The sequence below is a fragment of the Coloeus monedula genome, assembly GCF_965178545.1.
Source record: "Coloeus monedula genome assembly, chromosome: 2".
In the NCBI taxonomy this organism is placed as follows: domain Eukaryota; kingdom Metazoa; phylum Chordata; class Aves; order Passeriformes; family Corvidae; genus Coloeus; species Coloeus monedula.
In genome coordinates this window covers 13,156,909-13,426,263 of record NC_138782.1, presented here as the reverse complement: position 1 = coordinate 13,426,263, position 269,355 = coordinate 13,156,909, and the positions used below count along the sequence as shown (strand labels likewise).

At 53.5% G+C, this 269,355-nt stretch overlaps 14 protein-coding genes across 26 annotated transcripts; 10 read left to right on the top strand and 4 right to left on the bottom strand.

Moving 5' to 3' along the window:
- The first annotated feature begins 6,748 nt into the window (after positions 1-6,748).
- On the top strand, positions 6,749-34,179 carry PPP2R5D (protein phosphatase 2 regulatory subunit B'delta). Its single transcript, XM_082302887.1, has 16 exons — positions 6,749-6,833; positions 7,636-7,725; positions 14,153-14,384; positions 15,506-15,705; positions 16,095-16,205; positions 17,573-17,665; positions 18,126-18,256; positions 18,368-18,427; positions 19,107-19,215; positions 20,076-20,129; positions 22,871-23,041; positions 25,016-25,143; positions 27,862-27,963; positions 30,418-30,490; positions 30,951-31,067; positions 31,413-34,179. The coding sequence occupies exons 1-16, from the start codon at positions 6,807-6,809 to the stop codon at positions 31,548-31,550; spliced, it is 1,836 nt and encodes a 611-aa protein (XP_082159013.1). The 5' UTR covers positions 6,749-6,806; the 3' UTR covers positions 31,551-34,179.
- On the bottom strand, positions 34,172-35,305 carry MEA1 (male-enhanced antigen 1). The gene is made up of 3 exons (XM_082302888.1): positions 35,090-35,305; positions 34,896-35,010; positions 34,172-34,829 (listed from the first exon to the last, which is right to left on the bottom strand). Exons 1-3 carry the CDS (start codon positions 35,300-35,302, stop codon positions 34,666-34,668), a joined length of 492 nt encoding a protein of 163 aa, XP_082159014.1. The 5' UTR covers positions 35,303-35,305; the 3' UTR covers positions 34,172-34,665.
- A 112-nt stretch (positions 35,306-35,417) lies between these two features.
- KLHDC3 (kelch domain containing 3) lies at positions 35,418-55,801 on the top strand. Of its 4 annotated transcripts, none has more exons than XM_082302646.1 (11): positions 35,418-35,712; positions 42,483-42,718; positions 44,994-45,170; positions 47,333-47,448; positions 48,751-48,822; positions 49,050-49,263; positions 49,544-49,630; positions 50,888-50,996; positions 54,448-54,521; positions 54,890-54,968; positions 55,161-55,801. In XM_082302646.1, exons 2-11 carry the CDS (start codon positions 42,565-42,567, stop codon positions 55,225-55,227), a joined length of 1,149 nt encoding a protein of 382 aa, XP_082158772.1. In that variant the 5' UTR covers positions 35,418-35,712; positions 42,483-42,564; the 3' UTR covers positions 55,228-55,801. The 4 variants fall into 4 exon arrangements, with proteins under 4 accessions (XP_082158772.1, XP_082158775.1, XP_082158773.1 ...); XM_082302649.1 differs by lacking the exon at positions 35,418-35,712 and adding an exon at positions 35,875-35,965; XM_082302647.1 differs by lacking the exon at positions 35,418-35,712 and adding an exon at positions 35,920-36,078.
- Positions 55,802-57,639: 1,838 nt separating this feature from the next.
- On the top strand, positions 57,640-61,047 carry NPAS4 (neuronal PAS domain protein 4). Its single transcript, XM_082302447.1, has 8 exons — positions 57,640-57,809; positions 58,352-58,518; positions 58,617-58,753; positions 58,938-59,043; positions 59,184-59,430; positions 59,696-59,805; positions 60,242-60,377; positions 60,482-61,047. Exons 1-8 carry the CDS (start codon positions 57,709-57,711, stop codon positions 60,768-60,770), a joined length of 1,293 nt encoding a protein of 430 aa, XP_082158573.1. The 5' UTR covers positions 57,640-57,708; the 3' UTR covers positions 60,771-61,047.
- Positions 61,048-61,198: 151 nt separating this feature from the next.
- Positions 61,199-69,602, top strand: RRP36 (ribosomal RNA processing 36). Its single transcript, XM_082303004.1, has 7 exons — positions 61,199-61,404; positions 64,554-64,692; positions 66,840-66,906; positions 67,682-67,786; positions 67,909-67,983; positions 68,085-68,202; positions 68,430-69,602. The coding sequence occupies exons 1-7, from the start codon at positions 61,209-61,211 to the stop codon at positions 68,567-68,569; spliced, it is 840 nt and encodes a 279-aa protein (XP_082159130.1). The 5' UTR covers positions 61,199-61,208; the 3' UTR covers positions 68,570-69,602.
- Positions 69,603-71,460: 1,858 nt separating this feature from the next.
- Positions 71,461-72,393, bottom strand: LOC309584474 (transmembrane protein 121-like; the record flags this gene model as incomplete). The annotated part of the gene is made up of 1 exon (XM_082300503.1): positions 71,461-72,393. One exon carries the CDS (start codon positions 72,391-72,393, stop codon positions 71,461-71,463), a length of 933 nt encoding a protein of 310 aa, XP_082156629.1.
- Positions 72,394-80,353: 7,960 nt separating this feature from the next.
- Positions 80,354-136,130, top strand: LOC309570412 (phosphofurin acidic cluster sorting protein 2-like; the record flags this gene model as incomplete). 2 transcript variants are annotated; one of them, XM_082277207.1, is made up of 24 exons in its annotated part: positions 80,354-80,541; positions 115,813-115,900; positions 121,630-121,719; positions 122,080-122,205; positions 122,408-122,570; positions 122,721-122,812; positions 124,777-124,857; positions 125,640-125,699; positions 126,346-126,497; positions 130,525-130,618; positions 130,929-131,000; positions 131,305-131,435; positions 131,559-131,691; positions 131,817-131,921; positions 133,173-133,279; positions 133,580-133,734; positions 133,828-133,938; positions 134,027-134,129; positions 134,873-134,915; positions 135,011-135,053; positions 135,138-135,279; positions 135,371-135,594; positions 135,789-135,902; positions 136,003-136,130. In XM_082277207.1, 24 exons carry the CDS (start codon positions 80,354-80,356, stop codon positions 136,116-136,118), a joined length of 2,733 nt encoding a protein of 910 aa, XP_082133333.1. In that variant the 3' UTR covers positions 136,119-136,130. The 2 variants fall into 2 exon arrangements, with proteins under 2 accessions (XP_082133333.1, XP_082133332.1); XM_082277206.1 differs by having other exon boundaries at positions 133,580-133,938.
- A 942-nt stretch (positions 136,131-137,072) lies between these two features.
- On the bottom strand, positions 137,073-151,530 carry LOC309570411 (cullin-9-like; the record flags this gene model as incomplete). 3 transcript variants are annotated; one of them, XM_082277205.1, is made up of 29 exons in its annotated part: positions 137,073-137,449; positions 137,528-137,724; positions 138,174-138,291; positions 138,470-138,615; positions 138,740-138,905; positions 138,993-139,203; positions 139,516-139,673; positions 140,017-140,199; positions 140,653-140,768; positions 141,005-141,181; positions 141,261-141,394; positions 141,916-142,091; positions 142,179-142,274; positions 142,427-142,532; positions 142,684-142,855; positions 142,929-143,019; positions 143,185-143,412; positions 143,795-143,900; positions 144,289-144,520; positions 144,613-144,830; positions 144,970-145,163; positions 145,246-145,453; positions 145,730-145,934; positions 146,148-146,523; positions 147,023-147,213; positions 147,419-147,554; positions 147,675-148,193; positions 148,561-148,715; positions 150,936-151,530. In XM_082277205.1, 29 exons carry the CDS (start codon positions 151,528-151,530, stop codon positions 137,165-137,167), a joined length of 5,895 nt encoding a protein of 1,964 aa, XP_082133331.1. In that variant the 3' UTR covers positions 137,073-137,164. The 3 variants fall into 3 exon arrangements, 1 of the variants encoding a protein (XP_082133331.1); XR_014226252.1 differs by lacking the exon at positions 137,073-137,449 and having other exon boundaries at positions 137,576-137,653; positions 138,174-138,328; XR_014226253.1 differs by lacking the exon at positions 137,073-137,449 and having other exon boundaries at positions 137,596-137,724; positions 138,174-138,328.
- Positions 151,531-152,940: 1,410 nt separating this feature from the next.
- On the bottom strand, positions 152,941-154,552 carry MRPL2 (mitochondrial ribosomal protein L2). Its single transcript, XM_082302431.1, has 6 exons — positions 154,286-154,552; positions 154,065-154,206; positions 153,868-153,983; positions 153,668-153,778; positions 153,275-153,348; positions 152,941-153,185 (listed from the first exon to the last, which is right to left on the bottom strand). Exons 1-6 carry the CDS (start codon positions 154,533-154,535, stop codon positions 152,973-152,975), a joined length of 906 nt encoding a protein of 301 aa, XP_082158557.1. The 5' UTR covers positions 154,536-154,552; the 3' UTR covers positions 152,941-152,972.
- A 77-nt stretch (positions 154,553-154,629) lies between these two features.
- KLC4 (kinesin light chain 4) lies at positions 154,630-180,159 on the top strand. Of its 4 annotated transcripts, none has more exons than XM_082303070.1 (16): positions 154,630-154,749; positions 165,406-165,672; positions 165,859-166,089; positions 166,412-166,490; positions 166,576-166,801; positions 167,108-167,195; positions 167,507-167,608; positions 167,917-168,090; positions 168,247-168,346; positions 168,840-168,892; positions 171,339-171,406; positions 171,488-171,596; positions 172,365-172,487; positions 179,034-179,158; positions 179,268-179,325; positions 179,686-180,159. In XM_082303070.1, exons 2-16 carry the CDS (start codon positions 165,424-165,426, stop codon positions 179,773-179,775), a joined length of 1,875 nt encoding a protein of 624 aa, XP_082159196.1. In that variant the 5' UTR covers positions 154,630-154,749; positions 165,406-165,423; the 3' UTR covers positions 179,776-180,159. The 4 variants fall into 4 exon arrangements, with proteins under 4 accessions (XP_082159196.1, XP_082159195.1, XP_082159198.1 ...); XM_082303069.1 differs by having other exon boundaries at positions 172,365-172,514; XM_082303072.1 differs by lacking the exons at positions 179,034-179,158; positions 179,268-179,325; positions 179,686-180,159 and adding an exon at positions 174,742-179,025.
- Positions 180,160-180,325: 166 nt separating this feature from the next.
- Positions 180,326-184,893, top strand: LOC309585320 (heme-binding protein 1-like). The gene is made up of 5 exons (XM_082301979.1): positions 180,326-180,491; positions 180,589-180,674; positions 183,297-183,438; positions 183,574-183,757; positions 183,906-184,893. Exons 1-5 carry the CDS (start codon positions 180,332-180,334, stop codon positions 184,078-184,080), a joined length of 747 nt encoding a protein of 248 aa, XP_082158105.1. The 5' UTR covers positions 180,326-180,331; the 3' UTR covers positions 184,081-184,893.
- Positions 184,894-187,013: 2,120 nt separating this feature from the next.
- On the top strand, positions 187,014-222,589 carry PTK7 (protein tyrosine kinase 7 (inactive)). 2 transcript variants are annotated; one of them, XM_082301962.1, is made up of 20 exons: positions 187,014-187,124; positions 210,140-210,433; positions 210,974-211,076; positions 211,579-211,769; positions 212,244-212,391; positions 213,341-213,471; positions 213,723-213,989; positions 214,190-214,323; positions 214,715-214,850; positions 214,963-215,082; positions 215,229-215,378; positions 215,623-215,773; positions 216,222-216,349; positions 216,635-216,838; positions 219,961-220,116; positions 220,299-220,531; positions 221,098-221,178; positions 221,260-221,411; positions 221,486-221,664; positions 221,868-222,589. In XM_082301962.1, exons 1-20 carry the CDS (start codon positions 187,076-187,078, stop codon positions 222,026-222,028), a joined length of 3,168 nt encoding a protein of 1,055 aa, XP_082158088.1. In that variant the 5' UTR covers positions 187,014-187,075; the 3' UTR covers positions 222,029-222,589. The 2 variants fall into 2 exon arrangements, with proteins under 2 accessions (XP_082158088.1, XP_082158087.1); XM_082301961.1 differs by having other exon boundaries at positions 216,635-216,847.
- Positions 222,590-228,187: 5,598 nt separating this feature from the next.
- Positions 228,188-242,385, top strand: SRF (serum response factor). 2 transcript variants are annotated; one of them, XM_082302923.1, is made up of 8 exons: positions 228,188-228,710; positions 230,072-230,338; positions 235,252-235,510; positions 235,848-236,027; positions 237,653-237,772; positions 238,489-238,680; positions 239,208-239,284; positions 239,536-242,385. In XM_082302923.1, exons 1-8 carry the CDS (start codon positions 228,267-228,269, stop codon positions 239,629-239,631), a joined length of 1,635 nt encoding a protein of 544 aa, XP_082159049.1. In that variant the 5' UTR covers positions 228,188-228,266; the 3' UTR covers positions 239,632-242,385. The 2 variants fall into 2 exon arrangements, with proteins under 2 accessions (XP_082159049.1, XP_082159050.1); XM_082302924.1 differs by lacking the exon at positions 235,848-236,027.
- Positions 242,386-245,349: 2,964 nt separating this feature from the next.
- LOC309570037 (cullin-9-like) lies at positions 245,350-268,643 on the top strand. Of its 2 annotated transcripts, none has more exons than XM_082276619.1 (42): positions 245,350-245,463; positions 245,767-245,828; positions 246,936-247,544; positions 249,757-249,911; positions 250,279-250,797; positions 250,918-251,053; positions 251,259-251,449; positions 251,949-252,324; positions 252,538-252,742; positions 253,019-253,226; positions 253,309-253,502; positions 253,642-253,859; positions 253,953-254,184; positions 254,573-254,678; positions 254,989-255,216; positions 255,382-255,472; positions 255,546-255,717; positions 255,869-255,974; positions 256,127-256,222; positions 256,310-256,485; positions 257,007-257,140; positions 257,220-257,396; positions 257,633-257,748; positions 258,202-258,384; positions 258,728-258,885; positions 259,198-259,408; positions 259,496-259,661; positions 259,786-259,931; positions 260,110-260,227; positions 260,677-260,834; positions 260,952-261,211; positions 261,289-261,652; positions 261,942-262,082; positions 263,668-263,832; positions 263,930-264,093; positions 264,225-264,318; positions 264,509-264,583; positions 265,064-265,174; positions 266,503-266,620; positions 266,967-267,100; positions 267,292-267,383; positions 267,755-268,643. In XM_082276619.1, exons 3-42 carry the CDS (start codon positions 246,950-246,952, stop codon positions 267,942-267,944), a joined length of 7,479 nt encoding a protein of 2,492 aa, XP_082132745.1. In that variant the 5' UTR covers positions 245,350-245,463; positions 245,767-245,828; positions 246,936-246,949; the 3' UTR covers positions 267,945-268,643. The 2 variants fall into 2 exon arrangements, with proteins under 2 accessions (XP_082132745.1, XP_082132744.1); XM_082276618.1 differs by having other exon boundaries at positions 260,677-260,873.
- The last annotated feature ends 712 nt before the right edge of the window (positions 268,644-269,355 follow it).

The following is a 269,355-nucleotide window of genomic DNA, read 5'->3' as shown; positions in this document are numbered from 1 at the left end:
AAGGCAAGGAAGTTACAGAGCTTCCCTGGCTCTGTGGGGGTGTTGCAACGTGTGAAATATGTAAAATTTTTTCTTAAGAAAGGAAGTTCTTTGATGTTTGATCTCTGTATACTTTTAAGCCTGGTCAGCAAGAAAGGCAATTTTTCATATGTTAAAAAAACCCCAAATTAATTGCCTTGTTGAAGCTTAGGTCTTGAGGTGCTTCAGTGATCTCAGACCTGGGGGAGGTTATCAAAGATTTGGAAAAAGGATGCCCACTGATAGTGGACACAGAATTTATGGGCCACAAAGACACCTGGTAGAACTCCCAAAGGAAGTAAGGAAGAAACTAATAAAGCCAACGTAGCAATTGTCCTGAAATCAGCTGCAACTGGGTAAAATGTAATTCCATCAGGGAATTACATCTGTGGCTACCAACTCAGAGACCACTGGCCCAAGAAAGCCACAGACCCAAAAGAAGAGAAAGAGTGGGTGTGCCAACTAATTAGTATGAGAAGCAAGAGAATAATTAACCAATAAAAGATAGAATGACAATTAATAGGAGAACTATGTAACTTGTAGCCAATGAGCACTAATTCCTTTGTTTGCTAAAATGTATAAATAGTAAAAAGTTTTGATAGCTGCTGTGCTTGATTTGTGGAATACCACAGAGCACCCAGGCTTGTGCAACTCCTAAATAAACAATCTATGCCTATACTCTTGAGTGTGTAATTGTTGGCTTGTTGCACACCAGGTAACAAATCCAACTTTTGCAGACAAGATGAGGGTCCTGCACTCATAGAATCACAGAATAGCTGGGGTTGGAAGGAACTTAAAGATCAACCAGTTCCAACCCTCCTACCATGGGCAGGGACACCTTCCACTAGACCCAGAGCCCCATCCAGCCTGGCCTTGAACACTTCCAGGTTTGGGGCATCCACAGCTGCTCTGGGCAACCTGTGCCAGTGCCTTGCCACCCTCACAGTAAAGAATTTCTTCCTAACATCTAAACCTGCCCTCTGTCAGTTTAAAGCCATTCACATGTCCTAGCACTACTCGCCCTTCCAAGAAGTCACTCAAAACTAGTGGTGGCAGATGAAGAGCAAGTGAAACATTCCCTGCAGTATCAGCACTAGCTGGTGATTGCTCTGTCTCTGCCTTCGGGGTTACAGACAGGACAGCAGTGCACTGCAGAGAGCAGCCATGCTCGGGTGTTCTGTTCTGTCTCCCACTGCCACTGCTGGGCTGACCCATTGGAATACCTTCTGTGTTCCTGTGAAGTGAAAAAGTGGAACAGTTTCTGGAAAATGGCTCTTCAGACAAGTGGTCTCAGCTGTCTTGCATCCATTTCTTCTGAATTGTTGCCAAGTGATCCTGTACCTGCAGGGCCCTGCTGCTCCACAAACGCTCTCTGATGGAAGCATTCCATGCTAGCGTTTTGCTTTTTTTTTTTTTTTTTCAGGAGAATGCCGGCCTGTACCAAAGGGGGCGTTCCATCAAAATGATGGAACATTGAGATTCCAGAGAAATACATAAATAAATTAATCCCAGGAGCAAAGAAAAGGCACTGGACCACAAAGGAGGAAGCAACTGTTAAAATACCAGCCTCTACTATCCATCAGTTATGGAAAACTAGCAGAAAGTACTGTGTAATGAGCTGATATGCATTGTATTTTGTTTCTACAAGGTTCTCCTAGCATTTGAGATTTTCAGAAATTTTCTCTAGATCAGATCATAATTGCTAAAACGTTCAGCCAGGCTATTGGAAAAACTGGTTGTACTTTTGCTGCTTTGAACAGCAAATGAGTGTGTTCTTGTCCATTTGATTTTGTTTCATTTTCTGTGTCTCATTGGGAAGACTGAGTTCTGCAATTGAGGATTGTCAGGAGCTTTGGGTGGTGACAACATCATGAGTGGTGGTCACTCCAAAAGCAGGCTCTGCAAAGGCTGTATGGGGCTCCTTGGGAGTGTCAGTGTAGTCCTGTGAAGAGGGAATTGCAAGTTGCTGCACAGGCTTTGAAACAAGGAGAATAGACTAAGGGGTCACAAATCCTCTGAGATGCCTCAGAGTGGCATTTACTACTGGGGACAACTAAGGAAAATTACTTGCAAGTCAGTCTTTGTGGTGTGAGTCTTAATACCAGCTGGCTTTTTCTCTGTGCTAGAAAGAAGCAAGTATTTTCTTGTGGAGGCCTTAAGCTATTCTCAGCATTTCTAAATGCTTCCCTTCCTTAACCACGTAGGTGTATAAACAGGTGCTTGCTTGGTCTCTCCCATCATAGCAGATATTTAAGATTCAGGAATCACCACATCTCTTTTTTAGTGTAATGTCCTCTGTGCTGCTCATACATAATTTATAGAATATTGAATTGTAGAACCATACAATCGTTAGGGTTGGAGAAGACCCTCAGGATCATTGAGCCCAACTGTTAGCTTAGCCCTGCCGTGTTCACCGCTAAACCATGTCCTCAGATGCCACATTTAGACATTCTTTGAACACTTCCAGGATAGTGACTCCACCCTGGGCAGCCCGTTCCAGTGCCTGACCCTTCCAGTGAAGAATTTTTCCTGATATAAACTCCCCTGGGAAAATGGCACTTGAGGTTCTTTCCTCTTGTCCTATCACTTGGGACCTGGGAGAAGAGACCAACCTCCACCTTGCTACAAAGTCCTTTCAGGTTTCTGCAGAGAGCAATAAGGTCTCCCCTGAGCCTCCTTTTCTCCAGGCTGAACTCCCCCAGCCACTCCTCATCAGACTTGTGCTCCAGCCCCTCTCCTTCCTTGCCTGTCCCTTCTGAAGAGTTTATAGACACCCCTTGCAGCACATCAGTTGTGTGAGTCATCCCACCAATCTGAAGAGGTTCTTCCATTTGGGATCAGTACTTGCCCTTCTGACCTACTGAAAGAGAGTACTGGGCCTTTCTGTGAGTGGGCCTCAGAAATTACCACACACCTTCCCCCTCAGAAATCAATGCACAAAATCCATTCTGAATTCCAAGTTAACCCCTGTGGTGGAATTCTGGTTGACTTGATTGTGGAGGCAACAGTCCACTACAAACCTTACTTCTGCTGCTGCTATAAGCAATCCAGGGTGAAGTTCTGCCGTGTGTGGTCAACAAATTCTGCATCTGAACAATGCAAAACAGCTGAGGGAATGTGCTGACACAGGATTTCTTACCAGCTAGGTACTCCATGTAGTTCTACAAAACATGTACAGGAAAAACAGGAAAATCCAGTCAGAGTAAAGGCTGGGAAAGAATTTGGGATTTCTTAGCTCAAGGCATGAACAAAGATTACAATAGAGCAATAGTAGAAACTATTGCTATGGGCAAGGACACGTTCCAAAGAGTTTCTGGATATCTGCAATGATCCCAAGGAGGCCTGGAGACAGACCATGGGGCAAAGACATAGGCTGCTGGACTGCACCAGTGTCAATCTCCTTCCCATCATGTATTCTTCAGAGGCAGCTGCACCTGGATCTACCAGCCTGATCTGGAGATGAGGAAGACTGATGGAAAGCAAAGGACAGCAAATGAGCACTGATCCTAAGTAACATTTTCAAGAGAAGGAATGAGAGCTCAAATGTGCTGTGCATGGCTGTGGATGAGCTCAAACAAATCTCCCCAAAAGACAGAATCTGGAGCAAGAGATACTGAAGGAACCTGGAAAGACTGGGAGAAAGTTCTGGTTAGGAAACCACTGTGAAAAAAGTCTCTGGAGAGCACAAGGATATTCAAAGCAGCAGAGAAATAGAAAAGGGGCAGAGCCATCTCCTTTGAGAAGGGGGAAGGAAAGCCAAGGAGAGGTGAATTGAGGGAGAGCAAACACTGCAAGTTGCTGATAAAGGCAGCCTCTGGAAATGCAGAGGCCTGCTAGGAGGACAGCTTTCTGCTCCTCAGCACCGTGGGCTTCTTCATCTGCTTATCCAACTGTCTCCTCCTAGTTGAGAAAATTATGGAGAATTCAGATGGGAAGGACCGTGGAGCTATCCTTCCATGCTGAATGCATCCTTCCTGAAGGCAGGAGAATCCACATGCCCCCCCACCCCAAGCTGCTCCCAGCCCCCCACCTTGCAGTCCTGGGGCAGGGGCTGCCTTTGGGGCAAGACAGGACTGCTGCGTCTGGCACAGGAGGTGCTGCAGGCTGGTGGCATAACAAGGCTTGTAGCCCCAGAGCAGGGTGCATGAGATGACCTCAGGACTCCATGCATTTGCCAGGAAGAGGTCCCAGGGCTTCTCCCACAGGATCTCAGTACATGCATAAACAGAGGATTGGCAGAAGCTCTGGCTCAGTGCTGCCTTGGTGGGCAGCCTCTGATGTGGGGAGATCCCGAGGGACTCCCCACTGACATCCTGCAGTAACAACCTCCTGGAAAATCTGGAGATGAGATCTTCATGTTTCCCTCAATATCCAGGAAAATGTTTTCCAGGTTTAAGCCTCTGCAGAGAAGAGGGAAGCATGTGCTGTGAGCAGGCAGGGGCAGATGGAAGATGTGGGGCAGGGAAGATCAGGAGTCAAGGAAAGGGCTGTGAGTAGATGAGGGGCCAGGGCGGGTAGAAGAGCTTGGACTGGCAAGCACTGGTGTGGAGAGAGATTAGATAAGGGTGCAGTGGAGGCAAAGAGAGGCTTCCAGGAAGTCCTTCACTACCTGGGCTGGGGAACATGATTCCCCAGGCACCTGCTCTGGGATGCTCCCCGAGGGGGCCGGAGGGGATAAAAGCTGTCTCCATGCCTTGGTTCAGCGGGATGAGCCCTTCGGGATCCGTGGACGCAGGGGCTTGGCATGGGACAGCCCTGCCCCCCGCTGGCTCCCCTCTGCCTTGCACCCGCAACCCCTTTGCCCACCGCTGCTCCCCCAACCCTTGTCCGTCCCCCACAAAGTGCCCACCACGGCTGCCATCCTCCTGAAGCTCCCAAAAGCTCCCTGCCCCTCGCCTCACAGTGTCCCCAATGCCCAGGACTCCTCCAAGCACTCCTTGCTCCTTTGAACCTAAAAAAAACCCCTGCCCCATTGAGCCATCCAGCAGCACTGCTGCCCATGAAGCTCCCTGAAAGGGAGCTCCCCAAAGGGTGCTCCCGCTTCCCCCATAGCCCCTGATACCCTGGGGACCCTCAGGTGCCCCCCTTGCCCTGTGGAACTTCATAATGCTCAGGGGCTCCTCTTGCTGCCCCCTGACAATTCCACCTTCTCACCCTGCCTGCATCCAGTGGGGCAGGAATTTCCCGAGGTTTTCCTCCAGTGCCTTCCTTTCGGAGATGACCTTGGTGGCCACCTTGTGGCACACAGTGTTAGACAGAAGTTAGGCCCTAACACCAGTCACTTGACACTGGGACAAAGTCAGGGGCCAAAATCAAGTTTGGTGAAGCTGAGCTCCTCCAGGACCAAGGAAAGCCAATCCAGAATTCCATGTGACAGCTTATGACAGGGAATGGTGATAGCTACGAACTCTTCAAGCAAGCGCCTTTTACCTGCTCACACTGGCACAGTTCCCTGCTCACAAGCACCCAGATGTTTGTGCTGGTGCTGTGGCCAGGGTCACTTGTGCATGACACAGAGGAAGGACAACAGAAACCAGGACCTCGCTCTGCTCCTGGGGATCCTGTGGAGTGCCAATGGCTTTCAGGTCAATGAAGATGATAAGCATGCTCACAATAAGCACTGATCTTTCACAACACTCAGGGATTTTTTTTCCCCACGTGCCATGCCAAGTTAGTTAACCCAATGACTGAAAAGACTGCGCTCCTGCTGAAGCACCTTTGACACCGCCCACTCCCCTGCTTCTCTCCCTACTCCCGTGTCACATTCCACGAGATTCTTACCACTGGCTTGGCTAAAGTAAATGGGAGCTCTTGCACCTCTGGCAACAGGCCAGCAGACACCACCTTAAGGACAATGACAGTAAGGACTGACCTTAGACCTTCTACATATGAGCCCTAATGAGGTGGCCCTTTGCCAGCAGGTCCTGCTTAGGTCCATAAACTCAAGGGCAGCTTGCTACCTGCTGGTTGCTTTTGCCTCACCTTGACCACCAGCTTGAAGGTGACACATGCAGGCTGTTGGATGTCATCCTCCCACTGTGAGGACACAGGACCACCTGCCAGTGAGCTGGTCGGGCTGCCCCATGCAAGCAAGGAAGTGTCCTGACCCCATGTCCCAGGAACAGCCTTCTCCAGCAGCCACAAAGCTCTACCTGTGCTGGGCCTCGCAGTGCTCACACGCACATTTCCATTCACCCTTGGATCCACCAGGCTCATTGACCCCCTTATTCCCAGCGGCAGCCTCCCCCAAGCCGTGTATCGGAGCACTAACAAGCACCCACCCCGCAGAGGTGGGGTGCGGACCCTGGGGCCAACAGCTCAGGCTGTTGGGGCTCCTCCTCCTCGAGCGCTGCAGAGGAGACCCGGGCAGGACGCGGCAGGACAAGAAGCCCAGCCACTCTTCCTCCCGCTCTGCAGGAGCCACCTGCACGCAGCGAGGACCCGAGAGCCGTGGGCAGGCCCTGCCGCGTCCCAGGAGACCCGCACGCCCCGAGCCCCTCCCGCGGGAAGGAGCCGGAGCCGATCCCGAACCCGCGGCCGGGCCGCTGCCCCGGAAGAGCCGCTCTCCTCCAGCCCCGCCCCCAGGGGCGTGCCCGGCGCCCGCGCGCCCTTTGGCCAATCAGAAAAATCGGCCGCCCTGCGTCAGCGGCACGCGGCGGCGGCGGAGGCTGTTGCTAGGCAGGCCGGCGCGCCTGGCCCAATGGGAGCGGGGCGCTGCGGCCGGGCCCGGGCGCAGGCGGCGGCGGCGGCGGCGGCGGGCGCGGAGCGGTTGGGGGCCGGCGCTCACCATGCCCTACAAGCTGAAGAAGGAGAAGGTGCGGCCCTGGGGGCGGCGGCGGCGCCGGGGGAGCTCCTGCGCGCGGCGCGGCGACCGACGGCTCGCTCCCGCCGCCCCTCCCCGGTGCGGCCTTCCCTCGGCTCAGCCCTCGGGCGGGGGCGCGCGCGGGGCTGTGGCCGGCAGGGGGCGGGGGCGCGGGCGCGCGCCCGCGGCGGGCGGGTCGGGTGGCGCAGGAGGGCGGCGGGGGCGCGCGCGGGCCCGGGGGAGGCGGGCGGGGAGGGCGGGAGGGTGCGAGGGGAGGCCGGCGGTGCCTCCGTGCGAGCCCGGCCCGGCCCGGCCCGCCCTGCCCTGCGCGCTCCGCCGGCCGCGGGGATGCTCCCGGTGGGGGAGCTACGGCCGCACCCGCGTCCTGGTCCCGCTGCTCCCTCCGCCGGCGGGGTGAGGGCCCGGATCCGCTTTTGCCGCCGCCCGGAGGGGCCGGGCCGGCGCTGTGGATGCCCTGGCACCGCGTATCTCCGATGGGGCCGCGCCCCGGGGAAGGGCTGGGTGGGCACGGGGCCCTGTCACCCGCAGGTGCCTCGCCGCGGTCAGCCTGCGGTGACCGGGACGGGAGGTGCCAGCATCGCTCCTGGGCTTGGGTCCGTGGCCTCGCCCTGGGCGTTAGCTGCCGGGGGAGCCATTCAGGGCGCCCTTCTCAGGGAAAATGGGCTGGGAGTGGATGTCCGGAGCGGGGCGTGCTTCAGGAGTGGTCTGTGGCAGCACACACCTGAACTCTGCAGAGAGATGCTAAAATTCTGAGCAAGGTAAAGTTTTCTCTGAATGTGTTCTCATCCTTTCAGGAGTCTCCAAAGTCTACCAAAAGCACCACAAAGCCTGGCAGCAGCAGCAGCAGTAGCGGGAAGGATGGTGGGGCAGAGAATTCAGAAGAGGTAAGGCTTTCACATTGGGTACAGCAGTGTGCATGTACAACTCACCTTTGGGGAGGACTTAAATCTTTCATTTTAGCTACTTCAAGCTGTTCCACCAGATAACACATGTCACCAGGATCTTAAGAAGTCAGAGAAGAAAAATTGGCCCAAAGGGAACAATGACTATGGATGAGACTGGATGAGTCTCATACCCTACAGACCTGCAAAAAGACATTTGGCATGAAGCTAAGGGCAAGTGCTGCTCACAGAGGTGGGCAGGGCATGGCAAAGTTGGCTGCAGAAAGGGACAAGCTATGATTATCAACGAGGTGGAAGCCTGACAGATGGGAGCAGCTTCCGTGCTCCTGTCAGAGCAAAGCGCAAGAAACTCTGTTGTCACTTTGTGTCAGAGTGGGAGAGTAGTGAGAAGCAATAGGAGAAGATCTGTTCTTCTGAGGCGTTTTCTGGAGGAGTGAGATGAGGAAGTAATGGATAGGAGCACCTGAAAGAATAAACTGCTAGAGATTAAGTGGTTCTCCTTTGGTGTAACAGTCTTGTTGCTGAGCGCAGCATTCCTCACAAGAAGGCACAGTCTGTATTCCCAGATGTGCAGTCTCACTCCCAGTTTTGATGTTGCCAAGGTAGATACATTAGAATGGCCTCAGCAGAATATGATAGTATGATAAGCCATCCTTAGAATTAGTGCAAATTTGTGTTCAGTGGAACTTTTCTGGTAGTCCTGAGTTCGTCTGGCACTCAGGCAGTGGTTGTGGAATTTGAGAATTGGCTCAGAAGAATGTTGTATGCATGTCTGAGGAAGCATGTATGTATGTGTGGTTTATTTTTTTTTAATACTGCAGTTTGGCAAACAAGCTGTGCCACTTCTACATCCATAGAAGCCTGTGTGCTTCTTTGTCTGGAGCACGTTGCGCTTGTAATTTGGAGGGCTGGGCACGGGAGACGTGTAGGGCTAATGAAGACTAGGAAGAAATGTGTAGTTCAGTGGCACAGTTGTAGTCAATGTTATTTTAGAGTTTACTCCAAAGCACAGATCTGCATTGCAGAGCCTCAGAAGATAACCCTTTTACGAGCCACTCAGTTTTGTGCTCATGCGTAACCTGCCATGTGGCCAGCAAGGAATCAGTGTCTAACTCTGTGTGCCTTGGAGCAGGCAGCAGTTTTGTAGATCCTCCATCCTGGCCTTTGCCTCTGTCCATTTTATTTTGTGCATACAGCTGAAAGCAGCTTGGTGGAGCGCTGTCTGTGGACTCCAAGGAATTGAGAGAACTCCTGCATTGGCATTATGGGGTCAGACTTACCTTTTATTTATGTGGCACTCTTTGCTGAGTTCACAGCTCTGGAAAGATGTAGGAAAGCCTGGGTCTTGCAATGGGTAGCCAACAAAGCAGGTCACTCTGATGTGCCCCTCCAAATCAGCAGTGGGCTGTGGCACTGCTCTCCTGGTTACAAGTGGTGCAGTAAGAAGGGAAGAATGTCACAGGCTACAAGCTTTCTTCTGTGACCTGAAATGGCATGTAATGTTTGCCTGGGTGCAGAAGAAACTTAGACGTGATGTGTCTAAACTTCCCTCACACAAAACACACCCAGCCACTTCCTCATACTCCAGACAAAATCCAGCCCTCTTTTAAGATGGAAAGCTGGGTCTCCTTTGATCATAAGAACAGAGAGCAGAGCAGAAAGGAGACACCTCTGCAGTGTGTACTTCCACAGGTCTCTTCTTCCTTTCTCTGTTGAGTCTGCAGTGAAGTTTGTTCCCTTTTGGTGCTTTTCTGTCTCTGGAGTACTCTGCTGCAGAATGGAAGAGAGCTCTTTGCTTGATAAGAAGAAATGTATACCAGTTTGAATGCGATTTTCTTGCTCTTCAGGAAACACAGAAAGGTATTTTGACTTTCACATTGTGTGAGGAATTAGGTAATGTGTGCTGGGAGCAAAACTCCTTCCTTGTGTCAGAAGCAAGAGGTGGTTTGACTTGTGAAACGCTGGGAGTGGTATTGTCTGGTGGGGTTGATGTGCTGAGCCCAACCTGGATACCTTTGCTGCCATTGTGAGAGTTTCATGCCCTGTGAATTCCCCTGTGGAGTTACAGTTGGTTGGTTGCCTGCCTGTTCTAGGGTGAAAATTGGGTGCACTAAAGAGATCTATCCTTTTTCTTCATATCTCAATAGATGCTTAATGGGCTTGCAGCAGGGGAGCAGCATTTGGGCAGCCCTCTTCCAGTATGTGCTTTCCTCTCTCACACTGTGCTCCATGGAGCAGGGGCAGGAATCAACTTTAATTTATCCTGGTATCAGAAAGCTGTGACTTGTTTTGCAGGCAACTTGTCTGGCTGGTGGGATGAGTAAAGCTTGTTGCAGAGCAGCTCTGTTTTGATGAATCTGGCCAAATGCAGTGGATGAGGAGCTCCTATGGGGATCTCTGTGGAGGGAGATGAAGAGGGTAGGAGTCAGTCCAGAACCCCCTAAGCAAAGTGCTTTGCTCTCTGCAGCGAAGGAGCTTTTAGTGGAGCTGGTCTTGAAAAGCAGGCACATCCACAAGGGAAGGCAAGTGTTGGATTTCCTCTTAAGTACAGGGGTACTGCAGCGCTCTTTTAGTTTTACTCCAAGATGAGCATCCATCTGATGTGAACAGCCAGCAGAGCTTGGCCAGCCCCTGGCTTTGAGGGGCAGTTTGCTTAGGAAGAGGCAAGGAACAGTGGAGTAAAACATGAGAGCAGGGAGTGGGAAATGAAAGGTGTGTTTAGTTCAGTCCCCCTGGAACATGATGAATATATGAATGCAGAGAATTTCTGTGTAAGCTGTTTAAGGAAAAAAGAGAAATAATGTCAGAGACCAAGGCAGCGTTGAATGAGAGGATGAGAAAGAGTTACTCCTCCTGGCCAGAAAGACTGGGAGAGGCAGCTGGGTGGGGAAGAGAGTTAATGACCTGGAAGTGGGAGCAGGCATTAGCAGCAGTAAAGAGGGGAGCTTCTCTGCAGCCTCAAGGGCAGCTTGGAGCCTTGCTGATGAGATTTGCAGCTCTGGGAGAGGGTGCACCTTTTCAGTGAGCTGCTGTATTTTCATGTTTTGCACATGTCTCCATGGGGCTTGTTACTGCAGTACCTGGAGTTCATTATTCAGAGACAGGCATTACAGTGCATTCATGTTACTTCTGAGGCAGAGAGCCTGATTTTAATAGGGAAGCTGTGTAACAGCAGACAAAGAGAGCAGGTACTGACTTGAGGGATGGGAAGGGAAGAGTCATCTGAGGAGGAGGAGCTGAGAGCAGATCTGGGCTGGGAAGCTTAGCAAGCAGGGGATGCTCAAGGGACCAGTGAGGCAGAAAGGGCTTCCCGAGTGGCGATGCACCCAGCTGCAGTAGGAGTGCCTGCAGAGGTGAGGTCATGCACGGGTAGGGGAGTGCAGGAGAAGCTAGCACAGCTCAGGATGGCTGGGGGAAGAGGATCTCTGTTCTCTGGGGTGAAGAGGAATGGCACAGAGCAAGCTCAGGGCCTGGGGCTCATTGACTTGTGCAGGCAAGTTCCTAACAAGGAGGAGAGGTGGTGGGAAGCACTGGGGAGGACGTGCTCTGGAGCCAGGGAGCCTGTGTGCTTGGTTTCATTTGGGGCCGGCCCGTCCTGTTGGCACAAGGAGCTGCTCCACTGCAGTGGGGAAAGTGGGGCTGCCCCTCTGTGCTTGGTCAAACACCTTTGTGCTATTCTCTGGTCACTTCAGCACGTGCAGTAACAGCCACAGCAAACAGTGTTCCCCAAGCTATTGGCTTTGCCATGGTGTGTGAGCCCTGCTTGTCAGGATGGGGCTGAGCCTGCTCAGATGGAGGGGTGCCTGCAGCCATGGAGCAGTTGGCTGGTGTTGGTGTCAGGGAAAGAGGCTGTGCATGGAGAAAAAAGCTTTCAGGTTCAGTAGTCTGCTGTGTTTTCAGGGATGGAAACTTCAGAGAAGAAAGTGTTAGGAAACTTAAAATAAGCCTCTTCTGATTCATGTGGCCAAGGTAGGAGGTGTTGAAGGCAGCAGGACAACAGGCCTGCCACAGGAAGTACCTCCTGAAAGCAGAGATTCAACTTGATACCAGAAAGTGCCTGTACAAGCAGTCCATCATAAACTCTCTGGGCACTGCAGCATATGAGTATATCTGACCTCCCCAGCCATCAGTTTTTGTCTAGCAATCTTGGTTGTGTGACTTTTGCATGTGCATGACTGTTTCTTAAATAGCTGGCAGCTGAATCTGAAGCTATGTTTTGTCTCTCTTCGTGCAAGATGTTGAAGACTGTAGACTGTCGAAGACTAGTGGCAAGGACTTTTCCAGCCCCCTGATGCAGGCTGTTCACATGCAGTAAACGCACCATGCTCTGAGCATTTGCCCGTGGTGTTTCTGGATGGGTGAGGAGTGCACAAGCGTGTCCCATCAGCTCAGAGGGCCCATGTGTCCTGCTTCCTTCAGTGTTACCATCTTTTCTCTATGGTGGCTCAGCATTCAGATTTTTCCCTTCTTTCCTGTGGAAGGAGAATGATGCAGACCCAAGGACTCCCAAAGGCATCTGGACAACAAGGCTCACTCTGCCTTGATACCAAGTATTCAGAATTAACTTCTCAGTCTTGGAAGCTGGCCAGCAAGGCTTTGTCCTGACTTAACTGAGCAGAGACCACTGTTTAGTATAAGTTCCCTCCAGTTTGTAGTCTGGGCCTGCTTTATTTGGCAGACACTGCTGTTTTTATCACAAGCTCATCTGGCTCCCTCCTCTCATCATGGGACAGCGCTGCTCTGTGAAGGGAATCAAAACAAATGTAAACTGTAGAGAGTTCAAATCTTGTTGTCTCCCCCCACCTTGGCTTGGAGCTGAGGTTGAAACAGAACCACTCAGGATTTTCTTCAAACAGAGTCAGACCAGAACCAAAATCTTTCTGATTTCTCATTCAAAGTAATGACTTGACAAAAAAAAAAAACCCGATGTTTTGTGTTGGGCCCTGTTTTCCCTGTTTTTCTTTGCACTTGCTCTATAGATCCCAATTGGTAGAGCACTATCTCCCTCTAGGCAGCTTCTCCTGTTCCTTACCCTGCTGCCTTCCCACATGCTGCAGGTGCAGTAACTCTTGCTCTTGCACTGCTGTGCTGCACCTCTTTGGAAACCAGGGAAAGGACTGTGCAGAGTAGCTGCATCTCAGCTGGTCCTCACAGGAAGAGACTGGCCATCGGGAGGATGGAGAGCTCTGCTGAGCTCCTGCACTCCCTCAAAATGCTGCTGGTTGGTGTTCTGGTGAGGTGTGCATTTGTACCACTGTGCTCTATGTGGCAGCTGGGAATTATGGGGAAAGAAGGGGGTGATGTCCAAGGATTTCACTCACCTCTGCTGCCCATCCATTGTGCTTTTCTTGTTGTATCCTAAACAGATTTATCCTGCAGCTCCTTGGCTTCATGTACCAACAGGAAGGAGGTGGCTCACGCAGCACAGCCAGGGTAGGCTGGGTGCTGTCTCCAGCTAATCCCTCTGCTTCCTGGCAGGATGTTGCCCTCTTTTGTGCTGAGTTTTCCATAGGTCTGGTCAGTGTGAAATTAAAGGGTCAGTTATTGAGTCATTATGATCCAATTGGGACTTGAATGAGCAGAGCTTCAGCAAGGTTGGAAGAGAGCTGAGCTGAGCAAATACTGGCTTGAGTTTCTGGTCACATGCTAAACATGAGAAAGTGCCTCTGTTAGTGCAGTGTAACAAGAGTGCAGTGGGAGAGGAGAATGCAGGCAGAGAGTTTGTGTGGCTAGAAGGGGTGATGTGGGAAAAGCCCATCTACAGAAGTCCAGACAGCAGTGAGGCAGAGATGGAGAGAGCAGCCCACAGCCTGGGACCTAAGGTTGCATATGTTTGTATGTATGGTCCATGTGGTTTGTAGATGCTCCTGGACCACAAATGCAGCAATGATTTTAGTGGTCTTCACTATTGCCTTTCCAAGGCCATTATGTCTGCTCTGTACTACACACTGCCTTTGTTTTTCCCAGGTGATTCCCTGCACAAGGACAAAGTAGCAAATTGCTGGTTTCTAAGCTTGCTTGTTGTGTGTTGTACATAGTTCTGCAATCAGAGACAGCAGCATGCCAAGATTTCTGTTTGGACCACAGAAAGTTCTTATTGCTGCTGCATGTAATGTGTTACAAGATGTGACTTCACTTTCCATATCCATGGCACTCACTGTGCTGAGAGGCTCCGGTGTCTTTGTGGTACCTCACAGACATGAGTAAAACTGACATTTGCTTTGCAGATATGCAACAAATGCAACCAACAGCTCTAGAGCTGGCAGGAACACGTGAGAGGCACTCAACTGCAAGTGCAACAGTGAAGAACCTGCCCAGTTTCTTCATTCCAAGAAGATGCTGATGTTCTTTCCTTATGAGGCTTGTAGGTAAAGCTTCTGAGTTGTTTTACTCTCTTCTCCCTCATCAGGCCCAGCAGCCGCAGCAGCAGCCACAGCAGCAGCAGCCACAGCAGCAGCAGCCACAGCAGCAGCAGCCAACTTCAAATAAGCGGCCCAGTAACAGCGCTCCCCCCCCAACCCAGCTGAATAAAATCAAGTACTCAGGGGGACCCCAGATTGTGAAGAAGGAGCGCCGGCACAGCTCTTCCCGTTTCAATCTGAGCAAAAACCGGGAACTGCAAAAACTCCCAGCCCTTAAAGGTAAAGAGGCAGTGGGGTGGGAGCTGTATGACAAGCTGCAGTTTCTCCAGGCAGAGTGTGGTGGTGTAAGGGCTCTTCCCAAAGCAACCAAGTGTCCAGCTAGTTTTATGGGCAGCAAGGATGGTTCTGGGAAAGGTGCTCGGCTTGTTAGCAGGTAGAGAATTGATGGATGGCCTAAAATAATCAGAGTATTCTCAATGCAAACTTCATACTTACCTTCCTATTTGGGCTATTTAAACCCTTATGCTCTATGTACTGAGGGTTGCCTCAGATTCTTCAGCAGGTTGTGCAGGAAGGTGGTGAAGTGCAGAGACCTTGGTGCAGATTGTCCTTGGTTCCTACATCCATCCATTCCTGGGGAAGGACCAGGACTTCTCCTCATTGTGTTTCCATTGCAAATTATGATAGCGGAATTGAACCTGTCCACGTTAGGGGAGCTTGGTATTAGCACTTAGTGTACATTATGTTGCAATTAAACATGAGTGTGGGCAAGGAGAAAGCATTTTCAGCAGTGACTGCGCCAGACTCATTGCTGAGGTTGCTCACGGACACAGACAAGCTTTTGAGGAAGGGCACCTGCCTTGCAGCTCAGTAGCATTCTGCAAGCAGGAGGTAAGTTTGTGTCATTGGCCGAGGCAGTGTGTAGTTTCCAGTCATATCAGAAAGAGAATCTGTTAATGCTCCTGCAACCCTGGCCCCTCTCTTCTGCCCTATTCTCTGGGAGGAGGGTCAGGCTACAGTGTGTGCTGCCCAGCTCCCTTTGTGTCTCTGTGGTGCAGGACTGGCTGTCACTGGTCTGTGATGGGAGCTGGTTGAGTTCCTTTTTCAGTGTACTCTGTACAGGGAGGAAAGAGATCAGTGCTTATCAGGTTAGAAACTGCTACCATGTTTGAAATCCACTCATGGGATAGTTGCTTCAGAGGCCCTGCAGTCTCTCTGGCTCCTTTGTCCCATGTCCATTGCAGGGATAACACTGCCTCTCCCTCTTCACCACCAACAGTTCAAGGGGAATGTGACGGGGGAGGGGGAAACCACAGGGAGCAAACCACAGTGATACCTGGGGAAACCAGGAAGATGTTCTGCCTGGCTCCAAGGACAGATGTCCCTGCTTTCTCTGACAGATGCTCCTCCGCACGAACGAGAAGAGCTTTTCATCCAGAAGCTGCGGCAGTGCTGTGTTCTTTTTGACTTCATCTCTGACCCCCTCAGTGACCTGAAGTTCAAGGAGGTGAAGCGAGCAGGTCTCAATGAGATGGTGGAATACATCACACACAACCGTGATGTCGTCACCGAGGCCATCTATCCTGAAGCTGTTATCATGGTAGGGCATGGAGCCAGTGTTTGTGTGGCTTGTGTGCCAAAGAAATAGGGAAGTGTGGGAGGAGGAGGGGATAGGGATTTGTCAGAGAGGAGTGTGACCCCAGTCCTACCCATTCCTTGTCTACCCACCTCCAGAAAGAGAAGTGTGTGTAGAGGTGGTGGTAGTGACAGTGCCTGCTGTGGGGAGAGGTGGAAGCTCTTGTCTCCGGCAGAGATGGCACTTGAGGAAGTCCTGTGCAGACTGTAACCCTACAGCCTGCAGGAAGGGATCAGTGTGTGGGCACAGCTGTGACAAATCACAATGTGTTGCACTGCAGTGAAGGATTTGCTATGTGGAGGACCATCATGAGGTGTCAGAATGTCATTCATGCACTCTGTCACTCACTTCAGTTTTCAGTGAACCTCTTCCGGACACTCCCACCATCGTCCAATCCCACAGGAGCAGAGTTTGACCCTGAAGAAGATGAGCCTACATTAGAGGCTGCCTGGCCACACCTTCAGGTGAGGAGGGGTGGGAAATATAGGTCTGGTGAATTTATCTCCAGGAAGTCGAGAGTCCATGTGGAGCTGGAGCCTGCCAGCCCTGCCACTGCTGCTTCACCAGCCTGCGAGGGTTCCTGTGGAAAGACCAGGCCTGCCACCCAGGGGTCAGAGGTGGCTCTTAGGCAGTGCAGGAAGCAAGGGTGTCGTGGGAACTGGCTGATGCCTGTGTGCAACATTCACTTGCTGATGGCCTTAAGACAGACTGGGTGAAAAGGGTTAGGAAAGTGACAGTGAGCATGGTTTAGCAGAGCTCAGCAGTACAAGTCAGGAGGAAAGCTGCAGGCACTTGCACAGGGATGTGTTGTCAAGCAGACAAAGGCAGAAAACGGGGCAGGTACTGCAGAATGAAGCAGAAAATACAGAGAAGAAGTAAGGTGTCGTTCTGCAGCACCGGTTAATCATTTCTCACTGCTGCAGTTGACATAGGCATGCGAGCGTTGATAGAAACACCGTGTCCTCAGCACCAGAGTGCTATGAATGCTAGGCAGCATTTGTTTCTCAGAATTGAGTCAGCAGCCAGCATGGATTTGTGGCAACTGAATGCTGAGCTTTTTGTTCAGCACCTCAGGTTTTTTTTTTTACTGCTGTCCTTGGCAGGTAGGCCCTACCTGTGGGTGCACGGTCCTATCATTCCTTCAATCCCAAAGTCAGGCCTTTCAAATGCATCAATCTTGTTTGGCCTAGTGGCCCCTCAGAACCACTAGGAGGGATGGATGAGAGTGGACTCATCCCTCTCAGAGAGCAGCAGGACCAGAAGTTGATGTTTCAGCACTGACAGCCTTCTTAAAGCAAGCTGCCCTTTGTTTTCCAAGTGGGACACAGCATGCAGTTCTCCTGGCCTGGTGAGGCCAAGCCAACTTTGAGTCAGTACCCAGGAGGCAGAGGACACTGCATGTTTTCCTGGGGTCCGTTTCATTTCTCTGCTCTTCTCTTGTTCCTTGGCGTGTCTCAAGGGCATCCAGTGAGTCTGAGCCTTTGCCGTCTCTGGAGGTTTCTGTTCTCTGTAGAAATATGTGCTGAAGATGTGAGAAGAGTTTCCCAGGCCTAGTGTCTTAATCTGAGTAGGTGGGTGTTACCTTTGGAGGGACCTGAGGTGATGAGGTCTCATGCAGATTTGGATAGTTATGTGCCACCAGAGACCCCTGCCCATTAAAGCAAGGGCAGCTGAGTTGATCTGGGTAAGGAAACACTGGCGTTTTTGCTCCTGTTCAGGCTTCCCAGCCTTTCCCTGAATCCTTAAGGAGAAGGAAAACATAAAATCTGAAGTAAACACTGGTTAGAGGACAAGGGGATTTCTAAGTAATCTCTCCTTTTTCCCCCCACAGCTGGTGTATGAGTTCTTCCTCAGGTTCCTGGAATCACCTGACTTTCAACCAAATGTAGCCAAGAAATACATTGACCAGAAGTTTGTGCTCTCTGTAAGTAATTGTTGTCCCTGCCACTGTGCACCACCTTTGTGAAGGACATGCAGCAGATTTTGGTGCTTGATGATGTGACTTCTCTTTATTTGTTTTGAATGAGCAGACAGAATTTTCTGTGCAGGGCAAGACTGCGTGCGAGCTGTAGTCACTGGAACTCGTAACTCATTGTATAGGTGGAGAGGGGCACAGGGGCCTTGCAGGGGAAATCTGGGGATGTGCAGCTTTGTAGAAAGTGCAGGCCATTACGGTGTTTCTGAAGGTGAGAGAAGTGATGATGGTTCCAGCTTGTGACTAGGAGATCACGTGTTTCAGGGAAATGACCACTGTGCTCACGGTGCTGAAGGCATCACTTGACTGAAAGAGCTGTTTTTGCCAAGCATGAGCAGTGCCTGGTGTTGGTGGTAGCTTTGCTCAGACAGGCAGTATGCAGGCACTGACTGAATTTCTCTCCTCACAGCTGCTGGATCTCTTTGACAGTGAAGACCCCAGAGAACGAGACTTCCTAAAGACTATTCTGCACAGGATCTATGGGAAGTTCCTGGGTCTGAGAGCATATGTGAGGAGGCAGATCAATAACATATTTTACAGGTGAGGTCTTTCTTAGTACCATTTAGACTCCCTGTCTCCAGCATGTTTCCTTCATCTTGTTTATCAAACTGTATCCAGCATTTGGCAATGACCTCTCATCCTTCTCTTTAGGTTCATCTATGAAACAGAACACCACAATGGGATTGCAGAGCTACTGGAGATCCTGGGAAGGTAAGGCCACTTTTGCAAGTCCCAGAGGACCCATAATGAGTGAGGCCTCCCAGCCCAGTGTGCTGTGTGAACAGGCAGTGCCTTCCTTCAGCAATCCTTGCAGGAGGCACCTCTTCCAGAGAATCTCAGTCTGACAGAGCATAAACTAAAGTACTCTCCAGCCTGCTGATAAATACAGTGGTAGCCTTCTCCTCCCCAGATCTATCTCCTGTTCTTTTGAGTTTGAGTCCAGTCACACTTGCTATCCTGCCTCAGCAGGCAGTAAAAGAGAAGAGCTCCTCACAGCTCTGAGAAGCCTTAGCAATGGGCAGCCTTCTCCCGGGTTTCAGCTTCCCTTCTGTTTGTGACCTTGTTATTCTGCCACCCTCCTCTTTTGTAAAGCAAAATACTCAAGCAATGAGCTGCTTCAGTGCTGGCCTTCCCCAGAGGTTCTGCCTAAGTGTGTGTGGGCTCAGCCTGACACAGGACAGAGCAGAGTCCAGGCTCCATCAGAGGCTTTTCCCTGTGGTGCCTGCCAAGAACACTCTCGCTGAGCACGTTGTGCAGGCTGGGCTGCAGCAACCATGCTTTTGGGGGATGCTTCCTCAAGGGGCTGGTGAGAGCTAGTGTGTGTTGTGAGGTGAGAGACACTGTATTTCTCCTGGGTAAAAACTTTAACAAGATTCTTGTTTCCTCTCAGCATAATCAATGGATTTGCTTTGCCTCTGAAGGAAGAGCACAAGATGTTTCTCATCAGAGTCTTGTTACCACTGCACAAAGTGAAGTCTCTCAGTGTGTACCATCCACAGGTGAGAAGTACTTCAAGTTCCCGGGGCAGATTGGGATTTTGCAAAAGCTTATAGCTATTATAAGCTCTATATATTTATATTCGTTTATAAGCTAATTGTTTATAGCTATTCACCAGGCCACATTACTGCATTTTACAGAGTTCTTGCTGTGAGGTGTTCTGGGCTCTGCACTAGTCCCCATACTGTAGTGGTTGTCCTATTCTTGTGGTGTCTGGGCCTGTGCCACTGGATGATAGGAGGTTATCCTGACATTTCCCCTTGTTGTAATGCTGTGGCTTGCTTTGTCTTTCTGTGCTGGAAGCTTGTGAAATATTGGGGGCCTGCTGAAATCAGAGAGGGAAATTTCCTAGCTGCAGTCATCAGCCTGTGCATCAGCTGTTAGTCACCGCTGAGATATGTGGAGAAGTTGGTGTGCTAGTCTGCTAGATTGGTTTAGAGATTAATTTCTTCCAATTTTGAGTACATAACAGAAGACTAAAGAAGATCACAACTTGGGATAGGAAGTGAAAAAATATGGGTACTAAGTAGAGACGTCTGTTCTCTCAGCCCTGTTTCTATGGGGCAGGGCTTTGTGTCAGTCAGGTTTGTTCCTCCCCATTGCGTGCAGCTGTGCTTGCATCTGAATGTGTAGGCTGTGGACTGCTCTGGGTGACTGAAGTTTTATCCTTTAAACTGCACAAATGTCCCAGGCTCAGGCCCTGCCTGCTTGGTCTTAAAGCCTTCACTTGCCATCAGAAAACTGGATTTGTTTAGAGCTGCAACATAATGGGCATGATGTTACTTCCAGTCTAGTGGATGGGGCACTTTCATCTCAGGTACACTTGAGGAAGCTCTAATCTTGCCATGTGTTTTTCCTACAGCTGGCGTACTGTGTTGTACAGTTCTTGGAGAAAGACAGCAGCTTGACAGAGCCAGTGAGTAACCTTGCTTCACTTCTGTGTGATAGTCAAGTCCCAAAACGCTTCACAGCTTCCTTAGAACAGCCTTTTTTCACCCTTTCTGTAAAGAGGCTGGGAGTCAGTGGTATTGTTTACTGGGTTTGCCTGGCTCCCTGTGGACAGAAGGGGCTGTACTGCTCATGTGCAAGCCTTTAGCATGCTCTCCTGGAAGCTTCAAGAAGGTGGACTGTAGTCTTCCTTTGTGCTTCAGATCTTGGTGTAGCAGAAGGAACAGGATACCAAGCTGTTCTTCCAGGGCAGAGCTTCTGGCTAATGAGAGGTGCTGCAGAGACAAAATACATGACCATCTGGTAGAACCAGAGCTTGTGGGAGCCTTGAAATAGTAAGAGTCCCCTCCACACTGCTGGAGTTGGCTGCAGAATTGTAGGGATGAGGTTAGGAACCTGGGACACGAGGTCTTAAGCATGCTGCTGTTCTTTCATGAAAGTATTCTCCTTCCAGCCTTAGCATCAGTTTGCTACCTTCATAGAGATAAGTCACATTGTAGACAGATTTGCCTTCAGGATATAGTGCTGGGGAACAGCAGATTCTAAGATGTGAGCAGTGTCAATGGAGACCTCACATATTCTAGTTACCGGCTGCACGGACCTGCGGTGTTAACTAGGCTGAGTGCCAGCTTGGCAGAGGGTGCAAGAAGGAGACAAGTGTTTCTCCACCCACTGCAGGCCAGGAAATGTCTTCTACAGAGCTGAGCTTCACAGGCTCAAAACAGCAGATGGGCAGAGAACACATACTTCTGTCACTGTAGCAGGGAGCACCAAAAGTGTGAGTGTTTTAATGAGTAATGCTGGCTGAGGTCGTTCTGTTCTCTGGCTGAAATGTGTGTGCTCATGGTGAGCCTGCCTGTGCTGGGTAGAAGCTGGTCAGCTGTTGTCAGCTTTCTGGCTCCACAGCTCTGACATCAGCAGTGCTGAAGCAGACCTCCTAGTTTTCCTTTAAACATGGGTCCTCCATTTCCTTTGTTCCCAAAAGCCTGCTCTGAAACAAGTTGCATAAAGTAGCTTCCTGATAATGTTGAGTGCTTCCTGTGGCGGACATCCAGTCCAACAGCCTCCTGCCAAAGCACCTCCTAGGGTGAGGGAGAAGAAAGAAATAGAAATCTGTCAATATTTCCAGGATTCACTTTGCATTATCTTATTCAGATAATAAAGCTCCACAGCTCATCACTGTTTCCTGGATAATGGTTTAGTGGCCCCTGGATTACAGACCTAGGTCTGGTCTGGTGCTTGTAGAAAGCAGTGGAATGACCCAGTTTCATTACCTTCAGTGGGTGTTGTGTCTCAACCAGACATACCAAGGCCATATTGCCACATCTTGTGTTCTGTTGAAGCACCTTGCTTGTGAACGTTTTGAATAGACCCCCAAGATGACTGGTGTTACTGAAGTGTGGAAGAATTACAGGGTTTGTGCATCAGCAAGAGTCTGAATGCACCAGGACATGTTACCAGCAGTGCTGGAAGGAGGCCAGATTACTCTCTGGGTCCACACTTGCCTCAAATGGGCCTCCCAGAAGCTTGCTCAGCAAGGCTTGACATGGTAGCTCTTGCCTTAACAGCAGTCTGAAAGACTGCCAGGTGAGCAAGGCCTCAGATGTGCTCAGTATTAGCAAACAGACTCCACACACCTCACACCACCTTAGTTGTAGGTGAAATTGCTTCTGAGTCACTGAAGCTAACTCTTGCCTGAATGGCAGACATGAGTAATGACAAACACCAGGGATAATGAACTGCTGGCTTCTCAAGCCTTGAGTTGGCAGAAACATAATGCTCAGATATCTAATCCTGCTGTTGCATTGCCCACTACTGTCCCTCTGCTGCTCTGAACTTCCTCTCAAGTGCTGGCTTTAGGATCAGGTAGCTGAAATACAGAGGTTTGAAAGGGCAGCCCCTATGGCCAGCTGTGTGTAACTCTAGTGTCCACAGAGTAAACATTTCTTCTTCCAACAGAGTGAAGATCTGCAGCATCTTGAATCCTGCCTTTGCAGTGTCTAGAAGCAGATGGGTAGGACAGGAAGCAGTATTAAAAATAAATAAATAAAATCTAGTGAGATATAGCCCTTCTCTGTCTTGTAAGCAGAAGTTTTACTCAGCCAGAAGTTGCATCTGTGTTGTGGTATTTAATTATAACTATTAGATGTCAACTCCATAAACTTGTCTGCTCCATTCTGGAGTCTGTTTGGACTTCAAGTCTCCACAAAGTCTTGCAAGAATGAGTTCCATAATCCAGTTACTTCTGTGTAAAGTAAAATTTCCTTTCTTTGTCCCAAACCCATCCGTTGCATTATTTTTTTGGTACTCCCCAGTATTCAAGCTCTCTAGTCTTTTGAGACCTTCTCCATGGCATTTCCAATTTTATTAGTTGATCTTCCATGGTTACTTTGCACTGTCTGCCAGCTGCTGTCCAGTCCAGTTTCACCCTTCTGTGTTAAGCTGTGTTTGGGGATAAAAAGTGATTCTAAGCTTTGTGCTTGTAATATGAAATCATAGCAGCCTAGGTAGAGCTGTTGCCATGAGTGTAACTTGGCAGAGTTTGGGCTTTTGTCTTCTTTCTTCCCTGGTCACCCACCCTGACTTTCTGAAAAAATCTGTTGCGTTACTTCCTCCCCTCTGCTGTTGTGACTAGACACTTAAAAATGTATTTTGCAGCTGGTGTTAACTTTGAGCTTCTAACACTGTCTCTGTACTCTTCCCACTCAGGTGATTGTGGGCTTGCTGAAGTTCTGGCCAAAAACTCACAGTCCCAAAGAGGTGATGTTTTTAAATGAGCTGGAGGAGATCCTGGACGTGATTGAGCCATCAGAGTTTGTGAAAGTTATGGAGCCCTTGTTCAGGCAGTTGGCCAAATGTGTTTCCAGCCCACACTTCCAGGTAAATTACAGCTCAGGGAGGGGATAAAGCATTGACTGTGATCCACTTGGCATGTGAGGGTAACACCACAGTTTTTTGGGCTTGTACTTGGCATGTGGAGGTGTGACCAGGGTGAGTATTGGGGTGACATGTGGTGGGAAGCAGAATCGTCACCACAACCACAGGGTGAGCTCATCCAAAGAGAAAACAGAGTGGATCAGCACAGCCTCTCCTGCTGCTCTGTGCTGTTCAGCACCAGGTATTGCAGCAGGCTGGGGCTGGAGCACAGGTGCTCTGCCACCTCCTGTTTTGGCTAGCAAGGACAGAGGAGATCCATCCAGGGTCACCCTGTTGAAGTAAAACCAAACACTCTGCAGTATTGGAGGGAGGCCAACCAAAGAGACTGTGCAGGAAAGGTCCTTTGTTTTATTCTGGCATATGTAGTAAAGAGTGATGTATACTGGAGAAGTGCTGGAGTCTGCTTCTTCCTTGTTTTCACTGAAGGGAAACTGGTTGTAGTAGCTAGCTAATATAATCTCTGTGGATGGTAGTCTTAAGGATTAAAATGTACAGGGTGGTAGGACCTGCTAGTAGCTCCTAGCAAGTGTTCTTGCCTCACTGTTTTGGAGTGCCCAGGAAGAAGACAGCTTGCTGGGGAAACACATGGTTGACCCAGGTATAGGTGGAGTGTTAAAGAAGAAGTGACACAGCCATCTCCCAAGTGAGAGTGACTGCACAGTGAGGCAGGCTGGCTTCAGTCCATCTTTTAGTATAGAGAGGTACAAAGTTGTGTGTTTACAAGCCAAAAATAAGGTCAGTCTAGGTCACACATTGTATGTAAAAAATCAGTTTCCTTTAAAGGACTAGGGGAGCATGATGGAAACCAGCTGGACATGGATTACTGGTGTGGTGATGGGAACCAAAGGACTAATGTGACCTTTGGGTGTGGAGGGAACTACCAGAGGGAGCTAAGGAGCTTGAATAAAGTAGGGTAAAGGCTGGAGGAGACACATCCTGTACTTGATAGCAGCCCTCATCTGCTGCCAAACTCTGAAGAACAATACGGAGAAACCTGGAGAAGCTGCAAACACTTTACAGCCTAAGAAAATTAATTCCAAAGGTGTCCCATATGGTCAGGCTGAACAGTCTACAGCTTGTCTGAAGAGCAAAATTAGGAATCGACTTCTTGGTGAGTCTGAGCACCTTGGTGGGAATGAGTTTCCTCTGAGTGGATTGTGTGTTAATCTAACAGAAAAAGGCTTAACCAGATCTTGAAAACCAAAAGCTAGGTAAGCGAACACAAAGTGAGTTTCATTTCATTTACTTGTGTGGAACAATATGTTAAGGGGATATAGCAAATTCTGCACTACCTGAAATATAAAACTGAGTCTGGATGTCTCTTTTCCTAGGTTTTTAAGCCATTCTCAAGCCAGCACTAAATGCAGAAACTAGCTTGCATTATCTGTCACTGTGTGCAAACTTGTTAGACTTGTTTGTCTTGTTAGAGCAGGATGGCTGCCCCAAGATTTTCCATATTTTCACCCTTACTAAATCAAGGGCTTGAATTGTGGGACTGGTGACTGAAGCATGATTCAAAGCCCTGAGAGACTCTTTTGTGGGAAAGCCAGGGAGGAATGGAACTTCAGAGAGGACTGTCTGAGGAAAGGCTTGGAGCTAATCTGAATTGGGACCTGGAGTAGATGACATTACTGTCATCAAGTGCTGTGTAAAGGGTGTTGGAGTCATCCCTATACTGACAGTAGGCTTGTCCATTCAAGACCATGGGGTTTTTCTCAGAAAAGTGTGAAGTGTCTAGCAGAGGCTAAGGCAAAGAAGGCTGGGCAGGAGGGATGAATGGCCTCATAGAAGTTCATGAAGGTCAGCCCTGTGCTATGGGGAAGCATGTGGGCTCCTTGGCTGGGTGGTGGCTTCCTTGTGCACCACAGGTGTTACTGGAAGGAGCCTCTTCAAGGATGGCTTTCTCTCCTGCTGCAGGTGGCAGAGCGAGCGCTGTACTATTGGAACAATGAATATATCATGAGCCTGATCAGCGATAATGCAGCCAAAATCCTCCCAATCATGTTTCCAGCACTCTACAAGAACTCCAAGAGTCACTGGAACAAGTAGGTCTTCTCCCATGCTCTGACACTTGCTGGATTTTTTGACCCACTGGCAATCTTGAAGCACGCTGCTGCAGTGCAACAATGCGTGGTGCTTGGTGGCACCAGTTGCTGAGACGGGGGTTGGTGGTGGTATCAGGGTGTATCATGGAAAAGGGAGATTTCCTCAACCCTCAGAGTTTAATTTGTCTGTCAGCACCCCAGGAACACCAAGACCCTCGTGCCCAACCAGTCTGCCAGTGTCCCATTAAGGGGACCCTTCACTGAACAGTCCTACTGGGTCAGTTCAACTGACTTATTCAGGGAAGTATGCTAATGGCATAAGAGACACCTCTCAGCAGGTCTTCCAGTTTATTTGATTATGTTCCCTGCTGCTGGTGACTGCCAGTGCCTGGGAAGGACTCACACTGACAGTTTGTGGAATAACACTCCTTATTTACAGAAAACTGTGACAGGTTAAGGTTCGAGGACTGCCAGTCATAGTATCTGACTGCAAAAATGTATTCAGAGCAATTCACAGAGAAGCTCTAATTCCCAGTAGAAGTGTCCAATGTGTACGGAGTGTTTCTTACCCATGGGGGAAGAAGATGGGTTCAGCCTGTTCAGTGATCTCAGTAGTTAGGATGGAGTCTTCCCTAGTTTACCCCTATTCTCAGTTTACTTTTATACTATGTCTTTATGTTTAGGTGGAGCTTGAGTGACTCTTAGTCATACATGCCTTTATTACTGATTGGTGTAACATTCTCTCAACTTTGCTCTCAGAGGTGCAGTCAATAAACTAGAGTGCATGCCCCATGAGGGGTGGTCATACCCTGGGGTGGGTGACTTTGGAAAGGGGATGTGTGTTAATACAATTGTGTTACAACGAACCACATTATCGGAGGAGGGTGATTTCGCCACAGTTCCTGGCTCAGCCACCAGACTCCTCCTATCTCCCTTGGCTGACAGGCCCTGTGCAGTTTTATCAGCTGCAAAGCTCCATCGAGTTTCCCTCCCTGCCAGGACTTCAAGGGAACTTGGCTGTGGTGTTTCCACTCCGCTCCACCCTGTGTTCCATCCCCCTCTGCAGGGGCTCTGGCTGCAGGGTGTGTGTGTGGGGAACCATCCTGGAGGAGGCTTTGAGCATGCCAGCAGCATTCCATCCAGGGACCAGCAGCTGCATTTTACCCTACAATTCCTATACTGTTACTGTTTCTGTTTGGAGGTGAATGTAACTTCTCAGTGTCCTCTAGTTTTACCCCCAGCCATCTCTCCACAGCATGGAAAAGGGCCACAGCAGACCAGAGTGGCTTGCTTCTGCAAGGGTTGAGGCACTTGCAATTGCCAGCCTTGGGGCCATTGACTCTACACAGAGTTTGATACCTGCCTGACACTAATGTTGTCAGTCTCTCAGAAGTGTGCAGTAGATGTTCCATCTGACTTCTGGGTCCTTGTTAACTAATGTCCCACCCTTATGTTCTCCGTGACCAGAGAACTTGGCTAATGCAGTGCCCAACTCCTTGAGTACAGGAAAAACAGAGAAAGCAGAATTAACTGGGCAGCTGTCCATGTCAAATATTGTCCCCTTTGTCTGATTCCTAGATACTTCTTTGTTTTATGGTTCTCTTATCAACTTCCTTCCTTCTGACTTCTTCTCCATTTAATTCCTTACCTGGCTAATTCAAGTTTAATTAATTTAATTGAACACACTTCCTTTAATGAATTAGCTAAAAATTAATTCTAGGGAGACTGGACAAGTCCAGAGCTCAGAAAAGGACTTTATGTTCTTGTCTGAAACCCTTCACCAGTTCTGTGTCCTTACAGCAGCCAAGATTCATGATTCTGCTGTTTCTGTCTTTCCTGGTCCGCTGCCCAGTGGTATCACAGAAGAAGTCCTGAAAGTGTTTTCCTCTTATTTCTGCTTGTCTTTGTTTTGGCAATAGCCACATCTTCTCAGGGCAGGTTGAGTACCTCAGATTCTCCTCTTCCTTCCCATAGTTCATCTACTTGGTCAGACAGTCTGCTTAAGTCCAGCAGGGTTGCCTCTCTCTTCCATAGTCCATTTGTAGAGCTGGTAGAGACACAGAGCTTAGTCTGCTGAGTCTCATCTTTTGCCTGTGGGTCAGGTATTTCAGAGACGGCTTCAACACTTGTTTTTATTCCCCAGGACATTCTTTGTCCCAAAGGGAGTTCACACGCAGTGCAACTTGTCCATAAATCACTGGGACAGAATCGACTTGTCTTTTGTGATATTCTGTGTGCTGGTTTCCATCTGTTTGGGGCTGCTGCCTGTCTGTGTTTTGGGCAGCTCAGCAATAAAGCTCATGACCAAATACTGGCAGCTCAAAAAAGTCGTTGTATATATGTGGTGTGAACAGTGGGAGGCACTAAAGCCCCCTTGAAAACAGCCCTGAACAGGCCCCTAGCATCCTTCATTTTCCACTTCTATCTACAAGAAATGAACACATGAATGCGTAGTTTTGCACTCATTAATCTGACCACAGCAGACCTGTCCCAGGGTCTTCTCTTTCTTCTCCATCTGTTTCTCCCTGTTGTATAGTTCCTGCTCTGTTTGTTAAGGGGGTTTTGCCTTGGTAAGAGCTGGGATTGTGTGAGAATATTTTGTCACATCACTGTAGAATGAGTTGCTGCTGCTGTCACCTTTTGTCTGTGCTGCTGGTGCCAACTTGGGTCTAAAACCTGCCCACCGTGACTTGTCCTCCTTTCCTCGTTTCTTTGCAGGACAATTCATGGGCTGATCTACAATGCACTGAAGCTCTTCATGGAGATGAACCAAAAGCTTTTTGATGACTGCACACAGCAATACAAGGCAGAGAAGCAGAAGTGAGTAAGAGGTTTTTGCCAAGTAACTCGAGCTCATCCTAAAGTCTCCTTGGGGTACAGTAACAGATGGTAGATGTCAATAGGCAGAAGGGAAATGGAAAGGTGGTAAGTAATTCTGTCAAAAAGTAGGCTTCCTTAGCCATAGCTATGAGTAGGGATGAGGTGTGCCCTGATAAAAACCCTTTCAGTCCTGCTGAAGCAGGTAGCCTAGAAAAGAGTGACTGAGTTTGCTGAGTCATGAGGAAACAGATTGCCATGTAGAGGATACTGAGCTTTGCTCTGTCTTGGAAATATTTACCAGTTCATAAATGTTGTAGTGATGTCAGTAGAATCCTATTGCTTTAGAAAGAGTGAAGAGTTTTGCAGTGGGCGTAATGCATCTTTCATGCCACAGGATGCTTTCAATTTTCCAGTGATAAAGATGGAATAATTCCTGCAATTTCAAAGAGCGAATGGTGGGGATAAAATCTGAGCTCAGCAAGTACCTGTGCCATGATGCTGTAAAGAGGAAAGAACTCCACTTTTTCTGCTGCCTTGTGCTGATTTTGGTGCTTCTATGGCTTGCCTTGGTGAGCTGAGTCAGTCCAGTAAGCTAGAAGGAAACTTCTTTTTTTTTTTTTTTGGTCTATTTTCTGCTGACTTAGTGACATAAAATAGTGCTCCTCATTCCTGGATGAGCCAGGGCTGCCGGTGGGGAGAGCAGAGCTAATCATTGCTGGGAGCGGGGAACTCTGGGGTACATTCTGTTGTTTTGTGGAGAAGAAGTAAATAACTTGATAATAAGTAATAAGTTGATATATGAATGAGAACAGATGGGTAACCTGCTTATGGAGAAATTAAGGTTTTTTTAGGATCTGAAATGGGAGCAAGCAAGATTTCTTTTTTTCCCATTCTAGGGCGTTTGTGAAGCCCACAAATATCTTCACATGTATTTTAAGTCACAGTGACAGCACATTTCCTACAAGATCTACCTAGTGTTTCCATCAGGAGCTTTCTCTCCCTGTTTAGCTGCTGACCTGCTGAAGGTGACTCTTCCCAGCACTGGTGTGTGACTGATGGAGAATTGTTCTGAAAAAGCTCAACAAAACAGCTCAGAGCTGTTCAATAAAAGGATGGGTAGTGCTGCAGTTTTCTGCTCTGTTCTGCCTCTGTGCCTAATTAGGCTTCAGAAAACCTTGTGCTGTGAACTAGAAAACAGCATGTATGGGAAGGATTGCAAACAAACTCAGCAAATAGGAAATGGGGCAAAGGAGAGAGCTTGTACTGTTAGGCTGCAGCCAGATGTTGAGAGGCTTGAGTATGGCTTAGCCTCATTTTTAATTAGTTAACATGCCTACAAGTGACATGCCAGGTCAGGCCTGTCACTGCTGCACCCTCAGCTGTGCAGCCACAGCCAGGGTGGTCATGAGGGACAGACTCTGCAGGGACATGTGGCAAGGCTGTCTCTCTGCTGTTCAGTGCAAATGGACTGACTGCACCTTTCTCATCTCCCCAGACATCTTGAAACTGTTTGGTTTATCAGAATCGTTTAGAAAAGCAGTGCGAAAGTTGGGGCAGATAGTGTCTTGTCCTGAATGGGTTATTCATTTGGGGCATTTTGGGGTTGGTTTGTTGGAGGTTTTTTTGTGACCCAGTGTTTCCTGGTGGAGTAATCTGCTGCTTGAAACCTTGGCAGCTTCATTCTCATTCTTGGCCTACATGACTTTCAAGAGCATGATGTGATTACGGAGTATAAGAACTTCCTTAACATGGATAGATAGGGCACTGGAAAGACCAGTAGCTGGGATGAAAGTCATGTAGTTAAAATAATAGAAATAAAGCAGAGATTTTGGTGCAGATGTTCAAAATGTAGAAGAGAATAACAAGGGATGGTGAGTGCTCATCCCTGTTTGCAAGGAACATTCACTGTCCTGGGATTTATAAGTGGCCCTGCTGAATGGTCACTTCAGATGTGTGCCAAAATCTGTGCCAAGTTCAAGAGCTGTGCCTGGGGTGTTTGGGCAGCTCTTTGGTGTGTTATGGTTAGAGAGAGAAGGAACAGTGGGCAGCAGAACCCCAGCTGTATTGGACATGACATCTGTGGGGCACCAGGAGAATGTGTGTTTGAAATCCAGACTGGTTTCATGGCTTTACCCTAGAAACCAGACACTCTGCTCTACTCCTGGCAGCACAAAGCCAGGGCAGAAGTACCTCTGCAGCCCACTGTTGCCAGCCTGTGCTCTGAGGTGAGCGAGGAGCATGTCTGCCTACCCTCTGCTAGTTGCAGTGTGTCCACTCTTCTTGCTTTATCTCACCTGTAGATTTAGAATTAGATGGAATTAGGGGTCTCCGAATGACAGGGCAGCTCTTCCCCTTGCCTGCACTTCTCTGCTGTCTCTTGCTTTTGTCATCCTGTGAATGAAAGCTGCGCTTTCCCCAGCAGTTCACACTTGCTCTTGCTCTCTCTCTCTGCAGGGGAAGGTTCAGGATGAAGGAACGAGAAGAAATGTGGCAGAAAATAGAGGAGCTGGCTCGGCTGAACCCCCAGGTGAGTGACAACAGGACCTAGGATGAACGAGGCAAGAGTGTGCTGGGGGTCTTGACCTGCTTCCTCAGCCCACAAGAGCAGGCTTTAGCACTTAATCTCAGTCCTGCAGGCACTGCTGCAGCAGTGGTCTGTCTCTCCCAAAAAACAGGGTCCTGGGAATGTTGGCAGTGTTTTATCAGCCTGTCCCTCTGTAGAACTGACCTCTAAGTACTGCCTTACAGAGAGCATGTACGTGTTTATGGACCATGCTCTCAACTGCAGCTGCACATGCAGCATGCTATGAATCAGAGGGCACAGGGGAGGAGAGGATACTCCTTCCCTGCCTGTGTCCCTGCTGCTGCCTTTGCGGGGGCCAGAGAGGGCAGCTGGAAGAACTGTGCCATGCTGTGTTAGCGTGCTGGGGGAGAAGGCTTGGTGTTGGATGGAGTGCTGACTCTGCAGCTGTCTGTGTTGTCTGCAGTACCCCATGTATTATGCACCTCTACCCTTGCCTTCTGTGTGCTGTATGGAAACGGAGACCCCGACTGCAGAGGACATACAGCTACTGAAGAAAACGGTGGAGACTGAGGCTGTGCAGGTGCGTAGGTGACTCAAGTCCTTCACAGTTGCTCCCAGTCCAGACAGAACATCAGCATAGCCAGAAATGGCTCTTTCCAGATGTTCTGAAGGTAAATGCTACTACTCTCATCCCTGATCATTAAGAGATCAACCTGTAGTCTGAAGAGTGGAGTTTATCTAACCTTCTCACTCTGGAAAAAGTGCCAGTGTGACTTTCTTGTGTCCTTTTGGTCTGTCTGTGGCTCTCAGCCTGTTCTGGAGCATGCTGCAGTGCCACCCAGCATATCCTAGAGCAATTGGAGTCAGAGGCTGAAGGCATGAAGGGGTTTGCTACTGATTCCTGACTCCTTTGATTTGTTTGTAGATGCTGAAAGACATTAAGAAGGACAAAGTCTTGCTGCGCCGGAAATCTGAGCTTCCACAGGACGTCTACACTATAAAAGCCTTGGAGGCCCACAAGAGAGCAGAAGAGTTTCTCACCTCAAGCCAGGAGGCTCTCTGACGGGCTCAGGAGCTGGCCCAGGAAGCTCTGCCCCATCCCTTTCCTCCAGGGGTCATGGAAATGCACTCAGTTCTCATGTATAAGTAAGGAATGAACATGGTGAGCTGTGCCTGTCCTCCACTCCATCTGCATACCTCCAGGGTAGATCTGGTTTTATGTTATTAACTTGTATCTCACCACTGTCGTGTCCTCCTGCTTCTTCTCCGTCCTTCTGCTTTTCCACCTTGGCTGTGCAGGCATGAAGGGAGCCCGCCTCACCTCTGCTTGTATCAGTCCAGGCAGGACTCACTTCACTGTGAGCTGCCACCTGATTCTTACTCTGCCAGGAGTAAGAGACTGCCACGCATGGCTCGGTGTGCTGCTCCAAACTCCAAGTGCCCATCTCTGCCACACCTGCCCCTGTGCTGCCTGTGCAGCTGATCCCTGACATGGTCAGAGGCCAGGCTGAGCTTGGGGCAGAAGCAGTTTGTGAAGGCTCTGCTGCCTCTCCACCCTGCCTTGGGGTGCAGCTCCACAGCTGAAGGGTCTTATGTACAGCGGAGGAAATGTTTACTTCCACCTTTCTTTTGCTACAAGCCCGTTGTTCTGTTCCCGTCAGTGGAGTGGGGGTTCAGTGCTTTGCCACCCCCAGTAAAGCTGGGTGCAAGCACTACATACTATTGCAGTCCTCCCTTTAGAGCATCCTTAGAAGCTCTCTTGTGAGAAAGTGAATTCCTTCTGCTGTTTGTGTTGGTCCGTGCTGACTCATCTCCTTCCCGATGTCTCGGGTTAATTGTGGGCCCAGAATTAACTTCCCGCTTTGTAGCCGATGTCAGCCACTGACTTCTACTTTCTTCCTCTACCTGCTCAATTAAAATATTCCTGCAGCTCTCCCTTTGTCTCTGTATCCCATCCTTAGCTCTTCAGAGCCAGGGTTTCTAGGAAGCTTGTGCTGCTAGTCATTTCCACAAGCTAGTGGAAGCAATGGATACACCTCGTGGGGCGTGGCTGAGTGTTCAGTTGTCTCCTCATTATTATCAATGGCTAAGCACTACTGCTGAATTGCTTCTGTGGGTGCTCTGAGCACAGTCCACCTCTCCTGTCATGTTGGCACCCGCTGTGGCCCGAGGCCCTCGTTACTTATCACATGGTGCATCAGGGACTCGTGCTAACTTAGCATTTAGAGACACTTGCTGATAGCTTGTGCAGCACTTGGGTGCTACTGTGATCCAGCTTTCACCCCCATTGTTTGTGGTGCAGATTTAGTGCCAGGCCAAGGTGCCACCGCAGAGGCTGGTTTGTCATAGGGAAGGGAGTCCTTGCTTCCTACCTGCTGCACCTGCTTTCTTGGCACATAAGCTGAAGTGGGTTTGCAGAAGTGCAGGGAGCTTACGGGGTTGGTGCTAGCCTGACATTGCTTTGCAGCAGCATGGGATGTTGTAGAAGGTTCTGCTGTATCTGCTTGTCCTCACCAGTAAACCATTCCCAGGTCAGAGGATCACCCCCTCTAATCTTTCTGCTGGTGTGCAGCACATCTTTCCTCCAACCCCAAAGAGGCTGTTTTGACCTGTGTATCCTGCATCCCTGCCCCATGTAGCTCTCTCCCGGCTCAGCCCTCACCAGGAATGCCACCATCTCTTGGGAGGAGCTGGCGAGCGCATGTGTGAGATCCCCCCAGTCACGCAGGACCCCACCTCCCCTCCGCCTCGCGCAACGGGCCAGTTCATCAGGAGACTTCAGAAACACCTCAGGGAGGTTATTGCTTATTTTGAACATTAGTCTGAGCTCATGATCAGCTGCCAATAAATTACCTCACACCTGGCACAGCATGTGGACATGCACCGGGTGGTGCCGAAGGCGCCAGAGCAGCGCAGCGGAAAGAGGGCTGCCAGGCTCAGGCTGGGCAGGAGGCTCCTTCCTGTTTCAGTACAGGCTCTCCAACCGGCTGCTTAGCATTGTGCTCTAAGCCAAGACCTCATTTTTAGATTGCTGCAGCATGGTGTGCCCTCACTTGAGCCTGCTTGCTGCTGAGCAGTGGCTGCCTTTCGCTGCTGTGGCCTGCTCTGCCTGCGGAGGGAACAGAATCTTGTGGTGTGCAGAGGCTGGCACTGTCCTGCAGATGATCGTCTCTGCTGGCAGCCCCTGACCCTGGCCAGAGGAATGGTGCTGGGGTTGTGCTGTGTGCAGGGGCAGGATTGTAACACATCACGATTACGTGCTGTACAGCTTTGATGTTCCCATAGCTTTTTGTGTCTTGTTTTGGGTCAGGGAACTTAGGCTTAGTACCTTCACGTCATCCTTTGTTTGCTGCCTATTCATTCCAGTGTCCTGGACACCTCAGAAGGGGACCATGTGAGACAGGGGGGAGTGTGCTCACCCTCTCACCACATGTACTGCTCAAAGGCAGACCTGTGTCTGCCACGCTACAGCTGCCCCTTGCTCAGTACTTGGTTTTTAGCATTAGTGCTGCTCATTTCTGCCTACGCCTTTCCCCATGTCAGCCAAATGGACAGAACTGGAGCTGCCTCTTCCACTCCACCTGGCTTGCTCCTCCCGAGGGAAAAAGCAAAACTACTGCATTCACACCCTGGACACAAGTATTAAGCTGCTTACAGTTCATATGTACATATGGTGTACTTTATTTTCAGTAGAGCATTACATAGTATGAAAGTGTTGGATTTTGTACAGATGTCCCTGTATGTACAGAACTAAATAAAACCAATCTCTTGGAATGACACATCTTGCTCCACCTCTTGTATTCCAACACACAGGCCCTATCCTGACAGGAGGGGCCCTAGCCTGCAGAGTGACATCGCTGGTACTGTCAGCATGGGGACAAGTCCTGTGTTTGTCCTGAGGGAATCTGGGCAAAGCCAGCCAAGCCTCACCGCCCCACATGCATGGAAACTAATCTACCTTCTCAGAGGTAGAGGAAGCCAACACCGGGTCATCACATTGACTTATGCACCAGCCAGAACCAAGAAAAAGGAGTGGGAAGGAAAATCAGACAATGTCAGCGGGACAAACGGGAAGGTTGATACTGGCAAGTCCTGTCAGCACCTGGCTCGGAGGCAGTGGGTGCTTCCAGGGGGGAGGGAGGGCTGGGGTTTGCAGCCCCTGTGCCGCAGCTCAGCCCTCAATTCCACTGAGGCCGGGGGCCGCCGAGGCTCTGCCGGGCCTGCAGCGTGCGCTGCACCACGTCCTTCCACTGCTCCTCCGAGATCTGGCTGGCCCAGGCAGGGATGCCCAGTGTGGGCAGCTTCACGCTGGCCATCGTCCTCTTCACCAGCTCCACATGCTCTGGGAACAGAGAGGCCGTGAGACCGCGGCAGAGCCCCGGGAGGGTGCTGCCGGAGACGCGGTTACCTGCATCCATGGGGATGGAGCTGTGGCTGCTCTGAGCCGTGGCGCCTTCCGCTGCCTCCTCCTCATTCTCCTCCTCGCTGTCCACCGGCGGGTCGGGCAGGTGCAGCCTCAGCATCTGCGGAGAAAGGCGGGCAGCGGGGGTCGGGGCCGCGGGCGCCCATAACCCCGGCCCGGCGGGAGGCGCTGGGCGGTACCTGCAGCCTCTCCTGCAGGCCGGGGCCCGCGTCGCCCAGGCCCTGCTCCGGTTCCTGGCTCAGCGGCTGATACAAGTACCCGCCGCCTTCCTCCTCTTCCTCCTCCTCCTCCTCCTCATCGCCGCTCCACCCCGCCGCGCCGTCAGGGCCCTCCGGCGGCCCGGGCTCCCGGGGACATACGCGCTCGGGGCCCATGCTCCGCACCACCGCCATGCACCGGGCGCGGCGCCGAGGAGGTGCCGCCGCCGCCGCCCGGAACCGCCGCGGCCGCCGCGGGGCACTGTGGGTGTTGTAGTCCCGAAGTGGGACCCGGGCGCGGCTGGCGGTGCCGCCGGCACGCGCCGCCGGTGCCATCGAGTGTCGCCATCGAGTGTCGCCGTCTCGGTCTGGGCCGGGGCTGGAGCAGCGCGCCGGGGCCGGGCCCGAGCGGGGCGGGGAACTCAGGGAGCCGCCCCTGAGGAGGGCCGGGGCCCGGCACCCGCGGAAGGGCCTGTCGGGGCCGCGCCGCTCCGGCGCGAGGGGCGTCCGCGGAGCCGGGCGGGGCCGCGCCGCACTACAAGTCCCAGGGAGCGGCGGGAGCTCCTGTCGGAGCGGGGCTGTCGGAGCTCCTTGTACGGGTACAGGTACGGGGCTGGGGCCGCGGGGGAGGGGGGAGCCGGCCGGGCCATGCCGGGGCTGGGGGGGTGAGGCCGGGAGGCACCGCCGAGCCCCTCCGTGAGCGCCGGGGGCGCGGGGCCGCCGCCCTGCCCGGGTGCCCTCGGCCGGGCCCGCGGGTGGGGCGCGGGGCGGCACAGAGGGGCTTGGGCGAGGAGGGGCGGCCAACGGTGCTGGAGCGTGTCCAGAGTTGGGCAAAGGAGCTGCTGAAGGGTCCAGCGTGTAAGTCCTATGAGGAGCAGCTGAGAGAGCTGGGGGTGTTCAGCGTGGAGAAAGGAAAGCTCAGGGGAGACCTTATCGCTCTCTACAACTGCCTGGAAGGAAATTGTTGCCAGGTAGGGGTCAGTCTCTTCTCCCAGGTAACAACTGACAGACAGGTCAAGAGGAAATGGCTTCAAGCTGCACCAGGGAAGGCTTAGATTGGATTTTAGGAAAAAATTCTTCACGAAGAGGGTAGTCAGGCATTGGAACAGGCTCCCAGGGAAATGGTAGAATCACCATGCCTGGAAGTGTTAAAAAAACCTGTAGATGTGGTGCTTTCAGGACACGGGTTGTTGGGCCTGGCAGTGTTGGCTTAATGGCTGGACTCAGCGATCTTGGTGGTCTTCTCCATCCTTAAAGGATTCTGTGACCCCACGCATCCCTATCCTCCCCTGACAGGTCTGTGTCAGGGAGGCTGCCCTCTTGATCCTTGCCCTGCCATGACCTCTGCTGCGCCTTCTCTCTCCATCCTTGTGGGCTCGTGTGGTTTCAGACCATTTATTGTCCCACCCAGTCGTGGCCAGTGTGGGGCTGCATGCCTGGTCCTCCCCAGCCCCATGTGCCAGGCAGAGGGAAGGCTGGCACCTGTGAGCCTGCCCTGTGTGTGGCCAAGCCCAGCAGACCACTCTGCCTGGGGATCAGTGTCAGTGCAACAGAGGGGCAGAGGAAAAAACTGATGTAAAGCAAGAAATGCCCCACTGGCTGTCAGCTCGGCTTTCCTGAGCCTGCTTCCTCCCAGGGACTGCCCTTGGCGTGGCAGAAACAGCTTCACAGGCTGAGACAAATTCCTGGTGGGGAAGAGGGGGTCAAGCAGTATCTCTGAAGCTTGGGCACGCTCCATAGAGAAGCTGGGGTTTGGGAGGCAAGGTGAAGAAGAGAACCCAGCTCAGGAGGTGCAGAATCTCAGCTAGGCTTTAGGCAAAAGTAAGCCATCAGTGGGCAAAATATCTGGTGGAAAATAAGGAGATGGCGAGGCTGTCTGGGGGGTGGGGGGGGGGAGGGGGGCAGTGGGATAAATTTGTGCCTGAGTGGCGTGGTCTGTGATTCCCACGGCTAACAGGAGCTTCCAGAGCAGGCTCGGTTCACGAGCTCAAGGGCTGTTCTAGCACCGTCTAGTTTACCGGGGCTGGAATTGCATTGTGAGTGTCGGAGCTGTTGAATGTGCAAGCTTGCAGTTTCACACTGCCTTAGCACAAATACTCCAAGCATTAGATAAATGTCAAGCACAAGTGAAGAAAGCGGGTTGTTCTCATGTTATCTCTAACAGTATGTTGGATGTGCTTGAAATAGAACTGTCTATATGGACTGCTGTGAACTGGCTGGGCTATTTTAAGAGTTACTAAACCTTGTGGCTGGTGTCTTTTGGGAGACGGGACGGAGGCAGCCACACGGTAGGGTTTGCTCTCTGGAGCAGCTTTGCAGGGTAGGCTGCTCTTCTTGGGTGCTGCTGTAATTCTGGGGGTGACAGAACGAGTCCTTGAAAATCCAGGCCACTTGCTGCTGGGTTTCTCCACCTTGCTTTGGGAATTGGATGCAGCAGGGCTAATCTGAGCAGCTTTTAGAAATGGCTCTAGGTTTCCTTTTGAGTCCATAAAGGAGGGAGAGAGCCCAGGGAACTCCCTTTGAGCAAAGAAGTGGATCCAAGATGTTGCCAGCATGATTTTTGCTTTTATATTTCCTTCAAATATATTTGTAGCTTGGCAGCTTATTATTGTATTTGTAGCCTAGCTCCAGTACTTTTCCTTATTCTACCCAATAGGCTGAAAGACAGAATACATTCCAAAAGGTTCCAGGCTGGGGGTCCAAGGCTCCTATCCTATCTTGCTTCTTCATGGCAACCAAGGTTGAGACCAGCTCTTTGAGACATATTTTTATAAATGAAGTTTAGTTCCCATCTGAGGGGGGAAGATTTAGAAGGGGCTTAAACTGGGGGGGAATTACTTCACCACTTATGTCTCTAACTGGTGATTTTGGTCAGTTATGCTACTTTGCTAAACGTATAAAACTGTATTCACCCCGTGGCGGGGGGTGGGCATTTTGTGGACATTTTCCTTATCTGCCTCTGGAAGCCTCCAATAAAGACCAGCCTTTATATTACCTCCTATACTAATATTATCTCAAAAGGATGTTGTTTTGTTTTTAGGTTCTTTAAGGCATCAAAGGATATATGGGTTTTAAGATTATTGCCTGGATACTGTACTTTGAGATGCTCAGTAGCTTTCTATCTTGAACAAAGTATTTTCATAACTAATTTTAGGATTGAAAATAGTAAATATAAAGCCAATAGAACAAACAGGTGAAAAATCTGACTAAAACCTATGATTACTGGCTTGGGGTTTTATTGTTGTTTTGGGTTTTTTTTTTCTATCTATGCCACTGTGCTCAAGTCACCACAACAGTTCTGGAAGATATGCTAGTGAGAGATTATTGAGTGATATTTTTGTTGTTCTCAGATGTCTATATGCTGTATTGTTAGGCTCTTGTTAGGTGTAAGCTGGAGCAGTGGGGATGAAAGTTGTTTCAGGCATTAAGTGCATCTTCAGGCAACAGCACAAGCAGAGATACAGAAGTGCTGTCTATAGGTGCTGTATTCGAAGAATGCAGAGCTGAATTTAATCTGATTGTTCCCTGGCTTAGCAGTGAAATGCTCCAGGTGCTTTGTGGCAGAGGAACGACTCACTGCTGTGCTCACTTAATCTCCAGCATCACCAGCATCAGGTACTTCAAGAGTAAGTGAAGCATATCCTGATTTTTAGAAATGTTCTTATTCCTGGTTAATGACAGGATGTACCAGGGTTTCAAAATTTCTCTTCATCCTCTGTGCTTTACTATATCTCTTGGTAGATCATGGCAGACAGGGAAGTAGGGAGTTGTGAAGATTGCATGGCTGGAAGTAAGAGTTCTGTTAGTTTTTGGAGAGAAAAGTGAGGAGCTAACATGAGTCATTGGAAGCAAGCAGTGGCTTGAACAGGAGCTGTGATTCCATGATTCTGTGTGTCACATCCTGCAGTGCTCTCCTAGTTCTCTAATACAATTTGCCTCTGTCTTACCAATATTTTTGTGTTTTATAGCCTACATCACTGTTGCGGGTGTCCTAAATGAGAAACCACAGAATGTATTTTGCATAATCTAATATTGTACAGTTGGGGGAAATTGTTAGTAAATTGTTTCTTATCAGTTTTGCCATTTTTCTCTCTCCTTGGCTGTGTCCTGTGTGATCTTTAAAGAAATCTAAGGCGTAGCTTAATGTCAAGTGCACTTCTCCTACTAAGAAATCCTCATAGGAATGAGGTTGAAAAGTAGTTTATTTATGTCCTCATTTATATAACATAAATTGTCATTGGAAATCAAACTTGAAATGGAACTTAACAGTGTCCATAGGTGTAGAACAGAAAATAGGTTTTTCTCAAAATATGTGTCTAACTCCTATTTGCAGATAGTGCACAGAGGGAGCTTGGAGGAGGAAAAAGCTTTGGGACAGAAGACTGGTCTAAAGAAACGATTGTAAATAAGGCAGGAGAGGAGAATCTGCAGCTGGGCACAGAAAGCATGGGGAGGAGTAGGGGAGGCATCCTGGGGAGACAGGGCTGTGCAGGGAGGAGAGGAGACCAGGCCTGTGTGTGGCTGAGAAGGGGCAAAACAAATGCTTGGTGATGGCAGGAAGATGTGGTAGTTTCAGGGTAGGCTTGTGGCAGAAGAGGAAGATGGGAGTTTGCATGGATGCTTTCATTACAGTGTAGAGAAGAGCACTTGGGTTTGGGAAAACCCTGACAGCTTATTAAATCCTGTGTTTTCCCATGGCTTTTAAAATATGACCCTATAAAGATTACTTCACACTTCGGGTCATTCTCTCTTCATGAAGTGTTCAGATGAGTGTTTGCTTTTCTTGGCTCTGAGGAGGGGCAGCAGGAGGCTGTGCTGGCAGAGCTCTGTGTTTGCTCTAAAAGGGTATCCCCGGACAGAGCCAAGGCGAAGCACAGCCTACTTCCATCCCATTGCCCTCGCCAGCACTCCACACCTGCCAGTCACCTGGGAAGCACTCATCTGGGGAAAAACTTTCCCAGTAATTGTAGAAAACAACATTCTTGCTTCAACCTCTACATCCTTCTTGCAGTGCCAGGAGTTGGCCCTGGAGCTGCTGGTTCTCAGTGGACCAGATTAATCTCTTGGGATGAGCTGCCTTCTGACCAGAATGGCGGAACTGCTGGGGAAGGTTAGCCAGCTCCTGTGGTGGTGACAGGACCAGCGTCCTTGCACCTGGCTCAAGTGAGCTGCCAAGGGTGAGGAAGAGTTTTCCAAGTCTTTTCAACAAGAAAGGCAGGGGCCTTGGTACAATGCCTGTCTGCCACGCCAAGCAGCTGTGCTCTTCTACCTCAGGAGGAACCAAGCAGAGAACTTGGAAGTAAGATTCATCCTCTTGGTCCTCTTGGATTGGGCTCAGTCTGAAGGGTGTTGAAAATATTGATGCGGTGATAAAGACCAGTTAAGCTCCTTGAGGAGTCTTTTACAGAATCACTTAAGCGAGAAGAGATTATGAGGAAAACATTGGTTAGATTTTTCAGGAATAACTTGTGACTGAGGCAGGAAACAGATTTAGATATGCGAAGTCTTCAAAATAGCTTGGAAGGTGGCTTTGGTGGGTTCCATGGAAACTCATCTGTTCTGTAGCTTTGCAGAGGACTTACACAAGAGTGCTGCCTGGCTTAAAAAAAAAAATAGTTTCTTAAGAAAAAACCCTCAAACCTGCTAGATTTGAAATTGAAGCATGGCCTGTAAAAGATGGGGGGTGTTCCTGGGCCCTTCTGGAGCACCCCTGCTGGAGCAAATCTTGCTGTGACTTTCTGGGTTGCTGACTGCTGTTTGGGTTAGGGTGGTTGCTGCAGGAACAAGCAGGTTTGCAGGAGGAACTCCTGTTATAATAAGGCTGCAGGATGGTCTCTGTTTGGGTTTTGCACATGTCCTGTTGCTGTAACTCACGTACAGAGCATGAAAACAACTCAAAAAAGAAATAACTTTAAAAAGACGCTACTCAAATTTTAATGACATTTGGGAGTTCTGGAATGAGATGACTGGTTACTGAATGGTTTTGAACTGTCTATGGAGTCAGTGGATGAAGCTGGAAGCCTAAGCTCTGCTTCATGTTAGGAGCTCCCTGTTGGTGACATCTCTTACTCTTCCCGCAGGAGGGGATAAAATAGGAGTGTGTGGGTGGACTGGGCACTGGGGTGGTCAGGCTGCTGATGGGCCTGGTTGTGAGCAGTGATTCCACTTGACTGAAGGGCTGGGGGTGGCCAACTGGAGCAGAGCAGCATGGCACTGCCCCTCTTGCTGCCCTCCAGCTACTTCAGAAACCTGAAACAGCAGGGAAGTCCTCCTTGCCAAAACTCAGTACTTCCCAAAAAGAAAAGGGACAGAGTGTAGGAATTTTATGTGTAGGAATTTAATCCTTGTTCAAAGGCATCCCCAAATTTCTTTGGATTCTGCAAATGCTAAAACTGATTGTGGGGTGGGAGCATGCTGACTGAATCTTTCAGTAACCTAGAACCAAGAAATAAAAGAAGACAAATTTATTTACGCTGTCTGAAACACTGACATCTCTTCTAATGGCTGTTTTTCAGCTGGGAGCAAACTGTTAAAAATCAAACTGACCTGCTGTTTCAGAAGCATCCAGGCAGGACTGTGCTCTAGATTCTTAGATCCAAAGGAGAATCTCTGCAAGAATCAGCTGTGGTGACTTTTCTAAGATATGATCTAAGCCATCTGTTTGAGGAAAGAAGAATATCAGTTGCTTAACAAGCTATGATGCTACAGAATTTTCATAGTTATGCTTGGATTTGCTGTGGGAGGAAAAGACCTTTTCTTAGCATTAGCAAAGAGCTTTCTACCTAGATTAGGGGGTTTCTGCTCTCTTATGGCTAATTAAATTGAACCCTAGTGCTCAAATCAGTGAGTCCAAATGCTAATGTTGTTACCCACCCCCATAATGGCAAGTTGGTTACTTTATGTAGGGGTGGTTCTTTGGAGGTTTTTTGTTGGGTATTTTGTTTTAATATTTTGCTCTGCTGTTTCTCAGAACTGATCCAAAGAGCACGCTCTTCCCTCTGGGTCTGTTCTTTTCACCTCCACCGCTGGCTCTCGCTGTGTGTTTTCATTCATGCACACAAATGGTTGTGACATGTACACGATACGTTCGTGCCTTCGTGGCCAGGGCACGGCTGGGTGCTCGCCCTCGGCTGCCTTCGCCTAAGGCCTTTGGCTGGGGCTGCCTGTGCAGCTGCCCTGAGGGGTTTTGTATTCAAGGGCATCTCTGCTCGCTCCTCTGAGCCCTGCCCTGTGTCCCCTTCCCAAGAGGAATGTTTCCAATTGGGAGGCAGCTGAATGAGGATACAGCAAGGTAACCTTTGTAGCTGGCATTCAAGGAAGGTAGGAAGACCTGCAAGATGGATCATGTTTTTTTGGCATTGTGTCTGTGTTGCAGAGCCAGGTGACATTGCGGTGGCCTCGGAAGCATGTGGCTGTGGCACTGGGGGCCCTGAAGACCACCTGGCTTGCAGGGAGGAATGCTACGGTGGGCAGTGCACTTGGAAGGTGGGCCACGGAGGGTGAACCACGCGGCCGTGGCTGTCGGGCACAAGGTCTATTCCTTTGGGGGGTACTGCTCTGGAGAGGACTATGAGACCCTGCGGCAGATCGACGTCCACGTTTTCAACGCAGGTAAACACGTCCTTGTGGGGCACAAAGCACTTGGCTTGCTGGGCTCAGTTACTGCTTTTCTTGCCTGCTGCTGCCTGACATGTGATACCCTGTAACGTGCTGTCTGACTCTTAATTTCCAGAAAAAGTTATCAGACTAGATGGGAGCCTCTTTCTTTGTGCAGCCTTGCATTTTCAGCTTCAGGGGCAGGACACAGAGTGGCTGTAGTTCATCAGACTGCTAGGGTAAGGACTCACTGAAGTAGGCACATAGCCAATGACTTGGTTTGTCCTTGTTCTCTGGGAACACTAACTCAACCAGGTGCAAAGAGGTGGTATCGAGCTGGCTCAGGTCCCCCCTTCAGTTTGCAGCATGTCCATGCTCACTGCCCATAGCATGGAAGGAATAGGCTGGGAGCCAGTGCACTCAGTTGACTCCAGGTGTAGACATCTGAGCTGTTTCCCTATGGGGGCATCTGACAACTGTTGCAGCATGGAGTCAGTAGGGGCATGTGGCTAGGAGGGACGCCTTCCCATTTTGGTAACAACTGTCATGAAGATTCACAACATAGCTTAGAAAAGCATCTGCAACTGGAGCCATTTGTGTAGGGTAGCCAGTACCTGTCATGAGACTGAGTTGGAGCCATGGTTGTGCTGGCAGAGGCTGTATTTCTTGATTGAGTGCTCTTTGAACTAAAGAGGTTACTGAGCTGGTCCATGAAGTATTTCCCTGCAATTAGGCAGGTGGTTGAAAAACTGCACAGATGCTTGGGTGGGTCCAGTGAAAAAGAGCCAAGAATAGAGAACCAATGACCAGTTTTGGAGACCAGGCAGCGTGCTGAATGCTCTGCTAACACCCACAGGTAGATGAACCTGGTTTGTCTGTAAGATGCAGTGAATTCACTCCTTTAAGGCTGATATGCAGCAGGAATAAAAGCATTGGTTACAGAGGGCTGCCTAGGTGATGTGCTCACAGTGTGGAGGAGGTTGTAGCTCAGGGTCCCATGAACACTGACATTCACCTCTGTCCAGAGGGACTGGGCCTTCACACTCAACACAGCTGAATGTTGTAGAACGTGCCAAGTAGAGCACCACTCTTCTGGGGAAGCATAATGACTGTGCCCAAAGGAATGCTCTTGTGTTGTCTTTCGTTCTTGCCACTCCCAAATATTAAAGTGTCAGAATGCTGCAGCCACCACATGGGAAGTGACAGTGGCTTCTCAAGCCCTTGCTCAGCTAGCATTGTCAGGTGCCAATGCTAAAGCCAAGATACCAGATTTTGAATGATCTCTTTTCAGTCTTCCAAAGATGAAGACTGTGTTTTAGGTAGGGAGCATCCAGTCTAGCTTGACTTTAGCATTGGATGTGCTTCCTCAGTGCCCTTTCTGCCTGTGGGGTAGGTGCTCACCTTTTGAGATGCCTGACTTTTCCCTTTCCCTAGGTTAGTATTTCAGAGGAAGTGCAGACTGTTTTTTGCTATATTTTATATCAGCTCCATGTAGAAAACAAACCTGGAGGCTGTATGTGAGGCAGAGGGAGGGTGACTGGTCCTGTTATGTAATGGCTGGGTAATGCTTGCTGCGGCTCTTGCACTGTCATTAAACCCTGTAATACCTGTTGACTCTTCTGGCTGCTGCTGGACGTGACACACAGGCTGCCAGGAAGGGGAACCTGTAATCACAAGGAACTCCTATTAGTAATACAAGGTTAGCAGGGAGAACTTGAGTACAGATGGGGGTAAAGTAGACAGAGAGCCACCTCATCTATAGCTTGAAAAACAAAACAAAAGCAAACAAAGCTCCTATAAAGCTGCTGGGTTGCTTTACTTAAACTGTGCTTCTTCAAGTCCAAGTGATGCCTTCAGGTGTTCCCTTGCATGTTACTGCAGTGAATTATTCCTGTACTGCCCATTCTTCCAGCTTTGAATATCCTCAGCAATCTCTCTAGCTTGAAGTAGTGTCTGCATTCTTGGTCACCTCCATACTTTTTCTTTTTTTTTTCCCTGTTTTTTTGTTTGTGTGCTGTATCTTCACTCACGGTCTAGGATGAGCCAGAGTGGAAACTTTTTCAGTGAATTGTTGTAGAACAGAGCCTGTTTTTGTCCTCTGGGCCTCCAGAGGACTTCCTTCTGTATTTCTTAACTAGCTTCTACGCGGGGTCAGACACAGCTTTCTCTTGTTTACTCGACTGCTTCTGCACCTTGTCACGGGGTAAAAAGCACCGTGCAGGATGGGTTATGAACTGTGAGCAATTTAGCAGGCTTAGCATTTGACATGGGCTCAAACTTGTGTTTCCAGTGTCTCTGCGCTGGATCAAGTTGCCTCCAGTGTGGACAAACAGCCGAGACCACGTGAGGGAGGTGCCCTACATGAGGTATGGGCACTCAGCAGTGCTCATCGACGACACCGTCTACATTTGGGGCGGTCGCAACGACACGGAGGGAGCCTGCAATGTTCTCTATGCTTTTGATGTCAGTAAGTTCCAGCTTCTCACTCTTCCTTGTCACAACTGTTCTTGACCAGACCTTCTCTCTACCCCCCACCTCTGCTCCCCAATTTGTTTTCTTGTCCCTCAGTGACAGTCTGGAGGACACGGTGTCACTGTGTTTCAGCAGTTATAGAAGTGGAGCAGGGTGGCCATTGTGTCTGCATGTTTGAAACTCTGTAAAAGCCTTTGAACAGAGATTGCTGATCTTGTCTAATAATCAAAATGGTTTTAATTTTTCTATCAGCTTTGTATGCTCTCTCTGATAGTAACTACAACTGAAGTGTTCTCTCTGTGTGAGGTAGTATTCCTTAATTGTGGCTGAAGGTTGAAGCAAGAAGGGGCTGAGCTCTTGAGGATTGTGTTCCTCTCCAGTGTGGTCCTTCTTTCTGAAACTATTAAAGAGAGTGAGGAAAAAGCACAGAAGTAGTCAGGGACAGGATGGCAAAATCAAGGAAGAGATGAGTCAAGTTAGATAAACCTGAAATATAAACTCCTTGAGCCTTTTGGTTGGCTTCTTCATAGCACTGCTGGAGCACCTCTGGAGAAAAGGCACCATCAGGAGCTGCATGGACACAAGTGTCAGGAAAGAAAAGGAGTATATCTGGATTCTGGAGGCAAGTCCATCTAAATACTGGCCAGTAACTGTTTTGCTGGACTTGCAAGGAAACCGCTTGCTCTGGTGCTTGGTCAAGGTGTCTCTTCTTTATTAGGAAATATCTTACAGCTTGGGGTGTAGGGTTTCCCCCTTCCTTCCCCTGACACATGAGAAGCCACTAGTAAACCTCTGCTTACACAGAGGCATTGTAGTGGGACCTGCCTAGTCTCCCTGGCAGCTCCAGCACTTCAGCATTAAGTGAAAATTGACAGAAAGTCCTGCTCCAAACCCTCTGCAGCTGTCTGTACACACAGGCCTGCCATTCCTGGAAAGTAAGGCTGCCAGTCGCAGTCCCATGTCGGCAGTGTAAGTTCCACTGTAGGAGTCACGTGAGGCAAAATAAAGTCCTGTCTGAGTGCAGTTTTGTCCCTGGGGTGCTGAGCTGATCCCAAATTGAGGTATTTTCCATCTCTAATTTATGTTGCACTTGGGTGAGCTGTTGCTGATACAGTGTGACTGAGTTTGGAAGGAGCTCCAGGAAGAAAAGGAACCCGATAGCCCTGAGCTGTCTCTCACTAGAAGCTCCCCAGGGATTCTGCTGACCTTGCAAGAGCCTTTGTGTGGTGCCAGATGGAGCATAGGGGGACAGTTGTGTCCGCAGGCCAAGTTCAGAGAAGTCATCCTCATGCTTTGGCTCCAGTGTTACGACTTTCTGAAATAAGGACTGCTTTTGGCAGCCAGCAGCAGTCAGGGAGGGTGGGGGAATGTCTCCTGCAGCCTTGAGGCTTATCTATGCCTCTGTGAGCTCTTGGGGCAGGTGCCTGCTTGTGCTTGGCAGTGAGTCGCTGGCTTGGCTCTGTGTTGCCCTGGCATGGAGAACAGCTCTGGCTAGATTTTAAGTCATCTTCTAAATCAAGCCAACCCATGGAGTGTGCAGGCTAAGGGGCTGAATCTGGCTGGTGCAGGCTCACAGGGAGCACTGTGAAGGGTGGAAAGTGAGGAAGAGGGGATGAGAATGTAACAAGTGGAGCAGATAAGGGAGAGCTGCACTGCAGAGATGGGGATATGCAAGACAGTTAAGGAGAGCTTGTGGTTAAGTGACTTCTATCTGGGTTTGAGAGCTGTTTTTCCTCAGTCATGCTCAGTTACTGAGCATCTCCACACCATGAGATCAGTTGAGCCACGTAGCATTATTGCTTCATTGTAATAGAAACCGTGAATGCAGAGTTGATAAGTGACTCACAAGTACATTTTGCAAGAGATTCAGTAAAAATAACATTGCTCAAGCACTGCTGTACTACTCACTGAGCTCTTTGTCTGGTCAGGCAGTCGGTGGCTGTGCCCAGAGGCTAAGACTTCCTATCACTGTGTCCCTCTGTGGAGGCTCAGGCAGGGAGCCTTGCCCAAAGAAGCTTGCAGCCTCTCTGGCAGAGCAGGTGCTGTGTGAGAAAGAGAGAATGATTTCTGCCTTAGAAATTAAGAACAGCAGTAATAGAGCTGTCCCACCCCAACACCTACTGCGTTTTCTCAGCACTGCCTCTTGTTTTGTTTCAGACACACACAAGTGGTTCACGCCGAAGGTGTCTGGAATGGTCCCAGGGGCAAGAGATGGGCACTCAGCTTGTGTCCTGGCAAAGAGCATGTTTATCTTTGGAGGCTATGAACAGCTGGTGAGTAGTCTCTGTAACTGTTAATTGGTGAAAGAGGGTGTTGATACCCAGGACACTGATAGAGGCAGGACACGGGGGCGTATTTGTATTCATAGTCACTGTCATTTTGTAACTTAGGCATTAGTACCCAGGCTATGCTAATTGTTTTGTGAAGAAGATGGTTGGAAAAGCAAGTCCAAAAAAGTGGTGGATTTTATTTTAACTTTCACAAAACATATTTACCATAAAGATGTAAAAATATAAATTTTTTTAATATAATTATTTTCTGGCTCATTTCTCAGCCAAATGTAGATAAATACACAACATTTTTAATAAGTATATATTAATCTACATTTATTTTAATTTGGCTCAGAAATGAGCCAGAAAATGAGGTTTTGTTCTAGTCTGGTGCATGTTCCCTGTAGTCTCTACCTGCTCTGACATCTTCCTGATCCATTTCAGCAAACACTTGGTTGCCTTCCCATTAAGAATACCTTGAGCAAAAGTTCATCCTGCAATAGCTGTCAGTGTGCCTAATGCTCTTTTGAGCAAATACTTATGATCTCATCTTAAGAAGTGAGTAAATATGATTTCAGCCAATCACCAAGCTCCAGAAAAGCTGTGCAAAGTCACGTCTGCTTGTTTGGAAGAAAGCTGGGGCTCTGTTACAGCAGTCTGGGTTATTCTCTCTTTTCTGAGGACAATAGTATGCCAAATCCATGATACTGTTTACAGCACCAGGAGCAGTTCAGATGTGTCTTGTTTTTAAACAAGACCAAATAAACCTCTGGCTGTCTTGCTGCTCTCTACCTCGCCTGGAAGAGCAGGAGTCCACAGTGTCTGTGTGAATGCAATCTCTTCCAGGCAGCCAGCTGCAGATGGGTTTTGTGGGACCTCAGAACCTGGAGTGTATTTGCTCCTGGATGTTTCCCAGAAGTAATCTTAGCTTCTGCATATCGTCAGGTGGCCTTAGCAAAGCCAGGAGCCAGTTTGACTGTCCTGCTAATGCCTCTTTCTTCTCCTGCTACATGGAGAGGAGGCAGCTCCTGCCATAAATGTATTGTGTGCAGGACAGTCTTTGGGGGAGGAACTGAGCACCAAATAAATGGGAAAGCTTCAGGAAGAGATAGGACACCTTTGAGAAGAAACAGGCTTTTCCTTCCTCTTGTTAAGTGATAAGTGCTGCCTGAGCAAGCACCTTGTCTTTTAGGAAGTAGACCCCCAAAGGGATGCTCCAGGTCTGTAGGGCAGCATCCTTGCTGGGGCTGGATGAGACCAGGCTTCTCAGTCCCTTTGTGACCAAGCTGCTTGTCTGTCTTGCAGGCTGACTGCTTTTCAAATGATATCCATAAATTGGACACCACAAACATGACGTGGACCTTAATCTCTGCCAAGGTCAGTGTCTGCTTTGCGCTCTGGTTTGTGGAGGAAGTTTTGTATCTGCTGTTCTCTGGGGTAGCTGCCCACACTTGTCTCACAGCTTCTGGCTGGTGTGGCTGGGATCTGCAGGATGGGAAGTTCTCCAGGAGAAGGCGGACACCCAACCTCCCCATCAAGATGTGTTATTTCTCTGGGTAATCTGCATTCTTTCTTTTGTCTTTGTGTTTTACTCTGTCCTTCAGGGTACCCCAGCTCGCTGGAGAGACTTTCATTCAGCTACCATCATTGGAACAAAGATGTACGTGTTTGGTGGCAGAGCTGATCGTTTTGGGCCATTTCACTCCAACAATGAGATCTACTGTAACCGCATTAAAGTGTTTGATACAGAAACCAACTCCTGGCTGGACTCCCCTCCCACTCCCGTGCTCCCAGAGGGCCGGCGGAGCCATTCAGCCTGTGAGTGTGGGTCTGCTGAGGGTGGAGGATGGTGGAAGGAAATTTCTGCCTGTCTTAGAAGGGGTGTCTGCTCTGCTGGGTGGGGCTGTGGGTTAGCAAGGGGTGCACAAAGCCCAATTTCTGTGGAAAGCTGCTGCCCACCGAATAGCCTTGACACACCACGCTGCACATGAAGGTGATGTAAGCAGAGGTGGACAACCAGCACCACTTTGCTTTATGTTTGATGTTGGGTCGGGGAGCTGCTGGATGGCCCTCTGATGTCTGTGCTTACTCCCTACAGTCAGCTACAATGGTGAACTATATGTATTTGGTGGCTACAATGCACGCCTGAACAGACACTTCCATGACCTCTGGAAATTCAATCCAGGTATTTATGCTTTTAACTTGATGCAGTGATAGTGCCTCAGGCCCTCAGGCATGTGAGTGCTCAGAGGAACATAGTATCCAAGGAGTACTGCTTGGGGGGCATGGCTCTTGGCTCCTCTGACAGCAACTTGCTACCCTGCCTCCTCGGGATGTTTCCAAATCTCAGTTAGAAAGTGGAAAAAGAGGTATTGCTGAAAGACTTATTTAATTGGAAAAACTTTGTCTTGTTCTTAAATATGCAATACTCTCTTTGGCAGAAGAGGATATATGGAGAAGCAATGGGGTTAGAGTAGGGAGAGACTATAGCTGGGGAAACCATTCAACTTGAACTGCAGGATCACCACCTCTTGGTACCAGCTCAAACTGTGCAGCAGAAGGGGTGGTTCTTCAGCTGGTACCCTGAATATCAGTCAGCTGTGAGCTGTTTTGGGGTCCTCAGGCACATTTCATTGTCTAGACTAATTTTGTTTGCTAATTGTTTTGCATGCTGAAGTTGCCTGAGAGCAGCCAAGCTGCTGCTCCCCAAGCTGATCTGTGAGCTGGTGTCAGAGCTCCTGCACGTTTCAATCCTGTGCTTTGTCGCCCCCCAGCATCCTTGCCACAGAGAGCAGCAAGAACAAAGGCTGCTGTCTCCACCTTGTTCAGGTCTCCATGCCCTCCTCCCGCAGCCAAGGTGTCCCAGCAGCTGATGCACCTCTGCCAGGGTGCTCTGCGATCACAGCCTGCCAGCAGATGGAGCTGGTTCCTGGATCTCCTTCCTCCAGATCCCGACCTCCAGATCCCGACCTGCCTTCTCCTGCAGCTCTGCCCTGTGCCGCTCCCTGTGATGTCAGACCCGCTGCCATGGCAGTCTGTGGGTCCTGGTGCTCAAGCTTTACAAGTGAAAGGCCTTGATGGGGCTTTGAGCAACCTGGTTTAGTGCAAGGTGTCCCTGCCCATGGCGGGGGTTGTAACAAGATGGTCTTTAAGGTCCCCCCAACCCAAACCGTTCTATGAAATGACCCACAAATCCTGTCTCAGCAGGCAGAGCTCCAGGACTGTGACCGGCCTCTAAGTGGCACTTCAGTAACAACCTCATAGAAATGCATCATTTAGCCACTGGTGAGGAGGTCGGGGGCAGGGTGAATATTGGCTAGTTGGTGTCTGTGAGGTAGTGGGCCTCTGGTTTTCCTGTGATCTGTTTAAATTCATAACCTGCTTATAGCTGGTCTTGGCCAGGCTCTTGTGACAAGCTGGTGCACTCTTTTCCTCCCCTTAGTTTCTCTTTCTTGGAGGAAGATTGAACCCAAGGGGAAAGGGCCATGTCCTCGCCGCCGGCAGTGCTGCTGCAGAGTGGGGGACAAAATCATCCTCTTTGGAGGTACCAGGTGAGTTGTATGAAGTGGTTCCTTGAGAGGCTTTGCCACTCCCTTCAGCACAGTGTCCCTTCACTCTCTGTCCCACGCTGTATCAGAAGGACTTCAGAGGCACATGGCAAGTGTCAGTCTATCTGTCAGCCCTGTACACCGGGGCTCCTCTGAAAAAGGCCATGGAAGAGCCTGAAGGTGTCATGTAGGCTTGTAAAGCATCTGGTGACAAGCCATCTCGTACATGTAGAGACAGAAGGGTGTAACAGGCTGCTCAGGAGGGGTTGTGCAGTGCTCAAGCTTTCTGTGAAAGAGGTGGTGGGGATGAGGGAGGAGATCCTGCTGTCAGGAGGACACGTATCTCAGTCTGCTGTGCCAGAGCAGACCTCAGACTGACTTATCTTCACCTACGTGCTGCCCTGCTTCTCCCACCAGAGCTTTCTCAAACCATTGGCAAGTGTGGGCTCTGCTGCCAAGCTGCAGTGGGATGTCAGCTCAGCTGGGAGCTGTTTGAGGAGCCTACACACATGACAAGACAATGTTGCCTTCTGTGCCAGTGTTCCTTAGCAATATTTCCATTCACAACTGGGACCGGGTGTTAGGGATTTAGCTGTCAAACACTGGGAGTGATACTGCCAGGGTGCGGGGCAGCTGGATGTGGCCAAGAGTCTTAACAGCTGCTAAAAGAAAGGAAGTGGCCTATCACCAGGACACACTCTATGCTATCTGGAGTGACAAATTGCAGCTCGGGAGCACAGTCCAGCTTGCAGAGACATCTTAAATGCTTTCAGCTCTCTATATGGTTTAGAAAGCTTTGGGGCTCTCCCTGGGATCCTGCTAGTGGCTTTTTGGGGATGTTTCTGAAGCCAGCTTGGGGCAGTGGACCAAGCAGGACAGATTCTGCTGATGGCTTGACCATACCAGTGTGTGATGGGGTGAAGTGCCTTCAGGTTCCAGGAGTTCAGGGGGCGTGTGCTTAGCTGTAGGACAGCTGTGTGGCTGTGAGGGAGTGCTTTGTGCAGGTGAGGTATGCAGAGGTGCTCAGTTTGTCCAGTCTCCTCTAATGATACTGGGTGCTGCTCAGTACAGCAGAAGGCTTGGTAGGGGTTTATGGGAGTTTCGGGTGGTCCCAGATGCTGTGCTCTGTAGATTTGTGTTACAGCAGCAGCTGAACTCTGATGTTAAGCCGTGGCACTCCTGGGAAATGCTAGCAAACCACAACAAATTTGACACCAGCTTTTTGGAGTTTGGTCCACTCTTGCCAGGCAATGCAGCAGTGCCTTGTCTTCTCCACTGAACCACTTCAGAATTCAGCTTGTTTCTTAAGTCAGGCTCAACGCCAATACGGGCACGTTCATCAGCACTAGTGTGGGCTAGGAAGAGCTGCTGGCAGCCAGGAATGCAGCCTGCTTGAACTGGAGGGAGGGTCTTGCAGGCTGGGGAAGTGGGAGGTGGGGGTGGGCCCGTGCTCGCTTCCTGTAACAGTTATCAGGTGTATTCTGGAGCTGCCTGGCGAGATAAGAAGTTTTCCAGGAAGTCGTTGTAATGGAGAACTCCCAGTGGTCTGCCTCCTGACCTGTGCTGCCCTGGCTGGGAAGGGGGAGGGGTCGCACAGCACGGGCTGTCCAGCAGGGATTCTCAAGAGGATGAGCCGGCAGGCTCAGCTTTCTAGGGAGCGGCACTGGGGGATGGGCAGGCAAAACCCCTTTGTGTCCTGCCCACCCTTCCAGGATTCACACATCCTGTAGACTGCTGAAGAGGCACTTCTGCATGCTGCTTGCTCCTGGGGCATCCAAAAGCTTTGTTTCTTTGGTAGTCCTGCCCAGAGCCTGGTCTTTTTGCCCCAGCTCTGGTTCCTCACTGTGGCCAGGAGCAATCCATCACTTGTGTCCTGTTTAAGGCACCAGGAAGCTTGGTGTTCCCATGGCACAGTTATGGCCCTGGTCTGGTTTCCCCCCAATTCCCACCAGCAATTCAGTGTGCAGAGACCATCCACAAGGAAGAAGGAGGGGGAGAAGGAATGCTATAAAACAGTTCTGGCTGAAGAGATGCTGATTCAGATTTGGCTTCAGACTGTGTTTTCCCTGACAAGGCTTAGAAATCCTGGCTCTGGTGAGGGAACAGAGGCTGTCACTGAATGCAGGGTGAGCTGTTTTGCAGCTGGAATGAGCAGTTTTGCTGGGCTCTGGCTGGCAAAGGCGTGCCCTGCACCCTGCTGCCTGGGGGCTGCCTGATCTTGAACTCCAGGCTCACCCTGCTACTTGCCTTTTGGTGATTAAAACCGCAGACATGGTGCCTGCTGGCTTTCCTTTGATAGATAACGGATGGTCTGGGGTTTCCTGTGACGTGGATGTGAGATTAGATTGTGGTGTTGTAAGCACACGAAGTGGAATTAAAGGGGTTCTTGCCTGTATCCGGGCAGATGAGTCCCATCAGCAACAGGTCTTCTCTGCCAGCAGTGAGCTGTGCTCTGCTGTTTGGCCTGGGGTTGTGGGGACCTGGGGGGACAGGCACTGCCTCATGTTCCATGAGGTGTGAAGCTTAGTGGCTCATAGGTGGGGAAACAAGTGACACTGGGGCGAGGAGTCACTGCATGAGGTCGGTCCCAGCTAAGAGGTGAGGGTACACTAAATTGGTTTGTCACAAACCAAAGCAGGACATAAAACACCTTTCCTTTCTTTCAAATTCTCCAAACAACCATCAGCCATGGGAGTGCCTTCCCCTGTTTCAGCACAGGCTGATCTCTCTGTGCAAGATGTAGTGTCCAGTCTCTCAGGTGCTTTGGTTGTTCCATCAAGACCATTGTGGCAGGAAACCATAGGTGAGACTGTTCCCTAGAAATCCCTGATGTTGTAGTTCCTCATTAGCATTCTAGGACCAACATCAGATGGGAGTATCAGCAAATTGGAATTGGATTAAAATGACTGCTGCACTGCTCAGTGCTCAGTTACAGTCTTCTGAAATGCCGTCCCCATTTTGGCAGAACCACTCCAGCTGTGGCTGGAGTCCAAAGTGATTCCTGAGTTGGGCTGAGAAATGTCTGTGCTTGCCCTGTCATGCAGATGTTTTCTAGCTGCTTTCTCTACACTCCTCTTACAGCATCTCAGTGGCCAAGCTGAAATAATTGCAGTAGATCTTAACTACATGAGAACAGGAGTGATGGACAGGTGAGGTGAGGGGGAGGCTCATGGCTGGAATCATCATGGTCATCCATGAAAAGGAGGCAGATCCCCCATGCCCAGCAAAGGAAATGATGTGGGTTTCTGCTCCCTGGCTCTGTGCAGCTCTGCCTACTCTGCAAGGAGCTGGGAGAGTGATGACTTTGGGTGCTGCTTGGGGCATCAGAGGGCCAGGAGGGATCACAGGGCCCTTGCATGGGACAGACAGACCAGGAACATTCCTGGACTTGCTCAGCCGAGCTGGTGTATAACAATTTTGGCACTGACTGACACACTGTGCTTGGTTTCTGCAGTCCATCTCCAGAGGAGGGAATGGGTGATGAATTCGACTTGATGGATCACTCAGATCTCTACATCCTCGACTTCAGTACGTGAGCACTTCCTGCCCACCCTGTACCTCTTGCCACAAGGTGCCCTGTGAGCAGGCCCTGCTGTGAAGCACCCTACTGTGCCCTACATGGCTCCAGGTGCCATGTCCCAGAGCCAGACAGCTGTGTCTGACCAGTGTGCTTGGCCTAAGGCAGAGCAGCCAGAGGTGCAGCCATGCTTCATGCACTCCTGCATGCAGACCTCTGTGGGAGCACAGAAACCACCCCAGCCTGTCCCTGGTGTGCACTCTGCTTTGTCCCTCAGATAAGGCTCTGCCCTGTTTCCTGTGGCACTGATTGCATGATGCTGGAGCCTCCATGGTGTCCAGTCAAGGCCTGCTGTAGCTGAATTGCCTTCTTTTCACAGGCCCCAGTCTGAAGACGCTGTGTAAGCTAGCAGTGATTCAGTACAGCCTGGACCAGTCCTGCCTTCCCCACGATATCAGGTATGGTGTGCCTTGCTGGCAGGTCACTCTCTGGGTGCTCCCTGACCTTGAGGTGCTCCAGCCTTGGCACTGTGCCCCTCTGAGGCGGGCTGGGCTGGAGACTATAGCTGAGGCTGACTTGAAGCAAAGCTGCTCCAGCCCTGGGAACAGTGTTGGTGCTTTCTCTCAGTGTATCCTCTTGGTGTGTTACAGATGGGAGCTCTCAGCCATGACAACAAACAGCACCATCAGCCGCCCCATTGTCTCCAACCAGGGCTGAAGACAACTCGTCCTTCTTCCACCCTGCCCTCACCCCTCCACATACTGACCTCTTGCTCCACTGCCTGCATGAATTTTTAGCCCTTTCAAGCAAGGAATGTGTGAGCTCGGTTTGTCTTGCCCTAGCTAGGCCTGCCTCTGACCTTGACACGCTTTGGGCAGCACGAGTGGACAGGCAGAGCTGGCCACTGGGGGAAAAAACTGTCTGGCCCCAGCAGCACAGCTGTGACCCCTCTCCCTGCTGGTGGCTCTAGAGCTTCCTTCCCTTTGCCTGTGGAACTGCAGCTGTGCTGTCCGGTCCCCAGCCACTTTCCAAGGGCCTGAATCAACTCTTACCACCAGCCATGGCCCTGGGGTTGATGTCAGGGTCAACCTGAACTGTTCCTGCATTGCCTCAAGAGAGCAGGAACCTCTACACCTGCTCCTGCCAGCCCTGACAGCTTCCTGGCACTAAATGGCAGGCCCCACGTCCAAGCTGAGCCCAGTGTGGGGATCTGGGCCCAGCTGGACACTGCCCAGCTCCCATTGTAAAACAGCAACACGGGGGAGTTTTATAAATGGTGAGGCAGACGTGGTTTCTGTGTGTCCTAGCAGATGAACTGGGGGAGAAAAGGTGTGAGAGGGGTCAGAGTGAACCAGGTGCCTTCCCCTGAAGCTGCAGGCCACTAGTGGCTTGTGGCAGCAGCAGGCAGTGGCTGATGTGAGCCACAGCCCTACCTGGGGTGGGGAAGGGATGCTGGGCCCCTCAGCAGCACTGCCCTGGGGTACCTGCCTGCTGCCCAGAGTTGTGCTGTCCTGCAAGAGGACAGAAGGAAAATGGTGTATGTCTCCTGGGCTGTGCTGGTTCAGGTAGGTGGGTGCTCTGTAGCTTCCTGCTTCAGGGGTGGAGGTGGAGGGATGCCTGGGACAGCCTTCCTGGGTGGCACAGAGGACTGTGCTCAAGCCCCTTCCCACCAACATGAGGCATCTGATGTGAAGAGGAGCTCCAGTGGCAACTGTAGTGGGGCTAATGCAGAGAAAGCTAGGGAAGCACTCAGGGTGTTTCCTGGGATGTAAAGTCACAGAGATGGTGGTAGCTGCCTGCCAGGAATGGGTTGGCAGAGGGCCCAGGCTGTCTCCCCTGCCCTGAGGGCTGGCACACAGCCAGGGTCAAGTGCTCAGCCAGCAGCACAAGGTTGCAGAGGTGCTGGGCTCCTCAGCCTGCAGGAGGTGGCCAATGCAAGCACAATGGAGTGGTCTGGAGTGGCCTGAGAGCAGTGAAAACCCTGTGGCAAGAGAACAGAAGGCACCACAATTGTGACAAGAGCTGGTTCTTCACACACTGGCAGCACCTCACCGTGATAGGTGCTGAGCATCATTGGCCTGGAGGGAAACAGGGTGTGCTGTGACAGCACATTTGGCTGAGGGAGAGCAGCCCCAGCCTGGGCTCGTCCTTTGTGATCCTTGGCACCCACAGGTTACCCACAAGGATTTAGGTGAACATCTACCCTGTGTTGTCCAGCAGCTCTAACTCCCCTCCTCAATCAGCTGCCTTGGCCACAGGTGCGCTCTCAGTCTGTGAAATAAATGGTGGAGTTTTTTTGCTGTGCACTGAAGCACCAAGCTTACTCTTCTTGCAGGGTGCCAGGCACTAGGAAACACCTCCTGAGCACCAGAGTCCCTGGGCTGGGTCGTGCGGTGCTGAGCACAGAGGCTCCCCAATTCTCTCAATTCTGTCCATGAATGGCTGTCACTGGGAAGAATCACAATCTCTGGGGCATCGAGTGGACACAATAGGCCCCAGAAAGGCTCAGCACTCCCTGCCAGCTGCCTCTGGAGAGCAAACCTTTGGCAGGGAGAAGTCTTCTCTGGGAAGAAAATAAGGGGCTCATCAGGAAGAGGGGTCACTGATACCTCACTCCTCTTCAAGAGGTTCTCTTGGGTTCAGGGGTGCTGTGGCCCTAACCTGCCTCTGCCAGGACCCTGCTGCAGGCTTGGGCATGGGACACTGCTCACCACCTTGGTCCAGGTGTCTCCAGTGCATTTTCTTGGCTTGTCAGCTCCTTCTCCCAGCACCCAGCCCAGTCATCAGTGACGCTGGAGAGCAGCTCCCAGGCAGGCAGACTAGACACAGGATGTTCTGCTGGGCTGGCAGGAGCTGGGCAGATGTGTGCCCCACAGGGGATCCCCCTGCTGTCTTTGTCACTGCCCCCTCCTGAGCGGCAGGTTTGCTTTAAAGACCCTGGCTTCCTTTTATTACTTCCCCTCTCAAATTGCAGCTGGCTGCAAGGGCTATTTTTAGCAGCCTGCCTTCTAAAAATAGCCCCGAGCTGTTTGGAGTTGCGTCACAAGAGGTAACTCTCTCCGTGAGTGGCTTGGCCTCTGCACTCCAGGAGGGTACAAAAGGAGGCCAGGAGCAGCAGGGTCAGCAGGTTCAGCCACAGCCAGAGGCGAAGGAGGCAGCGTTTCCCTGCCAGCTTCAGGCCATCCCAGTCCCGGCAGCATGACCATCTTCTGCAGCCACTGCCACCGGCCCCTGCAGGCGGAGATGAGCTGCCTGCCCAGGAGGGCCAAGCAGGCACCCAGCGCCTCGAGGCCGTTCAGGTGAGCTCCCTCCTGCCCTCCCTCAGGGCTGGGATGGCCTCCCAGAACCCCGGGACAGCTGGTGTAGGGTCTAATGGCCCTTGCAAGATGCTGACACCAGCCTGGGACAGCGGGACTGCCAGCTGGTGCATGGGGAGGAGGTGCAGGAATTTGGAGGGGCAGAGGTATTTTAGGTGGTTTAAGAGGAAAGGCATATTGCACTCTGCTGGGGTGCACATTCCAGGTCTGGATGCAGTTTCCATCCTTGGGTTTGGTGGGGAGGTTGTGTCACATGGGCTCCCTACCAAAGCACATGTCAGTGTCCAACCTGGTGCCCAGCAGGAGAGGCAACAGCCATAGCAGCGGCGTGTGCCCCTGGGCAGGCCTGAGCACCTCTGCCTGTGCCCACAAGGTTTGCTCTCCTAGAGGCAGCAGCTGGCACGGGTGCTGAGCATCTCCACTCCATATCCCTGAGCTTGCAATTCTTCCCACAGTGACAGGCAGGGAATGCTGTCCCTTTCCCTCCCTGGACACGTGTCCCAGATGGCTGGCTGGCTTTGCAGGTCAACCAAGAGTGCCTCCAAGGCTCGCCGAGACCAGATCAATGCAGAGCTGCAGGCGCTGCGCTCCCTGCTGCCCATCTCTGCAGAGGAGAAGGAGCGGCTCTCCTACCTCCACACCATGGCCCTGGTGTGCCTCCGGCTGCGGGGGGCTCAGCTGTTCCCTCCAGGTACCCTCAGCACTGCTGTACTCCACGCTGGCTTGGCTTTGTGTGGGGCACTGCTCCTGCGCCATCCAAGACAGCACTTCACCCTCCTCCCCACGCAGGCTTGGCTCCTCCTGCGGGTCCGGCCCTCGGCACAGAACTACTCTCCCTGCTCCCGGGATTTCTGCTTGTGCTCTCAGCCGACAACAAGCTGGTCTACATCTCGGAGAACGTGGCTCAGGTGCTGGGCCTCTCCGTGGTAAGGCCTGCTCACTGAGCATTTGCAGTCACTGTCCCCATACCCATCCTGGTGCCTTTATTGCATGCACAGTACGCTGCCCCAGCAGATGCTGGGCTGTGGCTCCAGCAGGCTCTGCCCCCATGGTGCCAGCCAGGGCCCACTGAGAGGTGCACAGTCCCTGAGGGCAGCCCCTCTTTATCAGGTGGAGCTGCTTGCCCAAGGGGACACGGTCTTTGACATCCTGGATGGGCGAGTGGGAGAGGATGTGCACAAGAAGCTCCTCCTTGCCCAGGAGGAGCCTGGCAGGGGTAAGGGAGGCCTCAGCTGGCATCTCATGGATCTTGCCACCCTGCTCTGGCCTTTGGCTGTGATTAGAGAGCCAGCGCCAGCCCTGCTGGGAGCAGAGTGAGGGAGCCCCTGACCCTCTGAATGGTGTGTTTCCCTGCAGAAGTCACTTTTGTCAGCGAGATGCGTACATCCAAGGCCTTCCGGCTGCAGCACGGGGGGAATCGGGTCGTGGCAGTGTGTGGGCGCTTTGTGGCCCTGCGCTGGCCACCGTCCCCCTCCACCACAGCCTTCCTGGCCCTCTGCACACCCGTTGTGCAGTCACCCACAGATGGCGAAGCTGCTTCCCAGGATGACATATTCCAGAGCATGCATCTCCTGGACATGACGTTTATTGATGTCACGGAGAGGTGAGGGCTGCCTGCTTGCACCACAGCTCCAGCTGTACTTCTCAGGCAGCAAGAATCATTTCTCTTCACCAAACCTGTGTATGGGATGCAGGCTAGACCCTGCATGAGCACTGAGACTCTCACAAACACTTCCCAAACCTCTTCCCTCATTTACAACTCATTTCTGTACCTCTGTTGTTTCATTCTTCGTCATGCAGCAGCTGTTCCTTGCTGACACGGTGCAGGCTCTGTACAACACAGTCCCCACTCCCCTTGTCTTTCCCAGTGTCACCTACCACCTCGGCTACCACAGGGAGGAGCTGGTCGGTCAGTCATGGTACAGCCTTCTGCACCCTGAGGATGCTGACTTGGCAGCTGCCCAGCACAGGGCCGTGGGTGAGTGTCAGGCCTGGGAACGTGCGTGCTGTCCCCTGGCTCCTTGGTCTGGTTATGCCTGAAACGTGGCTATCCAGGACAGCAGCGACAAAGTGAATTCAGTCCTCCCTGTTGTGACTCCCTGCTCCAAAAAGGATGAGGCAGGGAAGTGGTTACACACCCCATACACTGTCTACAAGGTCACAGGCAGTTTCTAACCTGGAGGTGGGCATCCTGCTTTGCCACAGTATACAGAGGAGAGGCAAGCCCATTTGAGCCCCATCTCTTTGCGAGGGCAGGACTGCTGCGGACTTGACTCTGCTCTGTGTGGCTTCTGTCCCGCTGGGGCCAGACTAGTGACCGACGGCAGAGCTCATTGGGGCAGCCTGCGGGCTGTACAGGCAGCCTGGGGCCGTGCCCTACTGCCGGCTCACGCTGTCTCTTCCCTCGCCCGCAGCGCTGGGGGCCGGGGCTGGGCCCGCAGCAGGGACCGCCGTGCTACGAGTGCTGCGCAAGGACCGCGCCTGGACCTGGCTGCGCGTGTGGGCGCGGCGGGACGGCGGCTGCATCACCTGCACCTGCCGCTGCCTCAGGTGAGCGGGGTCCCGGGGAGGGGCGGTGGCTGCATCACCTGCACCTGCCGCTGCCTCAGGTGAGCGCGGCCCCCAGGCTGTCCCTGACCCCGTGTCCGCCGCAGGGAGGAGGAGGCGGCCCACCTGCGCGCCCGGCAGCCCCGCGCCGCCGCCCCGCCCGCGGGCCGGGACCTCGGGCGCCTGGCCGAGCAGCTCCGCGCCCTGGCCGACAGCCTCTCGCCGCCCGCGCCGCGCCGCTGGCCCCGTCCCGAGGAAGCCGAGGACGATGCCTCTGTGTGCATTGGGAACTCTCTGCTGGACCCTCCCCAGTTCCTCCGCTTTCCTTTTGAACAGAAAATAGGATGCAACATTCCAAGTGTGCTCTCACAGGTGTCAAGTCTACAGAGATGCTGACATCGCTTGGTCTGCTGGCTGTACCTTTCCTAATGCAGGCCACTATGAGTATCCCCATCTCCTTTCAGCCTCTTGGTCACTTCTAACAGCTGCAGCTGATCCGGTTGGAGGCAGTGGCAAACCCTCCTTTTATACACTTATTACTCGTATTAGAAACTTTGTCTAGGCTGATAAATCCAGCATCAGGACGGCTCAGTCTAGCAGTGCAGAGGGATCCAGATATTGCACATAAACACTTATTGACTGCTTAGATGGGTATCGCCAGGGTCTTTGCGTACGTCACCCATACCTCAGAAAGGAACGCTTTTTGCCTAAAAAAAAAAGAAAAAAAAAAAAGGACGACAATAAAGGCCGCTCCCCCACGTGACCGCCTCTGCCTGCGCGTGCCGCTTCCGGTTCCGCCGGTGCCGCGCGGGCCGTTCCGGGGCCGCGGGGGCGATGGGGCCGCGCCGGGAGCCGCCGGGACGGGGCCGGGGCCGGGGCCGGGGCCGGGGCCGAGCCGCCGCTTCCACAGACAGCGAGGAGGAGGCGGCCGCGGAGCAGCCCCTCGGGAGGCTGGAGGCGGTGGAGGAGGGCTCTGGCGACAGCGACAGCAGCGACGACGGCGGGAGCGTGGCTGGGGCTGGCGGGAAAGGTGAGGGGGGCCCGGCGGGAGCGACTCCGGGACAGGCGGCGGCCTCAGCCCGGGGCACGGTCGGGGCGTCCCGGATGCCCGGTTAGGGGGAAACGAGCTGCCCTCTGGTATTCCAGCTCCTGCATCCCTCCCTCGCCTGCTCGGCTGAGCAGCTCGGGATCACCAGCAGGGTTTGCGCTGGAGCTGGGTGAGAGGGCCCTGCAACAAACACGTGTAGGGGCCTCTTTTCTCCCCTCTCCTTCCCAGTGCGTGAAAACACAGACCCATAAAATGGTTTGGGTTGGAAGGGACCTTAAAGATCACGCAGTTTCACCCGCCCTGCCGTGGGCGGGGATACACCTCGCACCAGGCCGGGTTGCTGTGGAAGATGTCACACATCTCGGGGACAATTCTCTGTGGCAGTTCAGATGTGCAGGAGCTCGAGAGGCCCTCCCAGGACAAGAGAGTGGAAGAAGCAGGCGATGCGTGGCTGTGGGCACAACGTGGGCTGAGGTTCAGGCGGGGGGTTGGTGGTTCTCATCCACAGCAGTGAACGCAGTTTGGTTTCCTCATCTCAGAACGATCCAGGTGAGATTGAAAACCTTACGAAAAATACGGCAAAAGGCCTTGAAGGAAATTGTGAGGGAGCGGACACTGGTGTCAAACACAGGGCACAACACAGCGTGTCACAGGTGTGAGGAGTCACTGGCTGCCTTGTGAAAGGGTCTCCAGGCTGTGGGGCCGTGGGGGAGGCACATCTCTAGACGTGAGCTTTCGGCAGTGGGATTCTCTGGTGGGCAAGGTGCCCCACCATCTGGTGTAGGCATTTTGTTTTCCTCTGGTGAGGAAATGGTGAGCAAAGCTCAGAGAGAGGATCACCGACAGGCACTCTTTCCTTCCCACAGCTGGATGGGAACAGGAACAGCAGTTTTGCTTTTGCCATCTGTCAGGGCCCTCTGTGATCTTGTTTCTGGAGCAGCAGGAGTTCTATTAGAGTCCAGCACTGATTTTGTCTCAGCAGGGAACGACTGGGCAGATATCAGGTATTTCTTTAGGCCATCTGTTCTTGCATCCTGGACACTCTGATGTGCTCTGCACGTTGTACAGCTCCCTACAGGTTGAGCTGAAGAAGGCATAAGGTGTCCATGTGTCACTGGAGTCTGTGGGAGGAGAGCAAACACGAGGAGGCTGTGCTTGTGAGTAGGAAATGCCCCTGTTATCAGCAGGTAAAAGTGGCTTATCAAGAGGTGCAAAAAGGAGGAAACAATTCACAAAATAATGGATGAAGGGGAAAAATGGCAGGAGGGAAAATTAAATGGACTACAGAGACAGGACAGAAAAGGTAAGTTATATTCTAAGGGGAAAAAAGGAAAGAAAAAAATAGGGAAGTTAAGTCCTCGAGAAAGAATGCAAGGAACAAGGAAAATAAGCTAATCCTGCCTTTTTAACCAGAACCTTTTCACGCACACAGTTGACAAATCTGCTGCCCAGCAGTGAATGCCTGCTGGGACTATTCACTTCTGCCCCAAAACAGGCTTCTTTTTTTATAGTGATGTCCAGTGATGTTTTTATCACTGTGAGTGGTTAATTCAATCTCCTACAAATAGACAGTAGGATGTATTTTGTGGACTGATACTACTGTGTGGAAATAATTTTCTCCATTAGGTTTCAGGTAGTCAGGTTTGGTCTCCTGTACCAGTATTGAGATACTTTATCAGTGGAAACTCTGCACTCTGCATGCCTTTGCTTTGCCTGATTTATTCCAAACCTCCTTTTAATCCTTTGCTAAATGGTGCATCTTTTTATGTGATGTCTCTATCTCATTTTCATTGACATCCTGTAAGCCTTTGCTATTTAAACAGTATTGTTTTGGACTTGCAGCCAAATGGAATATTGGAGTGCAAGTGACGGTGCCTTGTCTTCATCAAGTGCCAAGAGTATCTTCCACACGTTATTCCCTTCCTTTAATGCTTTCTTTGTGCTTTTGACTGTCCTTGTTCAGAATTCGGATGGGAGGGGTGTTTAGGGGAAGCAGTGCAATGAAATCATGCTGTATTCACATTTCCTTTGTCCCCTGTGCAGCAGACTGGATAGTCACTGTTCCCAGATCCCACCTCAGAGCACTAATGACCATCGTCAGAGCAGAGTTCCTGAGCATTCAGAACAAGCAAAAAGAAAACGTTTATTGAGGCAGCTCTTGGCTGTGCCCATTATGTTTTCTGGATGATGGGAGTAGTTTCTGAATAAGAAAGTCTTGGTTATTGCCAGGATGAGAGTGCCTGGGATGAGTCCGTGCTCTGAGCCAATGTGACTGACCTCATGTTGCTTCCTGAATTTGGCAAAGCACACACAAACCTTACTCATGGGGCAGTGTATCATGTTTGTGTGGTAAGGGTTGGGGAGTGAGTGGGCTACAAGAGCAGCTTGAGGGGCACCTGGCATACAGCCAAGGTATCACAGACAGGCTGTGATTGTCCCTGCTGGGCCACAGTTGGGGTGTCTTGTATTGCAAAGGCTCAGAAAAACCATGTGCCTGTCACTGCTCAGAGGTGCTGGGCACGCAACCACCACCTAAGTCAGTTTGTCAAAGCTTTCCTTTCCAGAAGGGACTCAGTGCAAACCCCTTCTTGCCCTTAAAAGAGAGCGGAATGAGCATATCCAAGTGCTGACTTGAAGAAATGCTTTCAGTTGTTGGTTCTGAACACCTAGAGGTATAAATCTAGGATGAAGAATAGTATGATGATAATAATTTTGCATTCTGGTTATAAGAAATGTTAAAGGTTACTGACACTAAGGGATATTAAGGAAAGGTTAAAGTGGGAGAGTCAGGACTGAGAGGTGACCCCTCAGAGTTTGCAGTGCCCACTGTAGAGCTTGTACTGCTCTTTGTACTGGTCTTGTGTGTGCTGTTGAGTGGAGAGAGAAGCAAAGACACTGGGAAGAGGGGAAGGCTGCTCTATTCCAGTGGTAAAGACTGAAGTGATTGATGGGAGAGGAATCGAAGGCTGAGGGATGCACTGGTTCCTTTCTGCCACGCAGTTGTACAGGGATGGCACTGCTATGCTCGTGTCACTGTCTCAAGCTCTGAGACATCCCTCTTGGTGGAGTTTGGGGGTGAGAAGTGCCTTGAGAAGCTGCTGAGTTCAGGTGTGCCCTGTGCTCTCTTCCAGATCAATCTGATATGTCTTTTGAAGAACTCCTGCGGGTGCAGAGTGAGGCAAGAATGAGAGTGAGCAAGAAGGTGCCTGGTGGGAAGAAAACTGTGAAGCCTACCAAAGCTACAGTGAAGCAGCAACAAGGCAAAAAGGGGTAAAGAGGCTCTTTTGTGATCAGAAAAATGTGAATGTGTGCTCTCTGCACTCCAGAAATTACATTGGGAGCCTCTCACAGCAATGGTGTTGCCTTGGAGCTGGCATAGATCTCCTTTAGTACACTAGACAATAATGCCTGTCACTATAGTGTTTCATTTGGGAATGGTCTGGTGCTGTTTTCAGAGCTCTTAATATCCTGTCCTCCTCAAATCCCCAGCAGCCACCTGTCACTTGATAGTTAAATTGGCACTCAATACCTTTATATCCTCTATATTAAGGCACTTGTAACCCTTGGCTTGATGTGCCTCTCAGGCTCTGTGATAGTGTCTACTGTGACCTGAAATAGTTGCCCTGCTGGTTCCTAAACCCCTTCCAGCTTATCAGTATCTTCTGCCTGGCTCTCACTGGCTGGAGTTACAGTCACAGACAATTGTTCTGGAATTCCATTCATTCTTCTGCTGCTGTCTCATCTGTGGCTTGTCTGTGGTCAGTTTCCTTTTTTTCCCTCTCCACAGTACTCACCATCACAGACTTTTTCCTGTATTCAACACACCAAAAGCTATCACACCTTTTTACAGTTCTCCACAGGCCCCCACTGGTAAGAGCAGTACCCTTACCCTTTATTTGTAGTATTTAGCTAGTTTTCAGTCCTCAGAGTGGCATCCAAGTGATTTGAATGGGTTTCCTCTGTTACACTGGCACTCCCTAACTCATTTCTGAATCTCTGCTCAATACACAAGCAGAGAACACAAAAACCATTTCTCCTGCCATAAAGAGTTGATTAGGATGATGTTTCTGCTTTACTTTTTACCCAGGACTCTGGGGGATTTTGTGTAATGCAACATCTTCTCACAGTGTCTCTATTTCTGCCACAGAGTTTGCATAATTCTGCTTTTGTTTAATTCCTCTGATCCTTTAAGTGATGTATTGCTGTAAATCCCACATGCTTTTTCTCTCATGTTTTTGTTACGGAAGTGAGCTTCTTAAAGAAAGGGCTTCAGGAAAATCCCCTGGCACTGAGCTGGCTTCAGCAGTGCTGTATAAAGCTGACTCCAGAGCACTGTGCAGGCTTGTAGCCACATCAGCAGATGTGAGGATACACTGAATGCTGCCCTAAGAGGGATTTGGAAAACCTGTGCCCGTGGGGTTGTGTTCCTGGCCCAGTGTCACCGGTGGCTGGCTGTGGTGCTCTCAGCAGGTGGTTCACAGGTTTCTCATGTTTCTGATAACTTGCCTGAGGTACTGACCAGTCACAGGATGCAGCACCCAAGTAATACTGGGGAGAGTAATACCCTGTTGTCCCACCTTATCCTGGCCCCCTTGAGTGCCTGAAACATCAAGCTGTGAAGGCCTGTGTTGCAAGGAGAACTTGTTCCTTTAATTGGTTGTCACTGTCATCCTCATGGTCCTGATTCATTGTGGAGCCCCTCTCAGGATATGTGCCATCTGCTGTGCAGCCTGTTCTCCTGGGGGCTGGTTCTTTCCTTACTGGTGTTAAACTGGGCTTTCTTGCTGAGCCTGGCCATAGTGGAATTGGCCTCTCTTTGTGACTACCAGGCCAGTGCAGAAATTCCCAGCTGTGACACCCATGAGTGCTGAGGGAGCTGGCAGATGTTATTGCTCAGCTGCTCTCCCTATCTTTGAAATCCGCCTGAATACAAGTAAAAATTTCTTTAGTGTGAGGGTGACTGAGCACTGGAACAGGCTCACCAGTGAGGTTGTGGAGTCTCCTTCTCTGGAGATACTCAAAACCCACCTGGGTGCAATCCTGTGCAACCTGCTCTAGGTAACCCTGCTTTAGGAAAGGTTCCTTCCACCCCCAGCCATTCTGTGACTCCATGAGAGGAATAATCAATACAGCACATTTATTGATGCAGGTGGTAGGTTTTCACTTGAGACAGTGGAGTTGTTTCAGGTTCTGTGTGGGCTGTTTTAACCACACATTGATACATCTGGTTGTTGTAGCCTTCTGTGGCTCTTGACTGAGTCACCTCTTTGCTTTCTCTAGGTATCGTGGTGAGGATTGAGTTGGGAGAGTCTGTTGTGCAGTAATCTTCTTCTGAGGGTCCAAATAACCTCCCAGCATATTAGCCTGGGCCTCATTCTGATGTCTGCTCCTCTTAAATACACTTTTCTCATTTTCAGGCCACTGGAGATGTCTGCCAAGAAGCCTGTACCTTTCCTGCGACAAGTCGTCCCTGTTAGGAAGAAGGTGAGTGCTGCCCCTCCCCAGTTCATGACTTCCCTGAGTGCTGCTGACAGGGCACACACTTGGGAATGGGGCTACTGCAGATGGCCCAGGCTACTTCTGGAGAACAGGGCTGGACCACTGCAGAGTGCAGACAGTGACAGCGTTTCCCTGGGAAGAACAGTGGGTGGGTGCAGGAGCAGGTGCAGGTTAACTTGAGAGTTTGTGACCCGGGCGTTCCTAGAAGGTGCAATGACTGCCACCAATGACAGTTTCACTGCAAACCATGGTCACTGTTCAGTACTAATCCTGGGACTCCAGATGTCCATCTACTTTCCATCTGAATGTAACTTTTCACTTACCGTTGCTGGATCATGTGAATATGGAAATTTCCACAGTTAGAGGCTTCTTTTTGTCTCTCCCTTTTTGCATGACCTGACCCAGTTAATCTGTGAAAATCTAGATAGGTTTGAGCTCCCAAATCCATCACCTTGACAACACATATTCAGCCAGCTCTTGGTCTGGGAGTTGCAGGAGTTTGGAGGCAGCACTCCTGCTGCTGTTCCTGGATATTCCTGGGTGGCAGACTTGCATGTGGAGATGTCTGTTGCATGGTAAACTGGATGCAGGCATGACTTTGGGGATGCCACCTTGACCATCGTACTTGATCTTTGCCAACTGGGGATGTTTCACTGGTGGGAACATAACATTGCTGGGGAAAACAGTGGCTGATCCATGAAAGGAGAGCAAGCAGGCTGACACTGACTACAGCTCTTGCTTTTGCCTTCCCTGCTGTCAGGTCCAGAGAGACCCCCGATTTGATGACCTGTCTGGAGAATATAAGCCTGAAATATTTATGAAGACTTACAGCTTCTTGGACAGCATCAAGAAGCAGGAGAAGGAGGTGATGCTCTGTGCCCATCCTTGCCTGGAAGAACCTTGTTTGGCAGGGGCTACTTCTTCAAAGGTTTTTCACAGTGGAGGTGATAAGCAGGCAGTCATGCAGCTTTCTGCTCTCTTCTTCAGATGGTTCAGAAGCAGCTGAAGAAATGCCGGAACATGGAACAGAAGGAGAAACTTCAGCGGCTCCTGAACCGTATGGTGAGTTCAGTGCAGCATCTCCTCTCTGTGAGGCACTGGGAGAGAGGATGTGTGACCTGAGGTCTGCCTTGATGCTGACACAGGCCACCCTTTTTGTACAGACACAGCAGGAACAGGCACAGAAAAAACAGCAGAAGTTGAGAGAGAGGGAGCTGACTTTGAAAAGACAACAGAGGGAATTGGCCAAGCAGGGAAAGAAACCCTTCTTCCTAAAGAAATGTAAGTACTTGGTGTGAGCATGCTGCAGGAAGATCCAGAGGGAGTACTGCTGGCAGGAATTCAAGCACTGGAAGCAAAGTGTCCATACTATTCCACAGAGCTGTGGGGGGGATTGTTCTAGTGCTGGTACTCAAGGGACAAGCTAAGCCTGGACCAGGGAGGGAGAGGTGAGGAGGGGCTGCTCTGTAGAGATGTTTTGGGCTTCAGTATAAAACTTGACTTTACAGCTGAGAAGCGGAAATTGGAACTAGCTGAGAAGTATGCAGAGCTGAAGAGGAGTGGAAAGCTGGAGAGCTTCCTGAACAAGAAGAGGAAGAGGAATGCCATCAAAGACAAGCGCCATCTGCCCTCACAGAAGAACCTGTGACTGTTGGACAGTCCTGCTGTTGTCTGGCATTTGGGACTCATTCTGCCTTGGCCAGGCCTGGGAGATGGTTATCCCAATTCCCAGGATCTGCCTTCCACTGCACAGTGGTGCTGTAAGGCAGCAGAGCAGAGGCTGAGCCGAAGGAAATAGTGGGGTTTTTGTAGCTGAAGTACCTTCTTTGCTTGTGGTTTAGGTCATGCCTGGGTGGTGTGTTTTGCAGATGCTGATGGTGATGACAGCTGTCTTTGCCCTTGCACCTGCTCATTTCTAACTCTAGCAAGGAAAGCCTGAGTCGTGCCCTGCACTGCTGGCTCTACTCGAGATCTTTTCAGACTTCCACTGAGGCAGAAAAGGATGTGGGACAATGCCTGCTCAGAGCAGCAACCCTGACTTCAGATCAGGTTGCCCAGAGCTGCTTCGGTGAGGTCTGGTAATGTCCAAGGACAGATGCCCTCACCTCTCTTCGCCTCTGCCCTACTGCTTCAGGTTCTCAAGACGGAACTTTTTGTCCCCTCATCCAGGAAACCTTCCTGGTGTTAGTGCACAATCACTGTCTTGTTCTCAGTAAAGTGCCTGACTCTGTCTTCTCAGCAGCTTTGTCACAGCTCTGGGGGGTGGGTGGGAAAGGGGTGCTGTAAGGTCTCCCCAAAACCTCCTCTTCCTAAGGGTGAATAAATCCTGTTCCCTCAGCCTTTCCTAGCAGTGCTCCCACCGCTGACAGCTTTGCCATACCCAATTGGAGTCAGCCCAGACAACCAACAGCTGTCTTTTTGTGGCCCAGCATGGGTCAGTGTCTGGATGTAGTCTCACAAGAGATGAGTAAGGGTGAGAGGACCACTCTGCTCCACATGGGCTGCTCCTGGTGATATAGATCTAGGTGTGGCTGGCCTTCCTCATACATGGGGCATGCTGTGACTGCTCAGGTATTGCTGTTTGGGATCTCTCCTTCAGAGCAGCTTGGTTTCTCAGGGTCATCTCCACAGCATTATTAATACTTCTAGGAAACTGATCCTGTATGAAATAAAGTACCTGTTATCCTCTATTCCCACTGTCAGTGCTGTTACAGTCAAAAGTGTTTGAACTCAGAGGAGTCAATGCCTCTCTCCAATATGTTTGAACACCAGCCCTCTTACTTCTCCTTACTTGCCATGGCTGTGCTGACAAGGGGATGGCCCAGGTGACCCCAGTGTGACAGGTCAGGGTGTGCTGGGAGAGTGCCTGGGCACGGCTGTGCTGTGTGGGTGGCCACAGGTGTTTGGGGCCTGGGGCCAGGCCTTGCTGGGAGCAAAACGTGGAACAAGGAGCAGGTCAGCCGGCCTGAGGGTGTTGCTGAAGCACCTGTCTCCACTGAAGTTCCTGTGGATGACGCAAGTCCTGCTCTGGTGACAAGTCGCAGTGGAACGGGGGGAAGGCAGTAGATATGGGATGTGCCAGCTTGTCCAGACCTGCTGCCAGGGCCTTGCTGAGGGATCCCATGGCACTCCTCAGCATCCCTGAGTCCATGTATCCCCAGCCCCTGCTGCTTGTAGGTCTGGTGCAGCAGGTGGCAAGGCTGGTGCACCCCCAAAGTGGTCGTGCTTTCCCCTCCTGCCCCTCTGGAGCTAAAGGTCTTCCTGCTGAGGCCAGTGCCTGTGTGCAGCAAGGACATCGTCACTGGGATGTCACCTGCTTCTGCTCAGCACGGTGGCAGTGAGCCCGGGGCCTGTGTGCCTGCCAGCTCTGGGCCCAGCACCCTGCAGCAGGGCAAGCCCTGGGGCATTGCCCAGCTCAGCCAGGGGTGAGGTGACACTGGGTATTGGGCAGGCAGCAGCACGGCAGCACCAGCTCCAAGGGAAGGAGATGCTTCCAACATCTCCTGAGAGCTTCCTACTGCTGGGGAGCTGCTCTTGCCAGTAGCCTCCCGGCCTCAAGCAGTTGGCTTATTTTCCTTGTTTCTAAGGCGATTTGGGCAGACCTGCACTGGTGTCCCTCCGAGTGGAGTGTGGGGACTTGCTGTGGGTGTCCCTGGGCATGACTGGTCCCAGTTGATGTGACTGCACTGGTTGCACAGGCGGTGGTGGCTGACAAAGCTGCCAACACACACCCTGCCAGTGACACCCTCAGAGCCCACCAGACTCTCACAGGACCTGTGGATCAGGAGGAATGGCTCCAGACCCAGTGGCCTGGGATGCTCTCCCCAGGCCTAGGTAGTCACTGAGTGAGCCTCTCCACACACTCTGCAGCTGGACACCCAATCACACAAGGGACAGGCTCCCACAGGAGCTGCTGCTGGCAGGGACACAGACATAGAAAGGCTGCAGGGCTCAGGTCTTTTATTGCAAAGAGGGAGATACAAAAAAGGACAGTCACCCCTTTTTGGGTCCCCCCAGGCCTGCAGCTGGCTGAGAGGGGTGACAGCAGGGGGAGGCCCAGGCCTTGCTCCCCCTGCATGGGGACCTCGGCTCACACAGTGGGGAGCAGGCTGCTTGCCAAGGACCACACTGGAGCCAGGGCCAACCACAACAGCAGAGTGGGTGACCCACTGTGTCCCCGTGTGGCACGCTGGCTGGCCAGAGAGCAGTGCTGTACGGGGAGCACTGGCAGAGAGCCTGGCACAGGGTAGGGCTGCCTTGCCTCACCCAGACACAACTCACAGCAGGCGACCCTGGCTTCCTCCTCTGCTCTGCTGGTTTACCAGGTGGGGTGCTGAGGTTCCAAACTGCTCTGCAGCCTTACAGAGACTGCTGTGGGGGCCCTCGCCATGCACCTCTCGGGGCCCTGAGCAGTTTTGCCCAGGGAAGGAGGGAGCAGGGCTGTTGCCCTCTGTCCAGGCAGGGAGCTCAGCAGCCTGCCCCGGGTTTGTAGGTACGGCCAGGCATGGGGATGCCCAGGCTGTAGCTCCTGCTGGCTCGTCACGTGTTGTCCTGGGCCAGCTCCTCGGGGCAGGCAGGTTGGTCCCGGGCCTTGCGCAGCCCCGTGGGCGGCTGGGCCGGAGCGCTGTGCTGTGGGTCCGGCCCCGGGGGCGTGTGGTGCTGGTGCCGCTGGTACTGCACAAACATACAGACCTTCATCCCAATGGCCAGCATGTTCTTGCCCATGAAGATGCTGGAGACCCGGGCATCCCTGAAGAAGACCATGTTGCTGCCTCGGATGAAGATGGTGGTGATGTTGACGGTGAGCATGCTCAGCATGGGGTACAGCATCATCCGGTGTGGCACGATGCCGATCCCCTGCATGCTGATCTCGCACAGGGACACGCACGGCAGGACCAGGAGCAAGATGTAGCAGTAGAAGAACATGATGCCCTCAGCCCAGAGCGGCAGCCCCTTCTTCTGAGGCTCCCACAGGTTGGCCTGGATGTCCAGCACATCCAGCATGTCCACAATGACCCAGAAAAGGCGGTTGCGGAGATCTTCCTTCTTCTTGAATGTTCTGACGTACTCCATGTGCTCTGTGGCCACCAACAACACGTAGAGAGCTGGGATGCAGATGGAGAGCAGCAAGGTCAACGCTTTGCGGGCTATGAGATCCAAGCTTTTCCGGTCAGCTTTATAATTCTGGTATACAAAGTAGACTTTGATCTCCAGAACGAAGACATACAGGAACCAGAGGATCATGGCATATCCTCGCTTAGCTGTCTTTACCTCTGCCCCAACCCAGATAGCCACATAGCGGAGGACCAGCAGGAAGCATATGTCACCCACTGCCACCATGACACAGATGCCCAGCTTCCTGGAGCCCTGGCTCTGCTCCACCAGGTAGGCATCCATGAGGACGAGGCTGGTCATGATGAGCACAGTGGAGAGGCACACATGGGGCTTGCTGACAGGTGGTGGGGGAACCATCCTGCACAGAGGAACAGGCAGGGTCATCAGGGAGTTGCTGAGATTTCCTATCCCCACCCTTGGGCCCCCTTCTGCCGCCCTCTCCTCAACAGCTGTGGATGGCTGAAAGAAGGGGGGGGAGCCATTCATAGATTTCTCCCATCCTATGTGCCTGGTTTGTTGCAAACCTGCAGATTTCTGGCCAAAGAGCTCCTCAGGCTGACCAGGCCATCCTGGTGGCACGTGCTGGCTGAAACCAAGCTCCTAGGAAGCACATGGTGGGGCAAGCTGGACACTTCAAGCACTTGGGATCCTACTGTCTCTTCTGGTAGCTCATCACACTGACTAGACTGTGCCACCACAAAGGCATGTGCCTTATTTTCCATGGGATTTCCCAGCCAGTGGTACTGCTTGTATTTTCCCCCCACTAGGCACGTAAGACCAGACTTACGTGTTTAAGCCAAGCAGGCCCTTAATTGCTATGATCCAGGACCACTCTTTTTAGTCTCTTTATTTTCATGCACAGCACAAGAGGAAGCCTGGCTTTTTCAGCCTGGCTGTACTGTGGGGTGGCAGGGAAAAAATTGGCCCAATATTCAGTTTCCTTCAGGTTCACACTCCCCAAGAGCTTTGCCTAGAGCTATTTGCCCATGCCCACCCTGCCCCAACACCATAAACTGAAAGCAAGGAAAAGCAGCACGAGCCCACCCACAGCTTCAGGACACAAGGAGCTCTGCAACCGGCCCTGAATTTCTGTGGGATGCTCAGCTTTCCTGGGCTGGGGCAGAGCAAAGCACTGTCCCCAAAAGCACCCTGCCTGCCTTGGACGGCACCAGGACTGTCAGACTCCCTCCCCCTGACCAAGCACAGCTGCAGGCAGCTGCCTTCGCAGGCAAAGAGGGAGGACAGAGCCGGGGCCTCGCCAGGCACAACTTGGCAGCTGCTCTGGAGGGGAGCCAGCCCCCCGGATGAAATGGAGGATGAAACTGGGCTGATGACTGTGTGGCACAGCGCTGCACGAAGGCTGCCCACGCAGAGCCCGCCTCTGCCACGCCTGGGCTGTGCGGGGGCCCTGGGACACCATCCTGGTCATCCAGGGGGCAGCGTGCAGCTGGCACTTGACCATGGAGCAAGTGCTTGGGAGCAGGATGGACGCCACACAGTTAATGGTCACCCTCGCACATGGATGCTCCTGAGGCTGAAACTGATGGCACAGGGCCCTGGGCACAAGCTACCTGAACTCCTGCTTTTTGGCTGAGGGAGCAGGCGTCCGGCGCAGTCGTGCATCCCTGGGCCCAGCAGCATCCTGGCACGTTGCGGGAGGCAGCGAAGCCTGAACCTGTCAGACACAGGTGCCTCTCAGGGGGAGGGATCAGAGGCTGGTGGGCATGGGGGAGCCCGTGGATGTGGCACATCTGGAGCACGCCACACGGCCGGGGGCTCACCCGCCTGGCCCCCCACGGCCTGGCCGAGCCTCCGCGGGGGCTGGGGGTCCCCCCGGCTCAGCGCGGCCCCGCCGGACGGACGCCCGTCCCAGGGCCCGAGCGGGGCCGCCCCGCCGCGCTCTGTCCCCGGGGAGCGCCGGGGCACCCCCGGCCCCGCCTGTCCGAGCCCCCTGCCCACATCGGCCGGGCCTTGCCGGGACAGGCGCTGCCCGCCGGCCGCGGGGGCCCGGCCTGCCGCCCCCCCGGCTCCCGCTTACCTCGGGCGGCTCCCCGGGGCGCAGGGCGGCGGCGGCGGCGGCGGCCCCGGGCCCGGCGCGGCATCGCCCGGCGCGGCCCGGCGGCGGCGGCGCTCCTGCGGCGGCGGCGTTCGGCCCCTCCCGGCGGGCGGCGGGCGGGGACTGCGGCGGCCCCCGCCTCACCCGCGGGCCCGGCGCCGCCCGCCGCTCCGCCGGGCCCGGTCCCTCCGCCCGGCTTCGCTCCCGCCACCTCCTGCATCCCCACCCGTCTCCAGCCCACGTCCTGCCCCAGCCCCTCTGCCCTGCCCCGGCCAGACCCAGACCCCGCAGGGCCGCAGCCGAGCAGAGGCCCCCGAAGAACCTGTAGCACCCTTGGAAGCCTGGGCTGACAAGGATGTCCGCCCTCCAGGAGGGACTGGGCCCGGAACCTCTCCTTGCTGGGCGGAGAAGGCAGGGGAACCTATGCATCTCCATGCCCTGACACCCAGCTGTGCCGGTCGGCAGCGTGCTGGAGAGCCCCAGCTCCATCTGGGCTTGGCACCACCAGGGGCTTGTGTGCAGATAAAGCAGGCCAGGGAAGGCAAAAGGTTTCCCTTACCCTGGTGGACATACCTCTCTGCAACTGCTCTTCTATCAGCCTGAGCAGCTTATTGCATTTAACTCCGAACTTTGCTCTGATGAGTGATCTAGGTCTTAGCTACACAGTGAAGGGTTTTCAGTGTATTTCCTCTCTGACTTTGAAGTGGTCATTGTAGATACATGTATTTTGGAAGACAGGGAAGCTCTAATATCTCTGGAGACGGGCTAATAGCAAAACCAGGCATAGACCTGGGAGCAAGGACAAGTGCAAGTGACAGAATGCCAGCGGAATCGCAGCCCTCCTTGCATCCAGCTGCTGGCAGAGTGGCTGTAGGTCCCTGGGGCATCTTGGCTGGCACCAGGAACATAAAAATCCCACCTCTGTTGTCCCTGGCAAATGGAGACACTGGACTAGCATCCAGGCTTAGCTCACATGTCCCACGGTGAGTGTGGACTCATTGATGCAGGCAGGTGACAGTCCTGTGTGAAGGGAGCAGAACTCTGGGTTAGACAGGTGCAACAAGGTAAGGAGTTTGGCTGTGGGAGCGTTCTCCTAACCCAGGAATAAACAGCAATCCCCCGAAGGGCTGAAAGGGCAGGGAAACAAAGCAGCCAAAGCAACCTGCCTCCAAAAATGAAAGGAGACCTTGCAACTCAGGTGGAGAGCAATGTGAGGCACAAGAGGGCAAGCTGACACTGCAAAAACCTACTTCTTTCCTCTGGGACTCAGAAGCACTGGCTCTCACGTGCTATCCGAGCAGTCTCTTACAGGATGCAGGGAGGAGTAAAGGGTCTCTGTCCATGGAGGCACCCAGGGAGGGGACACCACAGAGGTACCCACGCGACAGAGGTGGGAGAGGGGTGCTGGAGGAAACCACCGAGCAATTCAGCTAAAGACAAGATGATTCATCTATGAGCTGGAATCATAAAACCCCAGAGTCTCCACTAGAGACTAGGACAGGAGGTGACAACATTTGTGTGGGAAGCAGTAAAGAGCTGCTTTAACAAGGCACATAAAAATAAGGAGCCAGAGCAAGAACAGATACTTACGTGCTTCTCTGAAACATGATGCTGGAACCAGGGTGCCAGAATAGGTATGTGGATGCATCTATATCATGGATAAAATGGAAGGAAACCAGAGAGGGTACACCAGGGTTCCCAGGCACATAGCTGCTCTCTGGCTGCTGCTGGCTCCAGACCTGGGTGGAAAAGCATCTTCAGCTTAGCCCTGTTCTGCCTGTGACAGCTGCAACCCCACCACTGGCACCGAAAAGTCCCTTTGGAGAGTGACAGCAATGCACTCAAAGGCTGTTAGGAGAGAGATGGAGAAATCCATCAGTCACGTTAACATCCTCAAAGGGGAACCGTGGGAAGCAGAGAAAGTTTGTCAGCAAGGAACAGCAAGCAGTGGCTGTAATGAGGAAAGGCTGGCAGTGGCCTGGGGACTGTGCTGAGAGCTTCAACTGCTCCAAAAGAGTTTTGTGGCCCCCACAGCCTGGCCACAGAGTGTGAGAAGTGGCTGGAACTGATGGACATCCCTCAGGAGGGCAACTAAAAAAAACCAAAACAACAAACTGGGAACATTTTCTGAGTGAAGAGTTTTTTAACATCACAAAAATGCCTAACGGGAGGTGACATCAGAATGGAGAAGCAAGACATTGGGTATGACAAGCAGGGAAACAAGGAATGAATATATGGAGTCAATGCAAGGAACCATTTGTGAAAAATACAGAATGGAGGGAATAGAGCTAAGCAATGGTGACAATGTTGTTTGGGGTGCAAGCTGACCCTCTGAGAAGATGGTGTCTATTGAAAAACCTTCGTTTCAAACACAGGTACATGCGGCATCACACACCTTGATGGGACAGAGAGTAGGTGTTGCTCTGCTGGAAGCAACTCACAGGAGGAATGAAAGGACCATCAGGGGAAAGCAGCACATTAAGGGGCACTTGTTGCAAAGCTGTGGCAGGGCACAGGCTGGACCACTGGGATGTACCTAGAAGGGAACAGAGTAGCTGCTAATGTCACTAACATATGCAGGCCTGGCAGCCTGGGCCCCAAAGGATTTTGAAAATTGAGGGGTTTAGCATTGAATCTGGAGCACACAAATCCTGGAGATCTTGCAAGGCAGGAGCCCACCCCAGCCCACCACGAGGCCAAGTACATGAGTGGCAGCAGCCCAGGTACCAGTGATGTGGCACTGTCCCCAGGGTCTGGAGACTGGGCTGGATGTGGGGCCAGCCTGGGCCCGGTGCCTGAGACCAGGACACCTTTCCCACCCCTCTGGGCTGGGGCTGCAGGTTGTGGTGATGAGGGAGAAAACATGGCTGTGCCAGAAAAGGTGCTCTCACAGCTAAAACCATGACAGGTTCAGAGGGATGTCTGTACTGAAGGGAAATGCTCTACTCCAGAGCAGCTGGTGTGTCTTGCTGCACCTCAGCCTTGTTTGGGGGACAAAGGCTAAGACAACACACAGCTCTTCCAGGAACAGTGTGGTTGAGAAAAGTGCTGGCCCAAAGGGATCAGGTGTCCTGCAGGGGCTTGACCAACATATAGGGACACACTGTGGTACCTTGTCTGCCCAGGACAAAGATGCTGGCTGCTGTGAGGTCTCTAAACAGTGTTGAAGTGCTGGGGAGGAGCTCATGGGCATGGTCCATTTGGGTAGCAGTGACACATAAAAGAAAATAAGTAAGAGGCTTTTCTGAAGGCACTTTTCAAATTGGTTTCCTGGATGCTGAAGAGCAAGGGCTCCTTGGACACTTTCCCTGATGTCCTCAAGGATCATATCCACAACGAAGCAAACCTCAGCTGGTGGCTGGTACCAAGAAAGGTCTCAGCATAAGAGGAGTTGGGAAAGCAGCTGAATGTGATGACCACTCTACCAGTCTCTGTTTAAGCTGGAAGGTAACCAGGCTCTGGGACTTACAGTGAACAACACAGGAAAATTTTGACCCCAAAGAACGGGAAAAGCCACCATGTGTGGAAGAGCACAGCTGTGGGTAGCTCATGCTGTAGGCACAAAGTCAATATAACGTGAAAGCAGGAAAAAATGAAGAGTGGGCTGTGCAGCCAAGCTCCCAAATAAACAAAGCACATTGAAACAGCCTGAGAACAAATGCATAAATTCATCCATAAAAAAGCCAGAAGGCCAAAACCCACAAGTGAGCTGCAAGAAGTACTTGAAGGGAACTGGCTGGAGGGAAAGAGGCAGAGAAATCCACCTCAATCCCACTGAACATCCTTCCAGGGGAAACGCAGCAAAAAAGAGGAACCTCATCAGCCAGAAACTGCAAGTGGCAGCTGCAGTGGGCAAAGATCATTTTTGACCTGGGGACCATGCCCTGAGCTCCAACAGCTCTGAAAAAACATCAGAGATTGTAAACCATGACACAGCCACAGGGCAGAGCAGAGGTGGCTGGAAGTGACAGGCATCTTTCAGGAAGGTGGGGGAAAGGCAGCCCAGGGGAGCAGCAGGACTGCCAGCTCTTGGGAAGTGCCTGGAAGGCACTCACTTCAGCAGGCTGCCCTGGGCTCAGCAGGGAGGTGCCTCTGGTCTCCTGGAAGTGAGAGAACATCACTTAAAACCTGGAGCACTCAATGCTGTTAAAGTACCACACAAATAGCCAGGAGTGGTGGCTCAGACTAGAAATAAAATGGATGAAAGCAAACAGCTGTAGAGGGACTGGAATGGGTTTTCTCAGGATAAATCAAGACCCTAGATCTAGCAAGGTCCTCTGGAGCAGGCAGCTGCTTTTGGGGAAGGGCAATGGTAATACCCAGCTGAGGTCAAACAACGATGGGTGAAAATGCTGAGATAAGGCCATGACCATTGTGTGACTCTCTCCTGCTGCAAAACCGAGGTTTCCATATTCATTAGCAGAATGCTATGAAAATGCAGCTCATCCTTGGTCCAGCTGGTCTTCCACAAAGGTCTCTGCTACAATCCCCTAGAAAATGTTATTTGAGAACCAAGGCTGTCAAGGGTGAAAGCAAATGTCCTCTTGTGCATTAATGACTTACTTAAAGGAAAGCAAATGTATTAAAGCAGTAATCAAACTGTCTTGTGAGCAAGTCAGGAGGTCTGGGCAACTCTGCTGTGATCTGTGCCATTTGTCAGACACAGAAATGGGCTAGGAAGGTGGGCAGGAAACATGAAGTAAAAGTTTGATGACGGTTCAAATTATCCATCTAGTCAAACTGGAATCTGATGTGAATTACCAGCATGTTACTGAGCAACCTGAACCTCAACAGCAGAGGAAAGGTAGAAGTAACAAACACAAGTAAAAAGAAGAGGTGCAAGGGACAGACTACAAACTATACATCAGTATTCAGGAAGGTGCCCCTGAAACGTTCACTGGAAATGTTTTGAAAACACCAGTGCTGTACTCAAGATTGACAGTAGAAACCATGGATGCTTTAGGCTGCTCTGCAAGATTATGCTGCTGCCACTTCTCCAGGTCTAATTCCTCCACTGGCATGAGCCACATTGTACAGTCTGCCTGGAATAACACTGCATCCATGGAAAACTCTGTCACTGCTAAATGCATTGAGGAGCACAGGACCCTGCAGAAGCTGCTGGCTTTTCTTCATTTTCTGGTTTGCCCATTATTGACTTGGCTGTTACTTTCGGATAGTTTTCAATGAGGAGCACTGCAGCTCTCGGTTCATCTCTGCCTCTTTTCAGGAGCCCTAAACCAGTACCACCCTGCTCTGATGATTTGATTTCTGTGAGGTCCAATTTTTTCAAGAGGCAGAGCCATTTCAGACAGATACTCTGCTAAGGCCCTGCTGGAGGCCAGGTCCAGGAGGGGAACCTTCATGCTTGCTGCCAGAGCAGAGTGCACTTGTCCGGCTGCAGTGTCACAGCCTTGCCCCCAGCTCTGTCCCTAGGGATGCTCTGCCCTACACAGGCTTTATAATCTGCGATGCTTTCTCAGCTGTTGAAGCTCAGGGCACGGTCTCCAGGTCACAAATGGCTTTTGCCCATCGAAGCCTCCACTTGCAGTTTCTGGCTGATGATGTTCTTCCTTTTGCTGGATTCCCTGGAGACCTTCAGTGGGACTGAAGGGGATTTCTGTCTCTCTCCCTGCAGCGTGCTTGGAGTTCCCAGATGTTTCGAGGAAAGAGTCAGTCAGAGGTCTCGGCTTCCTTTTGGCTTTAACCCGCCGTGCCGCCGGTCCAGCTGTTACCCCGTAGGCCCATCCGCTGCCCGGCTGCTCGCCCCGCTGAGGGCACCTTCTGCTCGCGGCGGTCCACGGCTCACCATCGCCCCATCCCGGCACAGCAGCTCGTGCGGGGCCGAGGACAGACGGATGGACCAGCCCCGGCTGCGGGGCGCGCGCCCGACCGCGCCCCTGAGCGCGCTCCCGCGAGCCGGGACCGATGCGCTTTAAAGGGAGCGACACCGCGCCCTCCTCCCCCCGCCCAGCCGGGGCAGCGGCGCTGCTCCCATTGGCTGGCCCCGCCCCGCCGGCCTCTCCGATTGGGCCCCGGCCGCCCCGCACGCGCCTCCCGCTCGGCTCCGATTGGCTGCTCGCCACTAGCCGCGGTCCTCGCCCTTTTCCCCGGCTCCGGTTGGCTCGTACCCGCGCCCCAGCCGCGCTCTGATTGGTCACGGGCCGCGACGGAGCGGGCGCCCGCGCGCGCGCGCGCCGGGGTGGAGGCCGTCGCTGAGGCGAGGGGCTCGCGCCGCCCCCCAACGGCGGCGGGGTGGCGGCGATGGCGGCGGCGGCGGGGGCGGGCGGCGCGCTGGGCTCGGGCCCCGCCGCGGGGCCTCCGGCGGCGGCCGGCGGGGCCGTGGCGTCGGCGGCCGCGATGGCGGTGGGCGGCCCGGTGCCGGTACCAGTGCCCATGAACCTCTTCGCCACGTGGGAGATCGACCGCTCGGCGCCGAGCTGCGTGCCCAGGTGAGCCGTCCCGCCGCGGGGGCTGTGCCGAGCCCGGGCGCGACCGGGGCCGGGGAGGAGGCGGCTCCCGCAGCATCCTTGCCCCGCCGGGCCGCGCTCCTCGGTGGCGGGGAGGCCCGGCCCCAGGCAGGGGCTGATGCGCAGCGAGCCCCGGCCGCCGCCGTGTCCCCGCTGCGCTTGCGGCGGGAGCGGCCCCGGGGACCGTCGGGGCAGGGGGGGACGAGCGTTGGAGCGCGGCTGCGTTGCCTCCATGTTGCAGCCTCTGGCGAGTGTGTGCCGCGATGGCCGGGGGTCGCAGAACGGGGTGTATCATCGTGGCCGGGCTTTGGAAAGCTGTCTCTTCGCCCCCGAAGTGAACGGTGATGGCCCTACAGCCGCTTCCCCGAAGGCAGGCAGTGGCCACCAGGCATCCGTGGGTCTGTGTCACCTACACTTCAGACCGTAGGGAACAACAGGAAGGATTCACTGTGCTGCCGGCTGAACTCAGAGTTGTATCTCTGGCAGAGCTGGGAGACAAGCTGATTGGTGTAGATGTCATCGCTGTCTGTATGGTTAAAGGTATGGTCCAGGCTAGATGTGCTTATGAACACCTCTCTTGGAGCCAGGAGGTGCTTGATGTGTTACCGAAGTCGGTGTCTTTTTGCCCACTGATCTTACCAGATTCTGATCAGGTCTTCTCATGAGTTACAGGGCAGATTCAGGAAGTCACCCTGGTTCCTTGCATCTCTGGGCGGTGGTGTGTTGTCTGCAATGATGTATTCAAGTGTTTCACAAAAAGTAGAGATGTAAAATTCAAGAGGGGGGAAAAATAAATGTTCCTGTAGGGCAGCAGGATACCAGCCTTTGTGAAAGGGCTTTGCTAGAAGGATATGTTTGTAGGGAGAAACTCAGTGACTGAGTGGCCAGATGGGCTGGAGTAGAAACGTTACAAAATACTCCAAGCTACTAGAGAAAGCCTCCGTGATTGTGGTGCCCAAGGGACCGCTAGGTGCTGGACTAGGCAGGCAGCGAATGTGAAGGAGTTTGCAACGTGTCTGCTATAAGCCTGTGCACCTTTTGATGACACATGCTGAGGCTGTTGTGTGGAGCAGGAAGCAAGCGATCATTTCATAGCTTTGTAGTGACTTGAGGTGTTGCTCATTTGTGGGCAGGGTACTCCTGAGCTGGAATTTGGAGAGCAGGACAGAATTACCAGGTTGACTTCCTGTAGGAAAAATTTGCATATGCATAGCACAGAACTTAGTGATGGGGAAGGATGTGCATGTACATAGGCTTCACAAATGGAAGTGCTTCAGGAGCTGGGGAGAGGAGAACTGCTTTGGGCAAACCACGCACAGAATGACTGAGAATAGTGAGACCGAGTGTAGAAGAGTGTAGCAGTGGGTTACATGGGTGCCAGGATGCCAGCAGATGAGAAGTGATGTGTAATCATTCTGAAAGGTGTTTGTAGAACTGGTTTTTGGCCCAGTGAGTCCTGTGTCTTTTCACAAGGACAGTTTCCATTAGCATTGTGTAGATGCTTCTTCTAGTGCACGAGCTTCTTTGTGTGCTGATAGCCCGGGGGGCAGGCATCTGACACAGCTGCTTTCAGGAAACTTCTCTAAAATTCATCTGAAATTTAGTCTCTGGAACATCTTCAAACACAGCATCTGCTAAGATGGGAAGAAGCTAATGATTCTTCCTTCAGATAAAGATTCTTCCTTCAGAGGCTGTGGCTCTAACATGATGTGCTGTCGTGTCTGTAGAGTCAGCAGGTCTGGAGAAGTCCTGCCAGTGGTCACAGTCCACAGTGACCAGTGTGGGACTGGTACTTCTGTGTTTTCCAGTCTTCAGTTAGCCCAAGCTTTCGTGAGTGAGTGGGTCACAGGTGGGCACCTGTCAGGCAGGTGTTTTAGTTCAGTGAAACTAAAGGGAGCTCAGGCCCCAAACCTGTGCTGTGTTGATGGTGTATCTGTGTGTTGTGCTTCCTTATTGCTTGCCCATGTTCTTTCTCTACTGATCTGCTTGTATATGGTATAGTCTTGACATGTTCTTGAGGGCAGGAGCTCTGCTGTACTGTCCCAGTGCCCAGGTGGTCTCTGGTCTCACTGTGCTTCAGGGGTGGTAGTGGTGGCAAAGTAATTTGCATTCAAGGGCAATAATGCTTCTCCCTTGGGCTTCTCTGTCTCTTATGCATGTGTAGTCTTAATTTTTTCATACTTATGCATATCTGGAGAAAGGAGAACTTTGCACTGGTTTTAATGCTATAGAACATGATTTCTTTTTCTAGAGTCTCTATTGCAAGTCTTGGCTGTCCCTGTGCTCCTTCTTAGGTGTTTCATTTTCTGCAGATGCAGCTCTGGCTGCTGCAGGAGTGGGACTGGGCTGGATCAACCTTTGTGGGGTTGCTCTATGCTCAGCTGTTAATGCAGGACAGTTAGGAAGTTTTCCAGGCCTTCGGGATACCTGAGGGAGTCTGGGCCAGAAAAAAATGGGCACTGGGAAGTATAAGCCCCAGTGCATGGAATGGTTCAGTAGTATGACTGTAAGACTTTTGATGGCTTGTAGAAGGAACTTGGCTTTCTAAGCTCAACTGTTGCCTGTAATGGAAGGTTTTTTCCCAGCTGAATCAGGCATGTGCCACTGAAGTAACTCCACATTTATTTTTGGAAATTGCCTTGTTCTCTGAATGGAGGTATCATGCCTCCTGCTGGGGTCTTTCTCTTTTCAGGGCCAAGCTGATAGAAATCTCTGACCTCTTGATGACCTTCCTATGAACTGACTGAGCATAGCCTAGACCCAGCTGCCTTTGGCTTAAGTGGCTCCCAGGGGAGGCAGAGCTGAATTTTATGGGCAGTGGGCTATTATGCAGAGAGGCAGAAGGAAGTAAACACCTGGAAACTAAACAAAATGCTCTTTGCATCTTCAGTGAGGCTCAGAATGATTGGGTTCCCATCACAGTGCCTTAGCAGGAAAGCAAGCCTGATTGATTGATGCTGCAGGGTGTGAAGCATGCTTTGGCTAAAATAGTCCATCAATTAGCCTTCTACTCATAGTTATCTTAGTAGAAGTCTTTATAGCAGTGTTCTGAGGTGGGAGTGTCTTTATTGAGATGCCTTGCAAATAAGTCCCCGTAGGGGTAGTAGCAGGTTTTCACTGTGTACAGACTGCAAGAAATGAACTAGAGCTTTGCCAAGGTAAAATGTCCGTCTGCATCAAGGTAACGTCTTACTGTGTTTTCATTGTTTTGTGTGTTGGTCAGGCAGTATGTTTGAAAAAAATGTGTCAAAGGCCTTTGTGCAAACATGCTTGAGGTCTTGTTATTTCCACGTAGTGGTATTTTCCACCTCTTTTAATAGGACTGCTCCTTTTATTTTTTTCTTTTAACATCTGAGCGTCCATAAATGCAAGTTCTTAATTAGGAAACAAGATAAGATTGTGTGATTGTGTTCACTTTTTCCATGACACAGCTACTGTGTTTAGTGTTATGTGGATGTTGTTTCAGTGATAAGTGGCCATATTTCTAGTTAGAGGTGAGAGGTACAAGTTGTGTTTCGGCTGCTGCGTCGGTATTGCTGAGGTCCGGCTGCAAAGACCGATTCTACCTGAACAGATTATGCTGTGAATGGCAGTGCAAGGATTCAAATACATTGCATTTCATCCACAATACCTCGTATCTCAGGACAATGCAAGAGGAAACATTCCAAGTCGTGCTGCCACCCACACAGTGTGCTCGAACACAGTGTCTCCTGCTTATGGTAGTTAGAAAAACATTGATTGAGGGAAATGCATGTGTTTTGGGCTCACTTTGTGAGACTGTGTACTTGTACCTTCAGGACATTACATTCCAGAAGGTGCTCTGAATTCTCTATCATTATAACTTGCAAACTTTTGTTTTGGGAAGTTATAGCCTAATGAATGTCGTCTTGAAATGAGAGCAGTTGTTGCAGGTACAACTGGAAATATCCCAAAAGTGCCAGCTAGGGTGATCCTTTGAAGTTCCGTGAGGTGATTGCTCTTGTCTCTGCAACCCAATTTTCCTGTTTGGGCAGACAGTGTCCATTACCTGACAACTCATGGAGAGTAGGTTAACACTTTATTTGTGCAGGTGTGGTTGCATGCTTTCCATTGCCTGAGGTCCAGGAATCCTTTCAGTGACAGTTCCTACCATGTGGTGTGAAGGAACGTGCTCTCCTCTGGCACAGCTACATGAAGAGGCTGCTGTGGGCTCAGGAGTCTGTTTACTCTCAGCACAGAGCATTGCTTGTCTTTTCCTGCAACCCCTAAGTGTTTCATGGCAATGAAGAGCCTCTGAACTGGGTGTTCCTTTAAGAAATGCTTATTCCAGCTGGAATAATATGTATTTATCTGCCTGAGATGTTCTTGAGTGGTTTCCTGGGTAAATCAGACATTTTCATGGTAAACTTCCAGCCTCAGCAAAATCTGTTCTGTTTGGATAAGCTACAGAGTTGCACCTCTGGGAGTGTTAAGTGATTCCAGATTGTTCCTTGAAAAGACGCTGTTGTGCCGTGACAAACTGGTGTAGCTTCAGACCCAGAGTGCTTGGGAGAGGCCACAGTTTCTTGTAGGGAAACAGTCTCTTGTAACTGGTGATATGCTGTGTTTGAATTATGATTTCCTTTTAGTCCTATATAGAAAGCAAAATGTTCTAAACAGCCATCAAATTGCTTATTATTCTTAATATTGTGGGCTTGGCTACAGTCCTGCAGCATAATGTGTCTCATATATTGTCCACTATCTATAGCTCTCCGTGTCAGTGGAGAATGTTTGGGATTTCTTCTCTGGTAGTGTTTTGTTTTCCTTCTGTGCATACAATAATTGAGCAGAACTCAGGACAAATGTGTCCTGCTAATATGATTGATGGGGGGGTGTGCTCCTTGCAAAATGTTAGTAGTGACTTCCCTGAGGGTTTAATTTTATTTGAAGGACCTGTCATGCTGCATCCTAGCCTTGATTTCCGGTGCTTCTTTCATTAGCCAGGCTGTGTTGCAACAGTTCTCTGATGACTTATCAAAAATGTTGCATTCTTCTTACTCTGCTAGTACACCATGAGTGCACATTCCACTTCCTCTGGTGTCCTCAGTCACTTGTGGCTGATCATTAGCAGTCATGTAGTTTGTGTACAATGCACCCTTCTCTGGGATCAAGATCCCCAGACCTTTATTCTGTCAAAAGAATAATTTGCTGAGCAGCAACAGCTTATGAGATTCCCCTAGCGACCCATTCTTTGGTTAAATCTCTGCTGATGCTTTTGTGTAATTGTTTGCAACATGAAATGATTCTAGATTGAAAGCTGTGTCTCCTGTCAACTTTAAAAGTTGTTTCCAAAAAAGAGCCAGAGGTAAAAAACATACTGCATTTCATAGCATGCTGGGTGAGCATAAGGACAGAGCTATTTTCCAAATACCTTGTGTTATTATCTGCTGCAAGCTTTCAGCATCCCAGCTGATGGGGAAGCTGTGCTTCTGTTTTGGTTTGTTTTGGGTGTTTTTAACTACATCAAAGCTGGTTACTGTTTTGGGAAACAAGAAGCGAGAGTGTCTTACTCCTCTGTGTGGGATGTGTTAGCAGGAACCTGTCTCTGCTTCTAGGAAGCAGACAGCTCAAGTGATACTGCTCTTGTAGCTAGAAGTCTCTTAGATAAATGAGGCTTTGTTTGGATACTTCAATATACTCATTACAGTGGACTGGGAGGAGAGATGCAATATTTCAGGTGCCTGAACACATTGGAGCTGTGGTTACAGAGACCACTCCCTGCTCTGCAGTGTGATTCAGCCTCAGTGCACACAGCCCAAAATTACACTGGCATTTTCTGTTGGCCTGTTGCACTGCCCTCTCCTTTGTAGTGCTGCCCACTACCATCTCTCATGCTCTGTTTCTCTATATCATGCTCTAACTCAGTGAGTGGTTCTGTTTAGTAAATTAGAACTATCACTGTCCTTTGTTCTGTTCTCCTTATTTACCTACTCATGCTGATTTTTAAACTTCCACTTCTTATAATGTTTCTTATTCTTCAGTGCAAATGTATGTTAAGTAGCATGAGATCCAAAGCCAGTGCAGGTGGGACCATCTCCTGGACAAAAAAATGTCCAGGTTCCATGCCCAGCTATGTATTTTTAACTGTTTTTCTGCATATATGATAAATAAATGCTCACCAGTATAGGCAGTTCAGAATGACAGCAGAACTCATGTCTTTAGTTCCATTTTCCAAAACTGAAAACCACTAACAATTAGGTGTTGGACTGTTGCAATGGTAGCAGGGTTAGAATAAGAGTAACTCCCTGGTAAAGGATTCTGCTACTCTTTTCCTGTTCTTTAGTACCTTTTCTCTAGTGGGGAGAAGATCCTGTTCATGCAAAGCCTGTCATCGATTCTTCTGCTGTTTCATTTTCAGTAACAATTCAGGTAGTGTCTCTGAATCCATATTATTTACATAAGTATCACTTAGATTTACATTATTTATATACTTTTAGAAGAGCTCCTGTGTATTTAGCATTTCCCTCTGTGTTCCTTCAGCTGTCTTCTAGTAGTCTATTTTCTGCCTTACCAATACATTCACTTTTTTCTCGTTGCTTCTTTCCCTCAAAAGCCCTGCACATGCCTGCTGACACTTTCGACACTGTTCTCACGATTTTTCCTTGGTTCTGTGTTGACTTGCATACCTGTAATTGAGCAGTCTTTCAATCAGAGTCTTAATTTTTCCCTTCTCAAAGTAGTTTGATTTTTTCCTCATAATTTAAAGACTATTCCTTGTGAAGCTGTAACGACCACATCTTGTTCTTGTATGGCTTGTATTTTTCAGTTGAACTGTGTTCTTGACCTGCTTGGGTTGTTTTTTAATGGCTTTTGCATTTTTTCACTGTTAATGAATATCAGCTTTTTTCATCTTCTAGACTTTCTGAACTTTGTTTTATGTGCATCCCTGAAATACAGTCCCATAAGTCAACATTTCTTTCAGTTCTCTCATACCTTATGCTCAAGGCTGCTTGTTCCAGGTATTCCTTCCTTTCCTGTGTGCTCCTTTGTCAGAAGCAGACTCTGGATGTCCCATTTGGATTTCATGTGCTGTGTGTATGAATAATTTATTAACTTTTTTCCTTGATGTTTGTCAAGTCCCTTGACATTTCAAGCTTTTCTTCCCTGCCTCTTATGTTCCTTAATCTCCAGTCAGACAAAAGGACAACATTCCCATTGCTCTGCATTTGCACTGTGTTCATCTCATCTGTTTCTTGCTGAAATGTTAATATTATTTGGAGGTGATTTTATCTGTTCCCATACTGATTTGTGAAAGTATGGACAAGTCATCCTTGTTTCAGGCTCCTGCTCCACCCACAAGGATCTGAGCAGAGAACTGCATTTTACAGGCACTGGTTATTAACAGCTTGTGTTGATAAAAAGCCTAAACACGAATTGGCCAGCTTTGGTAAGAATCATTCTTTTGAGTGAAGAGTCTTAACTGTGCAACTCTTTAGAATTAAACTTTTTTAAATGTTATTTTTTCTTAATTTTATGAAGAAGCCTCAAAAATGGGTGCCCATGCTGGTTTGACACTGTCTCTTTCGTGGGCTTGTATCACTTCACTCCCTGCCCTGTACCGTTGTCCCAGGTGTAACTTAACACGGTACAAGTTCCCGAGCCTGCAGGGATTCAGATCTAAGGTGCTTGCCATCTCAAGATAAAAGCAGAGGAAGTGGACGGGATGACAGTCTTGTGTCTGTGCTACTTCAGGAGTAGCAAGCTGTAATGAAATGTGAACTGTAGATTAAGCATGAGTAGGAAAATTGTTGACTGTGCTTTAGGGAAGCTGCTGTATGGCACATGATTGCTTTTTGTCAGTGTGTGTGTAGATCCTTACCAGGACAGTCTGGATAATGGAAGGAGTTGGTGTGTTTCAGTGACCTAACCCTGACCTCATTTCACCACTTTTCCCAGCTTAGCTGCGTTGGCACAGCAGACTTGGAGGTGTATCCCAGCAAGCTCTCCCAGGTGATGAGTGTGAGAATGTGGTCTGTTCTGCATCCCCATTAGCACTTTCTCACTTGGTTCAAAGGTACTTGTCACCGTGTCTTAAGCACTTGTGCTTTCCTTTCTGCAGAAAAGGCTGCAAGTGGTGTTTTTGTAATCACCGCTTTGTGGTGGTTACTTCATTAACACATTTTATTTTAGCCTGGAGACAGTGAGTGAGCTGCTTAGCAACAGGTACCTGACAGGCTGCTCCAGCTGTGGAGGCTCGAGCAGGTGCGGTGCATTTGCACCTTGCCATGCCATTGACTGCTGCTCTCCGCTAAACTGGCACTGCAGGGTCTTTTGTTAAAGCAGCCCTGACTTTTGGGGACAGCTGGTGCAGCAATTCTGCTGCATATGGAGACAGAAAATTTCAAAATCTGTTACTTTTGTGAAGAAAGCTCCATGACATTAGCCATACTATTGCTGATGCCTAATTTCAGCATGGCTAAAACGAGAGTAGATCAGTGTGCTGCTGCAGACTTTTTTCCTGTATGTCCTGAGGTGGCTTTTGGGTAGACCCTCTGTGAACAGCTGGAAGTTTTAACACAGTGATTTTAAGTAAAGCAATGACCAGGTACAGATGGGATGTTTCCCAAGTAATGTGATTACTCTTGCCTAGAAAAAATAATTTTAAAAGTTCACTGCAGCATTTTACCACTGCTTTGTGGACTGTTTAGTAAGCTCTTTTTAAGATTTCTAGGGAGGCTGTTACACATCAGCAATTAATTTGGTCATGTGCTTTTTGTTAAACAAATAAAAGTTTGAAAATATTGTTTGAAAATAAAGCAGAACGATGACCTCGTGGTTTGGACACTAAAGTGATGCTTAGATTCAGATCCAGGATCTGAAGTTGCTTGCTCTTTTTCTAGTTGAAATAGCCCTTTCCCTCCCTGAAGCCACAGCTATGACTCAAGTTCCTGATCGCCCTACTTTGTTCACAGCTGTTTCCATGCTGCAGTGTTGCCTTTTCCTTGCATATGATAGGGTGACTGTGGAGAGAAGCCACCTGAGAGCAAGGTCACTAACAGAGTTTGCCTTGCTGTCTAGTCTGCCAGATGGGAATCCCCTGGGAACTGGTGGAGTCCAGACTAAGGTTTGGGGAGCAGTGTGTGGAAATTATTTGGACTTTCTGCTGAGGCTTTAAGGGCTCTTTGTGCTGAGAAAAGACCTTGCTCCTCATCGAGGCAGTGCATGGCTTGCAGTGGAACATGAGAGAGGCTGATGGCTCTGGTAACTGCTGGGTAACATGCTGTGCCCACACAGGCTGTTCGGGCAGATCCTAATGCTTCCTCAGGAGATGCTTCTTGACAGTGTCCTTATCTGGAATTCAGCTTGTGTGACAGGATGTGCCAGGAGGCTATGGCAGAGTCTCACATCCTGTTGTGGTAGATACTACATGATGTGCTACAATGAAATGTTGCTTGTTTTGTAGGGGTTTTACTCCATGGTTTGGATAAACATGAGTGAGGGGGAAGCAGAGGTGAAGCGATTCATCCAACAGTTAAAAAGTGGCAGTAACAGATTAAATCTTGTGTCTCTGCCTGAATCCAGATCTTAACTCTAAATTGCTTCATTCTAAGAGCAATAAAGTCTTGCTGCAGCAGGGCCCAGGAAATGTAGTTATGTCACTGCAAGTCTCCTGTGCACATGGTGGGGCAACAGTTGTTTGGTATGGTTTGTCCTCAGTTAATTTTCCTTTTTATTTTTTGTCACTCCTTCCCAAATATTTGGGTATTGTGAGCAGCACAGCCAATGAGTTGTAGGTTCACACAGGAAGCTGCTTAAGAGAGTACACAATGTCTGTCCAGCTCTCTTAACTTCTGATCTATTTGCCCAGTTTTGTACTGTCCTGTCAAGGGCAACTGCTGCAAAGAACCGTATTTCATAAAAATCAGTGGTTAAAGGGAGCTTGGAGGTCCTGTTAGGTCCCCTGTGATGAAGAACTTGGCAGTCTTCCAGTCCACTATTTGCTGGCTGGGTGTGCTGTGAAGGTAACTCAACCAGGGTTTGCTGTCTTTTTCTAGTGGGGTGCTATTGAGAATCAGGAGGGGAAAAGGCAGCCTGGAAAAAGCCGATATAAGTGCAGGAAAGGAGGTGGGAGAGAACGATGCATTTTCAGGCTAAGCCGTTTCAGCTGTGTTCTCTTCAGTGGTGCATCTGTGCGGGTTTGTGGTGTGAAAGGATGCAGGGTTGAGAGATTGGTTTCAAGGAGTCTGTTTCATTCATGGTTTGTGCAGCAAGATGCAGTTGCTCCCTGCATAGGTAAATGTGCCTTTAAACCGATGACTAGGAGGCAAAATTAACAACCCTAAACACCCCTCTTAAACAGTTGGAGTAGGAATGGTTTAACAGCAACCCACTTGCCTTGTAACTTCTGCCTACTGGCAGCCCAGCCAAGAGGAGGGAAAGGAAATCTCTTAACCTGATTATTGTTGGTGGCTACAGGAAGCAATCTGGTTACCGCAATACTTTGATCCCGACACTGTTGGATCCCACTTTGGAGAGAGAAATCTTGGTTTCAGACCCTTGCAGGCAGGGATGTGGTGTCTGTAAAGAAAATCATTGAACCTCCCCTTGCCTTGGCCTGAAGAAACTGTGGTGAGGCTCCACACTGTGCACTTGGAATTTGTCCAAGGAACATGAGAACAATTGGCCTCAAAATTTGAGTCCTGTCTATCTGTCTAGGTAAGGAATTACTTCCTTCATAGATCTAAGTGTCTTTTGGGGGAAGCTTGAAGCTTTTAGCAGATGCTGATAGTTCTGTGCTCGTGAGAAGAGGAATCTTGAAAAGCATTTTCCAAAGGCCACTTCTGCCACTGCAGCCATGGTTATTTCTCCTCTGGGTAGCTGGCAGAGCTGTGAGATTAGGGAAGAAACCAGGCTGTAGACTGTGGCAACTTGTGCCTGTGACAAGGGAATGGTGTTCTTTGGGTGAGATGCAGAAATGCAAAATGGTTGGTGATGGGCTGGCAGAAGTGGTCAACATCCCAGCTAAACACAGCTGTGAACAGAAGGCAGGACAGGTATTGGCCCCCAGAAGATTCTTTTCTCTTGAGGCACTTGTCTTGTGTGCAGACCTGACTGTAGCAGCAAACACTCCTGTTGACATGAATTATGAATAGGTTTCAGGTCCCAAGTGACAAAAGATTAATAACTTTGCTTAATTACAGCCTAATTTTTTTCTAATACTATGAGAGTAAATGACTTTTCAAGGAGACCTGACTGTGAGATGTGTAGGATATCAGAACTCTCTTTGGGAAGAAAGCAAAATTAAATAGATCAAGGTTTAAAATCCAGGCAAAATTTGTGTGAGAGAAGCTCCATGGTGTCTGCCTTCAGAGTAGGTGCGTTTTCAGGCCAAACAAACTTTCCATTGAGGTTAGAAGTGTTCAGTGTAGATCTGTCCCAGGGTAGCTTCAGCCTCAGCTGTCCAGGTGTGTGGAACATCTTCCTTGTGACATCACAATGCTCCAAAGGAGATTATGAAAAGGAAGTGTAGAGTTCTGTGGTGTTTTGCCAGCACTAATTTTATACTTTATGGTATAAGTAAAGCATGTGAAGTTTCAGAATTCAGTTCCTGTTATCCAGAACAAACATTTGCTGCTGATAATTCTCTAGAAGGATCCCTGAGTTGTTGACAGTGCAGGTGAATTCATATGTGATATGGCTTCTCTGTCTAAGGGCAGACAGCAACATGGGGGACTTTTTCAGAAGCAACAGGTAGAACGACAAATGCTAAAAAGAGGAATCTCCTAGAAAGAAGGAAGGAAGACAGAAGAGAAAAAAAAAGAGAGAGAGAGAGAAGAGAACATAGAAGGAAAGAAAGAAAGAAAAGAAAACAGATTGTCTGGTGACAGCATGAGGATTTTTACAAGTACCTTTTGAGTGTCCTGGCTCTTACTTGTTGACTATGGGAAATGAAGCCATTGAAGGGGAAATAACTTGGTTCTTTCTGGGGCTGAGAGAGATAATCTCAGGCTGCCTGAAAGAAGACTTTTGAACAACTTCTTCTTCCCTTATTTTGCAGTAGGAAATCTCCCCACAAAATAAGTGGTGTATGTTCTGTAGAGCATCTGTTCCTCTTTGGGCATGTAACTGAAATACCTGGGCATGTGCACACCCTCCCCACTGCCCACCTGAAAGACAAAAACTGGACCTCAGTGACAAGTTATCACCCTTGGCAAAGGACTCTTTGGAAATGTGTGCACTGCAAAAGGCTTTTGAATTTGAGCTGTAGTGGTGTGACTGTTAGTCCTTCCTGCTTCCCCCTGTACCTGTGGACTCTTTTTGGAGTGCCAGCTCCGTGTGCAACCTGTAGGATGCTCATGGGGTTGCAAGTGACAGTTGCTGCTTCTGAATGGTACTTGGTGAAGAGGTGGTGATGGAGATAAAAGCACATGTCTGCAGAATACCTGGCTCCACCAACGTGCTTGTCCTGGACATTATATCTGCACTGGGCTCTGCCTCTTGCTCATCATCCCCCCTTCTCCTGGGACAGAAGTGCTCAGCCTTTTCGAAAAGCAATAAATCCACTTAAAGCAAACAAGTTGCAGGCTGGTGTTGTCCATGTCTCTGTTTCAGGTCCATGGAGAGGGGACAAAAATGGAGGAGAATTTCTGTTCTCCTGTGCTATTGAACTGGAAGACATTTTGCAACTGCGTCATTAATTGCATAATTGTGTGACAACTGTAAACACAGTAGGAACTCAAGCCTTTTGTGCTATTTCCTTATTATCTCCCTACTTCTCCCAGTTCTCAGGTTTTTCACTGTATCCTACAACATGTAGATTATATAAAGGACAGGAGAGGCTGAGTGAAAGTCAGCCATGTTTTGCACTTGCTGATTTTCTTCCCTTTACATTTTCAGGTCTTGTATTACCTTGAGATTTCCCGTATTTCAGCTGTGATAGAAATATTTGTAAGGGTTAAGGCTTAATGTTTAGGATTAGATAAAAGCGGTGTTGGGGGAAGGAGTCTGTTTTATGTTGGTGACATTGGTTTTGTGCATGGTGAGCCTGCAATGTTTGGGAGGAGAAGCAGCTCCTGAACAAACTGCTCATGGACTAGGTCTGCTAATGACAGATGGTTTGAGGTGGCAACCGCCTGGTAGTGAAATGACCAGGCCAGTGAAACAAGATAGCAGAGAGAGTTTTCAGGCTTGGAAAATTGTAAGAGGTTGTGTACAACTGATTAAAAAAAGCTTCTCAGTCTTGTACTATGTTGCAGTTGAAGCTGCCAAACTGCAGCCATTGCCAGTCTTAGATCCCCCCCCACTTTGGTTTTGACACATTGTTATAAGATGTACGGACTGAAACACCATGATTTGGTTTTTGTGCTGAGTTTCACCACACCCTTTCACTGTCATTAAATTTCCCCAATGGAAGATAAATTTAGAGCAAATTCAGTTAAGCTGAATGCTTTCTTTCCTCTTATTTCCACCAGCTTTGCCTTGAGAAGTGAATCTGATAAGCTCTCTTGCAGTTATGTATGCAGGTATACAACAAATCGGTCCTGAATATGATTTATTTTTTTCTTCTCTAAGGTAAGGCCTTGAGATATTAGGAACTAGGAAAAAATCCTGCTCTTCGATGTGGACACCTCTGAGAACAAAATTGTTTAGAGTTCCCTAGGACCCACAGTGGTATTTCTTCCTTCCTTATCTTTCTTCCCTGCCCCTGCAGAATTTGGCATGTGCTTTCTGTTGCAGTGATGGTAGGAGGTTTCCTGTAAAGCTTTGTGATTATTAAAGGCAGGCTTCGTTTTCTTTTTACTTTGCCTGCAGAGGTTGTGCTTTGGAGGATTGTCATCCTCTGAATAGCAAGGCTAGCAGCTTTCTTCTCCTTAAGAATAAAGATCTAATTTTGAAGATGTATGTAGATTTCACACTGAAGGAAGATGTCTAATAAAATAAGGAATTTTCTGTCAGGACAAGCTGTGTGTTTCTCTGTGGCTGCAGCTACTCGATGAAATGATGCTCCTAAAGCATATGCCTTAGAATCAGATCTGTCTGTATGCTGTGAATTACTGGGCTACATCCCAGATGTAAAATCCTGCCCTTAACTCCGGACAATTCCCGAGGCCACAGCTCCAGAGTGTAACAGAACTGAGAAAGCTGAACTGTGAGGTGTATGGTTGAGTTCCCCCCCACTCCCCTCCCCATCCTTTCGGATGCATTTCAGGCTATTTCTCAATGGCTGTTGGCAGACTTCCAGCCTCTTGCTGCCTTGCTCTATCATCTGCAGTGTGAGTAGTTTAGTAACACATGAGAACTACAGCAAGCATGAGGTGGTGTGGCTGCGTTGTGTGAAATACTCTGCTGTGCCCTGGGAGTTCAGATGGAAAGCCTGCCTGGAAGTGGCATTTAGGGTTCCTGGTTAGCATGAATTTGAATGCAAATCCACGGCTATCTCCCAGCAGCTGACATCCCCAGCAAGGGATAAGTTGGTAGTAGTTGTTTTCTCTCTTCCAACTTAGTTTTCTCACCAGTCCAAAGGAGAATGGAGTAATGTGGCATGGATACTGAGAAGCTGCTCCTTTGTAGAAGAGCATTGCCTTTTTGGGACTCTCTGGAGGTAGCAGCTATCACGGGGCAAAAAGAGGGTGTGATGAAAGTCCAAACATGGCTGCTGGAAGGATGCTATGTTTTTGATTTCTTTAGCCATGGTAGCTGACTTCCTTCTTCTCTTCTGTGGATCTGGTTTAGTATGTTTTTGGTAGAGAGGAGACAATCTACCAGCTTTCCAGTATTTTCTAAGGCAGTTGTCAGTCAGTGGGTAGGTGGGCAGAAATGCCAGCTTTCCAGGCAGTGGAAAAGGGGATGAACATCCAGGCTGGGGATGAACACCCCTCATCTCTACTCTGAGCTGCCAGGAGGTATCTTACAGTGCACCTGTCCTCCCTCCTTTTTTCCAGAAGAGATGGGAAGGAGCATGCAGACTATCTGTGAAGTATCTACTAGAGTTATTATCTCCCATTCTTTGCTTCTGGAGGGCTAGGTAATTAGAAATTTTATTTATTAGAAAAGAAAAAAAACAAGTTTTCTCAAGCCACTTCCTCTCAGTTGCTTCTTCCCTGGGCATATGGAGAAGAGAAAAGCTATTTGCACCCCTTCTGGAAGTTGCCTGAGATTTTGGCTGACTGTGGTGTGGAGCAAATCCTACAGATGCTCTGATGTCTCTTTGTAAGATTGTTGGCTCACATGCTTTGGGTGTTAGGGGAGTGTGTTAAGATATTTACAGCTCAAATATCATCTAATATCTGAGGCGCTTTTTCAGCTGTGTTGCCGTTTTTATTCTGTGGACATACATCACGAAAAGGGGGGTAAATTTCAGAGATGGCTTGACACCAGCCCAAGTTTTGTTGCTCACTGATAAAAGATGGACCATTTCTCTGCGGGTTTTTGGTGTGTTGCCATTTCCTCTTTGCCTGAGCAAATATGTTGTTTGTGTATGCTCGACAGGAGGTCAGGCCAGACAGACCCAAAGGTCTTATGGCCCTCCTAATCTTAAAAAAATATGGAAAAAAACCCAATGGGAAGTCTTACATGCTGAGGTTTAGAGGCTTACTTATTAGATCCTGACACTGACTGGTTTTCTCAAAAGTATCTTTTCAAGTATCAACTTGTTGGGTTTTTTCCCCAAAGAGTGTAATTTGTATGGCACCTTTCATGGGCTGCAGTGCAGGTAGCTGGGATGCATGACCCAAAGCTGTTGTGTGAGCTCTCAACACAGCACAGCCAACGTTGTCAGTAGAAATCTATGCAGCAGGTTGCAGGATTCAACACAGGACAAAATACATGAAATAAAAGTACTCAAAGCCAACAATAGTGTCTTCAGGAAGCTGCATTAGAACTATGATGTGCTGAGGGAGAGAAAGGTGATAGGCACCCCAAAGTGGCTAATTGCTGTTGTCTTATCTTAACTGGAAGCCTCCCTGAGTGGCATGCCTTTCTGCTGGGGTGCTGGGTGATATGTATGGTAGGCATTACAAGTGCTTCCTGTGGGTGATTCATGCATTGATTGGGTTGTTTCGAAAGAAGGTGGGAGAGCTTTATTCCTTTCTCAGGCCCAGTTCCAGATCCTCTCTGCATACTCTCGGCAGGGACACGTGGGATGACACAAATTGGCAGGCCAGCCTCACAGCTTTGGACTGGCACTAGTTCCAGCATATGCCTGATTATGTGGCAAGCTAGCTCAGTGCTGGCCTGGAAGGAAACAACTCATTGTTTTCTAGGCTCATTCTTTGCTGGATTAACAGGTTGAGTCAATGTGTCATGTGCTCAAACACACAGTGGTGCTGGGAACAGCATTGGCTTCTGGTGCTGGGGATTGGTTCTCCACCTTCTCTGCTTGCACACTCTGAGGGATTGTCAGTGTTTCCAAAGAACTGGAGTGTTCCTTGACTTTTGTGAGCATCTCTGACAAGGGCCTGAAAACGAGCCTGGCAGGGAACTGTCCAGGTTCCTGTGGGACCCCTGGGACTGCCTGGTTATGGGCAGTAAGGTCACCCCAGATATCTGTCTGCTCCATGTGCCCTTTCTGTGCTCTCCGATGGGCACAGCCTGTAACATAAGGTCCATAAAATGGAGCCATGCCTTTTGTCCCTGGGAGGAAGGCAGTGGTGTAAGGAAAAGGTCATTCTGACTTAGTGTAAACAGATTAAACCCTCCTCTTTATTTCTTCAAATGTATTTTTTTCCTTTGATTAATGTGAATAGGTAGCCCTCTTTACATTTTGTTTTGTGCTGGTTTCAATTAACAGTGATTTACATGGATAACTGAGTAGAATAAGGTATTTCTCCCTGAGTGCCAGTTCTAATGGGGATGTTATCAGGTGTTCTCTTCCCTGGCACATTTTCCAGGTGGCTCCTTAAAGAAGATTCTCTGCAGAGATGGAAATATGTCTTTAACTGAAAGAAAGGATCTTCCAAAAGCACCGTGAAGTTGCACTGAAGCATAGGGATTCCCAAGGACATTGCTGCAGTGTGTGCATGTGTAAGAAACCATCCTTTCTCATAGTGTTGAAGCTGTTACAGAATTTCCTGTGTGCAGAGGTGTTTTAAGCTGGAATTGCTATGGTGGATCTGGGGCTCCAAGTAAACATCATTCAGCAAGTCAGTGGCAGGGATATTCGCAGGGCTTTGAAAGCTTATGCTAGAAACAATTTCATCAGCAGTGCAGCTCTCAGTCAGGGGGCTCTGCTGGACAGATTATCAGCAGCGCTCAGATACCAGCTTTATCAAAAGCAGTGCAAACTGAAGAAACAAGTGCCAGAAGCAGCTAACAAATACCCGCACAGTCTTTGTTCTATGGTTGAAGTCTTCCCTTTAGGCCCTTTTTGCAGGGGGGTAACTGACCTTGAGTCTGAAACCCAGTGCTTCAGTGTCTGTGAGCAGCTCTTCTTTGAGCAGATAATACAAGTGTGTGGGAGACTGGCTCAGCCTGCCTTTTGAGGAGTAAGCAGCATTAATCTGGGGAGGTGAGGGGCTGGTTCATACACAGGGTGTGTGCACAGAGCCTGTTCATGGAGACCCAGGGACAAGTACCCTGTGCTTTATGTAGCCACCAAACCTGGAAGGAGAGGTGGCTGTTACTGATGCAGGAGCTTTCCGTAGTCATGTACCTGATCTCTGTCTTAAGAGTCACCTGTATCTTCTGGAATTTTCCTTCATATTTCATAGCTGTTCACATTGCTGGGTTAAATCTCTTTTCTTGCAGGAAGAGTTAAGCCATAGATCTTATGTTTTCTCTGTCAATGAAACGTGTGCACGTTTGGGGTTTATTATGTTTCACCTGTATTCACTTGCAGAGTTTTGGCATCCCACAACATCACCAAAAGTGAGGCTGGACTTGCTGTTAAATCAGGATATTCCAGAGGGAGGCAAAAACCACACTGACAGAAATGCAAGTGGTAGATTAATCTCTTGTTTCAGGTTATCTCTATAATTATTGGAACAATTTGATCTTTCTCCGTGGTGGTTACAAGCAGTAAGAGGGGCTGACAAGAGCAATTGCATTAAGCCCACTCACCCTGGCTAATGCTGTGAGCCAGAGGGATGGGCAGTATTGTCTGACTGAGGCTTAAGCCAGTTGTTTAATATCAGGTACTTGAGTTCAGGTTTTGAGAGAGGATATAAATGAGAAGAAAGGGAAAATACCCAGTTTTATTTCTGTGATTTTGGAAAATGCTGGAAGGCTGCTCTGAATTATTGTCAGCCTTTTTTAAAGTAGTTCTGAGGATTACTCACTCCAGTAGGTCTACTTTTATGTTTTTGTTGCCTGTTGTGTTGAAGCAACAGGCTACTTTTTAACAGAGAACAATCTGTGCTGCACACCACACAGTGTGCTGCTCTGAAACTCACGTGTATAGGTCTCCAACATGTCCTTCCTTCAAATGGAAAAACTTGGAGGATCAATCACAATGGCAGTTCAATGATCTGCCATACAGTACTGTCACAGCTTGGCTTTGCTGGATGCTGAGCCTGCACCGGACGTGCCAGCTGTTCTGGTGTACCTTGGAGATCTTCCATTCATAAGATTGAGCTGGGCTGATCTTACTTAGGCTTGCAATCCCCTTGCCAGAAAACGGGATAACTGGCTGTCATCCAGGTGCTAAAAGGTCTTTGCTGTCAGAATTTTCTGAGTATGGTGGTCTCCGGTGACATGGATTTGTGGAGTTGCTGTGGCAACCTGCATAGGTTTCCTCAAGCCCCTGCCTGGTTTCTGGTTTCCAAATTAGCTTCTTTATTTATCCCACTTTGGAGAAGAGAGAGTGGGGGCTGGGCCTTGGGGCAGTTTGCCTGCTGGACAAGCAAAGCAGCCTCTGAAGAGGTGGGGGCGGGGAGCACCATGGCTGGAGCGTAGTGCTTGCCTGCCTTCCCTCCAGCTGGGCACATGAACGGGAGCCTCTGCCTCTCTGCAGCCTCCCTGTTGTCTTTGCTTGCGTGTTCCTGCTATAGTTGTAGTTTAAAAGCAGTTAAAGTTGTGTCCTGGCCCCATTGCATTAGGTGAGACTGATTTGAAAACCCTATGCTGTTTTCATTTAGATGAAAAAATATTGATAACTTAAGCAGAAACATGGCTATTAAAACAGCACTTGATTCAAGGGAGGTCATTCCTCTGAAGTTTGTTTGAGTGGAACCTAGATCAAACAGGGCCTTGAGCAAAGCCCTTGGAAGGCAGAATTTTTCAAGCTTTCGAGGTAACTTAGGGTCTGATGCTTCCTAGCTGGGAGTCCATCCCACTCCCTGGAACGTACAGCCTGTGCAGAACTGTCCCTTTCAATCCAATGAGCTCAGTGTGCAGCACTGTTGGCTCCACATACTCATAAATTTTCTTCTTGAAGCTCCACACCTTCTCATGAGGATGCCTACAAGGTCGTGGGTGGCTGTCTCTTTGGGTGTGAAAGTGTGAAAGGGGAAAAAAAGAAGCTTCCTGTTTTATGTATCTAGCTTTTAACAGGTAAGCAGCCTAATTAATTAAATGCTATACACAGCTCTAATATAGGAAAATTAAGGGTTGGAGAGGGATAAAATTATCTTTTTTTTTTCTTTTAAATCATATTTTAAACACATCCTTATTATTATCATGCATCATGGGTTATTATATGCATATCTTGATTTAAATTTTCTCATCTTCTCCCCAGGATCTGACCACCCATCCCAGCATAATAGTCTTGTTTTTCATATTTCTTGTGAGGTGCCCAGCACTATTGTGTACTTAGTGTTCAGGGCAGGCTAAACATGCAGTGTTCATCAAAAGCTGTTCTGGTTTTTATTTTTCAGTCCAACAAGTCCTGCAAAACTTTTATATTAAAATATAAAATATGTATTTTTCTCCTATTTATGTGAAGTTTAATAGCAAGTGAGGAGAAAAAGATAAGCTTAGCGAAATGCTACTTGGAGTTCTATGACAGCAACAGTTGCTTATATTTTGGGCTTTATATGCACTTGGATCATGATCATAAGAGTTTAGAGTTGGAGGTTCTGGACTGTGGACAGCAGGAGTGCCTTTATATTGTCCAAGTCATGTGGTACACTTTAAGTAACTTTTGACTTAACTTTACACAGCCTTGAGCCTGAGATGTTCTGAGTATTGTATGTCTGTGATAAAAATAACAGAAGAGCAAATATGTGCTCAGGACTGGGATTGTTGCAGAGCTGATAGTGATCTCAGAAACCACAGGAGTGTCATGTTACTCAGTTCCTAGATGGAGATGCCTTGAGATGCCTGTGTGAAATACTCCAGGGCATTATGAACCTGGAGCGTGGATGCTGCAGAGACCATACATAGATAGAGAAGAGCTGTTTATTGAATGGTAACACAAGTTCTGATCTTCAGCCTGGGCCCAGGACTGTGCATGTTAGTGTCTGTACAGTTAACTCACTGTGAAGAGGGAGAGTGTAGGGGAGCTCTGGCACCTTTGAATTGGGTTTGCAGCCCACCTTGGGTCTCTTGGCTATACCACAAACACACCTGAGTATCCATTCTCAAACTCCTTTGGAGGTGATGAGAAAGGTAGTAGATGAAGGGAGATTGGGAGCGATGCGGGGGGCACAGAATTGCTTTTGCTTGTTTCTGCTTTTGCTCTTTGAGGCTCATCTTAAATATTTGTATTACATCTCATTGCATTCTGCGCCTTACTTGCCAAGACTGGTTGCCTTAGTCACCAGGGCTGTGGTAACTAGGACAACAAGATTAAGCAGGCAAATGTAGAAATAATGGTAATAACTTTCTCAACTCTTCCTGTAATTGGCTTGTATGAACAAATATCGTGCATGTGGGTGACTTGTGTCAGCAGTCTGTTCTCCCTTTCTGCCTGACACATCCTGAAATCCTACTGGTAGCACTGCCCTAACTGAGCTGTGGTGGTGCCCTCCTGCAACTGGAAATAAGCCTGTCAGGGCCATGTGCATGTTGCTGTCCACCTCCTTCCTGCAGCATGGCAGCCTGTGCTGGAGCAGAGTGAAGGGACACTAAAGGCCAGCTCTCAGGGCCAGCACTTGTGTGCTCATAAGCTTGATGGCAGATTCTGAGTGGGAAGTGTCAGACCAGTGTGTCTGCTGGGATGGGGAGGCTGCCTTACAGTGCTGGGAGCAACTGGTAGCTTCCATGAAGTCACTTTCTTCCACAGATGTTGTCCTCTCCTGGAATAGTTATTTACACGTTGATTTGTTTGCTTGCTGTCAGACTGGGGAGGGTCTGGGAGACAGTAATTGGTGTCCTGTCTCTTGTTCCTCAGGGTACTGTTGGCACTAGGAGTATAGTAGGAGGTCAGCTTTTGATGCAATTACACTTTGCTTTGAGAGCAGGCTGTTGCTATCCCACCAGGTAAACCCAAATCCTGACTAGGGACAATGAAGTTGTATCTCCCACCCACCTTGGAAACATGTTGCTCCTGGAGGCTCCCACTGAGCTGCACCTTGCTGTGTCTGTGCCTTGTGTCTGCCCTTTCTGCAGTAACAAACCAGGGCTGTGTTCTCTCCTCTAGAAAGCTCCCAGCTCTATGAATTTGTGATAGCAAGGCACTTGCCTAGTATTCCTCACTTGCTCTGTGCATTGTTTTCCTTCTCCCTGCTTGTTTTCTCTTAGCTGAATGTGATAGGGAGCCGAAGTGAGCACAGTCAAGGGATTCCCTGGATGGCTCTTCTTTGTGAGAACCCAGTGCAAGCTTAATAGGCCGTTTTGAACACTCTTGACAATCTCTGATTGATCTTTCACGTGGGGGAGGAGTAAGGCGGTTGCATCCAAGGAATTGTGCTAACAAAAGACCCTGTGCTTTGGTACCTGCCTTCCCTGGGGAACATCTTCCTCTGCTTCTTCTCCATATGTGATTATCCTGAGGAAGGCATTCACCTCTCCTTTGAACTGGCAGCCTGTTTATAGCTGCAAGCAGCATTTCTGTTAAGGAACCGTCAGATATTTCTGAACTAAGTTTTTGCTTCGAGTGGTACCGTTTTGGTATGTCCAGATCCTGGGCCTCTAGTTAAGTTTTCTTCTCTGATGTTGCTATCGCTTGACTTTTGTCCTCTTAAATTTGGCTGGAATTTCATAGTCACTTGCAGACTTATTTCTTGCCCTTACTAACCACTGTTAGAGTTGGATTCAAAGCTAGCCCCTCATGGCTGTTTTAAAAACTTTTCAGTATTGTTCTGGGCTGGAACTAGCTTTTATTTCTTTTATAGGCTTGCTTTACAGTTTGATCAGTGAACCAAAAAAGCCACGTTTTTTTCTCTTCTGCTTCAGTTGGCTGGTGCAGAGCTTCCTGTGTGCTAGTCTCAAGGTAGTATGTGCACTGACAAATGTTTTTCTAAAAGCCTGTGTACAAGAGCTGAGGACAACACATTACAGAAATGCTTAACGACCTCCTGTATAAAAGTCTGAGTACTTAAAGAGAATAAAAGGATGATGCATCTGAACATATACAGGACATCATATGCCCAGGTAATGGGCATAGAGGAGTGCCTCTGTTGCACCGAGTGGTCTTGTGTGCACCTATTGTGCAGGAAATCCTTCGCTTCAGCCAAAGATCTCTGTGGGTTGGTGGGAAGGATTGTGTGATAAATTACCTCTCCCTCCATTTCCTGAGTTCTTCAGTGGGCATTCTGGTGCTTCAGTGAGCACAACAAAACTGTGCTTTAAAGAGACAAAGTGGTTGGTAGGGTGATGAACTTTTAAAGTATGTTACAAATTCAGATTTTCTTAGCCAGGGTGTCTTTGGATGGCTGCCTGTGCCCGGTGTGGCTGTAATACAGGATGTGGTGAGGACACACACCAGGTTATTCATGGACCCTTTTGCTAGGTGGAATGTGTGCTGTGATAGCTCCTGGCTCTGTTTGCAGCTTGCTGAGAAGGTGAATGGGAACAGTGATCCTTGGAAAGAGTGTCCTATTCCACTGGGACAGTGTCTGGAAGTGAGCAGTTGCAGGTGCATGGAGTGTCATCTGTTCAGTCTGTGTGCAGCTCGCTGGGGCCCCCAAGGGCCCTGCCAGCCTGTCAGTAAGTGTCTGACACTGCTGAGCCCAAGCTGCAGCACCGTGGAGAGTAGGGACAGTCTGCTGGACAGCCTGGCAGCCTGCTGGGAAATCTTGTGGTGCTAGTGAGCAGCAGTGACTGTGGACAGCAGCAGCCTGCCTGCTTTGCCTGCTGAGGGCCCTGAGGGGAAACTGCCTCTGCTGTGGAGCACTGGAGCCCAGGCTGCTCCCTGGACACATTTATTTTTGCAGCATAGCTGGTTCATGCTTTTTGATGCCTGCTCCCAGAGAGCCTAATGTTACAGGGTCAGTGGACCTGGACAAAAAGCAGGTTCTACTGCTGGGATTTTCTGGTAAATACCATGGTATTCCTGAGCTAGGGAATTTAGTGGGAGCCACAGCAATGTGTACTGCCTTCTCACTTCCACACCGGATGCATGGTTTGTGTGGCATCCCTGCCTCAGAAAAGCATGCATAGCTGGTAGAAACAGCCCACAAGCTTTGTATTGCAGTAGTGTTTCAAGATGGATGTCTCTGCCCAGAGGGGCTGTTTTGAAGCTGACCAGTGAGGAGAAGCAGTGCACACTGGAGTGTTTGCAGGTACCTCTATGCTAAAAGGAAAGCTGCTCTGAAGCACCAGGTAAACTGCAGCTCCTTGCTGTGGGGTGTGGGATAGCTCTGGCATGTCTGTGTTAGTGACAGGTTGGATTAACCAATAGTGTCTTTCTAAGACAGATCTCAGGTTTTTCACTCCATCCTCTGATCTTGTTTTCATCACTGAATGCACAGACTGATGGCCCTTCCATGATTTTAACAACTGCCCTTTCATAGCTTCCCCTCTTTTCAGACAAGGGTTTGATGTGTGTGGTCTGCACAGTGGCCTCACTGCACTGTGGTCTAGATCAGTGGCTTAAAAGACCTGTGCAACAGAGAGGTTTATAAACCTGTTGAGAAACAACTCTGCTGGGCAGAGCTCTATGTTGAGTTCTGTCTGGAGAGGGGAAACTTGCTAGGAAGGGGAGGCAGGAATAGCCCTTCCAATGCTGATAGGCAGTGCTCATCCTGTTAGGGAGTTTGAGGTGCTGGGTAGGTTTGGCATGACAGTAGCAGCTGCTCTTTTCTCCTCCAGTGGGACTAACCACATTAGCAGGAATGTCCCCTGAGATCAGGGTAGGAAGGATGTATGTCTTGTGTGTGATCTGGTCTCCAGGCTGGCAAAACATGTGGGAGCTCTCAGTCCGCAGCAGGGAGGATCAGGAGGAAGCGGTCCTCGAGTCAGGAGGTGGCATTTAGGTTATATATTGATGTTGGCCATCTCTCTCTCTGCTGCCTACAGTGTCCCACGCTTTTCCTAGACACAAGTCCACAACACGAGCAGGTAATAGGCCAGAGTGGTCCACTTCTTTTTGAGGCTGCCTATATGACTGAGTCTGAAACTGTGTAGCTGTCTATAGCTATGGAGCCTGTAAAGGAGAGCTGTGCTTAAAGAAATCCTTCTGGGAACAGGAAGGTAGCATTTTATAATATAGGCTTATCTTTGATTTGCTTCCGCTATTGTGTTTGAATTGGTCTGAGAAAGGACCATTTATCTTGTTTAGAAATTATTTGCTTGCAGAGATGCTGGCACACACTTGTCCATGTGAGGAGGCACATCCAAACATCAGAGGATGGTTCAGCAGGCTCTAGAAGGAGAGCACGTGTATTCTGGAGCTGTTGGCTGCAGGCCTAACCAAAGGGAATCCCAGAGATCCTTGCTGGTTTGAGGGTGTCACTGCTGTCCATGCTTTGTGGGAATACTGGAGCAAAGGGAATAGTCCTATATGGCCTTGGCCAAACATTTGTATGAGAGGTGTTTTTCTGTTGCAGCCAGGCTTGCTCTGCCCTGTTTTGGGATGTGATGACCTCTGCATCGGTGCCCTCCTGCTTGGAACAACCTCACTATGCCATGGGCAGCAAACAAGCAGAGGGATCTCAATGTTAGCCATTCTTTCACTGGAAATACAGTGTTATGAGTAGTTCAAATCTTTGGTGTGCACTGCTAGTATTGTAACATTTTGGCAGCACAAAAGTAGCCGAAAGCCTGCAGTAGATGTTTGGAAAGAGAAGTGCTCTGCACCCTGTGCACAGCGCTGCTGCTGGTCCATCTGCCACTCCTCGTGTGACTCCCTGGGTGTGGGCCTGGTGTACGCTCAGTGATGCATGTTGGCTGATGTCCTTTAATAAGCATGTTTCTAAAGCATAACCTGTTATAACCTTCCTGTGAAGGAAACAGTGGGTGGTCCAGGAGCAGTTTTGGCAGCAGTTTGGCTACACATGTCACACACGAGTTTTGAAAACCCTGAGGAAGAGGATTTTTTACATCTTGTTAAGTATTTAGAAATATTTTAATATTCTCTTAGATAAATCCAACAAATCTCTTCTGTAATGCTGAATGAGCTTTAGGTCTTCCAGACAAAATCAGTGAATCCAGTACCTGTCTGCACTTTCCTCCCTTACACCTGGCTGCTTTCACACTGGTAGCAAGCAGCTCTGATGGCTGTTACTGGTGATCACTAGTAGCTACTGCTGCTGGCTGAGACATGAATAGTGTTGATGTCCTTGTCCTTTCTCTGAGCCTCCTTATCTCATTAGTGCACCTGACCCAGCCTGGAATGCCTCCTATGCCTTGTCCTGATTGTTGTGTCTCTTTGGGACATGACCTGCCGTGTTCCTGTGGCTCTGTTGAGAGCGGCTGTGTGCTGTCTCAGTGGTATTGCAGTACTATGAAATACATCTCTGAGCACAAAGGAGTGCTATGAGCTTGTGGTAGAAGAGAAGATGGTTCCTGGGAGGCCTCTGGGTGGCAGTCAGAGCCCCTGGGCAGAGCTGTGTGTGGTCCCTGCAGCGGGTGGGAAAGCTGCTTCAGAGTGTTTAATAGAGCAGCTGGGTGCTGACCAAACCAGAGGTCCTCTGCCCAGAGAATAAAGAGTTAGGCACTCTTCCAGGGGCTGACTGGAGCAGGGCATGCCTGATAAATGTGCATACACAGTGAGATGGTGACGTTTGGTGCGGTTAAGAATGGCCTGCCCAGTCAGATGAGAACAGCAGGGGCTGATGGTGTGGGTTTTCCCTTCCGTGGGGATAGGAAAATGAAAAAAAATGAGGTGCTCCAATTCAGTATAGTGGTGCTGAGGTCCCATTTAATGTACTGCGCTGGCCTCTTTTCAGTGACTGCAGTCTGTCTTGAATGGCCGTTCCAGGGGGGAAATGCTAACCAGGACACAAGGCTGTGAGGAAAACTCGAGGCAGCTGCAAGCAGCCAGCCACCAAGACAAGGAAAGGTAGATCCATCTACTTGCAGGACACGTTTTCTTCCCATTTGCCTCCTGACTGAGGATGAATTGCTTGATGATACCTTGCTCTTGGTAATGTATACCCTACTGATACTCTTGTTCTTTGCCCTCCCCAGCATGACTTTGCCTATCCTCCTCCCCTCTAGTGCAGCCAGATTGCTGCTGTGAGGACAAGAAACCCCTTCCTTTGCTGTTAAAACCCTCAGAGATAAAAGGAAGGAGAGTGTCATCTGGTCCTCTGGGATGTCTGAGCATTGGCCTTGGGTTTGGTCTGTCTAGAGGCACTTGGAAGGTGATGGGATGATAAAAGGGGAGGAATAGTCATGTGGGAAAACAGGCTGGATTTCTTGAGGCAGGCAGAGCCATAAGCTGTGAAATGCTTCACAGGAGATGAAGGGACATAACAACCTGGGGAGGTTTTGTCTTCTGACCTTCATGCTTTAGGATTTCCTTTGTGAATGTCACTTGGGAATTGGGATAAATCAAACATACTGCGATTTGCAGTAACAGAACCCTGCTCTGGATCCAGCAGCAGGGCAGACTTGTTACTGGTAGCAAGCTGCTGTCAGCCAGGATGCAGATGAGCCAAAATGCCTCTCTTATGGCAAGGAGAGGAATGCTGGTCGGCACCAGGGCTGTTGTGCTGCACGCCACCTTGTGTAGCTTGGCTGAGGGACCTGAGAAACAGCAGGTATTTGGTGGCTCTGGCCCTAGCTCTTTCCTTGGTGACCCCAGGAGGGTGCTGTCATGGATTTTGTTCTTTGCATCCTACTGTGTTACACCTCTTCGGTGCAGCTTCCTTTACTTGCCCTTCCCAGGCTGCAGCAGTTGCTGTGGCTGGAGGGTAGAGTGGCAGGAGGGTGCTAGCAAGCCCTGAGTCCTCTGTCTCTCTTTCCCTTGGGGAAAAGCTCTCAAAGCAGGCTGATGTTGGCTTTCATCCCAATCCATCTGTAATTGGCCCACCTGCCTGTCCTGATGCCTGATCTGCAGAGCCTGATGAACCTGCTGCTGTCCCAGTTCATTGCTCCTGTTTGCTGGCAACAGGGACTTCCGAAAAGTGGAGTAGGTCTCTCATCCCCTTGGCGTGCATCGGTGGTGTCTCATGCAAACACACCAATGCAAACACACCACTTGGGGCTCAGGGAGGATCTTGCCCTCAGAAAGCTGTGGCGCATTTCAGGTGGCGTCTCATTGCTGGCACACCCAGTGTGCTCTTCCCTTGACACCTGCTTTGGCCGCTATCAGAGGTGAGCTCTGTGGATGGACACCCCTCTGATCAGAGAGAGTAAGTCTGCTTTTCCAAGCTGCTCCATGAGACCAGCCCGTCTGCAGGGCGTCCCGGTGTCCCGGGTTTGTGGTCCTGGCCGGCTGCCTTCTGCCCCCTAGCGGGAACACGTGTCGGGAATAGATGCTGCTCCAGAGGTTGGCCGGGACCCATGAAAATTCTGGCATCTCTCCAGAAGCCCAGTCTCAGAGTTTAATATCACCTTGAAGGGAAACCTGAGCTGTCAAAGTCAGGAAAAATTTTGAAGAGCAGCTAAACTGACACTGTTGAAGGCTTAGTCCATGTCTGTGCATCCAATAAGGGTGGTAGTGCTGACACAGATGCACAGAGGGCCAGTGCTGGGAAAGGTGGATGTGTTCTAACATTAGGTGACCTGGGAGCTACAGGAAAACCCTGGCTGCTGCCACTTGGAGAAATCAGTACAAATGCCCAGGGAAACAGTCTTGTCCGGAGACTGAGCTGCCACCCATGAGTGGTTGGTAAGCCAAGCACTGAACAGCCCAGGATGTCAGCAGAAAAAAACATACCACCTCCTCTACTGTGCATATATGTGTTTTCATCCTGTTTTCCTTCTCTTTCTATGAGCCTTAGGAACTGTACCTCTGTTTTTTATTTCCCTGACATCAGGGGCTTTAGAGATGTGTAGCATTCACTGAAACACTGGCCTTGAAAATGCAACAATAAGGCTGTTGAGGAACACATCTGGTGCAGGTAGCTGGGTGTGCAGCTGCAGTGCGAGCTGCAGGTTGTGCCCTGGATGGTAGGAAATGTCTTGGGGCCCCAGGGCAGGAACCATGAACTAGCAGTGACCTGTTGCCTGACAAAGGGCACTGTCATCTGAGGCACTGGGTGGCCACCTCACCCAGAGACTCAGTAGAACCAAAATAAACAAGCAGAAGACCAGATATCACCATTGGACCAAGAGGCAGGTGTAAGGGGCACAAAGAGGACAAGAGAAAGAGGCGCATAGACTTTAAAGGTGCAAAAGCCCAGGGATTCCTTTGCTGACCCCATGGACACCAGCTCAAGCCTTTATGGTGTGTTTGCACCATGATTAAACTACTTGAGGAACCAGATGTTTGGGACTCTGCTGTGGGAAACCTGGGGTTGAGCTGCTGAGGGAAACTCATCTGATGGTGAGTGTGGTGTGTGGTGGGAGCCAAGCTGGGCACCTGGGGGTTCACTGGAGCTGCCCACTGCAAAGGGGCTTTGGTCCCAGCAGTGAAAGTCTTGGGTGGTAAGAGTGTGACTGCCAGAGTGGTCCTGAATGGTCAGACAAGAGAAATTCCCAAGCAGTTTAGTGACCTAGATGGGACCCTAGGCCACTACCTTTGGAGCCTCTCTTCTTCAAACATCTGAGTGACCAATTGCTGGCACCATTTGAGTTCACTTGGATCTTTGGAGCAGGGGAGAGACAAAGGGTGAGCGTTAAAATTGTCTGAGCAGATTCAGTGTTAATTGTTACAGTAAATTTGAGTTTCTCTGTTGGTGCAGCATTTTGTTCCAATTTTGTGAAATTACTGTGGTGATTTTGAGCCCCTCCCAGTATTGGGGAAGGTTCAGGTCCCTTCTCTGGTGCAGCTTTCTTACATGTGCACAGCCTGGTCAGGGAATGGCACACGTAGAATGGGTTGGAGTCCTTCCTCAGGCACACAGCAGGTTGGAGTCCCTCATAAAGCACAGGAGGGTTCAAGCACACATAGAAGGGGATTTGGAAAGGGTCCTCCTAAAACACTGGAAGGGGGGATTTTACATTATAAAAGGCCCCTTTTAGCATGTAAAATGGGGTTTCAAATCCCTCTTAGTATTTCAAACAATGGGAAGTAAATTCAGCATGGAAAAGGGAATGCCCTTGGCTGAGGTTGTGCAAAATTGGGAGAATATGGCCAGTACAGCAGAGTTATCCACTGAGAGTGCAGTAGTGGTGTGCCAAGAGGCTTGGCCAGGTATAACCTGGAATGGCAGCTCAGCAGAATGATTGCCATCACAAGGAACCTTTGACCAACACAAATTCGCTTTCCTGCAGCAGTGTCTGGATGATGAATTCCCAGGTCATGTGGATTACTGGCCTGGCATGCTGGAACAGTGTCAGTGAGAGCATTTCATGGGCTTGACCCTTAACTTGGGCATAAGGACTATCTCGGAGGCTGGGGTACAGAGTGGGGGTGGCCAGTGACTCTGGATGCACACTGGGCTTTTCTCCTGGCTTATTCCAGCTGCAGTGGGCACCACACCAAGAGCAGATTCTCCAGATGTTGCGCATCAGCTGAAACACTGCTTTATTATTTGTATGGGATTTGTGGACTAGTACTGGCTTATAATAATGTTTATATATACTTTTGAAAAAATTTCTAAAAGCACGTTTTTATACATTTACAGTTACGTAGGTAAGAGGGTGGTAAACATACAGATAATATTTGAAGACTTCCTCCAGAATGAGGAGGACTGTTGTAGTTGCTCTCGAGAAGATTTGATTAGTTCTGTTTGTTCATGGACGGCATCACCTGTGACTCAGTTTACTGGCTCAGTCAGAGCAGCAGAAAACCTTTTTGCTTTTCAAAACAATGTTAGTTATTTTAACTTGGGGAACACTTTCATTTTCTTCAAGGAGGAAGCTATGCAAAGAGTACTGCCCAAGCAGGAAATTGTTGCATAATGCTTTATAGTACCCCTTCAGTGAAAAGGAAAGCAAAAACTACCTTTTGTTATTGAAAAGGAAAAAAAAGAGTAGATAAGAAAATGCTGTAATATGTCCTCTTGCTGTGGTCTCCAGGAGGTAGAGGATTATGTCCATTGAATCTGCAGAGAATTTCGACACTTACTACACTGCAATAATGACATAAAATTGAGTGAATTGGTTCTTGGATAATACATACATGATTTGTTATTAACAAATAGTGATAAGAATGCTTGTAAAATAAACCCTATACATCTATGTAGTGTTCTGGCAAAAAATGGGGACACAGTGCAGCTCTGGTCAGACTTCAGCTGCATCAAAGTTAAAATGTTTAGGATTTATTTTGAGGAAGGGATAGTGAATGGACAGACCCAGGAAGAATAGAGGCCATAATTAAGCTCCCATGTTTGGTTACAAAAAAGCATATATGAGGATTTTTCAGAATTGCAGGATTTCATCGGCTGTGGTTTCCTGGGTTAGGGGAATTGACGGAGCCTCTGACAGAGACAACCAATAATGAAAAGATAGAACTTGTCGCATGGGGCCCAGAGAGGGAACAAGCTTTTAAAGCAATAAAATGGTGCCTGCTCCTTCTCCTGGGCTCCCAGATTATACAAACTTCAGTTTGTATGTACATGAAGTAAAGTTAGTGGAGTGATAATGCAGAAATTGTGACTGCACCACAAACCGGTTGCATATTATTCCATTCAACTCGATTCAGTTGCATTGGGAAGACTAGCCTGCAGTAAATCACTGGCAGTAGCAGCAACAATATTGGAGAAAGTTGCCTCTTTATGCTGGGACATCCCATAACAGTCCATGTTCCATATGCCCTGGAAATACTGTAGAGATTGTGCAACCCAAGCAGTATTGCCACAAGGGGCACATAGGAATGAACTGAGCCTCCTAATGATGGATAATGTTATCTTAAGGGGATGTGACACCTTGAATTCAGCAGGTCTCACACCTCTGCCTGATGATCTGAAGTGCCACTTTGAATACTGTGTTCAGTTTTTGGGCCCCTCAGTACACAAATGACATTGAGGTGCTGGAGCGTGTCCAGAGTTGGGCAACAAAGTTGGTGAAGGGTCTAGAGCATAAGTTTATGAGGAGTGGTTGGGGGTGCTGGGGCTGTTTAGCTTGGAGAAAAGGAGACTCAGGGGTGACCTTGTTGCTCTCTACAGCTCCCTGAAAGGAGGTTGTAGTGAAGCAGGGGTTGGTCTGTTTTCCCAGATAACAAGTGACAGGACAAGAGGAAACAGCCTCGGGTTGCACTAGTGTAGGTTTCGATTGGATATTAGGAAAAAGTTCTTCACTGAAAGGGTGAAGAGGTGATGGAATCAAGTGGTGGAATCACCATCCCTGGAAGTGTTCAGAAAACAAGTGGATGAGGCACTTGGGTACATGGCTTACAAGTTTAGTGGTGAGCATGGTGGTGCTTTGTTAATGGTTGGATGTGATGATCTCAGAGGCCTTTTCCAACCTTAACAATTCAATAATTCTCTGATGGAGAACATCACCTGTGTGATGCATACTTCAAATAAACCACAGACTGGTTTAACTGACATTCTCTTATATTACCCAAATCTAATTCTTTTTGCACATGTTTTGTCCTCCTACCTGCAAGGATAGCTATGGACTAGGTATGCTGTGCTGAGCCAGGTAAAAGTAATAGGAGCAGAACCACTCTAGCAAGGATAAGTACACAGGGAGCAGAATTAGTAGCCTTGGCACATGCAGCACCCCCAGGAAGAGGAGAAATGAATTAACATTTTTATGGACTCGTGGTGTTTTTGGGGTGTGTCATGCAGCAGGAACGTTATGGAAAGAATGGGGATTCTTCACATCAGCAGGAAAGAGTATCTATTCCTTGCAGAAGAAATACGGAATTTGTTAGAATTAGTGCAGTTTTCTGTGGTCCTGAACGGTCAGACAGGAAATCTTCCTTAAAAATAAGCCACTGTGTGTCCTCTGTGACCTCTTGATTGGATGCTTTTGCAAACAACCGCTGGAGGCAGTGCTTTGCTGCTGGCACTGAATTTCACAAAATGCATGTTATAAGAGCTTTCCTTTTTAAGATAACTACAGGCCAGCTCGGTGAAAGCGTTATAAGTGTTTCAATCAGACTTCAGAGCAAAAGCTCCAAATTTGTCATTTAGTGAGGGAAAGAAGGCAACATGTTTTATGATAATACCAGGGAACAGTGAGTACCTCTCGCCAGTAAACGACCAGTGGTGGAGTGTAGGAGTACGGAGGTTCCAGGAGGCTGTCAGACTGCCCTGTTGGAGCTCATTTTCCTTATTGCTGTCAGTCATTGTTGCTATCAGAGAGTTACACAATTGTATTTACCACAACTTGGTATAGTGGAGGTCCCTGCAGTAGTTCCATAGCTCAAGAGCAGTTGCTACTTGTTCTGTTTAATTATAGGAGTAGGTAAATCTAGATTCATAATTTGTCTACGAAAAAGTGATTTGCAGGGATCACACTGTGATTGGTTCTGGACAAAACCATGGGGTAGTTGCTGTGGGATTTGGCTGAAATGTTCAGAGCGGCATCTGATCACTGTGGATCAATCCTCTCCTGTGGATATCTGCAGAGATTAGTGTGAGACCCTCTGCTGCCCTGTACTGGCACTGAACACTCAGCACTGATGTAAATCTGGGTGATGCAGGGATTGGTTAAATAACAGAATCAAAAGAGGATCATCAGGGACAGCCAAGCTGCTTAAAGATTGTGTGCTCTTGTGCTGCAAGTACATTCAGACTCTAGAACACGCATGTTAATCCCTGTGGGAAGGGTCGTGGTATTTTAGAAAGCACTGTTTTGAGAAGGGTTGGAGCTGCAGGGTGCAAGCTATACCTTTGAGCATCTTACATCTTTGAGTGCTGCAGGGGAGGCCGAGAAGAGGGTGGAAGGGGGGAACCACCTTCTGGCACATGGTGTGGGAAGAACCAGGGGCAGACTACAGTGTCTCTCACTGTGTAAAATAGATCTTGAAAGCTGGAGAGGGATAGAAAGAGAAGAAGCTTTGGAGTGCTTTATCAGAGATGAAAGAGCTGCCCAAGTGGGCAGAGCTGACCAGTATGCATTCATTCTTCCCCGAGAAAAAATACCAGGTACTGCCTCTGAGAGGAGGAGCATGAAGAGCTAATGAGTGAATTAGTTTGGGTAAGGAGTGTGTTTCTACAGGGAGAACAACTGCCAGGTAGAATTATAACCTTTCAATGTAATTATAACCTTTCAATATCCTCCAGTTAAGACTGAATATCGTTATGTAAGTTTTAATCTTTAAGGAGTAACTTTTCCATGCAGGTAACTATCATGTAGTGCTGTAAGGAAAATTTTGAGTAGATGTACTGTCCTTGTCTTACATGTTCAAGCTTCATTTCTCTTCATGGCTTGTCTAGGGACAGTCAAAATCAGCACTGGTTAGTGGTGGTGTTAGCTAAGCTTAGCCTCTTTGCAAGGTTTCCTTTAGTACATCTGATGTCGTTGCTGTACCCCGTTTTCTGGTGAGCACTCAGTCCCCCCCTCCCTGCCTGAGAGGTGCCTCGTTGTCTTTGGCTGTGCTCCCTGCAGCTCGCCCCTAACCATGCCTAAGTATTTCCAGGGAGGAAGAAACCTGCCCCAGGTGATAAGGTTTCTCCCTTCCTACAAACAGAGGCTCAGAGGGGAAGGGTGGACAGAGATGGGACCACTTATTGTAGTGCTGGGGTGCACAGAGTACGAGAGCTTAGGTCCGTAGCCCTGGGTTTTGGCTAAAAGAATGCAGCCATCTGGCAAACAAGTGTGCAGAGCTTCCCTGCACACCCAGCTTCCTGACTTCTGGTCTCCACTAGGAGAGACCAGTACATGAAGGGCAGAGCAGCAGGGTTGCAGTCACAGTCCAGGAAACCTTCTGCACAAGCTACAATTATTTTAGAAGGGAGGACAGGGACATGGTAGGAGGGGAGTGCTTGCTGAGCCCTAAACCTGTCCTGCAGTTTGCCTCTGTCCTTCCCTTTTCACTATCATTCCATCTCTGGGATTGTTCTACACTACTGCTGTACATCAGCATAGCAAGAGCAGGTTTTTTCCTTTAAACAGGAATAAAGCAGGCCTTCAGAGAGCACAGTGTGTCAGACAGAAGCATATTTGGTAGTAGCCAAATCTGTTGTCCAGGAAGGGTGGCCTGAACCTTAGGTCCAGCATGCTGATATCCACAGAAGCCCTGGGAACTAGAGTCTGCAGCAATGCAGCCATGGAGCACAGAGGGTACCTTGCAAAACATCAGCGTGCTCTTACTGCTGGTAAAGCCAGCTCTGGCTTTGCTCCCTGACACAGAGTTCCTTGCAAGTAGTCTCCATGAGAGTCCTGCTGCAGGCTCCTAGGCAGGAGATCGGAGTGGCTGGCTGTCTCACAGGCACTGACTAATCCTTCGAGCAGCAAAAGTAGCTCTTCTCACTTAACCTCAGGATCCCTCCTAGCTTTTTTCTGGAAGTGCCACTTACCATGCTGAGTCCCCAGGATTTGAGGTTGTCAGGGTGGCTGAAGCTGTATGAAGCCTCCTGGGGGGCTGCTTCCTGAGTCAGCTCTGTGTGCTACCGTGCAAGAGAAGAGCTGAGTTGTGATGTTTGCATGGAACATTTGCCTTAACTAAGTCCAGGATAAGAGTGGATTTAAGTGCTTTGGTTTATAAATAAATAGTACTGTGGCCAAGGTAGATTTAAGCAGAGCTGGCAACAGCCCTGCTTGGGAAGGGATCTCTTTACCACATGGCCTGCTGTTGGACTTCCTGTTGCATGCTAATCCCTTAAGCCTGCTTTAGCTCTGTTAATTTTCCTTCTTTCCTTTTTTCCCCAATGGGCCGTCTCGGTGGCGCGTGAATGCCAGCGTTCCTAGGCCAAGCTTGTGCCTGCGACTGGGCCAAGCATCCAGGCTGCCTTCTGAGCACTGGGTACCATGTGGCAGGGCCTCAGGGATGGTGGTGCCTGAATGTGTCCCATTCTCTCTGTCTTACAGGCTCTGCAGTCTGCGCCTGAAGAAACTCACGGTGCTGAAAGAGCTGGACAAAGAGCTGAGCTCTGTGCTTATCGCTGTGAAGATTCAGGTAGGCTCCTCTCCTTGCTGCTGCCTGATGGCAGCAAGCCAAGCCCATCCTTGTGCCCTCTGTGAAGTGCTGGTCTGCATGTCCCTTGCCTAGTGCCAACCAACCCCTCTGTCTCGGTTAGCATGCTTAGGGAAATTTTGGCTCTCAGGCAAGTGGGAATGATGCCCCAGGGACAGCAGCAAGCTACCTGGTGCTGGCTTGTATCAGGAATTAATTTAGTCAGACACTGGGACAGAATGTGTCATGCCTCTCTGCCAGCCTCAGCCAAGGCCCTCCTCTCAAACTGCTGTTCCTTGTCCTTTAAGAGAGGGTCAGTGCTGGATGATTTCTGGCAGTGCCTTCCATCCAGATCACTCCCTGGGAAGTGAAGGGTGGGAAGGGAAGGGTGCAAGGGATCAGCGTCTCTGTGCATAATTTTCTGCTGACATTTGTGCTTTGTTTGATCTCACAACTACCTCTACTATCCCTTCCCTTTCTCTCTGCATCCCTGGTAGTCCTGGTGCCTCTACTCTGAACCAGGCAGAGGGGAGGGGAGATGATCTTTGTCACCAAGGGGACAGGGAATTTGCCACCATCCTGATACGTGTGATCCCCCCACCCTCTCTGCACCTGGTGGTGGAGAGATGGGTTCCTGGCGGTGCAGGCACATCCTTTCCACCTGCCAAAGGACAGTGTGGAAACAAAATGCGTCTTGAGTAGACTGTCCTGGCCACAGCTTCCCTGACCCAGCTGGGGTGCTGGTGTCCTTCCTTCGTTCTTGTCAGCTGGCACGAAAGCAGCTGATGCTGTTGAAAGCACCGTGGGTCAGAAGCTCAGCAGCTTTGTGCTCCCACAGAGCTCTTTGTGCCGCACACATTAGGATCTAAATCCTGGATTAATGCTGGAAGCTGCAGTATTAGTGGAGCTCTGGGAGCTGGAGTTTGCCTTCATGGCAGACCTGATTCACTTGCACAGAAGAAACCGAAAGCAAAATGTGTGAAACATGGGGCAGGGAGTGAGGACAGTAGGAGAAGGCTGTGGTCCACACACTATTGGTTAGTGTCCCACTTTGCCAGCCTTTCCATCACTGTGTGTAAGGTGTCATTCAGGAGAGCTGAAAGCACTGGGACCCTTGAGACCTGTGTCCCTTTGGTGCAGGCTTTAGCAAGGAAACAAGGTGAGCAGCAGAGAGCTACCTGGCTGGCCCTTGGAAATGTGGAAGCAGTCAAGGCTGGACCGCAGCTGACAGCAGCACAGGACTGGGGGGCTGGCAGCCAGCTGGGGGCTGTGGGTCATACTTGACTGGGAGGGCTGGGGTGATCCCTCACTTCTCCCCTGCACAGTCAGCCCAAGCTGTCTGTGCTTCTCTGCACTGGGGAACCTTGGGTTCCTGTGCACACCCACTTATGCTGGGGCTGATGTGCTGAGCGTGCATGGCCTCAGCTACAGCCCTCACACGCTGCAAATGTGGGACTGTGGAGGAGACTGCACAGTGGGACTCCAGCTCTTTCAAACAGAGCACCCCCACCCCACCACAGGCCAGTCTTGCACCCTGATGGCAGAAGAAATTAATAGGTCCCAGCAGTTTAAAACCACAGGGGCTCCTCACTGCAGGGCTCCTTTTCCTGCCAGGGAATGGAGGCTAAATTCAGGGATTTAATTTAAACATGGTCACCTCCTCTCTGCATGGCAATGTAGCTGTGGCTGCATGCTGGTGTAGGCTCCCTGCAAAGCTGAAGAAAACTGCAGGAGAATGCTTTTGGCCACATTACCCCGTGGCTCAGCACTCCCTGTGGGAGTGGGGTGAGTTTGTGTGCCTCCCCAGGCTGCTTCCACCTTCCTGACCAACTGCCTTGGCAGGGTTTGGGACTGCTGGAAGGCAGATGGAGGCTGTAGGCAGCTTCAGCACAGTGTGCCTACAGAGTGGCCTCAGATGGATCCATTCCTCCTGCTCCTCTCCTAGGTAACAGATGAGTCACACTAGTAAGAAACTGTTTGAAGGCTTTCCAGTGAGCATTCCATCTTTTGGATGGAAACAGCTGATGCATATAATTTATAAAAGACCTGCAAATTCCCAAGGGGGCAGCTGGGGACTAGAGGAAAGGAGAGCTATATTTTCTCTCATTTCAGTAGTAGTTCGGTTAGGGTCAGGAAGTTCCTGCTCTGAAGATTGCATGGAAACAAAGCTCTGACCCTGCCTGAATGGGGCTGGCACCCAGACAATAGCTCCAGTACTGGAGACAGTCTGCTCAAAACATGTACGTGACCCAAAGGACAGTGTAAGGCTGTCCAGAACACCTGATCTTCTCACAGTGCCCTTCTGGTCCTAAGAGACAGCTTCCAAGTGTGCCATGTGCTGTTACCTGCTCCTTCATCTGAAAATACCACAGTTAAAGGACTAAGGGAACTTTCTATGTCTACAGAACTTACCCATTTCCCAGAGGTGATTTGAATATATAATGTTCCATGGATTTGAGTGAGATAAAGCCTGAACTACTGTGAAAAAGGGGATGTCTCTCATTCACTTGAGTAGTTTTCAAACCTTTATCCCTCGTTATTTGTTTTAACAGACTGGAGACGTCATAGAGATTTCCTTCTGTGTGTTGTTCAGCGTTGCACTAAGAGATTCGGATGTGCTGGCTCAGCTTCATAAAGCTGCAGATACCTGCCTTGGTATCGCAACTGATTATGGCATGAAGGGAAACACAGTGTTCCCTCTTGGCAGAGAGTGTGTAGTTCACAAACACCCTGTCTTGAGCCATGAATAGAGGAAACAATCAAGAAAGAAAGAAGAAAACAAACCCCAGCACTCCCAGAACTTTTAGCTCCTGTGACAGGTGCTGTGGATGCAGATCTTCCTGCATCTGTTTGCAGGATGCAGCTGGTGACTCAGGTTCAAAGCTTGGTGCTACTGTAGAGAGATGATATTGGCAGTCACTACGCAGCAGACAAGAATGTGTGCTACAAAATAGGCCAGGCTAAAAAGGTCATTTGCCTCTGCCAGGCCTGCCCGCTGCCCCAGCCCTGCTCCTTGAAGGAGCTTGGGTTTTTTTGGTCTTTCTTACTATGCAGAGTTGTCTTGGGGTGACTTTATGATGTGTATCCCCTATTGCTGCTCTATGCTTAGGCATGAATCCTGTGCCTTTCTGTGTCTTTAAAACTGGGTGTGAGAGAAAGAAAAAAAAAAAGCCAGACGAACTTTTCAAAGCAGTTTGTGCTCCAAAGTCACTCTATCTGCTCTGCATGCTTCTGTGGCAGGAAGAGCGGAGGAAGCCCCCTTTTCCTGCTTTTCGGCCACCTTTTGGCTCTGTTTCTCTGGAGAGAGACAGAGAGTTAAACTTCTTTTTCCTGGGACTTCGGTTTTTTTCTTCTTCTCTTCTGGAACTGTTTGGCAACACCAGAACATGCCCGGGAGACCTTACATCTCTGGCCTGGAGGGGCCTACGCCGAAAACCCAGCTCTGAAGAGGAGAGAGAGACACCACACCCACAGAAAGGACTCTAAAATCTTTCCAGGTTTCTCTCCACAGCGAGAGGTTTTATTATTTAGCATTGTTCTTTTGTTTTTTCCCCCATGCCTGTGTGCACACTGTGTTTGTCAAATAAATAGGTTTTTTTCCTTTCACTTTCCTCCGAGGAAAAGGGTTTTTTTTTCCCCCGAACCTGGTGGGGGAGGGGCAGGTGAAATCTGCCTTCTATCAGAGGACGTTCATTTTGGACATTCCTCCAAATTTGTCTCAGACCGGGACAAGAATTTTCTCTTTATGCCTCACTCATGCTTTGTTTCTTATCTCTTTGTAACCACTTGTAGTATTTTGCACTCCTGCCTGAGCAGTCCTAGCTAAACCCTAAATTTGTTTAGTATATTAATGGGCTGTTCTCTCCCAAAATGCACCTTCAGCTTGAATTTTGGTTAGTGCATTGCTGTCTGCCTAGTCCAGTACTTATATTAGTTCTCTCTCCTTTTCCATGGGTGGTATGCTGTTCTAACCTCAACCCTCTTATAAACCAGACCAATCAGGACAGATTTATACCTGAAATTTGGGATTGTACCTTGCAAACCAGACCTGGGCATTGCATGCTTGTGTATTGTAGTGTTGTAGTAAAAGCTCCTGTGTGTTTTCAGCTCTTAGGTAGAAAAAGATCTGTGACCACCACTTGTCCCTACTGCTTTTCTGTGTCTTTTTCTCAATCTCCGCACCTTTCCCTTCCTTGGCACTCTTTGTCATCTGTGATTTCACTGTAGCAGTCTGATATTAAGTTTTTCTGTAGTAGTCATAGGGGTACTCAACTGTTCTGCAGAGAAATTGGTCTTGCGTGGTATTACTCAAATTACAGAACAGCTGAGCTACATCAGGTGCTCAGTGCCTTGTCCAATTGAGGTTTGAATTTCTCAAAGGATGGAGGATCCTCAGTATTTCTATGTCCTTGTCCTTGCACTGTGATAATGAAGCAGCCTTTGTCCCAGTCCTTGCAATGCCACATGGATGTGCACTGGCATTTCACTGAGGGGTTGGATTCACCTAGGATTGAGGCTGGGCATGTAACTTCCATAGTGATAAATGACTGTAAGGCACAGGACAGCAATGTTTATGAAACCTTCACTTCCTGGACACACCACCCAGGGTATCCTCACCTTTTCTTTGCCATAACTCCTTCCCCAGAAATAGCATCTTCAAGAAGAGTAATTGCACTTCTATCTGTGTTTTGATGAAAGAATGAATCTTTGGTGGACAGTCTCTCTGCAACAGAGAAAATGGTGAATGTGCTAAAGTAAATGGTCACTGTCATTGTGACTGCCTATTATCTGTTATCAGAGAAGAGTTCAGGAAGGGTCAGTGCATTCTTGGCCAGGAAGGCTTCACAGATGGTGAAGGGGGTGAGCTCCACCTCCTCTCTTCCGTTTTAGGAAGACCTTTTGCAGGAAAGCCTTGCTTCTGGCACGGTCTCTGGGAACAGCATCGCAGACAGCTTTTGGGAGGATCTGTGGGTTGTGCCACCCTGCAGCCAAGAGAAGCCTGGTGCATGCAGACAGCATTTTTGTGCCCCCAAGTCATTCAGTGTCTCTGTCAGAAACCAAGACATAGAGGTAGTAGAGACAGGGCAGAAGTAAAGGAAAGAGCTGGAGTGGGAACATGATTAGAGTGCGTCTCTTACTGCCCTTCTGGTAAAAACCATCTCTGTATGTGGAGAGATAAAAGACTGTTGCCTGAGGAAAAGACTAGGAGAGTTTTCTGAGACACAAGCTAAGCAAGCAGCGGGACCCCTGTTCTCCTGGACATCCTGCCTTGGTCCCAGCAGAGCCATCCTGCCAGCTGTGCTTAGACAGGAATCTGCACTGGATCTGTCTGCTTGGGGGCAGAGATGTCACCGTATCCTGTCCCTTTGCCGGGCAGTGTGTTGGGACCCTTTCCTTCCCCCTGCATGGCTCCCTCTGGCTCCAGGAGTGTCCCTCCACAGCATGGAACTGGCACTCCAGGTGCAGAGAGCCAGATTAAACAGAGTAGGCTTGTGAAGAGCAAGTGCTCCCTGGCAGGTGGGCAAGGAGAAGAAGCCTCTATCAGCTCAGGGAATACTGCAGGCTTTTGCAAAGTGTTGGTAGGTGTGTGAAGGGTGGCTCTGCAAGGTGGAACAGAACCAGAGTCAAGGCATTCTCTCTTCCCTTATGGGCTGTGAACACCACTGAGTTGTGTGTGTGATGCAGTGAAGTCTGGTCGAGCTCAGTGTGTGTGTCTGCCAATCTTCTTGTAGGGTTCAAAGCGGGTCCTGAGGTCAAATGAATACGTCCTCCCGCCTGGGGGCCTGATGGAGACCGAGCTGGAGCTGACCTTCTCACTGCAGGTACTTGGTGTTGCCTGGTCCCCTGGGCTCCCTTGCCTGGCATTTTTCAGCAAGCACAACCTTGGGGCTAAGTGTGAAAGGCCCAGCCTCTGTGGAGGGCCCTCCTGTGGTTGCCCATGCCCAGATCATAGCAGAACAGTTTCCTGCTGCTGGCCAGCTGCTCCATTGCTCCAGGGATTGTTTTGCTGGGCATTGGGATTTGGAGGATGATGGATAGGCGCAGGTGGCCTTTGAGGGGCACCTCAAAGCTCAGCAGGTCAGATCCTGCTGTACATCAGCATTGAGGAAGAGTTTTCTACCTGTGTGTCATGCTGAGCCCTGCCCTCATGCTGCCATCTTCTGTGCGCTTCCCTTCCCCAGTACCCACACTTCCTCAAGAGAGATGGCAACAAACTACAGATCATGCTTCAGCGGAGGAAGAGATACAAGAACCGCACCATCCTGGGCTACAAGACCCTGGCAGTGGGAATCATTAACATGGCTGAGGTATAGGGTGCTGGGAACAAGAGGGGAGTCCCACATTGCCTTCCTGTGCCAGCACTGGGCAGGGAACCGGGCTGGCAGGCAGGGTCTCATTGCTGTGACTGTTCTGGCTTGTTGACTGGCTATGATATTGAGGGGGTGGGCTGCCAGCTGCCATTGTGTCAGTGTCAATGTGCCCTATCAGGGAGCTTGTCTGTCTGTCTAGGTCATGCAGCACCCAACAGATGGCGGGCAACTCCTGGGCCTCCATAGCAACATGAAGGATGTGAACATTCGAGTGGCTGAAATCAGCATCTACTCTTTGTCCAGTCAACCCATTGACCATGAGGATGGCAGTGTCCCCTCAGGTCCTAAAATCAAAGCATCAGGTATGTTTAGTGCTCAGACCTGCAGGCAAACGTTTGGGGCACGGATAACGACGGAGTGTGTCCCCCAGTGCTGCCAGCAATGCCAGTCCTGTCACTGGAGCCATGACAGGCATCATGCTTAGCTGGGGCATTTGCACTGTCTGCTTTCAGATCGCTCCCCAGACATTGATAACTACTCTGAAGAAGAGGATGACAGCTTCTCCTCAGAGCAGGAAGCCAGTGATGATGCTGTGCAGGGCCAGGTAAGGGAGGCCTGGCAAGATGCCTTGTGTCCTGGTCCTGTTTCTGGGGCAAGAGTCAGGAGTTGAGGTTCTTGATCACCCTGAGCCCTCTCATCCCCTTGTAAATATTTGGCATTGTTTCATAGGGCTGAGAGCCATAACACCTGACAGCAAAAAGAACTGTGGGCTGCTGTCAAGTCCATGGTGAGGCAAGGGACTTTGGAGAGCCATAGATTTTACCCATCTTTGGAGCTGTGTGGTCTGCAGCAGGAAACCCCTGCTGAGCCCGCTCCATCTTGCACCATGATTTTCTCCCTTCTCCCTGTGATAACAGGTCAGAGACTCCTCACTGTCTGAGAGAGAACAGGGATTTTAGGAAGACGTACCGTCTAGGTCTGAAAATGGTCAGAGGTGGCAGACCCATCCCAGCCCTGTGATGAGCTGTGTCACTGCTGTTTGCTGTTCTCTTGTTGTGGTGCCTGTACTTGGGGCCACAAAAAGCCTTGTGGTAGTGTGCTGATAAAGCACAGGGACAAAACTGCTCGAGGTTGTGATAATCTGAGAGTAACTGAGGTTCTCTGAATAGATCCCTTGGGGCAGATTAGAGTGCAACAACACTGGATGACCAGTGTTTATAAATATATATCTATATGGCAGGTTTGTTTCAGAACAAGTTGGTTGCAATGCAAAGGAGGTATGTAGCCATTTTGGTTATTATTACCTATAGTAATACAACAGTATAAAAGTATAAAGATACCACTTAAGAAAATATGTAAGAAAAAGAAAGAGAGGTAAAGAAAGGATAAGAGTAGATAGTGGAGAGGAAAGATATCACCACCTGTGGATTTAGACTTGATTGTTGCTTGGTCAAATTGATGGTCACAGTCTTGAGGGGGGAAACCCCTGAAACAGAGAGTTCAATGGTTAATATACATTCAGGTTTAGGTGGGAATGCCCAAGTACCTCCCCTGGAGGGGGGAGTTCTACGCTGTCTGATATAACACTGTTGATTAGGTGCAGTCCTCTGGTGAAAGGCTTCAGAAATTAGTCTGGGGGTGCTTGGGGGAGGGGGGCGGTCTTTGATAGTTTGGCACCTTCCAAGACATGAGAACTCTCTCTCACTTCAGTGTAGTTGAGCCAGTTATGCCCCATCAGATGGGATGAATACCCTCAGGCCTAAGGGGGGTGGATGGGGGAGGAAGTTTTACACCTGAGCCAGTTGTGTAAGGGTGGATATCGGCCTGATGAAAAGCATTATCCCACCCAGCAGGATCTGCTTCTTGTGGTCTCTTCCTTTATCTGGCTTAAAACCCAGCTTGTTGCTAAACTAATGTTGGTTTGTCGTGGTCAACCTCTGGTGATGCATGCTCACCCTTCTGCACCTAGACTGTTCTTACACAGATCAGAGGCTTCTCCACCACACATCCAAAAATTCTCCTCTTCCCCTTCAGTTTGCTGGGCCTCAGCAAAGCACCTGCTGCTTTTGCAAATGGCCATTTGTTCAAGTCATTAACCATTAACATTTCAGTCTCTCACAAGAGTCCTCTGGATTACCTGTCCCATCATGCTGGGTTAGTACATCAGGGGCCCATGTCCCTGGGAGTTGTGCATATTGTTAAGGCTGATCCCTGGAAAAAATGGTGTTTTATGATTCATGTGCTGCACTCTCTGAGCCAGCTCTGGAGAGGGGAGAGCAGGAGAACAACACACAGGAGGAGGCTGTGTCTCCTCTTAATCCTGCTGATAGATTCTTCTCTGAAGGGGCCTGGGGACAGAAGTGTTGGGAAAGAAGGTCTGAAGAGGGACAGTGCTGAGGAGGGAGAAGGAGGTCCATAGACAGAGGTAGCAGAAATGAGAAACAAGACTTGGAGAGCAGAGTGGATCAAAGCTTTTCAAAATGGAGGGCAAATGGGTCAGGGGAACTTTTAGGAGGTGCTGCTCTCTGAACTTAGTTGTTCTGATGTGCTGTGACTTTTTGCCTGCAGGATCTGTTTGATGAAGAGGATGACTTGAGGAAAACCAAGAAGGCCAGGAGGAAAATGATCCGAACCACATCAATGACCAGAGTAACATCAGCATTTACAACACGATCAAAGGGATAGAAGGGATTCACTTTCTCCCCTCCCTGAAGGCAGTGAGGGGTGTTGGGAAGGGGGCATGCTGGCACTGATGCAGAGCAGGGAAGAGAGCCCTTGGCTCTGAGAAGAAGCAAAACTCTTGCCGTTAATGAGCTAGCCTGTTGCTCAGAGCTGTATCCCAGTTCATGGTCTGTACTGTGTTCAGCCTGGCTTTGTATCAGTGGTGATCTGTGTGCAACACAGTTTTGACTTCCTGCTGTGACACGGTCTCTTTCCTTTCTTGAGGAAGGGGAAGGTAGCCACAAGGAAAGGTGAACTATTAGCAGCTCCTCTGCATGTCTGCAGAAGGCAGGAGCTGCTCTGCCAGACCCTTGCTCTCCAAAGTTCTCATCCCTGTTGACTTCAGCCCTTCAGATCCCTGGCCACTTTCTCCCTGAGTTTGTTCTCCAACTTTTTTTGCTTGAAGGCAGTATTGCTCAACCAGATGATCTGGGGAGAAAAAGGATTTAAATGAAGTGCTATTCTAGCCTGTAGCAGAGAAAGTATGAGTCCTTGCATCCTCCCTCATGCCCAGACAGTGGCTTCTTGTGGAGTACAGATAGTCCAAGTCCTACAGCAAATTTAAAAAAAGAGAGAGAGAGCAATCATAGCTGACCTTGGACCTCTGGACAGTGTTTTAGAGAGAATAACCATGGCCTGTATGTTAATCAGCTTGGAACGTTGTTAGATAGTTTTGCTGATCTTTTTTTTCTTCCTTTCTTCTGTTTTAGCAACCAAACTTCAAGCAGAAATTTGTGGCTTTGCTGAAGAGGTTCAAAGTGACAGAAGAGGTAAGAAACAGGAAATCTGCCCCATCTGGCAATGTCTCCTGCAGATGTGTAGGTGTCAGAGTGCAGATTCCCACTCATTGGGAGCACAAGGCTCATGAGCTCAGAGATGTGCCAAAGATGGTGTGAGACATGGCAGAGACTAGGATGTGGCTTTTCCAAAGCCTTCTGCCTCAAGAAGGCAGCTCTGAGCCTTGTGCTCAAATCAAAAAGCACCTTCCTGTTAGGGAGAGGTGCCCAGGAAAGAAGAGTGCTGTCACTCACTGGCTCTGCGCCAGCAGCTGGCATTGCAGGGACAATCTTACTTGGGTCAGTTAGACTGACTGCAGGCTAACCTCAGCCTGTGGATGGCTTGTCTTGGCTGACAGCCCAGGCTACGTGTACAGCACAGCCAGTGAAGGTTCTCCCAGGTGTCTGAGCTGCCAGTAGGTGTGATGGGTGTCTGAGACTCCTTTGGATGTCATGCTCATGGCACTCTCCTTTGGCCCAATGTCAACATCACTGGATTCTTCCACAGCCTGGATTTGCCTCGCCAAGGTGGGAGCAGTGCCATGGTGTGCCTCATGACTGAAAGGCAGCTTGTACATGCCTGTTCTGGGATACAGGTAACTCCATATCTCTTCACTGCTGTCTGGGCTTGGTCCCGTAGGTCCTGGACTCTGACCCTGTAGACCAGACCCAGGAGGTGGAAGAAGACCTGGGCTTGCTCTATGACAGCCTGGAAGAGTGCAACAACAGTGACAGCGGCCCAGAGATGGAGGACAATGAGAGTGTGCACAGCACACCCAAGCCCACCCTGAGGTAAGGGTTGCAGCGAGTCCCTGGCCAACAGCACAGCTTATGGGACCTGGAGAAATGCTCTCCAACACCTTTCTTGTTGCTTGGCCTAATGCAGGCATTGTCTTGCATCCACTCCCATTGCCATCTTCTATTGGCACCACTGGCTCCTCACTCAAAACTGCCCATTAAATCTGGCTTTCTCAATTTAGTCTCATTTTTCTCTCAGCCTGACACTGCCATTTTTCTGACACTGATCTGCTGGAAGAGTTCTATTTGATCTAAGCTCCAGCTGCTCCCAGCTCTTTCTGCCAACAGTCCTAGTGTTCTCTGGGCTCTCCACACCGAAGCATGCCTGTCTTTTGAGCACTTTGTGACTGCTTGGACCAGTCCTTGTGAGATGTGCATGCTGTGTTCCCACCCTCTGTGGAAATGTGACTTGCAACCATCAGCGCTGTTCCTCACCCCATTCCCCAGGCACTGGTGACTTACTCTGCCAAGAGCTGCTGACCTAGCACAGGGGTCTCCAGTGGATCGTGCAGGGAAACCAGGCTTTGCTCCCATGTGATCTGTGCTCACCTGGCCTCTCTGCTCATATGCTTTTGTGCTGTCTTTTTGTGGAAAAGTTGTCTTTTATTGTCTTTCTACTTGACTGCATCATAGTGCACTGGGTCTCTTGTAGTCAAGCCAAGCTCACTTTGCATTGTTGTTTCTATAGTTTTTATATATATAGAATCATAGAATGGCCTGGGTTGGAAGGGATCTGAAAGATCATCTAGTGCCAACGCCCCTGCCATGTAAAAATACATACATGTATGTATATATATGTACACATGTATGTATGTGTATATATATATATACATATATATATATATATATATTATATATAAAATATGTTTTGGAGTAGTTGGTATCCGCACTGAAGGTACTTAGCAGGAGTAGCAGGCATGGCTTGCCACAGGCAAACTGTTTGAAATTAAATCTGCTGGGTTCTGGAACCCATGAGCCACTTGGGAAAAAACAGGAACATGATAGAAGTCGTGTTTTCCACAAACCCACAAGTCATTGTGAAGGAGACAGCAGGCACATGGGCAAGCTGCTTAAGTGATCTGCTTGGACTCCAAAAGGAGTTTCACATGGTCTCTCATCAGCAGAGACAGAGGTGCTGTGGGAGAAAAAGGAAGGTCTTTCTGTGGTCAGACAGTGGTTTATGTGTATAAACTATGTGAAACTGTAAGAAAAGCCTATTGAGAGTATTTAAATGTAAGACCCCCACCCTGGTTCTGCAAGAGCCTGCTTGCAAACATCTGGTCACTGAACAGCATTCCAGAGTGAGTGCTGGTTTGTGCTGGTACCTCCCATTACAGTCTTCCTGGGGTGTTTGGTGCTGTTTCTGGAAGGAAAGCCTATTGGGCTCTGAGCTGTTCTTCATCCTGTTCACAAAGCATCCCTGGCTTGGTTTGGTCTCTGGTGCCTCAGTTTCTGGCAGTGCTGAGTCTGTATCCCCTGAATTCACAAGGGAATACTTCACAAAGTTCTGGGACTCTATTCTTTCTAAGGAGATGTAGAAGCCACCTGCCAAGGGTGTTTCATGTAGTCTTTGTGGTTCCAAAGTGCTGTGTAGCCTTCTCAGGGGGTAAATTACAGCCCAGCCTGTAAATCTGAGGTGATCCTCACATTGGATTTCTTGCCATAGACAGACTTGCTAGACACTTTGAAGGTCTCTGTGGAGCAAGGGCATTAATGGTGTGTAGTCCTTAATGGTGAGAAGTGGCTGGTGCCCTCGTTTGGGCCAGTGGTGCTGGGAGCTGATCCCTTTGATCAGCCAGGGAAGCCACGGGACATCAGTTTGCTCCTGCACTGGGGCAGAACTGGAGCTGGAACCGAGGCTGTTAGGTAGGACCTCAAGTCAGACCTGTTGATTGAAGGTCAAAGGTGAAGGAGCAAATGTCTTCATAGGTGACTGGGAAATGGGTGGGATAAGGGAGGCTAAATTCATTTAGAACAGAAGGTGGCTGTGCAGAAGGGCTGGGCTTTACCTAAATCTCAGTGTGCCGAGACGTGGGCTCAATCATGCCTGTAGGAGGAGAGCCTTTAAATTGCAGAGGAGCTCTGTGCTTAATGTGATGTCCTTGAGGGATGAAAGCTTCTGAATTGCAAGTGACAGAGGGCGCAAACAAACACAGCTTTCATGGGGAAGGGTGAGACAGGCCAGTTTAAATGGAGTGTTGAAAGGCACAGGAAGTATAATACAGTCTAGACACATCCGATGTCTAAGAAAAAGGAGGGAATGAAGATAAATCTTTGTGGTGCTAGTGGCACCAAGGGTATGTCACATTCTGGTGAGATTTCTTGGGACAGTATAGAGGAGTATGGAAGAGATGCTGATTGAGGGGTGAACTATTAGAAAGCCTACATGTTTTTCTGGTTTGACTCTTAAGTTACTAATATAGTCTGTATGGATTGAAATTGGGAAAAGGCAGGTGTAGAGTAATGACTGTACAGGGTGGTGATAATGTCTGTGATTTTGTAGCGGAGAATGGAGGGGTAGTGAGAGAAGAGATATGTTAGTAAAAGGAGACATAATTTATACCAGTGTGGCCTGTAGAAAATGTCCCACGAGGGCACTCATTGTGACTCTAAACCTGAAGCGTTGGTAAACGAACATGGTGTGAAGCAACTGGTCACAGAGCCAGTGAGGGAAAAATCAAGCCTTGACTTCTCCCAACCAGTGTATAAACACTGCTGCTGAAGAGCTGCTCTGTGTGGGAGCCATCGTTTATTTACAGAGATGGAATGTCCTTTTAGGAGCAGTAAAACCTAACAAACACTGTTGTGCCTGGCAGTACAGTGTGCTGTATACAAATGAGGAAGCATGCTAAAAGAAAAATAAAAGGAGTAGGCAGGATGTTCAGAGGTGTGGAGGTATCCTGCAGGTATATCCTGATGAGAAAAGTAGAAAACAATGGCAAAAAACTCTGATAGAGTCCTAACAGAAGAACTTTTCTGTATGTTATGCCTCAGTGGCCATCCCTGGAAACCTGCAACCTCCTAGCCCTATCTGCACACTAGGCACATCAGGAGAAACATTTCCTGGGAGTTAATGAGCACATGGACACAGCTTAGAGGGAATCTAGCTCAGATCTCCTGCAGGGAACACACACTGCAGGTGGATTCTGGTTGCTGTAAAGGTCCTCGGAAAACTGTCAAGTGAGATCCAGTGATACACCCTGCTTGTTTCCTAAAGACTGGTCTTTGAGCAGCCCACAGGCTGTGAAAGGGATTCTTGGCAAATAAATAATGTGTGGAAAAAGGGTAAGCAAAGGTGGAAGCTCACACCGTAGTGGCAGAGATTGTCCTGGCCTCCCCAAGAGAGTTCCTGTGTGAACTACAGTGACTTGAAAACAGGACCTTGAAGCTGCACTATGCAGCTCTACCAAAACGTCAGCTCAGAGACCGAAAAATTGGCAAACTTAAGTGCTGCGCTACCTGAGGTGTGGTTCTGTGTGCAATACTGAGATCTTCAGAGCCTTGGGAAAGGGGAAGGCAGAAAGAGAAGGTGAACGCTGCAGTTGGAAGTGCAGCAGGCAGAGGCAAGGAGTCATCCCTGGAAAAAGGGACATAGAAGGGAAGGCAACAGAAATCTGTGGAAGCTGTTACGGTGCAGAAGAAGCAGAGAGGTTCAGAGGCACACTGGAGTTGTGGTGTTGACAGAGACCATATATCAGTGAAATGGGGCAAGGTGGCAGCTCCTCACCTCCACTGCAGGGGTAGGGGATCACCTGAGGCAGAAAGCACCAGGAGACCCTGCCTCCAGCTCCCCAGGGTCACAGGGGCACTGCTGACAGGTCTGCTCCTCAGCTGTGCATCGCCCAGACTCTTGGCTGTCTGGCCCTGTGTCCCACTGAGGACCTCTCCACAGAGCTCTGTGCTTGGGACAGGTCAGTGGGGGTGTGCTGGGATCATGGTGACTTTGTTCCTCTCTTATTCCTGCCTTTTTCTCTCCCGTCTGTCTGTCTGTCCGTCCGTTCGTCTGTCTGTTTCTCTGCAGGCGTTTCTTTGAGGGAGTCTCTCATTCTGGTTCCCAGACTGAGATCGGCAGTCTGCACAGCCAGAAAGGGCAGGATCAAGAGTCGGGCAGCCCTGTGAGTTACACCACCACACCACCTCTTGCCCCTGTCCCTCCCCAGCTAGCCCAGCACCCCCACAGTGCCCGCGCTCTGAGACCACAGCTCCTGGCAGCACCTGCCTGGGGCTGCTCCTTTCCTTCTTTCCTCCTCTTTTTCCCACCACAGGCAGACAGGTAGCAGTGGGGGGCATCCTCTGGGGCCGGTTCCAGGGAGATGCCTGACTCCCCTGTGGGAGCATATGTTCTGTGAGGCCAGGTGTGGGTCGCTGGCATCTGCCCTGCACAAAGTGCTCCATCCTGCTCTGACCCCACTCCCTGTCCCCCAGGGCGAGGCAGACAAGCGGAAGCCAGGAGCACAGCGACCACAGGAAGAGCCAGGAGCGGAGGTCCCTGCAGTGGTGAGTCCAGGCTATGGGATGTGGAGCTCTCTCAAACCCCACCTTGCTTTCTGGAGTACCAGGGGTGCCCACCAGGTTGGGAGCAGGGCTGGGAAGACAAGTAAGTTGTGCTGGAGAGCAGCAAGAGTTGAAGGAGTGTTAGGGTCTGCAGGAGGTGCAGCCCAGCCCTCCCAAGGCCCTGCAGCCTTGGCTCTCCAGGAGGGCCACCAGGAGTCTCTTGAGGATGGGCACCCATGGGTGCAGGGCTGCTCCCCATAGGAGCCAGGAGAGCAGTGTGTGTGAAGTGACTGTGTGTGACCCGCAGGAGCTGGCGGTAGAGGAGCCGTGTTCCCGGCTGGCCCCTGCAGAGGCTGCCATGAGGGAGGGCAGCGTGGACAGACTGGCCCAGCTGGGCCCTGGGACCAAAGCCGAGCTCCCCAGTGCTGTATCCCCCAGGTAAGGCAGGTCTGTGCCCCCTTCCAGGGCTGAGCAAGCTCACACTGGCTCCCTGAACTGAGTGGAGGTTCTTGGAGATGAGATTTCCTCAACAGTTTTACCTCTCCTGCTTCTCCCTCACAGCAAGGCAGAGAGCAAGCAGTTGTGGCGTCCCCGCAGCACCTCTGTGAAGGACCGGCAGAGCTCAAAGGGACAGGGTGGCCGTGCCAGCAGCCTGGACAGTGAGAGCTCTCCAGACTCATGGCATAGCACCCAGGTGAGGCCCTTGGGAGCCGTCCCATCTGGAGGCTTCTTACTTGAGAGCTCTGCCAGGTCTTCAGCCGTGGGCAGAGTGTCCCAGGCGGCTGACTGGGGTTAACCTTTGCGGTGATGCTGTCGCAGGTGCCTAGAAAGTCTGTTTACGATCAGCTGAACCAGATCCTGGTCTCAGACGAGCAGCTCCCCGAGAGCATCGTGCTTGTGAATGTTGCTGAGTGGCAGGGGCAGGTGAGTAGGTGTGATGGGAGCTGGATGCATAGGGGCAGCTGTAACCAGGGTGGATTCTCCCAGTTATAGCAGGGTGTCCTAGGGAAACTGGCACCAGCTGTGCCCTCCTCTCCCCCATTGTGGCCCTTCCTTCAGGGAGAAAATGCATTTACGTGGTGCTGAGCCACATACACAAGAGTCAGGTGTGTCTCCTCCATCACACAGCATCACTACGTCCTCAAAACATGGATGTTCTGATCAGTCCCAGAAAGGCTGGCTAGCAGACTGTGCCTTAGGCCCTCACTGCTTGGTCCTGGCTCCCAGGAAGCCACCTTTGCTGGATTCCCTGGCAAAGAGCTCCCTTCCTCTGTGGGCACCAGGCGCTGGGAAGCAGCAGAGGTATTTCCCACTGAGAGATGGAAGAGTGTCACCTGCCTCTCCCAGGGAGCATTAACTACATCATCAGAGCAGGGCAGGGTGTGAGGACAGGCCCAGCCCCTGACAAACACCTGCCTCCCCCATACCTGAAGCTCTAAAGCTAAAGCTTTTGACTGCTAAAGGTGAGCAGGAAAATGTACATGTGTGCAAACATGCAGTTAGATAAAACAGCTGTGAGGCCCCTTCAGGATCCTGCAGCTACATCTGCCATCCAGAAATGGTGCTGGAAAATTTTGTGGCAGAAGGAAGGGCTTCTCAGTGAGAAGTAGAGTCTTGACTCAGGCTTGTTCCACTTGTCCTGGATAGGGAAAAAAAGGTCAATGCCCACTCCCAGAACCAGCCTCCTTGTCTGGCTTGACTGCCTATTTTACCACTGTTGAGCTGCATGCAGACACCTGAAGAGACAGAAGGATTTTGGAATGCCACAGTGGGAGAGAGCAAGAGGAGGGAATGAGCAGAGGCAGACTGAGCCTAGAGCTGAGCCCTGCTGTGGGATGGCAGGATTTAATCTCTGGACCAAACTGCTTATCTCAAGGAACACAGCCTGGTTCTTGGGACAGTTTTGCCCTTGCCATGGCAAGGGTGGTGACTGCTGTGCTCAAAGGCCAGAGCAGGGGGCTGGCTGGCCCCTAGAGCAGAGCTCGGAGGAGCGGGGGATGCTCAGGATGCAGCTGTGAGTGACCTGATGGTTTCCTCCTCCCTGTATGGCATGGGTGGGGACACATGTCCCAGCTCTAACCCCGGGGGCACGGGACCCAGGGCAGGCATGGGCTGGTGCTGGCCAGCACAGCCATGCCTCCAGGGTGCCTTAACTTGAGCTCTCTGCATTGGCAGTACGTGAGTGAGCAGCTCCAGGCGCACAAGCAGTTGGTTGTATCCACCTGCTCCGTGGCGGACATCCAGGCAGCCTTCAACACCACTGTCTCCCGCATCCAGCGATAGTGAGTACAGCTTGGGCTCAGCCTGTTGGCATCATATGGGTTCAGAGAAGGGCTGGGTATGGCCCTGGCTCTCCAGGGCTCATTTGGACCCTTTGGGGTTGTGGACACTACTATAGAAACAGGTGTAGACCTTGGGGAAAGTGGGGGGTCCCAGTACTGCTTTTGCCCATGGCAGTGCACACCAAGCTGGATATTCTCAGCGATGGGTTCTTGTCAGCTGGCCTGGCAGGGCATGTCCCCTGGCCCACCTGCTGAGCCACTGCACATCCCTTACGGTCTCCTTTCCTCTCCCTTTGGCAGCTGTAACTGTAACTCCCATATGCCTCCCCCGGTGAAGGTGGTGGTGGCAGGGGACCAGAGCTACCTGAGCATTGTCCTCCGTTTCTTTGTGGAACAACTGGCCAGCAAGACACCCGACTGGCTCAACTACCTTCGCTTCCTGCTTGTGCCGCTGGGTGAGAGTCACCAGGAGCCCAGTCCCAGGGCTGTCCTCTCCCACCTCCCCAGATTCCCCTGCCTGAAGCCAACACTGCCCTTCTTCCCTGCAGGCTCTCACCCTCTTGCCAAGTACCTGGCCTCAGTGGATAACAAATACAGCACTCTCTTCCTGGACACAGCGTGGCGGGAGCTGTTCAGCAGGGCTGAGCCACCCACCGCAGGTGAGGAGTGGGGGCCAGCTGGTGTCAGCAGTGTCCTGAGGGGGAGCCCAGCTGCCATCGAGGTCCTTATGGCTCTTTGTGTCCCCAGACACTGTGGACATAGCAGGCCGTGTTGCCCAGTTCATCGCTGGAGCCAGCCTCTCTCACCAGCTCCCCATCTCCGAGGCCATGCTGACCTACAAGCAGAAGAGGTGAGTGTGGCCCCAGGGCTCCTGTCCTCCTCCATGCAGGCCCGGTCTGGGACCTGCCCAGGACAGGGATGCGGGACACAGGGAACAAGTGAGTGAGGCCCTGCGTTCCACTGACGAGCAGCATGGTGCTGAGGGAGCTGGGGTCCCCCAGTGAGAGGCCTGCAGCACCATTCCCTGCCACCTCCCGGTGTGCTTGGCCCCTCCAGTAGCTGTGACTGTGACAGCCCCAATGGTGGGGACCAGCTGCCAGGGCTGGGATGGGCTGGGCGGGGCTGCAAGCTGGTACTGTGCTGCCCGGGGGTTGATGCTCGTGTTCCAGCTGCACTCTCACGTCTGCCTTCTCTTGGTTTCTGGCACCCAAGGAAGAGAAGTCTCTATTTTGATTTTTATATCAGGTATTGGCTTGTGCTTGCTGTGCCGCTGCCTGGCCTCTCCCTGCCTTTCCCCATGTGCCTCCATCCCTCTTGCTGTGCAGAGGAGCCATGACCCCACAGTGGGGCAGGGCTGCCCTCCCGCATGCAAGCCTTTTCCCAGCACTGGAGGGGACACTCCTTGCCTCCTTGTGTAGTGTGCCCTGTGCTGCCATGTTGGGGACAGGGGGTCTCAGGGAGGGAGGGCAGAGAAGAGATGGTCCTAGTGGATGTGAGTCAGCATTGACCCCTGTGAGGGCACAAGGTTAGCAGTCACATAGGAATTGATGCTCAGCACACCCAGACCCTGACCAGCCTCTCTTCGTTCTGCAGCCCTGACGAGGACTCCTGCCAGAAGTTTGTCCCCTTTGTGGGGGTAAGTGTGTTGAGGGGCCGGCAGATGTTGAGGGGAGAGGTGCAGTGCACAGTCCTGCTGATGCTGGGTATTCTCTGGTTTGTCTGTCCTTGCAGGTGGTAAAGGTGGGCCTAGTGGAGCAGTCTTTCAGTGCCTCCGGTGAGTCCCCCAGCTCTCTTCTCCACTGTGGGAGGCCCTTGTTGGTGTCCCCCAACCCCTCAAACCCACACTTCTCCTCCCCAGTGGACTCGGATGATGCTACAGTCTGCACCCCCTCCCTGCTGAGCTCAGCACCAGCCTCCAGTGCAGCTGTTCCTTATGGCAAGGAGACCGTGAGCACCCCACCACCCTCTCCGTCCGTCAGCAGCGGCCTCTCGGGTGCTGGGTAAGAAAACAAGGCCCCCTCAGCCTGAGGCAGTGGGGGAGAGAAGCAAGGGCAGCACCTGTGTGCTGCATGTGCTGCCCATCTTGCCCAGGTCTCTGAGCCCTGGTGTGGAGGTGATGGGCCTGCAGGTGGACTACTGGACAACACAAGGGCTGGACAGGAAGAAGGAGGGTGACAAGCGGGAGACGGGTATCAAGAACACACTCAAGAGCAACTTCCGCTCACTCCAGGTCAGCCGCATCCCCAGCACAGGGGAACTGGTGCCCCCCAGCACCATGGCCATGACCGTGGTCACCAAGGAGAAAAACAAGAAAGGTAACCAAGCCCACTCTGGGGTGCTCTCTGGCTCTGGGGCCAAAGTTCTTTGCAAAAAGGGTGGGGGGGAGCCTGCAGGAGGGCAGGGCTGAGACGTGACCCAGCAGGGGTCAATCAATGCACTGGGGCAGGGGCTCCCATTCAGGTCCAGGTGGGGACATCCTAACATTGGTCCTGTCTGGTCTTGGTCCCAGTGATGTTCCTGAGCAAGAAACCAAAAGAAAAGGACTTGGAACCCAAAAGCCAAGTCATTGAAGGGATCACACGCCTCATCTGCACAGCCAAGCACCAGAACACCATGTTGCGAGGTGAGGGCAAGTACCAGCCCCTTGGGGCTGTAGCGGGGCAGACCAGGCAGCACAGGCTGGCTGTGGTAGGGCTGTACCTCACTGCACCCTTTCCTCTCAGTCTCCATAGATGGGGTGGAGTGGAACGATGTGAAGTTTTTCCAGCTGGCAGCACAGTGGCCAACACACGTCAAGTACCTCCCTGTGGGCATCTTCGGCTACTCGAAGAGTGTGTGAGACATTGGGGCATCCCTGGAATGGAGCTGCAGTGGGTTGCAGGAGGAGACAGGGAGATGGACATGCTCTTGTCCCCATCTTCTGCAGACCAGTCCCTTCCTGCTCAGTGGGGGGGGATACTACACCTGCACCCTGTGGGCCAAGAGCCGTGAAGGTGAGGCCAGTGAGACTGGGTCCATGCACCCTCCAACACCAGCCAGGACACCATGCCATCTGCCTCCTGTGACCCCCAACAGCAGCCTGGGACAAGGGTTGGCACCAGCCAGCAGGGCCCCAGGAAGGGCTCTGGGCCCCGCTCTCCACAGATGCACCTGCCAGGCCAGCCCTGTAGCCAGCCAGGGCCCCAGCTGGCCTGGACCCAGGCAGGTTCCCCAGTGCTGCAGCTAGCCAGATTGCTCTGTGCAGGGGGCAGGTGCTGAGCAGGGCCCACCACCCCTCTACCACCCTTGCCAGCCCCACTGCCAGCCTTGCACTGCTGTGCTGGCCCTGCCCTCTGCAGCACAGCCTCAGCAGCTTTTCCAGTCCCCCTGCAACCCTGCTGCTGAGGCTGTCCTCTTCGTCACCCCATCCCTCCCCAACCAGCCCTACCCCATGGTGCTGCCAGCTGGAGGTGTGGGATGAGGGCACCCGAGTTTTTTTTTTTACAAGATTCTATTTTTTTTAAATTTATTGTATGGTTACTTTTCGGGATTAATTTTAATAAATTAATGCTGTTACCATTATGGCAGGGTATGTGTGTGTGTGTGTGTGTGTGTGTGTATGTGCCCCCATGTCTGAGGGCATTACTGAGCACAGCTGGGAGAGAACAAGTTTGGGCAGGGTGCAGCTACTACCACCACTCCAGCAAGCATGACTGTCAGGGCTGTCTAAGCACAGCAACCACGGGTATGGCCTGGCCATGCTCCCAGCCATGGACCAGCTGAGCTCCCCAACAGACTCCAAGCTGGGACTGGGTGGAGCTTGGCTCATTTATTTAAATAAAACTCACGCATGTTCACGAAGAGACAGACTGGATTCAGCCTGAGTCTTCCCAGCCAGGTCCTCATCTACCTGAACGTGGAAAAAGTCTGTCTCCTTTCAGCAGAGGCCAGGCTTGCTGCTGTCTTGATCTCTACAGTCTGGAAGGCAACCTGTGGCTGTACCTGAGAAGTGGGGAGTGTTGTGGATTCAGCAGAGATGTATTCCAAGACATGAGGCCTCCTCTCCTGGCGCCGGAGATAGCCCTGGTTCAACAGGTGCAGGATGCAGGACAGCACGTCCACGCTGTGGCAGCAGAAGCTCAGGAACTGCACCCCCGGCCCCAGCTCGCCCTTCTGGCAGGCATCGATCACCTACGGCAGCAAGGGAGCCCCACTGCAGTGGCTGCAGCCCCCACGCAGCCCCTGGGCCCCCTCTGCTCCACCCCCTACCCTGAACACCAGGTTGTCGATGTGCAGCTGCTTCTCCACCTTGAGGATGCGGGTGATGAGGCAGCACAGGACGTTCCTCTTCCTCTCCAGGGCGCTCACCTCGGCCCTCTCTGTCCGCAGGTACCTCTGCTGGGGCAGCAGCCTCAGCTGGCGGCCGGAGGCCTGGGCCAGGGCTGCCTGGTTCAGCCGCAGGGCACCTGGAGCCAGCACCCAAGCCAGGCTCAGCCAAGCCTCGGGCTGGGCCCTGAAGGAGCCCCGGGACACACGTGTGGCTGTGGGACCCAAGCTGGGCCTCCTGCTGCTGCCTGCACCGCTGGCCACCCCAGCCCTGTCCCCCACGTGTGGCCCCAAGCCCCAGCCACGCACACAGCCCCTGGCCCTGCCCCAAGCCCACACACAGACCCGAGACCCAACCACCCACGCTGACCCACATGGGCCCCGTGCATGGCCCCGAGCCCCACCCCACGCATCACCCCCAGCCCCACACCGGCCTCAGGCCCCGGCCTGGCACACAGACCCGTGCCCCCAGCAGCAACACACGGACCCAGCCCCCTCGCTGGCCCTACGAACTCTTGCACCCCTAAGCCCAGCACCCCCTCGGGGTTCAGACCAGCCCCTCCCCCGGGTGCCCCAGCCCCACACTCACCCCCCGGAGCGCAGCTCCCCTCCAGGACGCCCTGGCCGTGGGTCAGCGGGGTCAGCGCGTGGTGCACCAGGTCAGCAGGCAGCCCCGTAGCCTGCAGCAGGGCCTCCACAGCCACCTCCTGCAGCACGGGGTGGGAGGGCAATGGCCAAGAGCCACTGGCCACAGGCCTGGCCTAACCATGGGGTCCTGTGCCCCAAACACTGCTGCAGACCCCAGCACAAGGGAAGGGAGGACACGGCCCTGCCATGCTCCGGCCTCCACTGCCTCCCTCGCCCCACGGTGGCCCCAGCTCCTACCTGGGCGCTGTTGAAGCACAGCAGGATGTACATCTGCAGCGTGGACACGTGCAGAACGCAGTCTCCAAACTGCAGCTCGGCGTGGCCCAGCCATGTCCACTGCAGCCGACGGGGCTTCGTGCACTCCCAGCCCAGCTGGCTCTGGCCTGCCAGGGACAGTGTCAGCGCCAGGGACCAGCCCTGCCAGCCACTCAGCCCACCCCAGCACGCCACCACTCGTGGCTGAGCTGCCCTGGAGGGTCTGGGCACTCTCCTGGCCACAGCACTCACTCTGCCGGCAGAAGTCAGCAAACTCAGCCAGGGGGGAGCTCAGCACCGCCGGGAAAAACCTCCCAGGGTTCTCCATGTAGCAGAGCGGGGACACAGGCCAGCAGCGTGGGGACAGGGCCAGCACCTTCACCTCCGGCACATCTGCCACCGAGGCCGCTCCCAGCACCTGGGCACGGGGGCACAAGGGCGGCTCGGGTCAGGATCCAGGATTCTCTGGCAGCCTCCGGCCTCCCCACGCCACCATCCCTCTCACCTCGTCCAGGCCTGTGTCCAGCTCCAGCAGCCGCTTATCCTGCTCCTGCAGCTGGAAGAGGCAGAACTGCCGCTGGAGCTCCTCCGACTCGGCCAAGTTGCTCAGCATGTCTTGGGGAAAGCGGCTGGGGAAGCACAGCCCGATCTGCTCCACGATGCCTCCTTCCAGCCACGACGGCCCTTGCGTCAGGAGCCGGTCCCCCAGGTAGTGCCTGCCACGGCCACCAGCTTCTGTCAGGGCTGGGCCCAAGCCCTGTGGCCATCAGCCGCCCGCCAGGAGACAGCCACAGCTCCAAGCTCGGCCTCACCCCACGGCACACGGGCCTGGCAGCACACTCGGCTCCCCTCCCTGTCCCCAGCAGGGAATGTGCCTCCGCACACCGGCGGCACCCACGGGCCCTCCACGCTCCATGACCCCGTAAAAGCAAAGCGGGAGCGCCACTGCCGCGCCAGACCGGGCTCCCCCAGCACACCAGGCCACGCTGCACCAGGCCCCTGGTTCCAGGGAGACACGGCAGCCTCACCTGTAGAAGTGCTCAAAGGTGTGGGCAAGCTCCAGGCCGCTGAAGACGACAAAGGGCTCCAGGAACTGCTGCAGCTGCTCCAGAGGCCCCGTGCTGCCCGCGGCCCTGCGCAGCTCCTGGATCTGCACGTCAAGGTAGCGGGCAAACTGCTCGCTCACCTGCGAGGGACAGGGCTGGCTGCAGACAGGGCTCACCAGGTGCCCACAGGGCCGGGCTGGGGCAACGTCCCTGCGGGGAGCAGCTGGGACACTCTGGCGCTCCCAGGCAGGGCCCCAGGGTGCCCAGGCACCAGCCCAGGGCAGGAGTGTGCCGGGGCCGGGCCCACGCTGGGACGAGCACCACGCACCTGAGCTGGCCACCATCCGGGGTGCCAGGGCAGGGCTCTGTGGCTCGGGGGAACAGGACACCACCCACCCCGAGCTCGCCCCAGCGCCACGGATCAGGGCAGCTCCCCAGCTGTGCCCAGGGCCAAGGCAGCGGGGCCGCGCTCCCTCGACTCACGTGCAAGGCAGTCAGGAAGGAGAGCTGCAGCAAAGCCCCTGCAAAGCCCTGGCCCAGGGCCAGCACGAAGGCGGCCTGCTGCCCAAAGAGCTCCTCCGTGGCCCCGCGCAGGCGCTGGTACAGCCGGCAGTAGCGCTCCGCAAGGTCCGGCGCCTGCCCCGCCGCCTCCAGGAACCGCTGCACCTGTGGGAGCAGCGCCAGGGCTGAGCCCGCAGCAGGACGTGCCCCTCGCACTGTCCCCAGCCCTGCCCTGCCCTGCCAACACCAACTGCCTGGGTCCCAGCCAGGCCCAGCTCAGGGCCCTGGTGCTGCTGTGGGGCTGCCAAGGCGGGAGCGCGGCTCCGAGGGCTGGGCAGGGGCTGTGGGGGCACAAGGGAGGCACAGCGGCAGCCCAGCAGGACAGAAAGCCCAACAGGTGGCCCACAGCATCAGCCTGGGCACAGGGCCTGGCTGACACCCGAGCCATGCCAGGGCGGCAAGCGCAGCACGGCTGTCCCCACATCGCTCCAGGCTCTGTGGAGGCCAGCTACAGCCCTGTGCCCTCCCCACGCTCCCAGGGCACTTCCAGACCCCACTCCCTGCTCCAACCACCCAGGGCAGGTCCCACGCCCCCCCAGTCAGCCCTCCAAGCTCTACCTGCTGCTGCACCACGCCACGCCAGCACTGCGAGATTCCCCACAGACCTCTCGGCTTCTCCACCACTGCCTTTGCAGTCCTGACCAGCACCTCCTTGTTCTTCCCCTCCTTCCCACCTGCCAAGGGTCAACCTCAGGCTCAGCGTGGCTCCGTGGGCAGGCCCCGCACACTGACCGGCCACAGCAGGGCTGAGGGGACGCTGGGGAGGCGCGGCCACTGCTGGGGCGTGACCGCAAGCCTTCCCTGGCTCAGGAGCCTCCTGTGCCACGGGACGCTGCCCAGAGGAGCCCCCCGCTCCTGGCGCTCCGGAGCACCGCCTGCCCAGCTCCGCGGAGGGCAGCCCCTGGCTCACCAGCTGCTCTGCTCTCCTCTGGCTCGGGGCCGCCGGGGTCCACGTGCACCAGGAGCTGGGTCAGGCGCCGCACGCAGGAGCCAAAGGTAGCCCTGCGCCCCGTGGCACGGCGGGGCAGCTCCACGCTCTCCAGGTACTCGCTCAGCAGCCAGCCCAGGGGACTGACACCATCAGGGCCTGCGGGGCCAACCAGACTCAGAGCCAGGCGCCTCTGCCTGGGGCACGGCACAGATGGGTCCCGGAGAGCGCAGGGTACCTGGGCTGGTGATGCTCTGCACCAAGGGGTTCACCAGGGCCTCCCAGAACGTCCTGCCCAGTGCCCGGGCTGCCTCGTCGTCAGGAAGGAAGCGGCTGGCAAAGCCCTGCTCGTGCTGCAGCGCCCCGTTCAGTCTGCAACAGCGACCGGGCGGCACACGGTGCCGGGGCTGGAGAACTCCCACAGGAAAGCAGAGCACACTCGTGGCTCCCTGCTCTGCCCCTTGCCAAGGCACGACGGCTCGGTGGCCCCGCTCACCCCCAGCAGCCAGGGAGGGCCCCTCGCTGTCTCTGGGACCTGCCCCCAATGGCCCTCGGGGCCCTCACAGCCGCTGCCAAACGGGGCTGTGCAGTGCCTGTGGCCACGAGATCCTGCTGTGCCCGGCCGACCTCTGCCACATCAGGATGTGCCGGCCCCTGTGGGGGACCAGCATCCCCCTCTGGGGGGTTAGCCCAGCTTAAACCCAGGGGACCCCAAGGCGGCCCTGGCCCTCCAGAACCACTGGTGGCCAGGAAGGAGCAAGGGCCCCTCCCGTCCAGGCGGCACACCCAGCTGCTCCTTTCCTAGCCCCGCTGTCCCCTCACAGGCTGCCAGCCACGTCCCCCGGGGCCCTGGGACACCAGGGACGCGATGGCACAGCCAGGACACAACTCACCTGCCAAAGAGCTGCAGCAGCCGCCCCCGGTCTCGGCAGATCTCCTGGCTCCAGGCATGAGCCCGAGCAGTGCAGGAGAGCAACGTCCGCCGGCACAGCTGCTCCTTGAAGATGGGCCACAAAGTGGGCTTGGGACCCAGCACCTCGATGCCACGCACACGTGTGTCAATGCCACCCTGCGGGAGAGCGGGACCCTCAGCTCCTCGGACGTGGCCCCGACGCCCCACGCTGCCTGCTCCCGGGCCCAGCCCCTGCTCCCCTACCTGCTGGCACCGCTTCACCCGGATCTGGATGATGGGCCAGAAGCGGGTCATGTTCTCCAGCAGGATCACTCTGCTGTCCGAGGGCAGGATGGTCACCTGCAGGGAGGCACTGAGCCCTCAGCACGACCGCCAGCCTGCAAGCGGCTCCCGCAGCGCAGCTCCTGCCATTCCCACCTCCCCGAGGGCACCAGGGCCGCACCTCCACGGGGCACAGCAAGGACCGGCCCGCCTCTCCCACGGCGACTCACCGCATTGAGCTCCGTCCTGATGGTGGCAGGGCTGTCCCCGCCCAGCACCACGACCCGCGATGGCATATAGCTGGAGTCCTCGCTGGCCACCAGCATGCTCAGCTCCCTGCAGCACAGCAAACACGGGGCTGTCCCCACCTCCCTGCCCTGGCCCCTGACAGCACCACGCCCTGCCGGCCATGTCCCGCTGCCCCCAGCACGGGGCCACTGTGGCAGGGCTGGCACAGATCCACACAGCCCTCCCGGCCCAGCCCCACCTGATCACCACACCACACTGCATGTGCACAGTGATGAAGTGGGAGCCGGTGCTGCCGTTCGACTCCCAGTAGGTCCTGGGGTTCCTGTCCATGAGCTTGCTGGCCTGGTGCGAGTTGGAAGAGACCTGCACCTTCTCCCAACACTTGTCCTCCTTCACCTCCATGCTGGAGCCTGTGGGCAGAGCACGTGCAGCTTCCAGCCACCAAGCCAGTTCCTGGGGCCAGCTCCCACTGCCCGCACTTACCTCGGCAGAGGTTGTGCAGGAAGACGTCGAAGAAGGGGATGTTGATGGGCTGGTGGCTCCGGCGGTGCTCCTCAATCTGTCCCAGGACCAGCTGTGGGATGGCAAAAGGCTCTTACCAGGGGCCCCAGGTCCTCCTCCCCTCACCCCACGCAGGGCTGCGGCAGGCAGAGAGCACAAGGCCGTCCCTCAGTGCCGGGGACAGCCTGAGGGCCCCCAGACCCAGAGCCCCAGCGCGGCCGTGCCTCCCCAGGCCCACCTGGATGCAGCCGGCCAAGATGCTGCTCGTCAGCTTCTTGTAGAGGCCGGCGAACTTCTCACACTCCGTCACCAGCTCGAGCAGGGCCGGCGCCAGCGACGGGACCGTGCTGTGCTTTTCCAGGGCTTTGCTCAGAGCCTCGTGGGTGCCCACGTGGCACATCACCACCACGCAGTCCTTGCTGGCGCTGCCCAGGCGGTGCAGGAAGCCAACAACCTCCTGCAGCACCTGCTGAGACGCAGCCGTGAGCAGCCGGGGCACCGCTGGCAACTCCCTGGGCCCTCCCAGCAGCCGGAGCTGCAGCTCCATTCCCCTCATCCCAACCCCACCAGCACTCGCCAGAGCCCGGCCAGGCACGGCCAGACTGGGCATTTGGCCACCAGGACACGGACACGGCCAGGACAGCCGCTCCCACCTCTCCCAGTGCCTCGGACACAAGGCCAGGCTGCCACCAGGACACGGACACGGCCAGGACAGCCGCTCCCACCTCTCCCAGTGCCTCGGACACAAGGCCAGGCTGCCACCAGGACACGGACACGGCCAGGACAGCCGCTCCCACCTCTCCCAGTGCAGCCACCCCTGCCTGCCGGCAGTCCCGGGGCCCCCTCACCTCCCAGCTGCTGCTGTGGGTGCTCAGGCAGGACACACAGGGCTCCACACACTCATGCCAGGGCAGCACATCCTCCTGATAACTGTCCAGGAACTTGTTCAGGATCCTGAGTGACACAGGGGGCCTGCTCAGGCCGGGGCACAGGGACACCAATGCTCCAGGCAGCCCTGCATCCCTGCCCCACCTGGAAGGCATCTCTCAAGGACTGGCAAGCAAGGCTGCCCTGGCACCTTGCGCACCCCACCAGCACCCAGGCACGTCCTCCGCTGCCCCTGCGTGTCCCCGCCCCCGCCCCCGCTGCTCTGTCCCCACACGGCCCTGCGCCCCAGGACAGCCCAATCAGCACCTGCCTACGTGCTGGGGTGAGCCCGCCGCCAGGGAAGAACACCCCCACCACCACCCACAAACATGCACTGGGTCTTCCCAACACGACCACCAGCACTCACACACCTGCTGTGGGGGTCCCAGAGCCCCCCCAACCCCCCTGCACCCACCTGAGGATGCTCAGGCTCACGGCCTTCTCTGTCCCCAGCAGCTCCAAGCTGCGCAGCAACAGCCTGAAGCAGCTGTGATCCTGCAGCAGCTGGGCCACCTGGCCAGCGGGAGCAGGGCCTTCGCTGCAGAGCTGCCGCTCCAGGGCCACCACCACCTCCTTGGACAAGACGCCGTCCTCCAGGCCACCCAGGAGCATCTGCACGCCCTTCGGGTCCAACGGGACCTCTCTGCCTGCCGCGACAAGGACACGTGAGCCCAGCCCGGCGCTCACTCCAGCGGCAGCAGCCCCTCAGGGCGCTCTGCCCTGCCAGGCCAGGCGGTACCTGCTGCCTGCGGGCCCAGGGGCAGCCGGTGCTCGGCCAGGCGATTGATGGCGCTGAGGGCCAGCACGGCCTGCGGGCAGCCGCCGCTCTGCCCGTCCCTCCAGCAGCTCTGCAGCACCGCCAGGAGACCGCAGCTCGCCAGCTGCTCCGCCAGGCCCCGGTGCCCATCCATCAGCATGTTCACCACCAGCAGGCCGTTCTGCACCCCTGAGGAGCCCCTGCAGGGACACAGCCGTGCCACTCTCCTCCCCCAGCCACACAGCCTCCCCTGCACCCGCAAGCCACCTGCCCGCCCTGCCCGTCCTTCCCCCTGCACATTCCCCCCAACCTCAGCCGCTCTCCACACTCTGCCCCTACCCCGGCACCCTCTGCATGGTGCTCAGGGCAGCAGGGATGGCGCTCAGCAGGCTGGCAGAGCCCTCGCTGGAGGCAGAGCCGATGCTGGCAAAGATCTCCCGCATCATCTGTGCGTCGCCGTGGTTCCAGGGCAAGGGCTTCCCACCGGCACCTCCCGGCTCAGCGTCCGCAGCTCCCACCAGCACCTTCAGGACCTGCGAGAACAACAGCAGGGCAGCGGCACCTCCAGCACGGCCGGCCCGGCCCTGCCTGCCCCCCGGCACCCCCAGCACTCACCGCCAGGCCGGCCTGCTGCACCAGGCCGGAGCAGCCGTGCTGCTGCATGCAGGCCAGCACGGCCCGCACGCCGCCCTCCGTGGCAAAGGGCACGCGCCGCTCGTACCGGGCCAGCAGCACGGCCAGCAGCCGCAGCGTCACCGCCACCAGCGCCTTCTCTGCCGCCTCCGTGCTCAGCAGCTCCACGGCCACCCGCACCAGCTTCTCCCTGCGTGCGACACCACACCTCAGCCGGGGCTCCTGCCACTGCCAGCGCCTCGGGCCCTGCCAGCCACCTCCTTCCTGCCCGCGCTGCGGCTGGGACGGCCCCGCCGATGAGCCTGCCTGCGACAAAGGGTCACAAAATCCACCTCTCCTCTTGCGCCTACCCCCCCCGCACACTGCCACTGCCACCTCCCACACTCCCAGCTCAGCACTGGCCCCCACCCTGCCCACAGGGCCCTCCCCAGGCAGCACGAGGGCTGTGCAGCACCCCAGGGCTCACCCAGCGCTCCCGATGGTGCCCAGCCCGCCCTGGGCTGTGCCGACTTGCTGCTCCGACTTGGACTCCTCCTCCAGCATCTTCAGGATGTGCTTGAGCCCAGCTAAGCGCAGCCCCACCGCCGAGCTGCTGCTCTGGATCACGTCCACCACGGCTGCAACGCTGGCCAGAGAGCCGCTCTCGCTCACCCCCTCGGAGCTGCCCAGCACTGCCCGGAGGGACGGAGGCGTCAGGGCAGCAGCGACGCTCCAGCAGCTCCCGGGGTGCCACGCGCCCGCAGACCCAGCGCCCGCAGGCCCCCCCACTTCAGGCAACCGCTGGCTGCACAGCCCCCCATGCCCTGCCCAGAGCCTTCCCCCGTGGAGGCAGCAGTGCCGCTTCCAGCACCGCGCCTGTGCCCCAGCGCCTAGCAGGACATTACCCTGGCTCTGCTCCTCCGTCACCTCTGGCAAGAACAGCCCTTCCCTCTCAAAGAGCTCGCTGAACAGCTGGGAATCCGACTTCACTGCCACGCTGCGCGCCTGGGGCGGCCCTACGGCCGCAGAAAGCTCTTCCTCCGCCGCCTTGGCCATCGTGCCTTTGGGGCCGGTGCTCCCGCAGCCGTCGCCCTCGGAGCACACTGCGCTGCTCCCTCCACCATCCTGCTCTGCCCCCCTGCCGAGGAAGCGTCTGCCGTAGACACGGGAGCCGCGCAGGTCACGCAGAGAGCTGCCCTGGCACCGCTTCTCCAGGACCTGCAGCACCTTCTGGGCCAGCTCCGCAGGCACCGACAGCTGCATCAGGGCTTCTTCATCCACCTCCGACATCCACACCGATGGATGGGGACAAGTTAACCTCGGGCTCGCCACAGACCCCGCGCCCCTTGGGGCGGCCGCTGGCGGGACGGACAGAAAGGCTGCACCGACAGAGGTGCCCAGGGCCGCTCCCCGCTGCCACCCTCCCCGCCTGTCCCCAGCCCAACTCCCACCAGCCCACACCTCCCACCCGTGCTCAACACCCAACTGCAACCGGCAGAATGACCCCACGGCCTCGCCTCGCCTGCCCAAACCTCGCTGGACAGTCACTCTTCCACTCAGGGGACGCTGTGTGTCCTCTCATCTCCACTCACTGCTCTGCTGGGCCAAGCTCCCCACGCTTTCACCATCCCAGCTCACCCTCCCATTTCTGCCCCATTTCTGTCCCTTTCAGGCTGCCCCTGCACAGCTCACACTTGCCATCTCCTCTGGGCCTGCTCCCTTCCCTAATGTTCCCCTTGCTCCTCCCTCCCACTTCCCTGCTGCAGCCACTGGCCCCTACCTGCTCTCCCTGGTGCTGCTGGATGAGACAGGTGATCTCTTTCTGCTCCTGTGCCTCCAGCTTCCTCACAAAGAACAGCAGCTCCCACCACTCGGCACGGCTCAGTGTCTCTGCAGCCTTAGGCAGCCGCTGCCCCAGGTAAGGCAGGGAGTACAGGCCCCCCAAGGGCTTGCACAGGAATGGCTGTGGAACTGCAGGAGAGCAGAGCAAGGAGGGACACTGTCAGCTCTGACAATTCCCCCATCCTCTGCTGCACACTCTGCATTCCCCAAGGAAAGGGCTATTGCTAGGCAGAAGAGGTCCCCACCGTACCATAGCTTGCTGCGGGAAAGGGAGGTGACAGGATGGCAGTGGTAGAGTTGGAACATGCTTGAAGGAGACCAACAGGCTGCTCACCTGCTCTCAGTCCGTGGTTTCGTGTCAGGGTGTTCACCTTCTCCTGGCCCTCAAGCTCCTTGTGCTCCGAAGGGCCAATGATCTCCACCATGTGCCAGTGAACCCAGTACGTACAGCCCAGAGCTTGCCAGTACACCTGAGGAGGAGAGCCCAAGAGACACCCAGCTGGGGGAAGGCAAGCCCAGCCCCACTATGCAAGGCTGCACAAGAGAGCAGACAGGCCCCTTGGCAGCGCCTGCTCCCCCAGCAGGGATACCTGCACCGGGGGCATGCCATCATTGCTGCGGCGGAAGTCGCCCTCGTCGCCGGCGGTGACCTGCTCGTAGTCCTCGAGCATGCGCACCCTCATGCCGCTCACCAGCGTGGCCTGCACGTACTCCACGTAGCTGCTGCGGCTCGGGAAGGCCGAGCGCGTCTTGAAGGTCACGGGCTCCTTTGCTGGGGATGTGGGAGCTGCTTCGACAGCAGTGCTGGCTGGAGTCTTGCGCTGGAAGATGGAGCGGGCAGGGCGAGGCTGCAGCTCCCGCTGGGCCAGCGGCTCTGCCCTGTGGCTGTGGCTCCAGCCCATCACGTGCACCAGCTCCGAGATGAGGTTTGCCATGGCCATGCTGAACTCAAACTCCTGCTTCACACGGCTCCTCTCCTCACAGACAGGGCTGGGCACAGCACAGCCCTGCTGCTCCTCTCCCTGCTCCACGCCACGGCTCAGCTTGTCCAGGAGAGAAGTCACACACAGGTAGCGCTTCACCAGGACAAACAGCTGCTTCCCAGGGATCTGCAACAAGCATAGCTGTCACACTCAGCCTGCAGAGCACCTCCAGCCCCCAGCTCCTCTGAGCCACCAGCTCATTCCCAGGCAGGCTCCTGTGAGAGCTCCGGACCAGCTGGCAGCAGCAGAGACCTCTCAGGCCACCCTCCCCTCCCTGCTCACGGACAGGGCTCTCCAGGTGCCTCTGCACCGCCCCCAGCCTCACCCCAGGCCCAGGTCCTGCCCCGGCTCTCCCAACAGCCAGTCCTGCTCACCTGCCCACCTCCAACTACCCTCTTGTCCCGGACAAGGGTGCCAGCCCTGGCCCCCACTCCCACCCCTCCTGGCCCCTCGTGCCCCGCAGGCCAGGGCTGGTGGCGGGGTCTGTCCCCACCTGCGGGAGGTGAATCCCCTCGAAGGACATGCAGTGCTCTGCAGAGGACGTGATCTCAGCAAACAGCTCCAGCAAGGTGCAGCGACTGTCAAAGTCCATGTGCTGCTCAATGCCATCCTGCCGGCTCAGGGACAGCAGGACATAGGCCCGGCTCCCTGCAACAACAACAAAAACTCTTCAGGCCCCTTAAAGACAACCCTCACCCCACCCTCCCTGCGAGAGGCAGAGCCGCAGGGTAGGAACAGCTTTGCCGCTCAGTGTCACCTGATCCACGTTCTGCCCCTTCATCTGGACTGGCAACACTTTGCTCCACAGTGTGTTTTTTCTACCCCTAACGCTGCAAGATTCTCACAAAGCAGCAACCCCAAATAACTGACTCCAGAACAGGGTGCCAGGGAAGAAAAGAAGTCAAGTTTTAACCTGAATCAGCCCTTCATCTGCCCCACTTCAGAGCTGCATGAACTCAGGCACTAGGACAGGGAAAGCCAGATCTCCTGTGGCATACACCACAACCAGCAACCTTCCAGGTGCACCCAAGTCTCATCAAGCACTTCCAAGCCATGGCAGCTCCCCTTAAATGAAAGAACTGGGTGAGGACCAGCCTCTACCCACCAAGGCTGTGTCAAGCCCTTTGGCACCGGTATTCATTGCAAGGGTATGTGGAAAGAGACTGTCTGTTCCTCTAAGTGCATCCAGTCAAGGACCTTTTCACCGCAAAGAGTCAAAGTAAGAAGGAAGCCATAAACAAGAACATAAAGAATCACAAACCTGACTGACAAATGCTAATGGATGCAGTGAGGAGAAACAAATCTGGTCAGTCACTACAATTAGTAAGGACATCTGGGTGTGAGAATGATTATTTTTCAGTAGATTTATCTGATTAATTGGAATTGGCAAGGAAGACAAAAGCGGGTGCAGAGAAAGGGATATAAAAGGTGCCAGTCATGTTCAAACCACAGCTGGTCAGTGTGTTTGTCTGGCAGCCCCGGACCTGATTGACACAGTCTGTCCTACTTTCTTACTAAATCTTTACTAACTCTCTCTCTACCCCTGTGTGTGTGTGCTGCAAAGACTGAGTGCCAGCTGCCGGTGAGACCTGCATGAGTGGCATTTGGTGCCACAAACTGGAGCCTTACTGGGGCTGTGGGAGCCCTGTGGAGTCTGCAAGTGGAGCAAGTGACAAGCTGGAGGTGCCATCAGAGAGATCAAAATCATGGATTTGAGGCTGGAATGCCAGCTACCGGGAAGACTGGTGTACAGCTGACCCAGTACAAATTACTCCGTTCTGATCAGGGGTGTAGGTGTCCCTGGCCTGAGGTGCCAGCTCCTGGGGCAAGTGCCAGGGTCTCAGTGCTATTGCCTGGAGTAGGTAGGATCCTCGGTCACCAGCCACTGGGGAGAGAACAGTGTGAGTTCTGAAGAACAGCTGCTGGAAGGGAGGCAAGTGAGGACTTGAGCACCAGCAGCTGAAGCAGGACTGCAGTGCCTGGTGCCAGGGGAAAGGGTGAGTGTCTGCATCTTTCCCAACCCTGCTGTGCATGGGGTGTGCATGTAACTCGTTAGCAAAACTTCATGCTGGATTAGCAAGGTCCTGAGTCCTGACCAAGGTATGAGGTGGGTGGTGGTTGGTGCTAGAAGTCCCAAGGGATGTGTGAATGTGGACTGTGGAACAAGAATGGTACAGGTTTACTAGCAAGCATCAGGCTTGACAAACTGAGGAGCAGGAGGACCTCTGAGACTGGTAGAGGGGCTTGGATCCAGGCACAGGTGCAGGACAGAGGGGCCATGCTGGTACCCAAGGGATCCATGAATGTCTGTGGACTTGTGAACCTGGAAAGTGCAGTGTGTGCTGGCAGGAGTGACCTTCTGTCTCTGCTGGACAAGGAGCAGGAGGGGACGTGGCTGGCTGTGCTTGTGTTTATGTGAGTGCCGTAAGTGTGTCAGAGTCCTGCGTGTGTCTGTGCTCCAGGGTGGGCACTCAGCTTTGCTACTGGTTGAACCTGCAAATGGGAAAGTGGCAGCTGCATCTCTCAGCTTGAGAAACTCCAGATTCCCCGGGCTGGGCTCCAGCGGTGGAGCAGGAGAGGTGCCGGGGCTGCTAGAGGAGACAGCCACCTCTAACATTCCTTAACACTCCCAGCAGTTAATCAGCATCCCAGCTCAGAAACCTGGCAGGGGAAAGAGTTTCTAACTCCCAGAGCAGTCCAGACAACTACAACCAAGGAAGCTTGCAAGATCCAGACTGATTCTTCCCCTTTTGCCAGCAAGCCCCGAGACATGCTGCTTCCCAGGCATCTCACCCCTCCCAAAGGCCTGGCACCCCTCAGCTGCCCAGCAACACCTCCTCAGAGGCACCGAGCAGGAGCAGCCCCCACCTGCATCATGTGAAGCCAGAGCCCGCAGCATCTGGCCAGCGCTGCGGCGGATCCGCTTCTCCTTGTGGCCCAGCATCGCCATCAGCAGCTCCAGGGCTCCCGTCTCCCTGAAGGCGCCCGCCAGAGAGCCGATGCTGGCGTAGGCGCCCAGCACGTGCACCGTGCTCAGGATGGAGCACTCGGGCGTCCCGGCCTCGGCCACCTGGCGCCCAGCTCGCTGCACCAGGCTCCTGACATCGGCCTTCATCTCCAGCAGCGAGGCTTCGTCCAGCGGCACATCCGCGGCCAACGGCCCGGGCGCCTTCTCCTCTCTCGGCCGCGGCCCTTCCGGCCTCCTCCGGCCCAGCAGCGCCGGGCAGCTGGCGCAGACCTCTTCTGCAGACATCCACATGGAGATGTGCTCTGCCTTGCTCTCTGCAGAGGAGGCACTGCTGCCTCCCGCTGCTTTCTCTGCCGAGCTAACGACGCTCCACTGCACCAGGTATTCCGGGCGGCCGTCGCGGCCTCGCCGCTGCCGGAGCAGCTCCTCTGGGTAGGCCTGCAGTTTGGGCCCCAGCTGCACAAGCAGGGTGCCACTGTGCTTCTCATTCACCATGGCAGCAGATGGGTCTGCAGAGATAGAGGGGAAGCAGGAACTGGGGAGAGGTGGCTGAGGCGTGCTATGGCTGGAGATCTGTGTTCCTGTGTGTCACAGTGCTGGTGACATGGCAATGCAACCACTAAAACGTGCTTTTGTACTGGCTGCACTCGAGGACAGGGCTGTCAACACAGCAAATATGAGATATGGCTCACTTTTCTCCTTGGAAAACTGCATATATGTATTAACACTATAACAGGGCAAACCACAGTGATTTCTGAACTGTCAAACAGGCTGTGGGCATGGCAGGAATACGGACAGCAGTGCCCGGGAAGGGCAGCTTTCCCCAGGAAGCTCACCTATGACACCTGGCTGCGTGCTGATGGACCTACCCGAGCCAGGTGGAGCCCGCATGCTGGATCAGGGGGCCAGTGCAAGTCTGCGCCGGAGGGCTCTGCTGCACATCACCCAGCCGGGACTGGGAGCACGGTGAGGAACAGGCCTGTGCCCGGGGCACGCACGCTGAAGGCAGGCGGCACGGCACTGCCATCCCCAGGGAGAGCTCTCGTGCGGACCGGCCGCACCAGCGGCAGCCTCAAAGCTCCTTCCAGGCGCGGGCCAAGCGACAGCTCGCCGCGCACGGAGCAGCGCCTGACCCGGCCCGGTTCGGCTGCCGCACCCCTTCCCCGGCCGGCCGGGAGCCGCGACCGAGGCCTCCCCTAAACGGCCCGGGCCCGTCCCGAGCCAGCTCCGCTCGGGCGCTCGCCGGCCGCGCCGGACCGTGCCCAGGCCGCCGCCCTCCCTCCGCCGCGGGGCCGCGCCGGGGCTTCCGTGTTACCTCCGGCACCGCTCCCGCGCCGCTCCGGCCGCGGGCGCCTGCGCAGACCCCGCCCGACGGCGGCCGTGAGGGCTGGGCCTGAGCGGCGGCACCCAGGAGCTCGGACGGGCGCTGCGGGACCGGGGGCAGCGCGGGGCGCTGCATGAGGGAGCACAGTGCGGCACTGAGGGACGGGGCAGGCGGCGAGGGAAGGACGCAGCAGCGGCCGGCGGCAGAAGTGGGGCCAGGGAGCAGTGAGGCGCCTCGGGGGCTGGGAGGCGCTGAGGTCCGTGATTCCCAGCTTCCCAGTCAGCTTGGCTGGAAGCCCCCTTCCCCGTCCGCTTGCCTTCACTGCTCCACAAGTTGAGGGTGAGAGAAGAGCCCGGGTGTCCTACAGCTAGGTTTGACACGATTGTGCAAATTGACCACACCAAGTCACCCACCAACGTCAAACTCAAGCCAAGGCAGTCCACAGCCCCACACTCCTCTCTCCTGGCAACCCCACCCCTGAACTGTGTTCAGGGACCGAACACAGCTGAACTTGACTTGTGGGAAAGTGAGGAAAGTACCCCAAGGCCCTTGCATAAAAAGCATCAGTAATGTGACAGCAGTGGCATGAAAAACGCTTTATTGGCTCCGGGCATCACTCCACTGCTTTGACCCGTGGCAGGTTGACGTAGCTCTTCATGGGTGGGAGAGGCTTGATCTTGCGCCCGGCCCAGCCACCCTTGCGGTGCCACAAGCCCGTGTGTGGGCGCTTGCCCAGCCAGCGGTTCCGGCCCGCCTTCCCGATCACCCGCTTGTTGTGATCCACGTTGGACACGCGGCCCACCGTGGCCACACAGGTCTCCATCACCTAGGGGACAGAGAAGAGCTGCAGCCCTCCCTGGGGACACACAGTTGCGTGCCCAGGGAGTCGAGCCAGGAACAGCAGAGTTCCTTTACCTGCATATGCCTTTTGGAGGGCAGCTGCACGATGGCTGTCCCATTCACTTTCCTCAGCAGCACCCCACAAGTACCTGCAGCAGGCAAGAGAGGAGGCAGCTGCCTTGAGCAGCAGGACGAAGTATCCCACCCTGTGGCAAGCACATCCCCACGCTGGTAACTCCCCAAAGCCCCCCACTGTTGTAGTAAATGCAGCACTTCTTTCTGAAGACAGGACCTTGAGGAATCAATAGGGCAGAGCTGCCCCTGCTTCTGTGCAGGGATGTGCTGCACTCTAACATGGGGAGAAAGTTCCCTGCCACTGGCCACCCAGAGCAGTGCCCCCCTGCCCTCCTCTCCATCTGTGCTCAGCCAAACCCCTACAAACAGTGGGTTCCCTGTGTGGGGACACACCAGCTGCCCGGATGTACTGTGCTCCCTTCCCAGGGTGGCTCTCCAGGTTGCAGATCAGCGTGCCGACAGGAAGAGCCCCCAGCGGGTATGCGTCCCCTTCCTTGGCTGACACTGGAAGACAGAAGCTGACAAGTTGGGCAAGGAGCAGCCGACGAGCCCTTGGCAAGACCGGCACAGCTGCCCCTGACCCTGGCGTGCACCTGCCATCCTGCCAATGTGAGGCGAGTTCGTGATGCTGTCCCCCGGCTGCATGTTCTCCGTGGCAATGATCCAGCGCTTGCGGTTGCCGCCGGCCACCAGGGCGATGTCAGCCGACCTGCACGGAGAACGCGCGGCGGGTGAGCAGGGGGCCACGGCTGGCGCGACTGCCCGGGCCCGGGGCCGAGCCCACACTCGCCTGCAAGGGTCGTATCGGACGTTGACGACCTTCTCGGTGAAGGGCTCCGGCGGGGCCCCCTCCTCGTAGCGCAGGCGCTGGAAGTCGATCATGCGGTACCGCCGCTTGTGTCCCCCACCGATCCCCCGCACGCGGATGCGGCCTGCCGGACACGGGAGCGGCTGCAGGTGGGACCCCCCGCGGCCAGCCGGCCCCGGCAGCCCGCCCGCCCGCCCGCCCACCTGTGTGGTCGCGGCCGCCCGTCTTCTTCATGCCCACGGGCCGCACGGTGTACTTGGCCCGGCACTTCCACAGCGGGTCGGTGGTACAGCGCGGCGCCGAGCCGCCCAGCCCGCGGCAGGCGGCAGGCAACGACACCGGCCCCGGCAGCCAGGGCTGGGGGCCGGGCGGCAGCGCCGGGGGCCGGGCCCGGCGGGAGCCCGCCGACAGCAGGAGCGCCCCGAAGGCGCGGCAGAGCCCCAGCGCCGCCATGGCCGCGGGAAGGGGCGGGGCCGCCGCACGGGGCCTGAGCTGGGGCCGCCGGCAGGTGGCGCGCGCCCGCCGGTGCCGCGGAGGCGGCGGCCATCTTGGATTTAAAGGGGCTGCGCCGCTGAGAGGGCGGGTGGTGCCTGCCGCGGGTCTCGCCCCGCCCCCGCCGGGACCGGGACAGCGACCGGGACGGCCATCGAGGTGTCGCGCCGAGCAGGTTGGACGGGCGGGGTTACGGGGGCTCTGTCGCTCGTCTTGGCGGCCCTGGCGGGGGGAGGACACGCAGAGCCCGGCGGCGCAGGCCAGAGCGGGGGCGGCCTTCCCGGGGCGACGCTCCCCCGCCGGCCGCGGGGAGGTGGGACCCCCGCGGGGAGCTGGGGAGATCCCTGGAGAGGGGCTGGGGCTGGCGGGGCTCGGGGACCGTGGCAGGGCGCCGTGGCTGCCGGGGCAGTGGAAGGAGCGGGGGCGAGGGCAGCGTTGGGGCCGTGCCCGCCGTGCCCGGATTCGGCGGGCCGCGGTAACGCTGCGGGTCGTCGGGGTCGGCGCTAAGGGTGCCGCCGGCTCTGCGGACTTTGGAGCCGGCGAGGCGCGCCCTGCGAGATCAGCCCCCTCCAGCCCCGGAGGAGCCGCTGGCTCGGGAGCCCTGCTGGTGCCCGCTCTGCTCGGGAAGCTCCGGGCACGCAGGCTCGGTGCTCTTGGCCTCCCCGCGGGCAGGGCCGACTGCCACGCAGGGACGGCCGGCGGAGGCCGGGAGTCCTCGAGGGAGGAGTGGAGTGTGTATATGGCAACCGTGGGTCAGCCCGAAGTCCCGGCCGTGGCTGTTTCCAGGGTGCCGTGGGCACAGACTGCGGGATTCACTGCTCTGTAATTAGTCTGTGTCTTCGTGCCAGGAATGGCTTTCACTGTAACACAAATAATGTATGTTTGCAGTCCTGCTATGTAACTTATGTGACATGTAACCGTGCCGTAGCTGTATGTACCCCACAGCCAGCCAGGTTTGCCCTCCAGAACTAGGGAACGGAGGACAGCAAGGTGCTTTAGGAAGCAAATATGTGTTGTGGGATGAAGCAAGAGAGAACCTGCGTGTCAGCATGGCTGGGCTGTTCCTCCTGGGATACCTGAAGCCCTTCCCCTTCTGGGGGAACCTGTGGGGAGGGACAGGAACACCTGGTTTAGGTTCAGGCAGAGGTAGGTAGCTAGGGACATTGTAGGAAGCACCATGCCAGTTGTGTATTACCGGGGATAGGATGGCTGTAGCAACAATCCAGGCTGGATCCTGTGTCATTGTCTTCTCTCTGAGCAGAGCAGCCAGAGACTGAACAAATGCTTCCCAGCAGTGCCCGGCCCAGCCCCGCACTGCACAGTGCGGACACACAGGGCTCCAGCCTTCCCAGATCTCCTGTATCTGGCCATTGCTGTAGGCGCAGCGATAGCAACCACGCAGCTGGAGGGCTCTCTGCAGCTACACCAGCTTGGCTTTAGGGGCTGGGATGGGGTCAGCAGTGGGGACACAGGCGAGGGTAGTACCAAACAGGATGTAAAACCTTCCACCACAGGATGGAGGGTGAGATGGAACAGGGCTTTGGCGGGCTGAGCAGGAGCCCGATGGTGGCCAGTGCTCCTTGGGCAGCATTTGGCGGCACCGCAGGGGCTCGGCCCCGCTCCTGGGCGCTCGCCTTCTGAGGAGGGAGCTGTGAGCTTGGCGTGCGTGGCGCTTTCTGCGCTCCCGGGAGAGCGTCTGACCGTCCTGTTCCCGGAGCCTGTCCGCATCCCTCCCCTCCCCCTGCCGCAGTGTGGTTGGCTGCCGAGCGCCGGGTGCCTGCGCCGCCGCTCGCTCCCAGGGCAGCGCGGCAGACGGAGCCGCGCAGCGCCGCGGCCGCCGCTCCTCCGCCGCCTCCGCGAGCACCGGCGCTGGACAAGCCGCTGCAGGCAGCCAGGTACCGCTGCTCTGCGGCGTGGGGCGGGGGACATTCCCATCCGGTGACTGAGGCGGGCAGGGTGCCCAGCCATCCTGGAACAAAGGACCGCTTTGATGCGCAGTTTCGGGCAGAGCTGATGAAAACTTTTCTTTCCTTGTGAAGCTTTCACTTAGCCAGGTGGGCACAGAATTTGTCTGTGGTGGTTCTGAGGGTTGAAGGGGTCTTTCTGGCTTGTTTGTTTCAAGGATACGCAGCGGGCGTGCCTCCTGCTGCCAGACAAAGCCGGAGGAACGATGACGGAGGCAGGTCATACAGCACTGGCTCTCAAAGAGCCTTGTTTCGCCCCAAATCCTCTTTCCATTAATTAACGGCTTCCTAAGCTGTTCCGAAGTAGAGGTGCACCCTACCAAAGGTGGTGGGCTGGGGGAATCGCTGGTAAGCTTCTGTGAAGAAGACGATGCGCCTGGGAGGAGGTGTCTGAAGAAGAGCTGGGGGATGGTGTTGCGGTAGAATGCTCAGGCCAGGCAGCCGGGAGAAATCTGCACAATGGTTGGGAGGCAGCAGCACATTACCAGAAGCCGCAGGCTTCCCTGCGTCTTGCCTGGCTGGTTATCTGGCACTCTGCTGCAGTTCGATGCTCGTGTCTCCTCTAGTGCCCTTGGTCTCCTCTCTGCCGTGCCACCTTGGAGATGTGGAAAACACCCACCCCTGCCTGTGCTTGTGGGGAAAGAGGGTGGTGTTCAGCACACATCAGGTCAAAGATCTGGCCAGCTCAGACACAGGGTAAATAAACATGGCTGTGCTTTGCTGTAATTGGCAGAAGGAGCAGGAAGCATGTGTTCTCTCATCTGCTGTTTTGGAGGAATGTCCAGGTTGAAACAACAACATTAACCCCAAATACCAAAATGGCTCTTGGGGCACAAAGGACACGTGGCAAGATTCTGACCTTGGCAGAGTTGCTGGATAAATGCTTCATTTCCTGGGAAAGAGCCATGGAGCTCCTCAAAGAGCTCTAGCCAGACAGGGGAGCCAGAGATAAACCAGATCCTTTGCTTGTTACGCAGGTAGAGGTTTGTCCCTGTGACTTTGCCTGCCTTGCTGTGGTTTACAAAACCTGTTTGCTTCTGAAAATAGTAGTGCAGTCTTGCAGCCTGCAGTCAGCTGCTCTTTGGGGGTGCCCCAGGTACACCACAGAGGGAGTGTGGGCACACCAGAGCCCATCAGGGCACACAGAATGGCTCCAGAGCTCCTGCTGGTCCCATCTGCGTCCTCCTTATCTCCCATATTGCTCAGGCACATCCAGTGCATAACCCTCACATTAGACAGATGCCTGCAAAGGCACTGGCTCCTGGGAATTACTCTGCCTGCTTTAATACTGCTTCATGCTGTCAGGGCAAGGTAATGGCTCTCACTCTGTTTTTTATAGTGCAAGACTCCCAATCAGATTCTGAAGCTGGGAAGAGATGCTTGCCCTGGCTCTATTCCAGCTGCTTAGCTCTTGTCTCCACTAGCCTGGAAACATGTTTTAATGGTGTTTTGCTGTAGTCCCAGGCGCAGCAGATGCAGAATGGATTTGGTGAGCTGCTGCAGACATGAACAAGTTTAAAAACAAGGTCTTATCAGCTGATCTCGAGGTGCCAGCATAAGCTTGCTGGTGGGAGTGGTGATGACTGCTGTTCTCATTCCAATGGCCTGCTGGAAGGTGCAGGTTTTCCCAGCCAGCTGGGGTTGTAAACAATATGATGTACAATCAGAACAAAATGGTTTTCTGCTAATGGCAAAAATCGGTGCTATTTGTTTGGTTGGTTTTGCTGTTGTTGGCTGTTTTGTTAGGGGTTTTTTTAACCCTTGTTGCTTCCAATGTCTGTATTCTTTGGTAGTAATGAGTGGACTGAGACCTTTCTGGTCTTGAAAGGAATGAATGATCTGATGCAAAGCCAACCAGACTACCTGCTCTGTCTTCCTCAGAGTACATATCCATATTGGAATTGGATCATGCTTTGATAATACAGGAGTTCCTTGCTCTGGTCAATCAGAACAAACACCAGTACCTTTTGTCTTGTCTGTTTCCAGCTGTGGGCTGGAAGGTGGGAGGGGTATGGGAAGCTCCCGTGTTCTTTCTGTAGTGGTTTGAACATGAGTCACTGTGGCCAAGTCCTTGTAAAGCCACCTTATCACCACCTTGCCCTGGGTTTCAGGAAGGGTATGTGATGTCATGTGTTTTATTAGAGATTGTAGATGGTAGGGAGCTAAAGCTTCTGGGACAGAGAGGAGTGTTAGGAGGCTCCCTTCACGCTCTTTCCCTTCAGCTCCGGTCTCCTTGTGGGAGAGCGCTTCCGCTTGAGCTGTAAATCTAGTTCCTTAGTCCTTGTCCCCTGGGCCTCTTGCAGCCTGCTGGTTAGCACAGACATTCCCAACACAAGCCTTCCAGTATCTAGAAAAAAACCCCAGAGCTTCACAGTCAGCTAGAGCTGGCATGTGTCAGCTGCTGAAAGAAGCAATCCTGGCCTTGATCCCTGGACAGCCCTCCCTATCCCCTGGACAGGGATCAAGGCACATCAACAGCGCAGTCAGCTTGTACTGTGTTATACACGACTCTGAAGATTGGGGAAACTGGTTGGGCAAAGTCTTTCTGGGCTTGGAGATCGTCTTCAAAGCCATGTGAGGAGGTGCCTGGATGCCAAGGAGAGTCCTGGTTTTGGGGCATAGGAGAATGTGAGTGAGACAACTTCTTGCCTTCACTGCATGCTGTGTTGCTGCAGGTGGATTGCTTTGGGACAGAGGGACTGTCCCTGCGGGACCCTGCTGGAAGGAAGCAGGCGCTGCATTCCCTTTCTCTGGGCCTCGGGTCATTTTCTGGTGCTGTGGTGCCTCACTCCTTTTGTCCTGAAGAGGTGTTCACTAAAGGGAAACACATTGACTTTATCTAGGAATTCAGATGAAGACTTTTTTTTCTTATCATTCTTTTTTTCTCCCACAAGAGGATGGCTAAGTCATGGTCCAGGGTTCTGAAGAGCTTGTGGGATCTCCGTTTTGGGAGATGGTCCTTTAGCTAGACACAGATACCTGATCAGATACCTGCTTTGGGTGAGGGAATGGACCAAAGACCTCTAAGCATTCATTCCAAGTAATACTCTTCAGGTAGTACTCAAGCCAGACTCTTATTGAGGGGAAAGTTACAACACAACAGTGCCTCTGTAGTACTTGAAGTCATCTGTGTGTTGGTTTAACTCTCTAGGCTGTCTGCAGTGCAAGAAAGGTCTGGGCTGGAGGCTGACATTGGGAAAGAACTTTGGACAGAAGATAGGACTCTAGGTGTCCCCTTTTTTGGCAATAGGGTGTAGAAACTTATTGAGACAACTGGTGGCAGAGAATGTAATGGACATTAGAGTTTGAGTGACGTCTTTTGACTTTACAATTGCAGCTCAGGGATATGCTGGGTATGAGGTCCCAGGATGGTGACTCCTGCCTTATGTCCTCTTTGTGTGTTCTTAGTGGCTCTAACGGAGCACACAGGTATTTCTGGCAATGGTAACAAGCACCACAGAGCACCATTCCAGCTCTGGGCCTCACATGAACCTCAGCATTTCTTGTTTTGCCCATATTAGAGCAGCTCTGGAAATACCAACTTGGAAGTGGAGCTCAGCAGCACCGGTTTGTCCCTTTTCTGTGGTTCCGCTCCAGGTGGCCTGGGGTGGTAACTCTGAGTGCAGTGGCTCTTCTAGCAGTGGTGTGTCAGTGTGCAGGTGTTCCTGGCAGTGTCGATGTGTCCTGGCTGTGCAGTGGAAGCCTCAGAGACTCTGCACAGCTGACTGTAATCTCCTACAATCTGTTTGCTTTCTGACACTAATATCAAAATAATAAAATCTGTGCTCATGACACAGCCTCTTTGATAGCTGCAACTTTGTCACTCTGTTTGCTTTTTACTGCTTTTATTTTATTTTTCAGCATCCAGAGTATTAGGTGTTGGTTTTGTTGCAGTGTCCCTTAGGAGTGGAGACTCACTGTCTTATTTGCAGTGTCACTTCTAGCTTCATTGGACGTCAACCAGTCATTCCTGAGACCCTTTGTTGTTCAACAGTAATGAGCTGGCAGAGGTCCAAAGAAAAGCAAACCAACAAAACAAAAAACCCTTTCTGCTTTTATCAAGTCATTTTGCTTCCCAAATGTATAACCTTGCTGTTTCTCCAGGTAGCAAAAGCATGTCTCACAGGAGGAGACTGGGATAATTATGGTGAAGCAAGACAAAGCCCTGTGTTTCCATTTGTAGATGCTGCCATTGCTATCGATCTCCCAAGTGTGGTCACTTGTTCTTGCTGTGGGTCAGATTTACTCTTTTCCACAGGAAGCTTTTTTTCTAGAACCCAACTGTCTTCAACTACCTTACATCACTTATATCCTTAGATCACCTTCTCCTACAGAAGAATTTGCTGCTGAAAATGTGTTTCAGTTCTTTACAGAAAGTGCTGGCAGACCATCTGCAGTTTGAAGGACGCTGCAGTTATTGTCTTGTGCAAGTTGGGACGGTACCTTGTGTCTCACATGGGTCCAGGGACATGCAGAGAGGCAGTGAACTGAATTTGTTGAGTTGTTTGTAGACCTGAAATCTCTGTCCTGCTGTAGTTGACTCCTGATTTCCCCGGTGCCTTTCTTCCCCCATCCCCATAGCCTTCTAGCATTAGGCATCATAACCTAAGCTTTAAGATTCATTTGGACTCATTTAATCTGGCATCCTTGTACATGTTGTGGGTTGAAGATAGAAGCAGTGAAGCTTCCAGCTCTTTCCTCTTAAAGGTCTCGCATATGGGAGCAGTTTGAGAGGCAGAAGAATGAGCTGCTGAAATTGCTGATGCTTAGTGATTTCGCGGTTATGCACTTGAATGCAGGAGGAAGGTTTTTGCCTGGCAGGATGTAGTTGCTGATGGATTCCCAGCTGATTGCTGCGGCTGCCACAAAGCTCAGTGCATGCATGTTCCTTCCCTGTCCTCCAAACAGGAGCAGAAGAGGGGAGATGAGATGGGCTATTCTAGCAGCTCACTGTAAATAGGGAGGACGTGCCAACTAGAGCAGAAACGTGCGAGTGGAGACCTGGGCTGGGACACCTGCAGGTCCATGAGCACTGCAGCAGGATAAGCTGGGTGCAGGGCTCTCCATCTCTCAAAGAGCTAGGTGGAAAAGCATTCTTTCTTCCTGTTCCAGTCTGAGCCCCACCCTGCAAAAGGCAAACCATGATGTGTCCCTTCATCTCTGCAGAAAACCTCTGAGTGTTTTCTGCCTAGATAAAGGACACTCAGTGCACCTTGCTTAATGTAAAGGAGTAGGTAAGAGTCCCTATACAGCAGCCTCAGCCTGCCCAACCTTGGTGTTTGCTGCCATAGCAAGTGTTTCCTCTCTGGAGAGCTGAGCACCGAGTGTAGACCTGTCAGGGGAGAGCTAAAATAAGGCTGTTTGGGGGAAAATTCCTGCTTTGGAAGGATAAGTCAGCTCCTACCAAGGTTTGTTGCTTTTCTTTGCTGTACAAGAGGTACCAGCATTCAAATGACTTCTCTGCAGTCTCCTGTTTGTTTTCTCGTTGAGCAGTTGTGTGTTGTTCTTAGGTTTTGCACCCTCTGTCCAGCCTGGACAATCCTCTGTCCACAGCTGAACGTGGAAACGTGTTGGTACCTAGCAGAGCTATGCTTCCAGGATGTCACCCTAGGGGAGAAAGGCCAATTATGTTGGTATATGTAAGGTTACAGATGTTTGCACAGCCAGTGAGAGAAGAAAAGCCTCTATTGGTATGCCTTGAAAGACCTGAGGATGTAGTTGCAGGTAGGATGAGTCTTATATGCTGTGGATCAGGATGTTTTGATTTGTTTTTCCTTCTCAGTCTGAAATCTTTGCAGTTTCAAAAAGCAAGTTGATTGTGAGGACTGTGAAATGCGTGAATGTTTTCTGCTGGAGGGGCTGAAGAAGGAGTGTTGCTGTAGTAGAGGTGCTGGTGGTTTAACACAGCAGTTTCACAGTTGAGGAGTAGTTCTGTGTACAGTGGAATTAATGAGGCTGATTTTCTATGGATCTGGGTCTTGTCTGTCTGACTCTGTTACCTAGCAAGGTGTGAGCTCTGGTGGCTTTTTATCCTGTGATATGTTCCTCTTCCCAGTATGTTTGTATTGCATGTTTTAAAGACGGCAGCAAGATCTCTGCAGGGACATAAGTGATGCTGCCATGAAAACTGTCAGCACTTCACAACTGGCCCAGTACCCACAGGGACTTGTACAGCTCAGCTGTGTGAGTTTTAGAGCACAGTTCTAGTTTTTTGTATGTTGGGTATGAGGCCGTTCCTGGGTGTGTTCTTGTGTCACAAGCATTGCCTATGGGCCAGAGAACTCCCACTTGCCTGTTTCCCTGTTTGCAAGAGAGTCTGGGGCTATGTTTCCTTACAAGTAGAAACCAGTGATGGGGCCATTTAGCCCTTTAGCAGTTATTACCTTGGGTTCTGTGGAAGAGGTAAGTGCCTGCTGAGCCTTCCTGGGAAGCTGTCTGGACATCTTTCAGAGCACGAGAGTGCTTGGCCAGATGAGGCAGCACTAACACCCTTTGGGCTGCCAACCTCTTTTCTCCAGGGCTGGGAGTTGTTGCACGTTTCTTCCTGAGTTGTGCTCATCTGCAGAAGTCTGCCTTAGGCAAGGCTTCCCTTATTGCTTTAGCACTTGATCCCACTCCACGTGTGGAAAAGGTGGGAAAAAGAATAACAGGGGAACTGTTGACCAGAACGTTTAGCTGCCAGTTTCTGGAGAATGAGTTTGGAAGATAGGATATGAGTGGAAACCAACTCTCGAGACAAATTTTTCCTTTTGAAACAGTAGTCTATGTCCTCTGTCTTGCCCTTAATGAGGTTTTTGATGCTATTCTTATCATATGGTCTTCTCTGAAGCAAACTGGCATAAGTCATGGTCCAAATGAGACTATTTTGGTGTAAAATACCCAATGTGCAGGGTTAACTGCATGTGGAACATGACAGATACCCAAAAGTGAAGGATGCAGTGAAGTGTGAGTCAGAATTGGTGCTGATGCTCAATCATGAAGTGAATGTGAAGTCAGCATTGTGACTTTGGGGGAGGATGACTCAGTTCTTGTTCAGAAGTGTGAACAGAAACCCAGTCTTCAAAAGACATGAGGTGTTTCTGCCCTGCTGAGGGTTCAGTAAGGTCTCTGCTGTGTATTGAGGGTTTGCTCCCCTTCCTGAGGGATGGATGTACATCATTGGAACAGAAACCAAAGGAGGGTTGAGAGGAGAGTTCAGGCCTGTAAAATGACTGGAGGAAGAGTGAGGCTAAAGAGGAGGAGATGAGTGGCTTTAATAATGAGATGTGTGTACTTAAAGCAGCTGTCCCGGTGCTGTTTGTCATCTTCACTCTAAGTGCTGCAGTGAGGAGGAAGCTGGGCCTCTCAATTGCTTGGGGCCCATTGCCCAGTAGCTCCCTGGCAGCTGGACTGTGGGATCGCCTTGGGCAGAGGGCACAGGTGAGGAGGAGCCCTGCCAGAAAGGGGAGCTCTGCTCTCTCTGTTCCTGCAGCTGGGGCAGTATTTCTGTTCTCTCAGTAAACCAGGCACAAGGCAGCTGCTGAACTAAGAGCTCAAACCATGCAGAGATGGGTCCCGCAGGAGGTCAAAGGCAGATCTGCTGGCAGCAATTCCCTCACCTCCTCCTGTGTAGATTCTGGGCAGCTTGCCAGCTTCCTGGCAGCAGGGCCCTGGGCACTCAGGTTGCAGAGGCCTCTGCCAGCTCCAGGAAGCAAGGAGGTGCTGCTGGGCAGGTGCTGCTTGTGCAGGGCATAGCAGGGGGCTGGTTTTGGAGTGACCTGATAACAAGGGGGGAGGTGGCTTTACTGTTGAGTAGTGTGAAGAGGCTGCTGGGGTGGCCCAGCTGGAGGAAGAGGCTGGGACTCTGCTAGATGAGTGAATCATGGAGCAGCCAGGGTCTTGCTATAAGGGGTCTTGCCTTCCTCTTGTGTCTCTCAACCTCTGGCCTGTTGTGTTTCTCTAGCTCCTGGACTTTGTATGCAGGGGTCTTGCAGCCACACTGACATTGTGGGTTGTAGCACGTGGTGTCCCTGTGCAAAGGCAGTAGCTGGGTACTTTCCCATTATATGTCTGGGGGGAACCGGACATGGAAGGAGTACGGAGTCCTCAGGCCATCCAGAGGAGTCCTTGGGCTGGCAGCAGGGTGAATGAAGATGGAGAAGCTGTTGGTGTTTCAAGTTGCACCTCCACAAGGATTATCTTAGTGTGACTGTAGCAGTTGGTGTATGTGAGCTTCCCCAGTCAGGCAGTGGTGTGGTGTGTCCTGCTGGTGGCATGTCCCTTTAGTGCCACAATGGCAGTTCTGTGCTGAGGCTGCAATCCTCAGGATGTACTCTTCTGGTCAGGCAGCATTTTGGCACAGTAATGCCACTGATGCCTCCCTCTCTGAGACACTCTTCCAGGAGATTTTCCTTTGAGGAAGCAGAAAGCTTTCAGCTGGCATCCCTCCACTTTGTGTTCCTTTTCTTCTGCAGGTGTTGAACTCTGACAGCCTCTCTGCATCAGTGGTTTGTGGGCAGAAGGTGTATAGATTGAAGCCCCAGCTGCCAACCACAAATCTCTGCTCTTAAATGGAAGCTAAATTAGTCTTCCCCCTGCTGGGAGTGTGGGGGTGTTGGAGGTCAGCACTGGTTGTAGCCTTTTTGTCTCCTGTCCATGTGGGCCACCTGCGCTGGTTGCCAGCACTCCCGGCCACAAAAGCAGAGGCACGTGCCCTGACAGCTGCCTGCTGCCAAAGGGAAAGGGGAAGATGAAGGAGAAGGGCTTAGAGTAGGCAATCAGTTAAATGCTGTCTCTGACTGCTTGAAGGAGGTTGTGATACTTGTGTCTGGTTGTGACTCTCTGAAACAGCCCTGGGGCGCTCAGGTTTTCCCTTGGTCTCTGTGCAGGCCTGCAGGAGTAGGACTATGTCCACCATGGTGTACCCAAGGGAGGAGAAACTGGACAAGCTGAGCCAAGAGGAGATAATTTCCAACACCAAGCTGGTAATGCAAGGGCTGGAAGCACTCAAGAATGAACACAACTCCATCCTGCACAGCTTGCTGGAGACCATCAAGTGCCTGAAGAAGGATGAAGAAGCCAATCTCGTGCATGAGAAATCCAACCTGCTCCGCAAGTCAGTGGAGATGATAGAACTGGGGCTTGGAGAAGCTCAGGTGAGAGTGGTGGGTGATCCCCTAGGTGTTATCTGGGATTGGCAGAGGAAGGGTGGGCATGTGGCCATTTCCCATAAGCTGCAGGAATGGGAAGGGGCTAAGTGTAGGTGGCTAGCATGGGACCCTCAGCATGCATGTGAGGGAGAGACAAGAGTGTGGTTGTTACTGACTGAGACTCTTAACAAGGTGATGATGGCCTTGTCCAACCATCTGAATGCCGTGGAGTCAGAGAAGCAGAAGCTGCGTGCTCAGGTGCGGAGACTGTGCCAGGAGAACCAGTGGCTGCGTGATGAGCTTGCCAACACCCAGCAGAAGCTGCAGCGTAGTGAACAGACCGTGGCTCAGCTGGAGGAGGAGAAGAAACACCTTGAGTTCATGAACCAGCTGAAGAAGTATGATGAGGATGTCTCACCTTCGGTATGCCCCAGTCCTTTTGAGCAGCTGCTTTTGTGGGTCTGGGAGGTTGGATTGGGAGAACTGCCTGGGTGTGATAACATTGCCCTGGATTTTGCCCCTTCCCAGCTACCATGCACAGCAATGCCTGTAACTAAAGGGGGCCTGCATGGGGCAGAGTCTCTGGATTTTGTTCTGTGCGGGGAGATGGTGGAAGAGACAGCAGGAGAAATTGAGTGTGTTGGTGGGCTGCAGAAGAGCTGAGAGTTTGGCAACTGACTCAGCCCAGGCTGCTGCTGCTGTCTCTGCTGAGAACCAAGAGTATTTGTGATTCTCATCCTCTCAGGAGGAGAAGGAGGGTGACTCCACCAAGGACTCTCTGGATGACCTATTCCCAAATGAGGAGGAGGAGCATGGTCCTGGATGTAAGTGTTTGCTCATGTATGGGTGCTGCTGTCTCTGTTCAAGCCTGCTGGGCCAACTGTGCCATGTTTATTTCTGTGCCCACAGTGCCCCACCAGCACAGCAGTGCCGTGGCAGCTGCCCAGCAGGGAGGTTATGAGATTCCCGCACGCTTGCGCACCCTCCACAACCTTGTCATCCAGTACGCCTCGCAGGGACGGTATGAGGTGGCTGTGCCGCTCTGCAAGCAGGCACTCGAGGACCTAGAGAAGACATCAGGCCATGATCATCCTGATGTAGCTACCATGCTCAACATTCTAGCACTAGTGTACAGGTGAGCATGGTGGGGAGGGCAGGACTGGGCCAGGACAGGTTTCTGCACCTCTGGCTTCCCTTTACAGCACATCCTGGGGCTCCCCCAGCTGCCAGTGGTTTGCCTTTCAGAAAAGTTTTGGCCTAGATGGGGTATTTGGTTTGCCAAACTCCCAGATATAACTAGGGACTGAGTAAAGCAGGGAGGAATGGAGAAATGAAAGGTCTGTGAGGGCTGGATCTGTGTGGAAGGAGGACTATCCATAGTTCTGTCTGCTGTGGGCTCTGGTGTCCAAATCCCAAATAACTGCTTGACTTTGCACTGCAGGGATCAGAATAAATACAAAGAAGCAGCACACCTCTTGAATGATGCTCTTTCCATCCGTGAGAAGACTCTAGGCAAAGACCACCCAGCGGTGAGTGTCTCCCTCCTCTTCCAGTCACTTCTTCACTTTTGGGTGCTGCTGGGGCACTGTTCCAGCAGTTTTACTGCTCCAGTGTTTCCTGCTGGCTGGTTCAGTATGGCCTGTAAGGAGTTGGCTTCTCTTGGATCCTGTGATATAGGCAAGGCAGGATCTGTCTCCTGTCTCTGGACCTCATTCTCTTGAGAAGCAGCAGTACTGCAGGCATGGAGGAAATGGGACAGTCACTGTTACTAGTGCTTGCACCCCTTGTTTGGTCCTGCTGGAATTTGCTTTGTTTAATGCAGAAACTTCTGTCTCTGTAGGTGGCAGCGACTTTGAACAATTTGGCTGTTCTCTATGGCAAGAGAGGGAAGTACAAAGAAGCAGAGCCACTGTGTAAGCGAGCCCTGGAGATCCGTGAGAAGGTACGAGTCTTCCACACTTTCTCCTCTCAGCTCTCCCTGTGGGCTTTCTCCCATTACCTCAGTGCACATGGGAAATCCAGGGCCTATCTAGTCTCTTCAGCTGCTGATTCTGCCACCGTCTTTCCTGTCTCTCCAGTGTTTGCAGCCCTAGAGAGGCCTGCCAGGAGGGGGAAGCTGGAATTTCTCCTCTTTGCATCTCCAGTCCTTGGCTTTTATCTGACACAGTAGACACTGTAGTCCCCCCAGCACACGCCTAACTCCAGGAGTCCGCTGCAGTCTTTGTGCCTTCTTTTCTTTTGTTCACGCAGGTTCTAGGCAAAGACCATCCTGATGTGGCCAAGCAGCTGAACAATCTAGCCCTGTTGTGCCAGAACCAGGGCAAGTATGATGAGGTGGAGTACTATTACTGCCGGGCCCTGGAGATCTACGAGAGCTGCCTGGGTCCTGATGACCCCAATGTGGCCAAGACCAAGAACAACCTGGTGAGGCCCTGGGGAGAGGCTGTGTGGTGTTGGGGAAGGGTGCTGTGGGAGAGGTGAGCATTGCATTATGGCTTAGACACAGAGCCATAGCAGCAAGATGTGGACAGAGTTAATCTGTTTGCCAGTGAGACTGGAGCTGTTTTGTTTTGGTTGCAGGCTTCCTGTTACCTGAAGCAAGGCAAATACAAAGATGCAGAGGTGCTGTATAAGGATATCCTTACCCGTGCTCATGTGAAGGAGTTTGGCTCTGTGGATGGTTTGTACAGCAGAAGCCCTTGGGGCTGGGGAGGGGTTTCCTGGCTCTCAGCCTAGATTTGTCTGGTTCTGGTGTTGCCCAGACCAAGGGATGAGATGCCTTGCAGGGCCCCTGCTTTGGGCAGCCCTTGAGATGCTGCCATTCCAGTGTCTTATGCTGTTCCCTCTCCTCTCAGAAGTCTCAACCCAGTCTTCATAGGGTTGGGAATAGTAAATGGCACAATCATTCCCAGGCATAGGCTGAAGTTTCTCCTGTGCGCCTGGCACATGTGCTTCCACTGGGAGGACTTGTTCTTTCCTTCCCCTGTCCTGCCCTTGCAGTGTTGGTTGCCTTTCTTGGGACTCGGGGTGAGGGAGCAGGGGGGAGGATCTGGAAGTGTTGTCACCTCCCTCTGATGAGGTGCTAGCTCTGGGGTCAGGGTACTGAGCTGTACAGGAGGCAAACGACAGTGTGGGGTGGTGAATGGACCTGTTTTGCATTCTTCCCCACACAGATGAGCACAAGCCAATCTGGATGCATGCAGAGGAGAGAGAGGAGATGAGCAAGGTGAGTCTGATCCCAGGGGGTTTGATCTTCTCTTATCACAGCCTATCTCTTATCTCCTCCTTCCTGGAGAAGCTGCAGTCTGAAGAGCTCCCAAGTCCAGGAGGTGTCTGGAAAGCAGGGATACAGCACTGCTGCTCCCTGGGGCAGCAGGGAGGGAAGGCCCTTCATAGAGCAGGGTGTTTTTCCTTGGGCAGGGCTGTTCAGTCTCTCGGCCATGGCTGCATGCTCTCTCTGGTTTAGTGATTGATCCCTCTTGAGCATGCAGATGATGGAAGATGGCAGATGGCAGAGGGTTGTGCTGCAAGGCCTTGGCACTGTTCCGAAGAGCTGCCAGTACCCAGAGCATAAGTGGCTTCTGAAGCAGCTCTAAGGCTGTCTAGGGAAAAATGGAGGTCAAGAAGAAACTGCTGCTGTCACCTCTCTTAGGAAATGGAGCCATGTCTGAAAAAGATGTCTGCACGGGGCAGGCCCTAGCTGGCCTCTGAAAGAGGATAGAAATGGACTGTGCTTGCCTTGGGTTAGGCTGAAAGGCAAAGCTACTGCTGCTCCTGTAGCGCAGGCGCTGCTCTGTGGGCAGTCAATAAATGCAGCAGAGTTGTGTCTTTGCTTTTGCCAAGTCTGAGGCCCCATCTGCTTTTTGGCAACTGGTTGAAGCAGCAGAATGAAGGGTTCTGATCTAGTCCTCTACCTGCAGTGGGACTCTCCTTTTCTTTTGCCCTCAGAGCAGGCCCCAACCCTACAGAGTTCAGCAGCAGTCTGGCAGGCTTGACTTAGGGACTGATGAGTCCCATCCTGTCAGCCCTGAAAGCAGGGCACTGGCACGTGCTTCCCACCAGCATCCTGTGCCTTCCCATTGAGCTGCTCTGTGTGGCTCCCAGTGCAGAGCACTGCTCAGCTTTACACTGTTCTGTCTGCTGTACTGGGAAGGCTCTGCTGCAAAGAATCTGCACTTGCTGCAGCACCATCCTGGAGAAATCCAAGTTGGAGTAGAGACCAGGCTCCCCTTGCCCCCTCTGGGATTGAGACTCTTCTGATCATATCTTTGGAGAATTGAGGGGCCAAATGTAGATAGCTGTAGTAGGGAGCTGTGCTCCAGATAATGCAAACTCTGCCGTGGGGCAAGAGAGCATGCTCAGGGGCCCACAGCTGGAGTAAGATTCACTTTACATGTGTGTCTTAGGCAAGGGCTAAGCCTCTTTCCCTGACTCTGGGGCTCCTGTCCCCAAGGCAGCTGTGCCTGTGCCCCACAGCAAAACAGGGTTGGCATTCCTGTCCAGGCAGCAGTAGTCACAAACCTGCTTGTACTGCTGGCCCAGGAGCTGAGGCTGATGTACTCTGCCTTGTGCTGTTTCCTTATCCTCTGTTAAAATATATGAAATTCCTCTGAGAGAGCTTCACTGCTTTTGTCCCTTGCCCCTCTTTCGTGACAGCAGAGAGAGGCCAGCTCATGCCAGCAGCAGGGCCTTGGGCACAGCTGGCAGTCCTGGCCTTCAAGGCTTTATCTGCCCCAGAGGATTTGACACCTTTCCTATCAGGTTCAGAAACCCTTTAGGGCTGCCTCTACACAAGCTTCAGAGGTGTATTGAGTCCTGAACTTCCCTGTCCCTGGTGCCTGCCTAGGCTGTGTAGGCTCTAGTGTGAGGCACAGGGAGACTCAGGCATGTGGGATAAAGAGGGGAGAAGTGCTGTGGGACTGAGTAAGAAAAATGGTCCCCATGGAGACAGTTTCTTCTGGGCTAGAGGGGAGCTCATGCTGTGAAGCAGCGGCTCCCTGCACCTGCTTGATGCCACAGTCCCACGGACCCTGGGCTAGCAGCTACTGCCCTGCAGTGTGGGTTGTCCAGATCGTCCTCCTTGAGCATCAAGCTCTGCCTGCTGTGCTGTTGCTCTGGCCAGCAGCCTGTTTGCAGCTGACTGGGACAGGGCCAGACAGCTAGCTGTGGGGTGCAAAGGGGACTTTGGGGTGGGGAGGGGACAGCTAACTGGGCTAAGCTGCTGTGGGGCAAGCCTGACCTTGTAGGCCAAAGGCTGGGATGCAGCTGGCTGATTCCTTTGCTAGTCCTGGCTGAGGGATTTAGTGCCCATGGTGACTGGCATACCTGTGGAGTTTTGTCTCCCTTTTGCATGTTGGTTGGGGTGTCATGCCCTCCATTATGCCATGAGAGTGGGCTGTGCTGTCCCTGCTGCCTTTGGTACTGTGGAAGGGGTAAGGAGGTGGGATTATGCTTCTTCTTGGAACTAGGATATCACTTTTGCTTGTGGCCCAAATATGTTGCCTACCAGGAACCTGCTGGGCTTCATCACTGCATTTGCATATTGTGTTTCCAATGGTTGGGCTGGTGCAGGGGTGCAGCCTGGGGTCTGATCCTGGCATCCAGTGGGAGAGCACAGCCCAGAGAAGGGCAGTAGGTATGGGACTAAGCTCTCATCTCTCCTCACCCTGCAGAGCAAGCACAGAGACAGCACTCCCTATGCTGAGTATGGTGGCTGGTACAAGGCCTGTAAGGTTAGCAGGTAAGAGCTGGTTTGTGGGCAGCTGTGGACTCCGGAGGGGTGACCCCAGGGCTCCCACTCACCTTCCCTCTGTTACCTCAGCCCAACTGTGAACACCACTCTGAGGAACCTGGGTGCGCTGTACCGGCGCCAGGGCAAGCTGGAGGCAGCCGAGACCTTGGAGGAGTGCGCAGTTCGCTCCCGGCGACAGGTAACCCCAGAGGGACCTTCCCTGGTGTGGGGGGCACTGCAGGGCTTGGGCTGGTGGGTTATGGCACTGCCTTTGGTTGGGGTGTGGTGAGGGACTCTCCTGGACCTCTCTGATGTTCTTGGTTTACATTCCCATGGCAGCAGAGGGCCTTGGTGGTTGGGGTTGCATTTGTGCAGAGGTGCACACGTGTGTAGGTGTGTAGGGTGGTGCATGTGTGCATGGATGGAGCAGATGTCCATATGTGGATGTGTGGGGAAGGTGTGGCTCACTGAGTGCAGAAATGCTGCAGCTGGGTTAAGGCAGGTTACTGGGCTTTGTCAGCTGCTGGGGAGACCTACACTTACTGGGAACTTTTTTCTCCAGAGGAAGACCTAGAATTTCTTAGAGTATCTCTCGCCTTAAACTCCTCTCAATCCTCAAATAATAAAGCAGGAGCTATAAGCACCTAGCACAAAGACTGAAGGACAGCCAAATCCTCCACACTTCAAAATGTGGTGGAAAAAAGCTGTCAGTTTTGGGGTAGCATGCCCTTGTTCCACAGGGTTGGTTATGCCCTTGTGGGGACTCATTGAGTTGGGAGTTCATACAGAGACTACTAAGTGCAGGATGGCATTTGGCTCCATCCTGGTTGTGCTGGGCAGTTTTGGCTATGGTGGGGCAGTGGCCAAGAGAGGGAACAGGAACCAAGCACAGTGATGGTCCAGTGGATCTCTAGAGGGAAGGAACACAGACAAAACACGGTTCTTCCTTATCCTTTCCTGCTTGCAGGGCATTGACCCGATCAACCAGACAAAGGTGGTGGAGATCCTGAAGGAGGGGGATGGCACAGAGAGACGTCGGAGCCTGGGAGGCAGCGTCAAGTACGAGAATGCCACAGACGGTAGCGAGGAAGTGAGTATGGGCGTGGAATGGAGCGGGGTAAGTACAAGACACCATCAAGAATGGCCTCAGCCGGCTGCCAGAGGAAAGGGACAGCCTGGCTGAGGGCTGTCCCCGCGTGGCCTGTCGTGGCATCCTTGTCTGCCTCCATTCATTCCCTGCACATTTCCTTCCCCCTTCTTGGCATGAGCCAGCCAGCCCACAAAGGTGCGTGTCTGGGTCTGGCTTCTGGTGTACAGAACAGATATTCCCAGCTGAGGGTTCCTGCTTCTGGGGGAGCTGCCAGGCCCTGGCAGTGCACAGCATGAGCTGGTCCTGGTCTGCCCTTAATCTTAGGCTTGTAACCATATTAACATCTCTCCCTGCTGCTCCCCTCTGGAGGCCCTGGCTGAGAGCATCAGCCCCATCTCGGACTCCCCCAGCCTGTGAGAGCCATTTGGCTGTCTGTCCTGCACTGTGCCACTGACAATGCTGAGCCTGGGGAGGGTTGTGTGTGTGTGTGATATGCCTGGTGTGTCTGTGACTGACTGACTGACTGCAGGGCACAGGAATAGTCTGTAGTCAACATCTTTGCTGTCCCCCTCTCCTGGTCTCATGCCCTCGGCAGGCTCTGGCCAAGCAGAGGTGTCTTTTTGACAAGCTGGGCTAACCAGTGAAGGCAGTAGACTGGTGTTAGCTGAGGCACAGGCAGGGCAACCTGAACCTGTCTAGGCTTGCTCTGAGGTTGAGGGTGACTTTGGTCACTAGCTCCGAGTTTGGAGAAAGGTGGTGATCCAGGTCTGGAACAGGTGCCTTTTGTCTCCTGCAAGCAGGAGGATGGAGAAGAGGCAACAAGTGAGCATGGTGCTGGTGGGTGCTTGGCTCAAGGGCTGCTAGAGCTGTTAATGCTACATTCCTTCTGCAAACTCTGACTGAGAGCATAGAGTAGCTGGGGTTGTTGCAGCCTGGCGCAGGCAAGACACTGAGCACACAGAGTCCTTTGCTGCCCCCTCACATTTGCTGTCACTAACCCTTCCCCACCTGGCTCTGCTCTATCCCCACCTGCATGAGCTCCCTCCCTTCCTCTTTTTCCTTCCCTGTTGCCATGACAGCCCTTCAGCACCCAAAGCCTGAAGCCTGCTGGCTCTCTTGATTGTGGATTGTACACAGGAGGTGGCTGAAGGGGATCTGGAGAACAGACCTCCAAGTGGACCCAGCAGCTTTGCCAGATGCAAGGCTGTCCTTTGCCCCACGTCTTGGCATCAGGACCAAAGAGGGTCTTAGCTCTGGCAAGGCACCAACTCTGGGCCCCTGCACTCACCATTAGTAAGGGGGCTAGACAAGCACAGAGGGAGGGCTGCAGGTTTGGATTAGAATCACCTGGTCCCTGTGCTGGCTGGTGTCTCTGCAGCTCCTCCTGACTGTGCTTGGTGTTGGGTGATCTCTTTGCGTTGGTGATGGTCTGGGAGACCTTCCTGATACTTTCTGAGCTGATCATCCTAAGGCAAGTAGGCAGTGCCACCCGCTCCCACAGCCAGTCCCAGACAAGGGGCATAGTCCCTGCTCATATGACCCTTCCCCAGGGGTCTTAGCAGAGCTTCCCTGCCCCATACAGCTGTAAATAGAGGATTTGAGGGCTAGCCCAGCACCCTGGGGGACACAGCTGCTGCCACATGACTCCTTTTCCAGCCTGCTGCACACATAGCCAGTCTTCTCTCTGAGCCAGCAGCCCTGCACTGAAGCTCCCTGCAAAAGAAGGCTGAGGCAGCTCCCGCTGCTCCTGTCTGTCATGGCGTGTTGTTTTCTGTGTTGGTCCAGAGACCTCTGATGTGCTGCCTTAAAGCAGCCTCTGCTGCCCTCCCTTAGCTGTCCTCTGCTGCAGCCAGGGCTGTGGGAGCCCCCAGGGTGCCCTGTGCCCATAGGCGGCTCTGGAGCACCCCAGGGCCTGGAGCAGCTGCTTGCTGCCCAGGTAATTGGGATGTGAGAAGAGGGGCATGGCATCAGCTCCGTGGTGCAGAGGCCTTGGCAGGTACCCAAGGCCCAGGTGCAGGGAGCCCTTGGAGCAGGAGACCCAGGCTGTTCCTCCCTGAGCTAAGCTGTTCCTGCCAGCCCACTAAGCCCACTAGCAAAGAAGTGAGGCCGCAGTTTCAGCCTCACAGGACTCTCTCCCTGCCCAGATGTGGCCTGTGGTCTCTGCATGCAGCCTGGGCCTTGTCCCACCTGCTCCCTAGGTGACCTGCAACCTCACAGCCTTGTAAATTGTGTCTTTCTCCTCTCTGTGCACTAGGCTTAAATGCCTCCCGAGACTCCCTCTTTCCCCTCCACCGCAGTCACCTGGATGTTTGTGTTGTATCTTCCGACTTTTCCTCCACACCATCCCTCCTTCCTCGGCGAGAACTCCACGCCAGTCCCCCAACCCTCCTGGCGCGCGAGGGCACCGTGACGCCTGCAGAGGAGTGCCTGGCCACATGGCCCAGCTCCAGTCCCGTGGCCAGCAAGAGCAGGAAGAATCTGCGAGGAGCTGCCAGCTCCCCCAGGCCAGGGTGACGGGCCACTGTCCCCTTGCATGCCCCCACCCCTGGCCTGCCCTTGCACATCCCTGGGGCCCAGGCCTGCAGGGGATTGTCTTCACTCCAGGCTTGCCGGCTCCATTGTCACTAGACATCCTCAGCCCTCCTAGCTTGTTCCCTCCATCTCTACAAAGGGACGAAGATGGAGGGCTGTTATGGGACAGGGAGGCCTGGCCTAGGCAGGGCTGTCATGTGCCCAGTTGCTTTCTTCGCTGTAGGCTTAGCTGATATTAGTGCCTTGTAGCAAACCTGTGCTGGTCCCCAGTGAGATGGGCTCTCCCTGCAGCACAGGGCAGTCCCCATCTTGCTGCCCTCCTCCCTGCTGAGCTGTGTAACCCAGGAGCATTGTGTGGGTCTCTCTGCAGAGACACGGGAGTGTAGGGCAGCCCATAGAGCTGCTGTACACCCCTGGTGAGGTGAGGGGGCAACAGCCAAGGACTGTGTACAGGAACAGGGACTGGCCATTACAAGCATGTTTGGCAGCAACCTCCTGACTGGATGCTATAGCCAGGCTCCTCATCTGGCATTAAGGGGTGAATCAGCCCCCCCATTGCTACAGGGCTCTTAGGTGTGGCTGGTGGGAGAAATAGGGGTGAAGTTGTTTGCTGTTCCTTGAAAGCAGAGGAGGGGTAGGAAGAAAAGAGAACTTTTTTGCAAGGGCCAGACCCCAGACTTTTAGAAGTGGCTGAAATGGGGAAGGGACTGGACTGGAGCAGAGTGGTTGGGAGAAAAAGAAGGTGCAAAGACGGACGTGAAGAAGAAAAGAGCCAGGGCTGGAGGTGCTCTGAGCACGTGGGAGCAGATGGGATGGCTGGAGGGAGGTTGCTTCGGGGGAAGGGGTTGGATTGCTCACAGGTCCCTGGGGCTGACTGCAGTCTGGCTGTCCCTAGCCAAGTGGGTGGGAGATCTGTAACCCTGTTACTGACAGGATCACAGTGCTGACCCTGAGGAGGTGTGGAGGTGGCTCAGCTCCTCTGATGGCTTCAGGCCTTCACAGGGTCTGGTGCTGTTAGTCGTTACTGGGATACGGAATGTGTCCGAGGGCCAGACTCCACTGTCTTGGGTCTCACACCCTTGGGTGTACACCCTCACCCCACCTCCGGTAGGAAGTGATCCTCCCAGTCCTCCTGTCTGGGAAGAAAGCTGGGGAGGCTGCAGGCAGCAGGATAGAGCCCAGGGGCCAGCACAGGACTCCTCCTTATTTATTTAGCTAGATCCTTACTTTCATGCTAGTCATCTGGCAGGTTGTGATAGTAAATGTGCTTGTGTCTGTCTGGGCCTGGCTTTCCTGTGGTGGTGCAGAGGCCTTGGGGTATATGCATGCTGCTCCCCTGGGAGCTTGTGCTTACTGAAAGGACTGTGGGGCATGGAGCCCAGGGCTGAATGCTCCAGGGCTGTACCTTCCCTGCGTCTCTGTCCCAGTGCTGCTCCATGCTTCTGGAGAGTGGTGAGTTCCCAGTGCAGGGTGTGTTTGGACCTCAGGGCCACCTGCCCCTGTGCTTTGCCATGTCCTGGACCTGGTGCTGTAACAACCATACCTCTAATTAAAGGTAGACTGACCCAAATCGCTGCCCTGTGCTTCTTTCCATGCTCCGTAGGCCAGCGTCGGTCAGCCCTGGGGTGGTGGGTGCAAATGCTGCTGGAGCAGGTGTGGGGGTGCTTGGTGTCTGTCTGTGTGTGTACAGGGGCAGGTGCTGCCCCCAGGGCACCCCTCCCAGGTTGAGCATTGGAGATGAAAGACCCAGCTCCACTGTGCTTTTTCCCCTGTCCCCCAAACTGGAGTTGCTGCTAACCTCAGCTCAGTAACCATGTGTGGCAGGGCTGCCCTGGGGCATCTGAGCTTGGACCTTCCCCAACAGGCATTTCTATTTATCCAAAGAAATACCCCATTGTGTCCCTCAGTGCTGAGCTCCACACACTGCCAAATCCTGCCCAAGTCCTCTGCCTCCATGCGTTAGGCAGGGTGGGAGCATGCAGTGGAGAGGAGCTCGGTGGAGCTGCTTTTTTTTTTTTTGAATGCTCTCATCCTGGTGGGTGCAATGGGGTGGGGGCTCTGCGGCAAACCAAACCCATAAATGTTCTGAGTTAAAAATAACCTGTCAGAAACGGGAGTGGGGGGAGAAGAGAGGCTATTTTTAACCCAGCATGCAGCAGCATTTGGTTCTGGTGTTGGTCTGCAGTCAGTCTGCATCACTGCAGCTGGGAAAATGTGGCTCCATCCTCCAGCCCTGATACAAGAGCATACTTCCTGGCCTGATCCTGCTGCCCTTGTACCATGGTCCTGCTCCCCTGTCCCAGCTGTGTTCCCTCTTCCACGCCTGGCTTGTGTGCCCTGGGAAAAGCAATAGTGCCTGGCATAACAGTACCCTGCAGGGAGAGTGGTGACTTGGCGGGGAAGCAAAAGACACCTCTCCACCTTTGCTAATGCTACGCACTGATGTTCAGCTCATCCAAAACCTGCCCGGAATGCCTTGTGCAGGAATTGAATTGTTTACTTTGCTGCTTTGGGTGCTCTCTGCATTTCTGGTGAATGGGTCCCTTTGCAGCAGCAACACATGGCTCTCAACTTGGAAAACTCTCATCCCGATGAGAAAGTGAAGAGGTTCAATGTACTTGTTTTATCCAAGAAGGGATGAGATGAATACCAGGAGAAAGGTTTGCTGGTAGGAAAAGTCCTGGTCAGCTGTTGGAGAGCAGTCTAGGGGTGGATCAACTTTGGGTAATCAGAGCAGAGAACCACTGGAAAAGCCTTGCCCAGGGCCACAGTCTGTAGTGGTCAGCACAAAGGGGTGACTGGCCTAAGGCACAGACCATGCCCACCTGCAGAGCTGCTTAGACAATGCTTGGACAGTAATTGCTGGTGCTAGCCTGAGCCACAAGGCATTTTGGTCATTAGGAGTGCTTCAAAGGGGCTCCCTCCCATCTTCCTGAGGAGTAAAGGGCTTTTGCCATCACTTCACCTTGATTTCTTCTGCCCCAATGTTCCAAGGGCCATTCGAAGCAGGAGCAGGGAAGACTGCTGTTATCAGGCCATCAGAACAAAAGTAATTCCACATCAGCAGTGGCGTCACAACCTTATGTAACAAGCAGGCCAAGCCACAGGGGAAGAGCTTAGTGCCATGCTGACACAGTGGCATGGTGTGGTGTCATGCTGGCATCCTGTGCCTTGCATGCATGTGGAACTAAGTGCAGGAGGTGGGCTAGAGCCTATCAAGGGCTGAGAGCGCCTCGCTGAGTACTGGGGGCTTTTGGAGGCATGTGGGAGGAAACAGGCTGGAGAACAAGATTTCAGGCTGGAGCTGCCTGAGTTGCTCCAAAGGCTCAAAGCTAATTGTCTTGGGGGTGTTAGAGGTGGGACAAGGCTGTGTGTGCATTGTGAAATGGTGGTGTGTGATGTGAGTGAGCCTGCAGGATGTGCATCGGTATGAGTCCTGGACAGAGAGGAGGAACAGTGATGGTGTGGTGAAGAAGGGCAGGGGGAGGGGGAGGATGAGGATGGTCTCTGGCCAGCAGCAACTGAGGAGAAAGTCCCAGCTGCATGTCCTGACCTGGCAAAAGTATCCCTAATCTTGGGACTCCCATCAGGGCTTGTTGTCTTCCTGGCCACTGGGACCTCCTTGGCAGTTGCCGCCTGAGCTGTTCTAGGTGATGGAGCTGTGTCATGTTTGAGCAGGACTGTGTGAGTGCCAGTGCCATTTGTGCTGGTGGCCTGGGGCAAGTCAGCAGCCTGTGTGGGTGTTGAGCTTGCACAGGGCAGGAGGGAGTATCAGTTTGCATGAGCCAGACAATAGTGGCAGGGGGCCCTGACTCTATGGCCATCATGTCCTGTAGAGAACCGGGTGAGGGGAAGCCATGTAGCGAGCAGTAAGCCTGCTTTGGGCTAGGGCTAAATCCTCAGTGCAAGTGAGCAAGAGGATGTTTGGAGCCAGTTCCAGCCACTCATCAGCAGCATGCCAGAGCCCGATCAGCGCCACTCAGCCATCACCCTGGCTTGTGTCTCTGTGTCCAGGATGGCAGTGGCACTCTCCAGCGCAGCAGCTCCCTGGGAAAAATCCGGGATGTGATACGGAGGAGCAGTGAGATGTTGGTCAAGAAACTGCAGGGCAATGGTCCTCTGGAGCCCAGGAACACCAGGTACGTGTGAGGGTCAGGCTGTGTACAGGGCAGGTGGGGGCCTTGCCACCTTGTGTGTCTGGGTCTGACTGCAGCATGATCACATCTGCTCTCCTCTGCTTTCTTGTAGCATGAAACGAGCTGCATCCTTAAATTACCTGCACAAGTCTAGCGATGCTTCGTTTGAGGTAAGCACATTGTGAGGGGTGGGGCTGGTACAGGAATGCATGTGAGGCTGGGGGCTGTGTGGCCAGCGGTGCAGGGGGTGAGGGGCATAATAGTAGGTCCCGGGTGCAGTGCTGAGAACCCCTGAGCTTGTAGCCCCTCATCTGAGGTCAGAGCTCCAAATCTAAAGGTGTTGCTTCCAAGTACCCACCTCCCTCCCTGCAAAGCTCACACAGACTGGGAGTAAAGGCAGCAACTACTGTGTGTGACAGCAGCCCCAGGGCCGTCCTGGCTTGCAAGGCAAGGGGTGCGGGAGTTGGGGTAGCAGCTTTGGGGCACGGGGGTCGATTGCAGGTACCTCATGGGCACTGTATTTTTTCCAGGGCACCCAAGGCCTCCGTGCGGAGAGCAGAGGCTTGAGCGCCAGCAGCATGGACCTGTCCTCCCACAGCTCCCTGCTCTCCTCCAACTGAGTTGGCGGCTCTGCTGCTGGGCACCCTGGCTTCGCGCTGCACGGGGCAGCGCCCGGCACCTCCCCACACCACCTACTCCGTTCTCCCCGTCACCGGTTCTCGTGCCACCGTCCGCCTGCCCAGCCCGGCCTCCCCCGGGGGTCCCTAGCTAGTTCGGGCACCGCAGCCCGCCCGCATGCTCCTCTGCTGCTCACCGGGGCCCGCAGCTCTGGTGGCCGGCATGCTCGGTACCAGTCACACACGCTCGCCAGGTAGAATCGCCAGCCCTGGAAGGGGGGTCGTCCCCGGGCCGGGGCAGCGGCGGGAGTGCCCCATGCCCCCGGGACGCCGGTCCCCCGCCGGATGATCGCTGTACTTTATTTTATTAAATAAAACCGACCCTAGAAGCGACCGCGGCTCGGCCTGAGGGGAATGGGGCGTGGGGGGCGGGGGAGGGCGCCGCCTGCCGGGGGGACAGCGGCGGCACGCTCCGCGCGGTCCGCCAGGGCGCCAGGGGGCGCTCTCCGCCGTGCTGGGCCGCCCCGGGGCGGTCCCCGTCCCGTTCCCGGCGGACGCGATGGCGCGGATCACGCTGGAGGACCTGGAGCGGCTGGGCGACGAGCCCGCGACCGCCGCCGGGGACGGCAGCGACAGCGAGGACGACCAGGAGGAGCAGGGACGGCTGTTCGCCCACTGGGAGGCCGTGGCCAGCACGCACCGAGTGAGCCTGCCCCGAGGTGAGCGCCGGGCCTGCCGGGGCTGACGGCACGGACCCGCACTCCTTCTGCGCTGCGGCCGGGGCGAGCCTCGTCTCTCGTGTGCTTTGCCTTGCAGACATGGCAGGCCCGATCGCCCAGATGGCCCGGCACAGCCAGGCTCGCGAGCCCGTGCCGTACGTGTCCCTCTCGCAGCACGGGAAGGTGAGGCCTGACCCTCTCCGCACTCCCGGCTTCTCGCCTGCTGCCCGCCCGTGGTGAGGCTGCCTCGGGTGCTGCCGCCAGCCCGGCGAGTAGGAAGAGCCTCTCCCCGGCAGGGAAGGTGTCTCGTGTCGGCGTGCGCACACCAGCCTCGCCGGGGTTCCTGCAGCGCCGCAGCCGGCACGGCACCTCTGGATCGGTGCAGTATTCTGCCGCTCTTGCACCTCCTCCTGTGTAGAGTAGTGGCAATGCTCAGCTTCCCGGGCTTTATTTTAAAAGTGGACAAGTCGTGCTGCTTACTCTGGTCTTCTGACTTCCAGCTGCCTCCTTTACCGGCCTATTCTCTTGCTGGGGTGGGCACATCTTAAGAAGGTGAACTTTCAGTTCAGAGCCTGCTCGCTGCCGTTCTCCAAACACCTTGCTGCATAGCTCGAAGTCCTGCTGGCTTTGCGTTTGTGCTGGTTACGTTGGCTGGTTGAGCAGGAGATTTCAGCTGGCGCAACATAAAGATGTGTCTGTGGGGAACACAGGTCCTGTGACCCTGGCTGTCAGATGTGTTGTTATTTGCCACAATCTCCAACCCAAACATGGTGTCTTCTGCCTGAATATATTCCCTTCGTGCTGGCTAAGTTGCACACTTACTCCCATCTCTTGCACGTAAGGGTGCTTCTGTGCTTTGAGAAATAACTGCTTGCCAGACTGGTTCTTGTGTCTCTGCAGGCCTAGTTGGGCTTTCTACCAAGAAGACATCTGTCAATTGTCCTCTATATGAGAAGTGGTTAGCCAATTTCTTCTGGGCTGAGGTCCAACACTCCCTGTAAAACATGTCTGAGCATGTGGGTTGTGCAGCTCTGAACTGGGGCTTCACCACACTCCCTCTTTCCTTGTTCTGGGTCCCAGGGACTTAATCTGGCCTTTTCTCCACCTGTGTCAGTCCCAGGCAGGAATGGAGCCCCAAGACTTTGTGGAAACTGACGATCTTTTGTTTTTGTTGGCATCCTGTCTGTGCCTGAGGAGGATTCTTGGAGTGTGAGTGAGAAGAGCCGCTGCCTGACATCAGTGCTGAGGGAACTTTGGAGCTGGGGCTCTTAGGGACACGTTGCCAGGCTCAGGCAGATCACTAGTATTTGGTTGCTTCTCCTGAGCTGTCAGTGCTACAAGCCCTCATCCTCTTGGAGACAAGTGAATTATTATGCCACCTACAGCACTGTCAGCACTCAGCCCCCAGCTCAGTCAGGGCTCAGTTCCCCAGCTCACATTGCAGGGATCTGTTGCCACTGCGTCTCTGTGAAGCACCTTCCATATTTCTCTTGGCCAAGTGTCACCCAGAGTGGTGGTGCTTAGTATGAGGATCAGGCTGGCACAACCAGACTTCCTGGGCTGACTGGTTTATTGCAGGTGGTATGGCAGATGAGAGTTGCAAACAGAGTAGAGGGATTGGTGGTTTCCTTGCTTGGAAAATGCTCTTGCTGTGCTCTGCTTTGCTTGGTGGGACAATGACAGACATGGCCCCAGCTAGAGTGTGAATGCCTAGTGTTTTGGGGCACTCTTCTTACTGGCATCCCACTGGTGCACACAAGTGGGCCTGGTGCCTTCCTTCTGCCTTTGGTTTGGCTTTCAAGGTAGACACCTGATTTGGGTGGAGACACAACGAGGCTGCACCCAGTGTTGAGTCTTGTCACAGCTTCCTGTCTCCATCACTGCCAGCACAGCTGTGGAAGAGAGAAGTTTGGGAAGATGCCCTGAACTCTTCGGAACAAGGTTGTCTCATGAGCAATTTGATCTGAGTGAAGAACAAGCTGAGAGCGGGAAGATAGGTGCTGGTTAAAACTTCCCAGCCTCTGTTTATATGTTACCTGTGGTCACAAACGTGCCATGAACTGAGCTATGAACATACCAGATGCAATTTCCCCACTTCCCTTGCCCCCGTTCTGTGTCAGGTTTGTCCAAAATACTGGACATTCTGTGTTGGAAGTAGAGATTTTGACCCATCCCACAAAATTCCACAGCTGGGTTCATGTCTCTTCTTCCTTCTGTCACTACTTGGTTTGGGAGAAGGATCTAAGGAGTTTTAATCCAGTCTTCATAACTCTTCTGGGTGCTAGAGCTCTTCTCCCACGTTTTCCCTTCTACTGGGCAGGAACGTTTCTGTTATCCTCTGTGCACGCAGTGTTCCAGGGAAAAGGCACTGCACCTGAGAACAACATCAACCTTACTGGAGGCCTTTGGGTGCCTGGAATCAGGAACATCCTTGTGAGTAGGCTGGACAGAGACCTAAGAGGAACTGAAAGTCCTCTGCCCCTTGCTGAGGATGTGCTGCATTCCTTGGGCATGCCAGGAGCCTCCAGACCCCCTTGCACCCTGTCCCTTGTCTGTGCCTCTCTTTTTGCTGACTTCTGCTGACTTTTGCCCAGTGCTCATAAGTATCCTTGTGTGAGGTGTGTGTGATGCCAGCTCCCCTCACCTTCCTTGTCCTGCTCTGCCAACCACTGCCTAGCAGGGGCTCTCCTTTTGGCAGGCTCGTGTCTCCCTGCTTCTTGCCTGTCAGTGTTGGTTTCCCACCCAGCTGCTGCAGGGTTGTCAGTGTGCTTGACTCTGACTTGGCTTGTCTGTGGCCTGTTTCAGTGCGACGAAGTGGCCTACGAGGAGCGGCGGTACCCAGCTGGGAAGTGGGCCTGTGTCACCATGGGGGAGCCCATGTATGAGCAGAGCATCTCCATGAGCTTCATGAAGCTCATGCGCTACATCTGCAAGGAGAACTCTGTAGGTGTGTGCAGGCAGGGGCTGGAGGGGCTGGCAGGCTGCACAGAGGGAGGGCTTTGCCACTGTCCATCTGGAGTGGGGAGGAGGGCTGCTGCTGCTGCTAACACACCTGTCTCACTGCCTGCCTACCTCTTTCCAGGTTGCCATCTGGGCATGACAATCCCAGTGCTCAACGAAATCCATCTGACCAAGGAGGGGACCAAGCTGGAACGTGAGGTCCTAACTGCCTATTATCTCCCAGGAGAGTTCCAGCAAAACCCCCCTGTTCCCATGGACCCCGAAATCCACATCACTGAGAGGGCACCACTCCGGGTTATAACCAGGTGACCCCAGCACCAGAGATGTTTTCTCAGCTCAGCAGAGATGTATAAACTCCCTGCATGGCTGCTGTGGTTCCTTGGGCAGAGGGATGGGAGCTCTGGCTGTCGGAATGTGCTGGCTCTGTTGGTTATGCTGCTCCCTTTGCTGCAGGGTTTTCTATGGGATGACCACTGAGGAGACAATTCTGCGGGAGATCAGTCACTTCTGGGAGCTCTTGGGCTCCACAGACTCGGTGCTGCAGGAAACGTACATCGTGGCTTCTTACGAAAACCCCAGCATCCCTCAGCGCCGCAATGAGATCTGGTTCATCTGCCGGGCAGAGTGAGTCCCCTCCGTCACCGCAAGCCAGCGCGCGACTGGACCCGGTGGAGATGGCAGTTCTGACCCAAAAGAGACGGAGCACTTCCCAACCCGCTATTCACCCACACAATGAGAGACCAAGAGACTGCAGGGTGGGTTTCCAGCCTGCCCTGCAAGGGTCCTGCCAGGGGAAATCCTGCCTGGTCTGCACTCCACCTGCCGCCACAGCTGAGGCTGGAGCTGGTACCACGGACAATCTCTAGAGCAAGCTCTTGATGGGAAGCACGTGGTGGGGGCTCATTAAGGCAGTAACCGTGTGGGCTTGTGCAGTGTGCTGGCCTGATCTGCACTGGGCTTGCAGAGCTGTGCTAGGGAGGCTGGTGGTCTGGTGGTGGACAGCATCACAAGGTGATGGTGTCTAGAAGGCAAATGACTGTGTACAAGATGTGGGGCTCTGTGTGGCCTCTGGCCTGCTTCCTGTGAGAATGGCTGCCTGTCCTGAACAGAGCCACTGAAATGCTGCTACAGAGACAGTTGGGTTCAAAGGGGAAAAGGGCTTGAATCCTGAATGTTTCCTGCTAGGGTGGTTCTCTTTGGACTGTTGGGTGCCTCCCTGTCTGTCACTCACCATTCCTCAGCCAGGACTGGGGCGCTGGCAGCCTTTGTCCATCCGTTCTGGGTGCTGTTTTGCAGAGATGCTGGAGCTGAGAGGGGCAGGTCCAGAGAGCAGCAGCGGCGACACCACTGTGTGTTGTGTTGTGCATTGATCAGTGAGTTTCACATCCATGAATACTGTCATGCTTTCCTGGGGGAAGCTGGCAGTGCCAGCAGTAAATAAACCCAGCTCAAACCACTGCAGCTACAGAACACTGATGGTGGGGGTGGGGCGGGGGGCCCGGGTTGGCTTGGGAAGAGCCTTGCTGTCTCCTTCCTGGAGATGCTCCAGGCTGCAAAGCTGTGGCTAATTAGAAGGGCTGTAATCAGCCCAGGTTACAGCTTCCTGTTCAGCTAAGCACAGCCTCTGCGTTACTGCATAGGCTGCTTCCATTGCTGCTCCAAGAACTGTGGGCACACTCCCCTGCAGGTAAGGTGGTTTTCTGTTGGATGGGATCTGCCTAATTTTTCCCTGGTGCAGAAGGTGGATACTGTGGCTGTACTCCACGTGGACACCTGATCTTTGGGGGTGAGAATTCAAATGTGACTGCATGTCATGCTGGTTGGCTGCAGGAACTCGTGCCCTCCTGCAGGGACATGCTTAACATGTGGAGAGACTTGACTGCTTCTGACCCAGTTCCCACTGAGTTTCCTCATGCTGTATGCCTTGCCACCTGCTGCTGTTGCTCAAAACTCCAGCTCAGGCCTTTTGGCCCTACACTGCAGCTGGGGGGTAGGAATGGCAGGAAGGTCTGGCCAGCTCTCTGGTCTCACTGCCCAGCAGCACAGGTGGCTGCTTGCCACTCCTTTCTCCAGTCAGATGCTGCTCACTGTCCTCTCCAGGCTGGCTTGCCCTCTGGCTGTGGGGAGCCTGGATGCCCAGCCTGTGGCTGTGGGGAGAGTGGGGCTGAGCACGATACACCCTTCTCTGCAAGGGAACTTGAGGCAGAGTCTGGGTAAGCACAGCAAGGGCTGACAGAAGTTTCCTGGCTATCTTGTGATACAGTTCTTGTTCGTGGGGCACTAAAGGCAATATGGACCCAGGAGAGGCAGCCTGCAGCACTGAGGGCTGATGTGGCAAGTGCTCCTCAGAGAAGTCATGATACCTGGATCAGCAGTGCTTAGCTCACTTTCTCTCCTCAGGAAAGAGAAGCAATTCCCTGAAGCTGGGATCAGGTGGCTCAGAATCGGTGGGATAGCATAGTCTGCTAGTGTGTGGGGGACAGAGACCCTTTCTCTTACTGTACATCAGCTGTTCTGCTTACCCTAAGCTTGCAGGTGGAAATAAAATTTCCTGTCTAGAGGGTGTTGAATAGGCTACCACTTCCTCTGAGGCTGCTTGGTCCCCAACCAAAACCAGAACAGCTTTTGGTGGCAGGAGGTGGTGGCTTTCCTATGAGAGGGGACTGGTCTGCGGTTACTGGCAAAGTTCCACAGCCACGTGCCCTGGGGGAGCAGCTCTGTGGTCTCCCAGGAGGTGGCAATGGTGGGGGCTTCTGGTGCAGCACCAGGCTGGCACCGCCACGCAGGGCAGCAAGCACACTCTAATCCTGTGCCACAGGTTTTGCTGAGTAAAGGCTCCAGCATCCTCTGTGGTTTCCTCATGCTGTATGCCATGCTCAGGGCCATGTCTGATGGCGAGTCTTCCACACAGTACCAAAACCAGTATTTTGGAGGCTCAACAAACCGGCTGGAAAGCTGGTGTTCAGAGTGACAACTGCCAGAGCCGGTGGTGCAGGGCTGCAGCAGGTTCCACCAGAGGCATTGGGTCGGGCAGAGAGGCTCCAGTCTGGGCCATGCAGATGGCCAGACCAGCTCTTACTGCTGTGTCTTGTGTCCTGCAGAGGAGCAGCAAAGGAGCAGACAGCGTGCTGTGCATTGGGACTGTTGTGTCCAGCCCTCTGCCCGTAGCAGGGTGCGAAGCTCCTGGCTCCTCGCTGCCCCGGTGCCTTCACAGGGATTCTCACAGCGGTACAGAGCGGGAGCTTCTGCCATCAGTTTAACAAACAGCCCCGCTACAAGGAGCCCCTGGGCGGGAGGGGAGCTCCGTCGCCTCCTCGCTGCTCGGGGCACCCCGGAGGCGCTGGCGGGAGCAGGGGGGATACGCAGGGGCTCCCGGCGCGACCCTCCCCGCCCCCCGTGCCGGCGGGGCTCTGCGGGGGATGGCGCCAGCGAGCCGCGAGCATCGAGCGCGGCGGCGGAGGCACGGGGGGCCGAGCCGGGCGCTGCCCGGGGGACCCCACTCCTCCCGACCCCGCCCGGTTTCCGGTGGCCGCCCCTCCTCCGGAACCCCTCCCGGCGGCGGCGGGCGGGGCGGCGGCGGCGGCATGGCTGGGGTCCGGCGGGCGCGCTGACCGGCGCGGAGGATGGCGGCGGTGCGGAGGATGGCGGCGGTGCGGGCACTGCTGGTGCTGGGTGAGTGCGGGCCGGGACAGACACCTCAGCCTCCCCCGCCCCGGGCATGTGGGTCCTGCCGGCGGAGCTTCGCGCCTCCCCTCCCGTCCGTGGCTGGGCCGCACTGGGGCCGGCGGGCGGGGGTCCACGGCCGGCCCCGGGGGCGAAGGTGGTGCGGCCGTGTCCGGGGCCGAGCCTCCGGTGGTCCGCGCCCCCCCGGGTTCCCGTGAGCCCGGCGGCGATGGGGCCCGCTCGTGCCGCCGGACTCGGGCGCGGAGCGGGGGCTGCGTGAGGCCCCATCTGGTGCCCCCGGGGGCGGCCGCGCCCCCGCCCCGCGCAGCCCCGCTGTGCTGCGGGAGCCGCCGGGGCGCCTCGCCCGGCTCTCCTTCCTCGGCGTGCGCCGGCTCGCCCTGCCCGCCCGCCCGCTCCGAAGAGGGAGCGTCGTGCCGAAATCCACAGGGATGCAAATACGCCAGACATTGGCTGTCTGAGAGACGGCGAACAGGCGCCCCCGGAGCAGCGCGCTCCGGGGAGGGCTCCCCGACATCCCTTGAACGGGGCTTGGCTCCGACCCGCGCCCCTCCGGTTCCGTGGGCAGGGTTGACACCGGGAAGGCTGCGCGGAGCAGCGGGTGGTTTTCCTATGAATTCTGGTCAGATCAGAACCCGGAGAAAAAACAGTGGGCACGCGTTCGCACTCGTGGATATTGACCACCGGCCGCTGAGGGGGTTTTGTCCCTTGCTGAGCGCATCTGGATGAGCCCTGTGCCCCGCCCCCCGTGCCACCCTCCCTGCCCGCTCCGAGCTCTGCGGCCCCTTGATTTTCCTGGCTGCTGCTTTTTAGTGTCCAGCTTCAATGTCCTTCCCTCGCTCTGCTGCGTGGTGTTTCTCCCTACCGACCTAGCACCATTTTCCTTGTCTGAGGAGCCCAAGGTCTTGGCTGTGCATGAGAGCCGCAGGAGCTGTGAGCTGTCTTCCAGCCTGGCTTTGAAGGGTCCCACGGCTGCCCTATGCCACATCACCTCGTTTCTTCACTTAGGAACCTTGCAGAGAGGGAGGGTCCTATATTTTGCCAGTAGCTGTTTGCAGTCCCTTGTGTCTCACCGTGCACAGTTGTCGAGTTTGCTTTGCAGTTTCTGCTGTAAAATCAAGAGCAATCTTAGTTTAGCACCTGGGTAGAATACTGCCTCTGAGGGAAAGATATCTATAGCGCTGCTGCCCGTCCATATCTGGAGCCGTGGCTGAGCCCTGCTGCCAGGCGGCAAGTATTGTCCAATTTACAGCTGATAAGCACGAAAAGCAGCACTTACTTAGCTGATTAGCGCCGTGATTGCCGCTCGCCTTGGCAGCCTTCTGGGAAGGCCGTTTCTGGAGGGGGAGTGCATGCTTAGCTTGGGCTCTGGTTTGAAGGCATAGGGTCCTTTGGACTTGCCACAGCATTCACTAACGTGCCAGCAGGCCACCACTGGCACCTGGGATGTGCAGACCTGCCTGTGAGGGCTGTCTGTCGCCTTTTCTGCCCCTCTATAGTTGCTGGAGTTTCTGTGCTGCTCCAATCACATATATTCCTCCTTATTTCTCTTGCTGAGCAGGATCACATCGTACAGCATTGGGGGGAACATGCAGCTGTCCTGCTCACAGACACTGTAAAAAATTTCGGGTGCCATCAATGTAGCCAAAATGTGCAGTTTGATGTCTAGGTTTTATGGGCTAGTGGTAAGTTTTGTGGGCTGCAGGGCATTGTTTCTCTTTGCCTGTGGATGCTGTTTGGAAAGAGCACTGGAGAAAGACCTGGGAGGTGTGGAGTATCCATGGCTCACAGGTCTTTTGCCATGTATGTGTTCCAGAAGTGCTCGGTGCCTGGTCCCTCTTCCTCCACTTCCATTGTTCAGCGAAGCTGTGATCTTTTTGGCAGTGGCACTGCAGCATGCCAGATGTGCGCTGACTTCTGCTGGAACATGTGGTTGAAATGCTAGCAGAGGAAATATTTGCTGAGTCAACTTTCCTTTAAAGCAAAAAAAAAAAAAACCAAAAAACCCAAAAGGTCTATTTTGTTCTGGAAATGCCTCCATGTCCTGTGTTGAGCTGTGTGTTTCTGTATGGCAGTGCTTTTCTTGTGCTTGCTAGCAAGCCTGGTCTTAAAGAAGAAAATTTCTGAAAACAGGAATGATCTGATCCCCCCTGGGACTTGGCTGTGTTCAGACAGTGCTCTGGGCAGGCTGGAACCTCGATGTGGCAGGAGCTTCAAAGGCATGGCAACTCCATAGTTGTGGCCATGGGCGCTTCTTTGTCTGCACAGTGGGGTCCTGAACCGCTGGGAACTGGCACTGATCAGGGCGTTGTTGCATTTAAAGATCCCTTAAAGATGTGCTCTGAGCTCTTAATTGACCTGGAGTGAGGCCATCTTCTAAAGGCAGATGGGCAGATGTTTAAACTGCAACAAGCACCTGCATTTAGTTGCATGCTGGATGATGAATGTTCTTGCTGATAGGAGCACTTCCTCCCAGTCTGCTGAATCTCTGAGTGGATGGCGGCTCACATCTCCTAATTGCTCACATGGGTTGGTCTCGCCTTGTTTGGCCAAAAGCTGGTCCGTGCTGCATCCAAGCAGACTGGCATGTGTGTTGTGGGAAGGCAGAATGCACTTTCTCTAAAGGCCATGGAGCCCAAGGGGAATGGAGGGGAGAAGGTAAGAAAGGGGGAGGAAGAGAAGAGCCTGGCCTTGGGGCAATGGACAAGAACACAGGGGCCAGTTTGGCTGTAAGTGATAAGGCACTTCAAAAAGATCTGAAGGCTGTGAGTCCTGGTTACAGGTATTTACTGGAGGATTTTTACACTAATGTTTTTCTTGCCTTCATTTCAATTCATCTGCTATTTAAGTTGCAAAGATCAAAGCTGTATTCCAGCAAGCACACGTGGACTAAAGTAAATAGCAGGACTTAGTACACCTCTTCCCAGTGAATAAACACTCTTTCCTCTCTGAACATTTTCAAGCATACCTCTCAGGCCTGGAATGCAAAATATTTCACATTAGCAGTGGGTGTTTCCACTGCTTTCGATATTTGGGAACTTGGAACAAATGCTTATTTAGAAGTGGACAGACTCGGGTACAAACATGCTCTTTGTGAAGGCAGTTGCTGCTGTGGTGTTTGGAGGGAAATTCCCTTGAGATTGGAGGACATGTAATTGTTTGTCCAGACCCCAAGGAACAGTTCTCATTCTCCTAACATGAGCATTGGTCTCATGGGCTGGGACAGGCAGCTCTTTGGAGGCCTGGAGGGCAGCGAGATGAACGAGATGCTTGGCAGATGCACAGGAACATTCTTCTTGATGAGGTTTAAGTTGCACAAGGTGTTAGCTTTGGGTTTGGTGGGGTTTGCAGAGGCTGTGAACCAGCACAGTGGATTTTGCTGTGTAAGGGAAAGAGGCAGCCCCACCTTTGGCATGGCAGTACCTGCTGGAGAACGCTAAGCATTTCCAAGGTGTGAGAAGGGCAACTGTGGTGTCTTTTACCTTTGTAAGAGATCAACTGCGTCTTTGGGAAGAGAGATGGAGAAATGATAATTTGACAGTTGGTAACATGTTGTTTCCTGGGCTCAGTGTGTGTTTCAGCATGGCAGAGGTGTCAAGGTGGGTGGCCTGATTCCATGCCTTGCTCCTTGCCTGGAGGATATTGGGAGGTGGCATCCAAGAGCTACTTGTAAATGCTTTTAGTCTGTTGGAAGAGCAGATGTTGTATTGCACGAGAGGTTAAAGGGCTGTGCTGTGCCCGTAGCATACCTTGCGTGCTGCCTTGCCTGAAAGAAGCAGTCGTGCTGCTGGACACAGGAGGATTTGTTCTCTGACGCAGACCTGACGAGGAAGCAGGGGGGATGCTGCAGGTTTTCAGGCTTTTCATGTGGCCGCTGCTCTAGCAGCGGCCATTCCCTGGGCTTTGTCATGGTTTGGAGGCTCTGCACATGGTTCATGTCTTGTTCCTGATGTCCTTGTGAGCTTTGAGCAGCCCAGAGATGTTGGGCTGTGGTTTTTAGGAAGGTTGTTCAGAGGGAGTTGCAAGTTAGGTGAGGGGCACTTGGGTTTTTCAGGAACTTTTTTGCTCGCTTCCTGATGCCAACACTGTTGAACCACAGCATATGGAAGCAAGCAAATGGATTTTTGATTCTGGAGGATGTGGCCTGTTCAGAGTCCTGCACTTCTACCTCCTTCATCCTACCAGACGCTGTCAGGATCTTCTCTGCTGGTTGTGTTGGCTACCAGCTCTCTCCTTTGCCTTGCCTATCACAGTGGCTGCTTTCCTGCGCTGTTGTTGGGTGTTATGGGAAGGAGCAGTGTCAGGTCACCTCTGAAGTCACATAGGACCAGCAAATCCACCTTTGCAATGCAGTAGGAGCTATTGTTTTTGCCATTTGGTTTAGAGTGGACAGCTGGTGTGCCTAAAAAAGGACCAGACTGAAGGAAGGATCATCTTTGTGGAGAAGACCATCTCCTGTTTCACTCTTCCTGTGCCTTCTGCATATATCACTGTGCAGGCAAGTAGGAAGGAAAGGAGGCTTGCAAGGCGTGTCTTTGTATGGGTGTAAGTTGGTTTGGGAACTAGACCAGGGTCTTGCTTTGCAGGAGGCACACAGGTGTCTGTAGTCTCGGGGAGTGAAGCACTGGAAGAACAGTTGTTTGGGGTCTCTTCTGGAAACAGGTGAAGGAGAAGGGCGAAGGCTGGTTGTAGTGAAACTCCTGTGGGCTCTTGAGGTTGGAGGCATATTCAGTGTTTTAAGCAGCTGCAGCTCTCCAGGTCCAGGCTGTGGATCCAGGTGCTGCTTGAATAGAGGTTGGGTGGGTTTGTCCAGCGCTTCCTATTGCCTCTGCCTTCTCTGGCATGTTGCAACACAGTGAGGATGAGCCCATGCCACCCAGTCAAAGCAAGGACTCAATTTCTGGTCATTCCTTTGTTCCAGGGAAATACTTGACAGTAAGCACTGTTCTGTGTTTACCTGTGTCTCCTTTTAATCTGTGCAGCTCTTGCTGAGTAGCTGTGGAAGATCTTCAAGCCAAAACACAAGTGGTCTTTGTTTCAAAGCATCAATTTGTGTTGGCAGCCAGGTCTGCAGTGCATGTGCTTTTCATTGACTGCTGCTTCGGCTCCATTTCTCATTCCTGCCAGCTCTTTTTTAAACTTCATACAGAAATGTTTTTCCTGAGCTTAAAAGGCTGACCTGTACAGTGCTCCTAGTCTTAACTTAAGCCTTACCTTTTTTGGGGAAGTAGTCTCTGTCTGGTCACAGAATAGACTGCTTACCTCTGCTTTGAGAGATAACTAATACACACTGTCTGATCGTCAAAGAGAGAGGCAAGTGGGGGACTTCAGAGTGGTTTGCAAGTTTCTGAAAGCCTGGTCTGTGTGCCTGGGATGAGGAGTTTTAGTGTGCCTGCCCAGCCCTGACTTTTCCCAAGCTTGCTAGTCTTAGCAGTTTGGGAAAGTTGATGGGTGGGTGCTATTTTGATACTCTTTGCAGATTGTTACAGCCTGGGGCTGCTGCTTTTATTTGATCAGCTTTCAAAAATCCGTCCTCTATTCTCTGATTTTGACCTCCTGAAATTGTTCTGCAAGGGCTTCTCTTGAAAAGCATTCTAATCCTTAAAATTTTTAAGTGCCATCCAGGCAAGGCCCATGCTGTAATTAAAACATTTCTGCTGGTGGTGAATGAATGAATGAATGCCGAGGTGTTCAGGTGCCCCAGAGAGCAGAATGAAAACCATCCAGGTCCAACTGCAGAATTCAGGATGGAACAGTGAGGAACACTCGTGAACTCCTGTCTCCCTGCACAGGGGGTGCACATAGGTTGTGTGTCAGGAGAGGGGGCATGGCTGGTTTTACCTGATGATTCCTCCTGTGAGGTGGTGCTTGCCAGTGGAATACCAATGGCCTGTCTTCTCCCTATCAAATTAGGCTCTGACTCGAATGGAGCGGGCAGGGATTTTGGCATCTCTGAGCTGGAGTGTGCACAGGGCCCCTGAGCGTGCATGAATTGAATCCACGGCTGTCAGGTGGTCTGCACCTCTGTGAGGCTGGGATGTCTTGGATTGATGGTCGTATTGTGCAGGATGATGAATGAGGAAAACTGATACAAGCAGATTCCTGTCTGGAGGGTGGTGTGACACATTTGATTTCAGGGCATGAACCTTCCCTCTCTGGAAAACAAGATGTTGCATGCTGGGAGAAAGCAGTGACATAGGGTTGCTGTCTGTGCTGGGACCTGGTGCAGAAAGGGGCTGGGGTTTAAGTGAGTGAGGATTACAAACTTCTTTGTATTTCAGCCCCTGGTTGACCTGTGTTCAGTTCCTAGGTGACTTTTGTCCTCTAAGATGGTAGTATCTGAGAGCGCTGTGCACTCAGACCTCGATGCTAACGATGGATGTTTGCAGCTCTAAGATGACAGGCTTTATAACTTTTCTTCTCCCGTGATGCTGTTGTGAAATGAGGTTCGTCCCAGCAGCAGGATTTTACACTTTGATGCAGTTCAGGCCACCCTGAAGAGCAGCCAAGACTGCACCCTCACTGCTGTCGATTTGGGCACACTGGCAGGTTGGCTCTGCCCTCTGTCACCCCAGAAGAAAGCCAGACAGGGCTGTCCCCAGAGCCATGGCATGTGGAGGCCACGTCCCATTCTGGCTGCAGAGGGGAGGCTCGTGTGCCTCTGGGCAGCTTTCTGTGAGTGATGCTGGCACAAGATAGTCACGGTATTGCTTAAGACCAGCTATAAACGCTCTCCTCCTTGCAGTTGCTTATTGGCTTCTTTGGGAGCACAAAGGAAGCCTTTGATTCCAACCATACGGTGGCTGTCCAAATGGTTAAGGGCAGGACAAGCTGCGGCTTGCAAGTGCCTTTATTGCTCTCCACTGCAGCGTGCTTTGGTGTGTGTCCTGGCTCTGCTGGGGCAGCCCATCACTCCTGTGGCACGGAGCTGCTCCATGCTGCTGGCTCTGTTGAAGTCACTGGCAGTGCCTGGGTCGCTGGGAAGCTTTCATGGGAGAAAAGATCATTAATTTTGTCTTTCCCAGCAAGGACAAGACCAGAGAGAATAAAGCCAGACAGTCTTGTAGGGTGCCACAAAGGGCAGTGCATCTGGTTTTCCTTAACCATTCATGGGAGCGTAGATGGGCTTATGCTGCTGAGGTCAAGTCATGCAGTTGCCTTTGCAGTGGGAGCAACACCAAAAGTCTCCTTCAGCAGTTGAAAGAATTGTGCAAATTGTCTTGGACCAAAAAAACCCAAAACTTCTCATGAGTTACCTGATGTTCTTTGTTCCTATCCATCCATACTGCTTGCTGTAAATACCATGAGCCTGGCACACATCTGAGCACCTGGCAGGTGCTATGGGAGTGGCCAGTTCCTGGGCTGAGACTACTTCTGTAGCAGTGAGATCTTGTTGTGTGATCATTCTTTCCTCCAACTAGGTTGGAGCAGTTCTTTATCCGCCATATTCCAAGCAAGAGCTGAGCGACAAAGGCAACACATCTGATTTTTTCTTTTCCTCTGTTAACTCTTGATGGCTCTCCCTGCATGTTGTGTGTGTGCTTGCACCCTTCAGATGTGTAAGTGGAGGAGCTACTTGCTGGCCCTCACCAGCACTGACCCTCCTGCTCCAGTCCTGCCTGTGTCTTGCTGCCTTTTTCTGGCTCAAATACAGCTGTTCCTTTTCCAGCTGTGCCTCCTATCTCCACCTCTTCCTGATTCCTCTTCTGTAGCTAGACCTGCCACAGCATGCCACACACCCCCTTCTCAGACTTTGCTGTTGCTTGGTTTCTCTCCAGTGCCTGCCTCTGGGCACTGCTGCTTTCCCAGGTGTGGCTATGGCTTCCTTCTGCCATCATGAGCTTGCCTTTGTCTCCTTGAGCCAGGCCTGCAGTTCACAGCAGGTGGTGAGAAATCAGAGCAGAGCTGGGGCTGGGCTGCTGAGATGTTCAGGTGGTTCTTGGAAATCATGAGGCTTTCTGCATAAGGATTCTTTTGCTCAGCTAAAGGATAGTCTCAAAGCCATGTGGCCTGAAGCAGAAAGCATTAAACTGAATGGTTAACATTTTGGCAAGGAAATAACAAAGACTGTCATACTGGGCATCCTTCACCATCATGTTTTGTTTCTGTGGCCTTGCTGGGATTTGGCCCTGCCTGTCATTGGCTGGAGATGCATTCCTGCAGACAAAGGCCTGCCGTGGGTTTGATGAAGCAGTCCATTATACCTGGGTTGCTGAGTGGCCACACTGAGCAGCCAGGCAGCTGCAGGTATCTCAGCACAGCTTCTTGCTCTCCAGGACCTGGATGTTGAGTGTCTGTTGCCACTGTTTGTGTGCTTCCTTGGCATTTGGTTGCTTAGGACGTCCAGGTACTCTCTGCACTGGTGGCTTTGTGGCTGTCCAGTAAGAACAGATACATTTCCAGATACATTGGAAATCAGCTTTTCTGCTGCAATGGGGAAAAGCACTTACTTTTCAAGGAGATCTGGTTAGTATGAATTTCTGTCTCAGTGAGTCTGTTATAGCTGAGCTTTTCTTTAGTTTGACGCTGGGGCTTAGCATTAGATTTATCTGTAGCAAACATTCCGCCTAGTTATCGATTTGTAAAATATTCCAGAAAGTGCCCTGCTGCATCTTCTTCCCACTCAGTGACTTTTTTCCATTTTTAGCTGAGGTAATGTAGCAAAGTCTCATAGAGAAGCTACCTCTTAATTAATATTGCATGAGCAGAAGAAAATATTAGCTTCTCCATCTGTTCTCCTATTTTTGTGGCTTTTAATATAGATTCATAAATGGCTTTAATGAAGATAAACAAGGAACTATTCTTTTCTGTGCCCTCTTTGCTTTCAGAGGTGATACTGCAGGCCCAGCCTCCCTGGTGATGTTTCTTCCAGGAGGTAGGTAGGTCCTGGACAACAGCGCTTCCCTGCACAGTTGTAAATGATGATTGTGAAATGGGGCTGATCTTCAGCTTTCTAGCAATGAAAAGAGGAGGATCTAGGAGAAATCTGCAGACCTGTAGGACATAGCTGGAAACAGATATGGGGATGGTGCTTTGTAACCAAAAAGAAGCCAGTGCCACACAGATGGAAAATGGATGTGCAGTGCACAGCAGGCAGTGTTCATGAACGAGTGTTCCTGAAACGCTCAGGAGGGTTGGCACAGAAATCCCAAGAACCCAGCAGGGCAACCAGTCCATCCTCCTCAAGCTTCAGAGGCAGCCAGAGGTCAAAACCCAGGAGTCCAGAGCCCGTATAAATAGAAGGGGCACTGATGCAGCTGATGGAGTGAGGCCTATTTCCTCAGTGCTTTTTTGCAGCAATTTTTAGTTTGCACCACTGTGGTGGCTGCTAGGAGAAGTGAGTGCCTCTCCTGGGAGCTTCTTTCCTTCCTGTGGGAGGGAAGCAAGCAGGTTAAACCTTCAGTAAACCAAGTGGTGAAGCAGGATGCTCCAGAGACTCACCTCCAGTGAGACTCACAATGCAGCTGTGCTCTGTGGGGAGCCCAGCAGTAGGATTGCCCCGATCTAGTGTTGTGTTGTGGCATTTCCCAGTCTCCATGACTTCTCCTTGTTCCTGGGAAGGCAGAGTGGCTGGGTGTGTGCTTGTGGGTGGGCTATACAGAGGCAGCAGCAGGAAGGAGTGCACAACTGAATGCCTGCAGCAGTTGCCAGAGCACGGATGTCGTCTTCAAGACCATGGCACTGGATGAACCATTTCTCCCATGAGCTGTAAGCTGTCTGGAGAGCTTGGCCAGCTGGATCTTCATGGCAAATCCATCTGAGTCTCTACAGGCATATAACTAAGGGAAACTTAGCTGTAAATATACTGACATGACCTGGAGAGAGATTTAAAATATTTATCCTAGAGCAGAGCTTGGGATATAAATAAGCTCCCTGTCTGTTTCCCTGCACGCAAGGCTCAGAAGTGCAGCTGTCCCTTTGTCCCCAGCTCTCAGAGTCCTCTTTGGGACCAGCAAGTTGCTTATGGGTGGGCTTGAAGTCCATAGAGATGGTATAAACATACAGCTGTCAGCAAAACGGAGAGGGTATTTGCAGTAGTGTAGATGTGAATTTTTGACTGCAGCTTCTGTCCCCTCATTACCCCTACAGCTGCTGGCCCTGCTCTGTTGCTCTCGGGGTGTTTGTGGAGTTTGTGGGTGAGCCATATCTTGGGTAAGGTTGTAACCCTCACACTTGGCCCCCTGAGCAAGCATGATTTGCAAGATGTCCAGACCAAGCATATCCAAAGGGAAGCACAGGTTTGGGTGGTTCTGGGGAGGTTTTCTTCCTTCCAGTGGGTTTGGTGGCAGCATGCAGAGAAGCAGCTCACTCAAGCACTTTCAGTGGCAAATAGGCTTCATTTTCCAACAAACGCTCCTGGGAGGGCAAGAAGGGCTTGCTGGCAGGAGTGCCCCATGCCCAGTGCAGCCTTGGTGACCTCGCTGCACGGAGAGGAGCTGGCTCTGAGCAGCAGCTTTGTCTTCGATGGCGCGTTGCTGAAGCAGCGGGCTTTGCTTGCAGGCCTCGTGTGCACGCTGCTCCTCCTTGCACCGCTTCCCTTGCCCTGGCCTCTTCCCACCCCCACCCCCACGCCCTTTTGTCTTTACAGCCTGAGCTTCCATTCTCTGGAGCGGCTGGCTGGGGCTCCTATTTGCTGAAGGGAAGTGCCAGACAGTTTTATGGAGCTTCTTCTGTTTTTTCCCGTCATCTGGAACGGTGTTTCGGCTGGAACAGGAAAAACGCGGAGCCCTGGCCAGCAGCTCCATCCACACACACAGTGCTGTTATGGGGGAATCCCTCTTGGCTGGGCTTGGGATGGCAGGAACAACATCAGCCTTTGGCCCTCAGCCTGAGCACAAGGAGGTGAAGATGGGTTGGCAAATACTGGTGTGATACCTGGACGTGCTGGCCCCAGCTGCCATGGGATGATCTCTGAGCCACACAGACCCTGTGGGTGCAGCAATGCAGCCTTGCTGCCACTGGGCCTTGCTCCAGCCCCGGGGCAAGGAGCACTGAGCCAGCTCTGTCACAGCTCTTCCCGGCTGGCAGGACCTGCCTGCCTGCTCAACACCACCTGGGCTGTCCTCTGCCACCAGAGGAGTTTTGCTTAGTAAAGGCCTTTACATTCTCACATGGCCCATGCTTAAATTGTGGGGGAAGCATCATCCCTCAAGGCCACTGCATGGGAAGCATGTGTCTCAGCCTGGTTCCACTTGGCATCTGTCTACCGTGTTTCCTTTTGTGGGAGAAAAGCACAGTACCTCTGCTGTGCTGGCCAGAGAGCTTTGCCTTCAGATCACTGTGTCTCCTGCCAGCAGCAAACATCAGGTGTTTATGAGGAAAGCAGGGAATTGCTCAAGGGCTCAGAGCAAGCCTGGGAGTTGGCTGGCAAGACTGGTGCGTGCAGCAAGTCTGTCAGTGGTGCTGAGTCGCCCTTGAACCATTGGTGTTTCTCACTGGAGCTTGGCAGTGCAGCTGGCAATGTCTGCTCAGGAGCCTTTGGCTGATGCTTCGTTAAAGATGGTTTCATTGAGCCAGCAGGATTCCCATCTCCTGTGCTGGGCTTGAGGCCTCCTGTCTCACTTGTTCCTCTGTCTCTGTTTATCTGCTGCAAAGATGTTGTCCTGGGAGTCCCATGGCCACCGCTGCCTGTGGTGTCCAGCAGGCAGGTATGGGCCCACTTGCTCAGCCAAAGCAAGCTTCCTTCTCCGCAGGCCAGGGGCCAAGTGGTGCTGCCAGCACGCAGCTGTGCCCTGAGCATTTGGGCAGGAGAAGCGGTGATCTGGCTGCTAACTCTGCCCTCTTCCTCTCTCAGCTCCATGACTGCAGCACTGCACTCATGGCTTGGGCTGGTTCTCCAGGCTGGCTGCTCAGAAAGAAAATCTGGGCTTCTCTTAGGGGCCTGGGACTACACAGTGACCTAAAAGAACAGCATCCTTTCCCTGGTGCAGTGTCCTCCAGAGATGCCCACGTGCCCTCTTGCAGTGGGTGCCAGGAGCACGGGCACAGCAGAGCATGGCTTGGAGCACTGTCAATGTGCTCCCAAGGCAGACAGGCAACTCCTGCAGCTCCAAGGCCAGTTGTTCTGGTTCAGCAGCCCCAGCAGTTTCAGGGAGCCAAGGAGCTTGTCTACCTTGGGGAGTTCCCTCTCTTGCTCCAGCTTTTTCCTGTTTGAACGAGGTGCTGAGATGTTGGGAGAAACTGTGGGGCAAAACTCAGCTCTCAGTTCAGCCCAGACAAATTCTCCATAAAGACCACTAGCAAATCCCACAGCCTCGGGGACAAACTGAGCAATGCGGTGTCTGCCCCACCAGATCAGGTCAGCCTGCAGTGGGGTGTTGGTTAACAGCAGCCCTGCTTGGCTTGGGAATGAGCAGGAACCTCCCAAAATACTCCCATTGCTCTGTGGCTGCAGAGTAGCACCCCTGTTTGCTGTTCTTACCTCACTTCCCACACAGCTGCCCCTGCCTGCAGAGGGTATCATCACATCCTGCTGCTTTGGTTTGGCTGCTGCCTGGCTTTGGGCACACAGGAGGGCAGAGTCTCTGCTCACTGCTGGTGTAAAGGTGAAGGTAGGGAGCTTCTTTGACAGAGTTAGGAAACTGAGCTTGGGATGGTCTTGGGAGGAGCAAGCCTTTGTGATGTGTGGCTGGGGAGGGGACTGGGATTTGCAGGGTCTGGCCTGGGCGAGTAGGATGGGCAGCATGAGGAACAGAGGCAGGGAAGCCTCCAGCTAGTTTGAGCCGGGTGAGTGAGTGTGGTCAGTGCCGGGATAGCCTGGCTATCCTGACACGTGCTGGCAGCTGTCAAGAGTCTGCAGCTGGTTTCCTGGGCTCCCTGTCCTTGTGCTGAGCCTTTTTGTCAGTTCTGATGGCCTTTTCTCCTGCAGCAGATGTGTGAGCAGTACCTGCCTGCCTCGGGATGGAGCTGTGTGCAGCAGAGGCTGCCCTGCTGTGTGTGGCAGTGAGCTCTTCCCAGGGCCCAGCTGTACCCCAGCACGGCACTGCCAGCGCTGCCTTAGCCTCTGCTCAAGCAATTGATTCACAGTGTTCAAACCCCTGTGGCTTTCTTCTGCTTTCTTGTGATAATTGCTCAGAAACTGGGCTTGGCCATTCCCAAGTATAGGATCCTGGGCCTGGAAGGGCAGGGATACCCCACAGCTTGCAGCCTCTGAACAGTAATGGGAATTGTGCTAAGTGGTTGCCGCTTTTTCCCCTTTTCCTTTTTTACTTTGTTTTTTCCCATTCTTAAGCTTGGTTTGAAGGGCAGAATTGGCTTCTCAGTATTTCTTTGGTTGTGCTCCACGCAGAAAGCAGTGGAGAGAGGTGCTGTGGGGCACCTGGAGAGAGCTCAGTTGGTGGTGTGCAGGTATCGTCTCTTGCAAATCTGGAGTGAACTGCCACAAAAGGCAGAGGTTCAGTGGTCACCTGAGCAAACTCAGACTCTCACTGGTGGATCCAGGCATGTGATACAGCCACAGGGGCAAAGAGATGATGTTTTCCCAAGTTCCCAGTCATCTTGATCCACCCCAGTATGACCTGGAGCTCCTAGGTGCTGGTCCAGTTCCTCCTGGCTCAGGAAGCCAAAGCCACTCTAGCAGAGTATTTCTTGGAAATGCTGCTTTGTGCCCACGATTGCTTTCCTGGGTGCAGAGTGAGTTTTTGTTTTTGCTTTAACTGGAATGGGAAAAGATGTCGTTTCGAAAACCTTATATGATGAGTGCCCAAAGACTTTCCAGATGTTGGGCTGCTCGCGGTGTTCAGAGCTCCTTGCCTGAATCAAACCATTTCCATCTGGACTGGTGGTTTATTGCAGCTCTGCCCATCTGAGAGGCTTTCTCGACTGGAACCTCTTGCATGGAGGAACATGCTGGCTGGAAATAATTTGGGGATGCAAATATTTCTGGGTGTTTGGCTTGGCTGCCGTTCCGGCGGTATCTGCTAAGCAGTGGAAGAGGCTGTGTGTGGAGCAGGCATGCTCCCAGCAGCTGCTTTCTGTGGCTGTAGGGGCCAGCCCAGGAGGCAGGGGGTAGCTCATGTTACTGAGCATTCATGATTTTCCTTGCTTGCTTCTATGGCTTCAGCTGGCGCAAGGAGGGGAGGAAAAGCTGACCCATGTGTTGCTCCCGGTGCTGGCATGCCAAAAATCTGCTTTTATATGAGCATGTTCATAATGAACTGTGCCAGGAAACACATGGCTTGCTCGAGACATGAATGGGAGGTCTGTATGGGGCCCTGTGCTCACTGAGAGCCTCTCAGGGACAAAGAGCAGATGCCGGCGTGCACTGCTTGCTCTGTGGCAGTCTGTGTCCTGTGGGCTGCGGTGGATGGGGAGCAGAAGATGGGATCAAGGGGTACGAAGTGCTTGGCTGGTCCAGTGGTGGCAGAGAGGGCAGGACAGGAGGCCAGGTGAGTGGTTTTACTTCCTGCTGCTCTTTGTGGCTCCCCTGGTCTGGAGGGGGCTGGCTTGCTGCTCTAGAGATGTAGCTGTTTGCAGTGAAGGCTGGGTTGGAAGGAGCCCAGGAACTGCAGGCAAGCAAAGTGCTGCTAATAGCTTAGGATGACAATTGTGGATGGGGATGAGAGAGAACAGGAGAGATAGATGAAGCCCATTGGGTCCCAGGTATCATGTGGACAGAGGGGCTGTGCAAGCTGTGCCTGGCTGCAGCAGGAAGAAAAGGCTGTCAGGGGAGAGTTGCAGTCCTGAGCATTAGCAGCACTTCAGTGTCCCGAGTGTTGCTCCCTTGCAGGAAGTGCTGCCAAGTCTGCGTGGGCTGAGCTGCCAGTGAGCAGTGCACACCCAGCACATGAGGAGTTAAACCTGCCTGCAGGCAGTGGAGCCTTGTTCTGACAGAGGGCTCAGCGAGTCCTCTGGACCAGCAAGCTCAGGATGCTCTAGCTCAGTACTGGATTTCATTGCCCAGCCTTTGGAAGCAAGCCAGGGCTTGAACACAGAGTTTGCTGCTCTTTGATCCAAGAGTGGCTCAAAGCAAAGCCTAAGCACTGGAGTCATTCCCGAGGACTTGGCAACTGAAGGAATTGCTGCCTGCAGACAATGGTGTTTAAGTTGCTCCTAAAGACAAGACCTGTTCAATAACGCTTTCTGGGAGCGTGTTACTGAAACATGTGAGAGGCCAGGACCCCAAGCCCTAACACCATCCTTGCTGTGCCTTTTGTGGCCTTGGGATGGAGCACAGGTCATGGTCTTTTCTGAAAATGTGCCTATGGTTGCCTTTGACAGCACACTTCTGCTGTGTCTTTCTCAGAGAACACAGTGATAAATCAGTCCTGTGTTTGGGACATGGGACCTGAATGTGAGCTTCTGTCTCTTCTGCTCTTTTCCTGCAGGGGCTGTCTTTCTTGTGGCCCTTAGCTCTGCCCCTGGGCTTGCAGGGAGCCAAGTCATCCTCCAAGCTGTGATTCTGGTTTGTTGGTTTTGCTTGGGGTTAGCAGCAACTAAAGATGCTGCTGAGGGATGCAGTGGCAGCTTCAAAGCAATGCTCTGCCTGTGTCTGCCTTGCCTTGTTACAGGTTTATGGAGCTGTGGCACTGCGATACGAGTGAGTGCATTAGCTCACCCAAATCCTCCTTTTCCTTAGTGGTTTCTCATCAAAGAGCAATAGCCTTTGCAGAGGCTTTGTTTCTTTGGTGGTCTGAGCAATGGCAGGGGCAGAAGCATAAAGGTCACAGTGTGGATATGGTGGGGTGGTGATGTGTCGGGAATGGATTCCAAGGGGTCTAAAAGCTGTCGCTACCACCTTGCTTTGCTGAGGTTTGTTAACTAGCTGACACATCCAGAGTTGGTAGCTGAGTTAAAAAGTGGTGAAAAGGTCTCTTAAACCCGGTCTTTCAGTCTGAGTCTGAAGTGCTGCAGGCTGGGGATAGATTGAGGCTACTCCTGCTGTTCACCTCAGGTTAGTGGTGGGGCCTAGGGTATCTCTGGCCAGGTCATCCTTCTCTCTCCCAGCTGTATCCCTGGACTCCATTCTGCAGGAAAGTGCATTGTGTGATTGCTGCAAGGTGCCCAGGACCTTCCCTTAGGGAACTGCTGTGCTCCACGGGTGCTGCAAAGGGCCCTGCAGGTTTGGGGAGCCAGGGCGAGCAGGCTTCCCGCCTGTGTCCTGCAGCAGTGCCTTCCCAGGGAACATGGCATCTTTGCTAACTATTAATGAAGATGGACAGGGAACAAATGTTCAGCAGTGTGTTACCAAGCTCTCTGTCTCATTAGGTGCTGAGCTGGTGGTGCAAATACATTCAGCTCCCACCTCAGGTCTGAGACTTGCACGCTTGTTGTACAGCCCCAGGAAGAGCTGGCTCCACAGTGGAGCTGGGACAGCTGTGAGCTCCTTGCTCTGACATGGGAGAATGTGATGTCCGCTCTGCTTTCAGAGGCCAGACAGATGCTGGCCAGCCATGTCCTCTGCCAGAACAGCTGGCTGGGCCAGTTTTTGCAGCTGGCTGCTCCCATTGCATCCTGGTACTTCTGGGTCTTAGTTTTGTTTGTTTCCTGTAAGCCAGGTGTCCCCCTCCATAGCTGAGGCAGGGCTGAGGCCTCCTGCTGGCAGGGGAGAAGAGGAAGAGGATGGTTCCCTTTTGGGGAGAAAGGATGGATGCCATTTGGGTGCTCTGGGCTTTGCTGTCCTGGGCACTGGAGATGAATTGCAGATCCTCTAAACTGCTGTTCCAGGTGCAGAGCATTAAAGGAATTGCCTTGCACATCTGGCTGAGCTGACCCAGGGTGAATTTTGCTGAAGTGCTCCTGGAAGCAAGTCTGCAGAATAACGCTCCTGGGGCCTGGCTGGAGAGTGGGGCTGGGCTAGAAGCTGCAGAAGCACCGCAATGCTGGGCTTGCTTTCCAAACCAGGAAACCTTATACTTGCACCAAGCCCTCTCCCAAATCCCATTCCCATGCTTTTAGTTCCTTGTTTGGTTGCAAGCAGCTTTGGGATTACTCATATCCTGTGGAGTCTTAGAGGTTGGTAAACTCTTGGGTACAAAGTGAAATAGATCCTTTCCTTTTCCCTTTCTGTCTTTTGACCAGAGCTCTTTTAGTTTGGAGGAGCTGGTGCCCAGGAGCTGTGCACTGGGCATGCCTGGATGTGGGCAGTTTGGGGTTGATGGGAGCATGGATCTCCCACAGGGCTGGGGATGTAGAGCATTGCATTGTGCTTCCAGCTGCCTTGCCTGTTGCTCCCCCAGCAGGGCTGTAGGTGAGAGAGGTGACTGTGGACTCAGCAGGAATCTGAGGCTGTGCAGCAGCTGAAGGCTTTGTGGTTGAGGCTGCATTCCCAGGTGATGTCGTTAGGCAAGGAGACCATGATTTTTGGATTGTTTCAAGATGTAGGCAGCCTGGCCTGTCAGGCAGGGCAGGAGATGTGCTGCCTGGTCTCCCCAGCTTGCCCAGTTGCTCTGCAGTACCCAGATGGCCTTGGGCTACTGGAGTGTCCCCAGATGAGCCTGTGGGACTGGCACTGAGACATTAAAAAATGAATGGAAAACCCAGCTTGGGTCGAGGCCTGGCTTGTAATGTTGCCCCATGTCCTTGCAGTCTGGAAGATGACCATGGAGGTTTGGGCTTGGTGCCATGGCAGGGACTCACCAGGCAGCATCCCTGGTGCTCTCAGGCCTCTTGTATGGTGCAGAAGGTGGGGTACCTTCACTGCCAGGTGTGTCCAGGCTGTGCCAGGAGCACAGACCCCCTTGATGGCTGCAGCCCTAAATATAGCCTTAGAGAGGGCTGGTCTCCCAAGGGTGAGTCCTGACACCCCATACACTTCCTGGCTTTCACCAAAAGCCCAGCACCCCATGAAGGTCTGCAGTCCATGAGGTTGGAGCCTGTTGCCCAGATATGTCCATGACACAGAATGGCGGGACAGTGTCCAGCCTCAGAGGGTGAGCATTGAGACACAGGGCTGGGCAGTTTGCTGCCAACTCCTTCCCCCAGAGCCCTACAATGCCTCTCTGTTTAGGGTATACCAAACCTGGTGCTTCTCAGGTGGGAAAAAGATGTGAGATCCCCCAAAATTCCAGCCCCAGTTTCCCTATGCTAGCCCCCAGCTCTGCCATGGCTCCCCCAGATCCTTATTACTCTTTTGGTGCATTTTCTTACAGCTCTGGCTGATGAAAGGAGCAACACTGATGTATTTCACTCTTCTAGCTCTGGAGAGTGGTCCCAAAGACATTCCCAGCCCGTGCTGAGTCTGCTGCCACATCACTGTATTAATGCTGTGGCAGCCTTCGAGGGGCTTGGCTACCATGGGGCTGGGTCTCCTTTACCAGAGGTGTGGAGTCCTTTGCTTCCTGGCGATCCCATAAGATTGAAAACTTAGTCTGCAGAGCTCCAGACAGCAGTGGCTGACTTCATAGGGTTGCTCACAAGTCTGCCATGGATGTGGCTTTGTCAATTTTGTCACCCTGAAATGTTCTGCATGTGCTCAGGCTGGAGTCCGGCAGTGGCTGAATCCTGTGGATATCCCAAGACAAAAAAGGGAATTGAGATACACTTGTTAGAAACTAGGACTGGTAATGCAGATGGTGTCACTGGTTTTCCTGGATAGCTGCTATTTGCCTCCTTAAATATATGAAATGAGTTTTGTGCGGGGGGTATCGCTGCCTGAAGGATGCTGTGTTCCTGCACTCAGATCTTTGCCGTAGGAATGATCTCAGAGCCAGGATGGGATCTGAGCCTGCTCTTCTCCCCATCCTTGTGCACCCTACAAGTGCATGTCCCCTCCCTGCAGATGATTTGCTTTGTGGCGTGTGGGAATGATACCCTGAGGACCTGTAGGTACCAGTTCGACTTCCCTACACAATTCACTTAACCTTTATCTATTACCTCAACAGGGGGATTTTGCATTTCAATTAAGCATCCTTTGGGTAGCATACCACTGGGTGTTTTCAAGTGTGCTGCATTTCTAACATGTTTGTCCAGTCTGGCTGAAGCTTTCCTGAAAAGCTTTCTGTAGCCACAGTTGAGATGGTTTCAGGCCAGAAACATGTGTGGAGGGTTTCTTTTACTCCCAGCCCAGGGTGGCCTGTGTCACATGCATATGCAGAGGCCGGGTGTTGGCCAGCACACACATTTGGGACTGCTCCATGCTGGCATTGGCTTTGCAGGACCAGCTGTGTTGCTGGGGGAGAGCTCTGCACTGACTCAGTCTTGCTAAGGCTGATGTGGTGTTGCTGGATGGTTTTTGGGGTGACTCTCACTAAGGGAAAAGAGTCATTTTGCTTTGTTCAGCAGCTCCCAGCAGTGTGTCCCAGCCCAGATGAGCTCATGAAACCACAGCAGAAGCATGCTGTGGGAAGGTGTCCAGTCTGAGCTGGGGTTGCCTTTGCTCTCTCCTCTGGGGCAGCCTCCAGTGGCTGAGCCACACATGGCCATGGCTCTGCCACACAGGAGAGCTGGGAGGTCCTCCAGCTGCTGAGTGGAACAGAGTAATTTTCCTTCTTTATTCAGCACAGGTGGAGATTGTTGGCTTTGTACAGGTTTTACCCAAACTCCAGCATAATGGCATCCCACACAGTAGCCCTCTCCTTAGACAGCTTCCTTGAGCCTTTGCCCCAAAAGCCCAGGAGGTGGAGGGGGCATGCATGGACCCTGCTGACTGCAGCCCTTTTCTGGGCCAGGGTTGTACAGCTGTAAGCAGCAAGTGCAGCAGTTCCTGCCTCCGAATGCTGGGCTCTGCTGCTCTGGGTTGAAGTACTGTGAAAAGCTGTGTCCAGCTCTGGGCTTCTGATGTCTTCCATCCCAAAACTATCTAGACCACATCTAGCTGCTACTGGTCTTTCCTTGCAGCCCAAACCTGATACATGGTTGGGACAATGGTTTCCAGCATGTGTAGCCAATTCACCAGTGGCACCTTGGATGCTACTGTCAGAACAAAACACTAGTTTATGGCTCTTGCTGCACTTTAACGTTTATTTATCCCAGTTTGCCTTGACACCTGTTCTCATGAGATATTCTGATTTGAAATGGTTGTGTCCATTTCCCCAGCATGGAAAACAACAACATAAGTAGTTCCTCCTGTTTCACCAGGGAGCTGGATCCCAGTGTTTCCTGACACTTGGTAAAATCCCTGCTTCCCGTGTGGGACTTGTGCCAAGCCTTCATCATGTCCTCTGTCCACAGAGGCATGTCCTCCTGCCTGAACATGGAGGATGCTGAAGCAGCAGGATGCATGTGATGAGGCAGCTAGAGCTGTCAGATGGTCAGTGCTGAGTAAAGTGCAGTTGTGCTGTGAGTGACGGGGTGACAGCAGCTCTGCTGCTCTTTGGTGCTGTATTGGTAATGCCGATGATTTAATGCTAGAAGCACATGTAATTGAAAATACAATATCTTAATACCCTAATGGTCTACACCTTCGGAGAGAGTTGCCTCATCACAAACTCCAGCACGAGCATGACCAGTAGGCTGAAGCTCCCAAGAGCAGAACAAATCCATCTACTTCATGAGTTTTCTTTATGCACCCTGCCACCTTGCATGTGCTTTGTACCATACAGGTATGGTTTGATGGACATATGGCTGGTGTCCTGAGGCATGTCTGGAGAAAATAACAGAGACCTGGCTCCTGTAGGTTCAAACCTGAGTGGATTTGACTGTTCTGTTCCCCTTTCTTCCTGCCTGTCTGACCCAGCAGCCTGTTCGGGCATGAGCTCAGCTCCTGATGCTCTGGAGCTTTTAGGCTGTTGAGCACATAGCTGTATTTGAGTGAGGCTGGGTGGTTGCTGCCTTGCTGAGTGCTCTCAGTGAGACAGATCTGATGTGACTCATATTCCTGCACGTTGTATCACCTTGAGGCATGTGTTCATCTCATGTTCATGAGACAGCTGTCACAGACTGATGGATAGTTGCTACCTTTAGGGGATGGAACTGGCCATGGAAACTTCACTGGACATGCTGACCCTTGGAGCACACCATGTTGATGGGACCCAGGAAAACGGGACTTTGTCACGGTCAGCAGCTCTGTCACCCAGGCCACAGGGGGTCAGTCTGTGGCTACTCCTGGTGACCTTAAGTTCTGTGGGTGCAGTTGACAAGTGATGTCAACCCAAGAGCTGTGGGACTTCACCTGGCTGAGGGCAGTTGTTAGGGGATGTTGCCTGCACACCAAAGTCAATGGCTTGATGGGATGCTGAAGGTGGAAAGCCAGGCCGCAGCGATGTCCACATCCTAGACCCTGCGGAATGTTGTGCACTGCTGTTCTGTGACCTCCCAACTCCTTGCTGCCTCCTTCCCAATGGCTTTTTGGGGATGACTGAAAATTAGAATTGTACCCACAGTCACACCTTGCAAGGGCTGCAGGCAGAAAAGACCTCTGGGCTCTGGACTACAGTTTGGTGTGTCCTAGTGTCTTTGGGAAGAGGCTTCTGTGGTTTTCCCAGTGGGAGGACTTTGTTGCTCTCTCTGGCTGGACTATGGGGAAAGGTTTTTAGCAGATACAGGCCGAGGTGCCCCTGCTCCTGGCTGATGTGTTTGGAGCTGGGGGGTTGGAGCCTCATCCTGTATGAGTACCTGTGTCTGTGCCGTGCTGTTGCTGTGAGTGGGGGAGCTCGGACCAGCCCTGCAGGAAGTGTGTGGCTGACACCAGGGTGCCCGTGAGCAGCTTTGCTTGGCCCCTACACTTTGTAGCAAGCTCCAAAGGCCTTCCAGCATGGGAAGGGCTCTTGTGGCTTTCTGGAATTTGGTGGTCTTCAAAACATCTCTTTTGGAAAAGGCTTTCTTACCCCTAGCTCTGACTGACTGAGATGTGTTGTCAAACTGTATCCCTTCACCAGGCTTTTATGCAAAGGAGGATGTGGCTGAGTGTCCAAAGAGGAGCTGCCTTTCCTTCAGCTGGGCTTGGATCCTGTTCATGTAACTTGTCCAGGCAGCCACTTTCTGAGGCTATTTCTCTTGCAGTGATGAGAACACGCTGTTTTTGACCACGTTCTTGTTCATCTTCACTCTAAGATGCTCAAAATCTGGCTGGCTTGGCTCCTCTCCCTGCAGAGCATGGTGCTGGGAACAGAGTCCAAGAGCCATCGTCATGTGCTGAATTGCTCTTTGTCTGCTCCCCTTGCTTTTGCAGCTGGTAACCGGAGCAGAGCGCCTGCACGGCTGGCTGTGGGCAGGCGGCAGCCAGATTTGGGAATGTGCGAGCGCGGTCCCTCAGCAGCCATGCCAGGCACTGCCTAGGGAAGCACTGGCTGCTCTGTCCCCAGGATCCCTAGCTCTGGGGTGGGCCTTAGTGTGTCAAGCAGGGCTCTTTGGGGTTTCCATCGCTGTAGAGAGATCCTTCTAGCCCCTCAGGCCACTACCAGACCTTGAGGACAGCTATTGCAATTTGTCATTTCCGCTTCTACTTGTGAGTGGGCTGAGTCACCACACAAGTTTGTGGTGTCCCTGTTGCATCCTCTTGTGCTGTGTTTATTCACATAGACAATCCCTGTTCCACAACAGTGTTTCTCTGGGTAATTTCTGGGGATGTGGAGGTGAGGCAGAGACATAGTCTCAAGGAGAGGGACTTTGAGGAGAACCTAGAAACAGCCTATGGGTATTTCTGATCAGGGGCAATCCTGATGCAAGGCCAGAAGTTAGGACGCATCCCAAAAAACAGGACAAGAAGCCCTCAAAGAAACATCTGAACTGCCCAGGAAGCTGCTTGCTCTCCAGGGTTTTGGTGACTGACTTCCTGGCTCATACACTGCAAGACACCTCTCTGTTCAGGCTGAAAGTGTGACACTCAGTAATGGGTCAGGGGAGCTCCCTCTTAATGTCCCTGGCCCCAGGGAGCAGAGGGCTCTCTTGGCTGTGGCAAGCTCAGGCACCCCTGTTCCAGTGATTGCTGTGGACAGGCTTAAAGCAGCTGTGCTGCCATCCCAGCATAGATCTGTTAAAACTCTGAATTAGTTTTGACAGATGTGATTTGGGATATGTTTCTCCTTGCATGGCTCTGAGTGTCTGGAGACCCTTGAGAACGACATGTGCTTACCTGATCTGTTCTCCTTCCCTCACTCTAAACATGCCCTCCCTTTTCTGTCCTGCAGCCGTGGGGACTCAGGCAAGCATCCTTTTCACGAAAGAGCCGTACTCCCAGGATGCCCTGCACGGCCGCAGCGCCATCCTCCGCTGTGAGGTGAAGGAGCCGGCGGACATGGAGTTCGAGTGGCTGCAGAACGGGCTTCCCGTTCAGGACACGGAGCAGCGCTTCAAGGAAGGCAGCAACCTCCAGTTTGCTGCCGTGGATCGGCACCGGGATGCCGGGGTCTTCCAGTGCCTGGCAAGGAACGTGCTCACCGGGGAGGAGGCGCGCACGGCCAACGCGTCTTTCAACATCAAGTGTGAGCATGGGGTGAAGGCAGCCAGGCACACGCTGCAGCCTGGTGCTGCCCACTGTGCACAGGGAAAAGCACTCTCTTGGGAGGGCCCGAGGCTGGAAACAGTTTTTCCAGGCTGTCTGCCAATGCTTGTGTGGGTCAGACAGGGATCGGACAGCTTGGACTGCTCAAGTAGGATCCCTCTCCATCTACCATGTCCATCATGCCCTGTAGACGTCTTGTGTTTTCTGGTGTCCCCAAGGCTGTCAGAGATGCTTTCTCCTGCTGCCTTTCCCATTTGTGCTGCGTTACTGCAGCAAGTGTGTCCTGGGCACTGCAGGTCCTTTCAGAACTCACCTTATCCCTCAGAGAACAGCTGCACAGGGCAAAGTGGGATCTCTGCAGTTGTGGGTGTCTTTACTCCACGCTGGCTTGAGGGCATATGTATCTCTAAGCATGCTTGTGCCCTTGCTGCCTCCTCTGGTTATCGGGGAGTCCAGTAACCACCAGGTGGGCTCTGTAGGTTTGGAGAGCCAGCTGTGTTGGTATTCTTTGGTCCCACAGGGATCGAGACAGGCAGTGTGGTTCTGAAGCAGCCGGCCAACGTAGCTGAGATCCAGCCCTCCTCCACAGTGGTGCTGCGGTGTCACATCGATGGCCACCCACGGTAAGGGTTGCCTCCTGAGGAGCGGACCCTGCCAGGGGCCCCTGCACCTTGGCTGTGTGGTCTTTCTCTCTCTCTCTCTATCCCCCTCCCTCTCCCCTGCCACCTTTTTCTTTCTCCTCCTCCCCCACCTCCCCTCCTCTCTCCTGCAAGAATTCAGTAGAGTCAGGGAAGGCGAAAGGCAGGATTGAGCCTGTGGCTGAGCACCGTGGGAGAAGGCAAATGGCTTCCCCAGAGCCGCGTAGCGAGGAGCACAGTAAGGATGGGCTGTCACAGTCCGGTTGCTGAGCTGCTTGGTGTGCTGCAGTCACTCTCCGTCGCTTCCCAGTCGTGTCCCGTCCACTTGGCTGCATGTCTCATGGCTTCGTGTCTGTGTCGGGGCCAGCAGCGGGGACGGAGAGCCAGGGAAATGGGCCATCTCTGGGCTGTCTCCTCCGCACACCTGCTCTCGGGGCAGCCCTGACGGTGCCGTGCCGCCGGTCACCTGCTTGCCCCTGTCTTGCAGTCCCACGTGGCAGTGGTTTCGGGATGGCAGCCCCCTCCCGGATGGCCGCAGCACCTACTCTGTCAGCAACAAGGAGCGGACACTGACCCTGCAGAGCGCCAGCCCCGATGACAACGGGCTCTACTACTGCTGCGCCCGCAGTGCCGTCGGCTTCATCTGCAGCCAGAACAACTTCACACTCAATGTCATCGGTGAGTCGTGTCCCAGCTGTTCCACTGCCCTGCTCACAGCCTCCTCTCTGCTGCAGGACAGGAGCCAGGCTGCAGGGGAACTGCAGGCTAGTGGGACTTTCCTCTGTGCAGAGCCTCTGGCCAGACTCAGACCTGACAAATCCTGGCCAGGTTGGAACCCAGCCCTGTCTGCAGGTGCTAATTTGCCCCTGTGTCTTCCTGGAGCAGATTTATGCTGTCTTCTCTTTATAATGGTGCACCCTGGATGCTGTAGGTGCTTCTGGTTTTGCTAATATCCGTGCCGTGTGGGTAGATGCCCTGTTGGCCTTTGGAGGCAAGACCCAAGGAGGGCAGGAATTGTTGATGTTAGAGGGGTATTTGGAACTGGACAAGGGAATTTGCAGTCCAGTGACAGCTTTGATCTGTTTGCTAGGACCCAGGGCCTTGCTGGGAGCAAGTTCCTCTCTCACCCTCCTGTGATCTCTGCCGTTGCAGATGAGAGCTTTCCTCAGGCAGTGATTGTCCCACAGGACCTCATCGTGACCAAGAATGAAGAGGCCATGTTCGACTGCCAGTTTGCAGCTGTGCCTCCTCCTACACAGGAATGGCTCTTTGAAGACAACCCCATCACCAACAGATCCAAGTAATAGGGACCCCAGTGATGTGGGCAGGGCTGGGAGGAGAGGGGCACTGTGTTCCAGAAGAGAGAGGTCAAACCCTGTCTGTACATGAGGGCAAGCATGCAACATCAGAGTGGCCATAGGGATCGGTTTCTCAGCTTGACTGGCTTAGGTTTAGCAGGGACTTGGTCCCTGTGCATGGCATTTATCTGAACAGGACTCAGAGACGAGTTTGTCCTCACATGAGTCTGTGGGGCTGTCAGTTCTAGATGCCCACGCGTGATGGCCCTACAGTTAGGGATGTCTCTCAGCCCCAGATGTGGTGATTCTCTGGAGCCAGGGAAGCTCAAGCTCCTGACACCCACTTGGGGCAATTCACAGTCAGGGATGTGTCCCAGTACCTGATGCCAACACGTGGTGATTCCCAGACTGGGAACACCTCCCAGCCCCCAACATCTGCACAGCAGTCACTGGGCCTGTGGCTCTCTTGCTCTTCCATGTAAAAGTGCATGGTGATCCCCAGAGCCAGGAGTGTTTCTGAGCCCCAGACAGCCTAAGCATGGGCAGTCTGAAGAGCAGGGACAGTGATCCCGCAGCCAGGATGTGTCTCCGCCAGACTCTGGAAGGCAGGCAGTGCCATCTGGGTGCCAGCTGCCCTCAGCCTGGCAGCCCCCGGGCGCCACCTTGTGTCCCCTGCCCCTTCTCCTGGCTCCATGTGCTCTCAGAACTGGCTCATGCTTGGTGATGCATTTTTTTGGTGGGAGCCAGCTCTTCACCAAGAGTAAGACTTGTATGAGCTCATTTCCTCCATGGCGAATGTGTCCCAACCATCTCCTTGTTTATGTGTGTTGGGAAGCTGTGGCTTGGCACCCTCGTGGTTTCGCGGGCTCATGCAGGACATTTCAGCGCTGTGGCTCTGGCCCATGTCCTGCAGAGATGCCCACTGAGCCCTTCCTCTCCCCACGTGCCCAGGACCACCGTGTTTGCCAATGGCTCCCTGCTGATCACCCAGGTGAGGGCTCGCAGCACCGGTGTCTATAAGTGCGTTGGCCGTGGGCAGAGGGGGAAAACTCTGGTGCTGAAGGCAACTCTGCGGCTGGCAGGTGAGGTCCTGGGGCTGGTGACAGGGTGGGCGGTGGGTCCCAGAGTTCCAGTGTCACTCTGGAGCTCTGTGATGATGCAGCAGTGGGTCAGTACATGAAATGATTCATCCTTGCTGCCTGGATGAGGGGAGCAAACAGAGTTTGTGTTCTCTCTCCTTTAAATGGTGCCTCCCATGTGAATGATGGTGCTGGTGGGTTGGCTATACACGTTCCTGCCCTCTTTGAGCCCTGTTGTCTCTTGCTTCTCTCAGAGATCGAAGACATGGCACCCTTCTCCCCGAAGGTGTTGACAGCAAACCAGGGGCATCGTGTGTTCTGCACTGCCCCACAGGGCATACCCACACCCCAAGTCTGGTGGGAGAGAAACCAGGAACGAGTTCCCACTGCTGGCCGGGTGTACCAAGAGGCAGAGCAGCTCATTTTCACCAGTATCACCGAGATGGATGCAGGGATCTACACGTGCCATGCTGCCAACAAGGCTGGAGAGAAGAAACAGGAGCTGAGCATCACTGTGGCTAGTAGGAAACTTTCTGAAAAGGGTGGGAGCAGAAGAGGGGCTGGATAGGGGGTTGGGGTGAGCTGGGCAGCATTGCTCATCACCTCACTGATACAGAGAGGTGCCTCTCATGGCTGGCTGCACACTACCTGCGTGTTCTGCACTGCTGCTGGCCAGAGGGGTAGTGAGTGGCCCTGTGTAACCCCTTGCCTTCGTGCCCAGCGGTACCCAAATGGGTGGAGATGCCCAAGGACAGCCAGCTGGAGGAGAGCAAGCCAGGATACCTGCACTGCCTCAGCAAGGCCTCCCTGAAACCCACTGTCACCTGGTACCGCAACGGCGTCTCCATTTCTGAGGTGAGGCAACAAGGCAAGCCCCTGCCCCTCATGGGCACTTCTGCTGGGCACCTGCTCTGCTGCTGCTGTTTCTCACCTTTTTCCTAGGCCCAGCATCCCTGTCACCCTCCCTTTAGCCACATTCCTGGCACTAGCTCTGTCCTACTGATGCGTGGGTGCACAGTTAGCTGTCTCTTGCCACTTGAGTGGCAATCAGCCCTGTGCTTTTGGGGCAGTGGCAAGAGAAAGGTCCCTGCAGCCTCTCTCAGTTCTTCATGTGGGTCTCAGCAGGGATGCGTTTATCTGAAGTGTGGTGTGGCATGTGGAGTGTCAGCAGTGCCACAAGCAAGGGCTAATCCCAGGGCTGCTGACAGTGTCATTTCTGCCCTGCTCCTTCCCCCGCTCCGGGCAGGACTCGCGGTTTGAGATCTCGGAGAACGGGACGCTGCGCATCAACAACGTGGAGGTGTACGATGGGACCATGTACAAGTGTGTGAGCAGCACCCCGGCAGGCAGCATCGAGGGATACGCGCGGGTGCACGTGCTGGGTATGCTGACAGTGCCTCACGCTCTGCTCTTGTGGGTGCAGGGGTGATACCTCCAGCTCCAGGGTCTCCTGTGGCTGAGGGGGAGCCTAAACATCACCTCTGTCTGCTGCAGAGAAGCTGAAGTTCACCCCACCGCCTCAGCCGCTGCAGTGCATGGAGTTTGATAAGGAGGTCACAGTGTCCTGCTCAGCCACGGGCCGGGAAAAACCCACCATCCAGTGGACCAAGACAGGTCAGGGGGATTTGGTTGTGATACGCCTGCTCCTTACCTGGGGCACCAGGGACTCTGCATTGTCCCACCTCCAGCGTGGGTGAAGCAGCAGTGTGGCCCAGTGTGGCACTGCACAACGGCTGCATCCGTCCTCTTGTGCCCCGCAGATGGGAGCAGCCTGCCATCCCACGTCAGCCACAATGCCGGCATCCTGTCCTTCCACAAGGTGAGCAGGAGCGACTCGGGGAACTACACGTGCATCGCCTCCAACAGGCCGCAGGGCGAGATCCGTGCCACCGTGCAGCTCGTGGTAGCAGGTGAGGGTGTTTCCTGCTGTGCTGGGTTTGCCTGGGTGGCACCTGGCGTGCCCCTGCAGAGGAAGCAATGTCTGGCCTGGCCCCGAGCTGTGTCCCATGGCACTTGAGTGTCCAGTTTGTCAGTGCTTTGCATACAGCCTGAGAGGGCACGTGCCACTGTGCCAGTGCTGGCCGTGCTCCCTTGTGGGAGCTTAGCACCATTCCCAGGAGCTGACAGCGTCTGTGTTGGCCTCTCTGCCTTCAGTTTACGTCACCTTCAAGCTAGAGCCAGAGCCCACGACGGTGTACCAGGGCCACACGGCCATGTTCCAGTGCCAGGCAGAGGGGGACCCCGTACCGCACATCCAGTGGAAAGGGAAGGACAAGATTTTGGATCCCGGCAAGCTCCTGCCCAGGTAAACAGCCTCCATTCCAAGCTGACGTGTGGCACAGCTGGACATTGCCAAGCCTGCCCAGTACAAGGGTGTCAGTGGTGCAGTCCTGGGTTCCCAGCTTGGTGGGTACATAATTGACTCCACGTGCCAGGACCTGGACTCCCCTAGCCCCAGCTTTTCTATTTCTGCTACAGCCTGCCAAGCTGTGATTGAGCTGCAGTCATGTGTTTTTAAGCTTTGCACAGCCTGAGGTGGAAGCTGGTGGCAGTGGGGATATGGGGCTGAAGCATCCTGGGGAGATGGAAGCTGATGGCAGCAGGGACATGAGGCTGAGGCATCCTGGGGAGATGGAAGCTGGTGGCAGTGGGGATATGGGGCTGAGGCATCCTGGGGAGGTGGGGCTGCATGTGCCCCAAGCCTGCCTCTGTGCTCTGGTGTTTGCAAAGAGCTCTGTGTGTGTGGTTGGCAGGATTCAGATCATGCCCAATGGCTCCTTGGTGATCTACGACGTCACCACCGAGGACTCTGGAAAATACACCTGCATTGCTGGCAACAGCTGTAACATCAAGCACCGTGAAGCCTTCCTGTATGTTGTAGGTAAGGAAGCTGCCCAGTGTTGGGACATGATCTCCTGGAATCCCTAGCAATTCTAGGTCCTGCTTCTGGCGCTGGCCATGCCTGCCAGGTAGTCAAAGCAGCATCCCCACTGGAATGCAGCACAGTGTGCTGTGGGATGTGCCCAGTGTGCTGTGGCTGGGTGAGGAGGTGGCCACAGCAGTGGGTAGGGGGTTGGGGCTTTTCACATCCCTCCAGCACATTCCTGAGCAGGATTTGGGAAATCCCTCCGCACTCCCATGTTGTTGGATGCTCTCTGCCCCACAGACAAGCCAGCAGCAGAAGAGGATGAGGGACCTGGCAGCCACACACCCTACAAGATGATCCAGACCATTGGGCTCTCAGTGGGGGCAGCTGTTGCCTACATTATTATCGTGCTGGGGCTGATGTTCTACTGCAAGAAGCGGAGAAAAGCCAAGAGGCTGAAGAAGCACCCAGAGGGCGAGGAGCCTGAAATGGAGTGTCTGAACGGTGAGGCCGGTACGCCTGACAGTGGGGGCTTCACTGCTGGCCCCCTGTCCCTGTGCTGGAGGGGCTGAGGGACCGGGAGCTCCCAGGGCATGGGACAGCTCCTAACCCATGGTCTCTCGCTCCTGTTTTTGGCTGGTGGCAGAGACCTGCTGCCAGGTGAGAAATAGGCAAGTTAGTGTGAAACCTGAACCCCGGCCTCACACTGAGGCCATCTCTGTCTGCTGAGTTATGTATCACTCCTGCAGCCAGTACCTGCACGTGGGATCACATGTGGGATCCCTTCCTGGGGGAGGGAAGGATCCCTGTTGCAATGCAGTGAAATAGTAGTACTCTCTGCTGGCCTCTTCAATTCACAGTTCAGCAGCTCCTGGTGCTGGAGGGAAGATGTTTCCCTGAACTCACTCTGTTATTTCCACTGGGGACTTGTAAGTGGTGGGGTGCAGTTGAGTTTGCTGTCCCTAATTCCCTGGATCTCCCCATACATACTCCCCATAAATGCAGGTGTTCCCCCTTCCAGTTCTCCAGCACACAGCCATGTCCTGATCATGTGCAAGTTGCTTTGAGGGCCTGGCAAAACATAACTGCTGGGTTTGCCTCCTGGTTTTCTCCTTGCATTGGCATTTTGAACAGAGCCAAACTTCCAGAAGACAAGTCTGGCTGTGAGGAACCTCCTAGGAGCAGGGTTTGCAGGAGCATCTCTGCAGCTTTATGCTCTGCATCTGTCACCACTGTGAGCTCTTTCTGTGGACAAGTCACAGGTAGCTCACCTGTGCCAGCAGGCTCTGGCCAGCATCCTCTTCCTGGGAAAGGATTTCTTTTGATCTTTTTTGAGGTGGTCTCAGATTTTTATCTTGGCCTGTCTTTATTACATTTCTCTTCTGCTAGAGTTTGCCTCTTCTTATTCCCTTCATTTGGAACCAGTTTAGCTGCCAGGTGCATCCTCACTCTTGCAGGCAGACCCAGCTTGCCAGATATCTACACTCCTTTTTGGTACTTCCATAGTCTCTCTGGAGAAGTGGTTTGTGTTTGCTATCAGCTCTGGTGGAGTTGTTCCATTCACCACAGTCTTCAAAGATCTGACTCTCTGCCTCTTTTTGATGTGGTTCCTCGTTAGCTGGGTGACTCAGTATTTCAGCACCTACCTCAGTACCTACAAGTGCCGCCTGGCCCAGCTGACTTTTCCAGTGCCCTCAGAGTCCAGACAGATTTGACCTCCCCATGGACCTGCAGTGGATCTTTCCTACGGATTTCCTGTAGATCAGTGCACTCCTAACCATCCAGTTACCTTCCAAGGTCACGTCATTGGTGTGCCACATCTTCTATAATGAGAGCTTGCCCTCAGTAACCCTGTCTGACTGTGCTGCTTTTTTTTTTGGTGAATACAGATACAGCATTTGGGGAGGTTCATGGCTATGGGGACTGATTTCTGTGCTGATGTCTCTATGGCAGCATGGCTGTGTCTGTTTCTCCAGGAGATGCTCAGGTGTTGCAGGCAGGTGGGCAAAGCAGGCAGCTTCTTTACACTTGGTTCCCCTTTGCTGCAGCTGGATACATAATGAAGCTTCCTGTCCTTTTTTTGTTATCAACTGACTTGTCCAAGCTCTGTGAAACATGGGAATGTCTGTTCTCAAAAGTGTCTCTTGTTGCTGCCTGCTGGTGCTGTCTCTCAGTGGCAGCACACTCACTCTGCAGCCTTCAGGATTTTTTTGGCACGGTTGCAGTGGTCGTCTTGTGTTATCCTCTTGGCTTCAAGCTTGTAGTCTTGAGACACGATTAGTCATGAGCACAGACAGCACAGGGTCAGACAGTCCTGCTGATAATGAGTGTAAAAGCAAGGAGAGGGTAAGGAACATCCAGCTTTGATTTATAGGATAAGTGGTGGTTTTTTTTGCTTTTGTCTTTGCAAATCTTACTCCACCGTGTGAGAGTAGACAGCTGTCAGTAGCTGTGGCTCTGAAGTCAGCATATCTCAGTGTTCCCAGCTCCAGTCCTACCTGTGACAAAGCCATGGTCCCTGTCACGGTGGCCAGACCTGCTCAGGATGTGCTGGTACCTGTCTTGCACACGTGTACTGTAAGCAGGCATGCACACACACTGCAATACAACAACCTGTGATGGAAACTACAGGCAGTGGGAATCCTGTTGGAGTTACCTCGTGCTGGGTTAAGTCTTAATTTTATGGTTTCCTTTTGTGTGGCTGTTTGCCTAGTGGTTGTAGCAGGAGCAGCTGAAATGGAGTGTGCACAGTAGTACAGAGTGATGCTGCAGGTGTGGGAGTGACCCTCGCTCAGGGTTGTGCCGTGCTTTAAATTCCAACTCCTGCCTTCATCTTATGGAAGGTACTGCTTCCTAGTAACCAGGTTTGATCCAAGCAATAAATGCCTTCAGAATCAAGGTTTGCTATCTATGCAGTCATTTCCCTACAAGCTGCCTGTAAAATTCAGGCTTTTGTACTTTCTCAAGGCAATCATGTTTTGTCCTGTTCTGTGGCTTGTGTTTGTGCGAGGGAAATTGCTAGTGAAGTTCCTGTGCAGAAAGCTTTCTGGGGTTGATTGCAAGGACAGTGCTTCCTAGCGCTGCTTTAACCCAGCCAGTTAAAATCCAGGCTGGTCTGGTCTTACAGGTTCAACATTTCCAAGGACATCAGCATTGCTGGCTTGCTGCGAAGGGAGTAAGGATGAGGGACATCAGACTGCAGCAGCTGATGCCAGATAGACTTGAGAGGCTCTTGGGCATCAAGAGATTGTGGTTATAGCGAGCAGTGTCCATCTGCTCCATCTCTGCCTCACCCATCCCATCTCCTGCTGCCGTCTGTGGAGTTGTGTCAATGATAGTTTGAATGTAGCCACTGCTCAGTGATGACCGAGTGGCCTGGGATGGACAAGGCCAGATGGGGCTGGCTGACTCTGGGACCAAAGCCATTGCTTAGCATCTGATTTCAAGGGTGGCTGCAGAGCTGCCAGAGATGGGGCAAAAACTGAGGCCAGGCCACTCTGCTGCCTGGGGCTGGACATCAAGCTGGAGTGCTTGGAGTGTCAGAGCCCCAGAAGGGGCTGAGCCTCAGGATAACTTTCACTGTGTGGCCTGGCAGGATGCTGAAGCTATTTGTGCTTCCCTTGCAGGCAGTGCTTTGCTGCAAAATGGGCAGATGACAGCAGAGATTCAGGAAGAAGTGGCCTTGACCAACCTGGGCAGCAGCTCTGGGGCCAGCAAGCGCCACAGCGCTGCCGACAAGATGCACTTCCCACGTTCCAACCTGCAGACAATCACAACTCTGGGTATGCTGGGCCACCCTGGCCTTGACCCCACTCCAGCAGGAAACCTGTGGCTGAAACCCCAGCCTGTCCTAGCCAGAAAAGGGGATGTGCTGGGTACAGAGGGCCCTGCAGCCCCTGGCCTGCCAAGCACACCTGCTGTCCTAATGCATGGCACCTTCCCGCCTGCTTCTCTACGCTTCCAGGCAGGGGGGAGTTCGGTGAAGTGTTCCTGGCCAAGGCCAAAGGTGCAGAGGATGGTGAGGGTGAAGCTCTGGTGCTGGTGAAGAGCCTGCAGACGAGGGATGAGCAGCTGCAGCTGGACTTCCGGCGGGAGGCAGAGATGTTTGGGAAGCTGAACCATGCCAACGTGGTGCGGCTGCTGGGGCTGTGCCGTGAGGCAGAGCCACACTACATGGTCCTGGAGTATGTGGACCTGGTAAGGGCCCTGCCAGCAGCACCTGCAGTAAAGCAGGGACATGACAGCAGTGGGTGTGGGGCCTGCAAGTGTGACAACAGGCTGGCAGTGCAGGGCAGTCAAGGTGTAGGGAGACCAGGCTGAGCTTACTGCTGTTCCCAACCTCTGGAGGAGTCTCAAGGGGAATGGGAGTCTCCTGGAAGACCTGGAAGTGGCTTTGTCCTCTGTATCCTCCTGATTTCTGGTTTATGTCCTGGACTCAGCTACATAACCTAAGTTGTGGGACTCTGTGCTGCAGAGTGACTGTGAATGCTAAGGGCTATGGGGAGTCTGGAGTTTGTAGGAGAGAAATCAATTTGGGGCATGAAAAACCTGGAGATTTCAGGCTTGCTTGCCCTAACCTTAGTCAGTTGAGGCCCAGAAACAAGGTACTGACTTGCCCTACAAGGCAGGGACCAGGAGGACAGGCAGGAACCATGGACAAGGAGATGAGGATCTATGGGTCTGCCACATCCAGGCACTGCAGGGACCAATGAAACTTACCAGTATGTAGAGGTGCTGAGTCTGAGTTGCTGTCTGTCTCCCAGGGGGACCTGAAGCAGTTTCTGAGAATCTCCAAGAGCAAAGATGAGTCTCTGAAGCCACAGCCACTCACTACCAAACATAAGGTGACCGTGCAGCTTTGGAAGTGCTGTGGGGCTGGGCGACCCTAAGGAGGGCAGCCAGTGCTGACATCTCTCTGGGGTCAGGTGTCTCTCTGCACACAGGTGGCCCTGGGCATGGAGCACCTCTCCAACGGCAGGTTCGTGCACCGGGACTTGGCAGCCAGGAACTGCCTGGTCAGTGCCCAGCGGCAGGTCAAGGTCTCATCCCTGAGCCTCAGCAAGGACGTGTACAACAGGTCAGGGGGCCTGACATGGGAATGGGAGGGGGTGAAATGGCACCAGTCTCATTGCCTGCCTGTTCTGCCCGCAGCGAGTACTACCATTTCCGCCAGGCCTGGATCCCACTGCGCTGGATGCCACCTGAGGCTGTGCTGGAAGATGAGTTCTCCACTAAGTCAGATGTGTGGTCCTTTGGGGTGCTCATGTGGGAGGTCTTCACACATGGGGAGATGCCCTACACTCCACTGGCAGATGATGAGGTCCTAGCAGGTATGTGGAGTACCTTGTGCTGTCCTTGCAATTGTAGCCTACTTGCTTTTTGTTGGTAAAGGGGGCCAGACAGGCTGTGTGACAGTGCTGGTCTGGCTGGGGACGATGTCCCAGCCTGCATGGAGAACTGCTGCCCTGCTTGCACCCCCCAGAGAAGATCACACCCCTTCCCAATGGCCCTTTGGACTTTTCTTTCATGCCAGGTCTGCAGTCAGGAAAGACGAAGCTCCCGCACCCCGAGGGCTGCCCTTCCCGCCTGGCCAAGCTGATGCAGCGCTGCTGGGCCCCCAGCCCTAAGGACCGGCCTTCCTTCAGTGAGCTCGCCACCACCCTTGGGGACAGCCCAGCTGACAGCAAAGCCTGAGCCCCCAGCCCTTGCTGGTGAAGGATGTGGTGGCGTGGACAGGGGTCTGTATGTGCCTGGGGAGCCCCTGGCACTCCCGCAGCCCCTTGCTGAGCCCGACCCCGATGCGCCAGCGAGCAGCTCAGCATCAGCAGCTGCTGGACTCAAAGCACAAGCCAGTGTACCCCAGCCCCACCCCCTCCCCCGTGGGTCCCAAAAGACAGCCCTTGCTGCCTCCTGCCCCCTGCCTGCTCAGCCCGGTGCCCTTAGGCTGCTGGTGTGGATGGAGCGCAGCTCCCCCTCCCACGGCGAGAGCTTGGGCCTCCCTGCTCGCCACATCCACCTCTGCCGGCCTGGCCCGGCTCTCTCTCCGTCCGTCTGTGCTAGGCATGCCTGCCTTCCCCTTCCCCATGGGGAGAGGCCAGCCAACAGGAGCACAAAGTGCCTGGCATATGAAGGAGCTCACTACCTTTCCCAATTACCCTGTGCCTTTTTTTGTACTTACGACTCTGGGCAGAGCCCCCTGTCTCCCTCTTCCAGAGCGCTGGCTCTTCCCTACCATAGTATTTCTGTTACTGGAATGCAGCCTAGAGTGGGTTAGTTTGTTTGCTTGAGTGGAGGGTACTGCAGCCAAGAAGGGTTGGGTTTTGTTGGGTTTTTATGTGCTGCTCTCAATAAAGAAGGCGCCTTTTTTTTTGGTTTTTTTGTCTTTGTAAAACACTGCTGTCAGATAGTGGTTTTCCTCCACATGGCTCCTGGGAAGGGTTTTGGGGCTGGTTCCTCAGGCATCTCTCTGCTGTGTTTAACCCCTTTGCCCCCTTCTCAGGTGAATCTGAGATGCTGTTCCCAGCCTCGTGTGCCCTGAGGGAGCACTTTGCCTCAGCACTTGCTGTCTCTCTGGGCAGTCATGGGTTGCTCTCCAGGAGGGACTTGTCTGAAGAGAAAATGTCCCTTTCAGACTCCAAGCAAACAACCACTCCTGGATGTGCTGATGGGCTCCCCCCACTTCAGGTACTAATTGGGTTTGTGCACCCACCTCTGTGGCCTGGGGCAGCTTTGCAGCCCGCACTGGGTCGTGGTTTTGTGCAGGAGATTTCAGCTGCTGCTTCTTGGAGGATGGAGGAGCTGGCAGGGCCAGGTCTGGATGGGGACACTGGGGGATATCCTGCTGTCACATGTGGCCTGCAGCCCTCTCCTCTGTGCCAGTGGCCCAGAACAATGGCAGGGTCCTGGCAGTCTCTTCTTGGGAGAGGAAAGGTGTGCACCTGATGTACGAGAAGCCCCAGCCTCACAGCAGGAGCATGAGCCAAGCCAGCACGGGCTTGTCCCTTGGAGCCAGAGTGGGTTTGGCCAAGCTGCAGCCCAGCAGTTTCACTTGGCTGCACAGCCGTGTGCTGGGGGGTTATATAGACAGATCTGAGCTTTTCCAGGAGGCCTGCTGGGGTTGAACTGGAGGCAGTGGGCATAAGCTGCACAAAGGACATTCATACTGGGTATTAGGGGGAATGTTTCCCCTCATGGGTAATAAAGGTCTGAGTTCCAGGGAAGCTGTGGCATCTCCATCATCATCAGAGATACTCAGTCCTGGGCCAGACAAGTCCTGAACTACCCAGTGCAGTTGGCTCTGCTTTAATCAGGGATGGACCAGAAATGTCCAGGATCCCCTTCCCGCCTCTGCTACCCAGAGAGGTTACGGAGATGCTGGAGGGGGAAAAGTGCTCATTTCTTGAAATATGCTAGCTGGCTCTGAGCTCAGATTTGGTCCAGGCTTGGGAACTGGGTGCCAGCAAGTTTGCTGGCAGTTACTGAAGGTATTTGTCCCTTTTCCAATGCTTGTGTCTTGCAGCTGGGAGCTATGGACCCTTCCCCAAGCCAAGGCCTCTTGGCAAGCTAAGCTGTGGCAGTGGCTGGGTGTTGGGCCCCTCTCTAGAGGGGGGCAGCCAGGTCTAGTTCACTAGACCTAGTGCTCCTTGACGTAGTGGGCTTGGCAGCAGGTGCCTGCCACCCTGATCCCTGGCTGCTTCCATGACCAGAGGGCCTGGCCACAGCCTGGGGCTGGTGGCACTGTGTATGCTGGGAAGACCTGTTAGGGGCAGAGGTACCAGGATGGGCCTTTCCTTCTCCCTCTTGCAGCCCCATGTCTCTCTTGTTGCTCCCCCAGTCCCTCCCAGTGTGTGTGCAACCCTTCTGAAGTGTGTGAGTGTTGTGGCACTGCTGCATCTGTGCTCTCCAACTTGCAAGTGACCTGTCCCTTGCATTTGCTGTTGCTTGATGTCCTTTTGTTCCACTTCTCCCATCCATTCCATTCCTGTGGACTTTCCTGTCTGCTGTCCTTCCTTTCAGGCAGGAACGCTGTACTCTGTGGGCTGATTCCTGCAGCCAAGCCGCTTGTGGTGGCCTGGTTAAGCAGAATCTCAGCGATGCCATGGCTAAAGATTGGAGATGCCAAGGATTTCGGGAGTAACATCCTTGTTCTGCCAGCTCTGTGCATGCAGGCATCTCGTGTATAGCATGGCTGCAGTGAGCTGGTTTTGTGAGCAGCATCAGGATTGGGTGCTCTGCTTTATCCCAGCACATCCTGGAGGCTCCACTGCTTTCTTGCCATGCAGTCAAGACATGGTGACTACAGGGAAGCACCCAAATGGAAAATCACCAAAGCTAGGACAAACTCCAGACCCAAGGAGTACAGAATGACAAGGGTTGGGATTGTGTATTTTTGGGAGTGATGTCATGAAAAAGTTCTGTGTCATTGGGGATGGGACAGATGTTGGCCAAAGTAATTGGAAACAGCAAGCTGAGCAAATACAGTCCTAGCTAAATGTGGTGGAGCAGAGCAGGGAATCGGAGCCCCTACAGGAGAATGAGAGCACTTGGGCAGTTGACAGAGCTGGGATCCAAGTGCCTCAGCCCAAAGTGAAAGAACACCTTACAGAAGACACTGTGTGGTATCCAGGGCCAGAGAGAACAGCATGGCTCCATCAGAGCACAGGTCCACCTAGTGAGCCACCAGCTGTGGCCAAAATGGCACATTTACTGAACAGTCTTAAGAGAACAGCAAGCGGATGTGTGTTAGTCCCAAATAGAACACCCTAAAGCATAAAGACCTCCAAATGGGGCATTTCCAGCAGTCCCTGATGTTTTCTCTTGCCCTTAAGTTATCCAAATTCCCCCTGCACCGCTGCATCCTTGAGCACTCGTGGTCGATGACTGCACAGATCTGTGCAGCTTGAGGAAGGGCTCTGATTCCCTCTGCTGCCCTGTGGCTCTTCTGCAGCTGTGTCAGGCACTTGCGTGGAAACTAATGGGCCTTAATTGTCCTAAGCAGCCTCACCTGGGACTTCCCCACACTCTTGAGCTGCATTTAAGCTCAAGCATGTGCTTTCAGGTTTGTTTTAAGCAAAACTGTAGGTGTTTGTGTTCTGGCCTTGCCTCTAGCCCTGTCTTCTAGGCATATATTGTAGCCTTATTATCCAGTCACAATTTTCACTCACGACTATCTCACGACCAAGTGGATGCTGGATTTAGTCCATGGTTTGCTGTGTGGATGGTCCCTGATACCAACACCTGTCTCTGCTCTGCTCAGGTACTGTGTGTTTATGAGGATGTGGGCTCACCCCTCAGGGAGCAGCCCCATTCCTGCAGCTGCCTGTTGACCAAAAAAAAGCACATTAAGAAAGGCCATAACCTAGTTTTATATGTGCAGCAGTACCTCTGTTCTAGTTGTTACTGCTCATAGAAGAGATCTGGCTGTTAAAAAAAGAGCAGCTAACTGTGTTGAGCAGCTGGAGTATCAGTAGTAGGAAGATCAGGAGCAGGATGGAAACCATTGCAACCCCAGCAGCCAGCTCCAATATGGATGAAGAGCTGGAAGAGAATGAAGAAGCTCTTGTTGCAATGGCCTAGAGGAGGATTGAAAAGGGGATGTGGAGGGCTGGGGCGATGCTGGGAGCAGGGTCCACACTGCAGTGGAGCTGTCAGGCAGCTTGTCTGGAGAGAACTTTGGGGGTAATCGGGTAAGAGGCTTTTAGGGTGTAGTGTCAAGTGCTGTGCCCTAAAGCCGTGTCAGAACAAGGCTAGAAATTGGAATTTTATGACACAGAGGTTGTAAATGAGAATATCCCTGAAGGCTGAAAACTTGCTTTTAAGCTGCTTTCAGTTGTCAGTGGCTGCGGTTTGGTTAAGGGAGGGCCTGCTGGTAACTTGTGTCCTGTGGGTGATGAAGGCTTGGGGACAGGGCTTGGTTCTCCAGCATGGGTCTGACTGCCTTGGTGAGAGATTGGCATCCCAGGAAGCTGGGGCAGGCTGGAGCTCTGGTTCCGTTCGGAGCACAGGCAGTACAAGCGTCTCGGAAAGCATCCCCAGGATAAGGCTTGGGAAGGAAAGGACTGCAGGAGAAGGGATGAGCTAGTCCAGAACAAGCCAGGTCTCACCTCTTGCCTGTGTAGATGTTCTTGCAGCTTGGGAAGCAAAAGGCCTTGCAATTGGAAAGCCCGGGGAAGAGAAGGAGGAAAGGAGTATGTAGCTGTCCCATGGGCAAGAGAAAGCCAAATCCTGGTACCTGCAGTGATTGCACACTTGTGCTAAGCAGGCAGACCAGCCTGGCTCTGGCTATCATATCCATGTGCTCATTGTTCCCAGCCTAACCAGTGCCTCCAGCCATGCAGAGGGTCTTGCTGACCCTTTCCCAGCCTGGCAGGACAAGGCAAGGCCTCAGTCTCACCTGTGCCAGGTGTAGTTTGTGCTCAGCTTGAAGGGAGGGTGGCCAGGACATGTGATGGGAGGCATGTGAGTTCCAGCAGCCCTGCTGGGAGCTATAAATGGCATGTGTGCTCACTGGAGGAGCATGGCTGGCGGGAGGAGGGGGAGGCAGTGGTGGCACTGAGAGGGGTGTTCGGGTTTGCAGTTACTCTCTTGCTCTGTAGGAGGTTGGCGCTGGGCTGTGGGGGACAGCTGTGAGGGCTGGTGGTGAGCGTGCGTGTCCTCTGAGTGATGAGGCAGATATGGAAAGGGTTTGTGCAAGCTGCAGAGCCCTCCATGGGGTGCCCAGGACACAAAATGGGGCTGTGGCAGGACTGCTGCTGCCAGAGGTGAGGTCTTGCCCTGGGTTGCAGCTCCTGTTTGTAGGACAGGGTCCAGGAGAGCCCTTTTCTCAACTAAGGATTCTCTGTCCTCACAGCTTTGAGCTTGGGGCTGTGCTGTCCCTTCTGCACCTTTGCTGACCCAAGTGCAGTATGCCTTACACACAGTTGTGTGGGCTGTCCCTCTGCTGTGGAGGTGCTGGGTCACACCTGCACAGGTGATGTGACCTGTGCCAAGTGCTTGGAGCCATCTGATGTGCAGAGCCATCGTGGCCATGAGCCGGGGTCTGACCGGCCGCTTCCCACCTGTACAAGTGCTGTGTCCCACCCAGGGACGGCCGTGGTACAGAACCACCTCCTCTCCTCCTGTGGTGAGGGGTGGTTCCTATTAAATGGGAACTCTTTTCCTTCTGGGTAGAGAGCAGCCTGTGCTTCAGCAATGTGTTTTGTGGACGTACCTGCTCAGTTCCGTGCCCTGCACACCCCCGAGCTCCCACGTGGCCCCCAGACCCTCTGGGTGCCTCTGCAGCCGCCAGAGACAAATGGACGGCACGTTGTCCCTTGCAGGCTGTGACAACAGCCGGGGTGCAAAGTTGCCTGGAGCAACAGCTGGTGGCAGCGCTGGGAGTCAGGCGCGGTGGCGCGGAGCCCCTGCTGGCTCGACCCCGAGGATGGCGAGGCAGGGAGGCTTTGAGCCACGTGGTGTGTCCCCTACGAGGACCCGCGTGCCTGGAGCTGGCGGTGGGAAGGGAGGCCGAGGCAGGGCTGGCAACGGGGGTGCCCCAGCACTCATTCCCCGTCCCCGGTGTCTCCCTGCCCCGCCGCAGCCCCCGGGCCGAGCGCCCCGCGCCCCGCGCCGGCCGCGCTGTCCCTTTAAGAGCCACCCTGCGTGTTTCAACCCGGGAGTGACGCGAGCGCATGCAAATCAAACGCCAACTGGCGGCCAATGGGCGCCGGCGCTCGGCAGCCGCCAGCCAATGGGGTGGCGCCTCCCGACGGGGCGCCGTCTCGCCCCATATAAGGAGCGCCTTCGCCATAAAAGGCAACATTGTATCGCTTTATATGGGGGCGGCGCGGCGCGGCGGGGGCGGCGGCGGAGCGGGGCCGTGAGCGCGGAGCGCGGCGGGGACATGGCGGGGCCGGCCTGACCCGGCCCGACCCGACCCGCGCTCGCCGCCGCAATGTTGCCGAGCCAGGCCGGGGCCGGGAACGGCGCCGCCGCCGCGCTGGCCCGCGGCTCGGGGCTGGGCCGGTCGCCGGTGCCGCGTGGGGCGAACGGCGGCGGGGCGGCGGCGGGGGCGCCCGGGGGCCGCCTGGAGCGGGAGGCGCTGTACAGCGGCAGCGAGGGCGACTCGGAGTCGGCCGAGGAGGAGGAGCTGGGCGGCGAGCGGCGCGGCGTGAAGCGTGGCCTGGCCGAGGCGGCGGCAGCGGCGGCGGCGGCGGGGCCCGCGGCGGGAGCGGCGGCGGCGGCCGCCTACAGCGGCGGCGGGGGCGGCGGGGCCGTGAGCGGCGCCAAGCCCGGGAAGAAGACGCGGGGCCGGGTGAAGATCAAGATGGAGTTCATCGACAACAAGCTGCGGCGCTACACCACCTTTAGCAAGAGGAAGACCGGCATCATGAAGAAGGTGCGGCCCCGCGACTCCGGCCGGTGCGGGGGGGCGGCCCGGCCCGGGCGGGGATGTCGGCCGGTACCCACCTGTCCGTGGGAGTCCCGGACCGGTCCGAGCGCGGAGCAGGCCGGCGGGCCGTGTCCGGAAACGGCGGCGCCTTCCCCGTCCCGCGGGCGGGACCAGGGGGGGCGGCCCCGGCACCAACCCCTTCCGGGGGGCTGCGCGGGAGCCCCCGGCGGAGCTGCGGGCAGGGAGCTGGGCGGCCGGGAGCGGGAGCCCCCGGGGCCGGGGGAGGTCGGTGTGCTTTGGCGGTCCCCAGGCGTGTGATGTGCCCGGGGAGGCTCGTCCCGGTGCGGCGTTCAGCCCCGGGCCGGAGCTGACCGGCGCCCTCGGGCCCCTCGCTGTGAGCCGCCACGAAAACACCGAGTGTTGGGTGGCACAGCTGGACTGCCCTGCCCTATCAAGGGCCTGGTAGGACTGTCTGCTTCGGCCACGGGAGCGACCAACGCCACGTCTCGGCCGGTTCAGAGTGCAATCCGTGTTTCCTGGTGTGCAAAGACGGATTAGAAATTTGGGGGATTATGGATGCTGCTGGCTGATCTGCATCCCTGGTGCTGCTCACAGCATCTTCTGAACAACTGGGTAGTGCTGCATCCCAGCTCAGCTCGGCATCGTGCACCCTAGGAAGGTGGGAATGGGTGTGGGGTGCTGCTGGGCACATCCTGGATGTATGGGACCACGGGACATAGAATGAGGCCATCCTGTCTGTAGGAGTTTGTGTGAGACTACTGAGTGTGCAGTGATGGCATATGAAGAGTCACTTCCTGGTCCACAGGTATTCTTAACCTGGGGCATGGTGGCCTTGCTGCAGGGGTGCTTGGATGCAGCTGTGCTCAGAACTCTGGAGCCTGAGAGGGAAATCTGGGTCGGAGCCTGGAAGGGGTGTTGGTGAGGGGAATGAGGTAGTAGAGACATGTGCCAAGTAACATCACTGAGAGGTGAGGTGAGGGAGGCATCCAGACATGTCTGGAGAAGCCAGTGGGATTTCCAGAATGGAGATAATCCCATGTTCCCATGTTCTCAGACTACTGTGCTGAGGGGACCACTCTACCCCTGGCCTCTTGGCAGGCACATCCCCTAAGGGTGTGCTAAAGGGGATGGGAACACACCATGGGACAGTTCAACCTGTAGGGAGGGAGCCAGTCTTGGGTTGGTTTTAGAGGCCACAGCTCCTCTGGGGTGAGAGGGAGCTGAAGCTGATGTGAAAAGAAGGAAAGCCATTCTGGGGGCGTGGGGACATGCAGGGATGCTTGTCCTGCAGTGTGTGTTGTCCCTGTCACCTGTGACTCCCTGTTCTTCCCTTGTCCTGCTGGCAGGCCTATGAGCTCTCCACGCTGACTGGCACTCAAGTCCTGCTGTTGGTGGCCAGCGAGACAGGCCATGTGTACACGTTTGCCACACGGAAGCTGCAGCCCATGATCACCAGTGAGACGGGGAAGGCGTTGATCCAAACATGCCTCAATTCCCCAGACTCGCCCCCACGCTCGGACCCCACCACTGACCAGCGCATGAGTGCCACTGGTTTTGAGGAGACAGACCTCACCTACCAGGTGTCTGAATCAGACAGCAGCGGGGAGACCAAGGTAATGTTCCTGGGCACCCAGGGAGGTGTGGGCTGTGCTGGGAGCCCTGATCATCCCCAGCCCTCTTTAAATAGCAGTGTGGGGAGCTGAGCATGAGTCCCCTTTTGCTGCGACTGCAGTGAGCTCGTGTCATGTCATCTCAGGTCTGGCTGGCTCCTTGGCTGATGGTAGCGGTGATTGAAAGGGGGAGGGAAGCGGGTGGCAGGTATCCTGGTCCTGGCCCTTGCAGCGTGGCTTCCCACTGGCCCAGCCCACCCCCCTGGCCAGCTTTCAGCACTGTTATCTCTCCCCAGGCGTCTCCATGCTCTCACACTCATTGATAAAAATTTGATTCTGCCTCCATGGCCTTATAAGGCCTGGTTTCCCTCGCCAGAGTCCCTGGCAGGGCCCCTCACATTCCTTATAAGCTGCAGCTGTCTCTTGCTTTGGTGCTGTTTTGGAAGGGGGCAGGGAGGACATGGGGAATGGAAACATTTGGCTGGACAGACCACTTCTGCTCCCTGCCTGTTGTCCCTGCAGACGCTGGCCCTTGCCTGCCCGCGTTACTTGTGGCCTTTTGCCCAGGGTGGCCTGGCTGTGGGTGCAGAGTTGGGCAGAGCCAGCTTTTCTGCTGGAAGGGCCCCGTCTTGTCCCTGCACTCCCTGGCGCTGTTCCTCAAAGCTGTGTCCCATATCCCTGCCGCTTCCTTTGCAAGCTGGTGCTCAGATCCACAGGTGCTTGGAGATGGGAGGCAGGGAGGTTTGTGGTGCAAGGCTGGGATGACATACTGAATTTGGGGCTCTGCCACAGCTTCTCAGGCCTGTGTGCAGTTCCGCTGGGTGCTGGGAATTAGAGCGGCCCTGCTCTACCTGTGCTTGTGTTGTGGGTACCAGGCTTGCTACAAAAGTGTTCTTCCACTGGCCTTGTCATAGGAGCTCTCCAACCGTCTGTGCTCAAGCCACAACAACATCCTTGCCATGCAGGAGCCTCTAGACATTAAGCAGACAGAACCTGGAGATCTCTGTGCTGTAACTGCAAAGGTAGTGAGTACAGCCCTGAGATGTGTCCAGCATGTCTGGAGTTGCAGGGGTATTCAGCTGCCTGTTTTTGTGCTGTAACAGTACAACAGCTCTGGTCACGGTGCTGCTGGGTACACTCTATTCTTCAATGTCCACTTCCCCACATCTGTGCAGTGCTGCACCGAGCAAAAGCTTATTGCTGCTGAGCCCTGAGAAACATCAGCAGCCCCAGAGATCCCTGCAGGCAGAGGAGCTGTGGTGGGCCAACGTGTGGTTGGAGCCCAGGAGAGTCCCCAGGAATGGTTCCTGCTGATGGGACCCCAGCACCAGTCCTGGCTGTCCCAGTCTGGCATGTCTTCCCTAGGTGCCTCTGGTTGCTAGTGTGAGCTGTGCCAGCCCTATGCTGTAGGCAAAGAAGCCTTCTAACAGCAGCAGTCTCTCCTTTGTGCAGCCTGTGTTTGTAAGGACTTGTGCCTCCTGGGCTTCTCCTGGATGAAAAGGCAAGTCCTGTGGGCATTTTGTAATGAGACAAATTACCTGTCCCTGGCATGAGACTTGTCCACATCATATCCCTTTGTACTCTTCCCGGAAGTACTGCTAGTTGGCCCCAAGGGAACTGTGCCCTTGGGATGCAGTTGATCTGCAGAGGCCTTCTTAACACAACTTCTCTTTTCTCACTGTCTGATGCAACCTTGAAAGCTCCATCCCAGTGCTAGTGCTTAGTGTGGGGTGCCTTGTGGCCACAGCCAGCATTTGACATGAGGCTGGAGGAGCCCTATGGCCCTGTCTCCTTCTTGACATTCTGACTAAATCCACCCCTGACCAGCTGAGAGTTCTTGTCATGGCAAGCCCTGGGGCTGGGGACAGGGGCTGTCCTGTTGTGCCTTCTGCAGGCCTGGAAGCCTGGTTGGTGCTCGGGCAGAGACCAGCTCAATTCAGATAGACCAAGAAGTCTTCTGAGGAGTGGGTGGTGCACAGGGCTGGGTTTCAGGTGCCTCACTATCAGGAGATTCAGTGCCTGGACTATCCAGGTTCAGCCACATGGGATGCTCCAAAAGACTCCCTGGCCTTCCTATGTGAACTCTGCTTTCCAGATCTCTGTATGGACAAAGCCTGCTTGTGTCCAGTGCTGCAGTGGAGTGGGAAGACAGAGCAGCCAGGCTGTCACCTGCAGTCAGCACCCTGCTGGTTATTCCTCCATGCTACACCAGCAGCAGCTCTGAAATCCTCCTGCTGTGCTGGACCCAAACTCCCTGCTGTGGTGCTGGGATTGGGGCATGCTGTACTTTTGAGACAGTAGCTGTATTCTCATGATGATATCTCTCTCATCTTTTGCAGGCTCCAAATGACACTGCCTGTGTGCAGTCACCTGCATGTGCTTGTGTGGGAAAGGATATTTTGGAGGGAGCTCAGGGGCTCTGGATTGGGGTGAGAGCATGGGAGTAGCCCTGATCTGGTCATCTTTCTGGAGTGGAAGAATGTGTTGGAGACCAGATTGGGATTCCTATATACCTCCAAGGCCTGTTGTCCTGCTACACCTGCGTAATTAATTCTGTCTAGGGGACCGTGCTGAACAGCATCACCTCAGGCAGTCCCTAAAAGCTGTGGAGTGGGATCATTTCTGTCCCCAAGACCCTACTGTGGTCCAGGATGGGCATCAGCTGGCCTGGTCTGTGTCCTGTGGCTCATGCTGCAAAGCAGTGGTGTGGGTCTGGGCAGACACCTGCTGCACACTGCTTCCACAGACACTGCTCTGCACACTGAGGTTTGCACTGAGCTGTGGTGGGGAATGGATGTGCAGCTGGATCAGGAAGGGAAGGGCTTTCAGGGCTGCTGTCTGCCTCAGGGTTTGTCCATGGCCCCTTAGGTAATGTCTGCTGAAGTGACCCATGACTTGCCTTATGCATGTAGTCTGGGCTTTGCAGGGTGCCCAGGGCATTGCTGAGGCATCCCAGACAGTCATGAGGAGATGGCAATGGGTGTCCCATCTCAAAGTTTCTCCCAGCTCTCTTTCTGTACTGGGAGCTGTTGCTGCAGCCTAAGAGAAACACAATAAAGATGGGAGGAATCTGAGTCTCGCCTGTGTCAGAATAGGGAGGGCAGAGATGGGATGTGCATGATTCAAGTTTGTTGTCACAGCATCTTTCCCAAGCACCTTTGCTTTATACTGAGGTTTGTCCTTGTGCTTCTAGGAACTTTCTAGGATGCTTTCTCCAGGCCTGGGAGTATGGAGTATGACTGGGTGCTAAGTGCCCTGGCTGCTTTGGGCTGTATCTCACGGGTATGCTGCTTTAGGGCTGTAGCTGGGGATGAGGAACCCTGGCTTTTCCAGCTGGGAACAGCACCTGTCCTGCCCAACTCTGCTCTGGCTCACTAGTGGGCTGGGGAGAGCTCTGCCCTGTCACCCACGTGGGGAGGGCACCCACAGCCTCCCATGTCCCATGTGGGATGGCAGGAGTTTGTGGTTGAGCTAATGGAAAGTGCCTCTGCTGGGCTTTGCTCTGTTATCACGTGCTTCTTCTAATTTGGACTTCAGGGACTTCGGTGCCAAGGCAGAGGGGTGTTGCTCTCCTCCCTCCCTGGGCCCTGGGGCACGACTGAGTGCCTGGGATTGGATCCCCCTGTCCAAAATGGGCTGCCTTCCCTTTTTTAGCTGTTCGTTGAGCTGTGAATTCCTTGCTCCTGGCAGCTTGACAAGCTGGGAACAAGGCTTAGCACGTGGGAGAGTTGGGCCCACCAGCTGCAGTGGGAGGGGTGGGAGTGTGGCAGCCTTAACTCTTCCCAGGCATGCTGGCAGCTGTGTCAGGGCATGGGGACAGCAGGTCACCTGTGGTCTGTGACATGGGCTCCTGTGAAGCAGCGCATTCTCAGTGCGTTCTTGGCCAGATGCGCAGGGCAGGAGAGAAGTCATGGGCACCCTGGGTATTCCAAAGGGGATTTTGGGGATGGAGGCACATTAGATGAAGTGTGACTGCCAGAGGCAGCAGGAATCATGCTGGGCTTGGTTGGTTCCTGCAGATCCAAGGCACATCCAGCCACATGCTTTGTGGCTGTGGAAACTAGCGTGTTACTGCAGCCTGGCACACACATTCCTCCCTTGTTGCCAGATCTGGGATGCCAGTCTCTCAGGCTAGTGTTGACCCAGCACAGAGCCCTTTTCCTGGTGCTCAGCTCCTCTTGGCAATGCTGTCCTTGGACAGGCACGGAGCTCTGACGCTCCTTGCAGGACCGTGCTGGCTGTAGTGAACACATGGGGTCCTTTGGAAGCATTTCCCTCATGCCCATCTCCTGACAGTGGATTGGCAAATAGGTGCTTCCTATGGTCAGGTTCTCCTGGCCTCTGCTCCAGGAGAAGTGTGGAGGCGTTCCCCAGGACCTGCCAAAGCTGCCATCAGGGCTGGGTTTGGGCCTCCCTGGTGTCCAGGTTTGCCTTTAGTCACCTCTCCCCTGTCACTTCCAGTGTACAGCTGCCTTTAAGACCCAGCTCTCAGCTTGTTCTTGGTCGTGTGTTTCCTGCCTTAAGGGAAGTGGTGTGTGTTCCTGACAGGAGACTGCATGCCTTTATGTTTGTCCCTGCAAGGGCTGCTTTTGCCTAGTGTGTGCCAAAAAGAGGCTATTCTCTTCTTAGACATTTTGGGGACTCCTGGGGAGGGGAAGAGTTGCTTTGTCCCCTGGTGTGTTGTGGGGAAGGCTCTCAGGGGACCTGTGTGGCCCTGGGCCTGCATCCAAAGTTTACGCCGAGCTCTCTCCAGCTCTCCTCATGTTTGTACAAGCAACTCTTCTCTGCTCCCCTGGCTCTGCTCCATGTGCTGGCAGCAGGCTGTGGGGGGTATGGTTTGGCAAGGGGATGCAGCCTACGGAGCCTGGTTTGGTCTCATGGGCTGGTCCAAGCTGTCACAATCTTTCCTTTTGCAGGATGCCCTGAAACCCGCGTTCACCGTCACCAACCTGCCGGGAACAACGTCCATCCAGACAGCCCCGACCACTTCGACCTCCATGCAGGTCAGCAGTGGCCCGTCATTCCCCATCACTAATTACCTGGCGCCAGTGTCTGCCAGCATCAGCCCCAATGCCGTCACCAGTGCCAACGGGACAGTGCTGAAGACTACTGGAGCCAGTGCAGTGACGTCTGGGGGCCTCATGCCGATACCCACTGGCTTCACCCTCATGTCAGGTCAGTGCCTTTAGGGACTGAGGACTGCATCCGTCCATCTCTGCACCTGGAGTCTGTTGCTGTTCCCTCCAGGGGAGAGGGGACCTAGTGGCAGAAGGGAAGCAGAGTGGTTGCTGCTGTAAGGTGAGCCTGGCTGTGATTCTGTGCTCAAACCCAGCCAGGCCAGTGGCTGGAGAAGGGTCATGTAGTGACTGGTTCTTTAGAGTGCTACCAGCTGGCCCTGCTGCTGGGAGGTGGCAGGGAGCTGAGCTGGGACCCCAGGGCAGCACCAAGAAGCCTGGAGGGAGTGAAAAGAGCTGGTAGTGACAAAGCCTTTCTTTCTCCCTCCTCTTGGCAGGTGCTTCCCTTTCTCCGGGGACCCCTACCATTCCTCTCACTCAGTTACAGCCGCACTCCCTGGCTCTTTCCAGCCAGCAGGGCCAGGTGGTCACGGGTACAGCTGGACAGCTGCAGCAGGCACAGCAGACAGTCTTCCACTTCCCTGCCAGAGCTGGAGGGCAGATTGTGTCGCTGACAGGTCAGCACTCGCTTCTCCTCCACTTGCTAGAGATGGGGGGATGGAGGTGTCTGTGGGGGTCCTGGGCCTGGCCACAGAGCTGACCCCTGAGGTGGGAGCACAGAGGAGGCAGAGCACAGGGAACCCTGGCTGTGGCTGCTGGGGAGAGATGGGAAGACAGGGCAGAAGATGCTTGACATAGGCAGGAGCAGCATCCTGGGGAATGCAGACCAAGAGAAGCAGCGGATTTTCAGTCTCATGCCCCAGGGCTTGGCCTGTGGCTAACAAATGGAGAGGAGACAGGTCCTTAGTGCAGCTGTGCTGAGACTGAACTGTGCTGCTGGAACTGGTGGAGGGATAGCACAGGGGCTCAGGTGCCCAGTGGTTGTTTATTGAGTGCTGGCTTTTGGCTCTGAGCAGCTGCCCTTGCTTCTGTGTTTGTATCTGCAGTCAGCCACCGAACTACGGTGCAGAGGATAGGTTAGGGGAGACCCAGAATAGAGGAGTGGTGCTGCTGTGCTGCCTTGTGTGCATTGTTCTTTGTAGGAATTTCTTCTTGTTCTGAGTTAAGGCTCTCCGGGTGTTTGTTCTGGGGCTGGACATGTTCCTGGATGGAGTTTCAGAGTAGAGCTAGGCTCTCCTTTGCATCCATCATCTGAGTGACACAGTATTTCTTGTGTCCTGCCTGTTTGTGCCCAAGTCCATTACTCTGATAACTTCTGTGCTTTCTTGGAATGCTTAAGGCTCCTGGGGGCCCTGGAAGACCTCAGGCTTCCATTCAAGGGCACTGGATTTCCCTTGTGATCTGGTGGAGCTAGGAGAATAACTGATGTGTGTCTCTGGGGTGTGATGTGTGGGGAAATGCCCAGTCTGAGCAAGGTGACCAGTGATTCTTGCTCTCTGGCATCCCTTCTGGAAGAGCTCTCTGGCTCTTCCCTCTGGAGGCAGGACTTCAGCCTTAGGAGAGCTTTCTGTGCCAAGCTCTGTTTCTGGATCTGAAGTACTTTGCAGGGAGTGGTCTGGGACAGAGGCTGTGTGGCCCCTGCAGCTCTGGGATGCACGCCTTGAGACCAGGTGCTCTCTAATCCCTGTGTAGGGCACTTTACTGTCCTTAAGGTCACAGGTGGGGTGAGAGCTGCACCCTGAGTGCCCTGTGGAGGATGGAGCTGGGCTCCAGAGTGTGAAGGCAGCAGAGCCCAGCTGGTGTGGGCATTTGGGCTCTTGTGGTTCCACTTGGTGCAGTAAGGTGATGCTTGCAGAGCTGGCTAAGCCCTGGGGAGGGAAGGCTGGGCCCTCTCCTCCCAACATCTATTCTGTGTTTTGGTGGAGTCAGGAATGACAAGGAAGGTCCCGAATGTTCCTGAACCATGGCTGGGAGTTGGGCAAAAGCTGTTGTGGCCTTTTCTTCACTCTTGGAGCTTTGTAGGCCAGTTAAGCCCTTCTTGGCCCATGTGCCAGGAAGGAGCAGGTTTTGGTCTCTGGTTTCTGCCATGAGTTCATGGCTTTTGGGTAGCCTCCCCCAGTGCAGCACAGAGTGGTGCTGTGGAGCCGTGTGCAGCCAGGGAAGAACTGGGGGGCTTTCAAGTGGCCCAGAGCTCCTGTATCCCTGTGGAGCCACAGGCTCATGGGCTCCTCTCTCTCCCCAGGTGGTACCATGGCTCAGCAGGTTCCAGTCCAGGCAATCCAGGTGCACCAGGCACCGCAGCAAACGTCTCCCTCTAGTGACAGCAGCACTGACCTTACCCAGACCTCTTCCAGCGGAACAGGTATTGGTAACCACCTTCTGTCTGCCTTCCTAACCACTGCTGAAAACCACCCGCACCAGGAGGCCTCATGCCTGCTCCCTGCCCAGCTTCCTTCTTCAGGCTGACTGTTATCCAAGCCTTTCTGACAGCTTCCCGGGTGTATTCATCCCTGTTGCCAGCTCCTGTGCTACACTGTATCTCAGTAGATGCTGCTGGACCTAGGGCACCTTGTGAGGGATTTCAGAGCCTCTCCAGATACACTATCTGCTCTCACTTGCAGCATGGAGCTGGGAACTGGTTGCTCAGTTCTCAGGGGGTTTCTTAGTGAGCCAACATTGCCTCTAGCACAAGGCATTGGCTCACATCTGCTTGAGACTTTTACTGTCTATGCAGAAGACATCTCTTTGTCAGCAAAATCTGAGTTCAGGTACCTGGATGCAGGCTGAATCTAGTTCAACAGCTGTGTTAAGGGCTCCTCACGGAAGCAAGATACAAGTTGAATTTAGTCGTGGGATGTTTGGCTCCTGTGTTTCCCTGTCCCTTCATACTCATGAAAGGAGAGGTTTGAGCTCTCCTGCTTGATCCCTGGGGCTTTTGCCCAAGAGCTTGGGAGACAAAGATGAGTATCTCCATGCACCGTGCTTCAGCACAGCATGGCTGGGGTAGAGGTGCTGAGCAGGCAGGTGAGCGTGGCAGGTTCCATTTGTGTGCTCACGTGTTGTCTGTCCTGGTGGCAGTGACCCTCCCAGCGACCATCATGACGTCGTCTGTGCCAACCACCGTGGGCGGCCACATGATGTACCCCAGCCCGCACGCGGTGATGTACGCGCCCACCTCCGGCCTCGCCGACGGCGGGCTCGCGGTGCTCAACGCTTTCCCACAGGCGCCCTCAGCGATGCAGGTGTCCCACGGCCAGGTCCAGGATCAGGGTAAGGCAGCTGTCCAGGTCACTGCTCCCTGAGAGTGCACTGACACCCAGGTTTTTCTCATCCCACGTGTATTTATGCTGTATGTTAATTGCAAAGGGTTTTCTTCGCAGCAGTCCTAGTGGCTCCACAAAGGCCTGGCAAGGGTGGTGCTCGATGTGTGTTTTTGGGTCTTGCCATTCTCTTGTGCAAAGGATTGTATGAGCTGTTGATGGGTAAAATGGCTGAGGGTTTCTGGGATGGGTGGCGTGTGGGGCAGGCAGCAGAGGGAGCCAGGAGGCTCTGGAGAGGATATGTGCTTGCATGAGGGGGCAAAGTAGCATGAAGCCACATGGACACGACTTGGATTGAGGCCTTGTGCTGGCTTCTCCCAGCACTTGGAAAACTAGTGCATGTGGCTTTCTTCTGGAATGTCTCCATGTGTGCAAATAGGCAGCTTGTCCTTAAGTAGCTCCATGGAGCTCAGAGAAAGGATCCATGGGGGAGCACTGCTTAAGGGACAGTGTCATTTGTGCTTCTCTCTGTGGCAGGTGGCGTCCCCCAGGTGTTCCTGACGGCCCCATCAGGCACGGTTCAGATCCCAGTCTCAGCTGTCCAGCTTCACCAGGTAGGCACAGAGTAGTACTTGTAGGTGTTCAGGGGTTGTTCTTGCTCTTCTTCTGCCTGCACATCCTTTGGGTGTCTGGGCAGACCTGTCTGGGTAGGATCAATCCTCAGGTCTGGGAAAGCGGTCTTGGGTGAGGGAGCCTTGTCCTCCTTGGACAGGTGCCTGGGAAGGACAGTGCCCCCCAGGCTGCTGGCACACAGGGTCTCAGGGCGTGCTGTCCCCCAGTGGTTCCTCCTCCCTTCTCTCTCTAGATGGCTGTCATCGGGCAGCAGAGCAGCAGTGGCAGCAGCCTGACGGAGCTGCAGGTGGTCAACTTGGACACCTCACACAGCGCCAAGAGTGACTGAGAGGCCTCTGCTGCCGGCCTTCTGTTTCTGGCTTGTCGTGCCAGTGTCGGGGCTGGCAGCAACTCCTTCTCGTACAGACTGCACCAGTTATTTATTGTTGCCTTTTCACGTTTCCTTCATCCACACATGCACACACACACACGCACTCACCCACCCCCACACACACAGGCATGCGCGTGGGGCTGCAGGACCCACCCGGGGTGGAGCCGTGCTGGGGCCATGCAGGGCTTGGGGCATTTGGATGCTGCAATAGCTGTGCTTGTCTCACGCCAGCCAAAGAAACTTGTCTCTTGAGGGGAGGATTGCTCTGCACTGTAAATAAATACTGCAGGCCATTCCCAGCTGGAGGCTCTGGCTCCTTCTGGGTGCTCTGAGTCACCTTGCCCATGAGTATTTACTCTGCGTGGGGCTCAGCTTAGACCCGGAGCCATCGTGCAGGTGCAGCTTGGAGCAGAGTGGGTTGTGGCTGTGCTGCTGGCCTCAGCAATGTGCCTTTGTGGGGGTGACAGGTCCTGGCCGCAGCAACTCACCCTGGGCTCCGGACAGGAGAGAGGGGCCAGCTTGCATGTGCATCTCTGGGCCTGCATGCCCTCTCCCCGGGGGGCTGGGCACAGCCGGTGGCACGTGGCCCTGTCCTCCTCGTATGCACTACAGTGAGCCCTCCACCCTCAGTGCCTCCTCGCTGGGCTGCCTGGCAGATTTTCAGCCTGACTGGCCCTGCCCCGGCGGCTGCCCTCGCACGGATGAGGTGGTCGGTAGATGCCCAGGAACACAAAGGTGCCCTGGAGAGCTCCTCAGGGGCCCTGTGCTCTGCTCAGCCCCACACTCTCAGCCCTCGCACTGCTTCTGGACTCCATACACCCAGGGGAACGTGGCTGGGTCTTTCCTACATCCCCCTGCAGCTCCAGCCAGCGCTTTCTAAATTTCTGTGTCTGATGCAAGGTGGAGAAACAACTCAAATGTCAAAGGGAAGAGCCCATGGGGCAATGAGCTGCTGGGCAGGTGGCAGGCTCTTCCTCTGAGCACCAGGGTGACCTGCAGGCCATCCTGGGCTGTGGGGGAGCAGCTGTGATGCCTGTACAGGCTCAGCTAGGCTGGGGGAGAAGGGCTGGGGCATGCTTGGTCCTGCATGGGAGTTGCTGTGAATGGCTCTGCTACCTAGCCCTGTCCCTGGAGGGAGAGTGAGCAAGTGAGAGAAGCTGCTGAATCCTTAGGGAAAGAAGCAGCTACTGTAACTTTTTTTTTTTTTTTTTTTTTTTTTTAAGTTAAAGACAAAAGAAGCCTTGGAGAAAAAAAAAAAAAAGAAAAAAAAGAAAATTACTTTATTTTTCTAAGTGTTAAACTCAGTATTTATGTAATTCTTTAAGGAATAAAAGTTTGGCTCCTGTACAGTTTTAATGGGGTTTGTACCAGGGGGATGGGAGAGGGGTGGGTGGGCGGGCATGGAGGCAGGAAAGGGGCCTTGCTTTTGAGTTTGTATTGTAACCTTGGACATGTTCCCTCAGCATTAGCGTTTAAGCTGCACTCTCCATCCACCAGCATGTGCCAGGGATCAAGCTGAACCGAGTGGGATGCTTGTTTCCTACTTATCTGTAATGAGGACTTCATACCCATGATTTTGGGCTTAATGGGCAGAAGGCAAGTGAAGCAGTGGCTCACCTCTGGAAGTGGGAAACCCATTTCTCAGAAGCAGGGAGTTTGCAGTGTGCCCAGGAGCCAGAGGTGGGCTGGGGTTTCTTACCACCACCCTGTTCCCTTCTGGTCCAGGGACCTACAGCTGTTGTGTCACTGCTCTTGGCGCAGAGCAGTGCTGCCTGTGACTGCCTAAGGGATATGGGCATCCCCACTCCTCCCTGTGGTGAGGGACCAGCAGTGGCTAATCCCTGTTCTCCCTGCTTGCTGTGCAGGCAGCATCTCCTGAACTCCTGACTGACCATCTGGGCTGCAGTTCCCCTTCTACAGCCGTTCTGCAGCACACAGATGCGGACAGGTCCCCTCCAAGCTCCCAGTGCAAAGAATTCCCAGAAGGGTCTTTCAGCCCTTGATCTGTTAGCAGCCTGGGAAGGGCTTGTGGGGAGTGTGGTGGCCCATTGGTGAGGGTGACATTGCATGCTGCCCCCCCATAGAATTCTTGCTCTAAGAGTGATGCAAACCCTGCAGCTCAGAGCATGTGGGAGTGCTGAGCCGTGTCCCGTGGCTTGGTGTAGGAAAACTGCTCAGTGATGCTTCCAAAACAATGTAGGTACCTAGGAGTTCATCCAGGGAGAAGCGTGGGGGTCAGAGTTTGTGTTGTCCTTTGCCCCAGCACATCACTGTGGCCTGGCTTTGCTCTGCTTTGCTTCTGCTGGCACTGTGGAGCAGAGCTGTTGGGCCAGAATGGCAGGAGAGCCCCTGCTGCTACAGGGTGTCTGACTGCGTCCCCTCCCTGGCTCCCCAAAGGCAACTGCTGGTTAAACGCTAATGGTGTATTTTATTTAAGTGCAGACTTGTAAGAACACTTGTGTATCAGGGATGAAATGGCATTTATTGTGTGGTGACATTTTTAGTTCATTTTACTGGTTTGAGGGGTGTGTGTGCGCGTGTGTGTGTGTGTGTGTACGCATAAGTGTGTGTGGGATTATTTTTTTTTTCCCTCCAGTTTCCAGGGTTGTGTTTCTGGAAGGATGTGGAAGTAATCACAGTACTATGTACAGAGCTTTCTTTTGTATTAAAAAAAAATTTACTCTTTCAATAAATGTTATCATTTTGTGCACAGATTTGGGATCTTGACCATGCTTTGCGGGAGGCGATGACGCACACCTTAGGGCCAACAGATGGGGATCAGGGGCAGATTTCTGCACCTGCTTGTGTACTGGGGAGGATGGGGAGCTGTCTGAGCATGACATGGCAAAGAGGGGCTCTTTGCAAAAGTCTACATCCCTACTGCCTCCTGCACAGGTTATTCCTGACCACCTGGACTTATCCTCTGGAGTCCCAGCTAATGTGTGGGCCAGAGAGGGCCAGTGCCTGACAGCAGGGCTGTGAGGGCTGTCCTTCCTGAAAGCTCTGGAACGATGTCCCTGGTGAGCAGGGCAGGGTGTCAGAAGAGAAGTGAAAACCAGGAATGAGGAGGAACGGGGAATTTTGAAAAAGAATTGTTCTAATTCATGGGTATGAGTAGGGAGGAGCAATAGGGAGACAGTTAAATTCTGTGCAGAAAACTGCTGTGAGAAGATACGGTGATATTCAAAATCCAAACTGGAGAGACATTACTTAAAGTCAGGCAGAGGCCTAGAAGCCAGATCAAGGACACATGGAGGATCAGTAAAGTGTCTAAAGGTGTGAGTAAAACCGAAGGCAGAGGGGCTCATTACAATCACAAAAGGGCTGCTGGGGCCAGAGTATGCTAGCAAAAAATGCAACTGCTGGCCACTCCATAGCATCAGGTCCTGGAGCAGATGCCAGTATAGTGTGAGGAAAGCTTAGCACTGATAAAAGTGTGCAGTTTGGAGAAAATACCTCAGGAAGGGAAAAGATTGTACAGAAAGTGCTTAGGAGCAAAACATACCTGAAATGACTCCTCATTAGGAAGTGAGGTGCTTCACTTTTACACCACAATCAGCCCCATGCCTACACAGGTGTAGCTTGTGGTTCAGCACCACAAACCCCCTTCCAGCACAAACAATCCCATGTCACTTGAGCACTGGGGGCTCTGTGTCACCATGGAGCAAGATACCACAGATACAATCTTTATTTTTAGGATAAATGGACCTACCAAGCACAGTGTTGTGACGATCAGAGCAAAGACATAAGCAGGCCACATGAACACCACAGAAAACCTCGTCACAAAAAAGAAGTCTTGGTAGTGAATGGGGAAGGAAAATGACCTATTAATTGAGAACACAGAGATTCCAAGAGCAATGGGATTCTGGAAAGAGAGCATCAATAGCATCAACAGAAATTTACATGTACTAAGGAGAAATCAAGCTCAGAAATATAAACATTTACAGTCTACCATTGGTGCCACAGGTTTAGAGGATGGTCTCCACAAACTGATGCAGCACTGCACTGTTTCATCCAGCCTATAATTAATTGCAATTATGTTGTTTGGATTAACTGCTGATTGCTATTGTAAAACATGGAAATTATCTAATCTGTTGTATTAGTACTGAGGGTAGAAATTAGGTTGGGCACATACAAGTTGCTCCAGGATCAAATAAGAAAGCAAAGTCTCATCCAGTTAGCTGATGATTTTAATGTTTGTTTATAATTTAAAATAAGTAAGTGTTATCAGACTGATAGAAACCTGCACCTCAAGGAAGGGAAGTATGGGTAAAGGGTAAGAATTTAGATATTATGGTGTGGGCATTTCAGATCAGTGTGACACCAAAGCTGGAAAGGAACTGGAAATAGGCCAAATTTGTGTGCATCTGGCTTCAACTGGTTCTCCAGCAACACTGAGAACAGGGCAGTCTCAGAGCCCCAAAACTGCTGGGAGCCAGCACAGCTGTCACTGAAGCCAATTGGGTGGATGGAGGGTGGGTGCAGGGCTGGAACCACCCCAGGGCCACGGGCCTGACATTGCTGCACTGTAATTCTTGATTAATGGTGCATTTGCAGTAATAATATTAGCGCTGACATGACATGCTTTTAGCCTTCCTGCCACCCATCCTGCTACAGCCCTTGATGAAGACAATTAATCACCAGAGAAATGGTACCAACACACAGCACAACATTACCACGTTACCAAAAAGCAGCTTGCTCTAGCAGATGCACTCTTCAGCTCACAGCCTCCATTTGTTCTTGTTTTTAATATTAGCCAGGGGAATCAGAAGATATTCCAACCTTTCATGGTTTTCCACCGCTCACCACCGTTCCTGGTGTGCAGCCGCTGTGGGGGATCGGCAGCTTTGTGACCCATGGCCGCAGACAGGCCCCTGCGCTCTGGTGCCAGCTCAGGCCTGAAGCCTCTTTGGGAGCTGTGAGATGTCCTGAGGGACCCGTGTGGGGCAGCCAGCAGTGTCCCTGTGGCACATTCCCAATGGCATCCTGGGCTGCATTAGGAAGAGCATTGCCAGCTGGTCAGGGAGGTGATCCTGCCCCTCTACCCAGCCCTGGTGAGGCACATCTGGAGTGCTGTGTCCAGTTCTGGGCTCCTCAGGACAAGAGAGACAAGGAGCTCCTGGAGAGGGTCCAGCAGAGGGTGGCAAATGATGAAGGGACTGGAGCCCCTCCCTTCTGAGGAAAGGCTGAGGGAGCTGGGCCTGTTCAGGCTGGAGAAGAGACACTGAGAGGGAACCTCATCCATGTGTGTCAGTGTCTGCAGGGAGGGCTCAGGCTCTGCTCGGCGGTGCCGGGCAATGGGACAAGAGGCAGCGGGCAGGAACTGAGGCACGGGAAGTTCCACCTGACCATGAGGAAGAGGTTCCTCACTGAGCAGTGCCCGAGCACTGGGACAGATTGCCCAGAGAGGCTGCGGAGCCTCCCTCACTGGGGGTATTCAAGAGCCATTTGGACACCATCCTGTGCCATGTGCTCTGCGATGACTCTGCTTGAGCAGGGAGGTTGGACCAGATGACCCACGGTGGTCTCTTCCAACCTGACCTGTCCTGGGATTCTGAGGGACGGCGGGGACACGGCGGGGACACGGCAGAACGCGGGCGCGGAACGCGCAGCTCCCGCCACTCCCGTGTCCCTCGCCGCTTGCCGTAGCGGACACGGAAGCGGCGTGCTGCTTCCGGTGCTTCCCGGTGGCGCCGGGGCCGCTCCGCGCCTCCGCCTGGGGCCTCTCCGGGGCCGTGGGCAGGGTCGGACCGGCGCCCGAAGGGCCGCTTCCTTCTTTCCGCGTCGGGGGTGAGTTGGCTCCCCGCGTACCAGGGCTGGGCCCTGCCGAGCCCTGCCCGGCTCGCCGTGGCTCCGGGGGCGGCGGGGCAGCGGGACAGCGGTGAGCGAAGGGCCCGGCATTGGGGCGCGGCTCGCCGGGGTGTCCGGGACGGCCCAGAGGAAAGCCCATGTATTCCGCGGCGCCGGGACTGAGGCACGTCGGTGCGAGCTATTCTCTGTGTGTGTGCACTGTACAAGCTCATTTAAGGAAAACAATTCTTTGGCTTGTGGTGTTACAAAGCGCAGGAGAATAACTTGGTCTTTTTATTACAGAGAGTGCAAGAAGATTCCCATCTGGCTTGCTGCAAATTGCAAGGAAGGCAGCACAGTTGAAGGTAGGTATGAATTTCTTGGGGGTTCAGGCTGCTTCTCTCTGCACCTGGAAAATATTTTTAATGTGCTTGTCATAGTGTTTGATGGTTAGGATCGTCTTTGGTTAACCAGGGATTAACTGTTTCTGTGGTATCTTCACTCCTTTTATGATAATGATTCGTGTTACCACCAGCTGAACAGCGTCTTGCTTCACTGCTTCTCTTGCCAGTGTGTGCAAGTGGTAGGAGCATTTCCCACTGCCACCTGACTGAGCTCCTCTGAGATCCTTCCTATCAGCCTGATCTGGAATCCTTTGTGAACTCAGTCCGTGGTTTTGTCTGCAGCTGGCTTGCTGATTGCTGGCACTCAGTCTTGGACAGCAAACTATTTCCATGCTCCTCTTTGCATGGATGAAAGCAGAGAAGCATTGTGTCTTCTTTGTAGTCCCAAGATGCAGAACAATCAGGTAACAGAGTAGCACTCTTTTAATTCTGTGAAATTTGTCCATTGATGAAGCATTGTAAAGGCAAAGAATTCTGAGAAGAGGCCAAGGAGGAAATACTGAGAGACTTTCAGGTAGTGACCTGATTTGATGTGTATGAACTAGATTTGAGAAATTGCTCATTATTTTCTTCAGGACCTGGTGAGGTGAAGGTCCCCATGCACGGTGAGAGCACCGTGAGCTCTAGGCAAACTCACAGTCTAAACAACTACAAATGGTAAATAGCAAGAGGAAGGACAGAAGCGCAAAAGCAGCAACTTGTGAGGGTGATATGGGCAGTGGCAAGGTTGAGAACAGGACTCCAGTCTCCTGTCATTATTTGCTGTAAGAGGGCTCATTTCACCTTGGTGTTTTTTGTTAGGTTTGTTTTTTTTTGAGGAGAACCTCCTTCTGTGTGTGCAAGTTATGCTGGGAACAGGTTTTGTATATGAAAACCTGTCTTATTGTCTTGGGAGGAGAATGTTAGCCTCTGCAAAGTGGATTTTCCTTCAGAGCTTTATCCTGGCTGTAGGATCTCAGGATCAAAAGCTGTGCCTCAGCCACTTCTACTGTCAGTGCTGGCTCATGCTTTCCCCAGCACGCAGCTCAGAAATAAAAGCTTGACCGTGCTTCCCCTCTATCTCTGCAGACCCATCTGCTGCCATGGTGAATGAGAAGCACAGTGGCACCCTGCTTGTGCAGCTGGGGCCCAAACTGCAGGCCTACCCAGAGGAGCTGCTCCGGCAGCGGCGAGGCCACGACGGCCGCCCGGAATACCTGGTGCAGTGGAGCGTCGTTAGCTCGGCAGAGAAAGCAGCGGGAGGCAGCAGTGCCTCCTCTGCAGAGAGCAAGGCAGAGCACATCTCCATGTGGATGTCTGCAGAAGAGGTCTGCGCCAGCTGCCCGGCGCTGCTGGGCCGGAGGAGGCCGGAAGGGCCGCGGCCGAGAGAGGAGAAGGCGCCCGGGCCGTTGGCCGCGGATGTGCCGCTGGACGAAGCCTCGCTGCTGGAGATGAAGGCCGATGTCAGGAGCCTGGTGCAGCGAGCTGGGCGCCAGGTGGCCGAGGCCGGGACGCCCGAGTGCTCCATCCTGAGCACGGTGCACGTGCTGGGCGCCTACGCCAGCATCGGCTCTCTGGCGGGCGCCTTCAGGGAGACGGGAGCCCTGGAGCTGCTGATGGCGATGCTGGGCCACAAGGAGAAGCGGATCCGCCGCAGCGCTGGCCAGATGCTGCGGGCTCTGGCTTCACATGATGCAGGTGGGGGCTGCTCCTGCTCGGTGCCTCTGAGGAGGTGTTGCTGGGCAGCTGAGGGGTGCCAGGCCTTTGGGAGGGGTGAGATGCCTGGGAAGCAGCATGTCTCGGGGCTTGCTGGCAAAAGGGGAAGAATCAGTCTGGATCTTGCAAGCTTCCTTGGTTGTAGTTGTCTGGACTGCTCTGGGAGTTAGAAACTCTTTCCCCTGCCAGGTTTCTGAGCTGGGATGCTGATTAACTGCTGGGAGTGTTAAGGAATGTTAGAGGTGGCTGTCTCCTCTAGCAGCCCCGGCACCTCTCCTGCTCCACCGCTGGAGCCCAGCCCGGGGAATCTGGAGTTTCTCAAGCTGAGAGATGCAGCTGCCACTTTCCCATTTGCAGGTTCAACCAGTAGCAAAGCTGAGTGCCCACCCTGGAGCACAGACACACGCAGGACTCTGACACACTTACGGCACTCACATAAACACAAGCACAGCCAGCCACGTCCCCTCCTGCTCCTTGTCCAGCAGAGACAGAAGGTCACTCCTGCCAGCACACACTGCACTTTCCAGGTTCGCAAGTCCACAGACATTCATGGATCCCTTGGGTACCAGCATGGCCCCTCTGTCCTGCACCTGTGCCTGGATCCAAGCCCCTCTACCAGTCTCAGAGGTCCTCCTGCTCCTCAGTTTGTCAAGCCTGATGCTTGCTAGTAAACCTGTACCATTCTTGTTCCACAGTCCACATTCACACATCCCTTGGGACTTCTAGCACCAACCACCACCCACCTCATACCTTGGTCAGGACTCAGGACCTTGCTAATCCAGCATGAAGTTTTGCTAACGAGTTACATGCACACCCCATGCACAGCAGGGTTGGGAAAGATGCAGACACTCACCCTTTCCCCTGGCACCAGGCACTGCAGTCCTGCTTCAGCTGCTGGTGCTCAAGTCCTCACTTGCCTCCCTTCCAGCAGCTGTTCTTCAGAACTCACACTGTTCTCTCCCCAGTGGCTGGTGACCGAGGATCTCCAGGCAATAGCACTGAGACCCTGGCACTTGCCCCAGGAGCTGGCACCTCAGGCCAGGGACACCTACACCCCTGATCAGAACGGAGTAATTTGTACTGGGTCAGCTGTACACCAGTCTTCCCGGTAGCTGGCATTCCAGCCTCAAATCCATGATTTTGATCTCTCTGATGGCACCTCCAGCTTGTCACTTGCTCCACTTGCAGACTCCACAGGGCTCCCACAGCCCCAGTAAGGCTCCAGTTTGTGGCACCAAATGCCACTCATGCAGGTCTCACCGGCAGCTGGCACTCAGTCTTTGCAGCACACACACACAGGGGTAGAGAGAGAGTTAGTAAAGATTTAGTAAGAAAGTAGGACAGACTGTGTCAATCAGGTCCGGGGCTGCCAGACAAACACACTGACCAGCTGTGGTTTGAACATGACTGGCACCTTTTATATCCCTTTCTCTGCACCCGCTTTTGTCTTCCTTGCCAATTCCAATTAATCAGATAAACCTACTGAAAAATAATCATTCTCACACCCAGATGTCCTTACTAATTGTAGTGACTGACCAGATTTGTTTCTCCTCACTGCATCCATTAGCATTTGTCAGTCAGGTTTGTGATTCTTTATGTTCTTGTTTATGGCTTCCTTCTTACTTTGACTCTTTGCGGTGAAAAGGTCCTTGACTGGATGCACTTAGAGGAACAGACAGTCTCTTTCCACGTACCCTTGCAATGAATACCGGTGCCAAAGGGCTTGACACAGCCTTGGTGGGTAGAGGCTGGTCCTCACCCAGTTCTTTCATTTAAGGGGAGCTGCCATGGCTTGGAAGTGCTTGATGAGACTTGGGTGCACCTGGAAGGTTGCTGGTTGTGGTGTATGCCACAGGAGATCTGGCTTTCCCTGTCCTAGTGCCTGAGTTCATGCAGCTCTGAAGTGGGGCAGATGAAGGGCTGATTCAGGTTAAAACTTGACTTCTTTTCTTCCCTGGCACCCTGTTCTGGAGTCAGTTATTTGGGGTTGCTGCTTTGTGAGAATCTTGCAGCGTTAGGGGTAGAAAAAACACACTGTGGAGCAAAGTGTTGCCAGTCCAGATGAAGGGGCAGAACGTGGATCAGGTGACACTGAGCGGCAAAGCTGTTCCTACCCTGCGGCTCTGCCTCTCGCAGGGAGGGTGGGGTGAGGGTTGTCTTTAAGGGGCCTGAAGAGTTTTTGTTGTTGTTGCAGGGAGCCGGGCCTATGTCCTGCTGTCCCTGAGCCGGCAGGATGGCATTGAGCAGCACATGGACTTTGACAGTCGCTGCACCTTGCTGGAGCTGTTTGCTGAGATCACGTCCTCTGCAGAGCACTGCATGTCCTTCGAGGGGATTCACCTCCCGCAGGTGGGGACAGACCCCGCCACCAGCCCTGGCCTGCGGGGCACGAGGGGCCAGGAGGGGTGGGAGTGGGGGCCAGGGCTGGCACCCTTGTCCGGGACAAGAGGGTAGTTGGAGGTGGGCAGGTGAGCAGGACTGGCTGTTGGGAGAGCCGGGGCAGGACCTGGGCCTGGGGTGAGGCTGGGGGCGGTGCAGAGGCACCTGGAGAGCCCTGTCCGTGAGCAGGGAGGGGAGGGTGGCCTGAGAGGTCTCTGCTGCTGCCAGCTGGTCCGGAGCTCTCACAGGAGCCTGCCTGGGAATGAGCTGGTGGCTCAGAGGAGCTGGGGGCTGGAGGTGCTCTGCAGGCTGAGTGTGACAGCTATGCTTGTTGCAGATCCCTGGGAAGCAGCTGTTTGTCCTGGTGAAGCGCTACCTGTGTGTGACTTCTCTCCTGGACAAGCTGAGCCGTGGCGTGGAGCAGGGAGAGGAGCAGCAGGGCTGTGCTGTGCCCAGCCCTGTCTGTGAGGAGAGGAGCCGTGTGAAGCAGGAGTTTGAGTTCAGCATGGCCATGGCAAACCTCATCTCGGAGCTGGTGCACGTGATGGGCTGGAGCCACAGCCACAGGGCAGAGCCGCTGGCCCAGCGGGAGCTGCAGCCTCGCCCTGCCCGCTCCATCTTCCAGCACAAGACTCCAGCCAGCACTGCTGTCGAAGCAGCTCCCACATCCCCAGCAAAGGAGCCCGTGACCTTCAAGACGCGCTCGGCCTTCCCGAGCCGCAGCAGCTACGTGGAGTACGTGCAGGCCACGCTGGTGAGCGGCATGAGGGTGCGCATGCTCGAGGACTACGAGCAGGTCACCGCCGGCGACGAGGGCGACTTCCGCCGCAGCAATGATGGCATGCCCCCGGTGCAGGTATCCCTGCTGGGGGAGCAGGCGCTGCCAAGGGGCCTGTCTGCTCTCTTGTGCAGCCTTGCATAGTGGGGCTGGGCTTGCCTTCCCCCAGCTGGGTGTCTCTTGGGCTCTCCTCCTCAGGTGTACTGGCAAGCTCTGGGCTGTACGTACTGGGTTCACTGGCACATGGTGGAGATCATTGGCCCTTCGGAGCACAAGGAGCTTGAGGGCCAGGAGAAGGTGAACACCCTGACACGAAACCACGGACTGAGAGCAGGTGAGCAGCCTGTTGGTCTCCTTCAAGCATGTTCCAACTCTACCACTGCCATCCTGTCACCTCCCTTTCCCGCAGCAAGCTATGGTACGGTGGGGACCTCTTCTGCCTAGCAATAGCCCTTTCCTTGGGGAATGCAGAGTGTGCAGCAGAGGATGGGGGAATTGTCAGAGCTGACAGTGTCCCTCCTTGCTCTGCTCTCCTGCAGTTCCACAGCCATTCCAGTGCAAGCCCTTGGGGGGCCTGTACTCCCTGCCTTACCTGGGGCAGCGGCTGCCTAAGGCTGCAGAGACACTGAGCCGTGCCGAGTGGTGGGAGCTGCTGTTCTTTGTGAGGAAGCTGGAGGCACAGGAGCAGAAAGAGATCACCTGTCTCATCCAGCAGCACCAGGGAGAGCAGGTAGGGGCCAGTGGCTGCAGCAGGGAAGTGGGAGGGAGGAGCAAGGGGAACATTAGGGAAGGGAGCAGGCCCAGAGGAGATGGCAAGTGTGAGCTGTGCAGGGGCAGCCTGAAAGGGACAGAAATGGGGCAGAAATGGGAGGGTGAGCTGGGATGGTGAAAGCGTGGGGAGCTTGGCCCAGCAGAGCAGTGAGTGGAGATGAGAGGACACACAGCGTCCCCTGAGTGGAAGAGTGACTGTCCAGCGAGGTTTGGGCAGGCGAGGCGAGGCCGTGGGGTCATTCTGCCGGTTGCAGTTGGGTGTTGAGCACGGGTGGGAGGTGTGGGCTGGTGGGAGTTGGGCTGGGGACAGGCGGGGAGGGTGGCAGCGGGGAGCGGCCCTGGGCACCTCTGTCGGTGCAGCCTTTCTGTCCGTCCCGCCAGCGGCCGCCCCAAGGGGCGCGGGGTCTGTGGCGAGCCCGAGGTTAACTTGTCCCCATCCATCGGTGTGGATGTCGGAGGTGGATGAAGAAGCCCTGATGCAGCTGTCGGTGCCTGCGGAGCTGGCCCAGAAGGTGCTGCAGGTCCTGGAGAAGCGGTGCCAGGGCAGCTCTCTGCGTGACCTGCGCGGCTCCCGTGTCTACGGCAGACGCTTCCTCGGCAGGGGGGCAGAGCAGGATGGTGGAGGGAGCAGCGCAGTGTGCTCCGAGGGCGACGGCTGCGGGAGCACCGGCCCCAAAGGCACGATGGCCAAGGCGGCGGAGGAAGAGCTTTCTGCAGCCGTAGGGCCGCCCCAGGCGCGCAGCGTGGCAGTGAAGTCGGATTCCCAGCTGTTCAGCGAGCTCTTTGAGAGGGAAGGGCTGTTCTTGCCAGAGGTGACGGAGGAGCAGAGCCAGGGTAATGTCCTGCTAGGCGCTGGGGCACAGGCGCGGTGCTGGAAGCGGCACTGCTGCCTCCACGGGGGAAGGCTCTGGGCAGGGCATGGGGGGCCGTGCAGCCAGCGGTTGCCTGAAGTGGGGGGGCCTGCGGGCGCTGGGTCTGCAGGCGCGTGGCACCCCGGGAGCTGCTGGAGCGTCGCTGCTGCCCTGACGCCTCCGTCCCTCCGGGCAGTGCTGGGCAGCTCCGAGGGGGTGAGCGAGAGCGGCTCGCTGGCCAGCGTTGCAGCCGTGGTGGACGTGATCCAGAGCAGCAGCTCGGCGGTGGGGCTGCGCTTAGCTGGGCTCAAGCACATCCTGAAGATGCTGGAGGAGGAGTCCAAGTCGGAGCAGCAAGTCGGCACAGCCCAGGGCGGGCTGGGCACCATCGGGAGCGCTGGGTGAGCCCTGGGGTGCTGCACAGCCCTCGTGCTGCCTGGGGAGGGCCCTGTGGGCAGGGTGGGGGCCAGTGCTGAGCTGGGAGTGCGGGAGGTGGCAGTGGCAGTGTGCGGGGGGGGTAGGCGCAAGAGGAGAGGTGGATTTTGTGACCTTTTGTCGCAGGCAGGCTCATCGGCGGGGCCGTCCCAGCCGCAGCGCGGGCAGGAAGGAGGTGGCTGGCAGGGCCCGAGGCGCTGGCAGTGGCAGGAGCCCCGGCTGAGGTGTGGTGTCGCACGCAGGGAGAAGCTGGTGCGGGTGGCCGTGGAGCTGCTGAGCACGGAGGCGGCAGAGAAGGCGCTGGTGGCGGTGACGCTGCGGCTGCTGGCCGTGCTGCTGGCCCGGTACGAGCGGCGCGTGCCCTTTGCCACGGAGGGCGGCGTGCGGGCCGTGCTGGCCTGCATGCAGCAGCACGGCTGCTCCGGCCTGGTGCAGCAGGCCGGCCTGGCGGTGAGTGCCGGGGGTGCCGGGGGGCAGGCAGGGCCGGGCCGGCCGTGCTGGAGGTGCCGCTGCCCTGCTGTTGTTCTCGCAGGTCCTGAAGGTGCTGGTGGGAGCTGCGGACGCTGAGCCGGGAGGTGCCGGTGGGAAGCCCTTGCCCTGGAACCACGGCGACGCACAGATGATGCGGGAGATCTTTGCCAGCATCGGCTCTGCCTCCAGCGAGGGCTCTGCCAGCCTGCTGAGCGCCATCCCTGCTGCCCTGAGCACCATGCAGAGGGTGCCGGGGTAGGGGCAGAGTGTGGAGAGCGGCTGAGGTTGGGGGGAATGTGCAGGGGGAAGGACGGGCAGGGCGGGCAGGTGGCTTGCGGGTGCAGGGGAGGCTGTGTGGCTGGGGGAGGAGAGTGGCACGGCTGTGTCCCTGCAGGGGCTCCTCAGGGGTGCAGAACGGCCTGCTGGTGGTGAACATGCTGATGGATGGGCACCGGGGCCTGGCGGAGCAGCTGGCGAGCTGCGGTCTCCTGGCGGTGCTGCAGAGCTGCTGGAGGGAGGGGCAGAGCGGCGGCTGCCCGCAGGCCGTGCTGGCCCTCAGCGCCATCAATCGCCTGGCCGAGCACCGGCTGCCCCTGGGCCCGCAGGCAGCAGGTACCGCCTGGCCTGGCAGGGCAGAGCGCCCTGAGGGGCTGCTGCCGCTGGAGTGAGCGCCCGGGCTGGGCTCACGTGTCCTTGTCACGGCAGGCAGAGAGGTCCCGTTGGACCCGAAGGGCGTGCAGATGCTCCTGGGTGGCCTGGAGGACGGCGTCTTATCCAAGGAGGTGGTGGTGGCCCTGGAGCGGCAGCTCTGCAGCGAAGGCCCTGCTCCCGCTGGCCAGGTGGCCCAGCTGCTGCAGGATCACAGCTGCTTCAGGCTGTTGCTGCGCAGCTTGGAGCTGCTGGGGACAGAGAAGGCCGTGAGCCTGAGCATCCTCAGGTGGGTGCAGGGGGGTTGGGGGGGCTCTGGGACCCCCACAGCAGGTGTGTGAGTGCTGGTGGTCGTGTTGGGAAGACCCAGTGCATGTTTGTGGGTGGTGGTGGGGGTGTTCTTCCCTGGCGGCGGGCTCACCCCAGCACGTAGGCAGGTGCTGATTGGGCTGTCCTGGGGCGCAGGGCCGTGTGGGGACAGAGCGGCGGGGGCGGGGGCGGGGACACGCAGGGGCAGCGGAGGACGTGCCTGGGTGCTGGTGGAGTGCGCAAGGTGCCAGGGCAGCCTTGCTTGCCAGTCCTTGAGAGATGCCTTCCAGGTGGGGCAGGGAAGCAGGGCTGCCTGGAGCATTGGTGTCCCTGTGCCCTGGCCTGAGCAGGCCCCCTGTGTCACTCAGGATCCTGAACAAGTTCCTGGACAGTTATCAGGAGGATGTGCTGCCCTGGCATGAGTGTGTGGAGCCCTGTGTGTCCTGCCTGAGCACCCACAGCAGCAGCTGGGAGGTGAGGGGGCCCCGGGACTGCCGGCAGGCAGGGGTGGCTGTGCTGGGAGAGGTGGGAGCGGCTGTCCTGGCCGTGTCCGTGTCCTGGTGGCAGCCTGGCCTTGTGTCCGAGGCACTGGGAGAGGTGGGAGTGGCTGTCCTGGCCGTGTCCGTGTCCTGGTGGCCAAATGCCCAGTCTGGCCGTGCCTGGCTGGGCTCTGGCGAGTGCTGGTGGGGTTGGGATGAGGGGAATGGAGCTGCAGCTCCGGCTGCTGGGAGGGCCCAGGGAGTTGCCAGCGGTGCCCCGGCTGCTCACGGCTGCGTCTCAGCAGGTGCTGCAGGAGGTTGTTGGCTTCCTGCACCGCCTGGGCAGCGCCAGCAAGGACTGCGTGGTGGTGATGTGCCACGTGGGCACCCACGAGGCTCTGAGCAAAGCCCTGGAAAAGCACAGCACGGTCCCGTCGCTGGCGCCGGCCCTGCTCGAGCTGGTGACGGAGTGTGAGAAGTTCGCCGGCCTCTACAAGAAGCTGACGAGCAGCATCTTGGCCGGCTGCATCCAGGTGGGCCTGGGGAGGCACGGCCGCGCTGGGGCTCTGGGTCTGGGGGCCCTCAGGCTGTCCCCGGCACTGAGGGACGGCCTTGTGCTCTCTGCCTGCCGCAGCCCTGCGTGGGGTGAGGGGAGGAGGACCTGGGGCCCCTGGTAAGAGCCTTTTGCCATCCCACAGCTGGTCCTGGGACAGATTGAGGAGCACCGCCGGAGCCACCAGCCCATCAACATCCCCTTCTTCGACGTCTTCCTGCACAACCTCTGCCGAGGTGAGTGCGGGCAGTGGGAGCTGGCCCCAGGAACTGGCTTGGTGGCTGGAAGCTGCACGTGCTCTGCCCACAGGCTCCAGCATGGAGGTGAAGGAGGACAAGTGTTGGGAGAAGGTGCAGGTCTCTTCCAACTCGCACCAGGCCAGCAAGCTCATGGACAGGAACCCCAGGACCTACTGGGAGTCGAACGGCAGCACCGGCTCCCACTTCATCACTGTGCACATGCAGTGTGGTGTGGTGATCAGGTGGGGCTGGGCCGGGAGGGCTGTGTGGATCTGTGCCAGCCCTGCCACAGTGGCCCCGTGCTGGGGGCAGCGGGACATGGCCGGCAGGGCGTGGTGCTGTCAGGGGCCAGGGCAGGGAGGTGGGGACAGCCCCGTGTTTGCTGTGCTGCAGGGAGCTGAGCATGCTGGTGGCCAGCGAGGACTCCAGCTATATGCCATCGCGGGTCGTGGTGCTGGGCGGGGACAGCCCTGCCACCATCAGGACGGAGCTCAATGCGGTGAGTTGCCGTGGGAGAGGCGGGCCGGTCCTTGCTGTGCCCCGTGGAGGTGCGGCCCTGGTGCCCTCGGGGAGGTGGGAATGGCAGGAGCTGCGCTGCGGGAGCCGCTTGCAGGCTGGCGGTCGTGCTGAGGGCTCAGTGCCTCCCTGCAGGTGACCATCCTGCCCTCGGACAGCAGAGTGATCCTGCTGGAGAACATGACCCGCTTCTGGCCCATCATCCAGATCCGGGTGAAGCGGTGCCAGCAGGTAGGGGAGCAGGGGCTGGGCCCGGGAGCAGGCAGCGTGGGGCGTCGGGGCCACGTCCGAGGAGCTGAGGGTCCCGCTCTCCCGCAGGGTGGCATTGACACACGTGTGCGTGGCATCGAGGTGCTGGGTCCCAAGCCCACTTTGTGGCCCATCTTCAAGGAGCAGCTGTGCCGGCGGACGTTGCTCTCCTGCACTGCTCGGGCTCATGCCTGGAGCCAGGAGATCTGCCGAGACCGGGGGCGGCTGCTGCAGCTCTTTGGCAGGTGAGTTGTGTCCTGGCTGTGCCATCGCGTCCCTGGTGTCCCAGGGCCCCGGGGAACGTGGCTGGCAGCCTGTGAGGGGACAGCGGGGCTAGGAAAGGAGCAGCTGGGTGTGCCGCCTGGACGGGAGGGGCCCTTGCTCCTTCCTGGCCACCAGTGGTTCTGGAGGGCCAGGGCCGCCTTGGGGTCCCCTGGGTTTAAGCTGGGCTAACCCCCCAGAGGGGGATGCTGGTCCCCCACAGGGGCCGGCACATCCTGATGTGGCAGAGGTCGGCCGGGCACAGCAGGATCTCGTGGCCACAGGCACTGCACAGCCCCGTTTGGCAGCGGCTGTGAGGGCCCCGAGGGCCATTGGGGGCAGGTCCCAGAGACAGCGAGGGGCCCTCCCTGGCTGCTGGGGGTGAGCGGGGCCACCGAGCCGTCGTGCCTTGGCAAGGGGCAGAGCAGGGAGCCACGAGTGTGCTCTGCTTTCCTGTGGGAGTTCTCCAGCCCCGGCACCGTGTGCCGCCCGGTCGCTGTTGCAGACTGAACGGGGCGCTGCAGCACGAGCAGGGCTTTGCCAGCCGCTTCCTTCCTGACGACGAGGCAGCCCGGGCACTGGGCAGGACGTTCTGGGAGGCCCTGGTGAACCCCTTGGTGCAGAGCATCACCAGCCCAGGTACCCTGCGCTCTCCGGGACCCATCCGTGCCGTGCCCCAGGCAGAGGCGCCTGGCTCTGAGTCTGGTTGGCCCCGCAGGCCCTGATGGTGTCAGTCCCCTGGGCTGGCTGCTGAGCGAGTACCTGGAGAGCGTGGAGCTGCCCCGCCGTGCCACGGGGCGCAGGGCTACCTTTGGCTCCTGCGTGCGGCGCCTGACCCAGCTCCTGGTGCACGTGGACCCCGGCGGCCCCGAGCCAGAGGAGAGCAGAGCAGCTGGTGAGCCAGGGGCTGCCCTCCGCGGAGCTGGGCAGGCGGTGCTCCGGAGCGCCAGGAGCGGGGGGCTCCTCTGGGCAGCGTCCCGTGGCACAGGAGGCTCCTGAGCCAGGGAAGGCTTGCGGTCACGCCCCAGCAGTGGCCGCGCCTCCCCAGCGTCCCCTCAGCCCTGCTGTGGCCGGTCAGTGTGCGGGGCCTGCCCACGGAGCCACGCTGAGCCTGAGGTTGACCCTTGGCAGGTGGGAAGGAGGGGAAGAACAAGGAGGTGCTGGCCAGGACTGCAAAGGCAGTGGTGGAGAAGCCGAGAGGTCTGTGGGGAATCTCGCAGTGCTGGCGTGGCGTGGTGCAGCAGCAGGTAGAGCTTGGAGGGCTGACTGGGGGGGCGTGGGACCTGCCCTGGGTGGTTGGAGCAGGGAGTGGGGTCTGGAAGTGCCCTGGGAGCGTGGGGAGGGCACAGGGCTGTAGCTGGCCTCCACAGAGCCTGGAGCGATGTGGGGACAGCCGTGCTGCGCTTGCCGCCCTGGCATGGCTCGGGTGTCAGCCAGGCCCTGTGCCCAGGCTGATGCTGTGGGCCACCTGTTGGGCTTTCTGTCCTGCTGGGCTGCCGCTGTGCCTCCCTTGTGCCCCCACAGCCCCTGCCCAGCCCTCGGAGCCGCGCTCCCGCCTTGGCAGCCCCACAGCAGCACCAGGGCCCCGAGCTGGGCCTGGCTGGGACCCAGGCAGTTGGTGTTGGCAGGGCAGGGCAGGGCTGGGGACAGTGCGAGGGGCACGTCCTGCTGCGGGCTCAGCCCTGGCGCTGCTCCCACAGGTGCAGCGGTTCCTGGAGGCGGCGGGGCAGGCGCCGGACCTTGCGGAGCGCTACTGCCGGCTGTACCAGCGCCTGCGCGGGGCCACGGAGGAGCTCTTTGGGCAGCAGGCTGCCTTCGTGCTGGCCCTGGGCCAGGGCTTTGCAGGGGCTTTGCTGCAGCTCTCCTTCCTGACTGCCTTGCACGTGAGTCGAGGGAGCGCGGCCCCGCTGCCTTGGCCCTGGGCACAGCTGGGGAGCTGCCCTGATCCGTGGCGCTGGGGCGAGCTCGGGGTGGGTGGTGTCCTGTTCCCCCGAGCCACAGAGCCCTGCCCTGGCACCCCGGATGGTGGCCAGCTCAGGTGCGTGGTGCTCGTCCCAGCGTGGGCCCGGCCCCGGCACACTCCTGCCCTGGGCTGGTGCCTGGGCACCCTGGGGCCCTGCCTGGGAGCGCCAGAGTGTCCCAGCTGCTCCCCGCAGGGACGTTGCCCCAGCCCGGCCCTGTGGGCACCTGGTGAGCCCTGTCTGCAGCCAGCCCTGTCCCTCGCAGGTGAGCGAGCAGTTTGCCCGCTACCTTGACGTGCAGATCCAGGAGCTGCGCAGGGCCGCGGGCAGCACGGGGCCTCTGGAGCGGCTGCAGCAGTTCCTGGAGCCCTTTGTCGTCTTCAGCGGCCTGGAGCTTGCCCACACCTTTGAGCACTTCTACAGGTGAGGCTGCCGTGTCTCCCTGGAACCAGGGGCCTGGTGCAGCGTGGCCTGGTGTGCTGGGGGAGCCCGGCCTGGCGCGGCAGTGGCGCTCCCGCTTTGCTTTTACGGGGTCATGGAGCGTGGAGGGCCCGTGGGTGCTGCCGGTGTGCGGAGGCACATTCCCTGCTGGGGACAGGGAGGGGAGCCGAGTGTGCTGCCAGGCCCGTGTGCCGTGGGGTGAGGCCGAGCTTGGAGCTGTGGCTGTCTCCTGGCGGGCGGCTGATGGCCACAGGGCTCGGGCCCAGCCCTGACAGAAGCTGGTGGCCGTGGCAGGCACTACCTGGGGGACCGGCTCCTGACGCAAGGGCCGTCGTGGCTGGAAGGAGGCATCGTGGAGCAGATCGGGCTGTGCTTCCCCAGCCGCTTTCCCCAAGACATGCTGAGCAACTTGGCCGAGTCGGAGGAGCTCCAGCGGCAGTTCTGCCTCTTCCAGCTGCAGGAGCAGGATAAGCGGCTGCTGGAGCTGGACACAGGCCTGGACGAGGTGAGAGGGATGGTGGCGTGGGGAGGCCGGAGGCTGCCAGAGAATCCTGGATCCTGACCCGAGCCGCCCTTGTGCCCCCGTGCCCAGGTGCTGGGAGCGGCCTCGGTGGCAGATGTGCCGGAGGTGAAGGTGCTGGCCCTGTCCCCACGCTGCTGGCCTGTGTCCCCGCTCTGCTACATGGAGAACCCTGGGAGGTTTTTCCCGGCGGTGCTGAGCTCCCCCCTGGCTGAGTTTGCTGACTTCTGCCGGCAGAGTGAGTGCTGTGGCCAGGAGAGTGCCCAGACCCTCCAGGGCAGCTCAGCCACGAGTGGTGGCGTGCTGGGGTGGGCTGAGTGGCTGGCAGGGCTGGTCCCTGGCGCTGACACTGTCCCTGGCAGGCCAGAGCCAGCTGGGCTGGGAGTGCACGAAGCCCCGTCGGCTGCAGTGGACATGGCTGGGCCACGCCGAGCTGCAGTTTGGAGACTGCGTTCTGCACGTGTCCACGCTGCAGATGTACATCCTGCTGTGCTTCAACAGCGCCCAGGTAGGAGCTGGGGCCACCGTGGGGCGAGGGAGGCAGTGGAGGCCGGAGCATGGCAGGGCCGTGTCCTCCCTTCCCTTGTGCTGGGGTCTGCAGCAGTGTTTGGGGCACAGGACCCCATGGTTAGGCCAGGCCTGTGGCCAGTGGCTCTTGGCCATTGCCCTCCCACCCCGTGCTGCAGGAGGTGGCTGTGGAGGCCCTGCTGCAGGCTACGGGGCTGCCTGCTGACCTGGTGCACCACGCGCTGACCCCGCTGACCCACGGCCAGGGCGTCCTGGAGGGGAGCTGCGCTCCGGGGGGTGAGTGCGGGGCTGGGGCACCCGGGGGAGGGGCTGGTCTGAACCCCGAGGGGGTGCTGGGCTTAGGGGTGCAAGAGTTCGTAGGGCCAGCGAGGGGGCTGGGTCCGTGTGTTGCTGCTGGGGGCACGGGTCTGTGTGCCAGGCCGGGGCCTGAGGCCGGTGTGGGGCTGGGGGTGATGCGTGGGGTGGGGCTCGGGGCCATGCACGGGGCCCATGTGGGTCAGCGTGGGTGGTTGGGTCTCGGGTCTGTGTGTGGGCTTGGGGCAGGGCCAGGGGCTGTGTGCGTGGCTGGGGCTTGGGGCCACACGTGGGGGACAGGGCTGGGGTGGCCAGCAGTGCAGGCAGCAGCAGGAGGCCCAGCTTGGGTCCCACAGCCACACGTGTGTCCTGGGGCTCCTTCAGGGCCCAGCCCGAGGCTTGGCTGAGCCTGGCTTGGGTGCTGGCTCCAGGTGCCCTGCGGCTGAACCAGGCAGCCCTGGCCCAGGCCTCCGGCCGCCAGCTGAGGCTGCTGCCCCAGCAGAGGTACCTGCGGACAGAGAGGGCCGAGGTGAGCGCCCTGGAGAGGAAGAGGAACGTCCTGTGCTGCCTCATCACCCGCATCCTCAAGGTGGAGAAGCAGCTGCACATCGACAACCTGGTGTTCAGGGTAGGGGGTGGAGCAGAGGGGGCCCAGGGGCTGCGTGGGGGCTGCAGCCACTGCAGTGGGGCTCCCTTGCTGCCGTAGGTGATCGATGCCTGCCAGAAGGGCGAGCTGGGGCCAGGGGTGCAGTTCCTGAGCTTCTGCTGCCACAGCGTGGACGTGCTGTCCTGCATCCTGCACCTGTTGAACCAGGGCTATCTCCGGCGCCAGGAGAGGAGGCCTCATGTCTTGGAATACATCTCTGCTGAATCCACAACACCTCTTGGCGGCCAAGCACAGATGACTTTCCAGTGCAGGCCAGCACAGACATCTCTGGAGGAGGACAACAGAGACAGCCTGCATTGGTAGGGGTGCATGTCACCAGGTGTGGAGGGGTGTGCATCTCCACCCTGTGTGAACACAACACATTTCTCCATGTTAGGCTGAATCCTGGCACAGACAGGGCGGAAGAATATCTCATGGCAATGCTGCAGGTGCCAATGGGGCACACGCTCAGTCCAGAGGAGGCAAAGCTTCTCATGAACCAGACAGTACAGCAAGTCCAGGATACTCTGAGCATACCAGATGATGTTGCTCAGCACCTCCTCATGCACTGTAGGTGGAATGTGGATTTCCTGATCCAGTGCTATGTGGAGAACCGTGAGGCCCTGCTCATCTCCTCAGGGCTGCAAGTGCAGGATGTCCAGCCTCCCCCAAGCCCTGGAACCCACTGCCCAGTCTGTGTGAACCAGCTGTGTCCCACTGAGAAGCCACCAACCCTTTGCTGCATGCACTACTGCTGCAAGGTGAAAGTCCTGGGGTCTTTGGTTCCTGCTACTTGGCAGGGAATTGTTGCTGTCTACTTGGAACAGCTGTTCTTTATCTGAAGGTGTTATCAGGGGAATTTTAGAGCTTATACATTCTCTTTTCTCAGCTCACTTTTTTGTTGTGATCCTTCACCCCCTGATTTGTCTGTTCCCACTTTTGTGCTTACCCATGATTTGTGGGGTTTTGTGCACCCTCTGCTGGGTGGGAAGGGCTTCCAGGGTCCCACAGCCCTCTTTAGGTCTGATCTCTCCTCTTGTGCCCTGACAGCCCTGTTGGAGGGAGTATCTCATGACTCGCATTGAGCAGAACATGGTTGTCAATTGCACCTGTCCCATATCCGAGTGCCGTGCTCAGCCCACCACAGCCTTCATCTACTCCATCGTGTCCTCCGAGGAGATCATAGCCAAGGTGAAGCAGGGAGGGTGCTTGCTGGGTGTCCAAGCTCTCTTTCATTTTGGTCAGCACTATCAGATAATTTTGTTGCTGCTTTTTCCCTTCCTGTTACTAAGACTGGCAGCATGATAGTGGAGGCCAACCAGATTTCGTCTGTGTTCTCTGATTATGGTCAATACCAGCTCTTCAGGAAAGTATAACATCAACAAAGAGCACAGTGATATTTCCTCTAAATACGTCTCCAGCAAACATTTCAGGGACATCATTAGTTCAGGACTAGATGAGAGCCATGGTAGCAGCTCATGACAAGTATCCTCTAGTGATGTGCTGGAAGCAATTTAATAATAATAATAATAATAATAATAAAATTAAAATCTAGGCCAAATGAAAACATGAGCAATTCCATTTGACTGCTGCATCAGTGACCCCTATGTCCTTTCTCTTCCATCAGTCTCTGGCTTTGAGCAGTTCAGGTTTTTGTGGGGATGGCAGGAATTAACCACATCAGACGTAATCTTCACTCCAAGTCTGTGTGAGTCTGCAGACATCTCTAAACCAAGCTTTCTGAGCTCTGCTTACCTTAGTCCTGGGTCATCAGGGGACAGCAGTAGCTGCTTGTTTTAAAGCAGAAACTGCTTTTTTTCTGTTCTTTCAGTTCGTAGGGCTGAGTGCCCTCCCCACCCAATGGCAGAGCTGTAGATGTCACATGACAGACTCTTTGTTAATTGCTGGGCAGAACAGTCTCTTTTTCACTGCTCTGTTGTTTGACAGGTGTATTTTTTGTCCTGTTTTTTATAGGAAGTGTTTGGAGAATTAGTGCATATATCTGTACAATTAGTCCTTACTGCCTTTGCAATTCCCATAGTCACACCTGTCTGAAAGCAGGATTTAATAGCCTCTTGCTGTGACTGTTTTATAAAAGGAAATAAGTATTGCAGGTGGACATAAATAACAGCTAATTTTAACAAGTTGCCCTGATGCTCTCACTGAAATGTTATGTTTTCCTTTTGATCAGTAAGTGGTATGGTGTGACTCTGCATGAGTGTTAATGTCTCGTGCAGAGTCACACATACAGTCATAGAATATTTTGGGTTGCAATAATCTGTGGAGGTCTCTGGTCCAACCTGGAGCTCAAAATAACTAGATTATTGTATGAAGATCAAATCCTGGAATTCTATTTAAACATAAGAAAACTGGTTGTTGGCATTGTTTTGTTTTTTTTTTTTTCAGTAGTAAAGGCAATGAGATATGGGACCAGTTTGGGCAGAGAGGTTTGTAGTCTCTGTGCTTGGGTATATTCAAAACCCAACTGGACATGGTCCTGAGCAGTCCTGCTTTAAGCTGGAGAGGTTGGACCAGTTTTTATTTCCAGAAATGCCTTGCAATCTCAGCAATTTGTGAAATTGAACAGCTTCCACATTTGATGTGGGGAGGATAGAAAAATTTACATGAAGGGAATGAAAGGGTAAACTAACTGTGTGCTGTTTTGTTGTGAGCAGTTGTTTGATGAGATGCATAGCCCTGTGCACCAGACCCTGTTTGTAAGGCCTAACCATGCAGCTTCTCTGGCTTAAATCTCCTTCCTGGCTTCTCATTACAGTATGAAAAAGCCCTCCTCAGACGCTATGTTGAGTGTTGCTCCAACCTGACTTGGTGCACCAACCCTCAGGGCTGTGATCAGATCCTCCTTAAGGATGGACTTGGTTATGGAGCAGCCTGTTCCAAGTGCTCCTGGATATCCTGCTTCAACTGCAGCTTCCCAGAGGTGAGGCTGAGCTGGGTCACAGGCTGTACTGTCTTAGGTTTGGCACACACCCTTGTGCTTTTGTGTGGCTGACTGCCTGTCTCTCTCCCTCTTTCAGGCCCATTATCCTGCCAGCTGCAGCCACATGTCTCGGTGGGTAGATGATGATGGATACTATGAGGGAATGACAAGTGAAGCCCAAAGCAAACATCTGGCTAAGCTCATTTCAAAGCACTGCCCAAACTGCCAGGCTCAGATAGAGAAAAATGAGGGATGCCTGCAGTGAGTATACGTTTTTGTTCACTACTGTGTTTGTGACTGGGTGGCACATCCCTGGCTGTGGTGTAGGGCAGCCCTGGAAGGAACTGTCTGCAAGTGACTGTTAGGACTGAGTTATTCCCGTTGTCCTGCAGCATGACATGTGCAAAGTGTAATCACGGCTTCTGCTGGCGCTGCCTCAAGCCTTGGAGGCCAAATCACAAGGATTATTACAACTGCTCTGCTATGGTGAGTGGTTTGCTCTATCTGCTTGGTTCATGCTTGTGTTCAGAGGTCCCTACAGCCTCTCAGAGATGGTAAGGAGCTCCACTTGGGCCCTTTACTCTGGACTTTGTGCATTTGCCAGTAATACTGGCACTTCCAGATAGCCCTGGTACTTGAGGGAAAATGCTGCAGGTTCCTGTACCTTTCCTTTCAGGTGAGTAAAGCAGCTTGGCAGGAGAAGCGTTTCCAGGATTACAACGAGAGGTGCACCTTCCATCACCACGCAAGGGTAAGGCCTCCTCCTTCCTTTGCAGATGCTGCCTCAGCCCAGGTGAGCAGGGCAGTTTCTGTTGTGTCAGTGTCTTCTCTGCTGAGAAGCAGGCTTCACATCCAGGTGGGGATGCCTGATCATTTTCCCCTGGCTCTGACATTAAGGAGTAGTCCGTGTCTGCTTTCTTCTATCAAGTCTGTTGTGGAAACCAAGCACCTGACTTGTGGTGTTCAGGGGCTCAGAGTGATGCAGCAGTTGGAAGCAATGGTGACTGAAGGCTGAGCTCTGCTCAGAGCTGAGATGCTGTAAACTTTTGAAGTGATGGCACAGTAGAGAAGTCATAGTTGGATGCATTAAATGGTCTGCTGCTGCCTGCATCTCCTGGGATGGCACTTCAGGATGCTTAGCAATTATTTGTGTGGAAGTTGCTGTTTTTTCAGTCCTGTGGAGCTTGACACTGACATGAACTTTTTGTTTCTTCTCCTTTGGCTATTGCAGGAATTTGCCGTAAGTCTGAGGAACAGCATTTCTTCCATCAGAGAGATGCCAAAAATTAGGAACTTGACCTTTGTTTTTGATGCCTGCAAAGTGCTAGAACAGGCACGGAAGGTAAGGCTGGATAATAGTCTTGCTGAGGTTTAGACTTCATTCTGTTGGTGTGTTTCATGTCTTTCTTAAAGTGAGAAGACACCAACCTTACTCTTCCCCAAACAAGGGGAGACAGAAAGCTTGAGGGGAGGAATACCATCAGGACAGGGGAAGAGCTTATGTCTGCCCTTCCCTGCTTTCAGTCTGAGTTGAGCTGTTTGCAGTATTCCTTACAGTCAGGTCATAGGATTTGGAGCTTAGCTCAAGTTGACACTATGGAATCAACACAAAGTCTATATTTCAGGTTTTCATTCACTGGGTTTGGTCCATTCCTATTAGAAATGCCCCAGTGAAGGTACTTACCTTTTGAAAGCTCTCCTGATGCTGTGTTACAGTTAAGAAGTTCCTCTTGATGCTCATGTTACGATTTTCTTTTCTTAACTTTGTTTCATGAACCATGGATATTTTGGAAGCATGGAGTTACCTGCTGCATGTCCTGGTGGCCACATTAGAAAGGGTTTGTAGTGCAGCCACTGGGTGTGTGCAGTAAGCCTGTGACACCTTCGGCCTGTAATGCCTGCTCTGTCCTGAAACATAGGCAGGAGGTGGGAATTGTCTTTGCAGGAGGTGGGAATTGTCTTTGCAGTACTGACTTTACCTGTACACCTTGGTTTTGCAGGTAGGCTTGATTTTGAGAGAGGCATGTGGGACAAGGGTGTTGACCCTATTTTGTCTTCTCAGTGTAGTAGCCCATGTGTTTTCTGGGGTACATACCACTGTTGCTTGTTGCTGCTGCTGCTCCTGAATTTTCTGGCCTATTTCTTTGAATGGAAACAGTGATCTCATTTCCTGCTGGGTGCCTACATGGCTTTAGGGGTCATTCATTCATAACTGGAGTTTTCCACTTGTTGAAATGTCTTTGTTGTGGGCTCTTGGTGCTGTATAGCACCATGCCTGCTTCCCTTTGGGCTCCATCCTCTCAGCTCACTGTTGCTTTTGTTCAGCCTGGGCTGCCCAGCATTGCCTAGGTCCTGTGTGCTGGTCCTTTGCCTGCTGGTCAGTCACACTTGTCATGCATTTATAGTCTGTGTTCTTGTGATGGTTTGCAGGTGGGAGCAATCAGTTATTTTAGACTTCAGTATAAAATAATTGCACATTCATTTCCAGTCCTGCCAGTGGCTCTAGTTAGCCTGGCACTGCTGTCACTTGGCATAATGGGTCACTGGGCTATGGCCACAGACCAGAGGCCACTGACAATAATGAGGTCTGGGAGGGTTTGGTGCTGCTCCCTTCTTGCCCACTCTGAAGCAGAAGGAGGGTGCTTAAGAACAAGATCTGTACTTTTCCAGGTGCTGGCCTACTCCTGTGTGTACAGCTACTATAACCAGGACACTGAGAGCATGGATATTGTGGAACAGCAGACTGAGAGCCTGGAGCTGCTCACTAATGCTCTGCAGATCCTTCTGGGTAAGTCCTGCAGCGTCTTTGAAGCAGTGACTAGCATTTCCAGCTGTATTCAAAGAGCAGCAGCTCTGTAGTGGGGCAGTAGCATATATACCATCACCCAGCTGGCCTCCCACTTCTCCCAGTCCTTTTTTGCCTTCTTGATGTCATTTCTGAGGAAGTCCACTGGAGCAGTTTGGCTGCCAGTGGAGTTTGATGCAGTAAAGAGCAACATGTTCTGTTCTGAAAGAGGGATGTTTGTGCACAGGAGATCTAAGTAGCTATGGCTGGCTTCCTAATCAGAGCCAAGGGCTTGGTCTCTGCTCGAGAGTGTGGGATGCAGCATGACTTTGTTGGCCTTGAATTGCAGAGGAAACCCTGCTGCAGTACCAGGACTTGGCCACTTCTCTTCAGCTCCTGAAAGCAGAGCACTTCCGTGCGGGTTTGGAGTTGGTGCGGCAGATCAAGGAGCGTCTCTTTGCAATTCTCTGGCACTCCACACAGGTGAAGGCCACATGCCTGTCTGTGGCTTGTCTTGCTCTGGTCTAATTTGATTGTGGGCAAACTAACGGGCTTGATCAGCTATGGGGATGGACTCAGGATTGTGTGTGTGCAGGGTAAGGGTTTGCAGGGCAAAATACACTCCAAATCACATATTGTTTTTCTCTCATTTGGCTGTTCTTTCCTGCTAATAGGATTTCCATGTTGGGCTCCAGACTTCAGGAGATGCTGTTCAGAGAAGGTTGAAACTCGCAAATGTGCCTGCTTCAGCCCTTGCATGTACAGGGTGAGTTTGCTTAGCAGGGTACAGGGGAAGCTGAGTGAGTGCAGACAAAAAGGTGAGCAGAGTTTGCTCCTTTGCTCATTGACATCAAAAGAGTGAATGACAGACACTGATTACTTGCATCCTGTTTTGTGGTTTGCGGTCACAATTTAAGTGACATAGGGGTGTAGGGAAACCAGCAAAACCTCTGCTTGTATGCAGCTGTGATCAAGAAAGCTCCATCACTGGCAGACTCAGTTATGGAAGTTGCTCTCCCTGGACTCTCCTGAGTTTCTTTGGGTGGGGATGCTGAGACAGTGACAGTAGGGTGTTGTGGGGCTGGGTGGCAGCCGATGCTCACAGCAGAGGCTCTGCTCTTATGCTCTCCTCAACAGGCAAAAACATACCATCCTGTGTGACTCCCCCAACACAGATGAAGGTGGCAAAGAGGTTGAAGATGAGGAGTATGATCCACAGTGGCAGGAAGACTATGATGATGATGATGACCTTGATGAAGACAACTTTATGATTGATAATGAGTCTGATTGTGATTCTTACTTTGATGATGATGATAGCTATGACTAGAAGTGTTCTGTGCACCCAGCCTGCCAGCTTGGACCTTTGCCTCTGCTTTGTCTCAACCAGTTTGTGTTAATGTTTTTCTCAAAGGCAGGAGGACCTCTCAGAACAAAGCATTTCCTCTGGGAGGTTTCTTGCTCAATGACTCTTGAATATGCAGGAACATTGCTCTGGGCAGCTGGTCTGTGTTACTGTGGCCACCTCTGTCAGAACGATGTCTCCTTGCCTTTTTCCCATGTCTCCAGTTCTGCCTATAGGTATTTCATTGAGTTAGAAAGTCACAGCCCACCTGCAGAGTGAGGGTTGTTGCCTGTTAAAGAGCTGCTCCTTGTCCTTGGTGTGCTCTCCCCAAGGGCTGGGCACAGGGGAGGGTGGCACGTGTCCCAGCATGGCACTGTCTAGCAGTGTCCAGAAATGCTGTAAAGAGATGCATTTACACTCAAGTTAAAGCCTCCCAGCTGGAGCTGGTAGGATTCTCTCCAGCCACAGCTGGATGTGGTTCAGTTCCTCTAGTTGAGAGGGGCTGCATTTTTGCCCTTTGTTGGAGTTTTCTTCTCTGGTATGAAGCAGGAAGGGCTGCTATGAGTGACACAGGTTTGCAGGATTGTTTAAGTTTATAAATACATGCACATACATATATTTTATATATATATATATATATATGCAGAAGTTGTTCAGATAATACTGTATCTTTGCAAAAAAGGAAAACCCTGAGGAACAAGGGTTGAAAAAAAGTTCTGTTTAAAAAAATAAACTGTTTTCTTCTAGCACAAGCCTTCTTGTCTGTGGGGAACATGGGAGTGGAGGGGAGAGCAGGATCTCCTCAAGTGAGGAGGATGTGACCTGGATGGCTTATCCCAGAAGTTATTTGTGAAATTAGTGTGGGTTTGGAATCCTCACCCAGACCACACAATCTGCCCTGGAAAGTGGCTTTTCCTTCCTGGGCAGTCCGAGGAACAGTGAGAGGTATGGGGAGGGATGGGAAAGAGGGCGGGGGACCAGGCCATTCGGAGTGGTGGGGCTGGTGTTTGTGGGACCAGGTGCAAGACAGGATGCCTGCATGTTGATGGAGGTGGTAATGTCTGGTGTCCAGCAAAAGGCATATGGAGGACTGCTATCAGGGTTTGAGGGGTGATTTGGATGTTTGTGGGATTGTTGTGGAGATTCAGGGCTCTTAGGCCATCTGGGAGGGATGTGGGGTTCTTATGGGTTGCTGGACAGGGAACAACTTCCAGGACAGAGCACAAGAGAGGACTGATTTTTCCACTTTCCTGCAGCCCGTAGCTCCTAGTCCTGCAGAGTCTGTCATAGTGGAAATCCCAACCCTGCTCCCCATATGTGGCAATGGGCTCCCTGTGACAGCTCTCTCGGCCCTCTCCTCAGGGCCACTTGGGGGAGAGATGTGATGGGGGTGCCT

Bases quoted from the DNA above. Each gene is read 5' to 3' on its own strand.
- LOC309585320 (XM_082301979.1), top strand. From the start codon at position 180,332: ATGGCGCGGATCACGCTGGAGGACCTGGAGCGGCTGGGCGACGAGCCC. The intron at 180,675-183,296 runs GTGAGGCCTGAC...GGCCTGTTTCAG, and splicing joins CCCTCTCGCAGCACGGGAAG to TGCGACGAAGTGGCCTACGA. The intron at 183,439-183,573 runs GTGTGTGCAGGC...ACCTCTTTCCAG, and splicing joins CTGCAAGGAGAACTCTGTAG to GTTGCCATCTGGGCATGACA.
- NPAS4 (XM_082302447.1), top strand. From the start codon at position 57,709: ATGACCATCTTCTGCAGCCACTGCCACCGGCCCCTGCAGGCGGAGATG. The intron at 57,810-58,351 runs GTGAGCTCCCTC...CTGGCTTTGCAG, and splicing joins AGCGCCTCGAGGCCGTTCAG to GTCAACCAAGAGTGCCTCCA. The intron at 60,378-60,481 runs GTGAGCGGGGTC...TGTCCGCCGCAG, and splicing joins TGCACCTGCCGCTGCCTCAG to GGAGGAGGAGGCGGCCCACC.
- SRF (XM_082302923.1), top strand. From the start codon at position 228,267: ATGTTGCCGAGCCAGGCCGGGGCCGGGAACGGCGCCGCCGCCGCGCTG. The intron at 235,511-235,847 runs GTCAGTGCCTTT...TCCTCTTGGCAG, and splicing joins TGGCTTCACCCTCATGTCAG to GTGCTTCCCTTTCTCCGGGG. The intron at 237,773-238,488 runs GTATTGGTAACC...TCCTGGTGGCAG, and splicing joins GACCTCTTCCAGCGGAACAG to TGACCCTCCCAGCGACCATC.
- RRP36 (XM_082303004.1), top strand. From the start codon at position 61,209: ATGGGGCCGCGCCGGGAGCCGCCGGGACGGGGCCGGGGCCGGGGCCGG. The intron at 64,693-66,839 runs GTAAAGAGGCTC...TCTCATTTTCAG, and splicing joins CAGCAACAAGGCAAAAAGGG to GCCACTGGAGATGTCTGCCA. The intron at 67,787-67,908 runs GTGATGCTCTGT...TCTCTTCTTCAG, and splicing joins TCAAGAAGCAGGAGAAGGAG to ATGGTTCAGAAGCAGCTGAA.
- KLC4 (XM_082303069.1), top strand. From the start codon at position 165,424: ATGTCCACCATGGTGTACCCAAGGGAGGAGAAACTGGACAAGCTGAGC. The intron at 168,347-168,839 runs GTTTGTACAGCA...TTCCCCACACAG, and splicing joins GGAGTTTGGCTCTGTGGATG to ATGAGCACAAGCCAATCTGG. The intron at 171,597-172,364 runs GTAACCCCAGAG...TCCTGCTTGCAG, and splicing joins CAGTTCGCTCCCGGCGACAG to GGCATTGACCCGATCAACCA.
- LOC309570037 (XM_082276618.1), top strand. From the start codon at position 246,950: ATGGTGAATGAGAAGCACAGTGGCACCCTGCTTGTGCAGCTGGGGCCC. The intron at 257,141-257,219 runs GTACCCTGCGCT...TTGGCCCCGCAG, and splicing joins GCAGAGCATCACCAGCCCAG to GCCCTGATGGTGTCAGTCCC. The intron at 260,874-260,951 runs GTAGGGGGTGGA...TTGCTGCCGTAG, and splicing joins TCGACAACCTGGTGTTCAGG to GTGATCGATGCCTGCCAGAA.
- PPP2R5D (XM_082302887.1), top strand. From the start codon at position 6,807: ATGCCCTACAAGCTGAAGAAGGAGAAG. The intron at 14,385-15,505 runs GTAAAGAGGCAG...TTTCTCTGACAG, and splicing joins AAAACTCCCAGCCCTTAAAG to ATGCTCCTCCGCACGAACGA. The intron at 18,428-19,106 runs GTAAGGCCACTT...GTTTCCTCTCAG, and splicing joins CTACTGGAGATCCTGGGAAG to CATAATCAATGGATTTGCTT.
- MRPL2 (XM_082302431.1), bottom strand. From the start codon at position 154,535: ATGGCGGCGCTGGGGCTCTGCCGCGCCTTCGGGGCGCTCCTGCTGTCG. The intron at 154,207-154,285 runs GTGGGCGGGCGG...CGTGTCCGGCAG, and splicing joins GGGCGGCCGCGACCACACAG to GCCGCATCCGCGTGCGGGGG. The intron at 153,186-153,274 runs GTAAAGGAACTC...TCTGTCCCCTAG, and splicing joins CCTCCAAAAGGCATATGCAG to GTGATGGAGACCTGTGTGGC.
- PTK7 (XM_082301961.1), top strand. From the start codon at position 187,076: ATGGCGGCGGTGCGGAGGATGGCGGCGGTGCGGGCACTGCTGGTGCTG. The intron at 210,434-210,973 runs GTGAGCATGGGG...TTGGTCCCACAG, and splicing joins CGCGTCTTTCAACATCAAGT to GGATCGAGACAGGCAGTGTG. The intron at 212,392-213,340 runs GTAATAGGGACC...CCACGTGCCCAG, and splicing joins CCCATCACCAACAGATCCAA to GACCACCGTGTTTGCCAATG.
- KLHDC3 (XM_082302646.1), top strand. From the start codon at position 42,565: ATGCTACGGTGGGCAGTGCACTTGGAAGGTGGGCCACGGAGGGTGAAC. The intron at 47,449-48,750 runs GTGAGTAGTCTC...TCTGTCTTGCAG, and splicing joins TTGGAGGCTATGAACAGCTG to GCTGACTGCTTTTCAAATGA. The intron at 54,522-54,889 runs GTACGTGAGCAC...TTCTTTTCACAG, and splicing joins TCTCTACATCCTCGACTTCA to GCCCCAGTCTGAAGACGCTG.
- MEA1 (XM_082302888.1), bottom strand. From the start codon at position 35,302: ATGGCGGTGGTGCGGAGCATGGGCCCCGAGCGCGTATGTCCCCGGGAG. The intron at 35,011-35,089 runs GTACCGCCCAGC...CTTTCTCCGCAG, and splicing joins GCCTGCAGGAGAGGCTGCAG to ATGCTGAGGCTGCACCTGCC. The intron at 34,830-34,895 runs GTAACCGCGTCT...CTCTGTTCCCAG, and splicing joins CTCCATCCCCATGGATGCAG to AGCATGTGGAGCTGGTGAAG.